Source organism: Sus scrofa, chromosome X (genome assembly GCF_000003025.6).
Source record: "Sus scrofa isolate TJ Tabasco breed Duroc chromosome X, Sscrofa11.1, whole genome shotgun sequence".
NCBI classification, from domain to species: domain Eukaryota; kingdom Metazoa; phylum Chordata; class Mammalia; order Artiodactyla; family Suidae; genus Sus; species Sus scrofa.
This window is the reverse complement of record NC_010461.5, coordinates 16,961,781-17,250,138: the sequence shown is the minus strand read 5'-3', so window position 1 is coordinate 17,250,138 and position 288,358 is coordinate 16,961,781.

Below are 288,358 nucleotides of genomic sequence, written 5' to 3'. Positions count from 1 at the left end.
GTTACATGTGGCTGTTGCCTAACATTTTAGATAGCACAAATCTGGAGAAACCAAACTAAGACCTACACAACCATATTTTACTTGACTGGTGCCCTATTAATGAATATTCAATTAGTTTCCATCCCTCTTCCATTGTTTTATGCTTTCATGAATATCCTTGGGACTGTTACACTTATGTGATCATTTCCTCAAGGTGATTTTCTAAAATTTGTCTTGCCGTATTGAACTGTCCTCTGGAAAGACAATTGTCCATTTCCCCTCACCTTTGGCAACATTGTGTCTTATTAGTCTTTTTTCACATTCGTAAATCTGATAATGTGAGTGTAGATTTTAAATGTTTCTTCACCTTTTGGCAAACCTAGAGACAGTTTTCCCTTTATTTTTCCTTCCTCTTTAACCTTGAAGACAGTGGATTATTAGGGAATTCTTACTGCTGCCCTTATCTCAGGGATGGAAGGAAGAGTCCTGCACATATAAATATTTAATATTACAGCATACAAAGTGAAATTCTATACTGCACCCTCAGCCTCTATTAAATTAGGGAATAATCTAAAAAGGGTCTTGTGGGACTTTTTACGTGATTATTTTAACCCAGCACACCTGTTGATGTTTGATTGTCAAAGAGGGGGATAAGGAAACTAAAGGCAGTTACAATTTAATAGAAATTGAGGCATAAAAATATTTTGTGTAATACCAAAGTAGCTTACAAACATTCCAGTTTCATGGACTACTTGCTATTACCTATTCTGGAAGGGAATTTATCTAAAGGTCCATATGGATATTGATTTTTAAATAAGGAAGATAGTCAAATAATTTAATATAGCTTGCAAAAAAATCTCAGGCTCTAAGTTGTTTGTGAGTCATTTTGCGTTAAAAATGAAGTCATTTAGTATGACTCAGAATTCATGGTTTCAAAGGCCCAATGATTAATAGAACCCCCCCCATTCCTGATATAAAGGATGTAGTTTTCCCAGATGCTCAAGAAAGCTGACTTTGGGGATGTCCAGATATGTAACTCTTCCGTTTCAAATAGTTATATCCAGTGGATCAGTATATCTTACTATTTGGAGAATGTTTTGTGACTATCTTATCTTTCCAGGGCCACATATAAGATAGAGTTCTTAAAAGTTGATGTTTCACAGTGTGCAGATTGAGAATCTTCTTTTTTACTATACGTTCCTGTCCTAAAAGGTTCCTTTAACACTACATGATTCTAAAATTTGGGGTTTTGAACAAGAACTTTCATGATTCTGTAGTATATATTTTTCCTACTCCTATGCACTTCTGCAGCTCATGCTTGTGATGGAGAGGCCCGGCCTTCTGTTAGAGTGGGAATAGAGATAAACCCTTTAAAAATAAGCCCTTAAGTGTTCTTTAGAGAATAACAATTTGTCCTTCCCTATGCCATCATCTGTTCCCTAAAGCATTTGGCTGCAAAGTTGAAAAAGAAAAACCAAGAAGCTGTGAATTGTTTTAACACAGCACAAGCTAAAGGCTCATTTAAAACATCTTACACAAGATAACTGTATTAATTTGTATCATCATAAACATGCCTGAACTATGTCACTTCAACTGGCAATGGATTTCCTTTTCTTTAAGTTATGAATGATATGATGGTCTCCTAGAATCATGGCTTACTAATGTCCCATTTTTCACACCAGGGAAGTCATAATTTTGTTTAACCCCAAACAGAGTTTCATTTTAAGGGTCAGATTTGTGGGATTACCCCATACCAAGAATTATGTCAGATAGAGAACTGTCAGAATATGGAAATGATGCTAGATCTTTCAAACAGGAGGAACTTATTACAAGAAGTTTGTCACCGACATGATAAAAAATTTAAGGACACAAACAGGAGATTAGGAGCTAACCCAGAGATTAGGAACAGCATAATGCCACTACCAACCCAAGATTTGGAAGGAAAACAGGGGAGGTAGTACTCCCAGAACCCAGGAATCAGGGAAACACAGTGGAAACTCACCAGGATATGTCTGACCAGGGAAAACTTGTATCAGGAGAGGCTGTGAGTACCTAGATTCGTGAAAGAGATGAGCTACTGCTGGAGACACTGACCAAAACAAAGAAAAAGGGGGGAATATTCTCTTGCTTCTCCCCTCCTTCCACTATGTAGTTTTCCACCTGTGCCTCCAATTGGTTTATCATGCCTAGAAGCCACTTGGCAAAAGAGTCTAGAATGTGTGGTTCCTTGACCCACAGCAAAAGGCAGAAAAGAACAGGAAATGGATCTCAAAGTAAACAAGCAAATAACTGGCATGCAACACCACCCAACACACATGCACACATGAGCATGCACCCATGTGCATTCACCCCTTTGGAAATGAACTTGATATTTACCTTCCTTTCGTATTTTGCAAATCCTACTGTATGTTTTCCTAATGGTATATGTGAATTTGTGAATTTGTATGTTTGAAAATATTTTGCCAAAATAACGAGGGAAGAAATGTGTATTGTGTGTGTGTATAATCACACAATATATGTTATATATATTAAATCACATTTATATTATATATAAGTATATGTGTATATATGTACATTCATATATATATATATATATATATATGAACTAACAAACATAGAAATTAGATCATAAATGCTGAGTGTGGCTGCTGAATTGCAAGACTAGTTCACCACTTTCATGTCTTACCTAAGAAAGGGAGGTACAATCTAAAAAGAGTAGGATTGGAAAGCAGAAACTTCACTTTAATTTCTAGAACTTCCCTTAATTTCATTGCTAATGGATTAGCCTTTCTTACATAGTTTCTCCATATATGGTAGCTCCATGATTATATTGTATGGTGTCCAGAAATACAAAGACCTGTTTTGCACCTTTCTTAACAGGTGAGAGCTATCCATCAGCTGATGATTTTCACCAAGATCTTTGTTGAATGTTAGGCTGGTCTCTTCCAAACAACTTCTCAGAGGGTTGTTTAGCTCAATGTTTTCTCTCTTCTTTCTGTAAACTGGGTATATTGGGGGATGTACCACTGTTGAGTAGCCTCTTTTTGGCCCCAGAGCTTCCTTTGGCTTCACTTCCTTTTCTCTACCGTATCACCATTTAATCAGAAGATACAGAACAAACAGATTTTACTTTTAAAAAACTCTAATAACATACAGAGAGGACTACCAGTAGTTTTTAAATATGTCACCTTTTAGCATCTTAAAAGATCATCTGTCCACATGGCAAAGTCTCTTTCTACTTTTTCTCAGATGCCCCTTTCTGTATCTTCACTAGACTTTGCCTTTAATAGATTGACAGTAATGACTTCCCAGTTTTTTCAACTTAACTTCTTTCTGATACAGTCACCTCCTGAGGTCAAATTTTCAATGCTCTTGTAGCCTAAATTCAGCCTCTGTGTACCAGTACCAAATTGAATCTCAGAAACAGTTTTGGGTGAAGTAGAAAAGAATAGCTTTATTGCTTTGCATCAAAACTGTGTCCCAACCTTGGGGTGGGAGAGTTGTGAGAAGTCTTATAGCCAAGGAACAGTGTTGCTGATAAGGATCAGAGTGCCTGCAGAGCCTGCATTCCTTCAATCCATAGATCATCTGGCATCAAGTAATTTCATGATGGGTTTCTGTTGTTCTCAAGGTTATGGAATTGTGTGACCTCTCTGGAATGAAAAATGCTTCAAGTAGTTAACATCTTCCACTGGTTGGGGGTTTATTTCTGAAGAGGAGCTCAAAGATACTGTTCCGTGTATTCCTTGAGGGGAAACCAGGCCCCTGCCTCAAGGCTACACTATTGTTTCTTGACTGCTCCTCCCTCTACTCTGCATCCCCCTCCTTTCCCTGATGAGCAACTGTTAGAACCTGCCCTTTGGAACTCAAGGAAGCCATTCCCTACAGGCAGGAAATGGGGGACACAGAAAGGCTTTTGTGCCCAGGAACTCTGCAGGTCCCTGCTCAGTTTCACTTTCAGCACATGAGGATAGTGATCATGCCACTATCACTTTAAAACCACTAAGCTCTTAATGGGAATAAAGAGATAAATAGGCAGATAAAGAAACTGTTTAGTAAATAAAGAAGCAACAATTATTGTAATAGACTTGAAGAGACCTTCAGTTAAATGAAGATTGTGAAAATATTGCCGTTTGATGGCTTATTGCTTTTCATGAGATTGTATATTACACCTAGATTTGTAGACAGTTGACAGAAAGTTCCATGATTGGCCATCAAATGCTGTATATGATTTCACAACAGATGAGGGGAAAGAATTTTCTGTAATGTGTTGGAAGAGTAACCTAAGGAAAGTCATGAGCTTTTATTTATTCTTTCCATAAATGGGTATTGAGCACCAACTAGGTATTACTGACATTGTGTTAGGCAATCAGGGCAACTCTGCAAGATGGACGACCCTTTGCTCCATTTACTCTTGTCGAGTAATCAAATCACTCAAAATATAGCAGCTTAAGGCAACCTTTTTTTTTTTTTCCCCCATGCCCAGGATTCTCTCGGTCAGGTATTCTGAGCAGGATCACAGCAGGAGTAGCTTGTCTTTACTTTATGATGTCTAGGACTTCAGCTGGGAAGTCTCAATGCTGTAGGCAGATTGATTGCTGCAGATTAAAATTATCATTATGTTTGGCATCTGGCTGGAATGATATGAAGACTAAAACTGCCAACTGGAACACCTATGTGTAATTGTACCATGTGGCTTGGTTTCTTCGCAGCGCAGGAGCCTCATAGCAGTTGGACTTCTTGCACGAAGTGCTTCAGTGTTTAGAGTGCAAGTGTTCCAGTGAATAAGGAGGAAGTTGCATTGCCTTTAGCATCAGAATTCGCATAGTGTCACTTCTTATGTATTCTGTTGGCCAAAGCAGTCATAGGCCTGCTGCAATACAAAGAGAAAGGAATTAAACTCCACCTCTCTCTGAGACAGTCACAAGGTCACATTACAGCAAACCATGTTTGATAAGAGATATTATTGCAACCATCTTTCCAAAATACAATCTGCTCTTTCTCACAGTTAGAACTACTGGAGAATTCATTTATTAATAAAGTAGTCACATAGGGAGTTCCCATCATGGCGCAGAGGAAATGAATCTGACTAGGAACCATGAGGTTACAGGTTTGATTGCTGGCCTCACTCAATGGGTTAAGGATCCAGCATTGCCGTGAGCTGTAGTGTAGGTTGTAGATGCGGCTTGGATCAGGCCTTGCTATGGCTCTGGCGTAGGCCAGCAGCAACAACTCCGATTAGACCCCTAGCCTGGGAACCTCCACATGGTGTGGGTGCAGCCCTCAAAAGACAAAAAAGACAAAAAAAATAAAGTAGTTATCTAAGTGATGAATAGGAATTAACTAGGCAAGGTGTTTGGAGCTAGAAAGGAGCAGAAAGAGCGTTTCAGATGAAGATAACATATATAAAGTTGCTGTAGCAAAAGAGGCTGTGGCTTGTACAAGGACCTGAAAGGAAGTCTCAGGAAGCTGAGGCCTAAAGGAGAAAATCTGAGATGAGATGGGGCTACAGAAAGAAGTAGGGAAAAGGCCAGATGTATACGGCTTTGCAGGCCATGTAAAGGAGTTTAGTCTTTAACCTCAAGTCAGTGGTAACCTACCGAAAGATTTTAATAAAGGGAGTAACAAGGTCAGATTTAGTGATTAGAAAAAGCAATCTGCTTTAAATATGGAGAATAGATCGAAAGAGGGTGAGGGTCCAGAAAAGAAGCAGAGGGACCAGGTAGAAAACTGCTTCCATGGTCCAGGCAAAAGATGATAGCAGTTTGGGCTAGATTGGTTGTGGGGTAAATGGAGAGAGGTGAAACCATTCAAGGAATATTAAAAAGTCAAATTCATAAAATACAAGAGTGAGGATGAATAGAAGTAAGGAAATTGAGGATGTCTATGGTAGTACACACTTTTGAGGGCTGCACAACTTGGAGGACCCTGATGCCACTCACTGGAATAAGGAACATAACCAGAAGACATTTCATTATGGGAGATCAAGAATTTGGTCTTGGACATGTTGAGTTTTAAGAGGCTTTGGAACAACATCCACTTGGAGACATTGAGTAGGCAGTTGGATGCTCAAAGGAGGTATCTCGTGTGGAGATAAAAATTGAGAAGCTTTCTGTTTAGAGAGGTTACTGAAGTCATGGGCATGAAGAACATCAAACCCATGATCTGATGGAGACGTATTGGAAACCTGAAATTTTTGACTACTTGAAACACTGAAAGAGAATCTTTCTTCCTTCCTCCTTTCCTATTCTAAATGACTCATTAGGATACATGGAACCTGTGGGCTAGCAGAGCCCAGTTGGAAAGTCTGATCTAGCTCAATCTTTCCATTTCTCAGATGGACAAAGGAGATTTAGAGACAGAAGAAACTGAGATGAAATTTGAGCCTAGGACTCCTGACTGTAACCTCATCCAGTCACTGCTCAGTATACACAGAGAGTTACTGAAAACTTCTATCTTTTGTTACCTGTAGTAGAAAAAAAGCTTAGTTACCTTGTCTATCTGAAACTCCATAGAAAGAAATATACATTCTCTGCTATCTTAGTAAAGTAATTATAGAAACTGTATTTACAAGATCAATCTAGAAAGATAAATCTTTTATGATACATTGACACAGAGCAGTGGTTGAGCAATGAATTTTTACAGATGTGAGACACTAAAATAAGTCATTTGTTCCTTTGGTAATATCGAAGACTTCCCTTCCCAGTTATTGTATCTGAGAGAGCCATGAAGAGACTTCTAAGTGTTTTTTTATTAGAATGTTTTAATTTCAATTACAGCCCAACCAACACTATCAATCTAAGACATCAGTGGCTCCCAAGATTATTTAGACAGTCCTAATACTGACTAGTTACAATGGGCTTCCATATTCCAGCTTCATCAATATTGATTTGAAATGTCGAGAAATGATGTTTTACCAGATGGCTTTGCAATTTTACGAAATAGGCCATAGTTGAATTCATGACTGTTATCCTCAGCCTTAGAATGCATCAAAGAATGGATTGTTTTGTAAGTACCCAGATTTGGTATGAGGATCACTGGTGATCCATAACTATCCTTATAGTTCTACAGTATTAATGTTGCAAAAATTAGCAATGACCTTGTTTTTATTTCCTCAGAAAATCATTGGTCTCTTAAATGGGCAATCATATGCCAGTTACATCCCACCACCCCTCGCACACACATAACATCATGGTTAATTTAACAATCACTGAGCACCTGAACTTAGGGGAAGCAGTACAAATTGATTATTGTCATATGCCCAGGTGACCACAGACTCCAATATGCCCAGAACAGTACCTTTTCTCTTGGCTTAATTATTATCAATGCCTCTTTCACTCTCATTTAAGTGTCCTGGATTGAATGATGCCTAACTGTGCATCACTAATCTATTATAATTAGCTCTGCTCAAAGATTAAGTATAGATTCTCATTCTCCATTATTTAGATTAAAAAATGAAGTTAGATTCCTATGATTAACAGTGAAACCCGAAACTGAAAATTCATGAAGTAGGGAGAAGTGGGAGGGTCATGATAGGCCATGAGTGAGTCAACATTATGAATAATTCAAATTTATGAATAAGTAGGAGCTCCAAAGTTGAGAAAAGATCTGCAGAAGAAAGGGCGAGAAATTAGTTTGGAGGGGAAAAGAGAAGAAACTCACAAAGAAAACCAGCATGTTTTATGTAATGGTAGAACCTTACAGTGAATAATCATGAGTTCCCAATGCCAAACCCATTTGTCATGAGACTGGATATCATTCCAATTCCACTTCTTGGATTCCTATGAGATCATTTCTTCCTTACTGATTGTTTAGTTTGTTTCCCTAGAAGCAAACCTTAGGACAAGAATTTCAGTGCAGGTAATTTATTTAGGAAAGTGGTCCCAGGAAGCACTGGTAGTGGGTTGGGGAATTGAGATGGAAAAGAGAAGGAAGCCAATAGGTATTTTCATGAGTATATTACTACTGTAGGCAACTGAGGCTTATTCATGGTGGGACTCCCAGAAGATAGCATCAAGGACAATTTGGTTGTCCACTCAAGGGGAAATGAAACATATTTGTTCACCACACTCAATCATCATTGGTAGGTGGCTACTCCTAGGACTGGTAATTCTTTGGTGCTTCTGACATGCTCCTTGCATGGTCTGAGCACACACATTGCCAAAGGAAACTCTCAGGCAGATAAGCCCATGTACTTGAAATAAGACATCATTACTGGGAACACTAAGTACCAATGCTTCAGGTAGTCTGAATGTATTTCTCTTTGTCACTATAGAAATTGCCTAAGACATTTTCCAATTATTTAATTATTTCATTCTTACATTTATAAAATACGAACTGAGCAGGATCTGTCATGCTATCAGATTTTATGTTTAATTGGGATAATGGAAATAAGTAGTACAGATCACTTTTGCAGGGTTATTTGACCCCACAATAGTGGCCTTTTAGCTTATAGAATATGTGATAAATACTGATTTATTTGAATGAACCATAGTAATGTTCATCCTTTAAGTGTATCTCTCTATTCAGTGCTAATGAGAGTAATTTTCTTTCCTTTTTAAACATTCTATTCTAGAATGTTTAATCTTAAACACTCAGTAAAATCTGTCTACAAATAATAGAAGAGAATGGACTACCTTACATTATTCTTTGTAATTTTAAAAAATAATAGAAAAAAATTGGAGATTTATGTCCACAACAAGGATGGCAGATTATGATTAGTGTACCTGAAAACCTAACACTGCACTGTTAAATGCCACCCTTTGGGTCAGTTGGCAAAAATTTTCCATCATTGAAGCCTGCCTTTATTTAGCCTTTCATTTTTCTTTAGCATACCATAGCAGATTTCTTCATCAATATAATAGGAATACTGTACAAACATTACTGTTACACAGTCAATTGAACCACAGCATACTTTATTATATAGAAATGTCCCTTCCTAACCTGTTATCTCCAACCTGGCTTAGAAGAAATCTTGGCCATAACAGGAGCTAGTTAACTCTTTCTATGAGTTTATTGGAAAAGTGCAAGAGCCAGAGCTTTGAAAGCCAATTTTTCATGTCTTTCCCCAACCGTCTATTCAGTTACATCATGTTAGTAGCATAAAATTGACTATAGTGGGAGTATTTACACCATACAAATTGGAAAAGCACTATGAGTCAGGCCTTTTTTCTTCTTCTTCTGATAGTTAAGAATTTATCAGCCTACCACTGGCTTTCTTTTCTCTTTCCTTTTCTCCCCCCCTCTCTCTTTACTGAGATATTACTGAGTTTAGGTGTACAATATCATGATTTGATATACCTATATACTGTGAAATGATTAGCACAATAATCTTAGTTAATACTTCCGTCACCTTACATAATTACTACTGTTTATAGTGATAACATTTAAAGTATACTCTATTAGCAACATTCAAGTAGATAATATAATATAGTTAATTGTATTTACCACACTGCACATTAGATCCTTAGAATTTACTCATTTCATAGCTGGAATTTTGTATTATTTATCCAGCCCCTAGTAACCATAATTCTACTCTCTGTTTTAAGAGTTTCACTTTTTTAGATTCCACATATAAGTGAGAACATATAGTATTTACTTTTTCTGATTTATTTCACTTAGCATAATGCCCTCAAGGTCCATCCATGTTGTCACAAAAAGCAGAATTTTTCTTCTTTTTATGACTGAATGATATTCCATTGTATATACATATAACCACATTTTCTTTATCCGCTCATCCATCAGTGGAAACTTAGGTTGTTTCCATGTTTTGGCTATGGTGGATACTGTTGCAGTGAATATAGGGGTGCAGATATTTCTTTGAGATTGTGATTTCATTTCCATTGAATATATACCCCAAAGTGGAGTTTTTGGATCATATAGTAGCTCTACTATTTTCCAGTTTTATATAGATATAATTGATATACAGCATAGTATAAGTTTAAAGTGTACAGCTTAATGGTTTGACTTATATATATTGTGAAATGATTACCACAATAAATTTGGTTAATGTCCATCATTTTATAGATACAAAAAAAGCTTGTTGCTTGTGATGATAACTCTTACTATTTACTCTCTTAATAACTTTCAAATGTAGCATATAGCAGTATTAACTGTAGTCATCATATTGTACATTATATCCTTTGTGTTTATTTATTTTATAACTGGAAGTTTGTACCTTTTGACTATCTTTGTCCTAATTCCCCTCCTTCCACCTTCTGCCTCTGGTAACTCCAAATCTGATCTCTTTTCTCTATGAGTTAAAATTTTTTGTAAGTTTTTTACATTTCATGTATAAGTAAGATCATAGAATATTTGTCTTTTTCTGACTTATTTCATTTAGCATAATGCCCTCAAGATACATCTGTGTTATTGCAAATGGCAGAATTTCCTTCTTTTTATGGCCGAATAATATTTTATTTTGATGTAATCCCACTTGTTGATTTTTGCTTTTGTTGCTTGTACTTTTGGTGTCACAGAGAAAAAAAAAATCATTGCCAGTAAATATTGAGAAACTTTCTCTCTGTTTTCTTATAGTAATTTTACAGTTTTAGGTCTTATATTTAACACTTTAATCAAGTAGTGTAAGATAGGGGTCATTGTATTCTTCAACTCTAGGATTTCTGTTTCATTTGTTTTAAGATTTCTTTTTTTTTTTTTTTTTTTTTTTTGTCTTTTTGCCATTTCTTGGGCTGCACGTTCCCAGGCTAGGGGTTGAATTGGAGCTGCAGCCACTGGCTTACGCCAGAGCCATGGCAACGTGGGATCCGAGCCGCGTCTGCAACCTGCACCACAGCTCATGGCAACGCCAGATCCTTAACCCACTGAGCAAGGCCAGGGATTGAACCTGCAACCTCGTGGTTCCTAGTCAGATTAGTTAACCACTGAGCCATGCCTGGGAACTCCTGTTTTAAGATTTCTATCCTTTTGTTGAACTTCTCATTTGTTCATTCATTGTTTTCCCAGTTTCATTTAGCTATTTGTATATTTTTGTAGTTCACTGAATTTCTTTTTTAAATTATTATTATTTTTTTTTCCATTATAGCTGGTTTACAGTGATCTGTCACTTTTCTACAGTACAGCAAAGAGACCCAGTCACACATACATATATAGATTCTTTTTCTCACATTATCCTCCATCATGCTCCATCATAAGTGACTAGATATAATTCCCAGGGCTACACAGCAGGATCTCATTGCTAATCCATTCCAAAGGCAATAGTTTGCATCTATTCACCCCAGATTCCCAGTCCATCCCACTCCCTCCCCCTCCCCCTTGGCAACCACAAGTCTATTCTCCAAGACCATGAATTTGTTTTCTGTGGAAAGGTTCATTTGTGCCATATATTAGATTTCAGATATAAGTGATATCATACGGTATTTGTCTTTCTCTTTCTAACTTACTTCACTTAGTGTGAGAGTCTCTAGTTCCATCCATGTTGCTGCAAATGGCATTATTTTGTTGAATTTCATTAAGAGGGTTATTCTGAATTCTTTGTCAGATAGTTCAAATCTACAGTTTTTTAGGATTAGTCATTGGAGTTTATTGGTTTCCTTTGGTGGTGTCATGTTTCCTTGATTATTCATAATCATGGTGGCCTTGTGTTGGTGTCCACACACATTTGAAGAAGTAGTCTTTGGCAGGTAAAACCTTTCACCAGTCAGTCCATCCAGAGGTCCTATATGGGATTCTGGTAGTGTCCATGGGCAGGCTTGCTTCTGGAGTCCTTGAGTGGGCAAGTCTGCTGCCTGGGTCAGCAGGTGAGTAGATCTGGTGCTTGGGTTCATAGAGACCCTCCTAGTACTTGTGTCAGTGGTGAGGGTCCTGGATTGGGCTTGACACTCGAGTCTCTGATTGATGTGCCTTAGACCTGAGTCTGTGGAGGGAAATTTGGATCCTGGGTCCACAGGGGCCAACAAGGCACTGAGGACCACTGGGGCAGGCCAAGAGGCTTGGTCCTTGGGAGGCAGCCTGGTACTGAAATGGTCTGAGAGCCTGGTTATGGTAGCCAGCCTGGAAGCTTGGACCACAAGGGCTACCTGGAAACCTGAGTCCACAAGAGACAGTCTGGACTTTATGTCTGAAGGAGCCAACCTGCTGCAGGGGTTGGATGAAAGCCTGGATCTGTGGTAGTCAGCTTGATGCTGAGCCCAGCTGGGAGGCTTGGTGTGTGGATGTTCACCTGGAGCCTCTCTTCATAGGGGCTGATTTGAAGCTGAGGCCACAGGAGCCACTCAGGACCTTGGGAACCAGTTGGCACTGGGATATGCCCAGAGTCTAGATCATGGCAGCTCTCTGGGAGCCTGGTGCCATAAGAGATGGCTGATGCTAGGGTTGCCTGGGAACCTAGTATCATAGAATCTTCCTGGGTTTGCCAGAGCCAGCAGGTAACTGAATGGGTCAAGGACCTAAAATTCCAGAGAGTTCACAGGAGCCACCTAGCCTTATGGCAATTGGCCTCTTGCTGGAACAGGCTGATGCTGGGGTCGGTGGTGAAGTTGGGCACTCATTTGACTTCTTTCTGTTATGGAGAGGATGTCTCTCTCTGTGCTGGTGATAGAGTAATATGAATATATCTCTCAGTTCCACTTCAGTGTGTCTTTTCTTATCTCTAGCTTCATCCAGGTGCTGTAAACCCTCACCTGGAATCCTTAGCTCTTGTGAAGTTTTTTTTCCTGTGTGGATGTTTCAGATTGTTATGTCTGGGAGGGGATATGCTAGAAATTCATCACTTCCTCTCTCTCTCTCAGAGTCGTATTCAAAAATTCATTGTATCACGAAATCATGAAGTTGAGAATGCTCTTAGAAATTACCTAGTGCAGCCTCTTCCTAGTGCAAATAATTGTTTCATGTCAGTAAATGGACATCCTTTTTTGGCTTTAAATAGCTAAAAATATTTGAGTAAAATATTCTTTTCTGAGCAGAAGATAAATTGGAATTTATTTCAAGTGACATACTTTGGTTATGGATGGGATTAATGAACCTCTCAGTCAAGCTATTAAAATACATTAATATTTTCATCCAATTTCTATCATTTTTGGCCCCAACACAGTTTATTATTTTCACTTAATTCAGCAAATAACTTGAATGTAGACATAACTAAGATTTAAATAAGTTAAATAGCCACTCATTTTCTGAATCGGATGGTTGAAATTTATTATTAAAATAATGTAACTTTAAGAATAATTAACCATTTTTAAATCAAAGCTCTCTTTATAATTATTTTTGCAACATGATGAACTAATAGCTACAATCATGTTAAATACACAAAGCCATTCTGCAAATATAACATATTAAAATATGCTTGCAGTAGGTGTTTATAAACTAACCCAGTTCCAGTGAATGATTAAGGCTTTTTGCGTTAAAAAAAAAACCTCTTTTTTTTCTAAACCCCAGATGTTGGGTTTTCTTCACAGGTGTTCATTGAAAATGTGCTTCTTCTTTAAAAAAAAAAAAGTTATGGTAAAATATGTATGTGTAAGATAAAATTTACCATTTTAACCATTTTATGTGTACATTAAGTACATTCACATTGTTTTGCCGTCATCACCAACCACCATCCGTCTGAAGAACTCGTTCCATCTTGCCAAACAGAAATTCTATGACCCTTAAATAGTAACTCCCCATACCCCTCTCCCCCCAGCCCCAACCATTATTCTTCTTTCTGTCTCTATGAGCTTGACAATTCTATATACCCCATATAAGTGAAATCATACAATATTTGTGCTTTTGTGCAGGCTTATTTGAAAATGTGCTTTTTGACTTTTCCTTCCAAATTTAGCAAAATTGGTGCAGAATGCCAGGTGCTGCTACTTTCCACTGAACTGAAGCTCTGGTGAAAATGGATGTGTATCTAATGCACAGAAAGCTCACTGATTGTTAGAAAATAATACCACATATCTCACTTCCTGGCACACACACAAAAAAAGTCTTTTCATTGTCCTTGCAAGAAGATTCACAGAAGGCCCATCCAGGTGCTTTACATAAAAATAACAATTCCCTCCAGCTACCTAGCCTAGATTTTAAATTATGTAAAATTAGTTACTTGGAAGAAAAATGCTGAATAAACACATTCTTGGATATGGCAGTGCACTTACCCTGGTTTTTTTCAGGGTATGTCCATCCTGCAAAAGATTGACAAGCAAATTTTGCTTTCTGCAAATTGAGGCCATTCCATTCCTCTGCCAGTGAATAGTTTGGAGGGAGGTGTGAGCCCAAGTTCTCACCAGTTACTGAAGGGAGGTCAGCCAGAGGGCTTCTAGGATAGGGTGTCTTGCTCTTAAAGATTTGCCTGAGAAATTTCAATCCTTTTTCTTTTGTAGAACATGTTCACACCTGCGTGTGATCCATGTTTTAACTGTGAGGAATGCAAGGCTGAGGTACAAAGCTGCCATGCTGAAGATGGCAGAGCAGAAGGAAAGAAACTTTGGGACTTGATGGTTTTAGGAACCACTGGATCAACTTCCCCTGGAACATCCCCACTTCAGGACTTTAGGTAATGTAAGATAGCAACATTTCTTTATTATTTAAGCCATTTGAGATGGAGTTGTCTATTACTTGCAAACACCTAGATTATATGATGCCACATAGTGGTTTCCCTTGGAAGCATACTCTGTAATGGAATTTACTTTTTTTTCTTTTTTGGCCACACCTGTGACATGTGAAAGTTCCTGGGCCAGGGATGGAATCTGAGCCACAGCTTCAGCCTACACCACAGCTGCAGCAGTGCCCAATCCTTAACCCACTTGAGCTAAGCCAGGAATCAAACCCACGCCACTTCAGAAACAAAACCAGATTCTTAACCCATCAAGTCACAGCAAGAACTCCTGAGATGGAGTTTGCTTTGCTCCTGCAGCAGTGTCTTGTGGAAGGAAGTGAAAAAACACAGAACTGGGCAGACAAAATGATGCTTCACAGTAGCAATGGCAGCCATGAGTGACCTCATTGAGCAGTGCTAGTTGCGTTAGATAGCCAGACCTTATGCCCCCATCTCCATCAGAATGCATTCCTCCTCAGAAGGCCATGACCTGGGACCTAGCAGCTCTCAGCAACTGAGGCCATCCCTGAGGGGGCAGGTGTAGGCAGATAGTATTCAGCATCTGGGGCAAAAAATTATTCATTGAAGAGGATCTGGATGGTGCATGAGAGTGCCCACCATACAGGGTTAAATTGGGACCATTCCAAAAGATACCTGTCCCAGGACCAGAAAAAAAATATGTCCCTGAGGCTCACTTGAACTGCCCAACTTCTGGTAAACTCTGGCTTATGCTAGTAAGAGCAGTCATGTATTATTGCTATATTTGCCTTCACTGAACTTCCTTTCACTTGATTGTCAAAGGCTAATAATTGAATTTTCCAAAAATATCCATACATTACAACTAAACTCTTGTCCATTTGGGTTTCATGTGATCAAATTGGTTTGGTGTTTACTGAATGACCAACTAACCTTGCTTGACTTCCTTGCCAGCCAATCACTGTCTTGAAATCCTCCCTTGGTCTGCTGTACACCTCTGACTTCTCTGTCTCAGGCCCTATGTCATTTTTTTTAATTGAAATATAGTTGATTTATAATGTTGCAGGTGTACATCAAAGTGATTCATGTATGTATGTATGTATATTCTTTCTTTTCAGATTATTTTCCATCATATATTCCTATAAAATACTGAGTATAGTTCCCTCTGTTGTCTATAGTAGTGTGTATATGTTAATCCCAAACTCCTAATTTATCCCTTTCCCCACCTTTCCCATTTGCTAACTTATAAGTTTGTTTTCTATGTCTATGAGTCTATTTCTGTTTTGTAAATAAGCTCGTTTGTATCATATTTTAGAGTCCACATATTAGTGACATCATATGGTATTTGTCTTTCTCTAACTTACTTCACTTAGTATGATAATCTCTAGGTCCATCCATTTTTTGCAAATGGCATTATTTCATTCTTTTTTTATGGCTCAGTAATAGTCCATTTTATGTATATACCACATCTTCTATATCTATTCATCTGTTGATAGACACTTAGGTTGCTTCCATGTCTTGGCTATTATAAATAGTGCTGCTATGTACCTTGAGGTTCATGTATCTTTTAGAATTATATTTTTTTTTTGTTTTCTAGATATGTACCCAGGAGTGGGATTACTGGATCACATGGGATTTCTACTTTTATTTTTTTAAGAGACTTCAATACTCTTCTCCATAGTGGCTGCAAAAATTTATGTTCCCATCCACAATGTAGGAGGGTTCCATTTTCTCCATTTGTAGACTTTCTGGTGATGGCCATTCTGATGGGTATGAGGTGGTACCTCATTATAGTTTTGATTTGCATTTCTCTAATAATTAGTAATGTTGAACATCTTTTCATATGCCTGTTGATCATCTGTATGTCTTTGGAGTAATGGCTGTTTAGGCCTTCTGCCCATTTTCTGATTCATTTGTTTGTTTTCTTGATACTGAACTGTATAAGCTCTTTTTGTATATTTTGGAAATTTGTCCCTCGTCGATTATATATCATTTGCAAATATTTTCTCCTAGTCCATAGGTTGTCTTTTTGTTAATGGTTTCCTTTGCTGTGCAAAAGCTTTCAAATTTAATTAGAGTATTTTTTTAATTTCCCCAATACATTATTTTTTTTCTACTGTACAGCATGGTGACCCAGTTACACATACATGTATACATTCTTTTTTCTCACATTGTCATGCTCCATCATAAGTGACTAGACATAGTTCCCAGGGCTACACAGCAGGATCTCATTGCTAATCCATTCCAAAGGCAATAGTCTGCATCTATTAACCTCAAACTCCCAATCCATCACACTCCCTTCCCCTCCCCCTTGGCAACCACAAGTCTATTCTCCAAGTCCATGATTTTCTTTTCTGTGGAAAGGCTCCTTTGTGCCATATATTAGGTTCCAGATATAAGTGATATCATACGGTATTTGTCTTTTGCTTTCTGACGTACTTCACTCAGGATGACAGTCTCTACTTCCATCCATGTTGCTGCAAATGGCATTATTTTGTTCTTTTTTTATGGCTGAGTAGTATTCCATTGTGCATATATACCATGTCTTCCTAATCCAGTCATCTTCAATGGACATTTAGGTTGTTTCCATGTCTTGGCTATTGTGAATAGAGCTGCAATGAACATGCGGGTGCATGTGTTTTTTTTTAAGGAAAGTTTTGTCCAGATATATGCCCAGGAGTGGGGTTCCTGGGTCATATGGTAGCTCTATGTATAGTTTTCTAAGGCACCTCTATACTGTTCTCTGTAGTGGTTGTACCAGCTTACATTCCCACCAACAGTGCAAGAGGGTTCCCTTTTCTGCATACCCCCTCCAGCATTTGTTATTTGTGGACCTATTAATGATGGCCATTCACTGGTGTGAGGTCGTATTTCATGGTGGTTTTGATTTGCATTTCTCTAATAATCAGGGATGTTGAGCATTGTTTCATGTGCTTGTTGGCCATCTGTATCTCCTTCCTTCCTTCTATTCAGGTCTTTTGCCCATTTTTCCATTGGGTTGTTGGTTTTTTTGCTGTTGAGTTGTATAAGTTGCTTGTATATTTTAGAGGTTAAGCCCTTGTCATTTGCAACATTTGAAACTATTTTCCCCCATTCCATAAGTTGTCTTTTTGTTTTCTTTTTGGTTTCCTTCACTGTACCAAAAGCTTGTCAGTTTGATTAGGTCCCATTGTTTTATTTTTGCTTTCATTTCTGTTGCTTTGGGAGACTGACCTGAGAAAACATTTGTAAGGTTAATGTCAGAGAGTGTTTTGCTTATGTTCTCTTCTAGGAGTTTGATGGTGTCTTGTCTTATATTTAAGTCTTTCAACCATTCTAAGTTTATTTTTGTGCATGGTGTGGGGTAATTAAGTTTGAAAGCAAGACAGTGTGGTACTGGTACCAAAACAGACATACAGCCCAATGGAACAGAATAGAGAACCCAGAAATAAACCCAGATACCTATGGTCAATTAATCTTTGACAAAGGAGTCAAGAACATAAAATGGGAAAAAGACAGTCTTTTCATCAAGTGGTGCTGGGAAACCTGGACAGTTGTATGCAAATCAGTGAAACTAGAACACACCCTCACACCATGCTTTCAAATTTAATTAGGTCCAATTTGTTTATTTTTGCTTTTGTTTCCATTATTCTAAGAGATGAATCCAAGAAATTTTGCTGTGATTTACATCAAAGCATGTTCTGTCTATGTTTTCCTCTAGAAGTTTTATAGTATCCAGTCTTTCATTTAGGTCTGATTTCAGTCTTTTACATGTAGCTGTCTAGTTTTCCCAGCACCACTTATTGAAGAATCTCTTTTCTTAATTGTATATTCTTGCCTTCTTTGTGGTACATTAATTGACTATAAGTGTATAGGTTTATCTATGGGATTTCTATCTTGTTCCATTAATCTATAGTTCTGTTTTTGTGCCAGTGTAATGCTGTGTTGATGACTGTGTCTTTGTAGTATAGTCTGAGGTTAGGAAGCCTGATTCTTCCAGCTACATTCTTTCTCTAGATTATTTTGGCTATTCATGGTGTTTTGTGTTTCCATACAAGTTTTCAAATTTTTCTTTCTAGTTCTGTGAAAAATGCCATTGGTAATGTGATAGGGATTGCATTGAATCTGTAGATGGCCTTGGGTAGTATGGTCATTTTAATAATATTGGTTATTCCAATCTAAGAACATGGTATATCTTTCCATCTGTTTAGGTCATCTTCAGTTTCTTTCATCAGTGTCTTACAGTGTCTTATTTTTGGAATATAGGTCTTTAGCCTCCTTAGGTATGTGTATTTCTACTCTGTCATCTTTTTCTCCCCTTCGGAGCTACAGTTGATGGCTCACGCCACAGCCACAGCAACACTGTATCCTTAACCCACTGAATGAGGCCAGGGATCAAACCTGCATCCTCATGGATACCAGTCAGGTTCATTACCTCTGAGCCATGATGGGAACTCCAGACAATAAATATTACTTCTTTGCTGCATTATAATTGCTATATTTATTTTTAACTTTCTTTCTCCAACAGACTGAAAGTTCCTCAAATGCAGGAACTGTATCATTCTTCTTTGGATTCCCAGTATTTAGAACATGCTTAACATTGTCAACAAAGAAAAATGTACAACATGAGAGTTGTCAGTTTAGGTTTTATTCAGGTACCTCACTAAGGACTTTGAGAGATAGTCTCTTAGTAGCTCTGAAGGAACTTCTCTGAAGAAGTAGGGGAGAAACCTGCTTATAAATATTATTTGGCTGAGGAATACATGCAGTCAGGCATATATCTCAGTAAAAGATTACTGATAGTCACAAAGAAGAAATATCTCAAGCTAATGATTTTAGTGCTTTTCTATGTATGGGAAGATGCAAGAAACTGAGTTCATTAAAATTCTTCTTGAGATATACAACTAATTCTCTAAGGGGCCTGTTTTTCCAAAGCACAGAGTGCTTCATCCTGTTTTTCCATCCTAAATTCCTCTCAGGTTGTACTATTTGTCAGCATCTGTGGTGGCTAATTACTTAATCTTTCGAGAACTGGGTAAGCGATTCTCTTTGTTTTTCTTGGTTTATACTATATACTAGGTACTAAATGAGTGTCTTTGGAACAAATGAGTAACTTATCCTAATATAAGACCTCATAATTTCTGTATTGCCTTAGTAGACTCTTTGTAGCCTCTGTAGATGTTTTGGGTGTCACACATCACATCCTTTCCATCCTCCTCTTATTTCATTAGCAGCTGTTCTTGACAGTTAGTGTAGGATCAGACTGTTCCCAACACATCCCACCACACATGCCCTAAACTTCTCCAAGCCTTAGTGCCTCCAACTTTCTTGGAAGCTTTTGGAAACTGCTTATCCCAAGGGAGTACACGTCCCACATGTATAGGGGAGTTAATGCCTCTATAGAGGTAGAAAAAACTTTTTCTTCAACCTTCTTAAGTGAGTGTCTGGGGCCTACAAACTAAATTGACAAAAGATAAATTGACAGGAAAAAAGACATATTAACTTTATTTGATGCTAAAATTTTTACATAGTATGTAGATCTTACAGAAAAGGAAATGAAAACCTCAGAGACAGTCAGACTCAGAGGCCTATATACCATTTTAACAAAGGACAATATATTTGTGAAAAAGTAACAAGGCTAAAAAGGGGAGGGGGCTTTGAACTTCTAGGGGTAATAAATTGTGGGAAGGTAAATATATGGGGAAACTAATGGAAGGAATGGGTTATTTAGTAAGGTTTATTAAACAAATTCCTCTTGGTGTTATCTCCAAGATTTTAAAAGTCTAAGATCATCTCCAGTGATTAAGAGTAGTTCTGCCCCTCTTGTTTTCCTTTCCTGCAAAGGGAACTTTATGTTCTGCTTTTGGGAAAATTCTGATTTTAGAGTAGACAGATTTTTTTCTATGTCTGCTGTTTTTTTTCAGTTGTCTTCATTCAAAAATAATCCTTATGACAAAGTAGAATATTTTGGTGTAATATATTCTGATCCCCTTCACCCTCCAGTGCAAACCTTAATCAATAGGGGTCTGGGACCTGCCTGAAGAATGAATGCCCTAGCCTCCCTCCTAGGAGACATTGTGTAACCTTTTCATTGAAACCAGTGGAATCCAGACCCCACTGCCTACAACAATGACTTACATAATGTACCCTTAGAGTTGCTCTTAATTTCCTCTATTCCTCACCAAATATCCTGACCTCACCTCCCATATAAATTACTACCCTTAAATCTTTTTTTAGGCTATCTTTTTACGGAAACCCAAACCAGAGTGGTCTCCTTGCTTCTACTCCTTCCTTATCTCCATATACCCACAGTAGTCTTGAACCATTACTTTCATACATCACTTGCTACCCTTCATAGAAATCCCTCATTGTTAGGGTTCCCAGATTTAGTAAAAATAAATAAATAAAGGATACCTAATAAAATTGAAATTTCAAATAAACAACAGATAATTTGTTAGTTTAAGTATGTCTTATGTAATATTTGGGACATATTTACACTAAGAAATTATCTGTTGTTTATCTGAAATTCAAATTTGACCGGACATCCTGTATTTTATTTGGCAATCCTACCAGTTGCACTGTTTTTAAAAAGCCATCTAAACTCACATCTTGTCATTTATGAGTCTCCTTAATTTGGCCCTTGTTCTACCCAGAGAATTCACTTTTTCCAAATGTAAGTAAGCTCTCTCTTCCAACTCGAATTTGAGATCAAGAGGACTTAATCACCATCCCCATTATTGTAATTCCTTTGCTCCTCTGAAGTGCTTCACTGTTGTCAAAGTACTTGCCTATATATATGTTATAATTTTAGTTTCTCTCAACATCTCTGTGATATATCTTAGAAATTTTAATTTTAATTTTAGAATTTGTGAAAACTGTACAAAAAATACGGACTTACCTAAGGTCAGTGGGTGAGTGTTGGAGACGGGAGCTCAACCTAGGCTCCAAGTGAAGCGTGTCTTCTGCTATATCTTGTTGCTTCCTATTCCTTTATTTTACAGAGTAGTAAGCTGAGCACCTAGCAGTAAAATGAATGAAGCATGAGATAGTCCTGGGTCTCCACTGTTTGATGATTGGCAAATCATTTACTATGGGTGAAACTTCATGTCCTCATCTATAATATGATGCTCTCAGCATAGAAAATGTCTTGTTTTCTGTAGTTTCTAACTCTCGATAGTTTTCCTAGCCTCATGTAGTAAACGATTCAGAAATGAGAGTAGAGCACAGCCCACTGAGAGCTCATCAAAGACAGAGTCTCTTAGCTTAGCCTTTCTCTACATATTTTTCCTACCACATCTCATACTTGTCCAGCCTTCTTAAGGAACTAAAGTATTTAATATGATTTGCTTTTATGAAAAAAATGTTCTGTTCTCTGCACTTGAGTTTAAATGTGGGCAATTTGAGTGTTTTTGTACTCTAATGCAAACCACACTAATTTAATTTCTGTTGATTCTTGATTAACTTGGCTTTTTTCACCTTTCCTCTGGGGAAAAAATTGATTCTCTATCCAGGGTTAGGCAGAGAAAAAATATATGAAAATCAGATATTCATTATAAATCATGCTTATCGATTTCATTTTAAAATAACTTTTAAATAAATTAATTACCAAAGAACAAGACCTATTTTCCTTTCCCCTGCCTAAATGAGAGAATACTTTCTTAGAACATTAGAAAAAAAATCTTTGTAACAGGAAAGGGAAGGAAATCCTGTAACATAGTTGTGTTTCTACCATGAATTTGATTATCACCATAAACTTTCCTACATCTTTACAACTTCTTATCTGAGGGGTAATGAGAAAAGGTTTGAAGAGTATTAGGTTTGGATCCAGACATATATGGGTTCAATAATAGCATCACCATGTAACTTTGTGACCTTGAAGAAGTTACTGAACCCCTGGGAACCTTAATTTCCTCTTCCTCATGAATTTGTATTAAGGGTCAAATGAGATGATATAACAGTCTATGGTGAAAGGAGAAAACTTGTATGCTGCACCCCATAGATGCCTCATTAGTGTGAACTCATTCATGGGTATTGGTAACTAATATTTCAATTATGGAGTAAGCTTTCTGTTGAAGAGATAAATGACAGGGCTTTCCCTGGTTATTTTGGGGGACTATCCTTCTCTTGGTGTTGAGTGTCTCCTTCCTCTGCACGTGGAAAAGTGTAGCCTTCAGCTTCACACTTGGAACCAGATTTGACACATTGTAGAAAATATATCATATACAAAAGTGTAATTCACAGAATACAATATCTTTTCCTGTCTTCATAGCCTCTCAGTTCTCTGGTATCACCCTCTTCTGGGTATTGTGTTGTCAGCTTCCTTGGGCCTGGATGGGCTCTCTCCTCACCGACATAAGGTACTGTTTGCTGCCTCTTCCAGGCATTGGAGGTACTCTTCCTCAGCAAATCTTCCTTTCATCCCCAGGGCATCAGCATTTTCCTTTCCTCTTTCCCATGAAGATCAATGAAAATAACCAAGAAAAAAATAAACCCACTTTACTGTGAACAAACATGCCACTTCCCCAAGGAACATAAAGTTATATCCTTGTCTCCCAAAGAGTGTATTTTCTCAGTTTCATTTTATGACCAAGCATCTCACAGTACTCCTCACCTCCTTTGGAAACTTTCTACTCTAGATAAAAATCTGTTCCTCTGTACAAGAATCAGAGTCATTCCTGGCAAACAGAAACATCCAGTCATCACTCTGAGTGAAATCCCTCATTTTCTCTCTGGATTCAGATCTATAAGTCACAATAATTTTTTTGCCAAGCAATTATTCAACCCTTATTTGAACATCTCTAATTCCCTTCTCTGGTTACTCATAAGAGAAATTTGGTTAATATTGTTGGTTGCAGTTTGGTGAGTGGACTGAACCAATAGGTTGTGCAAGGGCAGCTTCCTCTTACACCAAGTGACTTGCACTGTTCTTTGTTCCAAGGTATTACACTCTAAGATACCTGGAAAATACCATCTCTGTGACCCCCTTCTGCACTGGAGCCTCTTGGCCTATGTGTGAGTATGAATGCATGTACAAACTACAAGCAGAGGTTAACCTCCAAGAACACCATGAGAAAAACAAGTAATCTTTGGGGGAACATCTTTACAATGTATGTATGTATGTGTATATATATATATATATATATATATATATAGGCACTGTGGGAAGTAAAAAACAAATCGAAACTTATCTCTGTTCAGGCTTCCAAATAGTTATACCTAATAGAAAAAAATATGAGGCTATAAATCCTCTTGATGGTTACAAAATGAGAAAAAAGAGTGAACAAGCCCTTCTTTGAAAGTCATTCCTATTACCTCTGATTGAGAAAAGGATCCTTTTGGAAGAATGTGAAAGCGAATATATTTTGTTTGGCCAAAGGCCATCACACATCAAATGATCATCTTGTTGAAATTTAATTCATTTTTTTGAGAGAAAGCAAGCAGCATTGGCCCAGACACCTTCTTTCACTTTCTAATGAATCGGCTTAACATGCCTATGAATAATCCATTTTTTGCTAGAGTGTTTCTGAATCTGTAATTAAGACAATGTAGTTAAAGATGTACAATGACTTTTTTATTAGTCGTTCTTCAATTGTGGGATAAAGTGCATGTAAAATGTCAATTAGTTATAAATGGACAAAGGCTATTGCTGGGATGGTGTAAGAAGGACACTGGAAAAAGCAGACCCTAGCAGAATGTTTTTTGAACTTTTTAAATAAAGCCAAGAAATAGTCTGTGGAAGCCCAGAAAAAACAGGTTTTTTTTTTTTTTTTTTTTTTTTTTTTTTTTTTTTTTTTACAGTTAAAAGAGTGTCTCCTGGGGTTAAAAGAGTGTCTTCTGGGGTTATATTGGGGTGGGGTATGGGGTGCTGTGAGTGGGACAGACTAGACATCGACAGGGATAGAGGTGACCTTGTGGCCTCTCTTTCTCTTCCCCCACCAACCCAAGCCCCTCAACAGTCTTGAACATCTTGATAGGATATTTAGGATTTCTTGGAACATAATTTGAAAATTAGTGGATTAATGACAGAGGGTAAAACAGATGGACTGAGCAGTTGATGAAGTCTCATTCTAATCCTGGCTCCAAAATAATATCTTCATGAATCAGTGCAATTTACCAGGATTCTCTGAACTTTTTTTTGCATTGGTGGAATGGAGATGATGCTAGAATTGGGTAAATGAGATAACACTTATAAAGAATTAAGTAAGCATGCCTGGCATATAATAGTTGCTCAGTAAATGGCGACTGTTATTATGTAGGGGAAACACTTAAGTTTTCAATGTTGCTCTGGAAGACCTCTGTGCTGGGGTTTTCTTAAGAATTGAATTGTTGAGGAGTTCCTGTAATGGCACAGGGGAAACAAATCTGACTAGGAACCCGTTGAGGTTGTGGGTTCAAGCCTGGCCTCACTCAGTGGGTTAAGGATCTGGCGTGGCCATGAGCTGTGGGTTAGGTTGAAGATGTGGCTCAGATCCTGCATTGCTATGGCTGTGGTATAGGCTGGCAGCTGTAGCTCCGATTAGAGGCCTACCATGGGAACCTCCATATGCCATGAGTGCGGCCCTAAAAAGCAAAACAAACAAACAAACAAACAAAAAAAAACAAAAAAAGAATTGCAATGTTCAATACTGTGGTTTTCTTTGGGTATGGTGAGGACCAAGAGGACGATCTCTCTATCTTTTATGACTTCTGTCAGGTGCCTTCAGTATCCTAGTTTAACAACCCAAACCCCAAGAGTATTTTGGTGCTTTGGGGGTCTTTTTTCTTTGCTGACTTGGAAATATACCTTAACACGGAAGAAGAGAGAATAAAGAAGAGTGCACTTTGAGGAAAAATGTGGATAGAGTTTTAAGAAAGACACTTTAATTGCTGGGAAGTATTTCTTGGCCCAGGAGCAAGTGTTCGTTGGGGCTAAGGCTGAGACTCCCCCAGAAACTGCAACTCTGACAATTCCCCTGTTAGGAAGGGATTTAGAAGTCAATTAGTTCTTTACAACTATAAATGTAATAATGTAATAAAATTCATTGAGTTTAAAAAAATAAAGTTTTCAATATTATAAGTCTAAAAAAAAGTCAATTAGTTCTAACTCTCCATTTTATTGGACAATAAATGGAGTGGCAGGAAGGGAGGAGGAAGGGGGTGGAGGTGGCTTCTGAAATGTAAGTTCTTCTGAGTAAACAGACCTATTAGGTCTTTAACCCCTTATTGTGAACCACTCTGATGTTTCCTGTGTAGGGTGAGGGATGACCTACAGTCAGGTGAGGACCAAGGCACTGTGAAGGTGGGAAGGGAGAGTTCTTGACTGCGAGGCCCAGTGTCAGGCCTTCAGGCTGGGGTGGGGCGGGGGGCAGGGGGAACAGTGTGGGGGTGAGGCAACAAAGGAAAGAGCCCCTGGGAAAAGGAGTGATATATAGTGATTTTTGCCATCTTTGTATCCTCAGTGGAACTAACTGGGCTGAGCCTGCTGAGGGCCTCGGCAAAGTCAGTGAGGGAGTCCACTGAAGCTCCTGCCTTCCCTTATCTCTTTCCCCTGAATATAAGCACCTCCTCTAGCCTGGAAGGGGGAGAAAGTAGCTGGATATCATCAAAGCCTCTGTCATCTCCTGGGGATGGAGCAATTGGGTATTGGTGGCAAAAAAGAGAGAGAAGTTAAAAGTTAAAAAAGGTTCAGAAAGTATGGGATATGCCTCCAAAATGCTAAACTCCACATTCCCCCCTTTCTTGCTCTTCCGTGCACCCTCATTCCCCAAACAGGGCAAGGCTGAGATGGGCCAGGACATGGAATCTTATTCTTTTGTCAGGGAGTGGTGGTACACTTTAGCTGAGTGGATTGCCACTCCAGAAAGCCTTTGTCTGTTCACTGAGAGCTTTACCTGGAGGTGGAATTGACACCTACTTCAGGAAGGAAGGGCCTTCCCAGTGGGGAAGCTCCCAACAAAATTCAAAGCTCGGTGGGTCCAAACCAACCTTCCAGTGCTGTCCAACAGGACTTTCTGGTATGGCAGGGAAGTTCTATTCTGTCCAATACTGTAGTTGCATATTTCAATTAAACACTTGAACTTGAATGAGGAAATAAAAATTTAACTTTATGAATTTAAAATTTAAAATACCAGAGTTCTCTCGTGGTGCAGCGAATTAAGGATCTGGTGTTGTTACTGCTGCAGCTCGAGTCACTACTATGGCATGCGGGTTTGATCCTGGCCCTGAAACTTCCACATGCCATGGGCACAGCCAAAAAAAATTTTAAATATCCATATCTGGCTAGTATGTACTGAATTGGACTGCATAACTTAGGCACTGTCCTTGTCCTATGTTTTCAGTGGTCACCACTCAGGCATTTGTTACCTATCAAAATAATGTGATTGATTTTGATGATACCAAATTATGTCCTTGAAAAATTCTTTCCAGGAAGTTAAAATTGCTAAAGAAGAGTTCATTCATCTTATAATTTATCAAATTTTTTCATCTTATAATTTATTTTAAAATGTAATTTCAAAACTAGTAAGATGCTAATGTGCTGGGTTTGGGGGCAAAGCATTTAACCTCCCAGGACCTTTGATTTTTCAACTATAAAATAAGGTGTTTATAGTAAATGAACCTGAAGCCCTTTACTAGCTCTAAAAGGATGTGGTTTGAAATAGCTGCTCTGATGGTGAAAAAATTATTTATGTTCAAAGAAGTAAAGTTATGATGATGCCTGACATTTCTGATAAAATTTCTGATATTTCTAATTCTTGTATAAATTTAATAATAAACATGAATTCATTATAATTACAAGGAGCAATACTAAGACATAATAATAAATTAGAAGATAAATCTGAAGGATCTTGCTTTGAGGCGAAAGTCTGAGAAGGAGAATTTCCTTAAACTACTTGCTATTCTCACTGTCCATTATACAAATAAAAAAAAATTTCCATTGATCAATTCTAATGAAGCAAATAAGTTTAGCCTACAGTCTGCTTTAAATACTAAAAGATATCCTACTTCGAATTTGTCCTCATAACCCCTTAATAACTTTCAGAATCCCACTGAAAAGCAAGAGTTGACCATCAGAGAAATCATTTCCCAGCTGTCATAAGAAAGTTTGATCTTATCCCTGGTGAAAAGACACATTGGTTACACTCTCAGAAGCACAGTTTTCACATCAGTGCTGTCACCCAACATCAAACAGACAGCTTATGAGCCCAAATCATAAGACAACTAGAGCTTAGCCTCTTTTGTGGGGTGGGGGGGGAAATAGCTTTTACAAAAGGCCCTCAAAAGTGATTAAATGAAACGTTTCTAGCACCAAACCTCCAAGTGCACCAAAGACCAACTGCAAACATTGACTACAACAGCCCTAGGAAAGAGCAAATTCTGACAGCCACTGGCTAATATATTGCTTATGAAGAAAATCCTACAATCTGGGTGACAACATTCTTTTTATTTTTTTCTTTTAGGGCCACACCTGTGGCATATAGGTTCCCAGGCTAGGGGTTGAATCGGAGTTGTAGCCACTTTCTACACCACAGCCATGCCAGATCCGAGCCGCCTCTGTAACCTGCACCACAGCTCACATCAACGCCAGATTCTTAAACCACTGAGCAAGGCCAGGGATCAAACCTGTGTCTGTGTCCTCATGGATACTAGTCAAATTCGTTTCTGCTGAGCCATGACAGGAAACCTGGGTGACAACATTCTGAGAAAACCCTGCCCACGGCCTTGGACTCACCAGAAACCCAGCAATCTAAATAGTAATAATAACAGCTAATGACTATATAGCACTTATTATGGGCCAGACCGATCTTAGTGTGTGGTGTCAGAATAAGCCTGGGTCTTCATGAAAGGCATGAGCGTTTAAGCTGTTCAAACTTGGCACAGAATACTTAGCCAGTGGTACCAGAAAAGCACTGCCTAATCAATATGCTTAAAGCTCCCGAATAGATGGAATACTCTAAGGAATGCAATTTGTTTAAATTATTTTATAAATTATAGCAAAATCACTTAAGGATCAAAAAGTTAACATCATGAATGTAGAGTTTTCCTTCTCTTATCTGGAGAAAATAGGCTCAAATAGTTGGGGAAAAGTGTGGCAGTTGTCTGTCATAGTCTATAGGGACCCTACTGCAGGCAAATAAAGGAGACAGCATTCCTTGAAGCTTTTCAGACTGGTGAGCCCCTCTCTAGGGGATTTCACACCTCAGTACCCTTTGATGAGGTCTTAGAACAGATTGGCTTGTTCACTGTTCTGACTTCTCTTTTTTCATTTACTAGTTCTTTTCAGGCTAACCTTAGAGAATGCCATGAAAAAGAAACCTGTCACCAGTGACCTGCATCTTTTCTCTTAACAGGTTCTCTTCTAGAAGACATTCCTTTAAATTCTCATCTTGCTTTCTCCTTTCACTTTTGACTTGCTTAGTGCCTCTTCATTTACAATCAAAAACATTTTTTGGATTATATGAAAGTTATGTTCTTAAAGTCCATTGCATAAGCTTCCTTAAAATTAAGAAATTAAGGTTCACTGTGGTAAATAAGGATTTGAACTTACTAGTGGATAGCTTTTTATATTACTGTTTCATCTTCTCAGTAGTACTGGGTAGTAAAATCAATGTCACATACATTGGTGTCCTTGGTTCACAGAGTCTATTTAAGAATTTCGTGAATTGGTTACTAAACACAATCATCATTAAAAATTAAATTATATGAATATATGCTTAAAAATTAAAACAAAAATAATAAATATGTACTGCTAATTATCTTAGTACATTTTATCATTATTTGTGCTTTTGAAGTTATGCCTACTGTATCCGTATGGTGGAAGTACTATAGAAATAGTGTACTACTGCCCATTTCTTCCCACACCCACGCACCCATGTTCAGTGCAGTCAGGTTGGTAGCTGGAAATCAACCAGGGTAGAAATATTTATACCACAGAAATCAGCAAACAGTACAAATCAAGGCTTTTTGCCCCCTGGGATAGTTGCTTGTTAAGCATTTGCCTGCCTACCACTGCTCATGTATGTGATATAAGAATTAATATGAAATAATATGCAAAAGATGCTTATGTGTGGCTCATAATGTGTACTTAATAAATGATAGTTGTTCTCATTAGTATTGTTAATTATCATCCAGTCAGTCTGTGAATCATTTAGTGCCTGATTCAAGGCACTGAAAGATTTCTTAATGCATATAAAATACAGTACTGTGATCTGTTTCCATAAGGATATAGAGCTCAACTTGCTTAACATAACAGCCTTATCTATATCTTGTCCTAATTTTGATTAGAGATATGCCTTTTATAGAAATTAAAAACATTTTTGAGTTCTAGTATAATTCATTCATTTGGTAGAACAGGAAACAGAGGGTCCCCAAAGTCTGGTATTTTGCCCAAGGTCCCACAGGCATCTGGTAGTAAAATGCTAGTAATATATGTTATCTATGGGTCTTATAAAGTATTTTGATATCTTTTATAAATTGTTTATTAACTGTATGAATCAGTGATGGTTTGCATTTTTGGTAGTTACGATGTCCTTGTGAAAACTGGAGACAACATGTGTAATAGAAATTGAAGCATAGGAAATTACCATTGTAAATAAAGAATGGTCACATGTTAACAGTATTATATAGCTTGACCTGATACATTTAACCTAACAAAGCGAATATTTAAATTGATACAATCTTTTCTTTCCAGCTACTGTCTTACAAACGTAATGAAGATAAATTCAGTCACATACACATGAGCTACAGATGTTTAAATGAGAATTAGTGGAAGTATTTGGCTGTAAGAATTTTATGGTTTCTTTGCTAAAGAATGATACTGTGCTACCATTGTACTTTAAAGCATTATGAAACAATTATCCCTAAGCTTTAAGATGAAGAAGGAAGACTAATAGTTGATGTATATTTGTGTGGAGTTTGTGTCATTTTCTGGTTTGGGTTTAAGACCAAAGAATAGCTAAATTATATGTATTAGCTTAGGCTTTAAAAAACACTCTCCACGTAAGCATTAGCTTAGAAAACCCTAAATTGCTTTCAAAAAATGGTCAAGCCAAAATAGAAGAAAATCCGTGGTTTTGTGCCCAATATACAATTACACAATTACAGAATTTATATGCTTGCAGTTGGATTTACAAAACCTCCTTAATGTACTAAAGTGTGGTCTAATTGCTTACTAATAAATGGGGGAAAACACTCTCTAATTAGATAAATACCTTTTATAGCAATCTTAGTAAACATGGTCTGTTTGCCAGGGGGTAGCAAAGAATTGGGAATGTGTGCTCAATGCCTCTTTTCACCCTGTTGTTCTTGGTCAGGCAGGGTCAGCCTGGAATGCAGGATCCTTGCCCAGAGCTGCTCAGCATTCCTGACTAACAGCTCTAATCAGCAACTCCTTTAGTCAACAGCATTCAAGAGATGAAAGAAGGCAGTGGTTTCAAATTTTTTTCCCAGATAATTGGAGTCAAAATAGTAATTGACTCTTGTTTGTTTTTCCAATATGCCCTCTGGGAATCACCTCAGGGTCAAAGCAGTTCTCAGAGTCCCTAATCTTTCCCCCAAACTGTTTTCATCAGTTTCTACAGATTCTATTTTGTTTTTGCTGCTTTTTAAATTTGCTTTGTTTTTTTGTCTTGCTTTGGGTTTGGGGTTCTTACTATGAAAAGCTTGAGAAAGTAGCTGTCCTCCATTTAGCAAACTGAGTTGTAGAACACTGGAAAGCATGGTCATGGAAGCCATAAAACCTGAGTTCTAGTCCTGGGTCTGTTGCTAATTCATTATGAAACTTTCACCACATCACTTAAATTCAGAGTACATCAGCATTCCTATCTGTAAAATAAGATGTTGGGCTGGAGAGTGTTCTCCTAAATTCTCAATAACTCTGTGTTAGCTGTAAAGCTGCGATTCTAAGGAAGAAAATCTTACCCCAGAGGCATCCTGCATCCATTTGTACAGAGAAGCCTTTCTCATACCTTCAGAAAGCATCAATCTATTCCTTTTTTTTTCCTATCTTGGGCATGCCTTTATTTCCCTATTTATCATGCATGCATGGCTCTCTTACCAGGAATATATGGCCCTTAAAATCAGGAACTGTAATTTACTCAACTTTGTTGGGAATATAGAGGTAGCATAAAACCACAGACATGTTTATGGAAGAAGGAATGAGGCAGGTGTACTGTGAATTACATGAATAAAAGAGGAATAAGGAAGGGAATGCAAATAAGTACTCTACTCTTTCGGGTATGCTGGGCTGTGTTAGGGAGATAAATTATGGAAACACAGTAGCAAGAGGGAGGTGACACAGCAGAGGTCAGAGAATTCAGAGATCAGAGTCTTGTTTCTTAAGAGACTAGTATAGTTCCTTAAAACAACAATAGCAACAAAACCTACAACAAAAAGCAAAACCAAACAAAACCTTAAATTTTTCTTATCGTAAATATAATCCATATTACTGTAGAAAATTTGGGAGGTAAAATGAGAATATCAACCATAATTAACAACCAGTTCTTTTCAGTGTTTCTTTTTGCTAAACGTCTTTTTGTATAACTAAGATTATATTGAGTAAACAATTTTATATCCTGACTTTTCACTTAAAATGACATAATTTAAATTCTATTTTATGAATGTACTATAATTTACTTAAAAATTCCCCTACTTTTTCCTACTTATAATTTTTCTCTATCATGAGTATTTCCATGATGAATGTTCTTGTTCATTTTACTGAAGTATAGTTGATTTACAATATTTAAAGAAATGTTATTAAAGTATACTTGATTTAAAATGTTCCTTCAGTTTCTGTTGTATAGCAAGGTGCCCTAGCCAACACATACACGCATTCATTTCTTTTTTTTCATTTTCCATCAGGATCTAACCCAAGAGACCAGACACAGTTCCTTGTGCTGTACAGCAGGACTACATCATCCATCCATTCTACATGTAACAGTCTGCATCTACCTACCCCAAACTCCCTGTCCATCCCCCTCTCTCCCTACACCCTCTGGCAACATAAGTCTTCCCTTCATGTTCATGATCTGTTTCTGCTTTGTAGATAGATCATTTGTGTCATATTTTAGACTCTTCATATAAGTGATATCATATGGTGTTCTTTCTTTCTGACTTACTTCACTTAGTATGAAAATCTCTAGATCCATCCATGTTGCTGCAAATGACATTAATTGTCCTTTTTATGGCTGAATAGTGTTCCATCACATATGTGTACCACATATTCTTATCCATTCATCTGTTGGTGGATATTTAGCTTTTTTCCATATCTTGGCTATTGTGAATAGTGCTGCAAGGAACATAGGTGTACATGCATCTTTTTGAATGAAAGTTTTGTCAGGTAGATGCCCAGGAGTGGGATTGGTAGATCATATTATAGTTCTATATTTAGTTTTCTGAGGCACCTCCATACTGTTTTCCATAGTGGTTGTACCAGTTTACATTCCCACCAACAGAAAAGGTGAGTTCCTTCTAATCCACATCCTCACTGGCATTTGTTGTTTGTCAACTTGTTAATGATGGCCACTCTAACTGTTGTGAGATGGCACCTCATAATAGTTTTGATTTGCATTTCTCTATTAATTAGTGATGTTGAGCATTTTTTCATGTGCCTGTTGGCCATCTGTATGTCTTCTTTGGAGATATGTCTATTTAGGGCTTCTGCCCAATTTTCAGTTGGGTTGTTTGTTTATTGTTGTAGAGTTGTATTAGTCGTTTATGTATTTTGGAGATTAAACCTTTGTCAGTTGCATCATTTGCAAAGATTTTCTCCCATTCTGTTGGTTGGCTTTTCATTTTTTTTTAATGGTTTCCTTTGTAGTGCAAAAGCTTTTGAGTCACTTAGGTCCCATTGGTTTATTTTTGTCTTTATTGTCATTATTCTAGGAGGTGGATCAAACAAGGTGTTGCTGTGATTTATGTCAAAGAGAGTTCTGCCTCTGTTTTCCTCTAGTAGTTTTATAGTATCTGGCCTTAAATTTAGGTCTTTAATCCATTTTGAGTTTATTTTTGTGTATGGTATTTTAGAATGTTCTAATTTCATTCTTTTAAATAGAACTGTCCAGTCTTCCCAGCTCCACTTACTGAAGAGACTGTCTTTCCACCACTGTATGTTCTTGCCTCCTTGGTCATAGAATAGTTGACCATAGGTAATTGGGTTTATTTCCAGGCTTACTATCCTGTTCCATTGATGTAGATTCTGGTTTTGTTGCTCATACCATACTGTTTTGATGACTGTGGCTTTGTAGTATAGTATTAGGCCAGGGAGCCTGATTCCTCCATTTAAGTTTTTCTTTTCAATGTTGCTTTGGCTAGCCAAAACTGTTGTTAACATTTCTCAAAATTAGTGTTTGTGGAACATAATGTGAAAGTGTCATCATAAATATTCAGATAGATGGGATTAAGATGGCAGAATAGAAGGAGTGGAGCTCAACTTCTCTACTAAAAACAACAAAATTCACAACTAAAGGCTGAGAAATCTTCAACCAAATGGACCATAAACCTGCAAAAAGATATCCTACTCCAGAAGACAAAGAGGAGGCCACATCAAGAGGTAGGAGGGACAATTACACAATATAAACAACCCCATAGCTCCCAAGTGAGAAGCTGAACAGACTGGAAACTAACTGGTTCACAGAGAAACACCTACAGGAGTGAGAGCTCTGAGCCCCACATCAAACTCCCATGTGTGGGGATCTGACACTACGAGAAAGAGCCCCTGAAGCATCTGGCATTGAAAACCAGTAGGGCTTGTGCTCAGGAGTTCCATGGGACTGGGAGAAATGGAGACCCCATTCTTTAAAGGCACACACAGACTTTCACATGCACTGGGTCCCAGGGCAAAGCAATGTCTCCATAGGAATTGGGGTCAAATCTGACTGCAGTTCATGGAGAATATCCTGGGAAAACAGGGGTAAACATGGCTTGTTGTGAGGGAAGGACATTGAAGGCAAAGCTCTCGGGAATATTCAGCAGCAGTGCCTTTCTCTGGAGGTGGCCATTTTGGGAAAATCTGGGCCAACCCATCAGCACTGAGAAGCCCCAGAGCAAACAACAATCCAGGTGGGATCACAGCCCTGCCCCTCAGTAAACAGGCTATCTAAAGACCCCTCAGGCACACAGACACCTCTAATCCCATTCAGAGACAAAGCCCCACCCACCAGAGGGATTAGAATCAGCTCCACCTACAAGTGGCCAGGCATCAGTCCCTCCCATCAGGAAGCCTACAGCAAGCCCCACTACCAACTTCAGCCACAAGGAAGGCAGACACCAGAGGTAAGAGAGGCCACAACTAAATTATCTGGAAAAAGGTCACCACACCAAAACCTATAAAAATGAAAAGACAGAGAACTATAACTCAGATAAGGGAGAAATAAAAAAACCCAGAAAATGAGCTAAGCCATGAGGAGATTCTCAGCCTCCAGGAAAAAGACTTTAGACTGTTGATGCTGAAGATGATGCAAGACATTGGAAATAAACTGGAGGCAAAGATGGATAACTTACAGGAAACACTGAGCAAAGAGATACAAGATGTAAAACTGAAACAAGAAGAGATGCAAAATACAATAACTGAAATAAAAAATTCACTAGAAGCAGCTAACAGCAGAATACAGGAGGCAGAAGAACGTATAAGTGAGGTGGAGGACAGATGAGTGGAAATTACGAATGTGGAACAGAAAAGAGAAAAAAGACTGAAAAGGAATGAAGAGAGTCTCAGAGAACTCTGGGACAATGTTAAACGCACCAACATCCATATTATAGGGGTGCCAGAAGGAGAAGAGAGAGAGAAGGGGACAGAAAAAATACTCCAAGAGATAATAGCCAAAAACTTCCCTAACATGGGGAAGGAACCACTTACTACTCAAAACTAGGAATCACAATGAGTACCATATAAAAGAAACTGAAGGAGGAATACACCAAGACACATATTAATCATACTGACCAAAATTAAAGACAAAGAGAAAATCTGGAAACAGCTAAGGAAAAGAAACAAATAACATACAAGGGAACCCCATTAAGGCTATTGGCAGATTTTTCAGCAGAAACTCTGCAGGCCAGAAGGGAGTGGCAGGATATACTTAACGTGATGAAAGGTAAAAACCTCCAACCATGATTCCTTTACCCAGAAGGCTCTCATTCAGATTTGAAGGAGAAATAAAAACCTTCTCAGGTAAGCAAAAGCTGAGAGAATTCAGCAACACTAAACCAGCCTTACAACAAATACTAAAGGAACTTCTCTAGGCAGGAAAGAAAAGATCAGCAACATGAAACAACAATTCCACAAATGACAAGGCTCACCAGTAAAGGTATATGCACAGTAAAGATATGAAATCATCCATGCACAATTATACCACCAAAATCAGAAATCATGAGAAGAGGTGGGTAAACTGCAGGACACTGGAGTTGAACTTGCAATTAAAAGAACAACAACTTAAAACAATCTCATATACGTATGGACTCTTATATCAAAACTTCAGAATAAATGCAAACCAAAATTCTACAATTGATACACAAGCAAAGAAATATCCACCCAAATACAACACTAAATATAGTCATCAAACCAGAAGAGAAGGGAACAAGAAAAGAAGGGAAGAAAAAAGAGCAACAAACACAAATCCAACTCAATTAATAAAATGGCAATAAGAACGTACATATCAATAATTACCTTAAGTGTTAATGGACTAAAAGCCCCAACCAAAAGACATAGACTGGTGAATGGATACAAAAACAAGATCCATATATATGCTGTCTCAAGAGACCCACTTCACTTCTAGGGACACATACAAATTGAAAGTGAGAGGATAGAAGAAAATATTACATGCAAACGGAGATCAAAAGAAAGCTGGAGTATGGAGTTCCTGTTGCGGCTCAGTGGTTAACGAATCAGAATAGGAACCATGAGGTTGTGGGTTCGATCCCTGGCCTCGCTCAGTGGGTTAAGGATCTGGCATTGCCGTGAGCTGTGGTGTAGGTTGTACATGTGGCTCAGATCCCATGTTGCTGTGGCTGTGGTGAGGGCTGGCGGCTACAGCTCTGATTTGACCCTTAGCCTGGGAACCTCCATATGCCGCGGGAGAGGCCCACGAAAATAGCAAAAATACAAAAAAAAAAAAAAAAAAAAAAAAGGAAAGAAAGCTGCAGTAGCAATACTCATATCAGGCAAAATAGACTTTAAAATGAAGAATATTTTAAAGGACAAAGAAGGTCACTATATAGTGATCAAAGCATCAATCCAAGAAGAAGATATAACAATTTTAAATATCTACGCACCCAACACAGGTTCACCATAATATATAAGGCAACTGCTAACAACCTTAAAAGGAGAAATTGACAATAACACAATCATAGTGGGGGACTTTAACACCCCACTTACTGCAATGGACAGATCATCCAGACAGAAAATCAATAAGGAAACACAGGCCCTGAATGAAGCATTAAACCAGATGGACTTAAGAGATATTTATACGACATTCCATCCAAAAGCAACAGAATACACATTCTTCTCAAGTGCACACGGAACATTCTCTAAGATTGATCACATCCTGGGCTACAAATCCAACCTCAATAACTTTAAGAAAATTGAACTCATATCAAGCATCTTTTCCGACCACAACACTATACGACTGGACATCAACTGCAAAAAACACAAACACGTGGAGACTCAACAACATGCTACTAAACGACCAATGAATCACTGAAGAAATCAAAGAGGAAATTAAAAAATACCTAGCAGCTAATGACAACAAAGATACGACACTCCAAAACCTATGGGATGCAGCAAAAGCCGTTCTAAGAGGAAAGTTTATAGCAATATAAGCCCACTTCAGGAAACAAGGAAAAAGCTCAAATAAACAAGCTAACTTTACATCTAGAGCAGCTCGAGAGAGAAGAACAGACAAGACCTAAAGTTAGTAGAAGGAAAGAAATCGTAAAGATCAGAGCAGAAATCAATGAAATAGAAACAAAGAAAACCATAGAAAAGATGAATGAAACGAAAAGCTGGTTCTTTGAAAAGATCAACAAAATTGATAAACCCTTAGCCAGACTTATCAAGCAAAAAAGAGAGAGGACTCAAATCGATAAAATTAGAAATGAAAAAGGAGAAGTAACAATGGACATCACAGAAATACAAAGGATCATAAGAGACTACTATATGCAACTATATGCCAATAAAACGGAAAACCTAGAAGAAATGGACAAATTCTTAGAAAAGTACCATCTTCCAAGACTAAACCAAGATGAAATAGAAAAGATGAATGGACCCATCACAAGAACTGAAATTGAAACTGTGATTAAAAAACTTTCAAGAAACAAAAGTCAAGGACCAGATGGCTTCACAGGTGAATTCTATCAAACATTTAGAGAAGAGCTAACACCTCTCCTTCTGAAACGATTTCAAAAATTGCAGAGGAAGGTATATTCCCACACTCATTCAATGAGGCCACCATCACCCTGATACCAAAACCAGACAAAGATACCACAACAAAAGAAAACTACAGGCCAATTTCACTGATGAACATCAATGCAAAAATCCTCAACAAAATCCTAGCAAATCACATCCAACAATACATTAAAAGGATTGCACATCATGATCAAGTGGGATTTATCCCAGGGATGCAAGTGTTCTTCAATACCCGCAAATCCATCAGTGTGATACATACACCACATTAACAAACTGAAGAATAAAAACCATATGATCCTCTCAATAGATGCAGAAAAAGCCTTTGACAAAATCCAACACCCATTTCTGATAAAACCCCTTCATAAAGTGGGCATAACGGGAATCTACCTCAACATGATAAAGGCCATATATGACAAACCCACAGCGAACATCATTCTCAGTGGGAAAAGCTGAAAGAATTCCTACTGAGATCAAGAACAAGACAATGATGTCCGCTCTCGCCACTACTCTTCAATATAGTTTTGGAAGTCCTAGCCACAGCAATCAGAGAAGTAAAAGAAATAAAAGGAATCCAAATTGGAAAGGAAGAAGTAAAACTGTCACTATTTGTAGATGACATGATACTATACCTAGGGAATCCTAAAGACTCTACCAGAAAACTGTTAGAGCTCATCCACGAATTTGGCAAAGTTGTAGGATACAAAATTAATACGCAGAAATTGATGGCATTTCTATACACTAACAATGAAAGAGCAGAAAGAGAAATTAAACAAGCAATCCCATTTACCATTGCATCCAAAAGAATCAAATACCTAGGAGTAAACCTACCTAAAGAGATAAAAGACCTGTACTCTGAAAAGTAAAACTAGAAGACACTGATGAAAGGAATCAAAGATGACACAAATAGATGGAAAGACCTACCACACTCTTGGATTGGAAGAGTCAATATTATCAAAATGACTATACTACCCCAGACAATCTACAGATTCAATGCAATCCCTATCAAAAGGATTACCAAGGACATTTTTTCACAAAACCCAAACAAGATATTTTAAAATTTGTTTGGAAGCACAAAAGACCCAGAATAGCCAAAGACATCCTGAAAAAGAAAAATGGAGGTGGAGGAATCAGGCTCGCAGACTTCAGACTCTACTACAAAGCAACAATCATCAAAACTGCATGGTACTTGCACAAAGACAGACATATAGATCAGTGGAACAGGATAGAAAGCCCAGAATTAAACCCATGCACTTACAGCCAACTAATCTATGGCAAAGGAGGCAAGGATACAATGGAGAAAGGACAGCTGTTCAATAAGTGGTGCTGGGAAAACTGGACAGCCACATGGAAAAGAATGAAATTAGAACACTCCCTAACACCATACACACATTTAAACCCAAAATGGATTAAAGACCTAGATATAAGACCAGATGCTATAAAACTCTGAGAGGAAAACATAGGCCAAATACTCTCCGACATAAACTACAGCAACATCTTCTCAGATCCACCTCTTAGAGTAATGACAGTAAAAACAAAAATAAACAAATGGGACCTCATCAAAATGAAAAGTTTCTGCACAGCAAAGGAAACCATAAAGAACACGAAAAGACACCCCACAGAATGGGAGAAAATCTTTGCAAGTGAATCGACTGACAAGGGATTCATCTCCAGAATTTATAAACACCTTCTGCAAGCTCCATACCAAAAAAAACAAACAACCCCATCAAAAATGGGCAGAAGACATAAACAGACAGTTCTCCAAAGAAGACATACAGATGGCCAAGAAACACATGAAAAGCTGTTCAGCCTCACTCATGAGTAGAGAAATGCAAATCAAAACCACTCTGAGGTCCCACCTTACACCAGCCAGAATGGCCATCATCCAAAAGTCTACAAACAGTAAGTGCTGGAAGAGGGTGTGGAGAAAAAGGAACCCTAGTACACTGTTGGTGGGATTGTCAATTGGTGCAACCACTGTGGAAAGCAGTATGGAGATTCCTCAGAAAACTACACATAGAACTACCATCTGATTCAGCAATCCCACTCCTGGGCATCTACCCAGAGAAAACCATGACTCGCAAAACACGTGTACTCCGATGTTCACTGCAGCACTATTTTCAGTAGCCAAGACATGGAAACAACCTAAATGTCCATCGACCGAGGAGTGGATCGAGAAGATGTGGTACATATACACAATGGAATATTACTCAGCCATTAAAACGAACAAAATACCGGCATCTTTAGCAACATGGATGGACCTAGAAACTATCATGCTAAGTGAAGTCAGCCATACAATGAGACATCCACATCAAATGCTTTCACTGACATGTGGAATCTGAAAAAAGGACAGACTGAACTTCTTTGCAGAACAGATGCTGACTCACAGACGTTAAAAAACTTATGGTCTCTGGAGGAGACAGTTTGGGGGGTGGGGGTATGTGCCTGGGCTGTGGGATGGAAATCCTGTAAAATTAGATTGTTATGATCATTATACAACTACAGATGTGAAATTCATTGAATAGAATTAATAAATATATAAATATTCAGATAAAAGGAGTTAAATATTGCTTTGGCTATTCGAGGTCTTGTGTGTTTCCATACAATGTTTAAAATATTTTGTTCTAGTTACGTAAAGAATGTCATTGGTAATTTGATAGGGATTGCATTAAATCTGTAGATTGTTTTAGGTAGTATTGTCATTTTGACTATATTGATTTGTCCAATCCAAGAGCATGATATCTTTCCATCTCTTTTTGTCATCTTTAATTTCTTTCTTTCTTTCTTAATCAGCATCTTACAATTTTCAGAGTATAGGTCTTTTGTCTCTTTAGGTAGCTCTATTCCTAGGTATTTTATTATTTTTGATGTGGACAGTAAATGGGATTCTTTTCCTAATTTCTCTTTCTGATCTTTCATTGTTAGTGTATAGAAATTCCCTCAATTTCTGTGTATTAATTTTGTATCCTACAACTTTGCCAAATTTGTGGATGAGCTCTAACAGTTTTCTGGCAGTGTCTTTAGGATTTTCTAGATATAGTATCATGTCATCTGCAAACAATGATAGTTTTACTTCTTCCTTTCCAATTTGGATTGCTTTTATTTCTTTTTGTTCTCTGATTGCCTTGGCTAGGACTACCAAAACTATTTTGAATAACATTTGTGAAAGTGCACATCCTTTTCTTGCTCCTGATTTTAGTGGAAATGCTTTCAGTTTTTCACCATTGAAAATGATGTCATCTGGGGTTTGTCATATTGCGGTAGTTCCCCTCTGTGCCCACACTATGGAGAGTTTTTATCAGAAATGTGTATTGAATTTTGTGAAAAGCTTTTCCTGAATCTATTGAGATGATCATATAATTTTTCTTTTTCAGTTTTTTTTTATGTGATGTGTTACACTGATAGATTTGTGGATATTGACTTGTGTCTCTGGAATAAATCCTACTTATTTGTATGCTGCTTTCTAATATTCCATTGAGGACTTTCTCATCTTTGTTCATCAGTGATATTGGCCTGTAAGTTTCTTTTTGGGGTATCCTTGTCTTATTTTGTTATCGGGGTGATGGTGGCTTCATAGAATGAGCTTGGTAATGTTCCATCTGCAAATTTTTGGAAGAGTTTCAGAAGAATAGGTGTTAACTCTTCTGTGAATGTTTGATAGAATTCACCCCTGTAGCTATCAGGCCCTGGACTTTTGTTTTTTGGGTTTTTAAATCACATCTTCAGTTTCAGTGCTTGTGATTGGTCTATTCATATTTTCAATTTTTACTAGTTCAGTCTTGGTAGGTTGTACCTTTGTAAGAGTCTGTCCATTTCTTCTAGGTTGTCCATTTTATTGGCATACAGTTGTTCATAGTAGTCTCTTATGATCCTTTGCATTTTTTGTGGTGTCTGTTGTAATTTCTCCTTTTTCATTTCTAATTTTATTGATTTGAGCCCTCTCCCTTTTTTTCTTGATGAGTCTGGTTAAAGGTTTATCAATTTTGTTCATCTTTTCAAAGAACCAACTTTTGGTTTCATTGATTTTTTTTTCTATTGTTTTTCTTTGTTATTAACTTCTGCTCTCATCTTTATGATTTCTTTCCTTCTACTAATATTGGGCTTTGTGTGTTATTCCTTCTCTAGATGTTTAAGGTGTAAGGTTAGGTTGTTTATTTGCTACTCCTGCTTTTCTATGATTTCCATTTGTATGTAATATTTTCTCCCATCAACTTATTTTAAGTCTCTATGTGTCCTTAGATGTGAAGTGGGTCCCCTTGTAAACAGCATATATGTGGGTCTTGTTTATGTATCCATCCAGCCAGTCTGTGCCTTGTAGATGGAGCATTTAATCCACTTATATTTAGTGTAATTATGGATAAATATGTATACATTGTCATTTTCTTTATTTTTTTGGATTGCTTCTTTGGGTCTTTTTTCTTCCCTTCCTCTTTTGTTGTCTTCTCTTGTGATATGCTGACCATCCTTAGTGTTATGTTTGGCTTGCTTTTTCTTTTTTATGTGCATATCCATTATAGTTATTTGATTTGTGTTTCCCATTATATTTGAACATAACCATCTGTATGTGTGCATAATTGTTTCTGGTTGCTGGTCTCCTAATTTCAAATGCATTTTAAATGTTCTGCATATGTCCTCTCCTCTTCTCATGCTTGCTAGTTTTGATATTTTTGTCAATGGGTAATTTCCTACTTTCACATTATCTTTTCCTTTACCAGTGAGCTTTTTCTTTTGTAATACTCTTATTTCTAATAGTGTCTTTTCCTTTTCTGCTTAGAGAATTTCCTTTAATAGTTGATGTAGAGCTGGTTTGGAGCTGCTGAATTCTCTTAGCTCTTGCTTATCTGTAAAGCTTTTGATTGCTCAATCAAATCTGAATAAGAACTCTGCTGGGTAGAGTATTCTTGGTTCTAGTTTCCTTCTCTTCATCACCTCATATGTATCTTGCCACTCTCTTTTGGCTTGTAGAGTTTCTGCTGAAAAAATCAGCTGTTAGTTATCCTTATGGGGGTTCCCTTTTATGTTATTTGTTGCTTTTCCCTTGTGGTTTTTAATATATTTTCTTTGTATTTAATTTCTGTCAGTTTGATTAGTGAGTGTCTCACTGTGTTTCCCCTTGGATTTATCTTGTATGGGGTTCTCTGTGCTTCCTCAACTTGAGTGAGTGTTTCCTTTCCCATATTATGGGAATTTGGGGCTCTAATCTCTTCAAATATTTTCTCTGGCCCTTTCTCTTCTGTTCTCCTTTTGGAACCTCTATGATGTGAATGTTGGTATGTTTGATTTTGTCCCAGAGTACTCTTAGACTCGCCTCATTTTTTTCATTCTTTATTTTTTTCTATGGCAGTGATTTCCAACACTCTGTCTTCCACCTTACTTATTCATTCTTCTGCCTCCGTTATCCTGCTATTGATTCCTTCTAGTGTATTTTTTCATTTCAGATATTGTGCTATTCTTCTTGCTCTTTAAATCCTCTAGCTCTTTGTTAAACATTTCTTTTAAGTTCTCCATCTGTGTCTTCATTCTTTTTCCAGGATCTTGGATCATATTTACTATGATCACTCTGAATTCTTTTTCAGGTAGTTTGTGTATCTCATCGCTTAGTGTTTTTTCCTTTGTCTGAAAGCTGCTCCTTTGTTGTCTCATAATGTCTACTTTTCTTTTTATCATCCCCTTGACAGCAAGTATGTAGATGCAGCAGCAGTTACCCAGTCCTGGAGTTCTTAGGGATGGTAGCAGTTCATGTGTACCCAGAGCACATGATGGGAACAGCTATATCACACTGCCTGTCTTGGTGCTGGGTGGCTGCTAGGGATGGTGTCTGTGAGGAAGGTGGCAGTGATTCACAATTCACAGGATTGCTTTTGTAGCATGCAGGGGCAGCAGTGGCACCTGCGATCCCTCCTGCTTCCAGGTAACTTTCAGGGATATTTCCTGTAGTTTGAAATGTCAGTAGTTGCTCCTGCTTCCCCTCCCTTTGCCGGAGTGCACTAGGGACTGCTATCTGTAGCTATAGTGGCAGGTGCCATTCTGCAGTCATCCCCCTTGTTTGACCACTCTAGGGATTTCTCTCTATAGTCCCAAGCGCAGGGACTGCTCCCTAACTGTTGCTAAAAGTCTCTTTCTGTAGCTGCAGGATGTGTACTTCTGGTGGTCCCCCCCAACCTGGCTGCTGGGAGGAGTGCTCTCTGTAGCCACTGAGGGTTGGAATGTGGGTCAGTGGGCTTCCCACAGCTTCCTTGGTGTAGACCAAGTGCCACTTGGTGTGAGCCCTGTAGCTCCTGCTTTTCTCCAGCTGGGCAGCCCACTGCTGTTGGCTCTTTTGGCACATATTGAGCACCACTAGTGCGAGCCCCTGCAAAACCACTAGGCAGAGCCACAGAGCTTGTGCTTTTCCTGGTCAAGCAGTTTGTGGTTCCTGTGTGGAACAGGTACTGGCAGCCCTCGGCTCTTTTGGCATGGAACTGGCGCCACTAGCATGGACCCATGCACAGCCACTGGGCAGAGCTGTGGAGCTTGTGCTTTTCCTGGTTGGACAGTTTGTGGCTCCTATGGGGAATGGATACCAATGGCTCTTCTGGCATAGGATGGGTGCTGCTAGTGCTGGGGCTACTGGCAGGAGCCAGAATCTTGTGTTATTCCCCCAGGCATTTACTCACCCTGCTCCAAGCTATCTGTAGCGCTAAGGGTGGGGCTGCTTCCCAACTGCTGATAGGCAGCTGTTGCTGCTGAATGGCTCCCAGAGCTAAAACAGATAGTGTCCTGTAGCCTGAGAAATCCTGTGCATGCAAGAAACAAGACTGTAGTTGTGGATCCCACCCATTCCCTCCAGCACCTCCAAACAATGGCGCTTAGCCTCTATGTCTGACTGGGTTGCCTCTGCTTATAACCTCAAATGCAGTCACCCTATACTCTAGTCCCTCCAGGCTGTTTCTGCATGATCAACACAGTTTTTTCCCATGTAGCCAGCCCCAGCTCTCTTTGAGTCTGATCTCTAAGGCCAGAGTTTTGGTTCCTGACACCTGCTGGTTATCTCCATATGGTTGCCTGTAGCACTGACCATTTGTGGAGGATTGTTTCCATTTTAACTGCTTCATGCCAGTTGTCTAGAGTTCCTACTCCTATGTTTTGGCTGATCTCCTCACTGATAGGGGAACTTCCTAGGGTGCAGAAGCTTTGCCTCTTTCCAGCTCCTTCCTTGGGGTGCAGGTTCCATCTCGCTTCTTATTGCTTCTCTCTTTTTCTTCTTCTTTCTTTTGCCTTATCTGGTTTTGTGAAGTTTTTCTTGCTCTGTCATAATCCTGAGGTCTTTTGCCAGTTTTTAGCAAATTTTCTCTCTGAATAGTTCCACACATAGATACATTCTCACTATATCTGTGGGAGTAGGTGAGCCTCATATCCTATTACATCACCATCTTCCTCCAAGCCTCTGATTTACAATATTGTATTAGTTTTACCACATAGTCGCTCAATGTTTTTATAGATTATACTCCATTTAAAGTTATAAAATATTGACTATATTCCCTGTGCTATACATTATATTCTTGTATCTTACTATACCTAGTAGTTTGTACCTCTTAATCCCCTCCCCCTATCTTGTCTTTTCTCCATCACTCTTCCCACTGGTAACCACTAGCTTGTCCTCTGTGTCTCTGTTTTTCTTTTGCTATATTCATTTGTTTATTTTTTTTATTACACATGTAAGTGAAAAATAGTATTTGCCTTTCTCTGTTTGAGTTACTTCACTTAGCATAATACCCACTAGGTCCATCCATGTTGATGCAAATGGCAGAATTTCATTCTTTTTAATGGCCAAGTAATATTCTTTTTTTTTTTTTTTTTTTTTTTTTTTTTTTTTGCTTTATAGGGCCGCACCCATGACATATGGAAAGTCCCAGGCTAGGAAGTCAAATTGGAGCTTCAGCTGCTAGCCTATGCCACAGCCACAGCAAAGCCAGACCCGAGCTGTGTCTGAAACCTACACAACAGCTTGTGACAATGTTGGATCTCTAACCCACTGAGCAAGGCCAGGGATCAAACCTGTAACCTCATGGTTCCCAGTCAGATTTGTTTCTGCTGTGCCACGATGGAAACTCCCCAAGTAATATTCTACTATTCTATTGTGTGTGTGTGTGTGTATACCATATCTTCTTTATACACACACACACACACACACACACACACACACACACACATATATATACATATCTTCTTTATCCAAACATACATGGTGAACATTATCATGTAGTAAATTTTCTCCATATTTTTGGGTCATTTTCTTAGAATAGATTTCTGGAAGAGATATTTCTAGAAATAAAGATACAAACATTCAAGGAATAAAAATATGGACAAACACATAAATATAAACATATATAAACATTCATACATGATACTAAATTGCTTCCTAAGAAAATGTTATCAATTTCCATTTTCACCATAAGGTACAATATGTATAGAATAAGAGAATGTCTGAGGTTGAAATGCTGTATTACATTTAACTGAGTTATCTCAGTCTCTATTGTAGAGAAGTCTCCTGTGATGGGAGTTGGAACTGAATGACCCAAAAAATACTGCCAACTATAAGAGTTGCTGATTAGAAGTAACTGAACTGTTATCAAGAGAGCTGGCTATCCAGTAATCAGCTCCACAAGAATTTGGAATCTCAGCTCACTTTAGGCACACTGCTAGCTGCTGAGGTATGGTTCCTCTCCTTAAAGAGCTTATAGTCTAATGGAATGACAGATATTAAATAGTTAATTTCAATATAACAGTAAGTGGTAATATATGAGACATTTCCAGTGTTTTATGGGATCTCAGAAGAGAGGCCCTTAAACAAGAAAGGTGGGAAAAACATTGTAGACAAAGGAAACAACATCATCAAAAGTATGAAGTGAAAAACATGGACTCTGTTTTCTCTGTGTGTGTGTGTGTGTGTGTATACAAGCCATTAAGTTATATCACAGAATAAAGTATTATGTAGGAGATGGTATAAGATTGTAGGATGGTCAGAGGTTAGTTCATGGATGGCTTTATATGCTATACTAAAAAGCTTAAACTTTATACTATAAGCCATGGATAAATATTTGAGGTTTAGGAGAAAGAGAGTGATGCAATCAGATGTCATGATAGATAACATTTCTTATTGTGGTGGAAAAATGGATAATTTTTTTTTTTTTTTAGGATTTCTGGTGTCTTTTTTATTTTATTTTTTTATTATTATTTTTTTTATTTTCTCACTGTACAGCAAGGGGGTCAGGTTATCCTTACATGTATACATTGCAATTACAGTTTTCCCCCCACCCTTTCTTCTGTTGCAACATGAGTATCTAGACATACTTCTCAATGCTATTCAGCAGGATCTCCTTGTAAATCTATTCTAGGTTATGTCTGATAAGCCCAAGCTCCCGATCCCTCCCACTCCCTCCCCCTCCCATCAGGCAACCACAAGTCTCTTCTCCAAGTCCATGATTTTCTTTTCTGAGGAGATGTTCATTTGTGCTGGATATTAGATTCCGGTTATAAGTGATATCATATGGTATTTGCCTTTGTCTTTCTGGCTCATTTCACTCAGTATGAGATTCTCTAGTTCCATCCATGTTGCTGCAAATGGCATGATGTCATCCTTTTTTATGGCGGAGTAGTATTCCATTGTGTATATATACCACCTCTTCTGAATCCAATCATCTGTTGATGGACATTTGGATTGTTTCCATGTCCTGGCTATTGTGACTAGTGCTACAATGAACATGTGGGTACATGTGTCTCTTTTAAGTTGAACTTTGTCCGGATATATGCCCAAGAGTGGGATTGCGGGGTCATATGGAAGTTCTATGTATAGATTTCTAAGGTATCTCCAAACTGTTCTCCATAGTGGCTGTACCAGTTTACATTCCCACCAGCAGTGCAGGAGGGTTCCCTTTTCTCCACAGCCCCTCCAGCACTTGTTCTTTGTGGATTTATGAATGATGGCCATTCTGACTGGTGTGAGGTGGTATCTCATGGTAGTTTTGATTTGCATTTCTCTTATAACCAGCGATGTTGAGCATTTTTTCATGTGTTTGTTGGCCATCTGTATATCTTCTTTGGAGAAATGTCTATTCAGGTCTTTTGCCCATTTTTAAAATGGATAATTTTTTAATGAGGAAAGATCATAAGCAAGCAGATCTGTAAGGAGGCTTTTGTAATATCCAACTGAGGAATGGTAACAGCTTAAATCAGGGAAGTGGCAGTAAGGAGAAATGGAGGGGAAAGGAATGGCTCAAAATTATGCTAGATGACAATGTGGGAGGAGTTGATAATTGACTGGATGTGTGGGCCAATGGAGAGAAAATACTGCACAAAAGCCAAGATAATAATAATTGCAAAGACTTAGGCCTCAACAAGTTAACTGTAGAAGAGTGGTCCAGGGGAAAACTGTAGAGGAATGTCTCTTGATTTTGGCAACATTTATGTCACTAATGGCTTTTGCATAAACATTTCAGAGAAATAGTGAAGAAACAGTAGGTTAAGGAGTTAGTTGAGGTTGAAGAAATGTACATGTTGAATGTAGAGTCATCTTTCAAGAAGCTTGGTTCAAAATGACAGAAAGAAGTGATATTGTTGTTAGAGAGGGAATCTAGGGTCAATGGAACATTTTAGCTTAGGAGGAGCCCAAGCTTCTATGTAGGTAGGAGACAAAGAACTATGTAGGGAGGGAGAAATTGAAAATATAGGACACTGTTTTGATGATTGTGGCTTTGTAATATTTCTTGAAGTCTGGGAGAGTTATGCCCCCTGCTTGGGTTTTGTTTCTCAGGATTGCTTTGGCAATTCTGGGTCTTTTGTGGTTCCATATAAATTTTTGGATTGTTTATTCTAGTTCTGTGAGAAATGTCATGGGTAATTTGATAGGGATTGCATTGAATCTGTAGGTTGCTTTAGGTAGTATGGCCATTTTTACAATATTGATTTTCCCAATCCAGGAACATGTAATATCTTTCCATTTCTTTACATCTTCTTTGATTTCTTTGATTAAAGTTTTATAGTTCTCGGCATTTAGGTCCTTTACCTCTTTGGTCAGGTGTATTCCAAAGTATTTGATTTTGTGAGGTGCAGTTTTAAAAGGTGTCGCATTTTTGTATTCCTTTTCTAATATTTCATTGCTTGTATACAGAAATGCGACTGACTTCTGAACGTTAATCTTATAGCCTGCTACTTTGCTGAATTTATTAATCAGTTCAAGGAGTTTTGGGGTTGAGTCCTTAGGGTTTTCTAGGTATAGTATCATGTCATCTGCATACAGTGACAGTTTGATCTCTTCTCTTCCTATATGGATGCCTTTGATTTCTTTTGTTTGTCTAATTGCTGTGGCTAAGACTTCTAAAACTCTGTTGAAGAGCAGTGGTGAGAGTGGGCATCCCTGTCTTGTTCCAGATTGAGTGAGAAGGCTTTCAGTTTTTCCCCATTGAGGATTATCTTTGCTGTGGGTTTATCATAAATGGCTTTGATTATGTTCAGGAATGTTCCCTCTGTACCCACTTTGGCGAGAGTCTTGATCATGAATGGGTGTTGGACTTTGTCAAATGCTTTTTCTGCATCTATTGAGATGATCATATGATTTTTGACTTTTCTTTTGTTAATGTGGTGTATGACCTTGATTGATTTGCCTATGTTGAACCATCCTTGTGAACCTGGGATGAACCCTACCTGGTCATGGTGTATAATTTTTTTTGATATGTTGTTGGATTTGGTTGGCTAAGATTTTGTTGAGAATTTTTGCGTCTACATTCATCAATGATATTGGGCGATAGTTTTCTTTTTTGGTGGTATCTCTGTCTGGTTTTGGAATGAGGGTGATGGTGGCATCATAGAATGTCTTTGGGAGTATTCCTTCTTCTTCAACCTTTTGAAAGAGTTTAAGGAGAATGGGCATCAGTTCCTCTTTATATGTTTGATAGAATTCACCTGTGAAGCCATCTGGTCCTGGACTTTTATTTGTAGGGAGTGTTTTTATGACCTCTTCAATTTCATTTCTAGTGATTGGTCTGTTCAGTTGGTCTGTTTCTTCTTGATTCAGTTTTGGCAGGCTGTAAGATTCTAGAAAATTGTCCATTTCTTCCAGATTGTCAAACTTGTTGCCATATAGTTGTTCATAGTATTCTCTTACGGTGTTTTGTATTTCTGCTGTATCTGTTGTCATTTCTCCTTTTTCATTTATAATTTTGTTTATTTGGGTTCTTTCTCTCCTCTTCTTAGTGAGTCTAGCCAGGGGTTTGTCAATTTTGTTTACCTTTTGAAAGAACCAGCTCTTGGTTTTATTAATTTTCTCTATTGTTTTTTGAATCTCTATTTTATTGATTTCTTCTTTGATCTTTATAATTTCCTTCCTTCTGCTGACTTTAGGTCTTTTTGTTCTTCTTTTTCTAATTCATTTAGGTGGAGGGTTAAGTTTTCAATTTGAGATCTTTCTTCTTTTTTGGGAAAGGCCTGTATTGCTATAAATTTCCCTCTGAGCACTGCTGCACTGTTGGTGGGAATGTAAACTGGTACAGCCACTATGGAGAACAGTTTGGAGATACCTTAGAAATCTATACATAGAACTTCCATATGACCCCGCAATCCCACTCTTGGGCATATATCCGGACAAAACTCTACTTAAAAGAGACACATGCACCCGCATGTTCATTGTAGCACTAGTCACAATAGTCGGGACAAGGAAACAAACCAAATGTCCATCGACAGATGATTGGATTCAGAAGAGGTGGTATATATACACAATGGAATACTACTCCGCCATAAAAAAGGATGACATCATGCCATTTGCAGCAACATGGATGGAACTAGAGACTCTCATACTGAGTGAAATGAGCCAGAAAGACAAAGACAAATACCATATGATATCACTTATAACCGGAATCTAATATCCAGCACAAATGAACATCTCCATAGAAAAGAAAATCATGGACTTGGAAAACAGATTTGTGGCTGCCTGATGGGAGGGGGAGGGAGTGGGAGGGATCAGGAGCTTGGGCTTTTCAGATACAACTTAGAATAGATTTACAAGGAGATCCTGTTGAGTAGCATTGAGAACTTTGCAACAGAACAAAGGGTGGGGAAAAAATGTAATGTATACATGTAAGGATAACTTGATCCCCTTGCTGTACAGTGGGAAAATAAAATAAAAAAGGAAAGAAAATATAGGACAAAAGAAATAATTGATTAAACAAGATGTGGTAAATAGAAAAAGGTAAAATCATGAGTAGATATGAAGACACTGACTTTGAATGGAAAGGCAGGCTCTTATCACCTAAAACTGGATGGGAAGAAAGAAAATGAATCAGAAATAAGACTCCCACTGGAGTTGGGAAGATAAAGATGTTCATTCCTAAAGAATGCAGAGTGCTCCAGAGAGAGAACAATTTATACAAAGGCTTAGGATGAGAGGTGGAGAGGGTGTGAGAGTTTGAATAACTTCAGCAGAGCTGAAACATAAATTGAGGGGAGATATAAGAGGAAGGGTTAAAACGAGGCCATTAATGGATTTAGGCTTTGTTTCAAGGATAGAAGTAAGTTGTAGGGGCTTATGGAATGACATGATCAGAATTGTATTTGGAAACATGACTCTGGCTGCATTGTGAAGAATGGGTAGTAAGGGTAAAACCTAAGACAAGGAGAACAATATGGAGGCTGGAGCCATCCTAGTGATGATGGATAATAGCAATTGGACTAATGTATTACCTGTGAGGTTAAGAGATGTGGATGGATTTGTAACATTTTTAGGAAGTAAGAATTAACAGGGCTTGTTTATGGGTGGGATATGGAGGTGAAGGAGAGAGAAAAGTCAAGGATAACTCCCAAGGCCTTTAGCTTATGCAACTGAGAAGATAGTGGTGCTATTTATCTAAGACAGGGACCTCCAGGAGAGGAGTATGTTTAGGCTCTCTTGATGAGTTTAATTATGAACAAATTGAGCTTGGGAGACATAGTATCCCAATTCACTCAACAGATATTTACTGAGTACCTACTATGTGCCAGGCACTATGCTATGTTCTAGGAATAGAACAATGAATAGTCTAGCTTAAATTGAAGTAGACACATTGATGTTTATGTGAAGCTAAGGAGAGAGTTTAAAGCTAAGTGATAGGATTGGGAATCAGCAGTGCATGAAATTATCCAAGGAGTCTCTAGTAAATGTCAATATAGGGAGCAGGTTGAGGAAGAGATACCAAACAGAAAGCTGAGAGATAGTGGCCAGAGATAGGAACTAAATCAGGATGTGTTATCACAGAAGCCAAGAGATAAAAGTAATTCAAGAATGAAGTGGTGAACGTATCTGAAATTTCAGAGCAGAAGGTCACTATCCATTGGATTTTGTGACAAGGTAGGCATTGGTGAGCTATGTGGAAATATCATTGGAATGATATAGCCAGAAACCAATTCCTGTGGGCTTAGGAATGAATAGGAAAGCAGATAGAGGTGGGCTTTATAGATAATATTTTCTTTTTTTATTTAATTTTATGGTCATATAGACTTGCAATATTGTATTAGTTTCAGGTGTACAGCAAAGAGAATTAGTAATATATATATGTATGTATGTATGTATGTGTATTACATACATTCTTTTTTCCCATGTAGGTTATTAGAAACTATTAAGTAGTTTTTCCTCTGCTATATAGTACATTCTCATTAAGCATCTGTTTTATTTTTTTTAATTTTTGATTCTTTTTTTATTGTTATTTCCACAACATATTTTTTTTCCAGTGTACAGGATGGGGACCCGGTTATACATACATGTATACATACTTTTCTCTCCCATTATCATGCTCTGTCATAAGTATCTAGACATAGTTCTCGGTGCTACACAGCAGGATCTCATTGTTACTCCATTCCAAAAGCAATAGTTTGCATGTGTTAACCCCAAGCTCCCAATCCATTGCACTCCCTCCCTCTCCCCTCAGGCAACCACAAGTCTTTTCTCCAAGTCCATGATTTTCTTTTCTGTGGAAAGGTTCATTTGTGCTGTATATTAGATACCAGATATAAGTGATATCATATGGTATAGATAATATTTTCAAAAAATTTAGCTATAAAAGGGAAAAACATCAGTAATATCTGGAAGAGGTATGTGGGTACCCAGTCTTAGGCAAACTGCAATATTGAGGACACAGCCCTTTAGACTGCCAAGTCTGTGTAAGACTTTTGATCCCAACTACAAGGAGTTGGGGTTCAATTACAAAGTTAGAGGAAAGAGCCCACACAAGATAACCCTCACTTCTGACATCAACTATAACTTTGGGGGTTTCCCCAAACAATCTTTGGCTTCAATACTTGACTGAAAAGACTCGCAGAACTCATTGAAACCTATTATAGTCACAGTTACAGTTTAGTACAGGGAATGGATACAAATTAAAACCAGCTAACGTCAGAGATATGTAGGAAAGAGTTTGGGAGGTTCAAGAGGTAAAGCTTCCATTGTCTTTGGGATGCATCACCTTCCCAGTATTAATATGTGAAAATATGCACAGAATATTGCCAACCTGTGAAGCTCAGCCAGCTGTGGTATCCAGAATTTTAATTGGGGCTTCATTATGTAGATATGATTGAGTGTTTGCTGTCCATGTAGTTGAACTGTGTCTTCAGTTCCCTGCTTCCTAGAGATGGGGCTGCTCTCACATGGTCCTAGGAACACACTTTGAATGGCAAAGACACTCTTACCACTCAGGGAATTCCAAGAGTTCAGAGTTTACTTCCCATGAGCCAGGGATGAATGCCATACTTCATTTTGAGAAGGCCGAATTCTTTACTGTACAGTTGAATTGAGTGAGAATTTGAGCTTTTTTATGTATTTAGTCTTGTTTGGATGAATTGTGCATGGATATGTTTAAATGCTGATTAGTAATCGAGAGCTTCAAGGTTAGAGATAGATGGTAGAGTTAAGACAGAAATTCTTGAGAAGGTAGGAAGGCATGGATCCAGACAACCGTGGAGCAAAGGCATTAGCCTCCTCCCATATAAAAGCAGGGAAAAATGAAAGGGTGAGGACTAACTTGAAGACAGAATATATAAGGAAGTCTTGATCATGGCCTTTGATCTCTCTGTAAAGTAGGAAACAAAATCCTACTGAAATTTAGTTTGAGAATGATGGCCTGGGGAAAAGTCAGAGGTATGAGCAGAATGGGCAGTATTAGAAATAGTCTCCATGAACCAGGAAAACCCAGAGAGCTAGGAGGCCTGAGCTAAGAGTGTATATGAAATTTTAATACTGATGACCAGGAATTTATAGTGGTGCCAATCTGCATGGTGTCAAGGTAAGTTCAATGGTGGAGTTTAGGCTTGAAGGATTCTGAGGAAGAGATTCAGAAATGGAATTTTGCGATGTTCCCAATTATAGTTCAAGAAGAGTGAAATCTCTGGTAAAGCAAGGAGGTGGAAAAAATATCTGGTGACAACTTAGAGGCCACAAGGCATCTCCACAGGGTATAGCAAAATGATTGGGAAGGAAGGTTTGTAGCTAGAGTAGAGAAGAAGAGCAGGACCATAATCCTAAGGGATTACAATAAGAATGGAGGGCCAGAGAGATTAGCATTTGGGTTCTAAGGTAGATAGTATAAGAGGCACGGTGGACTTCATAGCCTTGGCGTTAGAAATGGAACTCTTGGGCCAAGTTAACGCCATTCCTCGGTATTCTCCCTTGGCAGTGGTCAGTGGGAGGTTATAGGTGTCAGTCTTCAGATGGAAGTTCACGTGTCTCTGGCTTATGGCTCTGGGACTGGGGAAGCAGTGAAGAGGGGAAAGGGGTCTATAATGGTAGCTTCTACGCCCAAGTTCAGTAAGTTCATGTTAATCACTGTTTTCTTTGAAGCTGTGATGCAGGAATGTCTCTGATCAGAAAGTAAAATTAAGAATCTAGAGGAAGGGAAATTGTGTTTGGTGCCACCAATTTGTATTCAGAACTGGGCCCAAAGTCCTTGTTGAGGAATTTTACAGCATATGCTATCTACACACTGCCCATGCTCCTCAGACTTTATATATCAGTGTGCTCTGGACAACTTCAAACTGTCAGTATTTCCATCTCTGCCTGAGGGCTTTCTCCAAAGGACCACTCTATCCTCTCACAGCAAGCTCTATGTGCGGAGGAGTTCTCAAGCCCAGGAGCAGCCCTCAACCAATGACCGAGGAAGTGAATGTATAAATGCCCCAGCCTCCGTGATTCCTGAGAGGGGTTATCTGAAGTATGTGTTTTAAACCAGTTCTTGGCATTTCTCCAGTGGGATTTAGTTGGTCACTCTGGTAGGTGTCAATAATCATACCAATAAGGCTTCCTTTTCCTCTCTCGCTTTCCCACTTCCTTGGCTGTATTTCCTATACCTTTCCAATAATCCATGTACACTAGAATCCTTGTCTTTGGCTCTGCTTTTCACAGACCTCAAGCTAAGTCAACCTTCTATGAGCCTTTTGCTTTGCCTATATTATTTAGCATAATCCTAACAAAACTGAACAATAGGTACTATCTTAGTTTGACCTTCTATAACAAAATACCACAGATTTGATGGCTTATTAATGAAAGAAAAATGTTTTCCTCACAGTTCCAGAGAACAGAAGTCTGATACCTGAACCAGTATGGTCTGGTTCTGGTGAAAGCCCTCTTCTGGGTTGCAGACTTCCAGCTTTTCACTCTGTCCTCACATGGTGGAAGGGACCACAGAGCTCTTCAGGATCTTTTTTGTAAGAGTGTGAATTCCATTTATGAGTGCTCTGCCTTAAGACCTGAGTACCTCCCAAAGGCCCTGCCTCTGAGATCATCACCTTAGGGTTCAGGATTTCAACATATGAATTCTAGGGGACACAAACATTCAGGTGTGATTATTTTCATTTTAGAGGTCAACAAATTAAGGCTCAATATGCTTTGGTAACTTAGCCCAAGTAAAAGATTAAAACTTCACAGAGCTCCCTTGTGGCACAGTGGGTTAAGGATCTGGCATTATCACTACAGCAGCTCAGGTCACTGCTGTGGTATGGGTTTGATCCCTGGCCCAGGAAATTCCACATGCCTCAGGCATGGCCAAAAAAAAAAAAAAAAAAGGATTTACATGGTAGATCTGGGATTTGAACCCAAGTCTTAACAGGATTAATTCATAGCACCATAGGGAGAGGTCACTCCTTAACATAGGCTTCAGTTCAGAAAAACCATTTATTGCTTTATTTCCTGTATTTGGTTGGAAAGGAATTTTTAGACTATTTTAATTTGGAGGACAATTGTTTCCATTTTGTTTCCCTAGTTTTTAGTAAACTTCCCTTTGAAAATATTAGTCTGCCTCTTCTGTGCTGGTGGAAGAAGAAAGGATGTTTTCATTTTATTCCAATGAGAGAGAGAAGTGAGTACTCAGCCACTGGTGTGGCTGTCCTACTCAGCTCAGCCATCATTATTCTGAAGCTCATTATTGCTCAGACCTTGTAAGGTTTGGTTTTACTGAGGAATCCCATTCATTATTGAGGGCATGTAGCAGAAATAGATCCTGATGAGTTCAATATAGAAAGTCCAGGCCATCCTGTAGATGTCAGAGTCATAAAGAAAATGACAATGATTCATAGAGTGTTAGAACAGGAAGAAATCTCAAAACCACCTTGTTCACTACATTTTATAGATGAAAGACCTGAGACCCACTGAGGTTAAGTAATGTTCTAGAGGTCGTACTCAAGTAATATGAAAAAGAGACAGAGTCAGATCACCTGAGTAAACTTCTTTTTCTGTCCATAACATTACACTGGTCCAAATTTTGCTTTGTCAGATTCCTACTCTAACTCCTCAAGTCCAGAGTTCTTTTAATGTTTCTGATTGCCAAGTGAGCCACACAAATATTGGTCTCTTCTTTTGGTCTGTTGCTAAATTAGAAACTAAGGAACTTCTAAGAAAGCTAAGAGATGGGTAATATTTTGGTGTTTTCCCTTTGACTCTTTCCTTTTAATTTCTTACCCTCAAATATATGTTTTCCATTGCTGGTAGAAAGGTTTATGCCTAAAGGTGTCTCTATCAGTTATGTATTAAGACATTTTTAGAACACGGTCCCCAAATTCTTTAATATTCTTCAAGAAGCAAAGTCTATATCCCCTGCCTTTGCATATGGACTCTGAGTGCTTGACTGCTAGAATATGGCAGAGTTGAGTTTGTGCCAATTTCTGGGCCCAGGCCTTAAGAAATGGGCAGCTTTTACTTTCTGTCTCTTGAGATGGTGGTTCTTGAAACACAGCTACTGTGTGTGAGGAAGCCGGCAACCCAAGGAGAAGCCCCAGTGAGCTGCAGCTGGCAGCCAGCGCCAACTTGCCAGTCATGTGACAGGGCCTTTTGGAAGTGGATCTTCTAGGCCCATTCAGGTTGCCCCATGTGGAGGTGAGATAAGCCTTCCTTGTAGAACTCTGCCCAAATTGCTGATCTGGGGGCAAATAATTGGTTGCTGCTGCTGCAAGCCACTAAATTTTGTTTTATTTTTGGTTTTGGTAGTTGTGGTAGGATGAAATAGCAAAAGGTAACTGGAACAAGTATTTCCACAAAAATGCCATGTAACAAACCAACCCAAAATGCATTGGCATTAAATAGCAGTCAGTTCTCACAGATTTTTCAGGTCACTTTGAGCAGCTCCATTCCATGTTCACTCATTTTGGGGACCAGTCTGCACTCTTTGGGACAAGCTCTTCTCATGGGTTGGCAGAGGTCCAAGAGGGCAAACAAAAGACCCAAGGCCCAGGGTCAGAACTGGCTACTGCTGACATACCATTGGCTAAAGTAAGTCACATGGCCAAGCCCAAAGTCAAACAGTGTCCCTGTCATCAGAGGAGCTGCAAAGTCACACAACAAAGATGGGAAACCAGAAAGAGTGAAAAATTGGGACTAATTGTGCAGTCTACCACAGTGAATAGAACTGAACAACTTTGAATGGCTGAAAAATCTCTTATTTATTTATTTATTTTATTTATTTATTTTTGGCTGTGCCCATGGCATGCAAAAGTTCCTTGGGGAAGGGATCAAACCTGCACTAGAGCAGTGGCCCAAGCCATAGCAGTGACAATGCCATATACTTAACTCACTCTGCCACTAAGGAAATACAAAATCTCCGCTTTTTAAAGCATTAATTGATTCTCTGAGATCTCCTATCAGAATGTTTTACTGATTTTAGAACATTTAAGAATAAAATAAATTCAAGAAGGAGAAAAAAAAGACTTCATATGCACAACATTCTTTTTTAACCTTGAATGGGCTGAGAAAAATAACTAAGAAGAAACAGCTACTAGAAAAATACTATTGACTTTTTTTTTCTTGCCTAAACTGCACTGTAAGAAATAGTCTGGAGAGGAATACTTTTTGCCTTTGTCGAGTCTTTCAAGGAAGTGTTTATTGTTTTCCCAGTAAAATCATGAGTTTCCCATGAGGACAAAAATACTATCTTTGGGGAGCAGCAGAAAGATACATTATTTTTCTTTGCCTCTCAATAGCTATTGAAGATTAAATTGGGAAGCTAACTTATAGTCTGTGAGTGTTTCTTTTCTGAGAATCTGATTTCAGTAATAGCAGAAGAAAGGAGACACTATTGATGGGACTGTAGTGGATTTGTACTGTCAACTTAGCTAACCTGGAGCTACAGTTCCCAGAATTCCCTTCTCCATTTTGGGTAATAGGGATCACAAGAGACATTTGGGTAAGATTCGAATGGTGGAATTGAAGCAACATACATACTCTTTTTTTTATACTTGGTGGTAGTACAAGGTCACAGGTACTCTTGCAATTCCCACGTGTTGCCACTGATCTGATAGCTCACCCTGTTGGTATGAGGCAGTGGCTGGGTTCACACCTCCTCCTGTTCCTGCCAGACTCTCTACACCTTCTTCAGTCCTGGGCCAGTGTATGCAGCTCTTGGGACAACAGTAACGTCTATGATTTCTCTAGCTCTAACTACATCTTCATCTTCTCTGATTCCTGCGTCAAGTCCACTTTAAGCTTTGTGATGAAGGGTGTCAAGTTCTTTTCATATCAATGCATCATTGACTGGAGGCTTGGGGGCAATTAGAGACTCAAACAAGTACTAGTTTGTCCTTGTGTCCATCTTTACTTCCTGGCTGCCTGTATGTCACCTGTCCCAGCACCTGGTGCAGAATCCACAGCCATACAAAAACTATTTAATCAGCTTCCTTGATTATGTAAGGTCAAATTCCTATAGTGAATCCCTTATTTTACATAATTGCTATGGTTTTGCTTCTCTGATCAAACTCTGACAGATATGAGGCCCTTTGTAAAAGTCAACATGATTTATCTTTTCTATTTTTTTCCAAATACCCAAATCCTGCCAATAGTAAATACTAGATGCAGGGCACTGTGTCATACACTGAAGGGATCAAGATGAATAAGACAGTCGATTCCTGCCCTGGGAAGCACAGTCTGGTCCACATATATATTTCTGAGCTATGTAAAAGAACCAGTAGCACTGTTAAATACAAAGAATGTTATTATCCAACTCCTAGAACACATATGGGTATGCTAGTGATATCTCTATAACCTGTAATGTGTGTCCAGGTACAGTAGAGCCACCTGACAATCCGTGTACAGACTAGGGAATAGGATTACATGGTAATTAGTTGCTGTGACATCCCAGTGACATACCACAGTCTTAATTGGGTTTGAAATGGTGAAACACATCTTTCCCATGGCCAGAGCATAATCATGGAAACTATATAAAAGTAGTATTGCTAATAAAATAGTAGGGGTTGAGAGGGTAGAAATCCAGCTTTCTCACTTGAACAAAGAAAATGATTCCCAGTTATCAGAGGTCTAGTGACAGAGGTGAAGGACTGTGCATAGTTCAGGCTATGGGGAAGTTCTTCACCAAATTTAGTGCCTCTGGGAGGAGGCACAGATAACTACATAGCTTACCCTAACAGAGAGGAGGAAACTGCAATGATGCTGCTCCCTGTACCAATGTCTTCTGTACACATATTTCTAAAAGGTAAAAATGGTCTCATAGTTGGTTAAATACATGATGGCACATCCATGCCACGTAGTACTGTGTAGCCATGCAAAAAGAATGAAGTATATGTATATGGACTGATGATGGAAAAAGCTCCAAGACATATATAAGTCAGTCAAGCAATGGGCCGGCTGTGGATAGTGTGATACTACTTGGGTTTATAAAGGAATCAAATAGCATGTATACATAGTTGCTTGTATAAGTGTGGAATATCTTTGGAAGGATTCAGAAAAGCCAGTAACATTGGTTGCCTCTGGAGGGGAGGACAGGTAGGCTAGTGGACAAGAGCAAGAGCAAGAGTTTTCAGCAAATACTCTTGTATCTTTTCCATTTTGTGCCAGGCAAATTTAGTACTCATTCAGAAAGTAAAGAAAATACAATGTAAAAGTTAAAGAGAAAATGGCCAGGCGAATGTAAAAGGCATTTGAAAGGTAACTCACCCCTCTTGGAAGCCCCACAGAGAGAACTGGTGCTAGTGAGGGTGAGAATGTATCCACTGGCACTGCTACTTACTGTGGCATTTGTCCATATGCCAGGTTTGGAAGTACCTTGCAAACACTATGGCACAGATCGAGTCTTGGGTGACCAGGTCAAAGGTAATTATTTGCAGTGAAAACTGTTACAAAGGACTCTAGTCGTTTATCTGGTAGAGCTAATGGCTCCTCTTTTGACTAGTTCCTCAACATATTGAGGAAACTGGAAGCTTGGGAAGTCTTTTTCAAAGAGCACCCCATCCATTTGCCACATGAACTATCAAAAACAAAAAACATAACCATGAGTCCAAACATCCTGGAGAGAGGCTAAGGTTGAGTGAGTACTGGAATAGCTGAAAACTCCTGCCAAGCAAGAGCTAAGAACAGAACTACTTGTTAACCACCTCAGGAGCACACTCAGTCAACAGAATGTAGCCTTGTATGACAGAGCCTCAGGGCTTAAAAAAGTTATTGAAAGAGTCCCATTAGAACCTTCTGGGGACTAGCTCACACACTCCCACGTCACACTGCATACCTCAGAGAGTGCAATTCCCATCTCTTTTAGGAGAAATCACCCTCTCATTTGCTTTCTTAATCACAGGTATTTCCACCTTTATGTCTGTCAAACCACCAACATAGAAATTGCAAAGGCAGCCACGTTTTTCATCTGGAAGAGAGAAAGGAAGCCAAAGTCCTCAGTCTCCCATCACAAGCCCCCCCCCGCTTCCCCAGGCCCCAGAGTCTAGAAAGCTTGTATTTTCAGCAGAAAATGCTCAGCCCGGCCCTGTCAGGACTGCAGTATTGGCGATTGTTATTATGCATATTTGAAAGGTTCAGAGGGAAAGGGGAGATGAAAGAATTTAGGACCCTCAGGCACATTGGAAGTCATCCCACCTCAATTAGCTTTTCTTCTACCCCATCACCGGGTTTAAGGGGGACATGAAAGGAAACTGCAGCTGCACGATACCCCCTTGCCCATCCCCCACCCAGTTCAACCTACTTTCATCTCTTGTCCTAAAAAAATAAATAGGACAGTGTGAGGCTAGAGGAGGAAAAGAGAGACTGGGTCACAAACCTCATTACTTTTTTTTTTTTTTTTTTGAGTATACTCGATTGGGAGTTCTCATTGTGGTGCAGCAGAAATGAATCTGACTAGTAACCATGAGGATGCAGGTTCCATTCCCAGCCTAACTCAGTGGGTTAAGGATCTGGCATTGCCATGAGCTGTGGTGTACTTCACAGACACGGCTCAGATTCTGTGTTGCTGTGGCGTAGGCCAACAGCTGTAGCTCAGATCCAACCTCTAGCCTGGAAACTTCCACATGCCATGTGTGAGGCCCTAAAAAGCAGAAAAAGAAAGAAAAAAGAAAGTGTAGTTGATTTACAGTGTTTGCTCAATTTCTGTTGTACAGCAAAGTGACCCAATGACACACAGTTCCCTGTGCTGTACAGTAGGGCCCCAGTGTCCATACATTCCAAACAGCAGTTTGCATCCCATAACCCCAAACTGCCTGTCCATCCCACTCCCTCCCTACTCCCCCCTAGGAACCACAAGTCTGCTCTCCTTGGCTGTGATCTGTTTCTGTGTTGTAGATAGGATCATCTGTGCCATATTTTAGATTCCACAAATAAGTGATATAATATGCTGTTTGTCTTTTTCTTTGTGGCTTACGTCACTTAGTATGAGACTCTAGTTTCATCCATGTTGCTGCAGATGGTGTTAGTATGTCTTTTTATGGCTGAGTAGTATTCCATTGTACATATGTACCACATCTTAATCAATTCATCTGTTGATGAACATTTACCTCAACTCTTGCTCTTTTAAGATCATCTTTACCTGGACCTTACTCTGCTGCATCCATGATCTCTTTTTAAAGAGATCCTGAGTTTATTTTTCCCAAGTCAGAAGAAAATACTCTAGGCAGAAATTGCTCTGTAATGCAAAACACATCAACCTTCTTTTCAGAGCATGGCTTTACACAAGTATAGCATGTTTGAGCTGCAGGAGAATTTAGACGTAATTTTTCAAATCTCTCGTTTGTGGGCAACTGAAACCCAAAAATTTTGTCCATCTGTCCAAGCTAATTGCTGAGCCAGTACAAGGAGGGAGGTTGACTGACTCCTGTCCAGGGTGTTTATCAATTGATTTCAAAGTAAGAATTAAAATTTTTATTCTTTTTTATGCTGCATGACTTACACTGAATTTCAAAGGTACTATAATAATAATCCATATTGAAAAGTCATTTATCCAATGATATTAACAATTCATAGCGCACAGTTAAGAATCAAAAGGCAAAGTTCCCATCGTGGCACAACGGAAACAAATCTGACTAGGAACCATGAGGTTGTGGGTTTGATCCCTGGCCTCGCTCAGTGGGTTAAGGATCCGGCATTGCCACAAGCTGTGGTTTAGGTCACAGACGCAGCTCAGATCTGGCATTGCTGTGGCTCTGGCATAGGCTGGCGACTACAGCTCTGATTCGACCCCTAGCCTGGGAACCTCCATGTGCTGTGGGTGCAGCCCTAAAAAGACAAAATGACAAAAACAAACAAACAAACAAACAAACAAACAAACATCAGAGGGCAATTGAAAAGGATCAGATAAAATGATCCAAACCAAATAAATGTCTTTGAGTTTATGTACTAAGTTTCTGCACCCCTATTACAGGAAAGGTCTTCAAGCCTTCACTCAAAGAGTGTTTATTCTAACTTCACACACAGTTCTAACAAGTTTAAGTATTTGATTTTCTTCATTCACTTGTTCAAAAAGTATCCGCCAAACCCCAGCTCCAGACCAGGCACTGTTCTTGGAGATTAAGGGTTCAAAGATAAATAAGGCACAGCCTTGGAGCTCACTTTCTAGAACTGTAAACCTATAATTCCAAGGCAATACGCCTGTATGGAGGTTGGTGCAGGTGCTATGAGGCCATGCAGTCCAGCCTGGGAGAGTCAGATGAGACCTCACAAGGCAGGTGAAGGCTGTCCTGGGGCTGGGAGGGCAAGTAGGTGTGTATTTGTCAAGATAAGGAAAGAAGGACATTCTAGGTAAAGGGAATAGCATGGTAAAGGTAAGGGGCATGAAAAAGTGTCATGCCTCCCAGGAAGCACAAGTTCTCTATAACTAGAGGATAGGGTAAGTTCAAGAATTTTATACCTCTCCCAAGAATTTTGACTTTGTTGTGAAGGCAATAGAGTGATAATTAAATTGCTATTTGAAAGAAAACTTTAGGGACCCGTAGTCAGGGGATTGAATACATAGGGGACAGTGGAACTGAACTCAGAGAACTTCTTCAGAAAGTTTTTGTAATAGTCTCTGTAAGAGATGGGGCCTAAGTAAGCTTGAGAACAATTCAGGGGATAGAGTTATGAGAAATGTTGATCTTGGAGGCAGAAGGTGAAGAGAATGCAGGAGATGAGAATGACTCCCATATTTCTATCTAGTTGTTTCCCTACATTACATTATACCCTTCTTTCCTGGTGATAGGAGTCCTGAATTTTAATGGGAATGGAAGATACCCATATTTTCCAGTCTCCTTTGCAGCCAAGTAACTAAATTCTGGCCGGTGACTACAAGTGAAAGTGGTATGTGAAACTCCCAAGATGAGTCCTTAGTGGACTCATCTTAAAGGGAAGGAGCATGTCCTTCTTGTCCCTTTTCCTTCTTTTTGGTGACTGAAATGCAGCCATAATGGCTGGAGGTAGAGCAACCATCTTGGAACATAAAGTGGTAACTGCATATAGAGGAGTGCCGAGCAGCAAGAATGAATGCACTTGGATTCCTAATAATTGCAGAGCTGCCAAACCAGCCCTGAAATTCTCTCATTTACATGCAAGAAAAATAAATTTCTGTTTTGTCTAAGCCACTGTTCTTTTGGGTTTCTGTCATTTGTGGCCACAACAAATCTTAACACAAATAACCAGACAGTTGGTGAAACCATGGATTGAGAAGGTAAACAAATGGAGAAACAAGTTTGAGAAAGGGGAAGAATGTAAATTTAGATAGGTTGATGTTGAATTATGTATAGCACTTTCAGATAGAGACATCAAGCCAGCAATCAATTCTATAGGTCTGGAACTAGGAGAGAGCTTTTGGATGGAAACCCAGACTTTACAATGGCCATTGTGGAGGTGGCAGTGACAACATATTCCTTCTCCTTCTCCTTTGGCATATGTACTAGAAAATATTTAAACAAACACTGAGGAGTGTTAAGGTAAGCCACTACCCCCTAGCACACATAAGGGGACATTTGTTTGTCCAATGGATGGTTTACCTTACAGTGTTGACCCTTTGGCTTCAAAACTTTTTCATTTTTTAGCAAAGTAATTTACCTCACTTGATTGAAATGGTTTAAAATTTTATTTCATTTTTTTTAAATCAGCAGGAATGGGAAGAAGGCTAATATTTCCATGTAATGACTGTTAGACATAGTTTGAATCATCTTATGCAGAATGGGGCTGAGACTTAGGGTCTGTGAATGTCTATGCAAACCTAGAAGCTCCTAGGGGATACTCTGGCCAGTACAATGAGGATTATGGTGACCAAGGAGAACTGACTTTCCAGGGGCTGCCATAGTAGGCTCTGTTTAACTATAGAGTTACTATAATGTAACTATAGAGTACATTCAAAGCTAAAAGCCCAATCCTAATGATTCAAGATCCAGAATGGAATATAGGAAAACTAGAACTCCAGTAATACCAACAACAAATACAAAAACATGAGTTCCAAATTCAATAGCTATTAATCTTAAGTTTGGGAGCAGGAATTACCTGATCTTACAGAGACACAAACTGTTGAAAATGACAGTAGCTGCTTTTATTGAGCTGTAGTGCCAGGTACTATACTTTGCTCTTTACGTTCATTATCTGTAATCCACAGCAGACATAGAAAAGTATCATTATATCCATTATATGATTTTGAAAATACAGTAAGAAGTATGCTAAGTAAACTGCTTAAGGTTGGAATGCTATTAATTGAACAGAAGTGAGATAGAAACCCAAGTCTGTCTAAAGCTAAATCTTAAGCTTTTTTCAAACTATACTATGTTTGCTGAATTTATGTATGGTCATATAGTTTACAAAGAACTTTCATGTATATTATTTTATCTGATTGTTATATGCTGGGTTATTATTATATCCATTTTGAAAATAAGGAAAACATGTGGGTAAGTTACTGAATATGGATAAGCATCAGTTTCCGCTGCTGTAAAATGGGTAATAATGTGCACTTTGAGTTGTTATTGGGCGTTCGGCATGTTTATCATGTCTAGTTACCAGTTCATAGTCACTGTATAGTAAATGCTAGCTCTTATATTGTTATTATCATTGGCAAAATCATGACTTGCCCAAAGTCACAAAGCTTAAAGGTGACACATCCAGGGCTAACAGCCAAGTTTTCCAATCCTACCTACCCCATAATTCACCTCCTGTGGTTGGGTCCAGCGAAGCCTCAGTAAAATACCTCTAGAAGTCTGCATTCAGGCCAGACAAGCAGCACGAGGTATAGGCAAAAGTCAGACATGCAAAATTCATTACTCTCCATTTGTTTCTTTTTTTTTTTTTCTTTTTTCTTTTTCTAGGGCCATACCCCCAGCATATAGTGGTTCCCAGGCTAAGGGTCAAATTGGAGCTGTAGCCACTGGACTACAGCACCGCTGAATCTGAGCTGCATCTGCAACTTACACCACAGCTCACGGCAACACCGGATCCTTAACCCACTGAGTGAGGCCAGGGATCGAACCTGCGTCCTCATGGATGCTAGTCAGATTTGTTTCCACTGAGCCACAGTGGGAACTCCTGCATGTGTTTCTTAACCTTGGCTACACATTAAAGTTACCTGGGGGTTTTAAGAAAACCTGGTGCCCAGGCCAAACCCCAGACCAGTGACAGCAGAGTCACTGGTTGTGGGGCTCAGGAGTTAGTATTTTTTAATTTCCCAATATGTGGATAGGGTTAAGAACCATTGATTTAGAGAAAAATAAGGCCAAAGGATTTGTCCATCTCGAGTTGTTTCTGACTCCCAGTGGCAGCTTCCCATTTTAACATCTCAGCTTAATATGATGCTCTGTAGCTGGCAAAATACTTTCTCCTTTCTCATCAGGCCATCAAAACACAGAGAAGCAGGCCAAGCAAAGAACATCTCCAATTTCCTGATGAGGAAACTTACTCTCACAGACATAATTTGGATTATCCAGTGTTGTGACTAGTTGGTGGTACAGCTGAGTCTGAAAACCTTTCAACTCCGTACTCAATTTTATGCCCAGACTCTTTTTAGCATGTTTTTCTTTCTTTGGGTTATCAAGAAAGAAGAGGACCCTGTGGTACACAAATTAATTCCTTGAGTTCCTTTAATGAATTTCCACTTCATCAGCTAAAAATTTTAATTGTTGTTTTAACAAACATACTGGCAAAAGAAAATTAAAAAACAGTTACTGCTGATCTTAATGGTAACTCACATTTATATGGACAGATGTTAAGAATGCTATTCCAGAGTAACGTGATTATTAGTTTTATTCTTGATTCTAGTAAACCCTTGAAATTGAGAGGGAAAATTTCTGAATTCTATAAAATTAAGACAGTGATGGTTCCTGGGAAGGAATTTGATCAACCCTCCTTGTTACTTCACTAAAACCTAATCCCTATACATACTACTTTGTGTAGAGTATAATAAAACTGCTCATGGAGTTCCTGTTCTGTAGCTCAGCAGAAACGAATTTGACTGGCATCCATGAAGACACAGGTTTGATTCCTGGCCTTGATCATTGGTGTAAGGATCCAGTGTTGCTGTAAGCTGTGGTATAGGTCACAGACATGGCTCAGATCCTGCGTTGCTGTGGCTGTGGTGTAGGCCAGCAGCTACAGCTCTGATTCAACCCCTAGCCTGGGAACCTCCATATGCCACAGGTGCAGCCCTAGAAAGATTTAAAAAAAAAAAAAAATCCTGCTCGCTTCTCTGTGGTTAAGAAAGATTATCTATTTGATGTTTTGAATTTCAACTGAGTGATGTATATCCTCATGTATGTATATTTATAGCTGATATGGTTACAACTGTGATAATTACTAATCACTAATATGTAGACAAGGTCAAGGTTTACCTTTTTAGGTCAAATTTCACAAACTAGCCAAGGCTCCTTTATTTGAGATCTAAAGAAAATGAAGTCAGAAGCTTGTTTTCCAGTGAAGAGTTAAAAACAAATGGTCCCGGAGGGACTATTAGGGGGAAGTCAGTATGGATTTAGCATCAGCTTGGAAAGGCTAGTGGCCTGGTTGCTACTTCTAACCATCCTTGACTTTCTATTAGCCCAGTATTTAGACTGTGTATTTTCTAAAGTTAAGAACCGTCTATTTCTCACTAAGCATTGCATTTACAAAGCAAAACAAATTAAACAAACAAAAAACCACTGCCCCCACCCCAAACTGGGTCAAAAGAGGCTAAAATATTAGTACATGACACGTCACAAAGTCAGAACAGGCATCCTCAACCACTGTGTAAAGTATTCCCAGTTCGCAATTATAAGAGAGCTTAAGAGAAGGCCTGTGCTCTTATTGTCTGATTCTCTCCAGTCTATAGTAATTTCAATTTTATCTTTGTCCATCTAGTTCTTTGAATGGGTGTTGGAACCTTTTTCTCTTGAATTGGAAGCCCTTGGATCTAAAGTACAGGCTTTTGTCAATTGCCATCAAACCATTTTACAGTTACTCAGGAGTCATGCTGGTCATTTAATTATCAAATATCCTGAAATATCAGTTGTGCAATTTGCACTGGAAATATAACAATAGACCATCTTTTATAATGGGATTTCAGCAGGAATGAAACTAGAGGAATAAATCTGACTTTCTAAGTCATTAAGAATATAGGGCACTCTGATTCCAAAGATGTTCCTAACAAGGAGGATTATATAGCATAGAAAAAAGAAATGCAGTTATTCAGTTATCGTAACTACTTACTGCAGAGAAACATACAAGTTATATGTTTTGATGAAGAATGTGTTTTCCAGTCTTGATAAATAAATCATGATCTGGTTCTTGTGTTTAAGAAGAGATTTTTCCTTCTTGAAGAAACCAAAATGTATTTGTAGTTTATTGGGAAAAGTCATCTAGGCCAGTTGTTGAAAATAAGCATATAAAATTTACCAGGATCCAAACATTGCAAAACTCTGCTTTTCTTTTTCAGAGTTACTGGTGAAGGGGATGGTTTTATGTGTATGGAGGGGGATAACATCTTTACTGAAGAGAGGTGGAATCGTAAGGCAGAACAAGAAACAAACTGAAACTTTACTGCACACATAAATCATGTTTGGCCCAAGGCAGCTAACAGTTTGTAAGGCTAACCTATAATTCTTTTCATTCTTGGAATCTCTTCAAGCTCTCAACTAGTTTTATATAACCATCCAAAGGCAGTTTTTTTTTCTTTTTGTTGTGCTTTTCTATCTCCATTCATTAACAGTGATCACAAACAAAACAAGAAAGAAATTAAATGGGTAATGCTAGGTGCATTCCTTTTTACAGTGTAAAGAGATCCTAAATCAATGCCTGAAGGAAGCAAATTCATTCATCTTAAGGAGAATATGAGTAACCCCACAACCCTACATCTGTTTGCTCTTCAACAAGACACTCTCAGGCCCGTTTAGAGCTGTGGTTACATCCATTAAATAAGGCCAGTTATAGCTATCAAGCAGCCCTCTCCCTCTTCACTTGCTCCATTCCCCATTACTTAAGAGCGTATTTCACAGGAGGACAGCTTGGAGTTAAAATGTGTGTGAGACTAGACCATAATCCATGAGCACATAAAGGGCTAGCCTTGTGATTTAGAGACCTATTTGATGTCATTGAACTGCAAAATTCCAACTTTTAGCTATATTTCTTTAGTCTTTTGCAGTAGCTCATTGAGTGAAAAATGCTTCTTAGAGTTCCACTTGGAATTCCAGCTATCAAGATTCTCACCCCAGAAAACTTTGCAGTATTTCCTACCCATCCACTGGGAACATGAACCCTACGGAGTGAGGGTTCTCTTCTGAAGAGACATCAAGTGTATAGGAATAAGGAGAAGTTCTTCACTGAGAAAGCATGGTCGTCTGTATTGACAAGCATTGTAGATTTGTTCAGTGTTGACTTAGTTAAACTGGAACTACATGTCACCAGAATTTCCTTTCCTGCGTAGTTTTGGTTTTGGGTGAGCCACAAGAGACATGGTGTATCAGATTATGAAGATATGAAAAAGCAGAGACATCTTCTTATTCTTGAAAAATCAGTGCAGGGCACAAGGTGCTGTTGCAGCTCACACTGTTTCTTTCATATCTGCTGCTTCGCTATCGATTTTCCAACTCCTGGGACAATTGGGTATTTGGCTCTGAGAATAAAAGGTGCCAACTTATGTAGGAAATCCTCCAACTTACGTAGGACACCCTCATCACCAAAGTTAGAGGCTTAAGCTTATGGTGAGGAACCAACATGGTTCCACGTCATCTTTGTGGGTTCCAGCTCAGCCTTGCAGATTCTAGTTTATCTGTTTTCTCTAATTCATGTTTATCTTTCCTTTTTAAATGCCAGCCCTGAGAGTTTGGGCTCCAGTACCAGACTCAGAAGAAACTGCTTCACATGAGCTGTTTGATCAGCTTCCACAGTTGCATATGGTAAAATTCCTATAGTAAATCCCTTAATATAGCTATCTATAGTTATAAATATTAATGTATAGATGTAGTAAGAGGTAGATAGTAATAGGGAAAGAGAGAGTGATACAAATAGAGATAGGAATAGATACCTCCTAATAATTCTATTTTTCTGGTCAAAGTCTAACTGATCCTAGAAGCCTGGACTCTAAGAAATTAGAGGACCACATCAAGGGGAAGAAGCTGGACTGATAGTGACTAGGGGAACCAGGTTAGACCTGAATGTCAGTTCTATTGCTTCTGTCTCAAGGTCTGGCTCCATCAATGACTTCTGGCCTTTGTTCAAGCCACAGACTGTCTTATTTTTTGATCCTGCCCCTAATGACATCTCAGTCTGCTCTCTGACTGTTGTTGCCTTGACTCCTGTTTGTGGCCATTTTTTCCTTGACCTTTCATTTGTGTATGTGTGACTGCACCTTTCACTGAAGTTCTCCTGCATTCCTCTTACCTGTGAAAATGAATTTGTGGCCATTATCTCCTACCTCTGCTATCCCCTTACCATATTCTGCCACTGTCTCTCAAAAGTCAACACCTCAACCCTCTAATATGCTGACCTCTGTGCTAAGAAAAATATCATCACACAGAAAGGTCAAGGTGGGAGGTAGGTAGTTGATAGTGACAGATTTAGGGTTCTGGTCAGCACAGGCAAGCCTAGATAGGAGACCACACTGGTGGCCTCTGGTTAACCAAGGAATATCAGGAAAGCTGGAATGCCTTAAGAGAACACTGGGTAGCTGTGATTGAGGCTCTAAAGAAAGAGGAGTTGAGGAACCCAGCACCAACCTCATCTGCTTCCTGAGTGTAAGAGAAGCTGCATTGCAAACAGAGTAATTGTTAGTGACACTCTTAGCAACTGGGACAGTGTGCCAAGTCTTTTAGATGTAACAGGACATTGCCCTACCTGAGCAGCCTTCTGCAATGAGTAAGCTAAAATTGAAATTTTTTTTAGGTTTGAAACAATTTTTGACCTCTAAAATTTTATCCTGGAGTTCAAAGAAATAGCCTTTTGTGAAACTTTCAATTAAAAACAAAAGCCTCTAAAGAAAACAATTAGATTTATACTAGCATCAAAAAGAATAAAATAATTAGTAATAAAATTAACATAAGAAGTACAAAACATGTACTCTGAAAACTACAAAACATTGTTGAGAGAAATTAAGGAAGACCTAAATAAATAGAAAGACATTTCATGCACACGGATTGGAAAACTTAATACTGGTAAGATGGTAATACTCCCTATGTTGATCTGCAGATCCAGTGTAATCCCTATCATAGTCCAACTTGACTTATTTGAAGAACTTGACAAGCTCATCCTAAAATTCATGTGGAAATGAAAGGGACCCAAAATAGCCAAAACAGTCTTGAAAAAGAAATGTTGGATGACTCATATATCCTAATATCAAAATTTACTACAAAGGCAAGAATAACCAACAAAATCCAGTACTAGCATAAGGATAGACTGACAGATCCATGGAATATAATTGAAAATCCATAAATAGGGAGTTCCCATCATGGTGCAGTGGTTAACAAATCTGACTAGGAACCATGAGGTTGTGGGTTCGATCCCTGCCCTTGCTCAGTGGGTTAAGGATCCGGTGTTGCCGTGAGCTGTGGTGTAGGTCGCAGACGTGGCTCCAATCCTGCATTGCTGTGGCTTTGGTGTAGGCTGGCAGCTACAGCTCCAATTAGACCCCTAGCCTGGGAACCTCCCATATGCTGTGGGAGCGGCTCAAGAAATGGCAAAAGACAAAAAAAAAAAAAAAAAAAAAAAAAAAAAAAAAAAAAGAAAAGGAAATCCATAAATAAATCCTCACATATACAGTTAACTGATTTTCAGTAAGAGTGCCAAGATAATTCAAAAGGGGAAAGAAGAGTCTTTTTCAACAAATGGTGCTGAGACAACTGGATATCTATATGCAGAATAATGATGCTGAACTCCTACTTCACACCACGTATAAAGATTAACTCAAAATGAATCAAACACTTAACAATAAAACCTAAAACTATAACGTTCTTGGAAAAAAATCAGGAATTACCATTTGTGATTTTGGATTAAGATATGACATCAAAAGCAAGTAACAGGAGTTCCCGTTGTGGCACAGTGGTTAACGAATCCGACTAGGAACCATGAGGTTGCAGGTTCGGTCCCTGCCCTTGCTCAGTAGGTTAACGATCGATCCGGCATTGCCGTGAGTTGTGGTGTAGGTTGCAGACACGGCTCGGATCCCGCCTTGCTGTGGCTCTGGCGTAGGCCAGTGACTACAGCTCCGATTCGACCCCTAGCCTGGGAACCTCCATATGCCACGGGAGCGGCCCAAAGAAATAACAAACAGACCAAAAAAAAAAAAAAAAAAAAAAAAAGAAAAGCAACTAACAAAAGAAAAATGTAAATCAACTAGACATCATCAAAATTCAAATAATTTGTGCTTTAAAGGACACTATTAAGAAAGTGAAAAAACACCCTGCAGGATGGGAGAAAATTTTGCAAATCATATATATGATTAAAAAAACTTAATCTCAAATATATAAAGAACTCTTACAACTTAATAAGAAAAGACAATCATATCAAAATGGGCAAAGAATCTGAATAGACATATTTCTAAAGAAGATATACAAATGACTGGTAAGCACATGAAAAGATGCTCAACATCAATAGTTATCAGAGAAATGCAAATCAAAACCACATTGAGGTATTACTTTAGATCCAGCACATTGGCTATAATACAAAAGACAGATAATAGCAAGTGTTGACAAGGATGTGGAGAAATTGGAACTTTCATACACTGCTAGTTGGAATGTAAAATATTTCAACCACTTTGGAAACAGTTTGGCACTTTCTCAATTGACTAAACTTAGAGTTTCCCTATGACCTAGAAATTATAGTCCTAGGTATATACACAAGAGAAATGAAAACATGTCCATGCAAAAACTTGTACCTGGATGTTCATAGCAGCATTATTCATAAAAGCTAAGAAGTGGAAACATCCCAGATGTCCATCAAATGATGAATGGATAAATGTAGTATATTCACATTGAAATTTTATTAAGCAATAAAAGGAAATTAAGTACTCGATGAACCTTGAAAAAGAAGCCAGTCACAAAGACATATATTGGGTGAGTCCATGTATATGAAATGTCACAGATAGGCAAAGCTATAAAGATGTAGAACAGATTAGTGGTTACCTAGAACTAGAAGAGATAGGGCAATTGGGAATGACAGCTTAAGGGTAGGGTACAAGATTTCTTTTTGGAGGGATAAAAATGTTCTAAAATTGATTGTAGTAATGGATACACAACTCTGTGAATATACAAATGAACATCTCCACAGAAAAGAAAATAATGGACTTGGAGAGTAGACTTGTGGCTGCCCGATGGGAGAGGGAGGAAGTGGGAGGAATTGGGAGCTTGGGGTTATCAGATACAACTTAGAATAGATTTACAAGGAGATCCTGCTGAGTAGCATTGAGAACTATGTCTAGATACTCATATTGCAACAGAACAAAGGGTGGGGAAAAAAATGTATACATGTAAGAGTAACTTGATCCCCATGCTGTACAGAGGGAAAAATAAATAAATAATATATATACTAAAAGCAATTTTAAAAATTATATTTGATTTACAATGTGTTAGTTTCTGGTGTATGGCAAAGTGATTCATATATATGTGTGATTCATACCTAAATCATATACATATTACATTAAAAAAAATGCTTGTGCCCCAGTGTTCATAGCAGCATTATTGACAATAGCCAAGACATGAGAGCAACCTAAATGTCCACAGACAAATAGATACATACATACACATACACACACACACACATACACACTCTTTTTCATATTCTTTTCCATTATGGTTTATTACAGGATATTGAATATAGTTCCCTGTGCTTTACAAGAGGACCTTATTGCTTATCTGTTTTATATACAGTAGTTTGTATCTGCTAATCTCAAACTCCTAATATATATCTCACCCACCCCTTTTGGTAACCGTAAGTTACCAGAGTCTTTTTCTGTTTTGTATACAAGTTCATTTGTATCTAAATCTAAATCATATTTTAGATTCCACATATAAGTGATATCATATGGTATTTGTCTTTCTCTGACTTACTTCACTTATTATGGTAATCTCTAGGTACATCCATGTTGCTGCAAATGGCATTATTTCATTCCTTTTTATGACTGAATAGTATTCCATTATATATATATATATATATATAATATATATATATAATATATATATATATATATAATATATATATATAATATAATATATATATATATAATATATATATATATATTATATATATATATATATATATAATATATATAAAACATCTTTACCCATTCATCTGTGGACATACAGGTTGCTCTCGTGTTTTGGCTATTGTGAATAATGCTGCTATGAATATTGGGGTACATGTGTTTTTTCGAAGTAGAGCTTTTGTCTTTTCTAGATATATGCCCAGGAGTGGAGTTGCTGGATCATATAGCAACTCTACTTTTAGTTTTTTAAGGAAACTCCATACTATTCTCCATAGTGACTGTACCAATTTACATTCCCACCAACAGTGTAAGAGAATTCCCTTTTCTCCACACCCTCCCAGCATTTATTTATTTTTAGACTTTTTGATGATGGGCATTCTAAGTGGTGTGAGATGGTACCTCATTGTAGTTTTGATTTTCATTTCTCTAATAATTAGCGATGTTGAGCATCTTTTTATGTGTTTTATAGCCATCTGTATGTCTTCTTTGGAGAAATGTCTATTTAGGTCTTCTGCCCATTTTTTGATGCAGTTTGTTGTTTTTGACATTAAATCATTTGTATATTTTGGAAATTCCTTATTGGTTAAATTATTTGCACATATTTTTTCCTGGTCCATAGATTGTCTTTCCATTTTGTTTATTATTTCTTTTGCTGTGCAAAAGCCTATAATCTTGATTAGGTCCCATTTGTTTATTTTTGCTTTTATTTCTATTGCTTTGGGAGACTAACCTAAGAAAACATTAGTTCAATTTATGTCAGAAAAAGTTTTGCCAATTTTCTCTTCTAGGAGTTTTATGGTGTCATGTCTTGTATTTAAGTCTTTAAACCATTTTGAGTTTATTTTTGTGTATAGTGTGAAGGAGTTTTCTAACTTCACTGATTTATGTGTGACAGTCTGACTTTCCCAACACCACTTGCTGAAGAGTCTGTCTTTTCTCCATTATATATTCTTGCCCCTTTTGTCAAAGATTAATTGACTGAAGGTGTGTGGGTTACTAAAAGCCGTTTATTGTATACTTGAACTCAATGAAATATCTGGTATGTGAATTATATCTCAATAAACTGTTTTAAAAAGAGACTAGTAAAAAAGGCCTTGCTTAGAGAATAAAATTCCTCCATCATCAGATACATGTGGATCATTGGAAAGGGAGGAGAGGCCGAAAGCCAGTTGAAAAAGTGTTGGGGATGCCGGTGGGTGAATTGCTTGTTCACAGGAGTAGGTAATGAGAATGTTTGGCAGATTTGCTCTCCAGGGGGTAAATTAATAGCTGGAATCAACCCAAGTTCAAAAAGGGCATTCTTAGCTAATTAAGATTGTAAAAATCTGTCAGGTTTAGTAGCATGGTGAATATATGTTTCAGAGTAAGCTTAACTATAACATTATTTCAAAAGCAAACTTTTCAAATGAAAAGCAGGAAGAGTTTTAAGTGTGGAATTCCCTGGTGGCCTAGCAGTTAAGGATCCGACATTGTCTTTGCTGTGCCTTGGGTCACTGCTGTGGTGTGGGCTTGATCTTTGGCTCAGGAACTTCTGCATGCTGGGGGTGTGGTAAAAAAACCCCAAGTTTTAAATGGTCTCTTTGAATTAATGAATATTAGCAAAACAAACAAAAAATAAAAAACCAACCCCTAAACATATCTAACTGGTTTCTAAACTCTCTCCTAAATGTATAGAGTTATAGCCAATTCCATTAATTCTGTTTTTTGTGTATTATTGCAGGAGGATTACAAATGCCTCATATATGAAGCCATTCTTTGTACTCTGACAGTTCAAGAAGTGTTGTCTCTTGTACTCATACTTGAGACAGGGAGGGGAGGGCCTTATATAAAAGCCAATTAATGGCTTTTGTATGATGCTTGCAAATAATTCTGACCTAACTTTAAGAACCCATTAATGCCAGTCTTGTTAAAAAGCTGATCGTGCCCCCTGAACAGTGCCATCCCCATAGAGGTGAGGTTGCTTTACTAATTATTGTTCAAATCTCAACTCTTCCAGCCAGTTACTTCTGAATAAGAGGTCTGTCTGCCACTGTTCATTCCTCGGCTCTGTAATACTGAGACCTCATGGGCTGGTAGCATGGTGTAATTTGGAGCTGGAGTATTTTTTAATATACACTGTCTCTCCAGATTAAACTGAAAATTATCAATACTTCCATTGATTTATCCATTTTTATATTATTTGCTGCATTATATATTTTTTTCTCCACACAACATTAGCAATAGTTATATTAGTTACATCCCATTTTACCAGCAAGTAAACTGATGTTTAGTGAAGTTAATCAGGTTGCCCAAAGAACCAGTGATAGTTAAATTATTTAGGCTACTTTGAAAACTGCTTCCATATCATATCTACTGATTACAAAGCTCATACTCTTAACCATTATGTTTCTAAAGTATGGGCCATGGGAAAATTGTCTTTATGTCTTTCTTTGTCCAAAATCGTTCTCATTTCTATTTGCTGACCTGTTAAAATTAGGAAAATGTCCTCTTTCTCTCTTGTGCCTGAAAGAACATAGCTTTAGGATCTTCATCTGCAGAGAATGTAAATGACCAATGGTGTCTTCCATCATGTGGTTCTAGCAGCAGACAAAGGAGGAGAATGTAGAAAACCATGGGAGGATTTGAGTCAGGCCAGAAGTAGAGTATATCACTTCTCCTTACATTTCACTGGTTATAATTTAATTGGAAGGGATCTTGGGAAATGTAGTTTATTCATGTGATAAGGAGGAAGAGAACATGGATATTAGTGAAGAAATAGCCAGTGTCTTCTACAATCTGTAGTACTTATGTTATTATGTCTGGCACTTTGTTCATAAACAATCACTGGAAAAAAAAACACGTTTATTGTATGGTCACACACAGAGTCAAGGAGGTATAAAATGTTAATTCACTTTGAATTATCTTTCAGTATATTTAGAATCTACCTGAGAGGCATTTTAGAGACCTCATCTTCTCTTTCTCTGTTCCCCCAGTCTTTTTTCTCTCTTTCTTGTTGTCACTTTGGTACTTTATATACCTCTGTTCTTCACTAGCATTTTAATTCTACTTTAAAGAAGCACATCTACGTGATATTCTTAGAATCCTCTCCTGGTCCCAGAGAAAGGAAGTGGGGGGAATTTTTGGAATGAAATGAGGCAGTCCTAAATCCTTTGGATTCCTCAAAAAAAAAAAAAAAAATGGAAAGCCTAGAGTTCAAACTAAACTTTTTCTTACTATTACCATGACTCATGGCATAACTTGAATGTGCTTTATTTATATCATAATAAGTTTCCTTCAACAACTACATACTATTTGATCCAGCAATTCTATTTTGAGGAATTAATCTTAAGGAATTAATCAGACAAGTTAGAGAAGACACATACTGGAGTTTCTATCATGGCTCAGTGGTAACAAACCTGACTAGTATCCATGAGGATGCAGGCTCAATCCCTGGCCTTACTCAATGGGTTAAGGATCTGGTGTTGCCGTGAGCTGTGTTGTAGGTCGAGGGCATGGCTTGGATCTTGCGTCTCTGTGGCTGTGGTGTAGGCCAGCAACTGCAGTGCTGATTCAATATATTTATGACTACATTGTCTACAAATAATGAAAAACCAGAAACAATCTAAATTTCTGAATGTCTTACAATAGAAAATTGTTGCAATACATTTGAGCACATACATACAAAGCATGAACACCATGCATCCATCAAAAATGATGACTAATATCTATATCTACTTAATAAAAATATAATATAGATGTGAAAATTATATTACAAAAATTAATTATAGTTTGATTCTAATATTTATTTATTTTTGTCTTTTGTCTTTTTAGGGCCACACCCACAGCATATGAAGGTTCCCAGACTGAGGGTCGAAGTGGAGCTGTAGCTGTTGGCCTACACCACAGCCACAGCAATGTGGGATCCAAGCCACATCTGTGACCTACACCACAGCTCACAGCAATGCCAGATCCTTAACCCACTGAACAGGGCCAGGGATCGAACCCATGTCCTCATGGATACTAGTTGGGTTCTTTAACCACTGAACCATGAGGGAACTCCTGATTCTAATTTTTATATGAAAGTGTTTCATTGGGAAATATTAGAAAGATCACACCGAAGTGTTAACACTGTTTATCTTGAGGTCATGGAATTTCATATTTTTTAATATTGCTTGATTTGATTATCTATATTTCTAAAAATATTCTCTGCACTTATTACTTGCATAATAAGAGAGTGAAGAAATAAAATAGAAAGTCAGAGAGCAGGAGATGAAGATAAGTCTAAGAAGATGGTTTGGTTTAGAAGAAGAGTGCTGGCGTTTTCATTGGTGTTTATCAAAGCACTTGGTTTCCAATGTTCCCCACCCATTCTCTTACCTATCTTCTCCACTTTAGGAACCGTTAGAGGCAAATTCTCATTTGATAATTTCACTTAAATTGAAATCAACAACATAGTATAAAGATACATTAATTAACTTCCCCAAAGGTGCACAAATTAAATTTCAGAGATAGTGTTCTTTTGTCCTTTGTAAAATCAGTTCCTTTGATTTTAATGTGTTATGAATCAAAACAATCTTATATTTTTCCCTTTCACCAAAAAACAAAACAAAGCACAAACCCAACAGACAAACCCGTGATGCTTGGAAGAACAGGTCTGGTGAGTCACTTTTGTAACTCAAGAACCAAGCTTAACAAAGGCTTTCACTCATTTCAAAGACATTAGGCTATTAAAATTGTGTGGTGACAAACGCTTTTTCTGCATCTGTTGGAGGTGATTGTATGATTTTTTTTTCAGTTTGTTGATATGGTATATCACATTGATTGATTTGCTGATATTGAAAAAAAATCTTTGCATCCCTGGGATGAATACTGCTTGTTCACGGTGTGTGATCCTTTTAATATATATTTGTATTTGGTTTGCTAATATTTTGTTTAGGATTTTTGCATATCTGTGTTCATCAGAGATATTGGCCTGTAATTTTCTTATTTTTTTTTTTTTTGTGGTCTCCTTGTCTGGTTTTGGTATCAGGGCAATGTGGCCTAATAGAATGAATTCGGAAATGTCCCTTCCTTTGCTATGGTTTAGAAGAGTTTCAGAAGAAGATGTGTTATCTCTTCTCTGAATGTTTGATAGAATTCGCCTTTGTAGCCATCAGGTATGGACTTTTGCTTTTTGGAAGTTTTTTTAAACACAGTTTCAATTTCAGTACTTGTGATTGCTCGAGTCGTAATTTCTATTTCTTCTTGGTTGTCTTGTTAGGTTGTGCCTCTGTAAGAATCTGTCTATTTCTTCTGGGTTGTCGATTTTATTGGCGTATAACTGCTTATAGTAGTCAGATAATTCTTTGTATTTCTCTGGAGTCAGTTGTAAATTCTCCTTTTTCATTTCTGATGTTTTAGCATGGGTACTAAAGAAAGCATGTTCCTGGAAGGTGCAAGACTCCTTTGATGTATGACTTAAGCTGAAGGACTCCCCTACAGTATTTTCACACTCTTTAAGAGCTGTATTGTAGACTGAGATGCTTCCACCAAAGCTTCCTTCCTTCCCTCTGTCCTTCACTTGGATTCAGACCTGCATTGTAGTCTAATGGCTCTTCCACCCTCTTCCAGCTTCCTTTCCATTTTCTCTCAAAGGCATGTCCCCTAATACATTTCTTAAACATTTAATGATATCTTGGTATCTGTTTATCAAAAGGTTGAAACTAATGAAAATACTTCATAATGTGCCCAAGAGATTAAAGGTTAAGCGATGTGTATAACCACACTTACCACAATTCAGGTGCAGAACTGGAACCAGAAGAAAGCTGGTATCCTCTAGGGGTTCCATTGAAACCTAAACTAAAATTCTGTTATAATTTATTTCATTTTGAATGGAGTACATAAAGAAGTCTTTTAATAATGCAACAATCAGAAATACTAATTACCCTGGCAAAGTCAGAACTTGAAGCCCACAATTACAACCATCACCCACTAACATCACTAATCTTTGAAATTAATCTGACTGTCTTGGAATTTTTACTACTGATTCATTATTGCATTTGGACACACCCCTTAAATTCTCTGAGGCCCTGTTTCTTAATTTTGAATCATCTACTCTAAGGATGACTTTTTGAGTTTAAGAAAAGTGGCTCTTAAACATTGTAGCATTTGAATCCTGGCTCCAGTTCTTGTTAACTGTGTGTCCTTGGATATGATATTTAGTATAACTTTGCTTCAGCTCCTTTATCTACAAAATGAGTTTAATGATAATATCGTAGGGTTATTATATATATAGTAATACGTAATAATGTATTATGTAATATTATTTGGTACACAGTACATTTACATAAATGTTGGCTATTGTGATTAGTGTTAATTTATTGATCACTTCCTATGCGCCAGTCATGACCTAGATGCCCTAGAGAAAACTATGAATATAAAACAATGTAGTTGACACTAAGGAAAACAGTATGGAGATTGCTCAGAAAACTAAATATAGAACTATCATGTGATCCAGGAATCCTACTCCTGGGCATATATCTGGACAAAAGTTTCATTCAGAAAAATAAATGCACCTGTATGTTCTTAGCAGCACTAGTCACAATATCGAAGACATGGAAACAACCTAAATGTCCATCAACAGATGAATGGATTAAGAAGATGTGGTACATATACACCATGGAATATTACTAAGCCATAACAAATAACAAAATAATGCCATTTGCAGCAACATGGATGGAACTAGAGATTCTCATACTAAGTGCAGTAAGTCATAAAGAGAAAGATAAATACCATACGATAGCACTTATATGTGGAATCTAAAATGTGGCACAAATGAACTTATTTATAGAAGAGAAACAGACTCATAGAAATGGAGAACAAACATGTGGTTGCCAAGGGGGCGGGGGAGGGAGTGGGATGGACTAGGAGTTTGGGTTTAGTAGATGCAAACTATTACATTTAGAATGGATAAGCAATGAGGTCCTACTTACAGCACAGGGAACTATATCTAATCACTTGTGACAGAACATGATGGACAGTCATATGAGAAAAAGAATATGAGTATATATATATATATATATATATATATATATAGATATATAGTATGACTGGTTCACTTTTCTGTACAGCAGAAATTGACACAACATTGTAAATGAACTATAGTTTAAAAAATAAAAATTAAAACAGTATGGGTGAGGAAATCACAGAACAATATCAACTAAAAAGCTAGATATAAATAATTGTGCAGCTGTGGGATATGGGCTATATGAAAATAGACGATACATAGGTTCTGTACAGATATACAAAATATGGTAAAATAGGTTCCAGGAAGGCTTCTTAAGTGATATTAGTTACACTTGAACTGAGTCCTGAAGGCTATAGAACTTGATTAGACAAAGCAAGGCTTGCATGCAAAGAGACAGCTTATGTGGAGGCATGTGGATGTAGAACAGCATGGGGCATTCCAGGCAGGTGTAGGAAATTCGATCGAATCCAACTGAAGAGTATGAGAGGATAAGCATTCAGAGGCATTATTTTCAGAGGTTGGCATTGACTTCCATGCAGTAGAATCTTGATTTCATACCTAGGTAGTGGAGATTCATCAATAAAAGGGTTAGAACAGGCTAGGGCCATCACAGAGGATGTGTTTTAGAATGCTTTTTCTGGTACCTTTATGGAGAATAAGCCAGGTGTGGGAAAGACTCAAGAGAGACAAAAAGACCAGTAGGGAATCTCTTGGTAGCAGATCTTCTTTTATATAAACTTGGTTAATTTATCCTCCTGCTTCCGAGATTAAATAGAAAGCGAAATGCCCTTTTTCTAGAAACCACCTTTTTGTGTTTTTTTGTTTTGTTTTGTTTTGTTTTGTTGCTTTATAGGGCTGTACCCGTGGCATATCAAGGTTCCCAGGCTGGGGGTCAAATAGGAGCTGCAGCTGCTGGCCTACTTCACAGCCACAGCAACACAGGATCTGAGCCACGTCTGTGACCTACACCACAGCTCATGGCAACACCAGATCCCTAACCCAATGAGCAAGGCCAGGGATCGAACCTGCAACCTCATGGTTCCTAGTCGGGTTTGTTTCCACTGCACCACAATGGGAACTCCTGGGAATCTCTTATTATAGGCCTGTATTCTTATTATATAGAATACAGGGAAACAAACTTTCAGGAAGAGATAACAATTTCTTACTTTATGTATACTCTGTTTAATTCTGCAAAGAACTTGAAGTGGCTTGCAGAAAATACATGGTATATATAGTAAAATAAATAAAAAAGATAGCACTAGGACCAGAAGAGACACAAATTAGATTAGGAAATATGAGCTTGAATAGAAATGAGGCATAAATAGGCCAGCCTTTTTGGGCTTGAGCAGGTGCTAGTCTCGTAGCCAAAATGAAAAAAAAAAATGATCTGGTATCATGTTCATCAACTATGCTATAGATCAGCTTTCGCATCATAACCTTCAAAAGCATCAGTTAATGAGACCATTTGGAATATTGTACTTAGGTTTCTCTGAGACATCTAACTAGTAACGTCAGTAATCTTTCCATGTGTGTCTGGTGCTCCAAGATAGGCCTGAGCTGGAAATACATAAGTGAGGCCTCATTGTCCATGTATTATTCATTAAATTATTGATTGGGAAAGTATTTATTGAGCACCCATTGTATTTCAGGTGCTCTTCTGTAGACCGGGAATATGACAGAGAATGAAACAGACAAAAATCCCCACTCATGAATCTTACATTCTAGTGGTTGACTAGGGGATTTTAGCTAACCACCTATCTGCTGCCTTGGAAAGACCCAGAAATCTGGATCTGAAGAAATAGTTTAGATCCTCTCTGTGGCAGAGTTAGTCCTCATTAGGTTTTTGTTTGGTTGTTTTTTTTTAAAAAAATTTTATTTTATTTTGCTTTTTATGACTGCACCCATGGCATATGGAGGTTCCCAGGCTAGGGGTCAAATTGGAGCTATAGCTGCTGGCCTACACCACAGTCACAGCAACATGGCATCTGAGCCATGTCTGTGACCTACACCACAGCTCACAGCAATGCCACATCCCTGACCCACTGAGCAAGGCCAGGGATTGAACCTGCATCCTCATGGATACTAGTCAGATTTGTTTCTGCTGTACCACAATGGGAACTCCCTCATCAGGATTTTAAGAGTAACCCCTAATATATGGAGAATCTAAGAAGATGGGATTCTCTGGCCTCACCTAGCTAGACCTTCTGGGCAGCTTCAGGTTCAGTTGGATCCAGCTTACTTCAGTTTGATTCTCTCAAATCAAGGGAGTGAGATAGGTCCAGTTGAGAGGGGCAGGTGAGGAGAGCTTGTGGATGAGGATATCATTGCCTGTGTTCTAATTTGGAAATGAACCAGATGACTAGATTATATGAGATATTTAATGAGCTTAATTCTTGAGCTTTGTAACCAGGCCACCTTACTCAACATTTCTTACTCTATCAAAAAAAGTATCCTTTATTGTGTATCTTGTTCACCTGGCTGTAGTAGTACACATGGGCATGCCTTTGTGTTCTCTTTTCTTACCTCCAGGTACACTGACTTTTATTTTTACTTTTATTTCCTCAGATTCCAGTTTTTCACTTCTGGTAGGTTGGAAGAGATACTCCATTTCTATGCTTTTTGTGATTACCCTGGAATTTTTCATATACTTACTTATCAAATCTAAAGTAAATCAGTGTTTCTTCTTTTCAAAAAATGCACAGAACTTTAAATGCTAATCACCCCTTGCTCACAACTCCTTTGCTTTTATTGACCATACAACCATGTAATTCTATTTGAATGTTAATCTTGCAGATTATATGCTATTGATTTTAATGTCCTTAATTTGACTTACATATGGACCATTTTATATGCTCAGGATTCTTTCTTTTATATATTCCCTTTTTTATTATAGTTGATTTACAATGTTCTGTCAATTTCTATTGTATAGCAAAGTGACCCAGTCTTTTTCTTGCATTATCCTCCATCATGTTCCATCACAGGTGATTATAGTTCCCTGTGCTATACTGCAGAATCCCATTGCTTATCCACTCCAAGTGCAATAATTTGCATCTACTACCCCAAACTCCCAGCCCATCCCACTCCCTCCCCCCTCCCCCTTGGCAACCACAAGTCTGTTCTCCATGTCTGTGAGTCTGTTTCCTTTCTGTAGATAAGTGCATTTGTGCCATATATTAAGTTCCAGATATAAGTAATATCATATGGTATTTGTCTTTCTCTGTCTGACTTCACTTATGAGAATTTTTAGTTCCATCCGTGTTGCTACAAATGGCATTCTTTGATTCTTTTTTATGGTTGAGTAGTATTCCATTGTGTACATATACCACATTTTCTTCATTCATCTGTAGTGGACATTGAGTTTGTTTACATATCTTGGCTATTGTGAATAGTCCTGTGATGAACATAGGAGTGCATGTATCTTTTTGAATGAATGATTTGTCTGGATAGATGCCCAGGAGTGGGTTGCTAGATCATATGGTAGTTCTATATTTAGTTTTCTGAGGTACCTCCATACTGTTTTCCATAGTGGTTGTACAAATTTACATTCCCACCAACAGTGTAGGAGGGTTCCCTTTTCCCCCCACCCTCTCCAGCATTTTTTATTTGTAGACTTATTCTGACTGGTGTGTGTGAAGTGGTACCTCATTGTAGTTTTGACTTTCATTTCTCTAATAATTTGTGATGGTGAGCATTTTTTCATGTGCCTGTTGGCCATATGTATGTCTTCTTTGGAGACATGTCTGTTTAGGTCTTCTGCCCATTTTTCAGTTGGGTTGTTTGTTTTTTGTTGTTGTTGAGTTGTATGAGTTGTTTATATATTTTAGAGATTAAACCCTTGTCAGTTGCATCTTTTGAAACTATTTTCTCTGATACCATAGGTTTTCCTTTTTTTATGGTTTCCTTTGCTGTGCAAAAGCTTGTAAGTTTGATTAGGTCCCATTGGTTTATTTTTGTTTTTATTTCTATTGCCTTGGGAGACTGACCTAAAAAAATTTGTGTGTGGTTGATGTCAGAGAATGTTTTGTCTATGTTCTCTTCTAGGAGTTTGATGGTGTCTTGTCTTACTTTTAAGTCTTTAAGCCATTTTGAGTTTATTTTTGTGCCTGGTGTGAGGGTGTGTTCTGGTTTCATTGATTTACATGCATCTGTCCAGTTTTGCCAACACCACTTGCTGAAGATAGTATCTTTTTCCCATTTTAAATTCTTGCCTCCTTTTTTGAAGACCTGTTGACCATAAGTGTCTGGGTTTATTTCTGCATTCTCTATTCTGTTCCATTGGTCTGTATGTCTGTTTTGGTACCAGTACCACACTGTTTTGATGTTTGTAGCTTTGAGATGTTGTCTGAAGTCTGGGAGAGTTATGCCTCCTGTTTGGTTTTTGTTCCTCGGGATTGCTTTGGCAATTTTGGGCCTTTTGTGGTTCAATATACATTTTTGGATTGTTTGTTCTAGTTATGTGAAAAATGTCATGGCTAATTTGATAGGGATTGCATTGAATCTGTAGATTGCTTTGGGTTGTAAGGCCATTTTTACAATATTAATTCTTCCAATCCAGCATCATGGACTATCTTTCCATTTCTTTGAATCCTCTTTAATTTCCTTGATGAATGCTTTATAATTCTAAGCATATCATTCTTTCACCTCCTTGGTCAAGTTTATTCCTATGTATTTAATATTTTTGGCTATGATTTTAAAAGGTACTGTGTTTTTATATTCCTTTTCTAATATTTCACTTTTAGTATACAGAAATGTAAACAGTTTCTAAATATTAATCTTGTATCCTGCTACTTTGCTGAATTTAAGTGATCAGTTCAAGTAGTTTTTGTGTGCCATCCTTAAGGTTTTTTGTATACCATATGATGTCATCTGCATGGAGTGACAATTTTACCTCTTCTCTTCCAATTTGGATGCCTTTTATTTCTTTTATTTGTCTGATTGCTGTTGCTAGGATTTCCATTACTATGTTGAATAGTAGTGAGGAGAGTGGACATCCTTGTCTTGTTCAAGATTTTATTTTACATTGTGCTTCATGGATTGAGTGAGTGGTTCATTTCCCATGTTAGGGAAGTTTATGGCTATTATCTGTTTGAATATTTTTTCTTTCCCTTTCTCTCTCTCTTCTCTTTCTGGAACCCCTATAATATGGATGTTGGCGTGTTTATCGTTGTCCTAGAGTTATCTTAGGCTGTCTTCATTTCTTTTCAATCTTATTTCTCTTTTCTGTTCCACTTCAGTGATTTCCACTAGTCTGTCCTCCACCTTGCTTATATGTTCTTCTGCCTCCTGTATTCTGCTGTTAGCTGCTTCTAGTGAATTTTTTATTTCAGTTATTGTATTTTGCATCTCTTCTTGTTTCAGTTTTACATCTTGTATCTCTTTGGTCAGTGTTTCCTGTAAGTTATCCATCTTTGCCTCCAGTTTATTTCCAATGTCTTGCATCATCTTCACCATCATCAGTCTAAAGTCTTTTTCCTGGAGTCTGATAATCTCCAGATCACTTAGCTTTTTTTCTGTTTTTTTTTTCTTGCTTCCTTATCTGAGTTATAGTTCTCTCCCTTTTCATTCTCATATGTTTTTGGCATGGTCTCCTTTTTGCAAACAATAGAGTTGTAGCTTCTCTTACTTCTGATGTTTGCCCCCTTGTGGCTGAAGTTGGTAAGGGGGCTTGCTGTAGGCTTCCTGATGGAAGGGCTGGTGCCTTCCCACTGGTAAGTGGGGCTGATGCTAATCCCTCTGGTGGGTGGGGCTTAGTCTCTGGGTGAGTTTAGAGACAGCTGTGAGCCTGGTGGGGGGGCTCTTTAGGCAGCCTGTTTACTGATGGGTAGGGCTGTGATGCCACCTAGATTATTGTTTGGCCTGGGGCTTCTCAGCACTGATGGGAGGGGCCAGATTTTCCCAAAATGGCCACCTCTAGAGTGACACACACTGATGAATATCCCCAAGAACTTTTCCTCCAACGTCCTTCCCCCACAATGAGCTACAGTCACCCCCTGTTTTCCCAGGAGATCTTCCAAGAACTATAGTCAGGCCCAACCAGATTTCCTTCGAGTCTCTGCTTTGCCCTGGGACCCAGTACACATGAAAGCCCATGTGCACCTTTAAAAAATGGGGTCTCTGTTTCCCCCAGTCCCATGGACCTCCTGCACACAAGCCCCACTGGCCTTCACTGCCAGATGCTCCAGGGGCTCTTTCTCCAATGCCAGATCCCCAGGTGTGTGGTCCTGATGTGGGACTCAGAACTCTCACTCTTGTAGGTGAGTCTCTGTGATATAGTTAGTTTCCAGTCTGTGGGCTGCCTACCCAGGAGGTATGGTGTTGTTTGTGTCACATAATCACCCCTCCTACAGTCTTGATGTGGCCCCCTCTTTGTCTTCTGGAGTATGATATCTTTTTGAAAGTTTCCAGTCCTTTTGGTTGAAGGTTGTTCAGCATTTGGTTGTAATTTTGTTTTTTTTTTTTGTTTTTTTTTTTTGAGAGAGAAGGTGAGGTCCAGTCTTTCTCTTCTGCCATCTTAGTCCTATCCCCTTGTTCAGTATTTCAGCAGGAAGGCGTTCAGCTTTTCTCTGTTGAGTATTATATTGGCTGTGGGTTTGTAATAAATGGCTTTGATTATGTTAAGGTATGTTCCCTCTCTTTACCCACTGTGGTAAGTTTTTATTATGAATGGATATTGGATTTTGTCAAATGCTTTTTCTGCATCTGTGGAGGTGATCATATATTTTTAAATTTTCTTTGTTAGTTATGTATAAATTCCTTTTGTATTAATTTTTCTTTTCCTGGAAATACATCCACTGTAAGTTCCTTTAATGATGGCAATGGTGATTAGACCATTAAACGTAGTAGTAGTAATAATAATAATGATGATGATAATAAAAGTAACAACTACAAATTATTGCATGTTTACCATGTGTCAGGGACTGTGCTATGTACTTTAAATGGATTATCTCTTAATCCTCACCAAAAACCTGTCAGATAACATTATTATCTCTATTTTACAGGGAGGAAAACTCCACCTTAGATTAACTAATATCCTCAAGGACGAATGACTAGACCATAAAACCATGTCTTTCTAACTTCAATGCCCATGTTCCTAACTACTTTTCTCGCATCCATACAGCTGTGAAAATATTTCAGAATTTTATAACCTCTTCTGTCTTGTCACTGAAGTTACAGATTCAATTTGTGAATAGAATTTTTAGCACCAGTTGGAGCCTATTCACAAAATGAATCTATAAGTCTGCTGACAAGTAAGACAGAAGAGGCCTGAGAGGTTTTTTGGATGTGAAGCTATCATTACAATCATGTCTTTAACTTGTGGCTACCATCGATAAGTATATAAATTTCAGGCAAACTATGTCACATTGCCACATCATTAGTCACACTGCAGCATATCTTACTTCAAGCTGTCTTAGCCTAAGCAGAAGGAAACCAGTCTCAAGTTTGTGACCTATCACCCAAAACATTGCTTTCCTTTATTCAAAGCCTGCATACATATTGAAACTTTCCTTTTCTAAGACCTTTAAAGTCACTTTTTTTGGATGCCGTCTCTGACTTAAATCATGTTTGTTCAAAATAACAGGGAGTAAGTTGGGCTTTGCAGTCATGCTCACCTTCTGAGCAACACCAAGATACTTGGTCACTGTCTCTTCCCAAGAGCCTACAACTAGGAGCAACTGGTACAGCACCTCCTGCGTGGGCTAAGTGGGACGAGGTGCTTCTTGGGTGGTCTGCAGGTGGAGGGGGCAAACCACCACCAATATCTCTGAATCCAGAGGTGGGCGTGGCCCGTCACCACTGGGGATCCCTGAACAAGAACCACTCGCAGCCCCAACCACCTCAGAGGGCACCACAAAGGAGGACATTGCGACAGAACACCACATGTTGTTGCTCTCACTCCCCTGGGAGCACACCCGCCCTGCTGCTGAGACTGTTAAATGCTCTGGGCAGTGCCCAGATGCTTGATCACTGTCCCTTCCGAGGAACACACAACTAGGAGCAGCTGGTGCAGTACCTCCTGTAGGGGCAGAGCGGGACAAGGTGCTTCTTGATGGTGGGGGCAAAACACCACCAATATCTCTGAATCCAGAGGTGGGTGTGGCCTGCCACCACTAGGGGTCCATGAACAAGCACCACCTGTGGCCCCCAATCACCTCAAGGGTACCACAGAGGAGGGCAATGTAACCGAACACCACCTGTTGTTGCTCTCTCACCCCTGGGAGCACACTAGCCCTGTTGGTGCCACTGCTGAACGGGCCAGGCAGTGCCCACACACTTGATCACTGTCACTTCCCAGGACCCTGCCACTAGGAGCAACCTGTACAGCACCTCCTATGTGGGCTAAGTGAGAGGGGTGCTTCTTGCATGGTCTGCGGTCTCGGAGGCAAACCACCACAGTTATCGCTGACTCTAGACGTGGGCATGGCCCACTACCACTAGGGGTCCCTGAACAGGCACCACTTGCAGTTCCAATCACCTCAGAGGAGGGCATTGCAATCAAACACTACCTGTTGTTGCTCTCACTCCCTCGGAACTCACGAACCCTGCTGCTGATACTGCCAAATGCTCTGAGCAACTTGTCAATCCGCCTAGGCTCATTATGACTTCCCAGAGCTCTGCAACTAGGAGTAGCCTATGCCACCTTCCTACAGATCCTTGCTGCTTTTGAGAGCCAAATGACCCGGCACTGACTGCTGGCTCTACCCATTGTCTCCTTTTCCCTGAAAGCACACTGAGCATCCTGGGGTTAACAGCCTGCTCACACTGAAGAAAGAAAAAGCAAATATTCAAAATCTCACACCAAAGACAAATGGTAAGCCCCCAAAAAATTACAAAGGGGTGCTCTTGCATAGAAGCAGCCTTACAAGACTACAGTTTGGCTTCCCTAAACTCACAGAAAAAGAAAAAACATAAGCAAGATAAAGAAGCTCAGAAAGCAATCCCAGTTAAAGGAACAGGAGAATTCACCTGAAGCAGTAAACAATGAAACAGACCTCTGCAGTCTGACAGACACAGAGCTCAAAAGGGAGGTAGTGAAAATACTGAAGGAATTAAGGCTGAATATCAAGGAATTAAGAGTGGATGTGAACAGTAATGCAGATTCCTTTAGAAAGGAACTAGAAAATATAAGGAGGAACATAGAAATATTAGAAAATTCACTTGCAGAGATACAAACTGAGCTAAAGGCACTAAAGAGCATAATGGAATAATTTTTGACACGGAAGACAGAATAATGGAAATCACCCAATCAGGACAGCAGACAGGAAACCAAATGAAAAAAAAAAATGAAAGCAATATAAGAGACCTATGGGATAACATAAAGCAGGCCAATCTATGCATAATAGGAATTCAAGAAGGAGAAGAAAAAGAAAAGGGGATTGAAAATATATTTAACGAAATTATGTCTGAAAACTTTCCAAATCTAAAGGAAACTTACATCAAGATACAGGAAGCATCCTGCTGTGTAGCATTGAGAACTATGTCTAGTCACTTATGATGGAGCATGATAATGGGAGAAAAAAGAATGTATACATGTATGTGTAACTGGGTCAACATGCTGTACAGTGGAACAAAAATTGTGTTGGGGAAATAACAATTAAAAAAAATTTTAAAAAAGACACAGGAAGCACAGAGGGCCCCAAACAAGTTGAACCCAAATAGGACCACACCAAGACATGCTGTAATAAAAATGGCAAAAATTAAAGATAAAGAGAGCATTCTACAGGCAGCAAGAGAAAGGCGAAGCGTTAATTATAAGGGAATCACCATAAGGCTATCAACTGATTTCCCTACAGAAATGATGCAGGCCAGAAGGGAGTGGCAAGATATATTTAAAGTGCTGAAAGGAAAAAAATTGCAACCTAGAATACTCTATCCAGCAAGAATATCATTTAAAATAGAAGGGGAAATAAAGAATTTCTCCAACAAACAAAAGCTGAAAGAGTACAGCAATAGCAAACCCATTCTAAAAGAAATACTGAAAAGGTTTCTCTAAATAAAAAAGAAGTAAGAAGAAATAGGATGGAGGAAACCACAGTTGGAAAGCAATCACTTAAATAAGTCAGCATACAGATCTAAAAGGGGGGGGGGGAACTACTGTAAAAGCAATGAAAAACACAAGAAACAGCAAAAGGAAAAACATGAAGATGTTAAAAAAGAAGACTTCAAAAATCATAGAATGTGGGGAAGGAAAGTAAGAAAAAATAGATTCTTTTTTTTATTGTAATAATGTGTTTGAGCCTATATGACTATCAAGCTAAAGCAAGCAGATACAGGAAGGGGTTAACATACTTAAAAAACAGGGCAACCACAAATCAAAACCAAACATTACACTCACAAAAACTAAAAAGAAAAGTGCTTAAGCATAAAATAAATGGAAATCATCCATCCAAAAAAAGAAAGGAAGAAAGGAGAAGCATACAATCAACTGGAAAACAAGGCTTAAAATGGCAATAAATTCATATCTATCAATAATCACCTTAAATGTCAATGGACTGAATGCTCCAATCAAAAGACACAGAGTGGCAGATTGGATAAAAGAGCAAAAACCTTCAATCTGCTGTCTACAAGAGACTCACCTTAGGGAGAAGGACACATATAGATTGAAAGTGAGGGGATGGGAAAAGATATTTCATGCCAATGGACAAGAGAGGAACGCAGGAGTTGTAATACTCATATCAGACCAAATAGACCTTAAGATGAAGGCCATAAAGAAAGACAAAGAAGGACACTATTTAATGGTAAAAGGATCCATTCAAGAAGAGGATCTTATAATCATCAATATATGTGCCCCTAATACAGGAGCACACAGGTACCTCCAACAGATACTAACAAGCATAAAAGGAGAAACTGATGGGAATACAATCATAGTAGCAGACTTTAACACCCCACTCACATCAATGGACAGTTCCTCTAGACAGAAAATCAATAAGGCAACAGAGGTCTTAAAGGACACACTTGAAAAGTTAGATGTAATCAACATTTTCAGGACATTATATCCAAAAAATCAGAATACACATTCTCCTCAAGTGCACATGAAACATTCTGAAGGATTGATCACATACTATGTGCTAACCTCAACAAATTTAAGAGTATAGAAACTATTTCAAGTATCTTCTCTGACCACCATGGCATGAAACTAGAAATCAACCACAGGGAAAGAAATGAGAAAAAACTTACTGCATGGAGACTAAACAACCTGCTACTAAAAAACCAGTGGGTCAATGAGGAAATCAAGAAGGAAATTAAAAAATACCTCAAGACAAATGATAATGAAGACACACCACTCAAAATCTATGGGATACTGCAAAAGCAGTGCTCAGAGGGACATTCATAGCAAGAGAGGCCTTCCTCAAAAAAGAACAAATATCTCAAATTGACAACTTAACCCTCCACCTAAGTGAATTAGAAAAAGAAGAACTAACAAAACCTAAAGTCAGCAGAAGGAAGGAAATCATAAAGATCAGAGAGGAAATCAATAAAATAGAGATTCAAAAAACAATAGAAAAAAATCAATACAACCAAGAACTGGTTTGGTTTTAAAATTAATTTAAAAAATTATTATTGTAAAAATGGCCACACTACCCAAAGCAATCTACAGATTCAAAGCAATCCCTATCAAATTTCCTATGACATTTTTTTACAGAACTAGAACAAACTATCCAGCAGTTTATATGGAACCACAAAAGACCCAGAATTGCCAAAGCAGTCCTGAGGAAGAAAAGCCAAGCAGGAGACATAACTCTGCCAGACTTCAGGCAATATTACAAAGCCACAGTCATCAAAACAGATGTACAGACCAATGGAACAGAATAGAGAATACAGAAATAAACCCTGACACATATGGTCAATTAATCTTTGACAAAGGAGGCAAGAATATAAAATGGGAAAAAGACAGTCTTTTCATGGTTCTGGGAAAACTGGACAGCTGCATGTAAATCAATGAAACTGGAACACACCCTCACACCAAGTACAACATTAAACTCAAAATGACTTAAAGACTTAAACGTAAGACAAGACACCGTCAAACACCTGAAAGAGAACACAGGCAAAACATTCTCTGACATCAACCTTACGAATGTTTTCTTAGGTCTGTCTGTCAATGCAGCAGAAATAAAAGCAAAAATAAATCAATGGAACCTAATCAAACTGACAAGCTTTTGCACAGCAAAGGAAAACAAAAATAAATGTTACAAAATGGGAGAAAATAGTTTCAAATGATGCAGTGGACAAGGGCTTAATCGCTAGAATACACAAACAACTTATACAACTCAACAGAAAAAAAGCCAACAACCCAGTGGAAAAATGGGCAAAAGACCTGAAGAGACATTTCTCCAAGGAAGATATACAGATGGCCAACAAGCACATGAAACAATGCTCAGCATCCCTGATTATCAGAGAAATGCAAGTCAAAACTACCATGAGATACCACCTCACACCAGTCAGAATGGCCATCATTAGTAAGTCCACAAATAACAAGTGCTAGAGGGGGTGTGGAGAAAAGGGAACCCTCTTGCACTGTTGGTGGGAATGTAAGCTGGTCCAACCACTACGGAGAACAGTATGGAGGTACCTTGGAAGACTATACATAGAACTACCATATGACTCAGCAATCCCACTCTTGGGCATATATTCGGACAAAACTTTCCTTGAAAAAGACATATGCGCCCGTGGATTCACTGCAGAGTCACAGTAGCCAAGACATGGAAACAACCCAAATGTCCATCAGCAGACAATTGGATTAGGAAGATGTGGTATATATACACAATGGAATACTACTCAGCCATAAAAAAGAACAAAATAATGCCATTTGGAGCAACGTGGATGGACTAGAGACTCTCATATGAAGTTAAGTACGTCAGAAAGTGAAAGACAAATACCATATGATATCACTTATATCTGCAACCTAATATATGGCACAAATGTACCTTTCCACAGAAAAGAAAATCATGGACTTGGAGAATAGACTTGTCGTTTCCTGGGGGGAGGGGAGGGAATGGGAGAGATTGGGAGCTTGGGGTCAATGGATACAAACTATTGCTCATGGAATGGATTTACAATGAGATCCTGCTGTGTAGCGCTGAGAACTATGTTTAGATACTTACAATGAAGTATGACAATGGGAGAAAAAATTATGTATACATGTATGTGTAACTGGGTCCCCATGCTGTACAGTGGAGGAAAAAGTGCGTTGGGGGAAGTAACAATAAAAGTAAATTAAAAGAAAAGAAAATGTGGTATATATACACAATGGAATATTACTCAGCCATAAAAAAGAACAAAATAATGGTATTTGCAGCAACATGGATGGATTAGAGCATCTCATATGAAGTGAGATAAGTCAGAAAGAGAAAGACAAATACCATATGATATCACTTATATCTGGAATCTCATATACAGTACAAATGAACCACAGGAAAGAAAATCATGGACTAGGAGAATAGATTTGTGGTTGCCATGGGGAAGGGGTGGGAGCAGGATATATTGGGAACTTGGGGTTAATAGATTAAGACCATTGCCTTTGGAATGGATAAGCAAGGAGATCCTGCTGTGTAACACTGGGAACTGTATGTTTTTACTTATGATGGAGCATGATAACGTGAGAAAAATGAATGTATACCTGTATGTGTAACTAGGTCACCATGCTATACAGTAGAAAATTGACAGACACTCTAAAGCAGCTGAAAAAAAATAAAAATCATTATGTATAAAAAAAGAAATGTACATAGCAATGTCCCTTATGCATATAGACACAAAAATCCTCAACAAAATACTATAATACCAAATTTTGTGACATGTAAAAAGAATTTTACAGTATAATTAAGTGGGATATATCCCAGCAATGCAGGCTTAGTTTAACACCCCAAACTTATGGTACCATATCAATAGAATAAAATAGAAAAATCAGGAGGAGTTTCCATCATAGCTCAACAGAAACAAATCTGACTAGCATCCATGAGGATGCAGGTTCGATCCCTGGCCTCATTCAGTGCGTTATGGATCTTGCGTTTCCATGAGCTGTGGTGTAAGTTGCAGATGTGGCTTGGATCTTGCATTAATCTCGCTGTGGTGTAGGCTGGCAGCTACAGCTCTGATTCACCCCCTAGTCTAGGAACCTCCATACGCCATGGGTGCAGCCCTAAAAGACAATCAAAACAAACCAATAAAAAAAACAAACAAAAAATCATCTCAATAAATGATGAAAAAAATTTGATAAGAAAGGGTATTGGCACCCTTTCATGATAAAAAAAACTCAGGAAAGTAGGAAAAGAAAGAAATTTTTATAGTCTGATAAAGCACATCCACAAAAATCCAAAGATAACAAAATAAATAATGGTGAAGATTTGATATTTTCCTCCTAAGATTAAGACTAAGAAAAGGATATCTTCTCTTGCTGACATTGTATTGGAGGTTCTAGGTAGGTAGGGAAGTTAGAAAAGAAAATGAAATAAAGGCATCCAGATTGGAAAATAAGAATTAAACTATTTCTACTCACAAATGATGTGACTTTATATATGGGAATTTCTAAAGAATCACTAAAAAACTATTAGAACCAATAAATGAGTTCAGCAAGATGGCAAGATACAAGACCGATATGCAAAAGTCATTTGTATTTTTATACACTTCCAATACACAAGCCAAAAGTTAAATTAAAGCTATTTCATTTATAGCAACAACAAATGACATAAATTTAACAAAATATGAAACATATACTCTGAAAACTACAAAACATTATTTAAAAAATTAAAGAATATTAAAACAAATAGAAGGACATCTTATGTTCATGGATCATAAAAGTTAATATTGTTAAGATGGTAATTCTCTCCAAATTCATCCTAAGATACACTACAGTCTCTTTCAGAATCTCAGCAGGCTGCTTTGTAGAAATCGATGGGCTGAACCAGAAGTCCATATGGAAATGCAAGGGACCGAAAAGAGCCAAAACAATCTTGAGAAAGAACAAAGTTGGGTGATTGACACTTCCAGGTTTTAAAACTTACTACAAAGCAGCAATAATCAAGCAAGTGTATACTAGCATGAGGATACACATAAATCAGTGGAAGAGAATAGAGAGTCCAGAAATTAACCCTTATATTTATGGTCAATTGATTTTCAAAAAGGATGCCAAGATCATTTAATGGAAGAAGAAATAGGCTTTTCAGAAGATGATGCTATAGCAACAGGATATCCACATGCAAAAGAATGAATTTAGTCCCTTACCTCATACCATACATAAAAACCACATCAAAATGGATCAAAGGCCTAAATATAATAGCTAAAACTATAAAATTCTCAGAAAAAAAAAGCCCGGGGGGTAACTCCTGATAATTTTAGATTAGGCAGTGGATTGTTAGGTATGAAAAACATTAGAAAAAAAAATAGATAAAATAGACTTTATCAAAATAAACACTTTCATGCTTCAAAGGAAGCTATCAAGAAACTGCAAAGACAACCTATAGAATGAAAGAAAATATTTTCAGATATATGTCTAATTAGAATCTGGTATCAAGAATATATAAAGAACATTTTCAACTCAAAAATAAAAGACAACCCAATTAAAAACTTGGCAAAATATCAAGACAAACCATTGTCTAGGGCATAAAATAAGTTTCAGTACATTTCATATGATTGAAATCATACAGAGTTCTATTTGTTCTCTGATCACAATTAACTTAGACATAAATAATAATATGTCAGACTATTCCAAATATCTGAGGGTTTATTTTCTAAATAACGTATAGATCAAAGAAGTATTCACAAGAGAAATTAGGAAATATTTTGAACTGAATGATAATGAAAACATTGAATGATGTTCACTGTGTAAGATATAACCAAAGCAATGCTTAGAGAGAAATATATGCCTTCTCTACAATATAAAGACGTGTACATTTCAAAAACTCTTTGAGTTGTACACTTAAGATTTGAACATTTTACTGAATGTAAATTTAGCTTCAATTAAAAAAAATAAGTACCAGGCTGTCAGACAAATAAAAATAAATCATGCAATAAAAAAGAACGAATTAAATAAATGAGGATTGGAAAAACAATGGTTACACTGTGTTTTCTAAATGGTAGCAAGACTTTTAAAATATATATATATATATAATTAACATAGAGTAAAATGTTCAAATTTTGATCACTAATTTAAAGATAAAGAATATTCTGTCACCACAGAAAGTTTCCTCCTGCTCTTCTCTATTCATTACCCCACCCTCAACTTCTAGAGTTATCCTAGCAGTTTTTACAATAGTAATTTTGAAAGTAAAACTGCTCAATAGTGTCAACTTTGGTAAAGGTCATATACAATAAAGATTTAGGGGGACATTGCAGATGACAAAAGTGATGGGGGAAGATTCCAAATTGAAGTTAATCATGAAATGAATAGGAGGTGAAAAAGAAACAGAAACTTTTTGATACTTCTAGTTGTACTTGATGAAAAGGGAAAAAAACAACTATCTTTCTAATACTTAAGACATTTTTAATATATTTGGGGAGATAAAACACTTTGAAAATGTTTATTTTTGTCAATAATTTAGAAACAAATATTATAACATGTACATTAATTTATTTAGTCACTTTTCTAATGTTGTTAGGGAACCAAACTCAGATCCACTTGCCCATGCACAGTAAAGCCAATCTACTAACACCAGATTGGGGTGAAGGAAAGTACAGCTTTATTGTAAGGCACCAATACAAGGAGATTGGGTGGTTCATGCTCAAAAACCCTAAACTCCTTGAAGGGTTTCAGCAAAGCATTTTATTTTCGGGGCCACACCTGCAACATATGGAAATTCCCAGGCCAGGGGTCGAATTGGAGGTGCAGCTGCTGGCCTACACCACAGCCACAGTGTTGCCAGTGCCAATTTGAAGTGCAGAGACAGTTTTGGGTAAAGGAGGAAAAAAAATAGCTTTCTTGCTTTGCCAGGCAGAGGAGGGTCACAGCAGGCTAATGCCCTAAAGATAGCACCCCTCCATGAGGAAGAATTTTGAGGAGTTTTATAGAAAAAAGTAGAAAAACAGGTTTTCACATAGGAATTAGGATTGGGATAAACATGCATTCTTCTTTCTTTGGGGGAATCTTTTTTTTTTTTTTGTCTTTTTTTTTTCTTTTAGGGCTGCACCCTTGGCATATGGAGGTTCCCAGGCTAGGGGTCTAATCGGAGCTGTAGCTGCCGGCATACGCCAGAGCCACAGCAACGTAGATCTGAGCCATGTCTGCGAGCGACACCACAGCTCACAGCAACACCGGATCCTTAACCACTGAGCAAGGCCAGGGATTGAACCCACAACCTCATGGTTCCTAGTCAGATTCGTTTCTGCTGTGCCACAATGGGAACTCCTCTTTGGGGGAATCTTATTCATCAAAGCTGGAGTTGGGAGATCTCGGTATGATCATGATAGTGGTCTTCTGGGCTATTGCCTAGAATAACAGTACTTGAGTAAAGGGCATATCAATCAGAGATTAGAACAAACTAGGAAAGCTCCTGAAAAACATCATGTGCTAATAATCTTTAACCCACAAGCAATTGTTCTCAGGGTGCCTAATCTTTAGCTTATGGGTGATTGTATTTACAGTGTAGTTAAGCCAGGGAGAAAGACAAGGAAGGACTCTAAGCTGTCCTTGACTGTTCCTCCCTTGTCTCTACACCCCCTCCCTTCCCTCATCAGTAACTGTCTGAACCTGTCCCTAGGAACTCTGGGAAGGTCATGGTGGCTGAGTGAGGTCCATTTCCTAAGAACAAGAAATGCAGGGATACAGAAAGGCTTTTGTGTCCAGGAGCCTCACAGGGCCTTGTTTGGTTTCACCAGCAATGTGGGATCTGAGCCACGTCTGCAACCTATACCACAGCTCACAGCAGTGCTGGATCCCCAACCCACTGAGTGAGGCCAGGAATTGAACTCGTATCCTTATGGATACTAGTCAGGTTTGTTTCCTATGCGCCACAATGAGAATTTCCAGCAAAGCATTTTTAAAGGCAGGGTGAGGGAGGGGCATCCCAGGGTATATGATCAGATCATGCCCAGTTTTCTGATTGATGGTGATCAGTCCTTAGGCACCAGTATTCTTGATCTTCAAGTAGTTAATTTCTTCCGTTTGGTGGTGGTTTTAGCATCTGAAAAACTCTGGAACTATGCATCAGATACTATTATCTAGGTACTTCAGAGAGGAGCTAAAGCAGAGGATATGGGGGAGGAGTCTGTCCATCCCCATAGGGTCCCGCTGGGATAAACAGTGTTTATCATGTATATTATATGCAAATCTTTGTTATTTTATTTATTTATTTTTCAATGAGATTTGGAATGTTTATTTCAGGTTCTCTCTTGGGTTTTGATTGTTTGTGGGTTTTTTTTTTTTTTTGCCACACAGGCAGAATGTGGGAATTCCTGGGCCAGGGGTTGAACCTACGTGACACAGCAGCAACCAGAGCCACAGTGGTAAGAACACAGGAGCCTCAACCTGCTAGGCCATCAGAGAACTCGCTGTTATTTTACATAATAATAGACTTGGCCCTTGAACAACACCATTTGAATTGCATGGGCCCACTTATATGCAGATTTTTTTTTTTTTTTGTCTTTTTGCCATTTCTTGGGCTGCCTCTGCATATGGAAGCAACGCGGGGATCGAGCCGCGTCTGCAAACTACACCACAGCTCACGGCAACACCGGATCCTTAACCCACTGAGCAAGGCCAGGGATTGAACCCGAAACCTCATGGTTTCTAGTTGGATTCGTTAACCACTGAGCTATGACAGGAACTCCGAGATTTTTTTCAATAAACACACACTATAATACTATACCATTTGCGGTTGGTTAAATTCAAGGATGTAAAACTATCAAGTTTATACTCAGATTTTCTCTGCCTTGTTCAAGGGTCAACTGTATAATCAGTAACCTTACACATAAATTTTTGTTTCTTGGAGTTCTGGTCATGGCTCAGTGGAAACAAATCTGACTAGTATCCATGAGGACACAGATTCAATCCCTGGCCTCACTCAGTGGGTTAAGGATCTGGTGTTGCCGTGAACTGAGGTGTAGGTTGCAGATGCAGCTCTGGAGTTACTGTGGTGTAGGCCGGTGGCTACGGCTCAGATTCAACCCCTAGACTGGGAACCTCCATATGCCGCAGGTGTGGCCCTAAAAAAAAAGCCAAAAAATAAAATAAAATAAATTTTTGTTTCTTGTTCTGATGAATTCACTTGATCAACAAATAATTTTGAGTACCTACTGGATTTCAGACATTTGGCTAGACACCTTGTGGCGAGTCAGGGAACAAAACAGAAACCTATGGGAGGAAGAAATTTCTTACTCTACCTTCTTAGGTTCAGGCTGGGCCCTACAAATTAAACTAACAAAAGTCAGATGAAAAGGAGAAAAAAAAAGATTTAATTACATATGTATGTATGGGAGTTCACAAAGAAATGTAGCTCAAGTAAGCAGTTACAATTTGAGGCTTACCAGTCTCTATTTTTTAATTTTTCTGCTTGACCAATGGTTAACTGTTGGAACACATATGTACATGTACCCACATACACTCACCCATAGTCTTCAGAAGACAAACACTATTTGGCAGAGACAGTACAAATAAGCCTCATAGGAAGGAAAAAGCAATAATTCCCTAAGGTTCCACAATTTACAAGGTCACCTCTCTCACGATGGAGCTGTACAGTACATAATTATGCAAAGCAGTGTTAGTTCCTTTCTATTATCCCCTTCTCTCAAATTGTATCTCCTTGAGCTTGCCAAGAATAAGAAATGGCCCATTACTAAGCCATATACCTCTTAATGACCACTCAGCTGCACAAAGACCTGGTTAAAGCTTGAAATTACCTCTTGAAAATTTCCAATTAGCTATTAGACAAAGGCTATCCATCTTTCTAGCCTCTGTCTTGGGAGGAGGGCTTCAGTACAGTAAGGGAAGTGAGTATAATCAGATTTATGTTTGTATCAGAATATCCTGAGAGGTTAAATAGAAAGTGGTTGGGGAGGAGGAGTGGAAGAAGACATATTGGGGGGCCAGGAGGAGAAAAAGGACAGGTACGTTGTGATCTTAATTTTGCAGTCAGACAACTCACATAAAGGGAATTCAAGAAAAGGAACTTTGTCAAGCAAAGTTCTAGTTTACATGATGGATATTACTCTGAAAACCTAAAGGGTTTCATGAAGGTGGATTATCACTATTTTATAAATAGGAGGGGAAAAATATAAGATGAAATAGTACCCTCCCAAATAACCAAACAATAATAGAATCTATGATTTGTACAAACTAATCTTTTCCTCATCACTTTCCTAAGAGACATCCTCATCAGCAACAACAAGAAAATTCCAGAAACTTTATGTGTGATGGTAACCACTTTATAAGCATTTGGATCAATTTGATACAACTAGAATAATGTTGTGGCTTCTGTTCTAAAATTAAATTTAACAGATGATAGTTCAAAAAGTATTACCCCCACACCTCAGATATTCTTCCTCAGAAATGATATTTCAACTCTCCTGACACTAAATTTGGACAGAGGTGTCAAATCGTTAATAATAACTGCAAGCTGGCCCCAGTTAAAATAGCATTTCAGCAGCCTGCCACTGGCATATAATCAACTGCACACCCACTGCTGGACTTGATACCCAATTGTGGCACCAAAAAATGATTAGAATGCACATCTTGGTGCCAAGTATTGCAGTACAATAAATTAACCTTTGACCAGATTAATTATTTTCCCACTTTTTGGATGTCTAAGTCAGTTAAGCATTTTCAGATCAATGCAACCATATGTCTACCTGTAACACTTGAGAAATTATTTCTTATTTGCAGAATAACCCTCTGTATCACAGAGGACACACTGTGTCTTCCAATTCAGAAATGTGGGCAACTGGCTATTTCAAAGATTTTGACACACTAAACAGTCCAGAAGTGTTTACCTACTTGCATTGTAGTAGTGTATTATATTTTAAACATTTACACACAGGGAGTTTCTTGGTGGCTCAACAGGTTAAGGATCCAGCATTGTCACTAATGTGGCTGGGGTCACAACTGTGGCTCAGGTTCGATCCCTAGCCCCGGAACTTCCACACGCCATGCGTGTGGACAAAAACAAACAACAAAAACAGCAAAACATATTCCCACACAAAGTTGACCAAAATAAATAGTCCATTACAAAATACTTTCAGTGCTTTAATTTTCTTAGAATTGTCGAGATCAATACCTTCCTCTGCACCATATATCTTTGTGGCAGTAATTAGCTTTGTAGAATTGTTAGAGAAAAGTAGGTTTCCCTGGGGAAGAAGAATCTTTGAGTTGTTATGTATATAAAGGCAATTTCAGGAAGCAAATGCTATAGAGTGGACAGCTACACTAAATAGTCTGGATTTATTCCCTTACCTATGTCTCAATGTTTCTTATTTTTCTATCTCTCGTTTTTTAGCTGAAGTACAACACTATCATTATTAAATTGTTCATTATCATCATCTTTTGTAGAGACTTAATTTATATCTAAGGTTGCAATGTTTGGGATTTTAAGTATTCCTTTTTATTTGCATCTTACTTCTTCCATAAAGTCTCAGTGGAAACCTGACTTCAGGGCAACTCCTCAAAAACTGCGTATCATTTTCGACCAAATAAATGTAATACAAATGCGCTTGCCTTAAAGGAGACCCCATGGGACAAAAACAAGCCACAAACAAAAATTGAAATCATAATAAAAATCTTCAGTCACAATACTTTATTGCATATAAATATGCTTTTTAATGTAAACTCTAACTAAAGGTGTACCTGTTGAAGTTTTATTCAGGAGTGTTAAACACCACAACAGAAAAATCTTTTTAGAAAGAATAGTTAATGCTAGAGTGCTTTAAATGGCCATTTAACTTTAAGTAGATGCATAGTTAGGAGTTGATCTGTAAGGTCTAGAGAACACATTAGCTACATGTCCCCCTTCTGCTGGATAGGTCTGAAAATAAGAATGTTTTGGCATCATGTATAACTTTTTTTCTAAACAAGTCAGAGGATATAATGAAAGGGGCACATGGTTTAGAATTAGAAGTATAAAGCTTTAGGAATTCACGTTGTGGCTCAGTGGAAATGAATCTGACTAGGAACCATGAGGTTGCAGATTCAATCCCTGGCCTCGATCAGTGGGTTAAGGATCTGGCATTGCCGTGAGCTGTGGTGTAGGCCGGCAGCTGTAGCTCCAAATCTACCCCTAGCCTGGGAACCTCCATATGCCACGGGCGCGGCCCTAAAAAGAAAAAAGTTATAGAACTTTAGATACTGCTTCTACAACTGTATTGCAGTGTGGTACTGTTTTCTCAAATGTAGAAGGATAAAACCAAACAGAAAATAATTAAGTGAAATGTTTGTAAAAGCACCTGGCTTAGAGTTAAGAGCTCAATCTTCTCTGGTCCTTTTACCTTTAGTGATATGATTTTCATCGGATTAAATGTGGTTTACAGGAAGTCCAAAGCTGTTTTCCCAAGGAACATATCAATTTATTAGAAAATGCTGAGGAAAACATGAATGCATTAATTTCTATTTTAATATTTCAGGAAGATATTTAAGCCATTAAATAGATGCCATCAACAACATAAAAAAATTACTCCATAAATACTAACATCCTCATACCTACTAAATCCATTGATTATAAAGATCAGCAAATGTGTATCAGTTTTATTCTTTTTTTTTTTTGGCTTTAGGATAACTATAGAATGATATTGGCCATAAGGTGATTTATACCCAATAAAGATGATTAAATATGGAAGACACAGTCTGAAGAATGTCAGCCTCATTATATTTTTTCTACTAAAGGAAGGAAAGATAGATGGCTAATTCTAGAGTTTGGTTATCATAAAAGTGTTCATTTTAGCATTTGTATATACAACATCTACCCTGTTGTAAAAAGCCGGCCTCGATTTAAGAAGCTCTATCAGTTTAGTACCCTGCAAGATTATTTTTTCTTAATATCAGTGGAATTACTATTCTAAAATTCTTCTGTTGAAGTATGTACTCCAAGAAGAGTTTCCTGGTCATTCCCAAAGGCTCTGAAGAACTCAGGCAGAGAGGAGCATTTTCCCAGGAGGCAGCATGTCACTTCCTCCTCACCACATAAGCCTTTTTGTTTTCTTTCCTTTCCTCTCACTCAGATCTTAACATTTCTTTTTGTCTTACCATTATTCCTACATCATTTTAACCATTCCTATTTCTTTCTCTTCTAACTATCTGATCTTTTCTCTTATTTGGCGTACTAGTTTTTGGAGTAAGGGCTTGATGACAGTGCCTACCAGCACTCTCAAGCTTCACCAAGGTCCACAGAGACAGCTAAATAGCCATATCTACATCTGATAGAATTGACATGGAGAGTTGAGAAATCTGAATTGTCCCTAGAGCATTGGTGTCTAGAGGAAAGAAGGCTTTCTTTCAGGGGGTTTTGAGCCCAGACTGTGATGTGGAAAGGAACTGCCCATGGTTCTGAGTGGTTCCACTGACAACACAGAGAATAGAAAAGGCCTATGAGTGGTGCTTTGAGGAGGAGATAGAGATGAGCCAAGCAAACCTCTGACCACAATTTCAGGCTTACCACATTGCTTTTCTTTTAGTGGTGCTCTACTTTTGTTTCCTTTGCCCTTCCATGTAGAAACATATAAAACCAGGACACAGGATGACACCTCCTGGAAGCCAATATTCCATAGTAACAACCAGATCAAGGAAGAACTTGATACAGAAACTCAGCCCATATTTCAATAATAATAATAATTTCTAGGATGGGTGTAGCTATCCATTGCCTTGATGCTTTGAAAGGATTAAAAATATCAGGGCAAAATGTACAAAGAAGTAATATTGTTTGCTAGACCTTTGACCTTTCACAGAATTTGTGACCATTTAAGAAATAGAACCCCTAAACATTTTTTTTACTCTAATCTTATCTTCTCTTTTGCTGCTTTGAGGCACATGTGTTTGGGGGTATTTTAAAATTCATGTCTTGGGTTTATGTCTCTGATTACACATAATTTATCAAGATCTTGCTCTTCACAAGCTATTTAATACTCAGGAAATCATTTATGTCATTTAAAAATCTTCTTAAAATCCAACAGGAAGTTGTATTTACAAAGGACACACAAAAACCTGAAACATTTACATATTTCATTTGAATTCAAATGCAGACACCATAAGTGGTTTTGAATGCAAGAGAAATATAGCCCATTTCTTCTCTGTCAATAAGAAAAGTCATCCAGGAATTTCCCCTGTGGCACAATGGGTCATTAATCCCACTATATGGAATTCCCATTGTGGCTCAGTGAGTTATGAGCCTGACTAGTATGCATGAAGACGGGGTTCGATCCCTGGCCTTGCTGAGTGTGTTAAGGATCCAGCACTGCTGTGCATTTTGTGCAGGTTGCAGATGCAGTAGCTTAGATCCTGTGTAGCTGTGGCTGTGATGTAGGCCAGCAGCTGTAGCTCCAATTTGACCCCTAGCCTTGGATCTTCCATATGCTGCAAGTGTGGCCCTAAGAAGCAAAAAAAAAAAAAAAAATCCCACTTCAGTGGCTCAGGTCCCTGCAGAAGCACAAGTTTAATCCCCAGGTCTGAGCACTGGGTTCAAGGATACAGTGTTGCCACAGCTGTGGCACAGGTCATAGCTATGGGTAAATCGGATACAGTCCCTTGCCTGGGAAGTTCCCTATGGGTGTGGCCATAAAACTTTAAAAAAGAGAGATAATTTTCATCCAAAATGCTCCTTGATAATCCTACCTGGATACTATGGAATTTTTATGTTGCACACACCGTTCGTTGTCCATGGTCTCATAATCATTTATGTATATATGTCTTCTGTCTTTAATGGAGATGTCTGATGTAAGAGAAAGAAAACCCAATGTAAGCTCAAATGCCCAAGGTTCAAGTCCAGATTTTCATAGCTGTATAACCTTGGGCAAATCAGTGAACGTTACTGAGCCCCATCTCTTCTCTAAACTTCATGAGTTTTGAACACATCAAAAGTGATAATGAACCTAAACATATTCTGTCAACCCCTAAATGTTAATTGCTATCTACTACTAAATCTGTATAATTTTTACTTGTTTAAACTTACTGTTTCAACAAAAGCTTTTCAAGATTCACAACACGCTCTTAGTGGGGAAAGAAGAGAGAAACATTGGAAAAGTGGAAAAGTTTTATTTTCAACAGACATTTCTTTTTATGCCAAAGTGGAATGCCTTTATCATAACAATCATGTGCTGTTACCTAGCCTGTTATGGCCATTTCTAAATAGAGGAAGGGAAAACTTACCAAGTTGTGGAAAGCTAATTTTTATAAATGATCCAGGTTAGATGTTTTAGCATATTTTATAGTTTGTTGGTTCAAACTACTGTATTTTTTCAAAGGCTATACTGCTTATGTTTTACTTAAAGAATATGTTACTGTACTATGTAATACAGTATAAATTATAAGATACATTTTAAAACAATCTTGATTTTTCTATTTTGCTTAAAATTTTAGGTGCCAACATATTTTAAAAATAAGGAAGTCACTTATTTTTCTGCTTCTCACAGAAGAGGAAGTAAATATGTTTACCACCACATGTGATCCCCCTGGAGGGTGCATTTTATTCTGGATGTCAGATTTTAAGTGGAGGAATAACAGGGTGCAGACATACTGAGAACACTCTCTCAGTAGCTGATGTTTTTCCCTCCAGTGGGTGATGAAAATCAAATCCCCAAACTGCTCCTTCTGGGCTTTTTACTAATTAACTTGACATCTGTGGTAGAGCGGAACATAGACTAACCTTGTTCATTCCCAGTCCCACAATTAAACTGCTGGTAGTTCATGTCAAAAGCTTATTTCTAGAAATTTGAGAGTAAAGGAGTTTCAAATTGACAGAAAGTATAAAACAACTTCTTTAATATTTTTACCAAAATATTCAGGGAAAGGAAGGGCTTTCAGGTAGAGTAAAAATTGTACTCATCAATCCACCATGATTCCGTACTCTGTCTACTGTAATTTTTCTCCATCTGTTGATGACAGAATCAAAGAATCCTTGAAAACAAGATCATTCATGTAAAATAGTTCCTACTGTAAAGCACAGATGAGTGGACTAATGTTGGGATTGGGATGTGGTGCAAGCAGAGATAGAGGTGGGAAAACGAAGTGGGCAGAGTTTCCTGAAAGATCTAGAGAGCAAAAAAAAAAAAATGATTCTCTAGAAAAAAATTTAAAAAATATATAGTAAAAAATTCTTTCTGGAAAGAGAAAGTGTTAAATTTCCCTCACTTACGTGACTATCAGAAAGTGTCTGATGATCTATGTGTGTCAGTAGCACAGAGACCTTGCAGACAAAACTATTGGGTCACCTGTGGCTTACCAGAAGGAAGGAAGAGATCATGATGGGAAAAACTGGAGGCAGGCAACACTTATGTACAAGTGAGAATACAAATGAAATAGAAGATTATGTGGGAAGAAGGACATGATGGCTGGGATTTTCTTTAAAATAATACACCAAAAAATTTTTAAGTGTGGGATTGAAATGAGTTACCTATACAAACAACATGGATAAATTTCAAAAACATCATGTTGAAGGAAAGAAGCCTTATACAAAAGAGCATTTATTGTATGATCCTATTTATATGAAATTCTAAAAAGGGCAAAACTAAGGTGAAAAATGTCAGAAAAGTGGTTGTCTCTTGGAATCAGCGTATAGGCATGCATTGACTGGGAAGGGGCATGAGGGAGTTTTCTAGGGTGATGGATATGTTCTATGTCTTAATAGGAGTTTGGGCTCCATAGGTGTATGCATATGTCAGAACCCATCACATGGTACACTTAAGACTTGTACATTTCACTGTATATAAAATTTACTTCAAAATGAGAAACTATAAGCAAATGTTGAAATCTTATACTAATATACTAGCTGAAGTATTTTGGGGAAATATACTTATATCTACAGCTTGCCTAGAAATACATGAAAGTATAAGAGATTGGTAGATGGATATAAGAAGAGTTGGGTAGATATAAAAAAAGGGTAGGAAAAGATAAATTGTAGAATCTAAAAGGTGGATACACGAGGGTTCATTTAATAATTTTTCTACTTTTCTTTATACTTGAAAATTTTTATAAGAAAATGTTGGAAAAAGTAGCAAGTGGAAGAGATAAAACTGGCAAAAATGTGAATATCTAGTGCAACAAGGGGACAGTTAATGTATTCATTATACCCTTCTCTCTACTTTCTGTGTTCAAAATTTTCCATAATAAAAGTTTAGAAAGGAATTCATTTCGTTGGGGAGGAAAATTTTTTCTTCTTCCCTTCTAAGTTCTTCTGACTGGTCTAAGAATTACATTACATATCCATAAGAATATGAAGCCCCCGGGACCTCAAGCAGTTGCTGCTGATATGTCATCCAGAGCTAAAGAGAAGGGAATATTGTCTGGAACTTCAAAGGGGAAGAAGGCCATTCACAGGGAGATCAGAAGAGCAAATATTTGGTAAACAAATGTTTGCTATGCCAAGCAGAGAAATCTTTCCGACATAAAAAGAAGTTGTCTTTGGTTGTAGGTCCCTTCCAGCTACAATCTCCCTATCTAAATTATTTTAGGTAATTAAAGGGGAAGTACAGGCTCCTTATCTAAATTATTTTAGGTAGTTAGGGAGAAGTAAAGAGAAAAACTATCTGGGTCTTTGGTTACTTGAAGATAACCGACCCAAAACATTCCTCATGCCAAAGAGACACCTTTGGGGATGGCAAATTATACTTCCCTTCAAAATGAGGAGGTTATCCAAACTGAATACAGAACTGCATTTGCCATGTCTAACTATGAGAATATATTTTCTCTATATTTAATAACAGTATCTAATTTTGCCATAAAATGAGGAAATGGAGAGAAGTAGATTCAGATAGGAATCTAGGGAAATTAGAAGAGAGGGTCCTGAATTAAAATTCCATCTTTATCAAAGGAAAGTCTTTTTTTTTTTTTTTTTTTGACTGTACCAATGGTATGTGGAAGTTCTCAGCCAGGGGTTGAACCCATGCCACAGCAGCAACCTGAGCCTCTGCAGTGACAATGCTCGATCCTTAACCCACTGTGCCACAAGAGAACTCCAAAAAAAGATCATTTTTATAAATTACTTCTTTTCACCTAAGTTCAATTTGATTCTGTATCCATGTCCCTGCTTAGAAAAAGGGCACCTATATCTACAGTGTGAATAGAAAATGTAGTCATTAAAAGTGCAGACTTGGAAAGAACATAAAGGAACATGGTGAACACTGGAGCCAAAATGTAAGCCTCCTACACTTTTCTCTCATTGTCCCTACTCCCCTACTTGACTTTCTCTCTCCATAATGTCCAGGTAGCATGTGAATGTGCTAGTGAATTGATTGATTTCATAAATCCTGATTCTACTAACTAGCTCTGATACTTGCAGCTGCTTCTATGCTAGAGATTCTCATTCTAAATTCTCTCTTTGCTTAATATCACCTTCTCAACTGATTCCTCAAGAAAAGCCTTCGCAGGAGTTCCCTTGTGGTACAGTGGGTTAAGGATTTGGCATTGTCACTGCAGTGGTACAGGTTTGATCCCTGGCCTGGAAACTTCGATACACCTTTGACACAGCCAAAAAGAAAAGAAAAGAAATGCTTTCACAAAACTACTATTAAGATTATATCCTCATTTAAAAAATATAGAACCAATATACAAATTGGCATATGAAGAAGGTCTCTATAGTTGTTATGGAATTGCTGTTGAAGATACTGTCCATTGTATTATTCAGTTCCCAGCTCATATGTTCACTTTCTCCCAGAGTTCTGAGCTATAGTTGGTCTCTCCTGGTGATTTTCGGTATCTACCTTTGTTAGATAGTTGTGTAATCCTCATATTTCTCTTTTTACTGTGGCTTCCAGAAAGTTTACAGCTACTTGATTTATTAAACTATAACCTCTCTTGGCTCCATTTTCTGTTCTAATTATTTCCTCCTTGTCTTTCTCATATCCATCCCAATCTTTGTTCCCATTACTTGGTACTTCTCCTCTAATAATTATAGATTTGTTGGATTCATAGTATCTATGTTTTTGTAAACTGATCTAGGTTTGGAAGTATATAGAAAATACAAAATAATTTCTATAAGACTTTCCAATTCTGTTAATAAGTTATGTTACTCTAGCTCAAATTTTATTTTAGTGATATCTTAGCAAATTTCAATGAAGAATAGATTTAGCTGGTATTTTGAGAAAATGATTTTTTTTTGTAATAGGAAGCCATCAGAAAACAATTAAGAAGAGGAAATTTTGCAGTTTAGAGCGATTTTATTAAAACAAAAAAAAAGTTGAAGCCTATTTTCAACATGTTGTCCATCCATTCTCTTGGATGTACATGTGTTCCCAATTTCTCATCACAATGGTCAGACTGATCACTGATGTGGAAACAGATCTCATGCCTCTCTACTGGCTTTTGTCAAACAGAGAATGAATCTAGGTCATCTCTCTTGGAGATAGTACTGCATCTCTGTGGATTACAGAGAAAAAGCCCAACAGTATGACAGAAAAAAATTCAACCGTCAAAGTTAAACTAAATAACTTTTAACTTCATCACAATTTCATGAGTGTATATTCCCTAAAAGATGAGAAAGATTCCTCTATCACAGTTCACCTGAGGTAATTCATTCTTTATAAACACATAATCCCTAGAAGCTATGATTGACCTACTGATTAAATATTCAGAAGCTGAAAAAAAAGTTAAAACACATAAAAGCACAGAAGAAAATGGCTGAATAATTATCTGATCTCAGGATAAAGAAAAATATTCTAAACTGGAAAGTAACCAAAAAAAAATGAAGTAGAAATTGCAATAGATATGTCTCCATAACAATGTAAGACTTCTATTTATCAAAATTAGAAATCAAACAATAAGGTGAAATTATTATATGCAGGAAATAGGAGACAAAGATTAAAATCCTTAATTTACAGAAAGCTCACAGGATGCTGTCAATAAATGAAGGAAATGATATGATCAGAAAATTCTTCCAATATGAAAAATAAAAATTAGCAATAAATATCTGAAAAACTACTCAGAACTACTGGCAATAAAAATAAAAAAATAGGAATTCCCTTCATGGCGCAGTGGAGACGAATCCGAGTAGTATCCATGAGGATGTAGGTTTGATCCTTGGCCTTTCTCAGTGGGTTGGGGATCCAGTGTTGCTGTGGCTGTGGTGTAGGCCAGCAGCTACAGCTCCGATTCTACCCCTAGCCTGGGAACCTCCATATGTTGTGGGTATGGCCCTAAAAAAAAATGAAAAAAAAAAACAAAATAAAACAATAAGTTCTGAAATAGATCAGGTTAAATACACACACACACACACACGTATATGTATACATACACCTTATACTAGTGAAAGTATACATAGAAAGAATCGCTCTCATTCACTGCAGCCATGAATAGAAACTAATGTCACCTTAAAAATACTAGTTCTCTTTTTCCTGATAATTCTAATTCTAGGCATATATCCTAAAAAAATAACCAGAAACATGAACATATGTACAGAGATTTATGCACAATAATGTTCATCACTGAGTTTATATTAGTTTGCAGTGGAGGAAAACCTAAATTATACATCATTTCAATGGATTATAAACTAAAGTATAGATGAATTATGCACAGAATGGAATATTACATAGCTATTTAAATTATATTGCAGAAAAAAATTGATGGGAAATTGCTTAATATGCATTTTTATGGAGAAGAAATTATTAAGCATTATAAATATTATAAAATATTTTAAAACTATGTATGGAGTTCCCGTCATGGCGCAGTGGTTAACGAATCCGACTAGGAACCATGAGGTTGCAGGTTCGGTCCCTGCCCTTGCTCAGTGGGTTAACGATCGGGCGTTGCCGTGAGCTGTGGTGTGGGTTGCAGACGTGGCTCGGATCCTGCGTTGCTGTGGCTCTGGCGTAGGCCGGTGGCTACAGCTCCGATTTGACCCCTAGCCTGGGAACCTCCATATGCCGCAGGAGCGGCCCTAGAAATGGCAAAAAGACAAAACAAAAAACAAAAAACAAACAAACAAAAAAAAAACTATGTAAAACTATATCTAAGACATGGAAATGTGTTAAAATGTTAACTGGCTCTAGAAAACAGGATTAGAAGTGACCATTATATCATTCATTATATTGACCATTATTCCTTATATTGAATGTAATAATTTCGTCGTCCAAAAAATACCACTAAAAACCTTAGAAACCCCTCTGTTTTCTATCTTGACTTCTTCACATCATAAGAAAAGTCCGTTTCTCTTTGAGCTAGGACTTGCTACTTAAACAGAAATAATCAAACATTTCTCATATTTATACTGCCCTCATTATACTGTGATTTACACTAAGAAAAAGTCCTCTTAATCCCTGTCTCTTGAATATGAATTTTCAATTTAGGAAGCCAAATTGGATTCTGAGCAGGTAGAAGAAGCACTATAATAAAACTAATTAAAATTGTTCCAGAAACTCACAGAAGACTAGAATGCTACTGGAAGTAAAATACTGATAATAAAACATTCCAAGAGGAAAAATGACATTTTTTGCTTTATAAATTTGAGTTCTGAAGCTAAACTGGCTCTTTCTTTTCACTTAGGTGCATGGTGTAATTATAATATGGTGGTATTTTAGCAAATCACTTAGCTTCACTGTGTAACGAAACACAGTGACTTAGAAAAACCATCACTTATATAGCTCACAGTTGTCAAATTGGGCTGAGCTCAGCTGATCAATGCTTCCAGTGTCACCTAGGCTTACTCATCTGTCTGTGGTCAGCTATGGCATGGCAGAGAAAGGCTGCTCAAGGATGGCCTGAGCTGGGATGGTTTCTGTTCCATGTAGTCTCATCCTTCAGCAGCGTAGCCCAGGTTTGTTATTATGTTATAGGCTCAGATCCAAGAGGAAGAGCAGAAACAAGACAGTTTGTGGCCCAGGCTCATAACCGACACAGTGGCATTTCTATATCATCCCAGTGGCAGGTAATCCTAAAACTAGCTCAGCTTTAGAAGGAGGGTAAACAGACTCCGTATTTTGATACAAAGACCTGCAAAAATCTCACTTTGAGGCTATCAGAAGAGTGAAGAATTGTGTCCTTTTGCAATCCACCACATTAGGTTATGGCATCTATGCCCAAACACCCCAATTTACTCATAAGTATGATTAAGTTTAAAAAATCTGAGAGGAAACAGATTTTACGTACAACCCACAGCAAAAATTAGAAGCATGCACCTTCCTAAATTTCAGCTAGGTCATCACATACAACTGAAATATCAGGTATTTCCTCCTAAACTACATCCTTTTTTGTACATCTGATTTCCTTTTTTTCCTAAAACAGTTATTGGAAAACCTTTCCTTAATTTTATTTTACAATATTTTGTCAAAGTAGTTGTACATGGTTTAAAAAGTCAAATAGTATTTAGAGGCTTTTAGCAAAAAAAGACTGCTACCTTATTTCAAACCTCTTGTCCTGATCAGCAAGCATACAAATCCCATTTCTTAGAGACAACCTCTTTACACTTTTTCTTGCTGTTTTTTTCTCCTTTGGAAATAGCATGTATATTATTTTAAAAATACACTCATGGGAGTACCCATCATGGCTCAGTGGTAACAAACCTGACTAACCTGATTAGTACCCCCGAGGATGCAGGTTCAATCCCTGGCCTTGTTCATTGGGTTAAGGATCCAGCAATTGCTGTGATCTGTGGTATAGGTCACAGATGTGGCTTGGATCCTGCTTTGCTGTGGCCAGCAGCTACAGCTCTGATTCAACCCCTAGCCTGGGAACTTCCATATGCCACAAAAGCAAAAAAAAAAAAAAAAATCACTCGTACTAGACATCGGTATAGTTGCAGGCAAAATAATAGACTCACAAAGATGTCCATGTCCTAATTCCTCGTACCCATAAATTTATTACCTTACCTGGTAAAAGAAATTTAAAGATGTGATTAAGGTTAAGAATTTTGAGATGGGGAGATTATCCTGAATTATCTGGGTGGCTCAGACTGATTACATGAGTCCTTAAAGGTGTAAGAGGAAGGCAGAAGAGAGTATCAGAGCTATGGACCACTCTTCCCTACTCTCTATGCCTCCTCTCCCCCTCTAACACCCATTGCTGGCTTTGAAGAAGGTAGAAAAAGGGAGCTATGAGCCAAGGAATGTGGTTATCTCTAGAAAGTGAGGACAGCCTTAAACTCACAACCAGTAAGAAAACAGGGACTTTGGTTCTACAAATGCAGGAAACTGAATTCTGCCAATAAACCAAATGAGCAGGAAATGTGTTCTTCCCTAGAGTTTCCTGAAACAAATAGTCTACTAATACCTGGGTTTTGGTTCAGTGAGACCCATCCTTGGCTTTTGACCTCAGAACTATAAGATTAAGCTGCTAAGTTTGTGGTCAATTTGTTATAGCAACAGTAGAAAACTCATACAGGTATTGACATCCTTATTTTAAAATCGATGAGGATTTTAGCTCTTTCACATGATGCATTGTCTTCTCTACTGCTTCTATGATAGTTATATCACAATTTTTAGTTAAGTTTATGTTCCAAGTTTTTAAATTTATTATGATCTTGTAAAGAGTGTTTACACCTGAATCAAGTAATGTACAATTATATTTCTTTTCCTGCACAGGTCTTTTCATATCACATCCTCACACCACCCCCCAGCCTTTTCTGGCATTAATAATTGCTTAATTTTCTCATTTTTTAAAAAGCTTATAAATAACAGAAATTTCTTACTCATAGTTCAGGAGGCTGTGAAGTCCAGGATCAAGATATTAGCATGGTCCAGTTCTGGTGAGGGCCCTCTTTGTGGTTCATAGCTAGGGCCCTCTCACTATGTCCTCATATGGTAGAAAGGCTAATTTTCTCAGTCTTAGTTGAATATATGGCTCAGTATTTTAACACTTGACAATAATACTGTAAAATGAGAAAGCCCTCCTTTAAAACAAAAATATTGGAAGTTTTGAATTACAAGACACAGCATGGTCAGGAGAGCTAGCAAATCAGGGATCATTTAAGAAACTATCTTTTTGTCACCTTGTGTTATTGTACCCTCCATCATAATCATAGCCATGGATTTAGAGTTTTAGACAAAAAAATACTTGCAAATATAGTATTCAAATATTAAATATTGATGCTTTTAATAATAAAGAATGACAGTGTCCTATTCCATACCTATATAAGCTGTTTTAATGATTTTAATACATAAATTAATACTACCGTATATAGCTATTCAAAAATTTTCTCTGAAACCAAATTGAAATGATAATGAAGGTTGTATAGGTAAAGGCAAAAATTTTAAAGTGAGGAAAAATTGCTAAATCTAGGGAATATTCATGATTTACAAGAAATGAAATTCTGGGTCTCTTTTAAACTGGAAAATATCCAATAATTGTTATACACTCCATGTATGAATGCTCTTGCTTACTGGACAGACTGGTTAAACATGATCTTTTCAGATTTAAATAAAAACACTTAACCTAGATAGATTTTTTTAGAATATATGTATATATTTATTTGTTATATTAAAATGATTTTTATTTTTTCCATTATACCTGGTTTACAGTGTTCTGTCAATTTTCTACTGTACAGCAAGATGACCTAGTTACACATATATGTATACATTCTTTTTGCTCCCATTATCATGCTTCATAAGTGACTAGAAATAGTTCCCAGTGCTACACAGCAGGATCTCATTGTAAATCCATTCCATGAGCAATAGTTTGTATCCATTGACCCCAAGCTCCCAATCTCTCCCATTCCCTCCCCTCCCCCCAGGAAACGACAAGTCTATTCTCCAAGTCCATGATTTTCTTTTCTGTGGAAAGGTACATTTGTGCCATATATTAGGTTGCAGATATAAGTGATATCATATGGTATTTGTCTTTCACTTTCTGACGTACTTAACTTCATATGAGAGTCTCTAGTCCATCCACGTTGCTCCAAATGGCATTATTTTGTTCTTTTTTATGGCTGAGTAGTATTCCATTGTGTATATATACCACATCTTCCTAATCCAATTGTCTGCTGATGGACATTTGGGTTGTTTCCATGTCTTGGCTACTGTGACTCTGCAGTGAATCCACGGGCGCATATGTCTTTTTCAAGGAAAGTTTTGTCCGAATATATGCCCAAGAGTGGGATTGCTGAGTCATATGGTAGTTCTATGTATAGTCTTCCAAGGTACCTCCATACTGTTCTCCGTAGTGGTTGGACCAGCTTACATTCCCACCAACAGTGCAAGAGGGTTCCCTTTTCTCCACACCCCCTCTAGCACTTGTTATTTGTGGACTTACTAATGATGGCCATTCTGACTGGTGTGAGGTGGTATCTCATGGTAGTTTTGACTTGCATTTCTCTGATAATCAGGGATGCTGAGCATTGTTTCATGTGCTTGTTGGCCATCTGTATATCTTCCTTGGAGAAATGTCTCTTCAGGTCTTTTGCCCATTTTTCCACTGGGTTGTTGGCTTTTTTTCTGTTGAGTTGTATAAGTTGTTTGTGTATTCTAGCGATTAAGCCCTTGTCCACTGCATCATTTGAAACTATTTTCTCCCATTTTGTAACATTTATTTTTGTTTTCCTTTGCTGTGCAAAAGCTTGTCAGTTTGATTAGGTTCCATTGATTTATTTTTGCTTTTATTTCTGCTGCATTGACAGACAGACCTAAGAAAACATTCGTAAGGTTGATGTCAGAGAATGTTTTGCCTGTGTTCTCTTTCAGGTGTTTGACGGTGTCTTGTCTTACGTTTAAGTCTTTAAGTCATTTTGAGTTTAATGTTGTACTTGGTGTGAGGGTGTGTTCCAGTTTCATTGATTTACATGCAGCTGTCCAGTTTTCCCAGAACCATGAAAAGACTGTCTTTTTCCCATTTTATATTCTTGCCTCCTTTGTCAAAGATTAATTGACCATATGTGTCAGGGTTTATTTCTGTATTCTCTATTCTGTTCCATTGGTCTGTACATCTGTTTTGATGACTGTGGCTTTGTAATATTGCCTGAAGTCTGGCAGAGTTATGTCTCCTGCTTGGCTTTTCTTCCTCAGGACTGCTTTGGCAATTCTGGGTCTTTTGTGGTTCCATATAAACTGCTGGATAGTTTGTTCTAGTTCTGTAAAAAAATGTCATAGGAAATTTGATAGGGATTGCTTTGAATCTGTAGATTGCTTTGGGTAGTGTGGCCATTTTTACAATAATAATTTTTTAAATTAATTTTAAAACCAAACCAGTTCTTGGTTGTATTGATTTTTTTCTATTGTTTTTTGAATCTCTATTTTATTGATTTCCTCTCTGATCTTTATGATTTCCTTCCTTCTGCTGACTTTAGGTTTTGTTAGTTCTTCTTTTTCTAATTCACTTAGGTGGAGGGTTAAGTTGTCAATTTGAGATATTTGTTCTTTTTTGAGGAAGGCCTCTCTTGCTATGAATGTCCCTCTGAGCACTGCTTTTGCAGTATCCCATAGATTTTGAGTGGTGTGTCTTCATTATCATTTGTCTTGAGGTATTTTTTAATTTCCTTCTTGATTTCCTCATTGACCCACTGGTTTTTTAGTAGCAGGTTGTTTAGTCTCCATGCAGTAAGTTTTTTCTCATTTCTTTCCCTGTGGTTGATTTCTAGTTTCATGCCATGGTGGTCAGAGAAGATACTTGAAATAGTTTCTATACTCTTAAATTTGTTGAGGTTAGCACATAGTATGTGATCAATCCTTCAGAATGTTTCATGTGCACTTGAGGAGAATGTGTATTCTGATTTTTTGGATATAATGTCCTGAAAATGTTGATTACATCTAACTTTTCAAGTGTGTCCTTTAAGACCTCTGTTGCCTTATTGATTTTCTGTCTAGAGGAACTGTCCATTGATGTGAGTGGGGTGTTAAAGTCTGCTACTATGATTGTATTCCCATCAGTTTCTCCTTTTATGCTTGTTAGTATCTGTTGGAGGTACCTGTGTGCTCCTGTATTAGGGGCACATATATTGATGATTATAAGATCCTCTTCTTGAATGGATCCTTTTACCATTAAATAGTGTCCTTCTTTGTCTTTCTTTATGGCCTTCATCTTAAGGTCTATTTGGTCTGATATGAGTATTACAACTCCTGCGTTCCTCTCTTGTCCATTGGCATGAAATATCTTTTCCCATCCCCTCACTTTCAATCTATATGTGTCCTTCTCCCTAAGGTGAGTCTCTTGTAGACAGCAGATTGAAGGTTTTTGCTCTTTTATCCAATCTGCCACTCTGTGTCTTTTGATTGGAGCATTCAGTCCATTGACATTTAAGGTGATTATTGATAGATATGAATTTATTGCCATTTTAAGCCTTGTTTTCCAGTTGATTGTATGCTTCTCCTTTCTTCCTTTCTTTTTTTGGATGGATGATTTCCATTTATTTTATGCTTAAGCACTTTTCTTTTTAGTTTTTGTGAGTGTAATGTTTGGTTTTGATTTGTGGTTGCCCTGTTTTTTAAGTATGTTAACCCCTTCCTGTATCTGCTTGCTTTAGCTTGATAGTCATATAGGCTCAAACACATTATTACAATAAAAAAAAGAATCTATTTTTTCTTACTTTCCTTCCCCACATTCTATGATTTTTGAAGTCTTCTTTTTTAACATCTTCATGTTTTTCCTTTTGCTGTTTCTTGTGTTTTTCATTGCTTTTACAGTAGTTCCCCCCCCCCCTTTTAGATCTGTATGCTGACTTATTTAAGTGATTGCTTTCCAACTGTGGTTTCCTCCATCCTATTTCTTCTTACTTCTTTTTTATTTAGAGAAACCTTTTCAGTATTTCTTTTAGAATGGGTTTGCTATTGCTGTACTCTTTCAGCTTTTGTTTGTTGGAGAAATTCTTTATTTCCCCTTCTATTTTAAATGATATTCTTGCTGGATAGAGTATTCTAGGTTGCAATTTTTTTCCTTTCAGCACTTTAAATATATCTTGCCACTCCCTTCTGGCCTGCATCATTTCTGTAGGGAAATCAGTTGATAGCCTTATGGTGATTCCCTTATAATTAACGCTTCGCCTTTCTCTTGCTGCCTGTAGAATGCTCTCTTTATCTTTAATTTTTGCCATTTTTATTACAGCATGTCTTGGTGTGGTCCTATTTGGGTTCAACTTGTTTGGGGCCCTCTGTGCTTCCTGTGTCTTTTTTAAAATTTTTTTTAATTGTTATTTCCCCAACACAATTTTTGTTCCACTGTACAGCATGTTGACCCAGTTACACATACATGTATACATTCTTTTTTCTCCCATTATCATGCTCCATCATAAGTGACTAGACATAGTTCTCAATGCTACACAGCAGGATGCTTCCTGTATCTTGATGTAAGTTTCCTTTAGATTTGGAAAGTTTTCAGACATAATTTCGTTAAATATATTTTCAATCCCCTTTTCTTTTTCTTCTCCTTCTTGAATTCCTATTATGCATAGATTGGCCTGCTTTATGTTATCCCATAGGTCTCTTATATTGCTTTCATTTTTTTTTTCATTTGGTTTCCTGTCTGCTGTCCTGATTGGTGATTTCCATTATTCTGTCTTCCGTGTCAAAAATTATTCCATTATGCTCTTTAGTGCCTTTAGCTCAGTTTGTATCTCTGCAAGTGAATTTTCTAATATTTCTATGTTCCTCCTTATATTTTCTAGTTCCTTTCTAAAGGAATCTGCATTACTGTTCACATCCACTCTTAATTCCTTGATATTCAGCCTTAATTCCTTCAGTATTTTCACTACCTCCCTTTTGAGCTCTGTGTCTGTCAGACTGCAGAGGTCTGTTTCATTGTTTACTGCTTCAGGTGAATTCTCCTGTTCCTTTAACTGGGATTGCTTTCTGAGCTTCTTTATCTTGCTTATGTTTTTTCTTTTTCTGTGAGTTTAGGGAAGCCAAACTGTAGTCTTGTAAGGCTGCTTCTATGCAAGAGCACCCCTTTGTAATTTTTTGGGGGCTTACCATTTGTCTTTGGTGTGAGATTTTGAATATTTGCTTTTTCTTTCTTCAGTGTGAGCAGGCTGTTAACCCCAGGATGCTCAGTGTGCTTTCAGGGAAAAGGAGACAATGGGTAGAGCCAGCAGTCAGTGCCGGGTCATTTGGCTCTCAAAAGCAGCAAGGATCTGTAGGAAGGTGGCATAGGCTACTCCTAGTTGCAGAGCTCTGGGAAGTCATAATGAGCCTAGGCGGATTGACAAGTTGCTCAGAGCATTTGGCAGTATCAGCAGCAGGGTTCGTGAGTTCCGAGGGAGTGAGAGCAACAACAGGTAGTGTTTGATTGCAATGCCCTCCTCTGAGGTGATTGGAACTGCAAGTGGTGCCTGTTCAGGGACCCCTAGTGGTAGTGGGCCATGCCCACGTCTAGAGTCAGCGATAACTGTGGTGGTTTGCCTCCGAGACCGCAGACCATGCAAGAAGCACCCCTCTCACTTAGCCCACATAGGAGGTGCTGTACAGGTTGCTCCTAGTGGCAGGGTCCTGGGAAGTGACAGTGATCAAGTGTGTGGGCACTGCCTGGCCCGTTCAGCAGTGGCACCAACAGGGCTAGTGTGCTCCCAGGGGTGAGAGAGCAACAACAGGTGGTGTTCGGTTACATTGCCCTCCTCTGTGGTACCCTTGAGGTGATTGGGGGCCACAGGTGGTGCTTGTTCATGGACCCCTAGTGGTGGCAGGCCACACCCACCTCTGGATTCAGAGATATTGGTGGTGTTTTGCCCCCACCATCAAGAAGCACCTTGTCCCGCTCTGCCCCTACAGGAGGTACTGCACCAGCTGCTCCTAGTTGTGTGTTCCTCGGAAGGGACAGTGATCAAGCATCTGGGCACTGCCCAGAGCATTTAACAGTCTCAGCAGCAGGGCGGGTGTGCTCCCAGGGGAGTGAGAGCAACAACATGTGGTGTTCTGTCGCAATGTCCTCCTTTGTGGTGCCCTCTGAGGTGGTTGGGGCTGCGAGTGGTTCTTGTTCAGGGATCCCCAGTGGTGACGGGCCACGCCCACCTCTGGATTCAGAGATATTGGTGGTGGTTTGCCCCCTCCACCTGCAGACCACCCAAGAAGCACCTCGTCCCACTTAGCCCACGCAGGAGGTGCTGTACCAGTTGCTCCTAGTTGTAGGCTCTTGGGAAGGGACAGTGATAAAGCATTTGGGCATTGCCTAGAGCTTTGGCAGTGGCATCTGCAGGATGGGTATTTTCCCCGGGGTTGAGAGCAATAACCTGTGGTGCTTGGTTGCAGTGCCCTCTTTTTTTTTTTTTTTTTTCCTTTTTTTTTTTTTTTTTTTTTTTTTTGCTGACCCCTGAAGTGACTGGGGCTTCAGGTGGATCCCACTCACAGGCCCCCTTTTGTGGCAGGCCACACCTCCCTCTGGCCTCCAAAACTACCCCCACCATCTGTCCCTGCTTCCCATAGATCAAACAAAATGCACCACGTTGCACTTAGACCCCCGCTGCCCTTAGCCTATACATGAGTTTCCCAGTCACCCGTAGCCTGCACAAGAAGCACCTGGTCTCCTGTAGCCTGAGCAAGTGGCTTCTCACCACCTGTAGCCTGCACCACAGGCCCCTGGCTCTCTGAGAGCCCTCAGGCACGTGTTTGCAGGCAGAATCCTATGGCAGTCTGCCCCTCATCCTCTCACCATCCCCTGCTTCTTCTGCAGGCCCAGACCTCCTCTGAGTTCCTGCACTCAGGGTGTTCCACTCCCCAGCCTGTAGCACACTGTTCCCCCATCCATGGCACACTGCTCCTTAGCCCCTTAGGCTGTCCCCACACAGCCAGCCCTAGTCCTCTCACAGGACTGACCTCCAGAGCCTAAATCTCAGCACCCAGCCCCTGCCAGAGCATCTCAGGCTGTGGTGTCCAGGCCAGTCATGGAGATGATCTGTGTGGCTCTCACTCTGCTTTGCTGTTCTCAGTCCAGCTGCTGCACTTTTCTTGGGGACTTTGAGGTCCCTCCGACTCAGCTGTTCTTTTCGTTAGGTAGGTGCTTCCCAGGATGTGGGTTCCTTTTCTCCTTCACAGCTCCCTCTCCGGAATGCTAGTCCCATCCTGATTCCTTTTCTCTCTCTCTCTCTTTCTTGTGTTCTTCTCATTTATGTCAAGGGTTTCTTGCCCTTTTTGGAGGTTTAAGTTCTTCTGTCACCATTCAGTAGGTGTTCCCTGCAAGTTTTTTTTACATGTAGATGTGTTTTTTTGATGTGTTTGTGGGAGAAGGTGAGCGAGACATCTTACTCCTTCACCATCTTGATCTGCCTCCCAGAACATGTCAAGAGACATAAAAGATCATCTATTCTGGATTTTATGGCAATAACTGAATAATGTAATTATTAAAACTTCAGATATTACCTTGTTTTCCAAATTGCTTAAAAGCTTATTCATTTTTTCTCTGGGACAGGAAAAATTAGGCAGTTTTTCTTCTTTCTGACCCTTTTTATTTTATTTTATTTATTTTTGTTTTTTAATTTTTTTGGCTTTGTCCTTTTTTTTAGGGCCATACCTGCGGCATATGGAGGTTCCCAGGCTAGGGGTCCAATTGGAGCTACAGCTGCTGGCCTACGCCGGAGCCACAGCAATGCCAGATCCAAGCCGTGTCTGTGACCTACACCACAGCTCATGGCAATGCTGGATCCCTAACCCACTGAGCAAGGCCAGGGATTGAACCTGCAACCTCATGTTCCTAATCGGATTCATTTCTGCTGCGCCACAACGGGAACTCCCCCTATTTTTTATTTTTTATTTTTTGTATTTTTTTTTATTGCACACATGGCACACAGAAGTTCCTGGACGAGGGATAGAGCCCGAGCCACAGGAGTGACAGTGCCAGGTCCTTAACCTGCTGAGCCACCAGGGAGCTCCCTTCCTGACCCTTTTTAAATGTGAAACTTCTGTTGCACCATTTTCATTTATTATCAAATTCATCACTACTGAACACATCAGAATTAGAGAAAGCATTTTGTAGGTCAAAAAGCAGGTTCTGCATCCCAGGATCTTCTAATCTTTTCAGTGAATACTGTTCCATGGATCAAAATATCTAAGTAGTAAACACAAATCCATTAAAGATTATCTTAAAAACATTTACCTCTGATTCAGAGAAATAAGTGCATCGACACAGAGGCATGAAGATGTAAAAGATGATGGCATGTTGAGGGACAGAGGAATGCTTGGAGGATGGCTGGGGATCCAGGATGCAGCAGAAGGTGAGGCTGGGAAGTTAAGAAGGGACAGAACACAAATGTTTTTAAGCCATTCCAAAATTGTGTTTTATCTGGTAGTCTTCAGGGGATCTATTGGGTTAGGTTAAGCTGGGTAGTAACACAGTCAGATTTGTCTTTTAGAAAGATTATTCCAGTCTGGTAGCATTGGGTTGGCTGGGATTAGCAGGAAGAATGAATGGAGTCATGAAAGCCAACTGAAAGGTGGTAGCAGTAGGCCACATGAGAGCTGATGTGGGCCTGGGCTAAGGCAGAAGATAGATTTGAAGAGAAGAGTGATTTGGACAAACACTGTAAAATGATGGGAGATGGTGAGGTCATTAGTTTGTATTAGACATCATATGTGATTCATTACATCCAATCAGTGTGTTCATTCTGTGTCATTATCAGTTCTGATTCTTTCCCTTCATTCCTCACTCCAGCCACATGCACCTGTTCTATTTTCCATCTATGGTTAAAACTCCTCTAATCCTATCTCAGCCTTTGGTACACATGAGCTGCACATTGAGTCATCTGAGGAGCTTTGAAAAACAATACTGTTACTTGAACTTCTGATATAAGTGATTGGGGATGTAACCTGAGCATCAAGATTTAAAAAAAAAACTTAAAACTTACTAATTTAAAGTGCATTCAGGGCTGCCAAACACTGGTATAAGTTATTTATTGTAATAGAAGCTAAGAACTTGCAAGACTTCTGCCATTGATTGTTAGGGTTCTTCCAGCACACTCATCACTTTCTAGAGGTTATAAAATCTCATCTTTCTTTTATTTATAGTAATCTCACTTTACCTGATCACTGACTGAATTGTCCTTACATTTCTAGTCTAGCCCTTTGATAAGTCAGTCTTAGCTGCATGAATGAAAACAAATTCTGGTTAATTGAGCCATGAAAGGAATTTATTTAAAGGATATTGTAATTTTCTGTTAAGAGCCACAAAACCAAGTTTGGAGTCCAGGCCAATGCCCAAAATAAAATATCAGATCTGGCCCTGTGAAGATATAGTTATTACTATCACTAGACTGAGGCACAATGGATTGCATTGTCCAAACCACCAATGCTGAACACTGCACTACTACTTGGAGCTATGGCCACAGCTACCCCTGGAAAGTAGATATAGCATTGTCTACACATGAATGAATTCTGTATTGGTCTTGCTTCTATGTCCATTAATTTCAGAATCTGGAGACAGTACAAAGTTTAAAAAGCATGTGGCCACACCCCAGCAGCAAAGGAGGCCAAGAAAATAGTGTCTGGTATTTTGAGCTTCTAGAGCAGTAGGAAACCCAGTGATACACCTCATATGTAGGGAGTTCCCATATATAGCAAGGAATTTCAAATTCTTTCTAAAAAGGTAAAAAGATGATAGTTATTACCTTTATCTCTCCCCTATTCCTGCTTATCTGATTTCTACACACCTTATTTTCTCAAAACCCAGCAGTATGAATAGTCATTCTTTCCGTTCATCATTCATTCAACACTAATTTGGTGCGTATTACATGTGCCTACCACTTCCTCTTTTGTGTTACTACAAATAGGTTATAATTATAGTCACTTATAACTCTTCATTAAATTTGTTTATATGGGAAGAGGAGGCCTTTCTTTTAGGCTACATATTCTTAGCTCTAGTACAATACTTGTTGAATGATCAATTAATCAGTGTGTTTAGAAACACTGATTCTTTGATGAATGAGTCAGACTTTTTCTCAAGGATATTTGTTTCATCTTTAATGGCTGTAGTTGATTGCCATAATTACCTTGATACTTCACCCTTCCTTGTATCCAGTTTCTTTGTTATGTGATATTACTATACTTCATACTAAAGGAACAGGTTATATTTCTCTTTCCCATTTAACTTTGGCCTCAAACATGTGACTTGCTTTGGCCAATATAGTGTGGCAGACATGATGGAGTGCCAGTTCTGAGCTTAGGCCTTAAGAGATCATACATGTTTCTACTTTACTTAATGCAACTGTACTATTGCTGTAATAAGTGCATACCCCCAACTAGCCCACTGGTCCAGAGAAAATGAGAGACAGTTAGAGCCGAGCCACCTACAGTAAATGTGGACTCTGAGTTTGTGAATGGTTTGTTATGCAGCACTGTTGTGGCTGTAGTTGACTGATATTTTTGATAATGATAAACTAATAGGGAATTTTGAGATAGGGATACCAGTATTTTTATACTCTTGCAGAAGTACAAAGTAATGTCCAGTGCTAACGTATTAAGATAATAGTCTATAGGAGGTCTTTAGGTGGATGTTTCAGGCCCTGAATATTGCTGCTGTATCATTTTGAATATACTTAAGAAAAATGAATCAGGAAATAGTGGGGAAGTTCCCTTCATGGCACCGAGGAAATGAGTCTGACTAGAATCCATGAGGATGTGGGTTCAATCTCTGGCCTCACTCAGTGGGTCGGGGATCTGCTGTTGCCATTAGCTATGGTATAGGTCACAGATGTAGCTTGGATCCTGAGTTGCTATGGCTATGGCTGTGGCCAGCAGCTGTAGCTCCAATTTGACCCCTAGCCTGGGAACTTCCATATGCTGTGTGTGCTGCACTAAAAAGCAAAAAAAGAAAAAAGAAAAAAAGAGAAAAAAGAAAGAAAGAAATAGTGGGAACTGAGAGTAGAAAATACAGAAAAAGCCCTGAAATTACAGCAAATCACCATCAGAATCACCAGCATGATCATCAAGATCATTGGTATCCTCTTCTATTTGAGCATATTCTGTGTTCAAAGAATAATAGCATTATCTCCATTTTCCACATGAGAAAACTGAGGCTAAGAGGTGTTAAATAATTTTACCAACTTATTGGGAAAAATTGAGATTTTAATTGAGGCCTGTCAAATCTCATAATCAATGCTCTAAATAGGTACTTGATTCTAGGAAGGAATGCTAATGATAATACAAATAATAGTACATTTTAATAAGTTGCTATATGAAGTATTTGCACAGATATTATCTCATTTGCTCTACATGATTATCTTTGCAAAATGAATACTCTTAGGTATATGGTCATAAAAAAAGGCAAATACCAAAGTTTCGAGAAAGTATAGGATTCTAGCCCAAGATCAAATCACTGGTAAGTCCTGGCACTAGTTACAGACTCCCAGAAGGTGGGAAATATATTTCCCAGGGCCATACTGGATCATTTGAGAAAAACTTTGGAGCAAATTACTGAGGACGTAGTTCACATGAGTGAAAATCTCTGGGTAGTTTCTTAAAATAAAGAAAAGGTAACCTAGTAGACACATCTAAGCCAAACAACTTAGTCCTTCATTGCTCCTGAAGATTTTAATTCACTTTCCCTATTCCACTGATGTGCAAAAAGAACAACCCTAAACACATTTTGTTGATACTCTCAGAATACATCCTAAATTATTTATTTCTTCTCACATTTGGTTTCTAATTATTTATCTCTTGCTCACTTTCAATTTTAGTTAATAAAGAGGGGTTTTTTTACTCTTATTTACTCTTTTTTTACTCTGTAAATTATTGTGGGCCACCACTGTGTGTTTCATTCTGACTTTGTTTCTCCCTTCACAAATATTGTTGTACAATACCATTTATAAAGACAAGCTGTTAACATTAGATTATATCAATATCAAGTACATTTCTCTTTCTAAACATTACATGCAAGTATTCTGTTTTTTAAAATAAAGTTTCATTCTTTGATGACTATTTCATTTTGTATTTGCTCTTTTAACTTTTCTAAAATGGAAATAAAATTGTCAATCAAAACAACAGTATTGGAGTTGAATTCTGTGCAAAGTATTTGCAAAGGTAGAAGCATTCACAAAAGGAAAGACTTTCATATTTTTTTAGATGAATAAGTCATTAGTGACATTATCTATTCTTTGAAGTCTACACATGATTCAGTTGGTTGTTTCATAAACCTCTCCTTATATAAAGTCATCTGGAATAAAAGTCTATCCTTTTTTTGCCACGAATATAATTTAGTGAGGAGAGAACTGGCCCAAGAACCAAAAGAGGAGACCAAGATTTAAGGTTGGGCATATAACCCTAACCATTAATGGGAACTTGGACAAGCCTTTCCATTTGTCACAACAAATGTTTCTTAAACTTTTGGTATGGAAACACATTTTGGATCACATAAATCACTTTTTTAAAACTTTCAAATACCAAGATATTTCCCATTTTAGTTTGAGTTCCCTCAGAAACTTAGCCTAAAACAGAATTTTAAGTTCCAGTGGTATATTTGGGGCATGATCACAGGAAACATTGGTGGAGGAACCACAAGTGAGACAGGAAGGGAAGAAAGCTAACAAGGGGTGTGCTATCACAACAGTAGCCACTGTGAGAAACTAACTTGGTCTCTCTGAGAAACTCTACAGGCTAGTATAAGAATATGCCTCAGAGTTATCCCAGTTGAGATGCAAGGAAGTTGGGTATTAATCTACTTAACTCCTTGTCGATGCACAGAAGAAGGACTATTGCTGGGGCCATAAACTCTGTGGCATTTCTGGCTTGCTGTTGAGCAGACCAAGTGCTTCTATGAGTAACCAACAGTTCTTAGGTACAGTCAAGAATTTTGCAGTAAAGCAGCCTTTGACAACACATGAAGGTGAAAGCTGAGGGAATAAGAATGAGGCACCATAATGTGTGCTGTATCTTCCAACCAAGATTTTTTATCCTAATTTTAGAGTGAACATTGGTCTTTTTTTTTTTCTCTCTCTAGGTTCCAGACCACTCTCCTATGTTTGAAGAGTTCCCTACCCCATGAGTTTTGGGAAAGAACAGAACCTACCTTCTAGTATTGAAGCTGAAAATGGAAGACCGTTATTTTCTAAGCCTCACTTTAAGGTAGGACTCCACCAATAAGATGCTGTTGCTTGAGATATTGAATCTGGAGTAAGTGACACAGTGAAGCCGAAGTACTGGAACACTAAATCTTGCTACACTGGCTAGCAGTGGCAGCAGCAGCCAGTCTTCAAAGCATCTGTGGCAGGGGAGAGGTATCAGTGGTGGTTCCTTTTGTGCAGAATTCCCAGCAGCAGTGGTGCAGGCTCATGAGTACACTGTCAGTGGCCACAGTCGTGTCTTCATTAGATACCACCTTAGCCTCCCTTGGCAATGCTCATTTTCCATGCCTTATTTTTCTGTCTTTCTGGTGATTCTGTGAGTTACTTCGTTGACTTACCAATGCACTTGATATTGCTTAAATAAATCTTCCAGGGTCAATTTCTGTTGCTAGCAACTCAAAATCTTAACTAATAAAACAAGTCTAGTGTTTAGCCCAGGAACTTCTATTTTTAAACAATCTTTCAAAGTGATTCTAATGCACACTTTGAGAACCACTGATCTGGATTCTGTTTCCTCAAAAGGTAAATAAGTATAACCACATATGCTCAGCAGAGCACTTGTGATGTTCACATAAACTAATTACCAGAGAGGAGCTTCAAAAGAATGAATAAGATTATTTTACAATTGAAGGCATCAATTAAATGATGATTTTGAAGTAATTTTCCACTCAAAATGAATGGATTTAATTAAAGCATTTCAGCTATGTTGTGAAGCAATCTATTTAAATACTCATGTCTTATAGAGAACTACCTGGCCATCCCTGTCTCCAAATCCCTACAGCCCTCACATGTGGTAGGTTGATTACAAAAATGGCCACAATTCTTCACCCTTCCTGTATCCACTTCCTTACAATAAGACTTTGTAGCTTCTACCATCAGGAAAAAGAATCTAGTTCTTTTCTTTGGGCTGGCTTTGCAACTGACTTTGGCTAGTAGAATGTGGTGAAGATGACAGCATGCCAGTTTTGAGCTCAAGCCTCAAGAGATTTTACGCTCTTTTTCTTGGAACCCTACCAGCTAACAAGCTAGGCTGCTGGAGGATGAGAGACCACAGAGAGGAGAGCTGAGGTGCCCCAGCCAGCCCTTATAAGCAGAGCCACTTAGCCAACCCAGGCTAAATTGCTGACCCACAGAATCTTGAGTTAAGGACATCAGATGATTATTGCTTTAAGCCATTACATTTTGGGTGACTTGTTATGCAGCAATAGGTAACTGATACAGTCCCCCCAATACTTTCTGTATTGTCTCTGAGCTCTGAGACCACCTGGGTCTGTGGGAGGGTTGATTAAGGAACTTCTCATCAGTTACTCAACACTATGTAGTACATATATGTAGTAGTTTTGCTGGTATCTCCCTCTGTGTTAGTTTTCAGTGATTGGATCCTTATCACTGTGTTTTAGAGACTAAGTTCTCTGCCCAATAACCCACCATATCTTTATGATTTAGGCTTTTTCTAGATACCCTAAATACACATCTTGCAACATGTCAGATGGCCTAATTGTAAAATCAACATTTATCTAAAGCTGAATATCACATCATATAATTATTTTCTGGGATAGATATTAATTATTATACTTATAAAATTACAATTTTTGTCATTAAAGATGTAATAACAAGGAGCTATTTCCTATATTTTCTTCTTGGAGTTTTATGTTTTCAAATCTTTAACCTACTTTAGGTTAATTTTTATATATGGTATAAAATAGTGGCCAAATTTCTTTCTTTTATATGTGGATGTCCAGTTTTCCCAACAGCATTTATTGAAAAGTCTATCCTTTCCCCATTGTTTACTCTTAATTCCTTTGCTATAAATTAACTGAACATATATTCATGGGTTTATTTCTTGGCTGTCTACTCTTTTCCATTCATCTATGTGTCTGTTTTTTTTTTTTTTGCCAGTATTGTATCTATTACTATAGCTTTGTGATATAGTTTGAAATTAGGGAGCATGATGCCTTTAGCTTTGTTCTTCTTTCCCAAGATGGCTTTGGCTATTCAGGGATTTTGTGGTTCCACACAAATTTTAGGATTATTTGATCTATTTCTTTGAAAAATGCCTTTGGAATTTTGATAGGGATTACACTGAATCTTAGATTGCTTTGGGCAGTATGAACATTTTAACAATATTGATTTTTCCAACCCTTGAACATAGAATATCTTTCCACTTATTTGTATCTCCAATTTCTTTCATTAATATCTTGTAGATTTCAACATACACATTTGTTTACCTTCTTGGTTAAATTTATTCATATGTATTATATTCTATTTGATGTAACTGTAAATGAGATTGCTGTCTATATTTCTCCTTCTGATAGTTCATTATTAGTGAATAGAAACAACAAATTTTTATATATTTATCTTGAATCCTGCAGCTTTACAGGTGGTAAGCTCCTTGACATAGGTCTTAGAAACAATTTTTTGAATCTGACATCAACAGCAAAAATAAATATGTTGTCCCACATTATACTAGAAAGTTTCTGAATACCAGAAGAAACATCAATAAAATGAAAATACAACCTGTTGGATGGGATAAAATATTTTCAAATCATATATATGATAAGGGGATAATATCTAAAACTATTTAAAGAACTCATACAATTCAGTAGCAAAAAAAAAAAAACCCAGTCTGATTAAAAAATGTCCAGATGATCTGGATAGACATTTTTCCAAAGAAGACATACTGATTGCCATAGGTCATGAAAAGATGCTGAACATGATTAATCATCAGAAAAATGCAAATCAAAATCACAATAAGATAGCACTTCACAACTGTTACAATGACTGTTATCAAAAAGATAAGAAATAGTAATTGTTGGCCCTTGTGCACTGTTGGTGGAAATGTAAATTGATGTAGCCACTATAGAGGTTCCTCTAAAAATTAAAAATAGAACAACAATATGATCCAGAAATTCTACCTAAGGGTATTTATCTGAAGAAATTGAAAACACTAATTTGTAGGAGTTCTCATTGTGGCTCAGTGGTAATGAACCTGACTAGCATCCATAAGGATGTGGGTTTGATCCCTGGCCTTGCTCAGTGGGTGAAGGATCTGGCATTTCTGTGAGCTGTAGGTCACAGATGTGGCTTGGATGTGATGTTGCTATGGCTGTGGCATAATCCAGCAGCTGTAGCTCCAATTCGACCCCTAGCCTGGGAACCCCCATTTTTGTAAATATATATGTACCCATGTTCATTTCAGTGTTATTTACAGAAGGTAAAATGTGGAAACAGTATTACTGTTCATCAATGGATGAAGAAATTGTGGTATATACATACAATGGAATATTACTAAGCCATAAAAAAGAATGAAATCTTGCCATTTGCAACAACATGAATGGACTTCAAGGGTGTAGCACTAAGTGAAATAAGTCAGACAGAGAAAGACAAATATTGTATGGTCTCTCTTATATGTGGAATTTAAAAAAGTCCAAGTTTATAGATCCAGAGAATAGATTGGTAGTTGTCAGAGATGAGGGGGGTTGGGAATGAGAGGTAGGAGAAATGGGTGACAGGGATCAAAAGGTAAAAAGAAAATCAAAATTAAAATACAGACAAATATTATAGCTATTTGTTAAATGTTAGTGCAGTTGCATTGTCTCTATATGTTTTATAATAAGTGCTAAAGGGGAAAGATTACCTCATATACTTTGTATTACATTGAGTGTAGCAAGATAAATGTGTCTACAGATAATTCATAACTTCAATTTTTTATGGTGCCTTGAAAAAGGGAAAAAATTAAAACATCTTTTTTTTTAAAGTCCTCACTCATGGCATAAGGAAGGACCCACTGTAAGGGTCAAATCAGAGCTGCAGCTGCCAGCCTATTCCATGGCCATGGCAACATGGAATCTGAGCTGTGTCTGTGACCTACACCACAGGATACTAGTCGGGTTTGTTACTGCTGAGCCACAATGGGAACTCCTAAAACATCTCTAGCTCTGACATGAATCACATAGTTCCATATTTGATTATTAAATAATGACATATACCCACTTTTCACATACACAAAAATTAAATACTAATAAACATCTTTAAATACTTTATAAGAAAAATCTAACTTTGGACAAAGGGGAGCATTTTGTAACAATGACAGTTTTACTCCTCGAGAAGATATGTACCAAATATCATAGCAGCCAGATACACAAAACAAAATCTCTCAGAAATACAGTTTCTTCATAAGAAACACAATAATAATGGAATGCTTTAATATTCTTTCAAAATTTTGACAAATAAAGCTGTGAAAAAGTAAAGACACAGCATCTGCATGATATAAGGAACTTACATAAAGTCACCATTCACTTCTTATGTGATAGAACATTTACAAAAATTAGTTATTTATTGGCCACTGAGAAATCCTTAATAAATTACCCAAAGTTGATTTTGCAGGTCACAGTTTTTATCATAATCAAATAATATTCAATAAAATCATAAAATGACAGAAAAGCCTATTTAGAAATCAAGAGGCCTCTTTCTAAATGACCTCCTGATCAAAGAGGAAATTACAAATTTTCTAGAAAGTAATAAAAATTATATGGGACCTGTGTTCAAGTAATTTATAGTCTTAAATACTTTTATTTTTTAAAAAATTAAAAATAAGTGAACTATATGATTCAATTTAAGTAAATCATCAATATAAACCAAGAGAAAGTCAGAAGAGGGATTTAATACAGAAGAATATAAAATATAAAAAATAGTGGAAATGATAAATTTTATTTGAGAAATCAGTCAGGCCAACATCTGGCAAGTCCAGTTCAGAAAAAGAGAAAACAAAAGTGCCATTATTGGCAACAGAATGGATATTATAGCCACGAAAATGGTAAGACTGAAATAACTATAAGGGATGTGGTTTGATGCAAGTCCATGGCAAAAAAAGTTGAAAATCTAAAGGAAATGGATGACTTCCTAGTAAATTTTAGACTTCCGTGATTTGTAATAGTTTCACATTTTCCAAATTTGAAAGTTTGACTCTTTATAATTGTTGAATTCTTAAAGACAATTATATAATACTTCTATTTACCAATTGTCCAGCCTATAAATAGTCTTTTAATCAAATAGGCTATGTTCGTTGTGTGAAACCTAGAAATCCCCTGGAAAGCAATAAAGCAGAAGCACAATTGATATCATCATTAATTCACCAAGTTGTTAAAAGAAACTTCTGCTGATTTCTGAATTACCAATTGCCTAATGTACAAGATACAGAGATTTAAAATTTAGTAATCAATAAATTTGTTGATAGCAGAATATAATTCAGGAAAATTTTCTTTAAGTAATATGTTTTCTAGATGAAATTTTGCACCTGGGATTTTAAAAATCTCCATATTCAGATAACTCAAAAATCCTTTCTCTTCAACTCATAAAAATGATTGGTACTCTATAGGGAAATTTTAAAATAGTTTTTGTTTAAAAGTTTTAGGCTCTGAACACTTAAAACTATAAGGGATTGTTTTCTTGAGTGTTTTCCTTTAAAATATGTTATTTTAAAGTTTGATGATGGGAACAAAATAGGTTTGGGCTACCTCATTTCTCTCTAATATCTTCTTTCTCTGTATTATTTATTATATCAGATTCTAAAGTTATTTATTAAGTTGACTTATAGAGGTTTTGGTGGTTGTTTTTTCCACTTCTGAAAATCTGTAGTGAAAAATTGACATTCAGTTTTTGTTTTTATTTATTTAATTAATTTATTTATTTTTTTGACATTCAACTTTTAAATCATCCTCCCAAGACGTGATGAATTCTCAGTAACACTTTTTTTTTCTTGAAATATTCTTCTTAAATGGCAGTAACTAACTACATTTTAGATAAAGTTCTTAAAACTTTATTATTTGATGTTATAATTGTTCATAGACCAAACAATTCTATAGCAGTTAGAATTAATATGTAATCTAATTGCTATTATTCAGTCATTTATTATTATTCAAATTATATAAATAATTACTGGAAAAAATAGGAAAAGTGTCCTTTCTAAAGTAGTTTCTTCATGTACTTTCATAATATTTATAATTACTGTCAATCTTTTTCCTTATTCATTGAACTCTTTGAAAGTTTTTAATAACTATTTTGTAGGTAAAAATTAACAGCTTTCACAATCACCACTAATTATTACAGCATTTTACTTCTGCAGTAAGAAATGCACATTGATACTGCAATTGACTATTAGAATTTCAATAAATATAGCACATAAGGAAACTTTAACTCTATCTTATACCTAGAATGAGTATCTATATTTGAAAGTAAATATCAAGTAATTAACAATAAATATCTAGCTTACTGTCATTATAGTATTATTCTTTATATTACTGTCATTACTACACTAAGGATATATAATGGCAAACAGTAATTTTCCAAATAATGTTAACATAGGCAAGAGGTTATTTAGCTTTCCAAAGCCTGCAGCCAAAGTCCAAGTTGAAAACAAGATATTGGCAGAATGCCAAGGTCAAACTCAAACTTTAATGCCTCCCTGCTTTGTGTATTTAAAACCCCCACCTTGGAGTTCCCATGGTACAGTGGAAATGAATCTGACTAGTATTCATGAGGATGCAGGTTCAATCCCTCACCTTGCTCAGTAGGTTAAGGATCTGGTGTTGCCGTGAGCTGTGGTGCAGGTCGCAGATGTGGCTTGGATCTGGCGTTGCTGTGGCTGTGGTCAGCAGCTGCAGCTCCAGTTCAACCCCTAGCCTAGGAATATCATAGAATAATTTCAGGCATATTATAAGATTTCTACAAAGGCATTTATGTAACGTGTAGCATATCCCTTTCTATCTGGAAGCAATATATTAGGTTATGTGTTCACAGGTTTGGAAAAGATTGACCTTGAAAGTTAAAAATCCCAAGTTCTTCCTTGTTAGCTACATACTAAGGAATGTGTTTAGAGGGCCTCCAAATATGGTTGCCAGTGAGGTGTCCCCAACTTATGTATGTGCTGCACCTAAGCCATCCATAAGAAGTAGAATCTATTTTTCCTTCCCTTGAATGTAGGCTGACTGGTGACTTGGACACTTCCAGGCCTAGCTCTTCAGAGGCAGCGTTCACCTTTCCTTTCTTGGAACATAGCAGTGGCATTATAGGGAACCCCCGGCTGTCCCACTGGAGAGAAAAGACAGGTGGAGAGGTGAGAGAGGTCACAATGAGCAGATTAGAATTGCTGTGGACCAGTGATTGTATTATACCTTCCATTCCTTTCTTTTTGGGTGGATGTGTCATTTGTTATTATCCTATTCTTGTCTCACTTTTGTATGATGAGCGTATGGGAGATAGATAACTTGTATTTTTAATTTGTGGTTTTCTTGTTTGAGGGGAACTATGCTTAAGCAGCCATACCAAAAAAATAAATAAATAAACAAACAAATGAAAAACCCCAAAATTGCACCTGAGAATCCACATCCTTTAGATTACAAGCTCGTGGACTTGGACCTAATGCTGCAGTGGTATGACATTGTTGAGAATGATGTTGAGTGTATTTTGCATATTTAAGAAATGCAGGTTGTTGTAATTAAAGAATAAGTTATGATATATGGTCTTTAAAGATGTCCCTGAAAATTATTCTCTCCCTGTGTTTGCATGTTATTTGTCTCATAAAAGGTACGATCTGACTTCTGTTCTCTTGAATCTGGGCTGCTCTGTGAATTTCTTTAACCAAATAGAATATAGTAGAAGTGCCACTGTATCAAGGGGCAGCTTAAACTTTTGTTTCATTGGAACCTATTTGCCATGGTGGACATGGAAGAAATATGGCAAGGTCCTAGAAGATGAGCTGCTACATGGAGAGAGTCCACATGGAGTAAAACTGAAACACCCCTGGTGACAGTTAGCATCAAAGCCAAGATATGAGAGAGAAGCCTTCAGGGGCCTTGGAGATCAAACCAGGTGCCTGCTGAATGCAGTCACATGACTGAGCCCTACTAACACTACACAGAGCCAAAGAACCCCCCATCAAAAACAGTCATCATAAATTGAAGATTGTGGAGTTCCTGTCGTGGCGCAGTGGTTAACGAATCCGACTAGGAACCATGAGGTTGCGGGTTCGATCCCTGCCCTTGCTCAGTGGGTTAACGATCCGGCGTTGCCGTGAGCTGTGGTGTAGGTTGCAGACGCGGCTCGGATCCCGCGTTGCTGTGGCTCTGGCGTAGGCCGGTGGCTACAGCTCCGATTCAACCCCTAGCCTGGGAACCTCCATATGCCGCAGGAGCAGCCCAAGAAATAGCAACAATAACAACAACAACAACAACAACAAAAAGACAAAAGACAAAAATAAATAAATAAATAAATAAATTGAAGATTGTTGTTTTATGTTACTAGGTTTTGGGGTGGTTTGTTACATAGCCAAAGATAACTCAGGAAAATTAAAATGCAAATTTCTTTATGTTGTAGAAAAAAATGTTGTCTATAAAAAGAAGCCTTATAAATTGCCCTGCTTTTTATGAAATTAATTTGTTAAAATATGCTCCTTTAAGAAGAGATATATATTCCTTTTGGTGAAATGAATTTGTGCCACTTTAAAAAACCTTTGGAGGATGTAAAACAGTTGTTGAAGAAATCTGAGTCAAGAATGTAATGTATCCTTAATTTTAAAAAACAACCTGAATTCCAGCAAAAGCTCTTTGTAATATGTGAAATATCATTGCTCATTATTTTAGCCACAATCTTAAAGATCTATATCTATTGTATTCCTTGGACAAATAATCATTTGATATTTTGTCAAAGTAGCACAATGACCTAACTTACCAAGAACATCTAACTTCTCAAGGCAAACTATATTAAATGGTCTTAATGTTTAATGTCCTCTTAATGTTAGTTTTGTCTATCAGTAGTATGTGTTATTTATGATCATGGGGCTGTTTCTTCAGTCTATTTATTTATTTATTTATTTTTTCATTTTTGACTGCCCCGCAGCATGTGGAGTTCCTGGGTCAAGGATCTGATCCGAGCTGCAGCTGCAACCTAAGCTGCAGCTGTGACAATGTCATATCCTTAACTCACTGTGCCAGGCCAGGGATTGAGTCTGCATCCCAGTGCTCCCAAGACGCATGATAGGTAATTGATAGAATTATTTGTCATTCAACAGTCACTGAGAACCTGCTATGCATCACACAGTGTGAGATACAAAGACCAGGCATAGTCTCTGCTCTCAAAGTCTTATAACTTGGGGAGAATATGAAAGCAAAAATCTGCTCCCCCAGGGAGAGGGGAGAAAACTCTCTTGGGCTCAAGATCCTATAGTAATAAGAGGTTGGCTACTACAGAGGAAGTACCAGAAAACTCCCATCCAAGATAACCAATAACAATAAGAATTCCTTCAATGAACTCATCAATAGACTGGATATATTTGAGGGCAGTCTCCATGAACTTGAAGATTAATATAAAGGTAGCTTACCAAAGAAGTTTATTAGAGACTCATTACTCAGCGTTTTTTATTGGAGACTGGTCATATAGGCACCCTGTGCCTAGTGCATACCCAAATTCCAGACCTTCAGAAGGAAAACGTGTTCTACATAAGCCATACTGTTTGCACAAACATTTAGGCACAGTAAAATAATCTTATTAGTTAGGATGGTGGGAACACTTCAAAAATCCAAGTTCCCTGATGAAGGCTTCTCATGCTAGCCAATGGCCAACCCTGAGAGTAGACCATTTAGGGTATAGCAGTCACATCCTAGAAGTTGTACTGACACAGTCTTGCTGCCACCAGAAGTTTGTCAGCATCAAACTTCTGTGTGGAGTATGTTCACCTTCCATAGGTATTTAATCAAGCCAACAAGCAAACAAACCAACCCAAATAAATCTATGATGTTCAAAAATAAAATAAAATATATAAAGTATAGCAATCACAGGCCTGTCACATTAACTCTTTTCTGCAAAGTTATTAATTGCAATTTATTGGCTCCAACTTCCTCAAGGTCTGAGGGGGAGGAGATACTATCACTTGTTGCTTCTGAAACTATTGTTCTGCTGCTTTTTCTTTACAAATTATGTTCATTGTTCATATTGCAAGGATGAATTACCACAGTGTACTTCAAATTAAGAACAGACATGGATTATGTTCAGAGCAGGATTAATGTGAGGCATTTCTGGTAGTAAGAAATTAAACATGCTAGTAAGAAATTAAAGTTTTATTTTTGAACCTATATTAACTACATTAATTTTCAGTTGCAGTGTTAATAAATATTAGATAAAAATGAGGTATCCAATACCTACATAATAAAATGAGTGGAATTCAGAGCCTTTTTTAACCAAAAAAAGTAGCATGCTGAGGTGAAATCATTGAATAGAGGAGCTCCTCATGGCATTCTGCAAGATATCAACCTAGGATCAGAATCTCCTTCAGATGGAGGCATTCAAACAAGGAAGTGGGTATTTTTGAATGATAAAATTATGGAACCCCAAAGGAGCATCATCTGCCTCTGGAGATAATCCTTACTTAAAAGAAAGTCTGCTCTTGGAAGCACCATTATTTTCAGAACTAACCATTGACATCATAATGTTTTCTCAATGGCCTACTTCTAAATATCCTCAAATGAAGAAGTAAGGACCTCCAACATTAGGGGACAACTGAATAATGCATAGGTCTTAGCAGGTCACTAACTAGATTCAAATATTTATGCCACCAAATAACCAATTGTGATTCTAGCCAAGCTTCTTAATGTCTTTGAGTGTCAGTTTCCCCTTCTATAAAATGCTCATAATAACAAGTTGGGAGGGTTCTTACAAAAATTACTCTAGATGTCAAGTTCCTAGGAAAATGCATATTATTGTAGGAGTGCAGTGAAAAGTAGATAGCTTTACCTTTTATAGCTTTATGGTTAAGATGTTGTGTTATAGTCAATCATGTTAGCCTCTGCCTGAGTCTTTCTTTAGAGGTGAATAAAGTAGAAAGAAGCCTGTATGATATAACTACAAAGAAAACCTCTGTTTAATCCTGGGTATCTGCACTTATAAAACTACTTTAGGAGTGGAAAGGGATTATTTTAAGAAAGAGAGAGCAGTACAAATTTTTCTTAAACATTAAATCCAGGAAACCTCAGGTTCTATTTTTCTTGTTTAATATGGAACTGCGAAGCAAGATATCTTTCAAGAAAATTCTAATAAACAAGCAAAGGTAGAGAACACCAATTCCACTGCTCATTTACATTCCTCAATTTCTGATTGAATCCCTCGCCAGGAGTCCCATATATCTCCTGCAATGGGGGCTTCCTGTAGAGCACACTGTATGACAAAATTAGAGAGGATGATTGCATAGAAATATTAAAACAACATGAAGTATAGGTCTTCAATTCAACCAGGAAAAGGGGATATTTGAGAAGGTGATATTTTTTTTTTGACACACTGAGCCTGTTTGTGGATGTTAAAATGATTTCACTGCAGCTGTTAAAAACCTAGTTCTGATTTGGTGGGATTATGAATTACAAAATTAAAGGAATTCGAAAATGAATAAGCATACTCTTTATTGCCCCCAGCCCCATCGCCCAGGATGAGGAGAAGAAGAGAAACATCATATGAATCATTTCTGTACCTAATATAAATAACAATAATGAGAATGAGATGCTATAAAAATAGGACAGCTTCCATATCAAACACTGCAAAAGGACAGGTACTCACATCTCACATTGCACATCCATTTGTCAGAATTCTGTTTTGCAACAGTACTAGAAGATCCTCAGTAGCACAGGATGCTCTGCAGTTTTTCTCTGTGCCCTACACCTGTGAGATGCAGGAAAAGGGACAAAAGGTGCAGTGAAGGCTGTTATAATTTCAATTTACTCACATGACAGTCATTTCTCCCAGCAAGACTTAGATAAAAGAAGCCATTTTTCTTGTATGTGGAAATGTCATAGTACAAATATGCTCTCCTGCAACCATCTCATAGGTGTTTCGTCCAAGAGTAATGGATGGACATCTCACTGTTATTCTTCGGGCTGACAATAACATTCTTTTATCCCTCACATAAGTAAGATGATAGCCTTTCTGTGCCCCATGATGGGCTTCTCTAATTTTTTACTTTTGTTTTTAGAAAGAAATAAAGTATTTTTGACTGCTTTTGACATTTGTATATATAAATATTTTTGTTTTGATTTTGGCCTTGAAATTGGTCTTGGCTGTGTTGTAAAAATCTCAATTAGCAGTACACTGTTGATAAGAAGGTTAGTAAAACCCCTTCAAATGAAGAATACAGTGAAAGGCTCAAGGTCTATTGATTCCTATTTATAATTTCTATAGAAATATTCTCTGTGGTGACCAATGTGGTTTAGAGTAAGAATTATGAATAAAATTGAAAGTTATTTACCAGACCTATTTCCTATCCTCTTTCAGCACATAACTAGAATTAACTTTTCCCAGCTCCCATGAGACTATGTGACTGAGTTGTAGTCAATGAAATATTAGCATAATTGATATACACAACCTCCTGCATTAGCTAAAAAAAAACCCAAGTGCTATCCCTCACAGTCTTTCCTCATTTGCTGGCTTGATGTAAATGAACGGGAAATTTAGAAGCTGTGTAGAACTGTTTGTTGGTCAGGAACTCCATATTGGACTGTTGTGTGAGCAAGAATTAACTTCCATGATACTAAAGTTTGAGAGTCTTTTTGTTACAGCAACTAGATTTATTCCAATGAATGCAGATAGCAAAAGAAAAACCTTTATTCCTTCAGCTCTTGCCCATTATATTACTTATTCATTCTGTCATAGGTTCTCAGCCAGAGTCAGTTTTTCCCACAGGGAACATTTGGCAATATCTAGAAATATTTTTGGTTGTCACAACTGGGATGTGCTACTGGCATCTAGTGAGTAGAAGCCAGGAATGTTGCTAAAATCTAAACAGTGCACCGGAAAGCACTACCTACCCAGAAGAGAATTACGCAGCCTGAAATGTCAATAGCCTCAGTTGAGAAACCCTCCTCTAAGATTAGATGAGACCATAATACTTTCTCAGCAAGCCATCTATGTTTCAGCAAATGGTTTATTCTTACTCTTCTCTAAGCCATCCTCCTTTTAGAAATAATGAACAGACAAGCAAAAACAAAGAGCCCATCAATATGAGGCCTACACTGAAAGAAATGTTAAAGAGTCCTGTCTTAGTGGAAAAGAAACACTATAAAAAATGTAAAAATCTATAGGAATGGGGAAAAAATCCCACTAGTAAAGGCAAATGTGTGTAGGTTGTGGATCATTCACTTAAATAAGCTAGTACAAAGATTAAAAGAGAAAAATATGTAAAATCAACTATCACTACAATAATCAGTAAAGGGTTAACATGAAGATGTAAATTATGACCAAAAAACCCAACAAAATGTGGGGGAGGGGAGTAAAAAATATAAATCTTTTAGAATGTGTTTGAACTTATAGGACTACCTATTTAAAACAAATAGATATATTATAGGTCAATGTATAGGAACCCCATGGTGACCACAAACCAAAACCCAACAATAGTTACAAAAAAACTGGAGAGAAAGGAACACAAGCATACAGCTAAAGAAAGTCATCAGAGAGGGAAGAAGCTAAAAGGAGAACAGGGACAAACTATAAAACACAATTGGAAAACCAGTAATAAAATGGCAATAAGTACATACCTATCAATAATTACCTTAAATGTCAGTGGACTAAATACTCCATTCCAGAGACATAGAGTGGCTGATTAGATTAAAAAAAAAAGAGAGATCTATCTTTATTCTCCTTACAAGAGTTCCACTTCAGACCTAAAGACACAGACTGAAAGTGAGGAAATGGCAAAAGATAATTCATGCAAGTGGAAACAAGAAAGCAGGTGTAGAAATGTGCATAGCAGACCAAATACTTTAAAACAAATCTATCACAAAAGACACAGAAATGCTTTATATAGTGAATGTTAAAGGGATCAATACAAAAAGAAGATATTACACTTATTAACAAGTATGCACCCAGTATAGGAGCACCTAAATATGTAAAGCAAATGTTAACAGACGTAAAGGGAGAAATTGACTATAATATGATGTTAGTAGGGGACTTTAACACTCCCCTTACATCATTGGGCAGATCAGCCAGACAATAGTGGTTTAAATGACACAATATACAAGTTGGACTTAATAGACATCTACAGGATATTGCATCCAAAAACAACAGAATACATTCTTTTCAAGTGCACATGGAATGCTTTTTTTTTTCCAGGATAGATCACATGCTAGGCTACAAAAGAAGTCTCAGCAAATTTAAAAGGGTTGAAATTGTATCAAGCATTTTTTTCCTGCCCCAGCAGTATGAAACTAAAAATCAATTATGTGAAGAAAAATGGGAATAATACAAAGATTTGGTGACTAAACAACATGGTACTAAAAATCCAGTGGGTCAATGAAGAAATCAAAGAGCAAATCAGAAAATAACTTTGAGGCAAATGAAAATGGAAACACAAATTTCCAAAATCTTGGGACACAGCAAAAAGTTTATAGTGATACAAGTGAACCTTAAGAAACAAGACAAATCTCAAAGAACATCACCTACCATCTAGGGATATTAGAAAAAAAATGAACAAAGTTAGCAAAAGGAAATAATAAAGATCAGAGTAGAAATTAAAAAACAATCAAATAGACCAATGAAACCAAGAGCTGTTTGTTTGTTTGTTTTGTAAAGATAAGCAAAATTGATAAACCTTTAGTCAGGCTTATCAAAAAGAAAAGAGAGAGGGCCCAAATAGACAAAATAAGATATGAAAGACTAGAAATAACAGCTGATATCATAGAGATAACAAAAATCCATGGGAGAATACTGTGAACAGTTATTTGCCAACAAATTGCACAACTTAGAAGAAATGGACAAATTTCTAGAAACACAACCTTTTAAGATAGAATCATAAATAAGTAATCTAAATAGAATAATCACTAGTGTTGAAATTGGATTTGTAAAAAAAAAAAAAAAAAAAAACAACCACCCCCGCCAAAACCACCAAAACAAAAAACTCCCAGGAAACAAAAGTATAGGACTAGACAGATTCACAGGGAAATTCTACCAAATACAAGAAGAAGAGATAATACCTATCCTTCTCATACTATTCCCCCCAAATGGAAAAGGATGGAACACTCTGAAATTCATTCTACAAAGCCACCATTACCCTGTTACCAAAACCAAACAGAGACACTACAGAAAAAAGAAAAACTGTATGCCAATATCTTTAGTGGATATAGATGCAAAAATCCTCAAAAAATTAGCAAATTGAAAACAACAATATAAGAAAAGGATCATACACTATGAGCAAATCGAATTTATTATGGAAATGCAAGGATAGTTCAGTATTTGCAAATCAATCAATGTGCTACACCACATTAACAAAAAGAAGGATAAAAGTCACATCATCATCTCAATAGGTGCAAAAAAAGCATTTGACAAAGTTCAAAATCCATTCATGATAAAAACTCTCATTAACGTTGATATAAAGGGAACATATGTCAACAAAATAAAGGCCATTTATTACAGATTCATAGCTAGCATCAGACTCAGTCATGAAAAGCTGAAAGCTTTTCATCTAAAATCAGAAATAAGACAAACATGCCCATTCTTGCCACTTCTGTTTAGCATAGTATTGGAAGTCCTAGCCATAGCAATCAGACAAGAAAAAGAAATAAAATCATCAAAACTGCAAAGGAAGTGTTGCAACTTTTTCTTTCCAGATGGCATGATACAATGTATAGAAAAGCCTAATGTCTCCACACACACAAAAAAACTATTTGAGCTCATGTTTAAATTCAGTAAAGTTGTACTATGCAAGATTAAAATACAGAAATCCATTGATTTTCTATCCACTAATAATGAACTCTCAGAAAGCAAGGAAAAAATCCCATTTAAATATCATTAAAAAAGAATAAAATACCTGGGAATGACCTAATCAAGGAGATGAAAGACCTATCCTCTAAAAACTATAAAACATTGATGAAGGAATTTCAAAAGCCTACAAAGAAGTAGAATGATATCCTGTATTCTTGGAGTGGAAGATTTAATGGTGTTGAAATATCAGTACTATCCAAAACAATCTACATATTTAATGCAATCCCTATCAAAATACCCATGACATTTTTCATAGAACTAAAACAAATAATCCTAAAATTATGTGGAACCACAAAAGACAAGTTGCCAAAGCAATCTTGAGAAAATAGAAAAAAGCTGGAGGAATCATGCTCCCTGTCTTCAGACTACAGAATAACTTTAATCAAAACAGCATGGTATTGGCACTAAAACAGACACATAGATCAATGGAACAGAATAGAAAGCCCAGAAATATACCCACATACACTTATGATCAATTAATCTACAACAAGGGAGGCAAGAATACACAATAGAGAAAAGACATTCTCTTCAGTAAGTGGTGCTGAGGAAACTGGATAGCTACATGTCGAAGAATGAGATTAGAACATTTCCTCATACCATGTACAAAAATAAACTCAAAATGAATTAAAAACCTAAATTTATGACCTGAAACCTTAAGACTTCTAGAGGATAAACACTCTATAACACTCTGATGTAAAATTATAGCCATATTTTTTTGTATCTGACTCCTAAAACAAAAGAAAAAAATTAAAAATAAACAAATGGGACCTAATTAAAGCTTTCGCTCAGCAGAGGAAACCAATGATAAAATGAAAAGACAACCTACTAAATGGGAGAGAGTATTTGTAAGTGATAAGACCAATAAAGGTTTAATATTCAAAATATATAAACAGCTCATACAACTCAATGTCTTAAAAAACTAGACAGCCTGATTAAAAAGTGGTCAGAAGACCTGAATTGACATTTTTCCAAAGAGGACATACAGATGGCTGACAGGCACATGAAAAATACTCACCATTGCTAATCACCAGAGGAATGTAAATCAAAACCACAATGAGATATTACCTTACACTTGTCAGAATGGCTGTCATCAAAAAGACCACAAATAATAAATGTTGGCAAGGATGTAGAGAAAAGGAAATCCTTATACACTGTTAGTGGTAATGTAAATTGGTGCAGCCACTGTGGAAAACAGTATGGAGGGTCCTCAGAAAATTAAAACTAGAACTACCACCACATGATCCAGTGGTTATACTCCTGGACATATATGCAAAGAAAACAAAAACAGTAGTTCAAAAAGACACATGCACCCCAATGTTCCTAGCAGCATTATTTATAATAACTCAAATATGGAAGAAAACTAAGTGTCCCTCAACAGGTGAATGGATAAAGAACATGTGATATACGTATATACAATGATTATACTCATCCATAAGAAGAATGAAATTCTGTCATTTGCAACAGCATGGATGGACCTAGAGAATGTCATGCTTAGTGACATGTCAGACAAAGTCAAATGCTCTGTTACCATTTATATATGAAATCTAAAAAATAAAATGAATGTATATAACAAAACAGAGACAAACTCACAGATATAGAGAACAAAATAGTGGTTCCCAGGGGAGAGAGGGAATTGGGAAGGGACAAGATGGGGGTATGAGCTTAGGAGATACAAAACTACTATCTATAAAATAAATAAGCAGCAAGGATGTATTATATAGCAAAAAAATAAATAAATAATAAAAATATTTTTGGCTTCCTATATCCAAATGAAAAATTTGTATTGATATATTGTCTATTTCCAATATCTTTGGGACCCCCTGTCCCCCAGCACAGTCTATAGCTGTCACACATGTGTGAACTCCATGGGGGAGTAGGAGGCTTGCTTATCTTGTTTGTTACTGTTTCCTCAGACTCCAGAAGAATGCCTGGCATATATTAGGAACTGAGTGAATTACTGCGTTTTAGAACACATGGGGAATAGTGAAAGCTGTGGGATCTGGGGAGTAGTTGCCCCATTTATAGGGCCAAAAACTAACTTAAATCTTGCAGTCAGTGCCTGGGAAAGGCGACCTAGGTTAGCTGACTTTATGTAAAATCTCCCAATTTAAAACTATTATTTTTCCAATTGAAAAATGGGCAAAAGACCTGAATAGACATTGCTTCAAAGAAGATATACAGATGGCCAACAAGCACATGAAACAATGCTCAACATCCCTGATTATTAGAGAAATGAAAATCATAAGATACCACCTCACACCAGTCAGAATGGCCATCATCAATAAGTCCACAAATAACAAATGCTAGAGGGGGTGTGGAGAAAAGGGAACCCTCCTGCACTGTTGGTGGGAATGTAAGCTGGTACAACCACTATGGAGAACAGTATGGAGGTACCTTAGAAAACTATACATAGAGCTACCATATGACCCAGCAACCCCACTATCTGGGCATATATCTGGACAAAACTCTCCTTAAAAAAAACACATGCACCCACATGTTCATTGCAGCACTATTCACAATAGCCAAGACATGGATAAAACCCAAATGTCCACTGACAGATGACTGGATTAGGAAGATGTGGTATACATACACAATGGAATACTACTCGGCCATAAAAAAGAATGAAATAATGCCATTTGCAGCAACATGGCTGGAACCAGAGACTCTCATCCTGAGTGAAGTAAGTCAGAAAGCAAAAGACAAATACCATATGATATCACTTGTATCTGGAATATAATATATGGCACAAAGGAACTTTTCCACAGAAAAGAAAATCATGGATGTTGAGAACAGACTTCTTGTTGCCAAGGGAGGAGGGGAGGGAGTGGGAGGGACTGGAGCTTGGGGTAAATAGATGCAGAATGTTGCCTTCGGGATGGATTAGCAATGGGATCCTGCTGTGTAGCCCTGGGAACTCTGTCTAGTCACTTATGATGGAACATGTATTGTGAGAAAAAAGAATGTATACAGGTAAGTGTAAATGGGTCGCCATGCTGTACAGTAGAAAAAATATATATATATAAATGAAAGATTAAAAAAATAATAATTGATTTAGGATAAAAATAAGATAAAAAGTCTGAAAATTATTGCAGTGTTTCTGAATAAACATATTGATTGAAACAAACCAAAAAATTGTTATTTTAAAAAGTTAACAAATACTGTACAACCACCAATGCCTCCACCAGACAATATGTATCTGTGCGTCTTGTTTGACCCCAGGTCTCCCGTCTTGCTTCAGTTAATATTATTATTAATAGCAGCTTATCATATTGGGCTCAATCTTTGTCAGGCACTATATCAGTTAGCCTTTGCTGCTTAAAACCACCCCAATGGCTTAAAGCAACTATTTTAAATGTATCTCAAAATTTGTGTTGGCAACAGAATCTGGGCTCAGCTGGGCACTTCTGGTCTTGGCTGGATCCCTAATATGTCTACAGTCAAATTTCAATTGGTTAAGTCGTTATACTCTGTGGGGGGGTGTGGATGGCTGTTCTCTTACATGTTCAGGGCAACTAGGCCACTTGCTTGTCATCCTATAGGAGGGTAGTCTGAGCTTGTTTACATTCCAGCAGCAGTGTCCCAAGAGAGCAAGAGGGCCTCTTGAGCCCTAGGTATGGAATACGTAGGTTGCATTCCGTTGTTCCAAAGTGAGTCATAAGATTAGCCCAGACTCAAGGCGAGAGGAGACCTCATCCCTTCATATAAGGACCTACGAAGTCACATTTACAGTGGGTTGTGGGTACAGAGGAAGGAATATTTGAGGACATTTTTTTTGCATAGAATATACCATATTTAATTGCTTTACATTGATAATATTATTTAATCTTTATCACCCTCTTGAGAGGCAAGTATTCCTAAACTCAGTTTAAAGATGAGAAAGCTGAGGCTTAAAGTGTTAAGTTGTTTCTCAAGTAGTCATAGCTATGTCTTGAACTGAGATCAAGAGACATGCTAATAATGATTCTTAAAGGGTCCGTGTCCAAGGCACTGGAGCCTTAATGGACCCTGTAGTCCTTTTCTACTCTGCTGCCTCTTTAAACCATCTCATACCCCATTCCATTCTCAAGAAGTGGAGTGAGGGTCACCAAGAGGTTGATCCAGTAGTGATTGCTGGCCTGCCTGGTTCTCAGAAGGTTTAGTGTTGGATTCCTTTTTGCTGTGCCTCAGAAGTCTGGCAGCCCCTTTCCTTCTCCACAGTTCTCATATCAGGCAGAGACTCCTCCCTACTGTCTCTTAGTCACATTCTGGTCCTGGCATTCACCTGTCAGTGTATTTGCTTCTGGAATCCTGACTACAGTCCACTGGGCAGATCTAACTCTAGCCCACTGTCCCAAACCCTCACCATACTCCTTCCCTTTGTAGTTAACCAGTAAATATACAACTCTGTCCAAAACACAGTCAAATTAAGCTCTCATAGGAAAGTTTGGGGCATATGCTCAGCAAATACCTCAAAAAGGGGCCTCTATGTACTACCTACAGATTTGGGAAGATATGAGAATCTTGTAAGTCTTTTTTTTTTGATAAGCATGTATTCCATCCTCATTCAGAGGCTGGAAATTCTGAATGTCCTCAGAGAGCTACAAGTATGGTTGATAGATGCCTAGGGAACTAGTTTCATGAATCCTGTATTGTTGAATGCTAGCCCTGCATATGTTGGAAAAGCATGACTGGTTTGCAAACTGTTTGGGACAAATGCCTTGTTTTTCTTCTGGCTTGGTTTTAAATAGAGAGTAGGAGGTTGGGCGGGGACCGAGGGGGAGTAGAGCCAGAACAGGCATTGTTGTGCAGGGTTTTGGATGCCCCTGCATGAAGTCTGAAACAAAAAACAGAGCCCCATTCTGCAAACAGCTTTTAGGATGAGTCACGGTGAGGAAGTGGGGCTGGGTGTCCACTCTTTGTACTGCTGGGAATCATGGCAAATAAATGGTTAGGAAAATAGTGTAAGTGGGACGCAAGATGCAGCTCAGAGAGAGAGAGGAGCTATATAGGCTTTACTAATTTTAAAGGAAGAAAAAAAAAGGAGATCTTTTATTCAGCATTATTAATTTTAAATGGGGAAATGACCTTTTTTAATTTTAGAATGCTCTTAGAGACCCCAGGACTTTGGAAGTTATAAGAAGCCTAAGTTGCACCCTCCAACTCAGTGGTTCTCAGACTTTGCTACATATTAGAATCATCTGGGAATAAAAGAACCCAGTGTCCAGGTTGCTTTCTAGACCAACTACATCAGAATCTGTGGTATTAGTAGATTCTTAAGTATCTGAGGTGGTTGCAATGTCACACCTAGGTGTGAGAACTACTGCTCAAAGTAAAACTTGACAAATGGTTGCTATATGATAAGACTCATAGCGGGCATAAAAAGTACAAAGAGTGATATGTAGTTAGAATGTTAATTTAAAATAAAACAAAACCACAAACATGCAACCTGCTCACTTTCTGACAGTTTGTTCAGTGTGGTTTAATATTTTAGGCAACTTTCAATTAAAAACAATGAGTCTGTTTTGTGTTCACATTACCCTGGGCATATAATAAAGATGCAGTCACTTCCTTGTTTTGTACTCCTAGACCTAGCTTTTCAGCTTCTGTTTTCAGTATTTAATGCATTAAAACAAAAGAAGAAAAGGAAACAAAAGTTCCCAAGCAGCTTCCTATCTTGCTAGTAGGTCTTATACACCAGTTTTGATGGATTTTGCTTTAAAAATACAGGGAACATTCCCTTTCAGTGCTTTTCTTCACAATTCTGAAATTTGACTTAGAACTAAAGTAAATGATTTGATGAGTTGTTCTTTAAATAAATCCACTATTCGATACAATTTTGTTGTACAGTAACATCAAATGATAAAGTAACAACAACAGAAATCTTTGATTTCTTTCAAAAGGAGGCTGTGTGTGTGGGACATGATTCATCTGATGTCTTTTTTTTTTTATCCAAGTGTAATCTAATCTCAGTAGGGTCTAAATTAGGCCTGTGGCTTAATTCAGGGGTATTTTTACTATTATTCCTACTATACAAACTTAGCTAAAAAGTCTCTGATTCTTCACTTGAAGCAAATTTAGAACAAGCATCATAACTCATTGCTATTATTATCATGATCAAAAATGATGTTAACGATCCATTCAGCCTACTCTTGTTCCAGCCGAAAAAGAAAATTTTAAACTAACTGGTCAATAAAAAATTGGATTCCGATTCAAACATTAGATATTGCAGTAGAACTCCTGACTTTGTGATAGCAGTGCTTTGATATCTATATCTATCATAACTCTGTTTCTCATCTCCACCCATCTCTCTCTCTCTCTCTCTCTCTATATATATATATATATATAAAATGTGTGTACATCTTAGAAATTTAATTTTTCTCCTCTATTGGCTTGGAAGTTATCATTTTATCTTCATTCCTTACAATTTTAACACGCATTATTAACAAAGACTAAACATGATATCTCCTATAGTGTGAACATTTAAATTCCATTCAACCCCTCACTTCTTACATGTTCTTTTCCCCAGTATTCCAGTTCTGTCTTGTTTTTAATTTGAAAATTAATTGGTTTTGTACTATTAAATTTTAATTTGTTTCATTTGTTATAAACATTATCAATGTAGATGGCTTCCAGAGTTCGAGAAACCCAAAAAGACTTCTTGGGGAATATAGCTGTGCTCTATCCCTCCACACCGCTTTCTGAACTTTGGTCACCGCAGAGAACATTTCTATAGAAATTATCAATGCTGTTAGATCATTGTTTTAGTTTCACCTCCATATTTCTAAATAAATATTGCCAGATATCACTGCTTCTTAATTCTTTAGTCTCACAGATTGTCTATTGTCTTTGTAGTACAAAAGATAGGATGTTACACCAATATTCGATGTCTCTGTTACTATGACTACACAAACGCTAATCCATCTGAGGCCAGATTGCAAGCCATGGTCACACTTCCTTTCCTGGAAAAGGTTTTGTTTTCTCTGAAGTTAATAGTTTTGTTTGTTTTGAGTTTTGTTTTGCTTAGTTTTTGACATACTTATCACAAAGGTAAGCTCAAACTTTTCCCTTGTTATATAAATCTCATCTCAACATGCTTAAACTCATAAAATAGTCTGGCTGAGCCATTCCTTGAAGAGTCCTATCGGTGGTCCTTATCTTTTGGATTTTTCTTTTAGGCTGGTCAGATTAGCTCAAGAAGAAACACCCACTACCCTTACTGGAAGGTAGCAGGTTGCTTGTCAGCATTCTGAGTGTAGGTGGGAGAAGAAAACTGAAGGTCTTAATGTTTCCTAAGTAAACTTAGTCTTAATACTCCTTTTTCATACAGTACGCTTCTTTTCAAGTCCAGAAGCTTTCACTTGTACCCTCTCCAAAGTAAAAAAAAGCCTGCATTCAGAGGGACAGTTGCCTGGCTGTATAACAGGAGGGAGGAGAGGTGAGAATTTGCTTTTTATTTTTTGTCTTTTGTTGTTGTTGCTATTTCTTGGGCCACTCCCGCGGCATATGGAGGTTCCCAGGCTAGGGGTTGAATCGGAGCTGTAGCCACCGGCCTACGCCAGAGCCACGGCAACTCGGGATCCGAGCCGCGTCTGCAACCTACACCACAGCTCACGGCAACGCCGGATCGTTAACCCACTGAGCAAGGGCAGGGACCGAACCCGCAACCTCATGGTTCCTAGTCGGATTCGTTAACCACTGCGCCACGACGGGAACTCCAGAATTTGCTTTTTAAATAGATCTTCAGTAGGTCCTCTTATTTTGAAATCTACATGTTCCTCCTCTTTTAGAGGTAACTCTCATCTTCAATTCAGGGTTCCTTGTTACAATCAGATTGATCTAGACTTCAGTTTCACCTCTCTCAGGTCTGCTAAATTAGTTAATTTAGCTTTCTATCTTCTGTAATTGCTATCTTTATTCTTTCTTTGCATTATCCTTATGAATTCATAACTTTAGAATAATTCCTTTATTTTTGTTTTAGGGGAGTTTCAGGAAGCCATAGAAGTAAATGAGAGCGTTGAATTTAGGCAAGTTAGGATGTGTTCAAGTTAAGGTTACCTTATTCAGTGATTTTTTTTTTTTAGGCCCACATGTCTTCCAGTTTCTTGCTCACCATTCTTTCTTGCATTTAATCCTTTCTTTGGGAACATTTTCCTTCTAAAAGCACACACTTGGGGAGTTTTTTTAAATGAAGGTTTGCTGGTAAAATCTCAGTTTTTGTCTGAAACAATACTTATATCACCTTTATTCTTGAATAATAATGTATCATGTATTACAGCTCTAGGTTGATAGTTATTTTCTCTCAGCATACACAATATATTAATCCATTGTTTGCATTGAGAAATATCTCAGATCTTATTCTCTTCTCCATGTCTACTAATCTCTTTTATATTTATGTCTCCATCTCTGTGCTGAAATCATGATAATTTCAACTGAATCTGTTCTATTAAACCATCTATGTATTTCATTTTGTTTACTTCTGTGGCTGTATTTTTATTACTAGAAGTTCTATTTAGACTTTTAAAAATCCATCTGAGAATATTTTATACTAGGTCATGTTATTACTTCTCTTTTCCTATTATTTAATCACTTTAAGTATACTTATTTTGTAACATATAGTCAGTAATTCTATCATCTGAATTTTTCAATGGTCAAATTTAGACCCTTGTTCTTGGCAGGTTTTCTCCTCCATATATTTTCTGACCTTCAATTATGAACATTTATTTGATTGGTTTTTAAGGGAATCCTATGAAAAATGGAGTATGACCCTTCTGAAAAGATTTGACTACTTCTTCTAGGCAAACTCAGGACAACCTTATAAATTTCTTACATTGATTTTGGGCTTCCTAAAATATGTAAGTTGTGTAAATTTGAACCCCACATTTGCAAAAAGCAAGTCTATGATCTCAAATTCTCAGGGAAGAAGGTTTTAAAATTTTTGTTTTGTATCCACAGCCCAGATCAGTTTGTCACTGCAAACAAATTTCTTTCTCATCTTCTTTTGCTGATAGAGTCTTTTTACTGTTTCATGCTTTCTTTGAGTCCATATCCCTATAAGGAATAATGGAAGAATCTCATTTCAGGCCCCACATCTTGCCCATCAGATGGCCAGAGACAATGTCCTACCCTAGCTTTCAGCCCTCAGTGTGTTTTTGTCCCTTGGGACTTTCCTTACTTTCTTGTGTACTCGATCATGAATTTAAAATATGTTTTACCAGCCTATTGATATGTTTTATATTGGAAGGCTCCCCACCCCCCAACAAGATAGCTGCTCTACTACATTGCCACAAATAGATGTCACGATGATCTTTGAGACAAGGGAAGACAAGAGAACCGGGGACACAGATGGGAAGATGTTGAAGTCAAGGGTAGGATGAGATCCAGAAGATAGGTTGTTTGGGAAAGAAGAAAATGGTAGTTGCTTAGAAAACACCACAAAAACCTAAATTGAGGTACTTTCTACAAAATAGCTAGACTGTACTCTTTTAAAGTATTCAGGTCAAGAAACACAAAGTAAGACTAAAGAACTATACTAGATTAAAGGAACTTAGAGACATGATGGCTAAATGGAAAGCATGACCCTAGATTGGGATCCTTTACTGAAAAAATAGCTATGAAGGACATTATTGGAACAACTGATGCTATTCAAATATGGACTATGGATTAGATAATAGTATCATATTCATATTGAATATTTTGCTTTTGATAACTATATTGTGGTTATGTAAGAGAAGGTACTTGTTCTTAGAAGACACATTGGAGTATGTAGGGATAAAGGGGCACAATGTCTCCAACTTACTATTACATGGTTCATAAAATAATATGTGCACAATATGGCTTTACATTTATATATATGGAGAGAGAAAGAGAATTACAAAGCAAGTGGGACAAAGGGTATAAACAGTTGTGAATCTGGACAAAGGTGTATATGGAAATTCCTTGTACTATTCTTGTAACTTTCCTCTGTTTGAAATTATATCAAAATTAAAAAAAACATTAAATGAGAAAGTGCTGAGGAAGCCCTTAGAGAATGCTTACTTTTAGGAGAAGGAAAATGAGCAGGTAAAGGAGGCAAAGACAAACAAGTTATTTATGTGGGAGGGTAAGTAAGCAACCAAAGTCTAGACACTATTTCACTTAGTCTGGGACAACATCTACTTGCTGTGTACCCACATTTGGGTTCATAGATACATGACAAAATATTTCAGTACAAAGGAATTCTTCATGTTCCTGCAAACAAATGATGCAGTCACTTTGTGAATTACCTAAACTAAGTGGTGTTATGATTCATCAATTCATTTGGCAAATATAATATCCTCACTTTTTTAATAACTTCTGCTTTTTCCATATTAAATTAATATCTTTGGAGTAGCTATAGTCTGATCATCAAGATCTGACATTTTTCCTTTGGAAAGCGTTGACTAGAACTATACTTTTCACCCAGAATAGTTTGTGATTATTGTGGAAATTTCATAATTACATTCTCTTAATGAGAATTATCCTTTAGCTTATATGATTTGGGGTTTTCAAATTTAAGGCATAGTTTCCATATCAAACTTTAGGTTGAGTTATGCTAAAATTGTGAAATATATAATTTAATTTGATGATATCATACACTAGCTATTTTATATCACATTGTAGCTATTACTTTAGTATCCTTGTTGAAAAGGCAATGATTTTGCTGAACAATTAGGGGAGAAATGATTGTGCTTTCTTTCTTTAGTACTATAATTAAGATGTTTAAATAACCAGTATTCCCTGCTGCTTTAGAGATGGTAGGAAAAGTTGGGGGAGGGAAGACTTGATTGAATTCTGCCTTTGAAAGAAAAATTCCCACTTAGATTTTAAATAAATCCACACAAATAACTTTAATTAAGAATTAAAAGATATAATTGACCATGGTTATTATAACTATGGTTCTATAAGTCCTATATATCAATTATATATCTGTAGAATGATCATATATATTTAAAGTTAATTAACTCTTTAGCTCAGGTGTTGACACACTTTTTGTGTAGAGTCAAATAGTAAATTTTTTGACTTTGCAGGCCATAAAGTCTTAGTTGCAACTAGTCAGTTCTGCTTTTGTAGTATGAAGGTAGCCATAGATACTATGTTAATGAACAGGAGTGGCCATATTTCAGTCAATTTTATTTACAAATACAGGCAGTGTTTGTCCCTCGAGGTGTAATTTACCTTTCCCTGCATTAACTTATAGCTATTTCATTTTGGAGTGTGTTATCATTATCTTACGGAAAATTCAATACATGGAAGGGAATAATTAGCAAAATTTTCATTTTGGAGAAAATTTCACTGGTTACTCATGTTCTCCCACTACTTTTTGTCAAGGGCAGAAATCAGGCGAACTAATGTTAAAACTCAAAACAATAAAAAAAACAACCTATCTGTGATGATTAAGAAAACCAAGGCAAAGTCTAAAACAAAGTAAAACCAAAAATCTAGTTTCTTTTAAAAAAACAAAAGAAGATGATCTCATTTTGCTATATTTTCTAACTGCCTCCCATTTTCCATGTCCTTCCTTTCGCTGTCATTAGGAGTGAAGGGTTTAAGGAAGTTGGTCCTTGGGCTCCAAATTATTTTTGGATTGAGGATGTTTATTATTGAATGAATGAATCAATCAATCAATTTATATCTTTGGTAGTACATCTTCCAACTCAAAAATTCTTTTCACAAGTATTTGACATTCAGCATTATTAGCTCTCCTTGAATACAAATGCTTTCAACCAAATTATACATAAACTCCTTCATTTGGAAAGTATCTTTAACTAGCATGGCATTCAGATCCAATTTGTTTTGTAAAAGAGGACCACTGTGTTAACATCATTCTACACATTATACTCTTATTGAGTAGCAGTCTTTGATGAGTATTAGATATGTTTCAATTATCCTAGCAATAGTTTGCAGTTCAAGCTAATGAAATCATAAATGCATTCTTTTAGATATTAATCTAAAACATTTGCCTAAAAGTATTTTTTATCTGTAAGGATTTTTTTGACTTACCATTAAGACCATTTTATAGTCAAAGTCATTTATTTACTTTGTCATTTATCAAGTACTTTTCCTGTACATTATCTCAGTTGATCCCAAGAACAACTTTGTTAGATATGCCACCTTAACATATTTTTATTTTTTTTGAAATAAATGTTAGAAAAAAATACATACTTATAGTCCTATATACATCATGTTTAGAAACTTATAAGCTCTCTTTAGAGAGGGACAATGTCTTATTCACTGGTGTATTCCCAGCAGCTAGTGCAACTACTGTCATGTAATGGGCACTCTATAAATATTTGTTGCATTAACAAATTAGAGAATGAGAAAGGAAGATGCTTATTAAAGTTCCTTCTATAGATAGAAAACAAAAATTCAGAGATGTTCAATGATATGCTTAAGGGTAAATGGCTGATAAGTGGAAATAGAACTGGAGTACAGAAAATGAAATAATGTATTTAAATTGCTTAGCACAAGGCCTAAGGTATAATAGTGATCAATAAGTATACCTTTTTGGTAGCTTATGCACATCTTCACTTACTTACTTTAGTATTCCTTCTGCCATACTGCACCCTTGTAATGGTAGATATGATAGTCATAGAAAATAATCCAGTACTTCAAATAAGTTGTCTTGCCTATTAAATAGCATCTACTGAAGGGTAACTATATACCCAAAGGCTAAATAATTTTCTGTTCTTCATTTTCACATATTATCAGTGAGTTGATTTGAAACTCAAAGACAATTAAATTGAATTTTATACAAGAGCATAAAAATCCAGCCATCATCTGTTCATCATACATCAATTTGCCTGTGTCAAAGAAGAAAACTTCCATTTGGCCCCCTGAAATTTATAGAGGCTGTTGTTCCCTTTTGCAAATTCTGAGCCATTTATTTTGTAAATTACCATGAATTGCAAACAAAAGCCCAGAAATAGGTCTGTGCAGATTCACAGTAGTCAGGTAGCTCTGTAAATAGTCAGCTTTGCCTGAGTCCTATTTTAAATTCCATCATTATTAACAATGTCACATCATCTTTAGAGCTGAATACCATGCACTGAACCCCCAAAAATAAGATTTTGAACATTTCAGAACAGGCACTACAACCTTTACAGAAATTATTTAGCCACATAGCTCCTAAACTAAGCCGTCTATTGCTACAAATGCACATTTTACTTTCATATGGCTGCTATTTGGAGGATGTCACATTTTGGTAAGGACAGAGAACTGTCAGTTTTTCAAAAAAGGTTCATAGTTTTTTTTTTTTAACAGATGAATTTTTCTTATTCTAACTTCATTAAAACGTTGTAGGGAAATCTTTAGAAGGAGTGTTTATTTTTTATTATGGGATGATTGTTTTACGAAAAGACTTTTACAGAGTGATGTCTAGGTCCACAGAATGAGCTTTTCTGATATCCTTCTTATTCCAAAGTCTTTTCTCCAGAATTTTACTTTTACCACAAATATTGAAATCATAATTTGAAAATGCAACTCTAATTTGCCTGCCTTTAAGCAGCAGATTGGTGTTTTAGAGAGTAGCTTGAGAAAGACACTTATGATGCCAAAGGACCTTTGAGCCAAATTTGAATTCATTTTCCTTTGCCTCCAGTGCCTGTCTATTCACTATAGCAGACTGGGGAAGATTAAAAAAAATTTGCCCCTCCAAAAATCCAAGAAGAAAGTTTAGGAGCTAGTGGAGACCATTTAAAAAAATCCAAATGGGTGTACATCTATATCCTCAAGTCCAATAAGCCTTCTTGAATAAAGTGTGTATTATAATCAACAATATGGAGAATATGTGCAACTAAAAGGTAGGAAGTATCAACAGCTATAGAAACTTACTTTTTTTTCTATCTGAATTACAAAAATATGCCCTGAGTAATTATATACCCAGATAATTAAAGATGAGCTGCAGTCATTATCACTTGAAGAGAATTTTGAAAAGTAAACAGTGTTTTAAGTGTTCTAGCCTTCTCAAATTATCCCTTTCTTGACTATCTGAGTAAGAATTCTGCCTAGAATCTTTTTCTCTTGCAGTTGGTTCTGAGAATTAACCCCCAAACAACAGTACTGATTGTTGCTTGTCAACTGTCCCTTCTGAATGCAATTAAAACTTGGTCTCCAATCATGACTGGACATTTTGATAACATTTTCCCAAACTTTTCCAGGTTCCCTACCCAAAACCTGGGCATAATTTTCTCCAGCCCCCTAAGCAGCACAAATGCAGGGTGACTCCAAACTAATGAGGATTTCAAAGTATTCTAACTGAATTGCAAAACAGAAAAACAAACAAACAAACAAAAAGAAAACTTAGAATTGATTGTCAAACTCCATTGATCCTTAAGTCTCATTACACACCTTTCCTAGTCCCAGGCTGCAAGGCTCACTCTCTGGGTTGCTCCCACATCCTTTGTAGAGTCTCGGTGACAAATCAGTTGCTAACCTCCAGAACATTAAAGAAAAAAATTCCTTAATATCCAAATAATTTCTCTGCAGTACTGAGACTGCCTCTTAGATTACTAAACTTACAGAGAATATAACATTCCAGCCTGAAGTAATGGCATTTGCATTACTTTACTAAAACTCTTTGCCTTTTACCGGTATTACTAAAGCACAGCTCTGTTTTAAAGACCTTTAAAGCAAGACCATTCCCAAATACAGAAAATCCTCAATTAGGTGACTTGGAAGTCTGTATTTGAAACTGTTAGAACTTTCAGTGTAGTGGTTTTCTCATAAAGAAATTCAAAGTTCTACATAGCTGTCCATTCTGCTACAAATATGTCAAGGATGAATTAATTAACTTATATATCACCAACTATAATTCACTATAGTTTTAGAAAAGGTAGAAGACTTCATATTTAAAATTTTATATTCTATATAATTCCTCATGAGTAATGGAGAGGTGGGTCTGTCTATCTTGAAAAGAGAAGAAAAATTAGTCTGAGATTATTTAACATCTCATAAATCACAGTATTTCTAAATGTAATACCTTTATATATTGTTTTAATTAATTTCTGTCAAATTGTTTAGATGGACAAATAGTTGAAATATCTGGTAAAAGGAAGAACACATTCTTCAGTTTCAACTTTGAAATAACAGTTTGGACACTGAATCATCAAGTCACTGTTTCTCCAAAAGGAATACCAGGTTAAAGATTAAAAATTTGTCACTATGCACACTCTTCCTGGATAATGCTATTCACCCCATGAATTTCCGTACTATCTACATGCATATGAATCCAATCTATGTGTATTTATCCATCTCATATTTCTCTTTGGATTTTTAGAACAATTGATTACAAAAAACTCTGTTTGGATATATCTCAGGTATTTCAAATTTAGTGATTTTATGTAAACTTAAAACTATATTAACCAGAGAGTTATGTATTTCAACATCCCTTTCATTTCTTAGTTATTGAAGTAAGAAGCCTATTTGCTTATCACTCTTTAACCATATCTCACTCCCACCCACCTCTGCACACATCCATTCAATGATCAAAGTTCCTCCATTTTACTTCCTTATTATTTTGTATGTTTATCTGCTTTTTTACTATTACTACATGATTCTCAGCATTAGCTGCACATCGGAAATGCCTAGAGAACTCTAAAAATTAGTACTGCATGACTTCTGCCATTGACCAAGATGGACTAATAGGGATTGGATTTACCATCCTGTCTGAAAGATAAACAACAGATCCAAGAAACTGAAGAAACCCCATGCACAAGAAGCATAAAAACCAAGAAACACTGAGGCATAGAATAATTAAATCATTTTAAATCATTGATAAAAAACCACCCTAAAAGCAGCCAAGAAAAAATAATATGTAACAAAGAAAGTAACAAAGATAAGAATGACAAATGGAGAGTTTCCATCGTGGCTCAGTGGTTAATGAATCTGACTAGGAACCATGAGGTTGTGGGTTCGATCCCTGGCCTTGCTCAGTGGGTTAAGGATCCGACATTGCTGTGAGCTGTGGTGTAGGTTGCAGACGTGGCTCGGATCCCACATTGCTGTGGCTCTGGCATAGGCCAGCGGCTATGGCTCCTATTTGACCCCTAGCCTGAGAACCTCCATATGCAGCAGGAGGGGCCCTAGAAAAGGCAAAAAGACAAAAAAAAAAAAAAGAATGACAAATAGACTTCTTGTTAAAAATAATGCAAGCCAGAAGACAGTGGTGGAGCAACATTAAATTTAAAGTAGTTAAAGGAAAAAAAAAGAAACTGTCAACCTAGAATCCTACTTTCAAAAGTTAAGGTGAAATAAACACTTTTTTCAGACATATAGAACCTGAAATCATTCATCAACAGTAGAAGTGGACTCTGAAAGATGTTAAAGAAAATACTTCAGGCAAGAGGAAAATGATATCAGATGGAAATCTGGATCTACACAAGTGATGAAGAGCCCTGAAAATAACTATGTAAGAACATATAAAATGTTTTTCTCATTAACTCTCTGGAAAGATAATTGATTATTTAAAACAAAAATTATAACACTGCATTTTGGAATTTAAAATAAAATAATGGAGAAGAAGTGGGAAAGAAATGATAAACTTAAAAGTAGAACAAGAAAAATTACCCAATCTGAACTAAATAGAGAAAATAGACCAAAAAAAAAAAAATGAACAGAGCTTTAGGGATTCATGGGGATATAACAAAAGATCTAACATTCTTGTCACAAGACCTCAGAAGGACAGAAGAAAAAGAGTAAAGTTAATAAAGTATTCAATAAATTTTGACTGAAGTTTTCCCAAACTTGGCAAAAGGAAAAAAACCCTGCAGATTCAAGAAGCTAAATGAACCTTGAACAAGGTAATTTTAAAGAAATCCACAAGACGCATCATGATCAATATTGGAAAAGTAAAGACAAAGATTAAATCCTGAAAGCAGCCAGAGAAAAACAGAGCATTGCTCATAGGGAACAGACAATTCGAGTTACAGCAGATTTCTCATCAGAAACCATGGAAACCAAAAGGAAAGAGCGTATTTTCCAAGTGCTGAAAGAAAAGAATTATCAGTCTAGAATCTTACATCTAATGAAAATATTGTAAGAAATGGAGGAGAATGTGAGGTCTAGATGAAGGAAATGAAAAGAATTTGTGTCAGTAGACTGAGCCTAAAATAATGGCCAAGGGTACTTCCCTAAACAGAAGAGAAATGATAAAAGAAGGAATCTTGAATATCAGAAGGAAAAAGAACAGTGTAAAAAGTAAAAATGTAAGTTGAATCAATAGATTCTCCTTCTCTTGAGGTTTCTAAATTTTGTTTGATGGTTTCCACAAAAATCATAACATGGTTCAATGTGATTATCAAGTAAGTAGAGAAAATATTTAAGATAATTATAAGTGATGAAGGTAAAGGAATGTAAAGTCAGGAAAGATCGCTACACTTCACTCGAACTAGTAAAATGTTGACACCAGTTTTTTTAGTCTGTTTGGGCTGCTGTAACACAATATCAGACTCAGTGGCCTATAACAGAAATTTATTTTTTCACAGTTGGAGACTAGAAGTTTATGATCAAGGTGTCAGCATGATTAGTTTCTGGTGAGGCCTCTCTTCCTGGCTTGCTGATGGCCACTTTAACACTGTGCTCACCTGACCCCTTCTTTTGGAAGTGAGCAAGACAGTGCAAGAATGAGAACATGCGTGCGTGCGAGAGAGCACTTTTTACAGGGACACTAATCCTATCAGATCAGGGTCCTATCCATGAAGTCATTTAACCTTATTTCCTTAAAGGCTCTATCTGCAAATACAGTCACATTTTGGGTCACATCTCCAAATACATCATATAAATTTGGGGGGGAATACAGCATTAAGTCTGTAACAACATTAGACCGTGATTTTGGATGGATGGATGGCTGGATGACTGGATGGATGGATGGATGGATGGATGGAAACAGAGAGGGAAGTACCTAGAGCAATTAGTTAAAAAAGCTATACAAAGAGATTTACTAAAAACATAGATATATATAAATGGACTTCTTAAAAATATTCAAGAAAACAACAGGAGGGTAGCAAAAACAGAACAAACAAAAAATAAGTAAAACAGCAGATTTGGGCCCTAGCATGTCAAAAATTACATTAATTATAAGTTATTTAAAGATACTGATTAAGAGAGGAAGGCAAGATGGTGGAAGAGTAGGGGGACACACTCGCCCTCTCCCACAAACACAACAGAAAATAACACATCTACAGGTTAAATGACTCTCACAGAACAGCAATTAATTGCTGGCAGAAGAACCTAAACTCTAATAACAGCAAGAATCTCATGACATAACTGGGTAAAACAAGAGAAAAGAGGAGAGTGAGAGAAGGGGAATCGGGGATGGATGGGTGCTTCCGAAAGGGAACTGTTGAGAAAGGATCTCTTACCCTGGAAAGTCACCTACTTGATGGAAAGATCAACCGAATCAGAGGGGTCTCCAGATGCAGAGAAGAGCGCAGCAGTATGTCTGAGATCTGAAGAGCAAAGTGAGAACCAAACAGATCATCTGAACTACTTGGCACAGTCACCAAGAACCGAGACACTTGGGTGGGGGCTGGGCACTGAGACCTCGGCTCTGGAGATTAGTCCCTGGGAACAGGCTGGGGTGGGCAGTGCAGAGACTGCTTGTGGGACTAGGAACCGGTTGGTTGGGTTGGCAGGGAAGAGACTTCCTGGGAGACTAGAAAGCGTAGCATCATGGATGGAGGGAGAAATATGCTAAGGGCTGGGGAGTGGAAAGCCACATCAGATGGAACCTGGCAGAAGAGCTGGATCTGCAGCAGAGACAAGGCGCCAGTGTTGGGGAGGGGAGAGGAGGATGGAGAATACTCCCCACACCACAGTGAGCTCACTTGCCCACCAGCTATCAGAAAGCTGTGCTTCCAGTGCATACCCCCTCCCCCTACCCTGCCTGTGTGCATGAGCGCCAGACCTGAGGCTGCCTGCCAGCCCAGAGGGCTGGCCTCGCCATATGTGGGAAGATGACCACCACAGGGGCTTTCCCTGCCCTGGTCTGCCTGCCCTCTGGAGGGGCTACACCCCTGCAGAGCAGCACTCACCTGCAGCCCAGAAAAGCTAGAAAAAGCTCGGCTCAGACGTGCAAAATCTGCCTCCATTGTGGGAAACTCCTGCCAGTTCTGGCTGCCCTGGGGAAGAGTCCCTTGGGTTCTCAGTAGCCCAGCTAGCTGCTCCCGCCCTCGGAGGAGGCTGCACTCAGGTGGAACAGCTGCCAGAACCACCAGCCCCCTGGAAGAGCCACACAGCCCAGAAACTCTGCCCAGCCGCATGAAATCTGCTTCGATCGCAGTGCGGACCTCCCAGTACTGTCTGCCCTCAGGAAGTCCTCCTTTGCTTCAGAGAGACCCTGTCAGCCCCCTGCCACGACCCACCAGAAAAGCCACACTGCCTCAAAGAAGACAAACCAACAATGCCAGCCTTCGGGAAACAATCTGCAGCAGTGCCAAGGCAAACCCTGCCCAGCTATGGGGAGTACAGCTCCACCAAGAAAAAGAAAACAAGCAAGATGAAGAAGCTGAGAAACCACCCCCGGTTAAACCAACAGGAGAACTCACCTAAAGCAGTCAACAATGAAACAGACGCCTGCAGTCTGACAGACGGAGTTCAAAAGGGAAATACTGAAAATACTGAAGGAATTAAGAGAAATTATGAACAGTAATGCAGACACCCTCAGAAAGGAACTAGAAAATATAAGGAGGAGCCAATAAAAACTAGAAAATTCATTGGCAGAGATACAGACTGAGCTAAGGGCAGTAAAAACCAGAATGAATAATGCAGAAGAATGAATTAGTGATATGGAGGATAGAATAATGGAAATCACCCAAACAGGACAGCAGACAGAAAACCAATGAAAAAACATGAAAGCAATATGAGACCTATGGGATAATATAAAGCAGGCCAATCTACGCATAATAGGAATTCCAGAAGGAGTAGAAAATGATAAGGGGATGGAAAATATATTCGAAGAAATTATCACTGGAAACTTCCCAAATCTAAAGGATACTGAGTTCAAGATACAGGAAGCACAGAGGGCCCCAAACAAGTTGAACCCAAATAGACCCACACCAAGACACATTATAATAAAAATGGCAAAAGTTAATGATAAAGAGAGGATCCTAAAGGCAGCAAGAGAAAAGCAGAATGTTACCTATAAGGGAAGCCCCATAAGGTTATCAGTTGATTTCTCTACAGAAACTCTACAGGCCAGGAGGGAATCACAAGAGATATTTAAGGGCAAGAAGGGTCCTGCCGTCCAGGCTGCTGGCTGTCCTGCCATCCAGCTGCTGGTCCTTCTGGATTATAACCATACTACCTCGAATACAGAGCTGTCACCTTCTGTAACAGCCAGAGTCTGTCATCCACACACCTTCCTTAGAAATGCAAGGTGAGGGGATGGGATTAATGGCGGAATAGAAGGACTGGAGCTCAACTTCTCTCCTAAAAACAACAAAATTCACAACTAAAGACTGAGCACTCTTCACCAAAATGGACCAGAAACCTTAAAAAAGATACACTACTCCAGAAGAAAAAGAGGAGGCCACATCAAGAGGTAGGAGGGGCGATTTCACGAAATAAACAACCCCATACCTCCTGGGTGAGAAGCTCCATAGACTGGAAACTAACTGGTTCACAGAGATTCACCTACAGGAGTGAGAGTATTGAGCCCCACATCAAACTCTCACATGTGGGGTTCTGGCACAGGGAGAAAGAGCCCCGGAGCATCTGGCATTGAAGGTCAGTGGGGCTTGTGTGCGGGAGCTCCATGGGACTGGGGGAAACGGAGACCCCATTCTTAAAAGGCGCCCACGGACTTTCATGTGCACTGGGTCCCAGGGCAGAGCAAGGTCTCCATAGGAATCTGGGTCGAACCTGACTGCAGTTCTTGGAGGACATCCTGGGAAGACAGGGGTGAGCGTGGCTTGTTCTGAAGGAAGGACATTGAAAGCAAAGCTCTGGGGAATGTTCAGCAGCAGTGCCTTTCTCTGGAGGTGGCCATTTTGGGAAAATCTGGCCCTCCCATCAGCCAGCTGCTGAGAAGCCCCAGGGCAAACAACAATCCAGGTGGGATCACAGCTCCACCCCTCAGTAAACAGGCTACCTAAAGACCCCTCAGGCACACAGACACCTCTAATCCCATTCAGAAACAAAGCCCCACCCACCAGAGGGATTAGAATCAGCTCCACCTACCAGGGGGCAGACATCAGTCCCTCCCATCAGGAAGCCTACAGCAAGCCCCCACACTGACTTCAGCCACAGGGGGGGCAGACATCAGAAGTAAGAGAGGCTACAACTCTATTATCTGTAAGAAGGTCACCACACCAAAAACCTATACAAATGAAAAGACAGAGGACTATAACTCAGATGAGGGAGAAATAAAAAAACCCAGAAAATGAGCTAAGCCATGAGGAGATTCTCAGCCTCCAGGAAAAAGACTTTAGACTGTTGATGCTGAAGATGATGCAAGACATTGGAAATAAACTGGAGGCAAAGATGGATAACTTACAGGAAACACTGAGCAAAGAGATACAAGATGTAAAACTGAAACAAGAAGAGATGCAAAATACAATAACTGAAATAAAAAATTCACTAGAAGCAGCTAACAGCAGAATACAGGAGTCAGAAGAACGAATAAGCAAGGTGGAGTACAGATGAGTGGAAATTATGGATACAGAACAGAAAAGAGAAAAAAGACTGAAAAGAAATGAAGAGAGTCTTAGAGAACTCTGGGACAATGTTAAACGCACCAACATCCATATTATAGGGGTGCCAGAAGAAGAAGAGAGAGAGAAGGGGACAGAAAAAAATATTCCAAGAGATAATAGCTGAAAAGTTCCCTAACATGGGGAAGGAATCACTCACTCAAATCCAGGAAGCACAACGAGTTCCATATAAAATAAACCCAAGGAGGAACACCCCGAGACACATATTAATCAAACTGACCAAAATTAAAGACCAAGAGAAAATCTTGAAAGCAGCTAGGGAAAAGAAATAAATAACATACAAGGGAACCCCATTAAGGCCATTGGCAGATTTTTCAGCAGAAACTCTGCAGACCAGAAGGGAGTGGCGTGATATACTTAATGTGATGAAAGGAAAAACCTCCAACCAAGATTACTCAGCAAGGCTCCCATTCAGATTTGAAGGAGAAATAAAAAACTTCTCAGATAAGCAAAAGCTGAGAGAATTCAGCAACACTAAACCAGCCTGAAAACAAATAATAAAGGAACTTCCATAGGCAGAAAAGAACAAGAGAAGTAAAGAAAAAAGAACAACAAAAACAAATCCAAAGTAATTAATAAAATGGCAATAAGAACATACATATCAATAATTACCTTAAATGTGAATGGACTAAATGCCCCAGCCACAAGACATAGGCTGGCTGAATGGATACGAAAACAAGACCCATATATACGCTGTCGTCAAGAGACCCACTTCACTTCTAGGGACACATACAAATTGAAAGTGAGAGGATGGAAGAAAATATTTCACACAAACGGTGATCAAAAGAAAGCTGGAGTAGCAATACTCATATCAGACAAAATAGACTTTAAAATGAATATTTTAAGGAACAAAGAAGAAAATTACATAATGATCAAAAGATCAATCCAAGAAGAAGATATAACAATTTTAAATACCTACGCACCCAACACAGGTTCACCATAACATATAAGGCAACTACTAACAACTTTAAAAGGAAAAATTGACAATAACACAATCATATTGGGGGACTTTAACATCCCACTTACAGCAATGGACAGATCAACCAGACAGAAAATCAATAAGGAAACACAGGCCCTGAATGAAGCATTAAACCAGATGGACTTAAGAGATATTTATACGACATTCCATCCAAAAGCAACAGAATACACATTCTTCTCAAGTGCATACGGAACATTCTCTAAGATTGATCACATCCTGGGCTACAAATCCAACCTCAATAACTTTAAGAAAATTGAACTCATATCAAGCATCTTTTCTGACCACAACACTATACGACTGGACATCAACAACAAGAAAAAAACTGCAGAAAACACAAACACGTGGAGACTCAACAACATGCTACTAAACGACCAATGAATCACTGAAGAAATCAAAGAGGAAATTTAAAAATACCTAGCAGCTAATGACAACAAAGATATGACACTCCAAAACCTATGGGATGCAGCAAAAGCCATTCTAAGAGGAAAGTTCATAGCAATATAAGCCCACATCAGGAAACAAGAAAATGCTCAAATAAACAAGCTAACTTTACATCTAAAGCAGCTCGAGAGAGAAGAACAGACAAGACCTAAAGTTAGTAGAAGGAAAGAAATCGTAAAGATCAGAGCATAAATCAATGAAACAGAAACAAAGAAAACCATAGAAAAGATGAATGAAACGAAAAGCTGGTTCTTTGAAAAGATCAACAAAATTGATTAAACCCTTAGCCAGACTTATCAAGCAAAAAAGAGAGAGGACTCAAATCGATAAAATTAGAAATGAAAAAGGAGAAGTAACAATGGACATCACAGAAATACAAAGGATCATAAGAGACTACTATATGCAACTATATGCCAATGAAATGGAAAACCTAGAAGAAATGGACAAATTCTTAGAAAAGTACAATCTTCCAAGACTAAACCAAGATGAAATAGAAAAGATGAATGGACCCATCACAAGAACTGAAATTGAAACTGTAATTTAAAAACTTTCAAGAAACAGAAGTCCAGGACCAGATGGCTTCACAGGCGAATTCTATCAAACATTTAGAGATGAGCTAACACCTCTCTATCTGAAACTATTTCAAAAATTGCAGAGGAAGGGATATTCCGAAACTCATTCGATGAGGCCACCATCACCCTGATACCAAAACCAGACAAAGATACCACAACAAAAGAAAACTACAGGCCCATTTCACTGGTGAACATCAATGCAAAAATCCTCAACAAAATCCTAGCAAACCGCATCCAACAATACATTAAAAGGATTGCACATCATGATCAAGTGGGATTTATCCCAGGGATGCAAGTGTTCTTCAATACCCGCAAATCCATCAGTGTGATACATACACCACATTAACAAACTGAAGAATAAAAACCATATGATCCTCTCAATAGATGCAGAAAAAGCCTTTGACAAAATCCAACACCCATTTCTGATAAAACCCCTTCAGAAAGTGGGCATAACGGGAATCTACCTCAACATGATAAAGGCCATATATGACAAACCCACAGCGAACATCATTCTCAGTGGGGAAAAGCTGAAAGAATTCCCACTGAGATCAGGAACAAGACAAGGATGTCTGCTCTTGCCACTACTCTTCAACATAGTTCTGGAAGTCCTAGCCACAGCAATCAGAGAAGTAAAAGAAATAAAAGGAATCCAAATTGGAAAGGAAGAAGTAAAACTATCGCTATTTGCAGATGACATGATACTATACCTACAGAATCCTAAAGACTCTACCAGAAAACTGTTAGAGCTCATCCACGAATTTGGCAAAGTTGTAGGATACAAAATTAATACGCAGAAATTGACAGCGTTTCTATATACTAACAATGAAAGAGCAGAAAGAGAAATTAAACAAGCAATCCCATTTACCATTGCATCCAAAAGAATCAAATACCTAGGAGTAAACCTACCTAAAGAGATAAAAGACCTGTACTCTGAAAAGTAAAACTAGAAGACACTGATGAAAGGAATCAAAGATGACACAAATAGATGGAAAGACCTACCACACTCTTGGATTGGAAGAGTCAATATTATCAAAATGACTATACTACCCCAGACAATCTACAGATTCAATGCAATCCCTATCAAGTTACCAAGGACATTTTTCACAAAACCCAAACAAAATATTTTAAAGTTTGTTTGGAAGCACAAAAGACCCAGAATAGCCAAAGACATCCTGAAAAAGAAAAATGGAGCTGGAGGAATCAAGCTCCTGGACTTCAGACTATACTATAAAGCAACAGTCATCAAAACTGCATGGTACTGGCACAAAGACAGACATATAGATCAGTGGAACAGGATAGAAAGCCCAGAATTAAACCCATGCACTTACAGCCAACTAATCTATGGCAAAGGAGGCAAGAAGATACAATGAAGAAAAGGCAGCCTGTTCAATAAGTGGTGCTGGGAAAACTGGACAACCACATGGAAAAGAATGAAATTAGAACACTCCCTAACACCATACACAAAAATAAACTCCAAATGGATTAAAGACCTAGATATAAGACCAGATGCTATAAAACTCTGAGAGGAAAACATAGGCGAAACACTCTCTGACATAAACCACAGCAACATCTTCTCAGGTCCACCTATCAGAGTATTGACAATAAAAAGAAAAATAAACAAATGGGACCTACTCAAACTTCAAAGTTTCTGCACAGCAAAGGAAACCCTAAACAACACAAAAAGACAATCCACAGGATGGGAGAAAATCTTTGCAAATGAATCGACTGACAAGGGATTTATCTCCAAAATTTATAAACACCTTCTGCAAGCTCCATACCAAAAAAACAAACAACCCCATCCAAAAATGGGTGGAAGACTAAACAGACAGTTCTCCAAAAAAGACATACAGATGGCCGAGAAACACATGAAAAGATGTTCAGCATCACTCATGAGTAGAGAAATGCAAATCAAAACCACTCTGAGGTACCACCTTACACCAGCCAGAATGGCCATCAGCAAAAAGTCTACAAACAGTAAGTGCTGGAAGAGGGTGTGGAGAAAAAGGAACCCTAGTACACTGTTGGTGGGATTGTCAATTGGTGCAACCACTGTGGAAAGCAGTATGGAGATTCCTCAGAAAACTACACATAGAACTACCATCTGATCCAGCAATCCCACTCCTGGGCATCTACCCAGAGAAAACCATGACTCGCAAAACACGTGTAGTCTGATGTTCACTGCAGCACTATTTTCAGTAGCCAAGACATGGAAACAACCTAAATGTCCATCGACAGAGGAGTGGATCGAGAAGATGTGGTACATATACACAGTGGAGTATTACTCAGCCATTAAAATGAACAAAATACTGGCATTTTTAGCAACATGGATGGACCTAGAAACTATCATGCTAAGTGAAGTCAGCCATACAATGAGACACCCACATCAAATGCTTTCACTGACATGTGGAATCTGAAAAAAGGACAGATTGAACTTCTTTGCAGAACAGATGCTGACTCACAGACATTGAAAAACTTATGATCTCCGGAGGAGACAGTTTGGGGTTTGGGGGGATGTGCCTGGGCTGTGGGATGGAAATCCTGTGAAATCAGATTGTTATGATCATTATACAACTACAGATGTGATAAATTCATTTGAGTAATTAAAAAAATGGAGGAAAGAAAACTTTGTTCTATGAACGATCTTTTAAGATAATGACAAGATAAACTAAAGACTAGAAAAAATATTTGGAATCCATATATCCTTTATCTGTAAAGGACTCATATGTAGAATATATAAAGATCTCTCAAAACTCAACAGTAAAATCCAGCAATCCAATTAGAAAATGGGCAAAAGACATGAAGAGTTATTTCACCACAGAGTATAAGGGATATCAAATAAACACACAAAAATATATTAAACATCACTCGCTGTTGAGGAAATGCAAATTCAGATCATGATCAGCTATCACTATCTGCCTATTAAATGGCAAAAATAAAAGATAATGACACCAGTGTTTGTAAGGATACAGAGAAACTGGATCTCTCATACATTGCTTATTAGTGTGTAAAATAGTTCATCAACTCTGGAAAATATTTTTACAGTTTCCTTAAATATCTAAATATGTACTTAACACATAACTCAGCAATTGAACTCCTGGGCATTTGTCTCAGAAAAATGAAAAGGTATGTCTGTGCAGCTTTTTTTTTTCAATAGTCAAAAATTGGTAACAACCAAAATGTCCCTCAATGAGTGAATGGTTAAATAAACTGTAGTAAACATATACGATGGTTTATTACTCGCTAATAAAAAGGAACAAACTATTGATATACACAGGAACTTGGATGGATCTCAAGGAAATTCTCCTGAATGGGAAAAAAAAAGCCAGTGTCAAAAGGTAATACACTGTATTATTCCATTTACATAACATTCTGTGATGTCAAAATTATAGAGATAGAAAACAAATTAGTGGTTGCTGGACATTAAGAGATGAGGGAGTGGTGGTAGAGAGGTAGATGTGACTATAAAGGAGTAGCATGAGAGAGATCTTTGTGGTGATGGAATAATTCTTTATCTTGTTTTAGGTGGTTGTTACATAAACATACTCATACATTGTACCTTTAAAAAAGAAAAATAAATTTGGAGCACTTACATTATCTGATTTGAAGACTTATAAAGGACAGTAATTAAGACAGTGTGTTATTGATATAAAGTAGACAAATACATCAATGAAATCACATAGGAGTTCTGAAATGAAGCTGTGCTTATGTGATCAATTGATTTTCAGCAGAAGTATAAAGGTAATTCAAGGGGAGAGATAGTTATTTAAATAAGTGTTACTGATTTGTTGAATGTATTTATATAAAAAATGAAAGTTGGCCATCTCACACCTCATACAAATGTTCACTCAAAATGGATCATACTTCTAAACCTAAAAATAAAACTATAAAAGTTCTAGAAGAAAGTATAAGACAATTTTTGTGATCTTGTTAAGTTTCTTAGAAGTTATACCAAAAGCATGATCTGTATAAGAAAAAAGTTGATAAGTTGGAGATCTTCTTTTCAAAATCCTGTTAAAGAGGTGGAAGAACAAGCAACTGACTGCAAGAAAATATTTACAGTTCACATATCTGATGAACGTGTGTCTGTCCACAATATATAAAGAGCTCTCAATAATCAATAATAAATTATAAATCCAACTAAAAATGAAAAAAAATTTGAAGCCATCTTACTAAAAAAGTATATAAATGGCTAATAAACACATAAAAAGATGTTCAAAATCATAACTAGAGAAATTCAAATGAAATCACAATAAGATACCCCTATATACCTGTTAGAATGGCAAAAATGAAGTCTAGCCATATCAAATGTTGTCAAGGATATGTAGGAGATAAAACTCTCATTTACTGAGGATGGGAACGCAAAATTGTACAACCACTTCAGAAAAAAGTTGAGTTCCTTCAAAAATTAAACCTATGACTACTAGATTATCCAACAGTTGCATCCCTACATATCTACCCAAGAGAAATGAAAGCAAATGTCCATACAGACACTTGTGTCAAATGTCCATAGCAGCTTTATTTGAAATAGCCCCAAACTGGAAACAACTCAACCATCTGTCAGCATGTGAATGTTTAAACAAGTGGTGGTATGTCTAGACAGTGGAATACTACTCAGCAATAAAAAGGGATGCACTATTAATACATGCAACAACATGAATGAATCTCAAAATAATTGTTGTGATTGAAATGAGACACACAAAAATAGAGTACACACTGAATAATTCCATTCATATAAAATTCTGGAAAGTGAAAACGAGTATAGTGATGGAAAACAAAAACTTATATATAGTGATGGAGATTTGGAGAGGTTGGGAAGGGCAGGACAGAGGGATTACAAAGATGTGGGGGTATGAGGAAACTTTTAGTGGTGAGATATGTATATAATTGATGGTTTCATGGGTATATACATATGTTAAAACTGATCAAGCTGTGTACTTTACATATATGCAGTTTATTGTACATCAACTATAACTCAGTAAATCTTTTAAAGAGTGAAAAAATAATGATGCCTAAGGTCCTACTTCCAAAACTTCTAATTTAATTAGTCTCAGATATGCCCTAGGCATCAGGATTTTCTAAAATTTCCAGGTGATTCTAATGTGCAGCAATGTTTGAAAATCCCTTGTATTTCTACTTCCATCACACTAATTAAAGTCCCTATCATCTTCATCTAAACTTATCCTGCTTCTTAAAGGACATCCTTCTTACAGTCTTACATCCTTCCAAATCATTCTGAACACCATAGCTGGATAAGTATAAAACACAAATCAGATCCTGTAATCCTCTCCTAATACCCTCTAAGGCTTCCCTACTACCTTTAAGATAATATTCCAACTCTTTTGTGAAGATTGGCCACTATTTTATTTCTTGGCATTTCCCCTTCACCTTCTGTTTTCCAGCTTTTCTGAACTTTTATCTCCTTTGAATCCTCAAGTGCTCTTACCTGTGAGCTTTCAACATCCTGCTCCCCTGTCTGGAAAACATTTCATTTCATCTGTTCAACCATTATTTATCCTTCATGTCTCAGCCTAAATGTCTGTTTTTATGGGGAACTTCCCTGATCTCTACACTAGTTCTACTAGGACAATGTTTCACACACTTGACAAAAAGTCACAGTATCATCTACTTCTCCTTTGGTAAAAAGTCATATTATTTTTTTCTTTCTTTCCTACTGGACTGTATAATCTGTAAAAACTGAGATCGTATAAGTATAGTCCATTATTGTATATCTAGTGGCACATGGTACATGCTATTTATTCATTAGAGAAATTTTAATTGAGCACCCACCGTGTGATAGGCACTGTTTTGGAAATGAGTATACCAGTCCAAGAAGGGTAGTGTTCTTGTGAGGCTTATATCCCAGAGATGAAGGAAGGTAGGAAGGAAAGAAAGAATAAATAAATATTTGCTTAATACTTGTAAGAAAGAAAGGGAGGAGGGGAAGGGGAGAGGAGAGGAGAGAGATCGAGAAGGAGAAAGAGGGAGAGATACTATTGGCTTATTACTCCATGTTGAATAAAGTTTTCTATGCCCTTTCTTTAAGGACCTTATCTAATAGCTGTTTTCCATTTCTTAATGTCCAAAAAAACTTTTACAGGTTCAGCCTCACAAGTAGATGATCACTTACATAGTTTAAGTTTAGAATTGTCAGAAAATTTTTCCTAATAAAAATTTTGAAATAACTTGCATGTTACTTGATACTAAAATATCTTTCAAATGTGAAAAATATCTTTTATTCCACACTTAGAAATGGTGCTTCAAACACAATATTGTGGTGCCATAATTATGAATTAATAAATAATAAATAAAAAAGCTCTTGAACCAGGTGATTCTTTTCAGGATTGCCACTTGTCCTGTGTTAGGTTAGGACAACTTTCACATGTTAAAAAATATTGGGTTAAGGAGTAGGTATCAATGGGGAAATATTGGGTTAAGGAGTAGGTATCAATGGGGAGATATTGGGTTAAGGAATAGGTATCAATGAGGAAAAAGAATACTCACAAGGCTAAGGTAGCTGTCAGAGAAGATAATGGCCCCTAAGCTGCCCATCATCCACCAAGGAGCATTTTCTGCATTTGGTTTGAATTTGACTGCAATGGAGAGAACCCTTTACTCTTGGGTTTCTCTTCTTGTAGAGCAAGAGTGAGATCACCATCTCACCTTGTCATTGAGTAGAATAAAGATGCTATTTATGGAGCCAGGAATCTAGATTTAGGATGCTAACTACCCTAGTACCAGGACCTTTGGAGCCCTTAAGATATTATAGTTGTCTATGAGAGGAGGAAGGTGGGTGTGGACAGGAAGCTACCAGTGCCATTGGAAGCTGAGTTTGAGCACTGTCCTCCATTCAGGGAAATGATGGACTCTCCCAGATTCCAGCCAGCTCACTGTCTAAACAGCCTAGTGTGAGCATTTGTGTCATGTTTAGATAGCCTGCTCTTTGCAATATGAATACTTTTTTGGGGGGGGCATTGTTAGGGGGGAATGACTGGAATGAGAAGGAAGAAATCAGATAAGAAAGCCCAACAACATACATTCATAGGATGAAGAAAAAAAAATCATTAAAAAATAAGGGTGTTGGGATACGGACTACAAATTTCATCATTTCCCATCTTCTTTAGGAAATCCCTTCCAAATACTAATGGGGGAAAGATAAATCCACAAGAGAAAATATAATGATATTATCTTCCAGTTGTAAAACCTGGAGGCCTGATGTCACACTGCATACTTTCGACAAATGCTGCCTGTCCCTGCTTTTTCTTCTTCTTTTTGTCTTTTTTGTCTTTTCTAGGGCCACACCTGTGGCATATGGAGGTTCCCAGGCTAGGGGTCCAATTGGAGCTGTAGCTGCCAGCCTACACCATAGCCACAGCAACGTGGTATCTGAGCCGCGTCTGAGACCTACACCACAGCTCATGGCAATGCCGGATCTTTAACCCATTGGGCAAGGCCAGGGATCAAACCCGTAACCTCATGGTTCCTAGTCGGATTCCTTAACCACTGAGCCACGATGGGAACTCCTGTCCCTGCTTTTAATAGTGATCCACAAATACTTAGTCTGTTCATCTTCTTTGTTTTTAACCATGAAGAATAATGATTATATTCTTTATTATTATAATTTTACATACATTTTTAGGTTAAAATAACCTATTTCTCCTTTGTTAAAATTGTTGGCATGCCTGTTGAATTTTATTGAGTATTTTTCTGCAACTATTGATATAATATATAATATGATTTTTTAAATTTTTTATTATAGATGATTTACAGTGTTCTGTCAATTACTGGAATCTGTGCATCTTCTTGAAATGCATTCCTTCCATTGCTTTAATCTATATAGACATATTTTTTGTTCAATATATTACATGATCATCACTAACTTACAGTTGAGAATCCCAGTGTATTAGAAACAACCACTTTGGAAATTTACTGTAAAGTATATGCTTTAGATTCACATAGACTAATTTCCAAATCCCTCACTTAAACATAAATCAATATAGGCATTACGCATTTCTATTGGTTACTAAAGACAGGCAAAATTTTTTAATTAAAACTATCAAAGAAATACAAAACTAATTAACTATAAGATGCTATAGCAAATTTTTATGTTTCCAGAAACAACATCCAAAGTATATCTGTCTGTCTGTTTGTATGTATATGTATATGTAAATGTATATATATGAAACACTATATATTTGGGAAAGGAAAAATTATTCTGAAGTAATTGAGCACCACTTATTTCATGTGCTCAGCATTCTATATTTTATCTTTTAAAGTTCTCATTTTACAGGTAAGAAAATTTTACATGTATATGATTGTTCTGTAGATCAGCCTTGGCATTTGCATTTAACAGTAGTGTTTCTTGGCTTAACCAATGCTAGCTTTATTTTCAGAGCTGGCTTCTTAGGCCATCTTAAGAGATGCTTTGACTAGCATATGGTATTTCTTGCAAGGATTTTAAACATTAATCTACAAGGTAATTGAAGAAAGTGTCTTGATAAACAACTGCTTTTCACATGAATACATGTCCATGTGCATCTCCTTACCAGAAAGCCTGACTGTTCTTCATCCATTGGGTGCTTGGGCTCATGTTTCCTGTTTATAACTATATTCGCTCAAGGAAGAGCTACTGGAAATGAGACTTAGTCTATCTCTTGATTATAATATAAAAGACTAATTTTCATTTTCTCAATCCTAAAATGTTCTACTTGTTTGTGCTAAAAGAGTGAACACTATCTCAGTTAGCTTTGCATGGTTTATACTTGGCAGTGTTAAAGGACAACATTAGTTGATTTGAAGACAAAAGGCTCATAGTTCTTATTAACGAATATTGCCCAAATCTGGGAATACAGATTTAGCAATGCAGTTCTAAAAAGTAGCTTCACTTAGACAGAAAATAACACTTAATAATCAATATGGAACGAAGCCACTGAAACTCAGATATAGTCCAAACCAAAAACATTATTCACTTATTAGGCCCTCTGAGGAGATGGATTACAGATCTGCCTTTGAAGATGCAATCTAATACCCTTATTTTCCCTCAAAGAAGTGTAGTCAAAATGTTTTCCCTTTCCAGGTGCTGTGCCAGGCACATGCTGTGCAGGTGCTTTTGAAAGTGTATGTTACTGTAGCTAAACTCATTTCCTGCCTAAGTCAGTCCTAAGTTCCCAGTACCTTTCTTCTTAATGTTTACCTTTCCTGCCAATGTCTTGTACTAACCTCACCTTTCATCTTTCAGAGAAAACACTCCTTCCCATTTTTCAATTATTAATTATTAACCAATTCTTCTGGCCATTGTTTGCCTTCCTGTGACCATTTGCTACTCTGGTGACATAGTAATACCTCATTTGCCTCGGACTGCATTTCAGGGGCCTTCAGAAGGTGATTAAGTCATTATTCCAAGGCAACAGACCACATACAGCAGCCTGAAGAAGTGAAGGCAGAAGGGTTCAAGATGAAGTTCAATTTCATAAAGCCATCTCCACATAGAAAAATTGGTGACTGAGCTCTCCCTCTTTCCCCTTTGACTGAATGTTGTCTCAGATTTTAAAGTCTTTTCCAGCCTAAGTGAGTAATAGCTACTGCCGATATACCAGAACTTTGGGGGGAAATGCTGATAGGAGCCCTAAGATTTAGAGAAATAAGCTACTGAAATATATAAAAACATACAAGTACAGTGGATCATCAACAGTGGAATATCAAGAAGTGTTAATATCCTTGGGAAAAATACCTTGAATTTCTATAGATAATCAATTTATATTTATTCAGAGTTGTTTATGCTGTCAGTTGGCAAGGATTTATTGAGTGTCTCTGGCTCAGTATGTTGGCAGTTTCAAGGAGAGGGAAAACAAAAGGAGCTGTAGTATTATAGCAAGTCAGCAAGCTACATGGAAATCCAAAGTTTCTTTTGAGGGACATTTCAAGTAGAATTCTAAGGCAAAGAATATTTTTTTTAAGTTGTAGTTGATATAGGTAATAATAATAACACTATTGACAACAGTTAAAGAATTTGGAGATTTACTAAGATGCTCACACAAAATGAGCACAACAAAGGAAAAAAAAACAGTTTAAGTGTTTTAAAACACTGGAGAATTTGCTTTCTTTAGAATCTGGATAAAAAGTTCCCAGGAAATTGTATTTCTTGCCTTGGTTTTTCATATGTGACAGGTAAGAACTAAATGAGAAAATGTATCAGTAGCACTTAATAGCATAAATAGCACACAGTAAGCCTAGGTAAGTAGGTGGTCTCTACAGCAGATGAACAGTTTGCTCCGGGCACAGAACAACTCCTGTAGTCTTAGTAGCAGAGGATGAACACATAGCAGGTTAAATTGAGCAAATCAAAGCTTCCACCTTTAGAAATGTAAAAACTGAGCTGAGGAATAGCCTGATTGATATAGCTAAGCCAGTGGTTCTCAGGGGCAATGTTGCCCCCCAGGGAAACTTGGAGACATTTTTGGTTGTCACAACTTGGGGGAGATGATACTGGCATCTAAAGGGTGTAGGCCCCGATTGCTACTGAGCATTCTATAAGGTGAAGGTCAGCCCTCACAGCAAAGTATTCTTTGGCCTAAAATGCATATAGTACTGAGGCTGAGAAACACTAATATAAGCTGATGGGCATAAATTAGGACACTAATTTTGTTTATGTTGTAATAGAAGCATTGAGGGTGTCAGATGTAGAAGTGGATTTCCCTTAACATAGATTTGTTTGATGGAGAAAATAAATGGAGCTGGGTAACACAACATATTTCTTTGATACAGTTGCTCTTTAGAAATTTAAAGAAACATAAAAAGCTAGGAGTGATTTTAGAGCATAGTCTTTGAGGGATAAAAATGGAAGGATTTTTATCAGAGAATGAAGACTCCATAATGTAATAGTCAATGATTTTCTAAGCCTGAATGCAAGACTATGGAGTCATACTGAGATTGGCACTTTTAACAGGGCTAAATTTAAAAAGTATTTCTACATATGTATCTCTTGGTCATTTAAGAGAAAAGAAAAAATTGACTTAAAACTCAGTGGATTTGATTAGCGTGAGATTTTAATTAAAGGACAAAAAAGGGCTTCAGTCAGGAAATGGTGGCTCTTTTGCATTGTGAAGCTTTTACTTATTTATAGAGGTGCACACATAGAAAGAGACTAAATACAGAAGGAGAGAAGTGTTGTGACCCAAAAGGTAAATGTGGAAACTTCAGTGTTTTAATTAAAGATGGCATTTAGGTACGTCAGACTGCTGGTGAAAACTAGAGTATCTAATATTCATGTATGGATAAATATTTTGTTAATTTTACCATTCTGAACAACAAAAAATATATGAAAAATAACAAGAATTGTAACATGCGTCTATGTAATGTTTTACAATGTACAAAGTGCTCTGATATTATCTCATTTATTTATAGAGTAATGTGGGAAAAAAGACTTATTTTTTTCATAATGACTGTTTACTCCCAGGTGTCCAAAAACACTTGGCTTGTGGTAAAAAAGCTCCACTAAACTACTGTGTGAAAGTGTGGATTCCAAGAGCTCGAGTGGCAGTAATTATAATCTAAAAACATCTAACTCACTAATGGTGGTAAGAAGTGGATGGAAGACATAACCTACATCTGAAGACAGCCTATCCTACCACTAACCTAATGTGCTGGAAAATAGTAAGTGGATAACTCTAGCTGCTGAAATTCACAGGGAGCCATGTAAACCCAATAAATCACTGATAGAGGCTGTAAACTTGCCAGCAAATCAATTATAATATCTTTACAATTCCTTTCTGCTTGTAACTAAAATAACAACACTAGGAATGTGAAAAATAGCCATTATTGTTTGCTTAAAATCAGTTCTTGAGGTGGTGAAAGACACCCTGGTCACCATTCATTAGCAAGGCCTTCATTATATCATTTACAGCATGCATTTGTCAAATGGGAAAAATGATTCTTTACATAGAAATATGATAATGCTAACCCATTATCAATAGGGCATGAATTTTGAGCTATTTTTCTAGTAGTTAAGATAAGTTTGTATTAAGTTATATACTCTTGTCTAGCTTCAAGATACAGCAGGACTGAGGACATTATTTATGATACAGTTTATCTTTTCATCATATGTAATTAATAAAGAGGGGGATAAAACTGGCAAAGATTTCCTTTTGGCAACCATGATATGCTTAGGACCAATGGAGAAGGATTCTAGTGGTTAGATGTGTCATACTTGTCAGGATGATAGAATCTTAGAGCTAGGCAAAGCCTTAAAAATATCTAGGATCAGCCTATATTTGCAAATGAGAAAGCTAAAATTCGAGAAGGTTAAGAGAGTCAACTAAGTATACATAGCTACTATAGTAGCTTATCAGGGTCTAGAAGTTCCAAGCTGCCAATTCAGTGATCTTTCCATCGTATCATACTATCTTAGGATCATGCTTGGTTCTACCACTACCTTTGTAACACAGAATATCTCATGGCAACTCAGCAAGTGCATTAGTACAGAGGTGTTCTGTGAACTTCTTAGTCAGCCTGCAAGAGATAAGACTTTGAGTTCATCTCAACTATTTACACCATCTCAAAATTACCCGTTCTTTCATCACCATCCAGTCAAAGAATGTATGGGAATCCAGGTGTCTATTTATACCCCATCATTCAAATTTTTGTATCCTCTTGAGTGTCCTGGGCTTGATCACATTCTCAAACCTGATTCAAAGGTGTAGACTTGGGCAGAAGGCTGTCTGCTGATCAAATAGCACATAAAAAGGATTTTTTAAAATTCAGACCTAGAATATCCTTGAATAATCATTTGTCTCCAGTGATTATATTTCTACAAGGTGCTTTCTAGTCCAAAACCAAATTTATGTGTTTAAGAATATGCTTCTACTATATTTTGGCATTTCACTATATAGGACAAAGATGTGCATCTGACTGTGAGGTGAACAAATTGAATTTGAGCAGTCTCAGTGCAAATTAAGAGAAAAGTTACTCAGAGAAAGACAGGGTTTTTTGGGGGGCAGCATATGGAAGTTCTGAGGCTAGGGCTTGAATCAGAGCTGCAGCTGCTGGCCTGTGCCACAGCCACAGCAACTGGGATCCACCTGCGACCTGTACCACAGTTCATGGCAATGCTGGATCCTCAACCCACTTAGTGAGGCCAGGGATCGAATCCTCAACCCACTTAGCGAGGCCAGGGATCGAATCCGCCTCCTCGTGGATACTAGTCAGGTTCTTAACCTGCTGAACCACAGCAGGAACTCCATAAAGACACTTTTAATAATATTCAAAAAGCATGGCAAATTGAAGTATGGTTTCGGCAAATATTTGGATGCAATCTAAGGGAAAGACTATAGCAGAAATGGTGAGGTGGGGGAGATGAGAAGTGCAAAAGACTAACAGTCACCTCAGTTCTCCACTTCTACCTGTAATCCATACCTTTTGTCTTAAAACTCTGCAGTCCTTTCCAACATAGTTTGGACATAATTTCTTGCCCCTGGGATTAGTCATGATGACATGCTTTGGCCATGTGATAGAATCTTGAAAAGTGCTTGCCAGATTGGGATCACTCATTCTTGTCCTTTGCCTTCCCCATGAGAAGGACATACCAAACTTAGTCTCCTGCTCCCAGGGGCAGGACGTGAATCAGAGCTGCTGAAGCTAAGCTATTCTGGATTGTCCAGCCTAGAGTAAAGCCCATCCAATACAAGGACATATGCGCCAGCATGAGTAAAGATTGATGTCTACACTGAGTTTTGGGGTTGTTTGTCATACAACAACAGTTACTTCATGTACAAAGAGTGGTTTCTCATGGTCTCTCCATTCATAGAAGAGTAACAGGAAGTGTCAGAGGATCTTAAAGAGCAAAAGCAGCCCTTCAAATGAGGAAACTCACAGGCCCTAAGCAAGGTACCATGATGATTTGATAGCAAAAGAACTGGATTTGGGGGTAAGGAGTGGAGAAGGGTATTCCAGGAAGTGGCACTAACCTGATTGGAGAGGTGTGTGAGGACCAGGGTTGGAATAGAAAGTCTCTCCTGAGGTCATAGGAATTGCCATAGGCAGTGGAGTTATCAGCACTGGGAAGGCTTGGTGTGCAGAAGGTGTTTAATGTTTTTGTGTGACTAAATGAATGAATGAATCAGTGCAGGAAACCGAAGTCTAAAGCATGATCAGACTAATGGTTAGTCTGAACAAAGAACTGAAGCAGGAAGCTGTGAAAGTCAAGATATGAGCTTGTGTGTGGTGGGGATAGGAGGTGTGAAATTCAGGCAGCCCTTATGAAGAGTAGCACAAATAGGATGAAAGAGTCTAACTAGTATGGTGTAGATCTACAAGAAAACACTGTTGGTGAGGCTTGTGTGACAGAGTGACATAAGGGACTGTTTGAGATCCTTCCCTTCTCTAGAGAGTATAGAGTAGAAATTGTGAACTAGACATTATAGTTGAGATCAAGCCTTATTAGAACAAAGATCAATTTCCCAATACTGAATTTGAAGGCTTTGTTTTTGGCTCAAAGATTCCATGCCACTTGGCATTTTCCATAAAGAGAAAAACTAGGAGGTACTGAGAGGGTCGAGAGCAGTCCTTCTGGAGGTATACTCAGGGTCCATCTACAAGTAGAAATATGATTACAAACCTTGAGTACTGTTCCTGTGTCAGTGTTCCTATATTCTTGTGTTCCTCTTATATTCTTAAAGTGAGATTATCCCTTTACCTCACCTTCCTGAGAAAGAACAGGAGGGAGTCACTCACTCAATATTGAGAAAACTAGTCAATATTTGGGTGGGTCTACAAGGGGGAGTGGGTATTTCAATCAGTGGCCATATTGCCCTGCCTCCAAATGTACTGGAGAGATAGATGTGTAAGAGACAGTATGTCTTAAAAAAATGCCCGACCACTCAGTTTTCTAGTTTTTACTTTCTGAAGTGTATAGCAAGATGCATCCCTCCTGTGCCAACATGTTCCAGAGACAGGCTACAGGATGGCTAGGGTACTGCTCACTTGGAGCATAGGTTCTCAGAGGAAAGTGGTTAGTGTGGATATGGTGGGAGATCCCACCTGAAAGTTAGCCAGAAGCTGTGCTGAGTCTCTCAGGAGAGCTGCTTGGAGGTGATTCCTTTATCAGCAGAGTTGTTGAGATCATCACCTGCCTATACCGACTCTTTTGACAATAGGATGAATGCTCCGTAAAAAACTACACAATGAGCTCGATTAACTTGCCAGTGGTGGTCATATAAAGAAATGGCTTTTCTCTTTCACCATTCCTTGGCTCCACATTGGAGGACATGTAACCTGCTAGGAACAGGAAAGTATGATCAAGCAGACTAGTCCATGCCCCTCCTTCAAACTTGAAGAGCAGTGGATCTCAGCTGTTGCATTCAATGCCCTTACACCTAGCCAGGTTTGTGTGTGTGTGTGTGTGTGTGTGTTAAAACATACATAACATAAAATGTACCATCTCAACCATTTTTAAGGGCACACAGTTCAGTAACGTTAGGTTTGTTCACATTGTTGTGAAGCTCCATAACCATTAAACAGTAATTCCCCATTCCTCCTCTCCAAGCTCCTGGCAACCACCATTTTACTTTCTCTCTCTATGAATCTGACTACTCTGGTACCTTTATAATTGGAATCATACAGTATTCGTCTCTTTGTGACTGGCTTATTTCACTTACTTAATATCTTCAAGTTTCATCCAAATAGAAGCATATGTTAGAATTTCCTTCCTTTAAGGCTGAGTAATATTTCACCCCATACATAGATAATCTGCTTCACATATTGTTTATTCATTCATCTGTCAATGGACACTTGGGTTGCTTATACCTTTTGGCTATTGTGAAATAATGCTGCTATGAATATGAGTGTACACTTACCTTTTTGAGACTTGACTTTCAGTTCTTTTGGATTTATACCCAGAAATGAAATTGGAATTGCTGGATCTTAGGGTAGTTCATTTTTAAAATGTTTTGAAGGATTCTCACCTCATTTTTAAAGAAATGTTTTATAATGTGATGATTTAATCTATGTGTATACATTGTGAATGATTGTTGCAATCAAGTTAACACATCCATCACCTCACATAATTAGCCATTTTTGGTGTGTGGTGAGAACACTTATGATCCATTCTCTTTGCAAATTTCAACTATACAGCATAGTATTATTTATTATAATCACCATGCCATACATTAGATCCACAGAATTTATTCATCTTATAATTGAAAGTTTGTATCCTTTGACCAGCTTCTCATTTTGTCTACCCCTAGCCCTTGTCAATTACCATTCTAATATAGTTCTATGAGTTCAGCTTTTTTAGATTCCACATCACACTGTGTACCCCAAAGAAAATCATATTGTACAACTAAATATACACAATTTTTATTTGTCATTCATATCTCAATAAAGCTGGAAAAAAATTAAATACAATAGAATTTAAATTAAGAAAAGAAGGATAAATATTTTATATAATCCTCTGTGATCTACTGAGGTGAAATTCAAGGATAATATAATGTCACAATAATATAAAAAAATCTGCATAGTATCCTGTGATGTGAAGGAGAAATAAAAATGAAGTAATTTATAATATAAAATATATTTCAAGTAAATGTTTGGGCACAATCACATGACAAAGAGTCAGATAATTACTTTTACTTATAATAAATTAATCTGGATTTAAAAGAAATAAGAAATTTTAAATGCACATTACTAAGTGAAAGAAGCCTATGAGGGAAAAAAAAAAAGCCACCTATCTGAAAAGGCTACATTCAGTATGAGTTAGAGTTCTGATTTCAACTATATGACACTCTGGAAAACACAAAACCATGGAGATAGTAAAAAGGTCAGTGACTGCCAGAGGTTAGAGATGGGGGAGGGATGAACAGGTAGAAAGAAGATTTTTTTTTAAGTTTTACTGAATCATAGTTGTTATAATTTCTGCTGTACAGCAAAGTGATTCGGTTATACATATACACATAGAATTTTTTTTCAGATTCTTTTCCCATATAGGTTATTATAGAATATTGGGTATTGAGTTCCCTGTGCCATACACCAGGTCCCCATTGACCATCCATTCCATATACAGTAGTGTGCTTATGCCAACTCCAAATTCCCAATCTATCCCCCCTATTAGTCTCCTTTGGTAACCATAAATTTGTTTTTGAAGTTTGTGAGTCCGTTTCTGTTTTGTAAATAAGTTCATTTGCATCTTTTTAAAAAGATTCCACATATAATTGATATCATATGATTGTCTTTCTCCAACTTACCTAGTATGATAAACTCTAGGTCCATTTATGTTGCTGCAAATGGCATTATTTCATTCTTTTTTATGGCTGAGTAATATTCTATTGTATATAGGTACCACATCTTTATCCATTATTCTGTCAGTGGACATTTAGCTTGCTTCCATATCTTGGCTATTGTAAATAGTGCTGAAATGAACATTGAGGTTCATGTATCTTTTCAAATTATGGTTTCCTCCAGATACATGCCCAGGAGTGGGATTGCTGGATCATGTGGTAGTTCTATTTTTTGAGGAACCTCCAAGCTGTTTTCCATAATGGTTGTACCAATGTAAATTCCCACCAACAGTGTAGTAGGGTTTCCTTTTCTCTGCACCCTCTCCAGCATTTATTGTTTGTAGCATTTATTGGAGAAAAAAGTCTCTTCGATATGTTGTGCTGGGAAAACTGGACAACTACGTGTAAAAGAATGAAATTAGAACATTCTCTAACATCATACAAAAAATAAATGCAAAATGGGTTAAAGGACTAAATGTAAGGCTGGATAATGTAAAACTCTTAGAGGAAAACATAAGCAGAACACTCTTCAACATAAACTGCAGCAATATCTTTCTTGGATCCACCTCACAGAATAATAAAAATAAAAACAAAAATGAACAAATGGGATCTAATTTAACTTAAAAGCTTTTGCACAGCAAAGGAAACCATTAACAAAATGAAAAGACAGCCCACACAATGGGAGATAATCTTTGCAAACAAAGAAATTGACAAAGGACTCATCTCCAAAATATACAAACATCTTATGTAGCTTTATATCACAATAAACGAACAACTCAATACAAAAATGGGCAGAAGGTCTAAATGGGCATTTCTCCAAAGAAGACAGACAGATGGCCAAAAGGCCCATGAAAATATGCTCAACCTCACTAATTATTAGAGAAATGCAAATCAAAACTATGATGAGCTGCCATTCCACACAGGTCAGAATGCCCATCATCAAAAAGTCTACAAACAATAAATGGTGGAGAGGCTATGCAGAAAAGGGAACTCTCCTGCACTGTTGGTGAGAATGTAAATTCATGCAGTCACTATGAAGAACTATATGGAGATTCCTTGAAAAACTAAATGTGGAACTACTATATAATCCAGCAACCTCACTCCTGGGCATGTATCTGGATAAAACCATAATTCAAAAAGATAGATGCACCCCAGTGTTCATTGTAGCACTAGTAATGATAGCCAAGACATGGAAACAACCTAAATGTCCATTGACAGAAAAATAGCTAAAGGAGATGTGGTACATATATACATTGGAATACTATCTGGTCATAAAAATGAATGAAATAATGCCATTCGCATCAACATGGATGGACGTAGAGATGTTCCAATTCTTTGAAAAATGCCATTGGTGATTTGAGAGGGATTACATTGAATCTGTAGACTACCTTGTATAATATAGTCATTTTTAATAATATTTGATTCCTCTGATACAGGAGCATGGTATATCTTTCCATTTGTTTGTATCATCTTCAGTTTCTTTTAACAGCATCTTATAGTTTTCAGAGTACATGTCTTAGGTGGGTTTATTCCTAGGTATTTTTTTATGTGATGGTAAATGGGATCGTTCCTTTAAGAAAAGGGATCTTTAAGTATCTAAAACCATTCTATATGATACTGTAATGGTGGATACATGTCATTATATATTTGTCAAAAATCTATAAAACAATATATGTCACCGTAAATCCTAATATAAACTAAGGATTTGAGGGTGATAATGATGTATCAATGTAGGTTCATTGATTATAGCAAATGTACCATTTTGATATGAGATATTGATAGTGGGGGAGGCTGTGTGGAGGAGGAGGTATATGAGAAATCTCTATATTTTCTGCTCAATTTTACAGTAAACCTGAAGCTGCTCTAAATAATAAAGTCGATAGTAGTAATAATAATAATAATAATAATAATAATAATAATAATAATGATATATCCGAAAGCCCAAACCAGGTAATTTTCAGGTATAAAAAAAGAAATATGACAAAATGCAATTGAATATTAACGAAACTTTTCAAATCTTTGACTTTTTGAAATCAAGGCTAAGTAGTTATATTAATGTATTATTACTAGAATCACCATAGTGGGGACAGTTTCATAATGCAGACTGATTTAGTTGTGTTTTGTTCTCCTCTCAAATATGAGTGGCATTCCCATTGATGGATGGCATGACTTTCCAGACTGGTAAACTGTTTCTAATAGAATTCCAAAAAAACAAAAATAAATTCATTCTTTCCTCAGTGCATATGGTAGTAACATTTACATTCCTAGAAAATACAGTGATTATTAAAATTGTGCAAAATACTTTTTAAATTAAAAATGGAATTATGCTCTATACTTAATAATTATTAACTGGTTTTTGCCAAGATGAATGTCCACTGGGACACTGAAAGTACTGCAGGAAGTAAGATAATTTTTCATGAGTTTGGTTTGTCCCATACACTGTCTATCAATTCTGACCTCCTCCTCCTACATGTCAATAATTCTCTTCCCAAGACACTGGGACCATTCTCCCACAAATTTCCTTAAGAATAGCAGTTGTCTCAAATGATGTCATTTACAAATAATCAAAATAAAATTTATTTTAAAACAAGATACTTAGATAAAACATTTCTATTTTTAATGTTCTTCAAAATGGGACACAACAAATTAAGCTAAAGAAGCAAACAGAAAATTCCTACACAATGTTAGTAAAGAATATTTGCAATATCCACTAAGTTAATATGTAAACTTAATCTTTGTGTGGACCACACTTGCAAGCTATAAATCTAAAATTGGTACCAGTAAATCATGCTTCAAATCCAACATATTTTAGGTAAATTTTACACAATTTAAAACGTGGAAAAAATGTAAATTTTTCACAGTTTTTTGACACTGCTAAAAACTTTTTTGTGTCAGTGCTAATAATTTCAGTGCATACAAGATGAAAATGAAGTAAGAAAAGACTTTTGAGACAATTGATGCTTAATGCCAGGTATAGAGGATAACTTTTTAGTCTTTAAAAAACTTTTTATTTGGAAATAATTTCAACTTCACATAAGAGGTCCATAAATATCATGAAAAATTCCCATCTGCCCTTTACCTAGATTCATTAGTTGTTAATATTCTTCCTCATTTATTTCATCATTCTCTCTCCCTCTGGATGTATGGATAGATAGATATCAATATATTTTTTCTGAATTATTTCAGAGTACGTTTCAGAAATAATGCCCCTTTAGTCCTAGATATATACATGTATATTTCCCAAGAACAAGAGTATTATCTTGCATAATCATATTATAAAAATCAGGAAACTGAACGTTGATACAATACTATTGTTTAATCTATAATCTATATTTCAATTTTGCAAATTAAATAATGCTTTTTATAGCAATTATTTTAAAGTCTAGGATCTTGTCCAAGATCACACATTACATTTAGTTGTCTTAATGCTTTAGTTTCCTTTAATTTGAAACAATTCTGTAGCCTTTTTTCACCTTTTATAACACTGACATTTTAAAAGAATTATTGAGTGACCATTCATTAGAATTTGTCTGATGTTTTCTGATTATTATATTCAAAGTATATATTTTTGACAATAATACCACAAAGGTAATGTTGTGTCTTTCTCAGTACATCACATCAGGATGTATATATTGTTATTTTGTCCAATTTTTAGTGAGAATATCTTTCCTAGAATAAAGATCTAGAGGAGTTCCCATTGTGCCTCAGCAGTAATGAACCCGACTAGTATCCATGAGGACCCAGGTTTGATCCCTGGCCTTGCTCAAAGTGGGTTAAGTGTCTGGCATTGCCATGAGCTGTGGTATGGGTCACAGATACAGCTTGGATCCCATGTTGCTGTGGCTGTGTTGTAGGTCGGCAGCTATAGCTCTGATTTGACCCCTAGCCTGGGAACTTCCATACGCCGCAGCTGTGGCCCTAGAAGATCAAAAAAAAAAAAGTGTACAGAAAAAAGATCTGGGAAAAGCAAGCTTATTTACCAATAAAATGTGGTGCTCAACTTTGGCACTTTTTCATATGTAAGCAAAAATATATATATATTGATTTGTCCTAAGTGCAGTATTTTCTTTGAGAAGAAAAAGTCACTCCCTAGTCAATATAACTTACTGAACATCACCTTTATTTACATCAGCCAAGACTCTTGAATTTCGGATTTGAATTATGTTGACAAGTAATATGCACAATGGTATGTACTATCAAAAGCCGAGATGGAACTTGGCTGATGGTCAGAGGATATTACTTTAGAGTGAGTGTTCTTGGGAATTAACGTGCATCAGAAGGAAAGGAGACCATCTCATGAGACTGTGTCTTGGGTCTTTGTAAAGGGTTAGCTGCACAGTGCTTTCCTGCAGCTCAGTGAAATTAAATGGATGAGATTCATTTTTCTCTCATTTTGCTTCCATCTGATTCTGTTCTGCTAGCAGAGTACTTGAAGGAAAGCATCCATTAATCTTGGAACAACCACTGAATTTAATTACCATGTCTAATGTTAGCTTGTACAAAGTGTTATAGGGATATGTTTTCTTCCATAAGAAGTACAGTACAATATGTTCTTCTATTTCAAATCCATTTCACTTAATTCCAGTGCTCTGACAGAAAAAAGCAATACTGCTGCCGACCTTCATATTCAGGCTGCTCTCTCTCGCTGAACTACACACCTGAGAAAAATCACATCCCACTTGCCTTCTTCTCAACATGCTGCTATATAGGACTATTTTTGTTTGTTCTCTTCCCTATCCCCCCCCCAAAAAAAACAGAATGAGGAGAGCATGAATAATTGTTGCATTCTAAGAGACTATGATGAATTTTATTGGTGTACAAAGCATATTGCATGAATTTACCAGAGTCTTTATTCTGAGCTCACATATGTTCTACAAAGCTGTTATTTTAAACTGCTCATAGAGTGGTGCTGAGTGGCTCATTCCACTTCCTTGTATGGCTATTCACTTTTGTGGGTGAGGTGGTGGGTGGGTATTAAACTCCACATACTGTGATAGGAATCTATACAAAGTTTATTCTTTTCTGCACATTTTTAGGAGAAGTAAGTAGAAATGCAAGCAGAACATCATATTGATTCTTTCTGGGAGTCTCTTAAATTAAGAGGCTATTTAAAACTGGAAGGTTATTTGATGGTGTGCTTGGAATTTAGGTACAGGGTCAGCATATACGTGGAAAACAAGACTATTGATGGTTGTGAAATGATGATCTTCCATCTTGCCAAGGGAGTGAAGGAAAGAAATTTAATTAAAATCACAATGCTGTGCATTATATATCCAGAACTCTATCGTCTAACTTCACATTTGTACCCTTTGACTGAACTGTCAGTACCCCTGGCCTGAGCCCACTCCAGCTCTGGCTAGCCCACCAAAAGCACCTAGCACATGCAGTCTACACAGGGGACCCTCCTACACAGGGCCACATCTTCAAGACTGAAAGGTAACTATTTCATCTATTTCATAAAAAAACAAACATAGAAAGTAAAAATGAGGCAACAGAGAATTATGTTCCAAATTAAAGAACAAGATAAAACCCCAAGGAAAAAACCCAAATAAGTAATTTACCTGATAAAACTTCAAAGTAATGGTCATAAAGATATTTACTGAACTCAGCAGAACAGAGGAACACAGTAAGAACATCAACAAAGAGAAAATATAAGGAAGAACCAATCAAAGCTGGAGAATACAATAATTGAAATGAAAAATAAACTAGAGGGAATCACCAGCAGGTTAGATGATACAGAAGAATAGATTAGTGATCTGGAGGACAGAATAATGGAAACCACCCAAACCAAGCAGCAAAAAGAAAAAAGAGTCTTAAAACTGATGATAATTTAAGGGGTCTCTGTGACAATATCAAATATACTAACATTGACATTATAGGGTTCCAGGAGAAGAGAAAAAGGGGCAGAAAACTTATTTTATGAATTAATGGCTGGAATTTTTCCTAACCAGGAAAGGAAACAGATATTCAGATCCAAGAAGAACAGAGAGCCCCTCACAAGATCAACCCAAAGAAATACATACCAAGACATTTCATAAAAAAGTGGCTGTAAAGAGAAATTTTTGAAGATAGCAAGAGAAAAACAACTGGTCACATAAAAGGGAACTCCCATAGGACTATCAGCTGCTTTTTTAGGAGAAACTTTTCAGGCCATAAGGAAATGGCATGATATATTTAAATTGCTGAGAGGAACCAAGAAAATTCTACCTGGCAAGAATATCATTCCAAACAAAGGAGAGATAAAGAGATTCCAAGACAAGCAATAACAAGTAGTTCATCATCACTAAACCAGCCTTAAAAGAAATTTTAAAGGGTCTTCTTTAAGCAGGAAAGAAAAGGTCATAACTAGAAATAAGATATACGAAAGAAGAACATCCCACTGGTAAAGGCAAATATATAGTAAAGGCGTGGATCAATTGCTTAAAAAGCTAGTATGAAGGTTAAAAGAGAAAAGTAGTAAAATCAACTATAACTACAATAAATTCTTAAGAAATGCACAGAGTCAAATACGATGTCAAAAACAAAACATGGGGGTGGGAGAAAAAAATGTAAATTAAATTTTTTGAGAATTCATTGAAACATAAGCAACTATTAGCTTAAAATAAACTTACATATATATAGTCAATATGTATATAATATGTATATATATGTATATATATAATAAATATGATATATGTATATATATATACTTGTGTGTGTATATATATGTGTGTGTGTATATAGTCAATATGTATATATACTTCATGGTAGCTATAAACCCAAAACCAAAAGATACACAGAATATAAAGAGAGAGGAACTGAAACATAACGTTAAATAAGGAAATCATCAAACTGCAAGGGAAGAGACCTAGAAGAAAGGGGCAGAGAAGAACTACAAAAACACCCAGAAATTAATGAACAAAGTGGCAATAGATACATGCCTATCAATAATCACTTTAAATGTAAATGGACTAAGTGCTCCAATCAAAGTACATAGAGTGGCTGAATGGATAAAAAAACAGGACCCATCTATATGCTGCCTATAAGAGACTTCAGATCTAAAGACACACACAAAATGAAAGGGCAGAAAAAATATTCCATGCAAGTGGAAACAAAAAGAAACTTGGGGTAGCAATTGTAATATCAGACAAAATAGACTTTTAAACAGACTGTAAAAGACAAAGAAGAGCATTCCATAACAATAAAGATATCAATCCAAGAAGAGGATATAACATTTGTAAATATTTATGCACCCAACATTGGAGTACCTAAATACCTAAAGCAAGTGTTAACATACATAAAGGGAGAAATTAACAGTAATACAATTATGGTATGACGCTCTAATACTCTACATACATCACTGGACAGATCATCCTGACAGAAAATCAATGAGGAAAAATTGGCCCTGAACAACATTATACCAAATGGACTATATATATATAATCCATTGGTATATATACATAGTCCATTCGGTATAATTTCATTTGGTATGTTATGATAAACATGTATATATAATATTCTATCCAAAAAGTGCAGAATATATTCTTTTCAAATGCACATGGAACATTCTCCAGAATAGATCACATGTTAGACCACAATACAAATCTCAATAAATTTAAAAATATTAAATTTATATCAGTCCTCTTGTTTGACCACAATGATATGAAACTGGAAATCAATTACAAGAAGAAAACTGAAAAAATCCATAAACATGTGAAGACTGAACAACATGCTACTAAACAGAAGATGGACCAATGAAGAAATCAAGAAATAAAAAATACCATGAGGTAAATGAAAATAGAAACAAAACTTTCCAAAATCTATGAGACTTAGCAAAAGCAGCTCTCAGAGAGAAGTTTGTAGCAATATAGTTTTCCTTAAGAACCAGGAAAAACTCAAATAAACTATCAAAATATACACCTAAAGGAACTAGAAAAAGAAAAACTAACAAAGCCCAGTTAGCAGAAGGAAGGAAACAATAAGGAGCAGAACAGAAATAAATGAAATAGAGACTAAAAAAACCAATAGATAAGATCAATGAAACTAATTTTTGAAAAGTTAAACCCCTTGATAAACCTTTAGTCAGACTCATCAAGAAAGAGAGAAGGGTCAGGAGTTCTCGTTGTGGTGCAGTGGTTAACGAATCTCAGAACAATGAGGTTTCAGGTTTGATCCCCGGCCTTGCTCAGTGGGGTAAGGATCTGGCATTGCTGTGAGCCATGGTGTAGGTCGCAGACACGGCTTGGATCCCACATTGCTGTGGCTGTGGCATAGGTCAGCAGCTGCAGCTCCGATTAGACCCCTAGCCTGGGAACCTCCGTATGCCACGGGAGCGGCCCTAGAAAAGGCAAAAAGCCAAAAAAAAAAAAAAAAAAAGAAAAAGAAAGAGAGAAGGGTCAAATAAACCAGAAATGAAAGAGACGTTACAACTGATACCACAAAAGCACAAAAGAAAAACCACAAGAGATTATTATGAGCAATAACATGCCAAAAATTGCACAGTCTAGAAGTAGATAAATTCCCCAAAATATACAATCTTCAAAAGCTGAATCATAAAGAAATAGAAATTCTGAATATACCAAATAATAGGAGATTGAATCAGTAATCAAAAACCTCCCAACAAACAAAGGTGAAGGGCCAAATGGCTTCACACATGAATTCAACCAGACATCTACAGAAGAAGTGATGTCTGTCCTTCTCAAACTATTCCACAAATTTAAACAGGAAAGAATACTTCCAGACTCATTCTGTGAGGCCAGTGTTACCCTGATGCCAAAACCAGACAATGACACTATAAAACAACAACATTAACAACAACGGAATATTACAGGCCAATATCTCAGATGAACATATATGCAAAAATCCTTAAATTAGTAGCACATCTACTTCAACAATACATTGGAAGGGGCATACATCATGATCAAGTGGAACTTATTCTAAGGATGGTTCAATATCTACACATCAATCAACATGATGCACCACATTAATGAAACAAAGGATAAAAATCATGTGATCATCTCAATAGATAACAAAAAAGCATTTGAAAAATTTATTATCTATTTATGCTAAAAACTTGCAATAAGCAGGTATAGAGGGAACATACCTCAACATAATAAAGATCATATAAGACAAACCCACAGCTAATATTGTACTCAATGGTGAAAAGCTAGAAGCTTTTCCTTTAAGATCAAGAAGAAAACAAGGATGCCCACTCCTAATATAAAATTCAACTACAAAATTCAATATAGTATGGAAGTCCTAGCCATAGTAGTCTAGAAAATGAAATAAAGGTCATCCAAATTGCAAGGAAGAAGCAAAACTATAACTGCAGATGACTTGATACTATATATAGAAAACACTAAAGATGGCACCAAAAAACTGTTAGAACTAACAAATGAAATAAATTAAGTTGCAGGATGAAAAATCAATATACAGAAAGCTGTTGTTTCTATACCCTCAGAACAAACTACTAGAAATCAAAATTAAAAAAAAAACTCACTTAACATTATACCAAAAAGAATAAAATACCTAGGAATAAATTTAACCAAGCAGGCAAAAGGTCTTTACTCTGGAAACTATAAAGCATTGATGAAAGAAATTGAAGATGACAAAAATAAATGGAAAGATATACCATGTTCTTGGATTGAAAGAGTTAGTATTTTTTTAAATGATCATACTACTTACCCAAAATAATTGACAAGTTCAGTACAATTACTATTTTTGATGGCATTTGTGAAAGAAATAGAATAAATAATTCTAATTTTTTTTGGAAATACAAAAGACCTTGAATAGACAAAGCAATTTTGAGAAAGAAGAACAAAGCTGAAGTTATTACACTCCCTGATATCAAACTATACTACAAAGTTATAGTAATCAAAACAGTGTGGAATTGGCACAAAAACACAAAGTTCAGTGAAACAGAATAGAGCACCCAGAAACAAGCCCATGCTTATATGGTCAATTAATCTATGACAAGGAGGCAAAATACACTGGAGAAAAGACAGCCTCTTCAATAAGTGTTCTTAGGAAAACTCGACAGCTACCTGAAAAAGAATGAAACTAGACCACTTTCTTACATCATATACAAAAATAAACTCAAAATGGATTAAAGACTTAAATGTAAGACCTGAAACAATACAACTCCTAGAAGAAAACATAGGCAGTGTTAAGATCTTTAACATGAGTCTTAGCAATAATTTTTTCGATCTGTCTCCTCAGGCAAGGGCAACAGAAGCAGAAATAGATAGGAATATATTAAACTTTTATACAGCAAAGGAAACCATCAACAAAATGAAAAGGCAACCTACTGAATGAAATAAGATATTCACAAATTATATGTCTGATAAAAAGTTAATATCCACAATATATAAAGAACTCATACAACTCAATGTTTAAAAACAATCTGATTAAAAAATGTGCAGAGGACCTGAATAGGAATTTTTTTGAAGACATACAAATGGCCAACAGGCACAATGAAAGATGCTCAACATCACTAATTATTACGGAAATGCAAATCAAAACCCCAATGAAATATCATCTCACATCTGTCAGAATGGCTATCATCAAAAAGACAACAAATAACAATTGTTGGCAAGGATGTGGAATAAAGGGATCCCTCATGAACTGTTAGTGGAGATGTAAATTGGTGCAGCTACTATTGAAAACAGCATGGAGGTTCCTCAAAAAATTAAAAGTAGAACTACCATATGATCCAGCAATTTTACCTCTAGGTATTTATCAAAAGAAAACAAAAACAGTAATTCAAAAAGTTATATGCATTCCAGTGTTTATTGAAGCATTATTTACAATGCCAAGATATGAAAGGAGCCTAAGTGTTTATGAATAAAGAAGATGTGGGATATATATATTACTGAGTGGAATATTGCTCAGCCATAAAAAGAATGAAATCTTGCCATTTGTGACAACATGGGTGAACCTAGGGGGTGTTATGCTAAATGAAATGTCAGGCCAATAAAGAAAATACTGTTTGATTTTACTTACAGAATCTAAAAAGCAAAACAAATGAACAAGTATGAGAAAATGGTCAGAGTTCTCTTCGTGACTCAGTGGTTAACAAACCTGACTAGGAACCATGAGGATGTGGGTTTGATCCCTGGCCTTGCTCAGTGGGTCAAGGATCCGGCATTGCTGTGGCTGTGGCTGTGGCTGGCAGCTGTAGCTCTGATTTGAAGCCTAGCCTGGGAACTTCCACATGCCATGGGTGCAGCCCTAAAAAGAAAAAAAAAAAGGAAAATAGTCACATACTCATAGAAATATAGAACAAGCTGATGGTTGCCAGAGGGGAGGGAAGGGATAGGCAAAATATGTGAAGTGCTTTAAGAAGTACCAACTTTCAGTTATAAAATAGAGTTGTCTTTTAGGGGATTGGTTCAGGGAACCCCAGTAGATGCCAAAATCGGAGGAAGCTCAAGTCCTTTATATAAAATAGTGTAGTGCAGTTGTCTCCATATCCACAGGTTTCACATCCAAGGATTCAACCAGCTAGGGATTTCAATGTGTGGTTGTTTGGGTCATTGGTTGTAAGATCTACTGAGGGCTGACTGTAAATAAGTCACAGGGATATAATCTACAGCATAGGGAATGTAGTCAATAATATTATAACTTTTTATGGCAACAGATGGTAACTAGACATCATGATCATTTCATAGTGTATAAAACATAGAATTACTGTTATAAATCTGAAACTAATATAGTTTTTAGGTCAATTAAATATCAATAAAAATAGTACCTACATCGATGCAACTAGAGATTCATATACTAAATGAAATAAGTCAGAAAGAGAAAGACAAATACCATATGATAGTACTTTTATGTGGAATCTAAAATATAACACACATGATCCAATCTACAAAACAGAAACAGATCGCAGACATGGGGATCAGACTTTTGGTTGCCAGGGCAGAAAGGAGATGGAGTAGGATGGACAGGGAGTTTGGAGTAGGTAGATGCAAACTCTTGTTCTTAGAGTGGATAAGCAATGGGGTGCTACTGTACAGCAGAGGGAACTATATCCAGTCTCTTGAGATAGAACATGATGGAAGATAGTGTGAGAAAAACTATGTGTGTGTGTGTGTGTGTGTGTGTTTGTGTACATATATATATATGTATGTATATGACTGGGTCACTATGCTGTATAGCAGAAGTTGACACAACACTGTAAGTCAACTATACTCTAATAAAACTCTGTACCTACCTTGTAGAGTTTCTGGATAAAGTAATATAATCCACATAAAGGGATACTACTCCTACCCAAAGTGATATACAGATTTAATGCAGTCTTTATCAAAATCCAAATAATGTGGGGTTTTTTTTGCAAAAAATAGGAAAGCCAATCCTAAAATTCATATGAAATGTCAAGGAAAAACAAAAAGCCAGAGCAATTTTGGAAAATATCAATAAAGTTGAAAGTTTTATACTTCTTGATTTCCAAACTTACTACAAAAGTTGGAATAATCAAAACAGTATGGTACTAGAATAAGGAGTAAAGTATAGACTAATGGAATAAAATAGCTCAGAAATAAACTCCCACATATAAAGTGAAGTGATTTTCAACAAGGCTGCCCCAAAGATCATTCAGTGGAGAAAGGATCCTCTTTCTTTTTTTCTTGTCATTTCTTGGGCCACACCCACGGCATATGGAGGTTCCCAGGCTAGGGATCTGAATTGGAGCTATTGCTGCTGGCCTATGCTAGAGCCACAGCAATGCAGGATCCGAGCCACATCTGCAACCTACACCATAGCTCATGGCAACGCCAGATCCTTAAACCATTGAGCAAGGCCAGAGATCGAACCCACAACCTCATGGTTCCTAGTCAGATTGGTTAACCATTGAGCCATGACGGGAACTCCTGAAAAGTACTTTCTTATCTCCTTATATGATCAAGAAGAAAAATTGTTTATAAGCTGCATATTATTAAAACACCCTATGTTTTTTGAGAGAAAAAATGACTTATAAATTGTTTATTTCTGAAATTTTCCATTTAATGTTTTTGGCTGCACTGACTCTGGGTAACTCAGAGCATGGAATGTGAAACCATGGATAAAAGGGGAATACAGTAATATAACAGCATATTATAGCTCTTTATGCTACTAGAGTAGTAAATTGTAAATATCATGTGGGCTGTCATAGTCCCCTACTCTTCTATCTCCTGAATCATTCATTACAATGCCTTTTACTTAGTGTGTACTCAGCCAGTAAGTAAGTGCATGAATGGGTGAACAAACAAAGAAAAGCTGGAGAGATTGAAGAACAATACATTAGTGACACTTAGAGTCAACCTGGAAAATGGAACTTGGAGGAATCAGGCCATTCCATTATTTTTATTTCAAGAAGATTTTAGTATTTGGTCAGTATGACTAACATTGTTTTTTGTTATTTATTTTTCTTTTTATGGCTGCGCCTGCAACATATGAAAGTTCCCGGGCTAGGGGTTGATTCAGAGCTGCAGCTAAGGTCTATGCCACAACCAGGGCAACACCAGATCCTTAATCCATTGAGTGAGGCCAGGAATCGAACCTGCATTCTCACAGACACTAAGTCGGGTTCTTAACCCACTGAGCCACAATGGGAACTCCCTAATATTTTCATAATTAATTAAGATCAGATTTGTCTATGATCTTAAAATAAAAACTGATGACTGTTTTTGGTAAAGTCCTCCCCACATACAAGGGAAAAGACTATAACTACCTAGGAAATGATAAGAATTAGAAACAATCAAAACCTCTAACACTAAGGACTTCCAAGCACTTCTCTCTGATCCCATATCTGAAATGTGCAGCAATAGAACCAAAATAAATTAGATAATTGCCATTTTCCCCAACAGAGGTTGGATATGTAAGTTTTCTTTTTTACACAATAAATGAATTCGCTGCAAAGGGTACTGGAAAGTGGGGAGAGGAGGGATGAAGAAAATTTTCCTGTAGAAAAAGTACTTCCTCCCTAACAAATTTGTCTGTGTTCATAGTCACAATTCTTCCTAACCCTCCAGGGTTTCCCCGTCATTTGAACACATGTGAGCAGTCTTGTTCCTACTTCACTCTAAAAATCATGGTCTCCCAATATATTTATTAATTACAAAGGGAATGATGGCACCTTTGTAGTGGAGAAACCCAACAAACACCACTTTAACCAAATGATCAAGGTTAACATGACCAGTAATGGGACATATTGACATCATGAAACCTTTGATGTGACACACTGAGAAGGACACAACATCATTCTGTGACATTCTTGCCAAAAATGCTAATCTCAGTCTCATCAGGAGAAAGTACCAGTCAAACACAAGTTGAGGGACATTCTGGAAAATAACTCATCACTACTCTTCAAAAGTGTCAAGGTCACGAGAGAACGAAAGACTGAGGACTGTCACAGATTGGAGGAGACTAAGGAGACATAACAATTTAACGATATGTGGGATCTTGGATTGAACCCTAGATCATAAAAAGGACTTTAATGGGAAAATTGGAGAAATTTGAATGAGGTCTGCAATTTAGTTAATAGCATTGTACCAATGTTAATTTCCTGGTTTTTATCATTGTACCATGGTTACCATGTAAGATGCTAACATTAAGAAAAGCTGGGTAAGCATTATGTTACATGTAAACACTCCATACTAATTTTGCAGCTTTTCAGTAAATCTAAAATTCATTCAAAATAAGTTATATCAGAAGCCACCTCAATATTAATGGACATCTTTCAGAGATAGAGACACATTGTAAAATGGCCAAAATAGGATTAGTCAGTACTCTGTGACTTAACTTGGAATCATCCATAATTTCCCCTTCTCTGGTCTTAACTAATAGTGCCCATCAATTAGTATTACTCCACATATCTATCCCATCAGTCTGCTAGGTGCTATAGCGCTCACTGTTATTATACCATATGACTTTAGTGATTTTAATGGGTTACATTACACGAGTTTGAAAAAAGCAAAGAAAAAGCTCAAAAAGTTTTGAAAGCACTGCCATCTGCTTCTAAAAGTGCTATATTTCCCTTTTTTTTTTCCTGATTTTTACCGTCTACCAGACCAAAAATATGTTTGCCATCATCATGTCATTCTAACTTTGGTGGTAAGGAAGATTACCACTTATTTTAAAAATTTTCCAATATTTTTGGTATGTTAGTGTGAGATATCAGTTGATCTGACTCTATATACAAACAAACACAAAACACACCTCCTAAGCACCTTTTCCCCAATTTGTTTTATTTCCATTCTCTGGGAATAGATTTTTTGGAAACAGTCTTCACCACAATATGGAAAATATTTCTGGTTTCCAGTTGTCACTTGCCAGGGAGTTGAGGGCTTATTCTCTAAGAACTGCCTCAGTTTTTACAAAAGCAATTAAAGGCTTCTCCAACTTGAGAATAACCTTCTTCAGACTGATTCACATGCCAAAGCTGAAGTGAAATTCAAATTAAACAAGTGATTTTTATCTGGACTGCTGCTAAATAGTGTTAAATAATAAAATATGAAAATATATGAAAATCTGTAACTTTAAAAATTATAATGTAGTTTGCAGTTGTGTATATATTTATATACTATATATGCAGCCAACTATAGTGTTGCAGTATATAAGGAGCCAAACATCAACTTGTATTGGACAAAGGTGGTCTCCAATTTTTAGTAAGGAATTATACAGCCCTTTCAAATTTTAGTTATGAATCTGTTCACTTTGGTTGCCTTTGTTATGTCAGAATTTCTTGAGCCATAACCTAACATACAACAGATACAAAGTGGGGAGTTCCCATTGTGGCTCAGAGAGGTAAAAACCTGACAAATACCTATGAGGATGCAGGTTCGAGCCCTGGCCTCACTCAGTGGGTCAAGGATCTGGTATTGCCATGAGCTGTGGTGTAGGTCGCAGACGTGGCTTGGATCTGGTGTTGCTGTGGCTGTGATGTAGGCCAGCAGCTACAGCTCTGAGTTGACCCCTAGCCTGGGAACTTCCATATGCTGTGTGTGTGGCCCTAAAAAACAACCAAAAAAAATTTCAGAGTGGATTATAGAGAGGAAATAGGATTACAAGATATGGAATAGTCTTCAAGACACTTCACGAGGATAAAAGGAATGGTATGGCAGAAGGAGAGCCTCTTTTGGAATGAGGAACTTGCTGATGAATATGGAGGAGGCTTGAAGGGAGGTAACAAGGATACACATGGAGAGCGAGCCTTCTCTCCCTCAGCAAAGTGGCAAAAACTTTGTCTCCAAGGTGGAAGGGAGGGAAGATGTTGAAGGACAATGAGAATGCAGAGAAAGTGTTAGAGGGGATGGAGGAAAGCTGAAGAAGCTAACAACATATGATTTCTCTTCTTTACCAATGAATCAAGATAAGAGTAGATGTGTTGGGGAGACTAGGGCAGCAAAGAAGGAAGAGTTCAGAGCTTGAGGAAAATGGACTCATCACCATGGACATTAGCATTGATTCCAGTGAAAGGCCTGCTGGAGAACAAAGAATGGCAGCCCACATTAATTTGCAATAGAATCATCATCTAAGCTTTGAAATTCTAACTACTCCGGGAATTTTATTTATGATTTTCCTACAATTCTCTTATGTTTCCTTTCTAATGAATTTTAAGCAAGTTTACATTTACTCTAAGAAATAACCACTGTCATTTTCTTAGCAAAGTCTAAATGAGTTCGTTCCAGTCCAGTTTGCAACCTTCCCTATCTTTGTGCTTACTCTAGTTTCACAGCTGTTGGCTATACCGCTCAATTACTTCCCTGCCAAGAATTGTATTAATGCACTATTTGGACCTTGTTCTATTCATGCATGAACACAGGGTAGTTTTCTTCTCCCCTATAAACAGTATATAGGCTTTCCTATAATTTTAAAGACTGTGTTTAAGAGTGAATTTTTGCTCATGGAAGACTCATAATCTGGCAATGAGCATTGAAGGTGGGTTTCCTGGGGCAGGAACATAAACGAATACTCAGATATGAAGGAATTCAATTCGATTGGGTCTTTCATTTCAATAAATTGTTTTTAAATAAGTTTAATTATATTTCTTCTCTGGCTCTTTGCTTTGCACTCTCTTCAGTGAGGTCACCATCCTTGATGATGACTCTCCTATTACCCTGGTCTCTGTTATACTGCTTCCCTAAACCCAAGTGACCTCCATATTCATTGCATTTTAGTCATCCATTACAATTCTGAAATTGCCATTTCTCAAAAGGTCTCTAAGAACCCATACTCTCAAATTACTCCTTTACCTCTACATTTCCCTCTCCTACATCCTCATACATAATGAGCCAATGAACCTGGGCTTTAATCTCATGACTATTTCCTAGTCTTCTAACTTTTCCAATTCTTCTATCTTGTCATTCTCATTTTTAGTTAACAACTTTAATTGAGCATGTCCTATGTGCCAAAACCCCAAATGTGTAATGCCTTATTCATTTAATCTCTATGTTTTCTGCTTTTCCTACTCCACTGACTGTGTTGCTAAAAGGCTCGACATTTTCCCAGTTGGGTCCACCATAATTCATGACATATGGTCTCAGATAAACTTTAGCTACTGTCTAGAAGCTCTTTTACTTTCTGTTCACATGAGAAGTTCGAAAGTGCCTCTACAAAGCTTCCATCCTACCCTGTTTCCACTCACACTAGGAATCATACCTTGAGACTGTAAAGGCCAGTGCCTTTGAGCACAGCATCCCAACTTCCCCTATCCCCAGTTCAAACTCTCTCAGTACCTCGCCTTCTCTTTTCTCCTGTTTCTGAAGAAGAAACATCTCTGCTTGCTACCAGTCTCACTGTGCTCCAGTCCATAATGGAAAAAAGATAATCTGCTTAAAGGACAACACTAATCCACTGACTTTGGAGTAGAGTCCAGACGCATTAGCCTGCCATTCAAAGCCCTCTACAAGATGATCCAAATTTACCATTCCATAATAGTCTCCTGTTATCTCCCTACATAACGTTCCCTGAACTGCCATCAGATTGAACTAATTGTTCTTCCCCAAAGGTACCTTGCATTCCACGCCTCCATGCCTGGTAAAGTTAAGGTATGATCTCCCATTTATATAACCTGAGTTTAAATCCTAACTTAGCCTCTTGCCAGCTGGGTGACCTTAGTCAGGGATATAGAATCAGTGATCCTCAGTTTCTTCCCTAGCTATTTATGACAATCAAATAAAACAAGGATTATTGCAGTCCTTTTAAAAGAGCATAATGCTATTAAAATGTATTCTTTCATTCACTAAATATTCACTTAGCACCCACTACTTGCCAGGCATAAGTACTGCTGCTATTCATTTCCCAAACAAAAGTTATATATATACTTAAGGACACAGAACCAATCTGTCTCCACCAATCGACATAAATAAAAACAACCAGCAGAATTAAGACATAAAGAAAACTCATATAAGCTTGAATTTTGGCAAATATTTTTTTGAGAAACATTATTTGTGGATGGGTTGATGGACAGTTTCAGCACAGAATAATTTTCTTTTAGACTTTACATCTTTTTCGCTGCTTTTTTTAAAATATCAAAATCAATTCAGATCAATGACCTAAAGAAAGGAATTGTAAAAGCAAAAGCTTAATAGAAATATTAGTAGAACCTCTTCCTTTCCTTCTTCAGAATGTGAATCTCTGATTTTTTTTAAAAAAAACTCCTATATATTGCTTTAAGTAAGCCCTTGTCTTGAATCTCTTCATTCTATGCCAGATGGAATGATCAGGAGCAGATTGTACAAGCAAGCTTGCAAGGGAACATGGTCTTGTAAATATAGCTTCTCTTGCTGATGGCTGTGACTCTCCTTGGTACAAGAGGAGACCTTACTGAAAAGGGATTTTTTCACTAAAGTCACCAATACAAAAACCACACACTAAAAAGCACACACCGAAAAGTACATTTTCTCCGGTACTGACAGACTTGTTATAAATAGTGCCAAGAAAATGATTGTCAATTTCCAGTGAGTTGCGGGGAGGGTAGAAGCGGATGGACAGAAAGCTACCCAGTGAACAAGCTGTTTCTCTTTCTCTCTCCTTGCCCCTCCTTTTTAAAAAATCTGAAATAGACATTTCAAAGCTTGAAAAACTTCAAGGCAATTTAATTTAAGTTGCTTCCCATGACTTTAAACACTGAATGTTCACACCTACGTCAGTACTACATTGAGAACCTCCCACTCAGAGACTGTATTTAGGGAAGAAAGGATGCTGTGGTCTGAGATAGGCCTAGATTTGAGGGATCCTGACTTACACGAGTTCTTTAGTAAGACTCCAGAGTTCAGCAAATTTCATTCTTGCTCCTCAGTGAAGAGTCAGGTCAGTTTTTAGGAAGTTTTCCTTTAGTGATAATTAGTAGAGGTAAAAATATTTATTATAAGATAAATACAGTAAAATCCCTGTATGACCTGCTTCATCATTCACATATACCCTGTTTTACACAATAGGGTTTTTTTTTCCCCTAAGAATCTGGATACACATTGAGTTTTAGCCTTCAGGACTCTCTTGATATAATCCTGAAGGACAGACTTGCTGTTTCTCTCCACACTTAGGTTCTAACAACAATCTATGTTCCTTTTTCTTTGTGTTTGCACCTTTATTAGTTTTCAAGATATAGTGTGGATTTACTGATCATCCCTGTTTTGAGAAAGTAAATTTGGGCTTTAGTGTTTAAGCCAAATTGCATATCTGGCACATTATTTTACACCCCACCATTTTCATGTTTTTTTAGCTAAAGCCAAGCCAGGTGAGTAGGCGTCATCCAAGATAAAATCTCGCTGACTTTTTTTTCCCCAAAGAAAAGCTAGCGAACAGGAGGTGATAAACGCTATGCTTCCTACTCAGACTCTGTCACATAAGATGTCATTTTTTATTTTAATTATATTCTTTGCCAACTCAAAGAGGCAAGTAATTTTGCTGCATATTATCCTACCTTTGCAAGAGTTCCTCGCAAGCATCAGTGGAAGGCCTTTCATTTATTGTGCCAGAGCTGGTCTTAATATCAAATTCCAAGCCAATCTCTTAACGTCTTGGAGAAAGAAACAGATTATTTATTGTCAAAAAAAAAAAACAGAGCAGACAATTACTAAAACATAAGCCAAGTATTAAAAATGAAACACTTTTCTGAAACAATATAGCATTTGGAAAGAGTTTTTATTTTCTAAGAACAAAACCCATGCACCTTATTCCTATCCATAGTAGCATTGACCACAGGACTAACATAATACAGACATTATCAGGAAGATGCTAGAAACAAAGGAGAAACCAAAAGTTTATATTATAGTTGGATTTCCAAGAATCAGAGCCTGCCACAAGGATTCTATTGCCAGTTGTGTATTTGAGAGTCACAAGTACCACTTATAGAGAGAAAGAAATATAGGAAAGGAAAGGCAACATTTTCAAGGAGAGGGTCTATTATTAAGCCAACTACCACAGTGGACAACTGGAGCTTAATCCAGAGAGAAAACTCGGGGGAACTCTATTAACTCTATATGCCTTACTATTATCCCTCCCATGGACCAAGTGAGCTCATACATTTATACCCCAGCTTCTGGTGGTCATTGGTTGAAAGCTACTGAGGTAGACAAGGGGCAGTAACTATTTCATCAGCATTTCTCATTCTGGTTTCAAAAAAGCCCTCAGGCCTGGTGATGCAGACCTTGGTAGCTGGAAGTGGACTGCAGCATGCCAGCCAATCAGGTCCAGATAAGACGGCAGCTGACTGACCAGCATCTGGTATAGCTCCCCTTTATATCAAATCATATCCTCAGATAGAGAATGTTGTACTGGTCCCTGTCATGGGACCTCCAACTAAGGTCACCAGATTTAACAAATAAAAATACTGGATGACTAGTTTAATTTGAATTGCAGATAAATAACAAACCATTTGTTAGGGTAGGTTTTGTATTCTATTTGAGATAGTCAAGTATGGCTACAAGAGGGGACATAAAAGGCTAAGGAAAAAACAAAGTTTATTTATTATATTCACAGTTCCTCACAGAGAGGAGGTATGGCACACTGTTCAAGGTTATATAGGAAAGATACCAGAGTGGTCAGGAGGCAGAAGTCAGCAGCAAGAGAAAGGTTTAGGTCACAGCGTTTATTGGGATATCCATAGGAAAGGCAAGGCAGGGCAGAGTGAACAGTTTAAGACTGGCTTGGCTGAATAATTTTGTTGGGCTTTGGGCTATAGAGGTAATACTTAGTTGCCTGGCATCTGACTCTGGGATGATTAAGGCAGAGGAATATGATCTTGTGGAGTATAAAGGCTAGACAAAGGAAGTATGGCTCTGGAATGGTTAGTTTGCACATCAAAGATACACTCTGGGAGTTCCCATTGTGGCTCAGTGGGTTAAGATCCTGACTAGTATCCATGAGGATTCAGGTTCGATCCCTGGCCTCGCTCAGTGGGTTAAGGATCCAGCATTGCCACAAGCTGCAGTGTAGGTCACATATGTGGCTTGGATCCCATGTTGCTGTGGCTGTGGCATAGACTGGCAACTACAGCTCCAATTTGACCCCTAGCCAAGGAACTTCCATGTGCTGTAGGTACAGACTTGAAAAAAACCCAACACTCTGCTTAGGCCCTTTGCAATGTCTAATAATTGGCTAGCTCAGGAAGGGGCAGCCTCTCCCCAGCCAGAAAAGGTTTTTTTTTTTTTTTTTTAGGATATCAAAGCATCATAACTTGTAGCAAAATGGATGGACCTAGAGATTATCATACTAAATGAAATAAGTCAGACATAGAAGGATAAATATCATATGATATCATTTATGTGTGAAATCTAATAAAAATGATACAAAATAACTCATTTATAAAATAGAAATGAACTCGCAGATTTCAAAATCAAACTTATACTTACCAAAGGGGAAATTGTGGGGGGGCGGGATAAATTGGAAGGATGGGATTAATATATGCATACTACTATATAGAGAATAGATGGCTAGCAAAGACCTACTGTGTAGTACAGGGAGCTCTACTCAGTGTTCTGTAATCATCTATATGGGGAAAAAAGAATAGATATATGTATATGTATAAATGACTCACTTTACTGTACACCTGAAACTAATACCACATTGTAAACCAACCATACTCTAATAAATTTTTTTAAAAACATAATACATACACGATTAAAATATTTACAATACAGTGTAAGTATGTCCATGACAACAAATTTTTTTTTATCTAAAATTCAATCTGAACTGTCCTGTATTTAATCTGGAAGCTCTCCCTACAGAACATGACAGAGAGATATGGAAAAGTCAGCATGTCTAGGAGGGCACAGTGGTACACTTGCACGTTCCCCTCTTCCCTCCTTTCCTGTTTCTCCCACTTGCCATTTATGCAGGTGAGATACATTTGTCTTCTCTGTGAAGGATGGAGGTGGCAGGACCCTGCTGAATCTATTTGTGGATGGATGAGGGACAGGTATTTGGTCCAAGAAGCAAACAGATTTAAGTCTTTTCATGATGATAAAGACATCTACATGTAAAGGCTATAGGCACTGGTAAATAATAAAAGATGCTTACATTTATTGAAACATTTTTTTTTCTTTTTAAAAGAAAAATTTTATTACAGTTGATTTACAATGTTCTTCCAATTGTTACTGTACAGCAAAGTGAAAAATTCGCATATATATATATAATATATATATATATATATATAAATATATATATATATATTTTTATTTTCCCACTGTGCAGCAAAGGGATCAAGTTATCCTTACATGTATACATTACAATTACATTTTCCCCCCACCCTTTCTTTTACAACATGAGTGTCTAGACAAAGTTCTCAATGCTACTCAGCAGGATCTCCTTGTAAATCTATTCTAAGTTGTGTCTGATAAGCCCAAGCTCCCACTCCCTCCCCCTCCCATCAGGCAGCCACAAGTCTTTCCTCCAAGTCCATGATTGTCTTTTCTGAGGAAATGTTCATTTGTGCTGGATATTAGATTACAGTTATAAGTGATATCATATGGTATTTGTCTTTGTCTTTCTGACTCATTTCACTCAGTATGAGATTCTCTAGTTCCATCCATGTTGCTGCAAATGGCATGATGTCATCCTTTTTTATGGCTGAATAGTATTCCGTTGTGTATATATACCACATCTTCTGAATCCAATCATCTGTCGGTGGACATTTGGTTTGTTTCCATATCCTGACTATTGTGAATAGTGCTGCAATGAACATGTGGGTGCATGTGTCTCTTTTAAGTAGAGATTTGTCCGGATAGATGCCCAAGAGTGGGATTGCAGAGTCATATGGAAGTTCTATGAATAGATTTCTAAGGTATCTCCAAACTGTTCTCCATAGTGGCTGTACCAGCTTACATTCCCACCAGCAGTGCAGGAGGGTTCCCTTTTCTCCACAGCCCCTCCAGCACTTGTTATTTGTGGATTTATGAATGATGGCCATTTTGACTGGTGTGAGGTGAAATCTCATGGTAGTTTTGATTTGCATTTCTCTTATAATCAACAGTGTTGAGCATTTTTTCATGTGTTTGTTGGCCATCTGTATATCTTCCTTGGAGAACAGTCTATTCAGGTCTTTTGCCCATTTTTCCATTGGGTGATTGGCTTTTTTGCTGTTGGGTTGTCTAAGTTGTTTATATATTCTAGAGATTAAGCCCTTGTCAGTTGCATCATTTGAAACTATTTTCTCCCATTCTGAAAGTTGTCTTTTTGTTTTCTTTTGGGTTTCCTTTGCTGTGCAAAAGCTTTTCAGTTTGATGAGGTCCCATGGGTTTATTTTTGCTCTAATTTCTATTGCTTTGGGAGACTGACTTGAGAAAATATTCATGATGTTGATGTCAGAGAGTGTTTTGCCTATGTTTTCTTCTAGGAGTTTGATGGTGTCCTGTTGTATATTTAAGTCTTTCAGCCATTTTGAGTTTATTTTTGTGCATAGTGTGAGGGTGTGTTCTAGTTTCATTGCTTTGCATGCAGCTGTCCAGGTTTCCCAGCAATGCTTGCTGAGTAGACTTTCTTTTTCCCATTTTATGTTCTTGCCTCCCTTGTCAAAGATTAATTGACCATAGGTGTCAGGGTTAATTTCCGGATTCTCTATTCTGTTCCATTGGTCTGTCTGTCTGTTTTGATACCAGTACCACACTGTTTTGATGACTGTGGGTTTGTAGTATTTCTTGAAGTCTGGGAGAGTGATGCCTCCTGCTTGGTTTTTGTTTCTCAGGATTGCTTTGGCGATTCTGGGTCTTTTGTTGTTCCTTTTGAAACATTTTTTAATGCAAGGCACCATTTTATATTATTTTTACCTGTTCAGTGAATCTCACAACAACATTATGAGGTAGATACAATTATTATCACTGATTTTCAGATAAGGATCATAAGACAGAGAAATAAAGTAGCCTGCCTAAAGGTGTATAGCTAGAAACTATCTCCAGAAACCATACTCTTAACAACCATGCTAAAGAGGGGAAAAAAGGGAGCTAGTTGATGGGAAATAAGATAAGAGTTTCACAAAGGAAATTAATGTGAGAAATACTGTAGAGAAGTCAGAAAAGGATATCTGAACAGTAGATTCGACCTGAGGATTCCAGATGCTTTGAATAAACTAAAGAAGAAGAAAAAAAACCTAGGCACTAAAAAAACCCTCATAAATATCTAACTCCTTGTCCTACCATCATAGAAAAAGACAAGTTAGGAAGAAAAGCCACCAGGCCAATGGGATCTAAACATGCACAACAAATGAGCTAATGCAGGCCTAATTACCATTATTGCTACTGTAAAAATGATAGATTGTCTTTCAATAAACACAACATGATAAATATGAGAGGTAGTTAGCACTGTTTTTTTAATTAAACTCACCTCTTTTTTTGGTAATGAATTTGAAAATGCAAACAAGATGTCTACAAAAAAAGCAAGATAAGGTGAAATTGAAAAACATGTAGTTTTAAAGGGAACCCTTGAGGATAATAAAGTTGTATCTTGCCTGTAAACAGAAAAAAAATTCTGGCTAGAAGCTAATGAAAGTTCCACACTTTCCAAATAGCCAAACTATTTCCTGGAAATACGATGTTCTTTTAGCCACAGGATACAGCTTAGTGAGATGGCACAGGGTGTTATTTGGTATCTAGCCCTTGCCTGGATGTGAAATGGGGGCACATAATGGCAGCAGAAAAAGCCAGCCTGGAAAAGTCATTGAAGTCCTCTTTGGAATCAAAGGTGTCAGAGAATCTGGAAGAGACAGGGGTAGAGTTACAGATAGCAACATCTTCCAATGGCCAACAGAGAGCTCACAAAGGGCACAGAATGGAAGGCACAGGTGCAAATCCAGTTCTTCTTTTGGCTCTCCATCTGAATAATGAAAATGTAAATTTCTAAATGAACTCATTATTTTTTGAAAAAAAATATCTTTTTCTGGCTCTGTCCAGTGAAGGATTCTGGAGACAGAGATACTGAGTGGTAATGAGCATACCAGATCCTCAGATTTGGTGTCTAAATGCTATTTATCTCTGAGAGGAAATAGGGTTCTTTAGAGAAATGGCTGGTTATAGGTCTGGAACAGGGACAATATGGGAGTAATCCTGAAATATTTTCCTGTGCTAGAAAGCAAGAAAGCACTCAAAGAATATTGGAAGGACAAAAGAGCCAACTTAAAGGAGCTCCTACTGGGAGACAATTTGAGCATCGAAAAGAATAATGGCCATAAATTATTATAATGCTGAATGAATAAAAATCCATGGGTCTAAGTGATACTCAAGGAAAATAAGTGGAGAAGAAATGTTCTTTTCTGAAGGATATAAGCTAATAAATATTGAAAGACTGACAAGAAGAGAAAAATCAACCTTGTGCAACCAAAATGTAATGATTGGTTGATACAAGAATGTTAAAGCCATTGGATCAAGGGTTATTGACAGGATCAAGGGATGATGTAAAAATATCACCCTTGGATTACTCAGTAATTACGGAGGAAGGTTTTCCTTTTCATTGGAGAGATCTAGTGGACCTAATGAAGCACTCATCTATAAATGGATATAATAATAGCTCTTTCAGAGAATGGGTTGTAAAGATTAAATAAACCAATCCATGAAAAACACCTACTATTGGACCATAGAGTTAGGGCACAATAAGTTAACACTACTATCATAATAATAATTTTTTTTTGTCTTTTTCTAGGGCCACACTTGCAGCATATGGAGGTTCCCAGGCTGGGGGTCTAATCAGAGCCGTAGCCACCGGCCTATGCCAGAGCCACAATGCGGGATCCAAGCCACGTCTGCGACCTACACCAGAGCTCACGGCAATGCTGGATCCTTAACCCACTGAGTGAGGCCAGGGATCAAACCCACAACCTCATGGTTCCTAGTTGGATTCATTCCTAATCTATCCGCTAAGCCATGACGGGAACTCCCAATAATTCTTATTCATATTATTTTATCTAAGCTAAAGGCCAACCAGAGGCCTCAAGTCAAAGCATGTCAAATGGTTTACTTTATTTTCTACGAATGTGCTAGCAAAATCACAAACCTTGGTAATTGGATGGCTAATATCAAAAAGTGGCAAACTCAAGAACATAGATCCAGACACAGCGTACCCCAGTGTATAGAGAGAGCTCGTGTAGACAGTTTACTCCTTTCCAGGCCTTTCCAGAGTGGGGTTGCTATTCCACTTTTTTCTAGTAAGGGATGCAGGCTTTTCACCACCCTCCCTTCCCCACATCAAAGAGGAAAGAGTAAAGAGTTTTGAAGAAAGAAAAAGATGGCTGAGTCTTTTCCCAAGTGGCAGCATTTTTAGTCTCCATGAGCACTACTGCTTTAAAGAAAATGTTTTTGAAGAGCTGAGATGGGTATCCAAAAAGAAAATGATGGTCGAGATTTCCCCTAAGGGAAATGCAGCCCCAATTCACTTGTGCTGAGATACCTGGAAAAAGATTATTTAAAAACTTGATGGACATATTACTCCAATGCAAGCTAATTTATTTACATCCTGTTAAGGCTTCAACCCGTAGAAAATGTGTCTGGATGAGAAATTGTGCCCCTTGAAGTTCATCAGGTTTCAGTACACTTCTTAGGGGGAAGGTAAGGTCACAGTGATGGAGCCAGTAGGAGTTTGCTGTGAGTACCTCTTGGCTAAAGCCTAGATTAGCAAGTGTTGTTGGACCTTACAGTTTTAGTGCAGACCTTCCTGAATGAATTCCATTACCAGCATCTGCATCTCTTTGCAGGAGGCTTTCTCTAGCAACTTGGGCTAGCTCTGCCTACTGCACAGCAGGTTAGAAGTGCTTGATAATGAATACACCTTGGAACAGTTGTCAATCCATGACAGAGAGGACTTGGAGTATTTATTCTCCAGATCTCTAACTCTTGTGTGTAATAACTCTAAGGTGTGTGTTCCACACTGGTTTCCAGAGCTCTCCAATGGGATGAGGCACTAGTTTTACACAATGGTGTGTTGCTTAATAAAACACACTTTATTGGCTGCCTTTTCTTCCTTGTTTCACCTCCCTACTCCTTTATTGGTATTTTTTGGGGATGACCTCCCTAATCTACTTGTGCCAGAATCTCTGTCCTTCTGGAGGAACACAAATTATGATGCCAAATTAAACCAAACCAAAATTATCACTTCTGGAGTCACAAATGAACTGTGTGAACAAATCAATAATGGAGCTGCAGTGAATAAAAAAAACTGCATTGAAGATGTTCATCTATAATGTCAGAGAGGATTTGAAACCTTGGGAGAAGTCTCCTGGTGCCTCCTATTGCTATAAATACCTATCTGAGTGGCTAAGGGTGGTTTATAATATATCTTGAGCAACATTTTATGGGACGTTACTCAAAACATGTACCAACTGCAGTAATATAAACCCTGAAGTAGGGTCCTGAAAGATGTCAAGAATGGTGGGACCAGAGCAGTTGTAGAGGAGCAACTGCCCAGAATTGGTCTCTGAGCCATGGTCATTTACTAACCAGTAGGGTAATATTTCACTATTTTAACCATCATTACAGCCCTACTAGTGTATGCTGACTGAATATCAATCCTATCTTAAGGTACTGAGACAGTTTTGATGATATTGGATAAATGAGAGATTCCCAGAATTAAAAAATGAATAGCATCCTTATTACCAGCACCTCAAGAATAATTGCAAATGATAGTGCAATACAATCTCTGGCTAGAGTGTGGTTTGAGAGTTAAGAGCTTTGGCATAATAGTCACTTCATGGGCTATCAATTTTAAAAGAATGATCCTACAACAAAATACACCGAGTACTAAAACCAAAATAACATGTTTTGATTTTTTTTCTTCAAAATGACCTCAGGGTTGGTTATTACAAATATAAATTTTCACTCTTTCATACGTACTTTGGAAAAACAATTGCAGAACAGATGACAACATACTATAGACACCAGTTTTTACAAAATAACTGTAATAAAACATCTGTATAACAGTCATTTTTTAATACATTTCCCTTCCTTAGGATCATTGCAACCATGAGAGAATTTGTTTCAAATCTGAAAGAGATGTTTTAAACACATCTCTTACAGGGTTATCCAGTAAATGTATAAATTCAATAAATTCAGCTCTCTTAGAGCTTACAGAATACTGATAGGGAAATGTCAGAATGCAGAATATGGGATAAACCTGATCCAGACTGTATGAGGGATTATTTTATGAAATCTTGGTCTATATGGAAGCCTCAAAAAGCATACCTACAGTTTCAGGTAATACTTGGGTCCTAATGAACCCTTTTAGAATAAATCAGTTTATATTTTTTTGAATAGTAAGATTAAATAATAAAGGATATATTCCATTCCTTTCTGTTAAAATTATGATGAGTATTCAAGGAAAAAAATATCAATAAACATAAAATAGCTATGATCTAATAATTATATAACTATACAAATGTTCTAGAGATAGTATTGGATTAAAAAATATTTTTAAAAAGAATAAAGTTTGTGGGGTGATATGGAAGTTCTATGTATAGCTTTCTAAGGTATCTCCAAATTGTTTTCCATAGTGGCTGTACCAGCTTACATTCCCACCAACAGTGCAGGAGGGTTCCCTTTTCTCCACACTCCCTCCAGCATTTGTTATTTGTGGATTAATTAATGATGGCCATTCTGACTGGTGTGAGGTGGTATCTCATGGTAATTTTGATTTGCATTTCTCTTATGATCAGCGATGTTGAGCATTTTCTCATGTGTTTGCTGGCCATCTTTATATAAAGAGAACAGTTTCATTCTTAAAAAAAAAAAAAAAAAAAGAATAGAGTTGCCCCCCCCACCCCGGCAACCACAAATCTGCCCTCCCTGTCTATGATGTGTTTCTCTTTTGTAGATAGGATCCTTTGTGCCATATTTGAAATTCTACATATAAGTGATATAATATAGTATTTGTCTTTCTCTTTCTTACTTCACTCAATATGAGAATCTCTAGTTGCACCCATGTTGCTGCAAATGCCATTATTTTGTCCTTTTATGGCTAAGTAATATTCCATTGTATGTGGATAAACAGTGGGGGCCTACTGTACAGCACAGAGAACTATGTCCAGTCTCTTGGGACAGAACATGATGGAAGATAGATATATATATACATCCCTTTTCTCATATATCTGGGGGCGGGTGCTGGGTCACTATGTTGCACAACAGAAATTGACACAACACTGTAAATCAATTATACTTTAATAAAAAAGAATAAAGTTATATCACAGATTTTCATCAAAATCAGACACTGCTTCCAGGAGAGACAGTGACATGAACCTTACTGTCTAATCCTTATTTTTGTTTCGTATGTGTTCCATATCTCTTATGATTTTTCTCTCCTTCTTGCCTTCTTTTACATTGAGTATTTTTGTTTTCTTTCTTTCATTACTCTTTGGCAGTGCATTATTATCATACTCTTTCAGTATTTACCCTAGAAATTACAGCATATATCCTTGATTTATTAGTCTAATGAAAAGTGATACCACTTCTCAGAAAATAAGACGACCATGGAACTCTTTTACTCCATCTACCTCTTGCCCACCTTTTGTATTATTATATATTTTAATTCTCATATTTTAAATCACATCAAACATTATGCTTTCATGGACTTTGGTTTTTAGCAGTTTTACTGTTATATGCCACAATATGATTTCTTTCTTTTTTTTTTTTTTTTTTATTTTCCCACTGTACAGCAAGGGGGTCAGGTTATCCTTACATGTATACATTACAATTACATTTTTTCCCCCACCCTTTGTTCTGTTGCAACATGAGTATCTAGACATAGTTCTCAATGCTATTCAGCAGGATCTCCTTGTAAATCTATTCTAGGTTGTGTCTGATAAGCCCAAGCTCCCGATCCCTCCCCCTCCCTCCCCCTCCCATCAGGTAGCCACAATATGATTTCTTTATACTTGTCCTACTCTGGACTTCTAGAGTTTATTGAATGTACAGCCTGAAAACTTTTATTCATTTTCAAAAAATTATCTTTTCAAACATCACTTCTACTCTGTCTTCTCTCTTCTCTCCTTCTGGGACTTCAGTAACACTTATTGATTCAGTAATACTTTACTAGAATCAGTAAAATCGACTGAAAAGTCAAACTATTTCATCGTGTCCTACACGTCTCTTCTGCTTGTCTTTATTTTTCATCCTTCTGTTCTCCATGCTTTAGTCTAGATATTTTCTTCTCTATCTCCCAGTTTATTATTCTGTTTTCAACTGTGTCTAATATGCTATTAATTTCAGATTTTTTATTTTCAATTTCTTGAATTTCCATTTGATAATATTTTGTATTTTCTAGTTTGCTGTTAAAATTCATGTTGTGGCATTCCCATTGTGGCTTAGTGGGTTAAAAACCCAGCCAGTATCCATGAGGGTGCAAGTTCAATCTCTGACCTCGCTCAATGGATTGGAGATCTGGTGTTGCCTTGAGCTGTGGTGTAGGTTGCAGACATGGCTTGGATCCCCATGTTGCTGTGGCTGTGGTGTAGGCTGGCAGCTGCAGATCTGTTTCAACCCCTAGCCCGAGAACTTACATATGCTGCAAGGGCAGCCCTAAAAGGACCAAAAAAAAATTCATGTTGTCATTTAAATTCTTTAAAATCTTAATAGCAGCTACTTTAATGTCCATGCCTGGTAACTACTTTTCCCAATTTTCCTGTGTGTTTATTTTTCTATTCTTTGGTTAATTTATGTTGTGTTCATGACCACGTATTTTTCTTTTTTTATCATTTATTTATATATTTTTTCTTTCTTTCTTTTTTTTTTTTTTTTTTGTCTTTTTGCCTTTTCTTGAGCCACTCCCATGGCATATGGAGATTCCCAGGCTAGGAGTCTAATCAGAGCTGTAGCCGCCAGCCTACACCAGAGCCACAGCAACCTGGGATCCAAGCCTCGTCTGCAACCTACACCACAGGTCACGACAACGCCAGATCCTTAACCCACTGAGCAAGGCCAGGGACCAAACCCGCAACCTTATGGTTCCTAGTCAGATTTGTTAACCACTGAGCCACGATGGCAACTCCTATATATATTTTTTTTCTACTGTACAGCATGGTGACCCAGTTACACATACATGTATACATTCTTTTTTCTCACATTAAGTCTTCCATCATAAGTGACTAGACAGAGTTCCCAGTGCTACACAGCAGGATCCCATTGCTAATCCATCCCTAAGGCTACAATCTGCATCTATTTACCCCAAGCTCCCAGTCCTTCCTACTCCCTCCCCTTCCCTTATTTTTCAATGAATGCTAGACATTATGTATAAAAATTTTAGAGATAATTAAAGGCTCTAGATGATGTTACATTTCCTCAGAGAGAATTTAGTCTTGCTTCTGGTAGTCTAAAAAAAAAAAACACTCTAATCCAATCAAAGATTCAGCTGATTCAAAGTTGAATTTCCTTTGTGAGAGCTGCTCTATTTCTGTCTTACCCTAGGTACCCCTTTGGGGTCAGAACTTAAGATCAAAGGTCACCTTGCTTGCAGTATAAAATTGACAGAACACTGTAAATCAGCTATAATGGAAAAAATAAAAATCATTATAAAAAAGATCAAGTATGTTTGCCAGGGCTATACCTCCATTGCATGTCCTAAACTCTATTTTTTGTCCCATAAACTGCCATAACCTCTATTTCCCAATCTTGGGATTTTATCCCCTCTTCTATTCTATGTCCTTTCTGTCTTGGTGACTCTGATGACTTCAGAAAATGTTTCTCATGTTTCATCCAGTTTCTCTTGCTCTTCTCTTTAGGTTGGTTTTTCTGAAACAAGCTAGTAAATTTTTTTTAGAAATGGAACTCCTCCCCATTGGCTTTTTAGTTTCCCATCTTGAAAATGAGTGGACAACAAAAACTTATCCAATTCTGAAATGAATTTAAACATGGAAATGAAAACATTAAGTTATGCATCTTAAATATATACAATTTTAATTTGTCAATTATACTTCAATAAAGCTAAAAAGATGTGCTAGGGCAGTTTAATATCCACATGGAAAAATAATAAAATTGGATCTCCTGTCCACAGTCAGTTCCAGATAGCTTAAGAATTTAAAACTGAAAGGCCAAACTTTTTCAGGAAAAAAATATTAAAAAAAAACCCAGAATTTGAATACAGAAGAGAGAGACTAAAATCAACAAAGAGAAAAAATTAAACACCAAAAAAGCATACATATGCAAACAGAAGTTCAATAAACTGTCATAATATCCTAGAGAAATAAGAGAAGATTGTATACCCAGGAAATGAAATAAAAAAGAATAATACAGGAGTTCCCATCATGGCACAGTGGAAACGAATCTGAGGTTGCGGGTTCAATCCCTGGCCTCGCTCAGCAGGTTAAGGATCTGGCATTGCCGTGAGCTGTGGTTTAGGTCACAGACTTGGCTTGGATCTGGCACTGCTGTAGCTCTGGCGTAGGCCAGGAGCAACAGCTCTGATTAGACCCCTAGCCTGGGTAACTCCAAATGCTGCAGATGCAGCCCTAAAAAGACAAAAAGACAAAAAAAAAAAAAAAAAAAAAAAAAAAAGGAAAGAAAGAATAATACAGAAATTATTTATAAAAGACTCAAATTATAAAAGATCAACTTGCAGGATGAGAAGATTTTAAAAGGAAGGTAAACCCATTTGCAGTAACTTTTCAAATCGAACCTTTTGGAAATCCTAAAAAAGTCAAAGGCAAATACATGTCTGTGATCTGGAAGCCATCTAACTCAAAGGAAACCTTGCATTGGTTTGTACAGACTTGGAGGGAGAATCAGGATAAAAACTAAGCAATGGATATTAGTTACTATCAATTAGTGATTAAAATATCAAAACTTGATTAGATATGAATTTATATAAATGAATAATTTAATTATTAAATATTAACCTCTTACTATTTGGATTTTATAAACCATATTTTTATAAAAAGCACAAATATACAAAATGTGTGATCTAATATGGCAATCTAGTTATCCAGGTAATTGAAAATCTGACCCTTTGAATTTTATTTCTTATGACAACTTAATCTAAATTTTCATCATTCTGGTGTCTAAGAAAATATAACAGCAGAATAAGTATTAACCTTTAGAGCCCAAATCTATGAAGACAAATTCCAGAAACTGTACTAATGATTTATATTTAACCAGATAGTTTTCGATCTAACACTGTTTTGATAACAGGAAAATGAAATGTATGCTCCTATTCTCAAAATCTCATAAGAGACTTTAAGACTCATATTTTACTTTTCCATCTCAGCTTTGACTATTAATCATAGAACCTGTAGTGTTCAGAAACAATGCAGGGAATCTACAATCTGAAACGTAGCCTTAACATATTACATTGTGAAACCATATAACATGATAATTAATAAGTATATATTCTGAGCTCTTTAGAAAATCCATGCTCAAGAATTAAATTATTTCAAATTCATGTGCCATATCATATCATAATATGTCCCTTTCTCACAAATGGAAAAGGGAAGAGGAATTTTATCGTCTTCATCTACTGCCACCTTTGACAGCCTGTAATAATCTTCAAGACTCTCCCCTCCTTTACTACAGAACACTGACTCAACTAGAGCTATATAATACCTACTCCCTCATTTTCTCCTTAACCTCAAAAGTGTTTATTGCTTAAAGAAAAACAAAAACAAAAAACAAACCAAAAAAACTAGTTTTAAGGAAGTATTCAAGACGGGTCAAAAAGAAGGGGATAATTTGCAGACAACAGCCAAGATGTGCATACTGTTATGATTATCCTTCCATTCATTCACACCCAGAGCATACAAGTGTTGAAAATGTCCATTGCTAGGAACTGCCCGTTCTAGGAAACATATGACTTTTAAATATACAAAAAGATGCTCCATCTTATAATTTAAAAAGTGCAAATTAAAACTTCAAGGAGAGGAGTTCCCATTGTGGCTCAGCACGTTGAGAACCCAATATAGTATCCATGAGGATGCAGGTTTGACCCCTGGCCTCATTCTATGGGTTAAGGATCCAGCATTGCCACAAGCTGTGGCATAGTTACAGATGCAGCTCAGATCCAGTTTCACTGTGGCTGTGGTGTAGGCCTGCAGCTGCAGCTCCAATCCTATCCCTAGCCTGGGAACTTCCATATGCCCCAGATGCAGCTGTAAAGAAAGAAAAATAGAGCTTCAAGGAGACACAATTAATGCACTGTGTTTGAGAGGGCAACAAGAAATGTTTCTGGTGGGAGTGTAAACTGGTACAACTGCTATGGAGCTCAGTGTGGCAGCATCTACCAAAAATTACTTTGACCCAGCAATTCTACCTCTTTGTATTGTGCAACGTATTTAGAGGTGTATTGTGCAACGTATTTAGGGCCGCTTCCTGCGGCATATGGAGGTTCCCAGGCTAGGGGTCTAATCAGAGCTGTAGCCACCGGCCTATGCCAGAGCCACAGCAATGCGGGATGTGAGCCACGTCTGCAGCCTACACCACAGCTCACGGCAACGCCGGATCCTTAACCCACTGAGCAAGGCCAGGGATTGAACCCGCAACTTCATGGTTCCTACTCGGATTCGTTAACCACTGCACCACGAAGGGAACTCCCTGTGCAACCTATTCTTGACATATGTGTTTGAGCAAATATATTGCAGCATTGGTTGTGAATACTGAAACAACATTAGTGTAATGAAGATGAGTTAAATAAATTTTGACACATCCATGTCATAGAATTAATAGAATACAATGCACTTGTTCAAAGGAGCAAGTAAGCTCTATATGTACCAATGTGGAAAGATCTCTAAGATCTGCCATTACAGGAAAACACCAAGGAGCAGAATAGCATTTTTTGTATGCTCCAACTTATGATTTTAAAAAAGACTATTTTTATAATTTTTGCATAAAATATATGTAAAGGGAAACACAAAATCTGGTGTTAACTATTGCTTCTTGAGAAAGGGACTAAGTTGGAAAACATGAGTTGGAAAGACTTCCTTTTCATTTCGAACGTTTAAAATTTAGTATGTACATATTACCTATTCAAAATTACAAAAACAAATAAACGGAAAGTGTTTCATTGTATTGAGCGAAAAAGAGGTCATAAGTAACCTTAGTAGTGGCTGCTTAGAGACTTGGAAGGCATGGTCAGCATTTTGCAGTGAATTAAGAGTAACACTGAAGTAAATGGAGACATTCTAGTGAAAATAGCTTTTAAAGCTCGACAGTCCTGGTTGGGAGAAGAGTAATAGGACAGTAGCCAGAAGTTGACTTAAGGTCATGAAATTGGGGGGCCAAGCATCCACATGGATATTGAAGTCACTCATCAAAGTAGAATGCAGTGGGTAACTTATGTAAATAGTCTCTAACTTTTATGCCTCTCCATCTAAATAAAAGCTAATGGCATACCCAGTGCTTTGCAGGATCCAAGAATCATTGTTAATTGCTTCTTTACTGGAATCAGACAACCTGGCTTCTGACTCTGCTCTACTATGTAAGTTTAGGGAATTGTTTCATATCCCTTACCTCACTTTCCTCACATACCCATTTCATACAGATGCTATGAAGATTAAATGAATTAGCAGAGATAAATCACTTAGAACTATACCTGGCACATAGTAAATACTGTGTATTAGTTTAGTAGGGCTGCCATACCAAATACCAAACACCCAGTGGCTTGAATGACAAATATATTTTCTCACAGTTCTGCAAGCTGGACGTCTGAGATCAAGGTGTAAGTCAGGTTGGCTTCTTCTGTGGTGTTGCTCTTTGGCTTGTACATGGCCATCTTCTCCCTGTGTCTTCACCTGATTTTCTCTCTGTGTGTGTCTGTGTCCTAATCTCCTCTTATAAGGATTCCAGTCATATTAGAGTAGGGCTCACCATAATAACCTCATCTAACTTTAGTTACCTCTTTAAAGACCTTGTTTTCAAATACAGTCACATTTGTATGTACTAGGGGTGAGGACTTTAATAGGAATTTTTGGTGAACACAATTCAGCCTGTAATAAATAAATAAAAACTGTGTGTTTGTGGCTGTTGTAGTATTCTCAGGGTAACAGCAAATACTTAGGTACACTGGAAATCAGTCATAATTGTATTCGTGTCTTAAAAGGATTAAAGGGAGGACCAGAGGTTTGGTAGATGATAACAATGAGGGAAGGGAAAGAGGGGTTTAGCCTTTGGAAATTAAAAAGTATAATTATTACATTACCTCGATTCAGCCTGTATAAAATTACTCATGGGTTCAAAGATCTTTTTGGAGAACTTTAAGTAAAAAAGCTATGGACATAGTTTGTGCAGACAATGCACTAGGTTAGTCATTAGCTTTTATTTAGATAGGAATAAAGGTTGGGGAAAAGTTACAAAACAACTAGCATACAATTTGAGTTAAATCTGTATTTATGCACTATATTTTCATTGTGAAGTTAAATTTCTGTCTAGTTCTAATTACTAAAAATGGCAGGGAATTTTCCTATAACATTGAGAGGTTTTTTTTTTTTTTAAAGTTCTAAGAGCTGTTGACTTGTAACCTTGAGATAATCAGTGTTCATTATCAGAAACTACATTTGCTGGAGTTCCCATCAGGGCTCGGTGGTTAACAAATCTGACTAGCATCCACGAGGATGCAGGTTCAATTCCTGGCCTTGCTCAGTGGATTAAGGATCTGGTGTTGCCGTGAGCTGTGGTGTAGGTCACAGAAACGGCTCAGATCCTGTGTTCTGTGGTGTAAGCTGGCAGCTACAGCTCCAATTTGACTCCTATCCTGGAAACCTCCATATGCCACAGGTGTGGGCCTAAAAAAAAAAAAAAAAAGAGAAACTACATTTGTTAAGATGTTTGCATAGAAAGCAGGATTTGTTCACTTAAAGTCATAAACTCTAGACATTGAATTTAAGTGGACTGTGGAGGCTGCATTTAACATTGAATAACAGCTAGAGAGTGAATTTACTCTTCATCCTTGTAATAATTAACCTGTTTACTATGACTACACTGATCTAGCTTTAGTTACTTAGCCAGTATAAAAGTCTTTGCAGATTCTCTTCGAACTAGGAACATGTCTAAAGACCCCTTGTGTAAAAGTAAAATAAATAAATGAGCATACAGAATAACTGAAAACAAGGCTGAATTTCATTCAATCTTCCATAAAGAGTCAACAGCATGAACAGCAATGGTGTGTTTTTCTCCGAGAAGTTGGAAGAATAATGTCCTGAAAGCATCAGGGGAAGTTGAAGAGCTGCAGAAAAAAAGAGTAACCCCTACTTGAGAGGATTTTTGGTGAAGCTGAGTTTTGAGGGAGAGTCCTGGCTCTCAGTTTCAACAAGGAGATGGAGGGGATTTACAAGAAGAGGATGTGAATGTGGAAAGGTTTTAACCATAGCAAAGGGAGTTCTTGAAGGCTAAGGGGAAGTTTTTGGATGCCGAGTATCAGTGGGAGTTAGGAATTGGAATGGGAAGGCACAGAAACTTCTGGAAATGTGAATGTGGCAGAGGAAGATCTGAAGACTTAAGGTTTCATATGTTGGGGAGTGAGCAAGGATAACAGAAATAAAGAGGTATGTGGATGTAGATGTCTATAATTCTGCCATGTTCATCATTTCACTGACAGATGAGATGGGCACACAGGCTTCTCAGGCATCAAACAAGATCCAAATGGATTGTATTTTCAAGACAACTCAAATTAATGGGGAAGATTCCAGCTTCTGGAGAGGGTTAAGCTGAGGTCTGCATTGATTACGAAGAGGATAGGAGAGGATTACAGCCTATTGGAAATAGGCTCCTTGGGTGTGAGTATAAACCAAGAAGATAAATCAAAGGACCTAGGAGCTGTGGGGTGCTTATGATATAACTCAAGTCCAATATCTTCTCATTAACCTTGAGTACTCCTGGCATGCCATATACAGATGCAGGGCCTTATTTACCAGTGTAGGAGAAAGAGTATGGTTAGGTGAACTATAAAAATCATGAGAGAAAATAAATTTTGGAAAGAATGAGTTGTTGTTTTATGAGTATGTTGAATTTGGGAGGTAATGTGGACAACTTGGGTGTAACTGAAAGCAGACTGTTGTAAGTGTAGCCTAGAGAGAAAAAGGAGGGTAGGGAAATTGAAAATCTTGCTAAGAAAAAGAGCTTCCAAATGTCCTAATCCATAAGGTGCCTGGAATGTTGGGGGTAGTTTGTATGTTGGCTCTCATATCCTTTCTCATGCTTCCTCCGTCACTCATTTCTGTTAATCCTTTATCCTTTCTTTAGTTTCTGCCACCTTTTCCTCTTGACCTTTCCCCTTATCCATGAAACATGTTTGTTTTCATTTCCTAAATAAATCTTCCCAAGTTCTGTTTCTTCTGCAAGCTACTCTCCCACCCACCCATTCTTATTTCAGAATAAGAGGTATATTTGATGCCTACCCTCTACCTATCCTTCCACTTTCCAGCTCCCTGAAGTCTGGCTTTTATAACTCTGTGGGAAATGGCCCTTAATTCTCTCTAATGACATCCTAATTTCCAAATCTAATAGCCAATTCCAAGTATTCATCTTGCTGACCTCTTGGCAGCATTCAGTATTGTTGAGCATGCTGCTTATTGATGTTCTTTCCTAGCCCTTGGCCTCTTTTCTTTCCTCGGCCTTCATTTTTCTCCTCTCTCTTTAAGCTTCACTGTATCCTCTTCCCTGATTTTATCTTAAAGTTAGCTCTTCTGTATGTTCTGTCTCTTGGATGCTGCTTCGACCCAAAGCTGTGGGGAGGGAGGGCTACCTGAAAGCCTTGAGGAGCTCAGGGACACATTGAACTATTGCCACCATGATTGCCACTTCGAAGATCTGCAGCCACCACCTGCTGCCACGACTGTCAGTTGAAAGACAAGCAGGAAGATTTTTATGTGGGTTTTTACCTGATAGTCAAACGACTACTAACATATCACTAGAATAACAAGAGTTGCAGAATGCTACCTGCCACTTAGCAATCTGCAACTTTCAGCTCCAAGCTCCCAAAGTTGTTTAAATGTGCCACTTTTACTGCCCTGTACTGTGATCTCTACTCCATTTCTTTAAGCCAAAGGTGGCTTCTAACAGGATGTTGAAAATTGGCACCAATTAGTTTTCCTTTCCCCTCTTACACTGTGTTATCAGTGATAAGCAGTGGGCAAGTCTGTAGGATTAAGACATGAAGGCATTTAGGGTTGTGTGAAAGTGAGCAGGTCATATTTTTAGTGTTTAGAAGCTCTACCCATTTTCTCTGAGCTCTCAAGCTTGGTGCAAGCTATCAGGCCCAAGATCCCAGGTGTTGTGCTGCCTTTTTAGCACTTCTTTCCCCTACTCTATTTATCTTCTCAGGCCACCTAATCGTTATCTCTAGCTCTGATTCCAGTCCTGGTCACTCTCCTGTGTTCCGTATCCATACCTCCAAGTGCATGGATATCCTGCAGGCTACTTGACCTCATCTATAACTGAACCTATTTCCTGCCCCCCTTAGGCCTTCATTCCCTTTCCCCAGTAAAAACACACTTAATGGTCTTTACCCTGGCAAATGACAGCCATCCTCAGCGCCTCCTTATCTCTCTCCACCCTCACCACACATTTCCATTGACATTGACTCTTGGATGATTCTCCCGTCTGTTAACTTCCTCACACCCGCTTCCACTGCCAAAGTTTCATTCCTCATCACTTACTGCCTGGACTTGGAATAGCCTCCAGATACTCCCCTCTCCAATCTGTCTTTTATACATTCATCAGAAATGTATTCCTTACAAAGCAAATATATTCAATCCCTGGTTAAAAATCTCTATTGAAGACCTCTTGCATGTAAAATAAAGTCTAAAATCATTAACCTGGCTTGCAGGATTGATCATTTTCTGGTCCCCAAATAATTTTCCCTTCTAGATTTTTTTAAACTGGGGTAAAATTTACATACAGTGAAATGCACAGATATTAAGGGTACAGTTTGATTAGTTTTGACAAATGTACACATCCATGTAAACAATACCTCAATCAAAATATGGAACATTTCCATCACTTTAGAAAATTCCCTTATGCCCCCTTTCAATTTCCACATTCCTATAGACAAACTCTGTTGCAATTTTTATCATTATTGATTAATTGTTATCAAAATAATGTGTTCTTTTTTCACTCACCATAATGGTTTTGAGATACATTCATGCTGTTTTATGTATTAGTTCACTATTTTTTATTGCTGAGGGATATTCTACTGTATGATGATACCACTAGTTGGAAGTGTTTCCATTTTGAGGCCATGATGAATAAAGCAGCTATAAATATTCTTGTACAAATGTTTTTGTGAAGTTATGTTTTCATTTCTTTCAGTTAAGAGTGGGAGTGGGATTGCTAGGTCACATACTAGATGTATAGTATGAAAATTTGTTAGTCTTCCAAACCGATTGTGTCATTTTCCGCTTTGCCAGCAATATATGAGTTGCTCCATATCCTTGACAAAATTTGGTGTGTGAATCAGTTTTAAGTTTAGCCACTATAGTGGTTGAAATGTCATTTTAATTGCTCGTTGTGGTCTTAGTTTCTTCTTCCCTGATAATTAATAAATTTGAGCACTTTCCTATGTGGTTGTTCAGCATTTGCATATCTTCCTTTCTTAAGTGTCTGTTCAGTTTTCACCATTTTTAATTGAGTTGATTGCCTTTGTATTGTTGCATTAAAAGCATTTTTTGTGTACCTTCAATGCAAACCCTTTGTTAGATATGTGTATTGTGAATACTTTCTGCCAGTCCCTGGTTTGCCTTTACATTTTCTCAGCTGTCTAATTAGCAGAAGTTTTAAATTTTGATGAAGTCTATCAATTTTTTCTTTGATGTTTATTGATTTCTGTGCCCTATTTAACAAATCGCTGCCTACCCTTAGGTAGCAAAGATATTCTCTAGTAGCATTCTGCTAGACATTTTATAGTTTTAGCTTTTGCGTTCACATCTGTGACACACTTGAGTTGCTGTTTGCATACAGCTTAATTATTGACAAGATTTTGTTTGAGTCTACCATCTTGTTATTTGTTTTCTAATCATCCTATCTGCTTTTTGTTCCTCTATTCCTCCCTTCCTCACTTCTTTTAGATTAACAAATACTTTTAATAATTCTATTTTAACTATTGTATAAGACCTCTTTGAGTTTTTCTAGTGCTAGTTTTAGAGCAGGGTTTATCAACCTTAGCAGTATTGACATTTTGGTCAAATAATTATCTGTTATGGAGGCTGTCCTGCGCGTTGTAGAATGGTTAGCATTATCCCTGGCCTATATTTCCTTTATGTCAAAAGCATCTTCCTCCAATTTAGACAACCAACATGTCTCCATACTCTGTCCAATATCCCCTGGGAGGCACAATTATCACCGAATAAGAATCATTGATTTAGTATTATAATACACACACTTAACTTATCACAATATAATCAGAAAAATATTGTAATTCTCAATGTAAAATATAAGCACCTTTCAATGGAAAAATTCCATCTTTCCTATTCTCATATTATGTATTTTACATTTATATGTGTATGATAAAAACCATGATACATGTTATTATTTTTGCTTTCAATAGTTGTTTTTCTAGAAGTTCCCTTTGTGGCTCAGCAGAAATGAATCTGACTAGCATCCATGAAGTCGCAGTTTCGATCCCTGGCCTTGCTCAGTGGATTAAGGATCTGGTGTAACTGTGAGCTGTGGTGTAGGTCGAAGATGCTGCTCAGATCGTGTGTTACTGTGACCATGGCATAGGCCAGCAGCTACAGCTCTGATTCAACCCCTAGCCTGGGAAACTCCGTATGCCATGGGTGTGGCCCTAAGGAAAGACAAAAGACTAAAAAAAATTATCTTTCCAAGAATTTCAGATTAGAAAAAATATGGAATTTTATGCTTACCCACTTATTTACCATTTCTGCTAAATCTTTCTTGTAAACCTGAGTTTCTGTCTGATGTCATTTCACTCCAGCTTAAAGAAGTTCCTTTAGTATTTTTTGTTTAAGTTCAGGTCTGCTGCCAACAAATTTTCCCAAGCTTCCCTTGTCTGAAAATGTTCAACTTTACCCTCTTTTTTGAAGAACATTTTCTCTAGATGTTGGATTCTGTTTTCTCTTGTCTTTCTTTCATTACTTTATTTTTTATTTTTTTAATTAATAGAAAAAGTTTATTATAACTTAGATGTTGGGGATTTTATTTTTTTATAGTTACTAGTAATTTCAAACTAATTCCCAGAATTTTTATTAACAACTTGCTTTCTATTTATTTTTTTATTCTTATTTACCCAATACATTTTTTCCCTACTGTACAGCATGGTGACCCAGTTACACATACATGTATACATTCTTTTTTCTCACATTATCATGCTCCATCATAAGTGACTAGACAGAGTTCCCAGTGCTACACAGCAGGATCTCATTGCTAATCCATTCCAAAAGCAATAGTTTGCATCTATTAACCTCAAGCTCCCAATCCACCCAACTTCCTCCCCCTCCCCCTTGGCAACAACGAGTCTATTCTTCAAGTCCATGATTTACTTTTCTGTGGAAAGGTTCATTTGTGCTGTATGTTAGATTCCAGATATAAGTGATATCATATGGTATTTGTCTTTCTCTTTCTGACTTACTTCACTCAGGATGAGAGTCTCTGGTTCCATCCATGTTGCTGCAAATGGCATTATTTCATTCTTTTTTTATGACTGAGTAGTATTCCATTGTGTATATATACCACATCTTCCTGATGCAACCATCTGTCGATGGACATTTGGGTTGTTTCCATGTCTTGGCTATTGTGAACAGAGCTGCAATGAACATGTAGGTGCATGTGTTATTTTTAAGGAAAGTTTTGTCTGGATATATGCCCAAGAGTGGGATTGCAGGGTCATATGGTAGTTCTATGTATAGTACCTCCATACTGTTATCCATAGTGGTTGTACCAGCTTACATCCCCACCAAAAGTGCAGGAGGGTTCCCTTTTTTCATACCCCCTCTAGCACTTGTTATTTGTGGATTTATTAATGATGGCCATTCTGACTGGTGGGAGGTGGTACCTCATGGTAGTTTTGATTTGCATTTCTCTGATAATCAGGAATGATGAGCATTGTTTCATGTGCTTGTTCGCCATCTGTATATCTTCCTTGGAGCAATGTCTGTTCAGGTTTTTGCCCATTTTTCCATTGGGTTCTTGGCTTTTTTGCTGTTGAGGTGTATAAGTTGTTTGTATATTTTAGAGATTAGGCCCTTGTCTGTTGCATCATTTGAAACTATTTTCTCCCATTCTGTAAGTTGTTTTTTTGTTTGTTTGTTTTCTTTTTGGTTTCCTTTGCTGTGCAAAAGGCTTTCAGTTTGATTTGGTCCCATTGGTTTATTTTTGCTTTTATTTCTGTTGCTTTGGGAGACTGTCCTGAGAAAATATCTGTAAAGCTGATGTCGGAGAATGTTTTGCCTATGTTCTCTTCTAGGAGTTTGATGGTGTCTTGTCTTCTATTTAGGTCTTTCAGCCATTTTGAGTTTATTTTTGTGCACGGTGTGAGGGTGTGTTCTAGTTTCATTGCTTTGCATGCAGCTGTCCAGGTTTCCCAGCAATTCTTCTTGAAAAGACTGTCTTTTTCCCCATTTTATGCTCTTGCCTCCTTTGTCAAAGATTAATTGACCATAGGTGTCAGGGTTTATTTCTGGGTTCTCTATTCTGTTCCATTGGCCTGTATGTCTGTCTTGGTACCAGTACCACACTGGTGACTTTGTATATTGTAATATTGCCTGAAGTCTGAGAGAGTTATGTCTCCTGCTTGGTTTTTGTTCCTCAGAATTGCTTTGGCAATTCTGGGTCTTTTGTGGTTCCATATAAATTTTTGGATTGTTTCTTCTAGTTCTGTGACAAATTTCCCAGGTAATTTGATAGGGATTGCATTGCATCCGTAGATTGCTTTGGGTAGGATTGCCATTTTTACAATATTAATTTTTCCAACCCAGGAGCATGGAATATCTTTCCATTTCTTTACATCTTCTTTCATTTCCTTGATGAATGTTTTCTAGTTCTCAGCGTATAAGTCTTTCACCTCCTTGGTCAGGTGTATTCCCAAGTATTTGATTTTTTGGGGTACAATTTTAAAAGGTATTGTATTTCTGTATTCCTTTTCTAATATTTCATTGTTAGTATACAGAAATATAACTGATTTCTGAATGTTAATCTTATAGTCTGCTACTTTGTTGAATTTTTTGATCAGTTCAAGTAGTTTTTGGGTTGAGTCCTTAGGGTTTTCTATATATAGTATTATGTCATCTGCATACAGTGACAGTTTTACCTCTTCTCTTCCTATTTGGAAGCCTTTTATTTCTTTTGTTTGTCTGATTGCTGTGACTAGGACTTCCAATATTATATTGAATAACGGTGGTGAGAGTGGGCATCCTTGTCTTGTTCCAGATTTTAGTGGGAAGGCTTTTATCTTTTCTCCATTGAGTATTATATTTGCTGTGGGTTTGTCATAAATGGCTTTGATTATGTTAAGGAATGTTCCCTCTGTACCCACTTTGGTGAGAGTTTTTATCATGAAGGGATGTTGGACTTTGTCAAATGCTTTTTCTGCATCTATTGAGATGATCATGTGGCTTTTGACTTTTCGTTTGTTAATGTGGTGTATGACCTTGATTGATTTGCCTATATTGAACCATCCTTGTGAACCTGGGATGGATCCCACCTGGTCATGTTGTACGATCTTTTTGATATGTTGTTGGATTCAGTTGGCTAAAATTTTGCTGAGAATTTTTGCGTCTATATTCATCAAAGATATTGGCCAATAGTTTTCTTCTTTGGTGGTATCTTTGGTTTTGGAATTAGGGTGATTCTATGATTAGGCATCATAGAATGCCTTTGAGAGTATCCCTTCTTGAATCTTTTGAAAAAGTTTAAGGAGGATGGGTATAAGTTCCTCTTTGAATGTTTGCTAGAATTTGCCTATGAAGCCATTTGGTCCTGGACTTGTATTTGTAGGAAGTGTTTTTATGACATATTCAATTTCATTTCCAGTGATCAGTCTGTTCAGGTGATCTATTTCTTCTTGATTCAGTTTTGGAAGGCTGTAAGTCTCTAGAAAGTTGTCCATTTCTTATAGATTGTCAAATTTGTTGGCATACAATTGTCCATAGTATTCTCTAATGTTTTTTTTTTTTTGTATTTCTGTAGTATGTGTTGTGATTTCTCCTTTTTCATTTCTTATTTTGTTTATTTGCGATTCTTCTCTCCTCTTCTTGGTGAGTCTAGCCAGAGGTTTGTCAATTTTGTTTAACTTTTCAAAGAACTAGCTCTTGGTTTTATTGATTTTTTTTCTATTGTTTTTGTAATCTCTATTTTAATGATTTCCTCTTTGAGCTTTATGATTTCCTTCCTTCTCCTGACTTTATGGGTTTTTTTTTTCCCTTCTTTTTCTAATTCATTTAGGTGTTGGGTTAAGTTGTCAGTTTGAGACTTTTATTCTTTTTTGAGGAAAGCCTGCATTGCTATGAATGTCCCTCGGAGCACTGCTTTTGCAGCATCCCATAGTTTTAGACATGGTTGTGTCTTCATTATCATTTGTCTCGAGGTATTTTTTAATTTCCTTCTTGATTTCCTGTTGACCCATTGGTTTTTTAGTAGCATGTTGTTTAGTCTCCATGCAGTAAGTTTTTTCTCATTTCTTTCCCTGTGGTTGATTTCTAGTTTCATGCCATTGTGGTCAGAGAAGATACTTGGAATAATTTCTATACTCTTAAATTTGTTGAGGTTAGCTTTGTGCCCCAGTATGTGATTAATTCTTAAGAATGTTCCATGTGCACTTGAGAAGAATGTGTATTCTGATTTTTTTAAATGTAATGTCCTGAAAATGTCAATTACATCTAACTTTTCAAGTGTGTCCTTTAGGATCTCTGTTGCCTTATTGATTTTCTGTCTAGGGGATCTGTCCGTTGATATGAGTGGGATTTAAAGTCTCCTACTGTGATTGTATTCCCATCAGTTTCTCCTTTTATGCTTGTTAGTATCTGTTGGAGGTATCTGGGTTCTCCTATATTAGTGGCATATATATTGACGATTATAATATCCTCTTCTTGAATGGATCCTTTTATCATTAAATAGTGTCCTTATTTGTCTTTCTTTATGGCCTTCATCTTAATGTCTATTTGGTCTTATATGAGTAATGTGACTCCTGCTTTCCTCTCTTGTCCATTGGCATGAAATATCTTTTCCCACTCCCTCACTTTCGATCTATATGTGTCCTTCTCCCTAAGGTGAGTTTCTTGTAGACAGCAGATTGAAGGTTTTTGCTTTTTTATCCAATCTGCCACTCTGTGTCTTTTGATTGGAGCATTCAGTCCATTGACATTTAGGGTGATTATTAATAGATGTTTATTTATTACCATTTTAAACCTTGTTTTCCAGTTGATTGTATGTTTCTCCTTTCTTCCTTTCTTTTTTTGGTTGGATGGTTTCCATTTATTTTATGCTTGAGTACTTTTCTTTTCAGTTTTTGTGAATGTAATGTTTGGTTTTGATTTGTGGTTGCCCTGTTTTTTAAGTATGTTAACCCCTTCCTGTATCTGCTTGCTTTAGTCTCATAGTCATATAGCCTCAAACACATCATTAAAATAAATCTGTACTTTCTTACTTTCCTTCCACACATTGTATGATTTTGATGTCTTCTTTTTTTTAACATATTCATGTTTAGATCTATATGCTGGCTTATTTAAGTGACTGCTTTCCAATTGTGGTTTCCTCCATCCTATTTCTTATTTTTTTTTTCTTTTTCCTCTTTTTTTTAACTTAGAGAATCCCCTTCCGTATTTCTTTTAGAACGGGTCTAGTATTGCTGTACTCTTTTAGCTCTTGTTTGTTGGAGAAACTCTTTATTTCCCCTTCTATTTTAAATGATATTCTTCCTGGTTAGAGTATTCTAGGTTGCAAATTTTTCCATTCTACACTTTTAATATATTTTGCCACTCCCTTCTAGCCTGTAGTGTTTTTGTAGAGAAATCAGCTGATAGCCTTATGGGGTTCCCTTATAAATAATGCTTTGCTTTTCTCTTGCTGCCTTTAGAATCCTCTTTTTGTCTTTATCTTTTGCCATTTTTATTATAATATGTCTTGGTGTGGGCCTGTTTGGTTTCAACTTGTTTGGAGCCTTCTGTGCTTCCTGTATCTTGATATCAGTATCCTTTAGATTTGGAAAGTTTTCAGCCATAATTTCTTCAAATATATTTTCAGTCCCCTTTTCTTTTTCTTTTCCTTCTGAAATTCCTATTGTGCATAGATTGGCCTGCTGTATATTATCCCATAGGTCTCTTATATTGCTTTCATATTTTTTCATTTGATTTTCTGTCTGCTGTCCTATTTGGGTGATTTCCATTATTCTATCTTCCACATCAGTAATTCATTCCTCTGCATTATTCATTCTTCTCTTTATTGCCTTTAGCTCAGTTTGTATCTCTGCAAATGAATTTTCTAGTTTTTATTGGCTCCTCCTTATATTTTCTAGTTCCTTTCTTAAGGAATTTGCATTACTGTTCATATCCCCTCTTAATTCCTTCAGTATTTTCACTGTCTCCCTTTTGAACTTAATGTCTGTCAGACTGCAGAGATCTGTTTCATTGTTGACTGCTTTAGGTGAATTCTCCTGTTGTTTTAACTGGGAATGGTTAAAGCAATGGTTAAGAATGAGCTTCTTCGTCTTCCTTGTGTTTTCCTTTTACTGTTGGGTGTGGTTTCTGAGGTTCCTCATCTTCTTTGTGTTTTTCTTTTTCTGTGAGTTTGGGGAAGCCAAACTGTTATCTTGTAAGGCTACTTCTATGTAAGAATACCCCTTTGTATCTTGGGGGGGTTACTATTTATTTTTGGTGTAGGAGTTTGAATATTTACTGTCTCTTTCTTCGGTGTGAGCAGGCTGTTATTCTCAGGATGCTGAGTGTGTTTTCAGGGAGAAGGAGACAGAGGGTAGGGCCAGCAGTCAGTGTCTGGTCGTTGGGCTCTCAATAGCAGTGAGGACCTGCACGAAGGTGGCACAGGCTACTCCTAGTTGCAGGGCCCTGGGATGTGGTAATAAGTTCTAGGCAGATCTTCAAGGTGACCAGAGCATTTGGCAGTATTAGAACCTGGGTTCATGAGTTCCCAGGGGAGCAAGAGCAACAACAGCTTGTATTCGATTTCACTGGCCTCCTCTGAGGTGATTGGAACTGCAGGTGATGCCTGTTCATGGACTCCTAGTAGTAGTAGTGGGCCATGACCACCTCTGGAGTCAGTGATAATTGCGGTGGTTTGCCCCCACCACCTGTAGACCATGCATGAAGCACCCAGTCTCACTTAGCCCACATAGGAGGTGTTGTACAGGCTGCTCCTAGATGCAGGACCCTGGGAAGTGACAGAAATCAGGCGTGTGGGTATTGCCCAGAATGTTTGGCAGTGGCAGCAGCAGGGCAGATGTGTTCCCAGAGGTGCGAGAGCACCAACAGTTGGTGTTCAGTCACAATGCCCTCTTCTGTGGTGCCCTTGAGGTGAATAGGGCTGCAAATGCTGCCTGTTCACAGACCCCTAGTGGTGGCAAGCCACTCCCACCTCTGGAGTCAGAGATAACTGCAGTGATTTGCCCCCATCTCCTGTAGACCATGCCAGAAGCACCTCATCCTGCTTAGCACCCATAGGAGTTGCTGTCCAAGCTGCTCCTAGGTACAGGTTCCTAGGATGGGACAGTGATCAAGCATCTGGGCACTGCCCAGAGTGTTTGGCAGTGGCAGCAACAGGGCGGGTGTACTCCCAGGGGAGCGAGAGCAACAACAGGTGATGTTCCATCACAGTATCCTTCTCTATGGTGCCCTCTGAGGTGGTTGGGCCTGCAGGTGTTTTTTGTTCAGGTATCCCCAGTGGCAGTGGGCCACTCCCACCTCTTGAATCAGGGATAACTGTAGAACTTTGCCCCTGCCACCTGCAGACCATGCAAGAAGCACCCTGTCTCACTTAGCCCACACAGGAGGTGCTGCACCAGCTGTTCCTAGTTGTAGGGTCTTGGGAAGGGACGGTGACCAAGTGTCTGGGCCCTGCCCAGAGTGTTTGGCAGTGGCAGCTGCAGGGCAGGTGTGTTCCCAGGGGAGTGAGAGCAACAGCATATGTTGCTTGGTTGCAGTGCCCTCTTTTTTCTTTTTTGTCCACCCCTGAGGTGATTGGGGTAGCAGGTAGAGCCCACTCACAGGCCTCCAGTGGTGGCAAGCCAAGCCTCCCTCTAGCCTCTGAGATGACTGCCACAATCTGTCCCTGCCACCTGTAGATCGTTCAAGAGGCACCACGTTGTATTTAGCCCCCCGATGCCCTTAGCCCACACAAGAGGTGCCTGGCCACTGGTAGCCTGCACAAGAAGTGCCCAGTCTCCCTTAAATGAACCAGAGGCTTCTTAGCCTGCACCAGAGCTGCCCTGTCCTCTGAGAGCCCACAGGTGCACATGCGCACACTCCGGTGCAGGGAATTTCCTATGGTGGTCCACCCCTTCTCCTCTCCCCTCCCCAACAATGAAACCTTGCCTCTCCTGTGGGTCCGGACCTTCTCCCAGGTTCCTTCTGCCATGGCATTCCCCTCCTCAGCCTGTGGCATACCATTCCCCCACCTGTGGTGCACTGATCCTTAGCCCCTCAGGCTGTTCCCACACAGCCAGCCCCAGTCCTCTCCCCAGGACTGACCTCCAGAGCCTAGTCTCAGGCTATGGTGTCCAGACTGGTGGTTCAGATGATCTGTGTGGCTCTCACTCTGCTTTGCCCTTCTCAGTCCAGCTGCTGCACTTTTCTCGGTGACTTTGGGATCTCGACGACTTGGCTGATCTTTCCGTCAGTTAGGTGGCTTCCCAGGTTGTGGGTTCCTTTTTTCCTTCACAGCTATTTCTCGGGAATGCTAGTCCCGTCCTGATTCCTTTTCTCTCTCTCTCTCTTTTTTCTTTTGTTCTACCCAGTTATGTAAAGAGTTTCTTGCCCTTTTTGGAAGTTTAAGTTCTTCTGCCAGCATTCAGTTGATGTTCTGTGCAAGTCATTTTACATGTAGATGTGGTTTTTTGATGTGTTTGTGGGAGAAGGTGAGCACGACCTCTTATTCCTCCGCCATCTAGCTCTGTCTCCTGCTTTCTGTCTTTCATCACTTTAAAGATTCCATTGCATTGAATTATGGCCTCCATTGTTTCTGATGAGAAGCCAGCAGTTTGACTATGATGTGCACAGGTATAGTTGTCTTTGCATTTACCCTATTTTGAGTTCACTGAGATTGTTAGATGAGAAAAGAATTCTTAGATGAGAAATTTGTTGTTCAACAAATTTCAGGAAATTTCAGTCATTTTTTTTCTTGAACTATTTTTTTTATGTCTCATTTGTTTTACTCCTCTCTGTCTCCAATTTGAACCATGTTAGACCATTTGATATTGTTCCACATGTCAGTGAAGCTCAGTTGAGTTATATTAATCCTTTTTACCCTTTCTTTCAGATGGGGAATGTCTATTGATTTGGTTTCAACAATCCTTTCTTCTGTAGTCTCCATTTTTCTGTTAATCTGTGATTTTTTTGTGTGTCAGATATTATACTTTCCAGTTATAAAATATTCACTTAATTTTTATAACTTCTGTTTTCTCTGCTGACATTCCTTATGACCATCTTTTAATTTTAAAAAATGTATCAATAACAGCTGCTTTAAATTTCTTATCTGCTAATTCCAACAGCTATACCCTGTCGTGGTGTATTTCTATTGAGTGCTATTTTTCTTGACTATTGGACACATTTTTTTCTGCGTTTTTGGATGCCAAGGACGTTTTGTGGGTTTGTTTTTTTTTTATGCTTAAGATTGTAAATGATCGATTATATAGAGTCTAGATCACATCATCTCATTTTAAATGACATTGAATGTTGTTATGAAAATCTCTTTAATTACTTGTAGAATCTCTAGGTCCCATTGGACTTACTTTTATTCTTTTAGAGTGAGTCTTAACTTCTTGTCCCTTATTCTAGGACATGGTCCTTTCTCCTGAGGTATGGGCTTCTCAACTGAATGTCTGAGGCACTCAGTGGATCTCTCCTCTGTGGCTAGGCTGGAATACCAGTATCTTTTAGCAGTGCACAACCTCTGGTCTCTCCATATAACAATCAATCCCATAACATACAGTCTCTGATAAGCCTAGCAGAATCAAGCCCTGCCTATGTGAATCCCAGTCCCCAACCTATGACCATGTAAATTTCTAATGCCACTCTTACTCAAAGCCCCATTTTCTCTGGTATTCAGTCTCAGAAATTTCAGTCTTTTCAGCAGCCCCAAACCCCAATTTATGGCTCTTTAAGGAAGATGTTATGCCTGGGCTCCACTTCCCATTTTGAAGCAAAAGGTTATTCTTAGGCAAAAGCTGGGGTGACTATGGGGTTCATCTTTTGTATTTTCTTTCAAAGATTACAGTACTGCATTGCCTATTATTCATCACCTGCAAATAGTTGCCGCATAATATTTTTATCTAATGTTTATTTGTCATTGCCAGGAGAGTAAGTCAGTTATTTGTAATGGCCTAAGTGGATATTTTATAGATTATTTTTACTATATAATTAAAATTTAATACACATCATTTCTCTCTTGACATTAGTAACTGAACTGAAGTCATTATATTGAGGAAAATAGAGAGGATGATGTGATCTTTTCTTTTTTGAAATTTCTATAAGTGGGGTGTGTGTGTGTGTTAGAGAGAAAGGGAGAGAGAGAATGGTATGATTTATAAGTTATGTTGACAAGACTAATTAAATGGATAAAATTAATTCTGAACCTAAAGATACTAGTTCCAAATTTGTAGTTATTTGGAATTTAATAGACAAGCACAGAAATTATCAGAAAAATCTCCCTATTTCATGCCTCTAATGTCTTTTTACCTATCATCATGTTTTATTGTTGTAGTTTTGTCAGTAGTTTTTTTTTTTTTTTTTTTTTTTTTTGGTCTTTTTGCCATTTCTTGGGCCGCTCCCATGGCATATGAAGGTTCCCAGGCTAGGGGTCTGATCAGAGCTACAACTGCCGGCCTACGCCAGAGCCACAGCAATGCGGGATCCAAGTCACGTCTGCTACCTACACCACAGCTCATGGCCACGCCAGATCCTTAACCCACTGAGCAAGGGCAGGGATCGAACCCTCAACCTCATGGTTCCTAGTCGGATTCGTTAACCACTGAGTCACGACAGGAACTCCTACCTATCATCATTTATACCTGAAAACTGCCAATGATTCTTTGAGGCTTTTTGAATGAATGCAAACACCAGTTAGTTGCCTCCAGCCTGCCCCATAGAATTGCCTCATTAACTAACTGCTCTTTGCTGCAATCAACTCTTCTTTCTTAGTGCTCCTGGCTTCTAGTTCTCCCCTTTTTCTGAACTTCAACACAGGATATCATTATGTAAAGCAAGATAGCAAGATCTTTCTTTTTTATGTCTTCTGTGTTGAGGGCCCATCTTGTCCAAAAGGTTTTTACTTGAACAATTCTGTTCATTTCTCCACAAGTCTATTATATCTTCTTCCCTTAGACTCAGCTGCTGAAAAGTCTAAGACCCAAATAATGAAGGTTTTCTTTTTTAATTACAGGAACCCAGATTCTATTGGGTTTACCTATTTCACACTTTTTACAAGTCCCACAATGTCCTCCATAGCTGTTTCTTCTGGGATGACTATCTCAGGATATATTCTAGGCCACTACCCTTGAGCAATGTTGCCAAGGACTAGTACTATACTTAAAAATATATATATCCATGGAGTTCCCGTCATGGCGCAGTGGTTAGCGAATCCAACTAGGAACCATGAGGTTGCGGGTTCGATCCCTGCCCTTGCTCAGTGGGTTAACGATCCGGCATTGCCATGAGCTGTAATGTAGGTTGCAGACACGGCTCAGATCCTGCGTTGCTGTGGCTCTGGTGTAGGCTGGCAGCTACAGCTCCAATTAGACCTCTAGCCTGGGAACCTCCATATGTCGCAGGAGCGGCCCAAGAAACAGCAAAAAAAAAAAAAAAAAAAAAAAAAAAAAAAAAAAAATATATATATATATATATATATATATATATATATCTCCAGGTTCAAGTAACACTTTGATTTATATAGTGTCTTGTGAGGAAATTAAATAACACATAGTTTAATGTTGAGGAAGCTTCAGTGATGGCGTTACTCAGGAAGAAACCAGAGTTGTCCCTGAGCAGCAAATGTCTAGGCATTATGAGTAGTGCACATTCCTTAGATATTCTCTGCAGGAACAACCTGTCAATTATTGCTTCCTGGGGAGTTTCTTGATCTAAATATATGCTGGGTGTGTGTAGAGATGTGGCTAACAGAATGCGCTTATGACTTTAATGCTTAGGAAACCTCATGCAAATTGTGCTCCTGTGTTATAGTTTGAGAACACCAGGATTCCCCAAGATAAAGGTATAATCTGGATTTCAAAATGATCCTAGCTTATGTGCTTAAATCTGTGTTTTTTTGTGTTTTTATGTGTGTATTTTGAAAATCACTTTCTGTCTACTACATTGCAATTTCCTTGGGGACAGTGATTGAATTTATTCTTTGACTAACAGGTTTCTGTCCTCCCTCTCATCCTACTAGGCCCCTGATGTAAAGTTATATACCTGAGGCAATGTAACTTACCCAGCTCTGAACTGAATGATTTCTCTACAATTATTGTAAACCATTAGAAAAGCAACAGTGATTCAGATTGGCTTTATAGACCAAATATGGTTCTGAAAATGAAAACATAGCCTGCAGAACTATATTCTTTAGGATTATGTTCATCATTATAAAAGAGAACCTGAAGTTCTTTAAGAAATACAGATCCCATGAGAACGAATGTTTCCAGTGATTAACTAGCAGTGGAATAGAAATGGGCATTCTGGCACAGGGGTAGAATTTAACTATTCTCATGCAGGTTTGAATCCCAAGGTTATCTTTTATTAGCTCGATGCCATTGGAAATAATAAGGATGTCTGGAACCTCTCCATTTTCCTATCCTCAAAATGAGGACAGTACTGTTTAATTTTCAGGTTTGTTTTGAGGACAAAGTAAGATGTACCTCAAATATAGTACATAATCTTCAGTTAGATTATAAGCCTCTAATAGAGTGTGCCATCTATAATCAACTGGTTTAGTTACATTAGAAAATGTGAACTAGAGGTGTTATTTGGAGGATAGTATGATTTTGATATTATGTCTACAAGACTGGTTTAATAGATAAAACTAACTCTGAACCTGAATATTCTAGGAATTGGACATACCTTTGATTTCAGAATCATTCATGGGTTCTACTTTTTAAGTCAGGAAGGAGATTAATAAATAGTTGAATAGACTTAAAAGTTTGTAAAGCTAAATTCATTAAAAAAACTGATTTCAAGGTTCAGAGCTCATACTTACCTTCCTTATCAATTAGTGTTAGCAAGAACAATTTCTTTCTTCTTGCCAAAGATAATGAAAATGAATCCAGTAATCATCAAGAGTTGTCATGACAGTGGCATTGTGTGAAGTAATTCAAATTTCTGGGCTGAAACCAACTGCAAAACATCAGACAGAGAAGATAAACCTCTGAAGCCTTGATAAAGAACATAGTAATTTGTAATATGTTTATGACTATACATTTTATTATTCCACTCAAGGAGAGCTACATTAATACAATTACCTCCAATGTTCAAAAGATGAAAATTAACACTCAGAGGTTTCACTCTAAAATAGGATTCTCTCGGTTGAACTAAAACAATAAAAGTTATTTTAACCTCTGTGTATATTAACATTTCTGAGCTGGAAAGAATATATAAAATTCAACTAATTCTAAACCTATTGTGTAAATCCTGTCTATTGAGTCCTTAATTCCAGTGTTTATATTTTTTAATTTTAAAATTTCTAATTGATTCTTACACCTTCTACTTTTCTGCTGAAATTCCTCCCTTCTCATGTAATTTATTAAACATATTAATCAATTATTTTAAAGTATATGACTAATAACTCAATTTCTAGATCTCTAGTATATGTTTCTATTTCTTGAATTTTTCCCTTTTTATTTTTTTAATAAATCATTGTCTTTTGTCATGCTTAGCTGCAGTTTTACTAATTGAACACTGGACATTGTATTTTTAAAATGATAAAAGATAACTTGAGGCTTTAAATGCGTTATCTTCCACCAGAGATGATCTACTTTTGCTTCTGGCAGGAAGTTAGAGTAGGGACAAATTGTCTTAGTCTTGTCTGTGATTGAACCAATTTGAAGCTTAGTTTAAATTTTTTCCATGTCTTGACTGTTGTGAATAGTGCTGCAGTGAACATTCGGGTGCATGTGTCTTTTTCAAGGAAAGTTTTGTCCGGATATATGCCCAAGAGTGGGATTGCTGGGTCATAAGGTAGTTCTATGTATAGTTTTCTAAGGTACCTCCATACTGTTATCCATAGTGGTTGTACCAGCTTACATTCCCACCAACAAAATAATGCCATTTGCAGCAACATGGATGGAACTATAGACTCTCATACTGAGTGAAGTAAATAAGAAAGAGAAAGACAAATACCATATGATACCACTTATATCTGGAATATAATATATATGGCACAAATGAACCTTTCCACAGAAAAGAAAATCATGGGCTTGGAGAATAGACTTTTGGTTGCCAAGAGGGAGTGGGATGGATTGGGAGCTTATGGTTAATAGATGCAGACGATTGACTGTGGAATAAATTAGCAATGAGATTGTGCTGTGTAGCACTGGGAACTCTGTCTAGTCACTTATGATGGAGCATGATAATGTGAGAAAAAAATGTATACATGTATGTGTAACTCGGTTACCATGCTGTACAGTAGAAAATAAATAATGTATTGGGGAAATTTTGTGAGAGGTGACCCATTAACACTATATCGTTTTTTATTATATCAAAATACATGTAATATAAAGTTTACTATATTAACCATTTAAAAATATATGGTTCATTAGTATTAAGTGCATTCATATTGCTGTGAAATCATCACCACCATCCATCTCCAGAACTCTGCATCTAACAGGAATGAAACTCTATAATCACTAAATGATAACTCCCTATGACTCCATTTCCCCATCTCCTGGCAATCACCATTTTATTTCTATTTTCTTTATTCTTTTTAAGAAAATCTCATCTTAAAAAAATATCTTTTCCCACACGTCCCATCCTCTGGTAACCACTAGTCTACTGTCTGTTTTACTATGAGGTTTTTTTTTCTCTCTCTCTCTCTCTTTTTAGGGCTGCAGCTGCGGCATATGGAGGTTCCCTGGCTAGGAGTTGAATTGGATTTGTAGGCGCTGACCTATGCCACAGCCACAGCAATGCCAGATTCGAGCTGCATCTGCGACCTACACCACAGCATACCGCAACACCAGATCCTTAACCCACTGAGCAAGGCCAGGGATCAAAGCTGCATCCTAATGGATGTTAGTCAGACGACGGGAACTCCAAGTTTTTTTTTTTTAATTCGATGCACTATTTGTCTTTCTATGTCTGCATTATTTCACTCATCATAATGTCCTACAGGTTCATTCATATTGTTACAAATGGTGTGTGTGTGTGTGTGTGTGTGTGTGTGTGTGTGTGTGTGTGTATCACATTTTCTTTAACCATTCATTTGTTGACAGACATTTAGGTTGTTTCCTTATCTTGCCTATTTGTGAATAATGCTACAATGAACACGGGAGTGCAAATACCTCCTCCTTTGTGTGTGTGTGTGTGTGTCTTTTTGCCTTTTCTAGGGCCGCTCCCACAGCAAATGGAGGTTCCCAGGCTAGGGGGTCTAATCGGAGCTGCAGCCGCCAGCCTATGCCGCAGCCACAGCAACGCCAGATCTGAGCTGTATCTGCAGCCTACACCACAGCTCACGGCAACGCTGAACCCTTAACCTACTGAGCAAGGCCAGGGATCGAACCTGCAACCTCATGGTTTCTAGTCAGATTCGATAACCACTGAGCCACAATGGGAACTCTGCAAATACCTCTTTAAGATAGGGATTTTATTTCCTTTGGATGCATCTTCACCAGCACTTGTTATCTTTGGACTTTTTAGTAATAGCCATTCTAATGGATATGAGGTAATATCTCCCTGTGGTTTTGTTTTTCATTTCCCTGATAATTAGTGATATTTAACAACTTTTCATGTACCTATTGGCCATTTTTATGTTTTCTTTGGAAAATGTCTATTCAGGTCCTCTGCCCATTTTTAAAATTGAATTGTTTGTTTTTTTGCTATTGAATTGTATAAGTTCCTTGTATATTATGGATATTAAACCCTTGTCAAATAGATGGTTTGCAAATATTTTTTTCCTTTTCTGTAAGTTGCCTTTTCATTTTTAGAATTTTTTGTTGTTGTTGTCATATGGAAGATTTATACTTTCATGTTCTTCCACTTATTTATTTGTGCTTTTGTCACTTATGCTTTTGGTGTACTAGCCAAAAAATCCTCACTGAGACCAATATTAAGAAACTTTACCTTGGTTTTTTTTTTCTAGAAATTTTGCAGTTTCAGGTCTTACATTTAAGTCTTTAATTCACTTCAAGTTAATTTTTGTGAATGGTGCAATACAAGAGTCCACTTTCACTCTTCTTCATGTGATTGTCCAGTTTTCCCAGCACAATTTATTGAAGAAACTATCTTTTCCACATTGAGTGGTCTTGATTCCCTTGTGAAATATTAGTTGACTGTTTATGCATGTGTTCATTTCTGGGCTCCTGATTCTGTTCCGTTGGTCTGTGATGGTGGTTTTAGCCACAGGGACTTTTGTGGTTCCATATGAATTTGAGGATTGTTTTTTCCTATTTCTGTGAAAAATGCCATTGGAATTTTGGTAGGGATTACATTGAATCTATAGATCACTTTGGGTAGTATGGCCATTTTAGCAATATTATTCTTCCAATTCATGAATACAGACTATCTTTCCATTTATTCATCTTCTTTAATTTCTTTCATCAATGTTTTATAGTTTTCAGTGTACAAATCTTTCACCTCATTGGTTAAATTTATTCCTAACTACTTGATTCTTTTCAATGCTATTGAAAATGGGATTATTTTCCTTAATTTCTTTTTTGGATAGTTTATTGTTAGTGTATAGAAACACAACTGAGTTTTGTATGTTAATATTTTATCCTGTAACTTTATCAAGTTCATTTATCGGTTCTAACAGTTTTGTGGTGGAATCTTCAGCATTTCTTTTGTGTACAATCATCTCAACTGCAAAAGGAGACAATTTTAGTTCTTTCTGTGAGTTGTGACTTTTATTTCTTTTTCTTGTCTAATTGCTCTGGCTAGGGCTTTCAGTTCTATGTTGAATAAAAATAGTAAGAATGTACACCCTTGTCTTGTTCCTGATCTTAGAGGAAAAGCTTTCTGTTTTTCACCACTGAATATGATGCTAGCTGTGGGATTGTCATATATGGCTTTTTTCATATTGAGATACATTTATTCTGTGCCTAATTTGTTGAGAGTTTTTATAATGAAAGGATGGTGAATTTTGTCAAATGCTTTTTCTGTATCTGTTGAGGTGATCATATAATTTTTATCCTTCATTTTATTAATGTGGTATATCACATTGATTGATTTCTATGTGTTGAATCATCCTTGCTTTCCAGGGATTAATCCCACTTGATCATGGTGTATGATCTCTTTAATGTGCTGTTGAATTTGGTTTGCTAATATTTTGTTGAGAAATGTTGTATCAGTGTTCATCAGGGATATTGGGCTATAGGTTTCTCTTCTTGTAGTGTCCTTGTTTGGCTTTAGTACCAGGGCAATGCAAGCCCAGTAAAATGAGTTTGGAAGAGTTCCTTCTTTAGTTTTGGGGGGAGAGTTCAAGAAAGATTGACTTTTTTTTATTGCCACTCTGTGGCATATGGAGTTGTCAGGCCAGGGATCAGATCCAAGCCACAATGCAATCAATGCTGCAGCTGTACCAATGCTGGATCCTTAACCCAGTGTTCCAGGCCAGGGATTGAACCTGTGTCCTGGTGCTCCCAAGACTCCACTGATCTCAATGTGCCACAGCAGGAACTCTGAGATAAACTTATGTTAATTCTCCATCAAATATTTGGTATATTTTACCAGAGAAGCCATTTGGTCCTAAACTTTTCCTTGTTGGTAGACTTTTTTTTTCACTGATGCAGTCTCACCCATAATTAGTATGTTTAGATTTTCTATTTCTTCATGATTTAGCCTTGGTAGATTCATTGTTTCTAGAAACATCCATTTCTTCTAGGTTATCCAATTTGTTGACATATAATTGTTCAGAGTAGTCTTTAATGATCCTTTGTATTTCTGTGGTATCAGTTGTAATGTCTCCTTTTCATTTATGAATTTATTTGCTTGAATCTTTTTTTTATTTAGTCTAAAGATTTGACAATTTTATCTTTTAAAAAACAATTCTTCCTTTTCTTGATCTTTTCTATTGTTTTTCTACTCTGTATTTCATTTATATCTGCTCTGATTATTGTTATTTCCTACCTTCTAACTTTGGGCTTGTTTTGTTCTTCTTCTGGTTTCTTGAGGTGTGCATTTAGATTATTCATTTGAGATAATTCTTTTTTTGTAATATAGTCTTATCATCACAAAACTCTCTTTTAGCACTGCTTTTGGTATATATCATAAATTTTGGCATGTTGTATTTCCATTATCTGTATCAAGATATTTTTTTATTTCTCTTCTGCATTCTCCTTTGACCCATTTCAGGACTTTGTAGTTTCCACATATTCATGAATTTTCCATCTTTCTCCCTCTTGTTGATTTCTAGATTCCTACTCTTGTGGTCAGAAAAGATGCTTGATATGATTTCAGTGTTAAATTTGTTAAAACTTGGCTTTTGACCTAATGTATGATCTATCCTGGAGAATGTTTCATGTGCACTTGAAAAGAACATGTATTCTGTTGCCTTTGGATGGAATGTCTCATATATGCCTGTTTGGTCCATTGGATTTAAAGTGTAGAGCAAATGCCATATTTTATTATTGATTTTTCTGTCTGGATGATCTATTCGTTGTTGAAAAAAGGGTCCAAAATTTCCCTACTATTGTATGGCTGTTTATTTCTCCCTTTAGATGTGTTTTATTTGCTTTATATATTTAAGTGGGGCTTCCCACCTGGGAGGTATGGGGTTGCTTATTATCATGTAATCGCTCCTCCTACCTCTTGGTGTGGCCTCCTCTTTGTCTTCTGGGGTAGGATATCTTTTTGAAGGTTTCCGGTCCATTTGGTTGAAGGTGTCTCAGCCTTTAGTTGTGAATTTTATTGTTTTTAGGAGAGAAGTTGAGCTCCAGTCCTTCTAGTCCACCCTCTTAATCCCATCTCCCCACATGCTGGTTTTGACACCTAACTCTTGTGTCTCCTTGGGGCAAGTCATGAAAGCTCACCAAACTTTTGTTTTCCTACCAGTAAAATGGATATTCCAGCACGTCTCTGGGGTTCCCTTATAATTGACACTTTGCTGTTCTCTTGCTACTTTTAGAATCCTCTCTTTATTCAACTTTTGCCATTTTTTATTATAATATGTATTGGTGTTGGCATGTTTGGATTCAACTTGTTTGGGGCCCTCTGTGCTTCCTGTATCTTGATATCAGTATCCTTTAGATTTGGAAAGTTTTCAGCCATAATTTCTTCAAATATATTTTCAATCCCCTTTTCTTTTTCTTTTCCCTCTGGCGTTCCTATTGTGCATAGATTGCCGGGGCACTTCCTGTGGGCGGTGGAGCCAGTCTGCCGCAGGAGGCAGGTGGCTTCTGGCTGTGTTGGTGGTGGCGGGGATGAGCTGGGAAAGCTCTGCTCTCTGCTACTCAATGGGCGAGTGTGCACACTGGGGCTCAAGGAGTTTTCTATGGAGGCCCCCCCTTCCTCTCCCCTCTCCAACATTGGTGCCTTGTCTCTCCTGCAGGTCCGGACCTTCTCCTGGGCTCCCTCTGTGATGGCTTTCCACTCCCCAGCCCTTAGTGTATCACTCCCCCCACCCATGGGGCACAGCTCCCTAATCCCTTAGGCTGTCTCCACACTGCCAACCCCAACCTTCTCCCAGGGACTGACCTCCAGAGCCTAAGTTTTGGTGCCCAGCGCCCACTGGAGCATCTCAGGCTGTGTTGTCTGTGCCAGTGGTTCAGATGACCTGTGCATCTCTCACTCTGCCTTTTGGTTCTCAGACCTGCTGCTGTGCTTTTCTTGGCATCTTGGAGATCCCTCTGACTCAGCTGATCTTTCCATCCATGAGGCGGCTTCCCAGGTGTGAATTCCCTTTGTCCTTCACAGCTCCCTCTTGGGAATGCTAGTCCCATCCTGATTCCCCCTCTCTCTCTCTCTTCTCTTCTGTTGTTTTGCCCAGTTATGTCAAGATTTTCTTGCTGCTTTTGGAGGTTTAAGTTCTTCTGCCAGTGTTCAGTTGATGTTCTGTGTGAGTCATTTTGCAAGTAGATGTGTTTTTTTGATGTGTTTGTGGGAGAGGGTGAGCATGTCCTCTCGCTCTTCCACCATCTTGCCTTCCTGGTATGTTATTTTCTTCCAGCACTTTGAATATATCATCTCAGTCCTTTCTGGACTGCAACATTTCTGTTGAAAAATCAGCTTATAGTCTTATGGGAGTTTCTGTGTACAATACAAGTTTCTTTCCTCTTGCTCCTTTCAAAATTCTCTCTTTGTCTTTAACTCTTGACAGTTTGATTATTATGTATTTCGATGTGTGTCTCTTTGTGTTCTTTTTTTTTTTTTTTTTTTTTTGGTGTTCTCTGAGCCTCCTGGATCTGGATGTTTGTTTTTTCCCCAGTTTTGGGGATTTTTTCCATTATTATTTCTTTAAATAAGCTTTTTGTTCATTTCTCTCTTTCTTCTTCTTCTGAGACTCCCATTATGTGTATATTATTCACTTGATGGTGACCCATAATTTCCTTAAGCTTTCTTAATTTTTCAATATTTTTTTCTCCTCTGATTAGATAATTTCCAGTGACTTGTCTTTTAGTTTAATGATCCTTTTTTCATTTGATGTAGTTTGTTGTTGAACCCCTCTATTGGATTTTTTTAGTTCAGTTGTCATATTCTTAGGATCTATTGTTTGTACTTGGTACTTTAAAATATTTTCTCTTTATTAAAATTGTTCCTTTGTTCATGAATTATTTTCCTGACCTGGGTAACATCTTTATGGCCATTATTTGGAATTATCTGTTGAATAAATCACTTAACTCTCTTTCATTAAGGTCGGGTTCTATAGACTTACCTTGTCATTTTGTTTGGAACATATTCCCTTGTTTCTTTGTTTTCCTTGACTCTCTATATTTGTTTCTGTACACAAGATAAAGTAGTAATTTCTCTTGGTCTTGGCAGATTTGTCTCATCTAGGAGATGAACTTTGTCATTCAACTTCACCCAAAATTATGAGTACCTGCCAAATCCTTCTGCTCGTCCATACCACCATCTTTGTTCTCAGTGCTCTCATGAGATTAGGTTATACTAAATCTGATTAGTGCTCCCAAAGTGAGGGGAATACCCACATGCCTCTTTAGGTTCCTGGAAGATTATTAATTGCTTGCCTGGTCAGTTCCCAGATGCATGCTGATTGGGAGCCAGACCCTCCTCAGCCAGCTGCTGAGAAGATCAGGATGTTATATATGCAGTCTAGCTCCGATAAGGGGGAGAAACGGAGCAGGGTGGTCTTACCTACTCACTCTGTACTTATACAGGGGAAGTAGCTACTGGAACTACTTGTATGCACATATAAAACTAGCTCTTTGTTCTCTCTGGTCCTGGAGGACTCAAATGCTGAGCCCTGTCAGTTCCCAGAGCTAGATAATTTAGGAGAGAGCCTCAGGTAAAGTTGGGGTGCTGGGTGGAAAGATAAGCTTCTTCCAGTGAAAAGCTAAAGACTTGGTTTTATTTTTATCCTGGAGAGATAAGGTAGAAGATGTGCACAAAAGCCATTTAAGGCTCTAGGAGGAACCTAGTCAGCTCCAAGATGCAGGCTAATTAGAAGCCTAATCCTCAGGTAGCAGATATGAAAAGTATGCAGTCAAACTCTTTCCAGGGAGAAATTGGAGGCTGGGCATTTTTACCTGCTCCCTCTGCACTGAGTCCAGGGGGATAGATGTAGAAAGTGCTTGTGTACCCATTCAAAAACTACCTCTTTGTTTTTTGTGGTCATGAGGGACAAGTGAATGCCAAGTCCCTTCGGCTTTTCAAGATAGGTTATTTGGGAGCCAGTCCTTCAGGTAGTAACCATGAAAGTTGGGATGCTAGTTATACAGTCAAACCCTTCTCTCCTTGGTGAGAAGCTGGGAGTTGGAGGTTACCTCCTAACTGTAAGGCACTGTGTCAATAGTGGGGTTTACGCTGTGAATGTATCTCAGGTTTTCCTACTCATTTTGATGTCCTCTGATGCATAGGAGTCAGTTAACTAGCTTCTGGATTTCTCTCAGAGTGAATTGATCCATCTTTAGTTATATGTTGAGTGCATCCATGGGAGGAGGGAAACTTAGGAGCCTCCTATTCCACCATCTTGCTGATGTAACAGTTCACTTTTGTACCTAAGGTATAGTCTTCTAAGAGTTCTAACTGAATCCCATGAGTATCTACAAAGACTCCTCATTTTAAAGCTCTGAACTCTAGCTTTTATCTCCCCAACCCATGAGATTCCTGAAGCCTCTGTTCAGTTACTCAGCCTCTCAACTTCTGCCTTCAAATTGACAAGTGATTTAGGTGCTCTTGATAAATACCTTAACCTTTCTGAAACACAGTTCCTTACCTGTAAAATGGAACTAATACTATAGACCTTGCAGAGTTGTTGGAATACTTGAATAAAACAACTTTTTAAAAACAAATGATGCAATACTATACTTAATAGCTGCTCAATACATGTCATTTTTCTTTTATCCTTTGTGGATCTAACCCTTCCTCTCAAAGTGTTCAAGGAGAAACTACAATGACAGCCATATGGCAGTTGTTCTAGACAGGATTTGAAGCGAAGGAAAGCATTATTTCAACTGTCTTTTTACAGCATCTGAAATACAAGTACCTTATGCCTATCTTGTATGTAGAATCCAGCATCACTGTAAATTTTTTTCAAAATAAGCCATAAAAAAGCACAAGATATTTAGAGTAAAGTACCTAATTCAGAATGCAATATTTATGAGCTAATTTGAATTTCAGATGAGGAAGAATTCTAGCATTTTGCTTACTCTTGGAAAAACAAAAATGTTTAGCATATGCATAAATATTATTAGAGGTCAAAGGATATACATGGGCTTAGTGACACTTGTAATCAGTTCTTCTCCCCCATGTGCACAGATACAGGTATAAAAATGCAAACCCTCAGCACTTCTTTACAGAACCATGTATTACATCACAGAGAATGCCTCTTTTTCTTATTTACTTTGAAAGGTAAACCTCTCTCCCCCTTAAGAACCTAGAGACTTCTTTACAGCAAATATCTGAAAAGAAATACCATAATATAAAGTACATTCCTCCTTAACTCAGTAAAATTGTCAATCTCAGCTTATATGAGGGTAGCAATGGCCCAGCCACATTGTTATTACCATAACGGATTGTGATACAAGGTCAATGCTGGGCTTCTCGAGATATCTTTTAAAAAGCAGCTTTATTGAGTTATTATTTACATGAAATAAACTGAACTCATGTAAAGTATACACTTCCATGAATTTTATATATGTGTGAAGCTACCACAATAATAAATATATAGAACATTTCCACTTTCCCACCCAGAAATTCTTTGTGCCCTTTTATGGTCCATCTCTCCTTCTGTGCTCAGTCCCATGCACCCACTAATGTACTTTCTGTGTCAATAGATCAAATTTCATTTCTATATTAGTTTACATTTTCTATAATTTTATATAAATGTAATCATATACTATAACTTTTTTTTTTTTTTTTTTTTTTTTTTTTTTGCTTTTTAGGGCCACACTCATAGCATATGGTGGATCCAGGCTAGGGGTCAAACTGGAGCTACAGCTGCTGTCCTATGCCACAGTGACAGCAATGAAAAAACCAAGCCACATTTGCAAACTTTACCGCAGATCAGGGCAATGCCAGATCCTTAACCCACTGAGCAAAGCCAGGGATTGAACCTTCAACCTCATAGTTCCTAGTCAGATTTGTTTCCATTATACCATGACTGGAACTCCTATAACTTTTTTTGTCTAGCTTCTCTCACTCACCATAATGTATTTGAGGTTCATCATATTATTGCATGTATCAGTAGTTCATTTCTTTCCACTGTTGTGTAGTATTCCATTATGTAGGTATACTATAATTTGTTTATCTTTTTATCTGTTGATGGACATTTGCATTATCCCCAAGTTTTTATTATTTCAAATGAAACTACTATTAATATTTTGCATGCGAGTCACTTTGTGAATATGTGTTCACTTATCTTGAGTAAATACTAGGAGTGGAATGGCTAGGTCACATTGTAGGTGTATGTTTAACTTTATTAGAAACTGAAAAATATAATTTTCCAAAGTGGCTGTAGTTCCTGTCGTGGCTCAGTGGTTAACGAATCCAACTAGGAACCATGAGGTTGCAGGTTCGATCCCTAGCCTTGCTCAGTGGGTTACGGATCCAGCATTGCCATGAGCTGTGGTGTACGTCGCAGATGCAGCTCGGATCCTGCATTGCTGTGGCTGTGGCGTAGACCAGTGGCTACAGCTCCGATTCGACCCCTAGCCTGGGAACCGCCATGTGCCATGGGAGTGGCCCAAGAAATGGCAAAAAGACAAAAAAAAAAAAGTGGTTGTACCACTTTACATTCGACCAGCAATACGTGAGAGTTCCAGTTTGGGAGACACTTCTCTTAACATGCCTTTTATTTACTTAAAGAAATTTACTCAGAGCAACTAGTGTATAAGTGTATTATAAGGTTTGACATTAAGTTCTTCATTTATCCTTTCTGAGTCTGTTTATGCATCTGTAAAATAAGAAGAATAATGGAATATACCTCACTAGATTGTTTTTATGTTTAAAAAGATATAGGCAAAAGATCTATAGTACATGGTAAGCTCTCAATAAATGGTATTTATTATTATTATTAAGGCTATATGCCAGAGACTTACTAAGAGTTTTACATTTGTCATGTTATTTAATCCTTCCAATGACCTTGAAATGTAGGTATCCATTATATATACTTTGCAGATGATGAAACTGTAATTCAGAAAAGTTAAATGACTTGCTCAAAAAATCACACAGCACATGAGTGACAATCTGGAATTCAGACCTAAACAATGTAATTAGAAAGCTCAAGCATTTGAGCATTATGTTGTCTGGTCTTGCATTCTAACAAGATTAAGAGTAAATATGGGTTCATTGTTGTCACCGTTCCATGCAAGTTGTCACAGTACATACTTTGTCACTTGTTCTTTGGTAGACCACTCAACAGATAGAGTACTTCCTCTTTGCCCTGTGTTTTAGCTACTTGAATTCCATTCTGTTTTTTAAATTCATGCATCTAAATACAAATCATGGAGGGAAATAACTCTCTATATCCAGTATCTCATCTGTCCCCTCTATACAGATTATTCCATCCTAGTGTCTAAGCCTTCACCAAAACAGCCTTCTACCTGAAATTCTGCTTGAGGAGGTAGGGGACCTACCAAATTAGAAACCTGCCTGAGAGTGCCTCCTACTCGAGCTGAATATATGCCTGTCCCATCAGCCACCAATTCCACTCCTAGATGCTTAAAAGAAATAAATATATTTATTCACCAAAAAAAGTGTTAGAATATTCATAGCAGCACTACTTGTAATAGCCCCAAATGAAAAAAAAAAGGACTATCAGCAGTATAGACTACATCATGTGGTAGTAGAAACTCGACCTCTGTCCACTGGTACAAATAGAAACGCAGAGATAGAGTTTCGGGAGAAGGAGAGATGAATAGCTTTTATTGCTTTGCCAGGCAACAGAGGCCACAGCAGGCTAATGCTCTAAAGACTGTGTCCTCCTTTGAGAGAGAATAGCAAGTGGTTTTATAGTTTAGAGTAGAAAATAGGGGCACATAGAAGCATCAGTGTAGATGCAAACTTTCATTCTTCTACAGAGCTGGTGTTTAGTGGCCCCAGGACTGGGTTCTGGTGGTCTTGGAATGAAGAACTTTATCAAGTAGTTAACAACTTCCATTTGTTGGGGTTTTATTTCTGCAGAAGAGCTCAAAGATGTTGCTATGTGTATCCCTTGAGGAGAAACCAGGACCCTGCCCAAAGGCTGCACTATTGTCTCTTGATTGCTCTTGCCCTGTCTCTTTCCTTCCTTTCCTTCCCAGATTAGCAACTGTCTGAATCTGTCCTTTGGAACTCAGGGAAGGTCATAGAGGCTGAAGCCTATTCCCTACAGGCAAGAAATCAGGGACACAGAAATACTTTTGTGCCCAGGAGCCCCACAAGGCCCTGACAGTTTCAGTCACACACAAAAAATAATATACAACAATGAGAATGAACAAATTATAACTATATGCAAAAGTATGTAACACATGTGCAGAAAATCACATAAACATAATAGTGAGCAAAAGAAACACAGACCCAGAAGTATATATACAGCATGATTCTATGTATATAAAATTTTAAAACAGGCAAAAATAGTCTGTGGTATTTAAAGGCAGATAAATGGTTATCCTTGTTGGTGCATAGGGAATATGGTGCCATGTAGGTGACTGGGAGGATACATGAGCAAGGCATCTGGGTACACTGGTAATGTTCTATTTATATGGATGTTGGTTGAATTATTGGTGTCCAATTATGTGAAAATTCATTAAACAGCACTTTTTAAAAATTTATTTATTTTTCTGCTGTACAGCATGGGGGTAAAGATACATGTATACATTTTTTTCCACCCTTTGTTCTGTTGCAATATAAGTATCTAGACATAGTTCTCAATGCTACCCAGCAGGATCTCATTGTAAATCCATTCCAAGTTGTATCTGGTAGCCCAAAGCTCCCGATCCCTCTCACTCCCTCCGTCTCCCCCCAGGTGGCCACAAGTCTATTCTTCAAGTCCATGATTTTCTTTTCTGTGGAAAGCTTCATTTGTGCTATGTATTAGATTCCAGATATAAGTGATATCATGTGGTATTTGTCTTTCTCTTTCTGACTTATTTCACTCAGTATGAGAGTCTCTAGTTCCATCCATGTTGCTATAAATGGCATTATTTTGTTCTTTTTTATGGCTGAGTAGTATTCCATCGTGTATATATACCACATCTTCTGAATCCAATCATCTGTCGATGAACATTTGGGTTGTTTCCATGTCTTGGCTATTGTGAATAGTGCTGCAATGAACATGCAGGTGCATGTGTCCTTTTCAAGGAAACTCTTGCCCGGATATATGCCCAAGAGTGGGATTTTGGGGTCATATGGAAATTCTATGTATGGATTTTAAGGTATCTCCAAAGTGTTCTCCATAGTGGCTATACCAGTTTACATTCCCACCAACAGTGCAGGAGGGTTCCCTTTTCTGCATACCCCCTCCAGCATTTGTTATTTGTGGACTTATAAATGATGGCCTTTCTGACTGGTATGAGGTGGTATCTCATGGTAGTTTTGATTTGCATTTCTCTAATAATCAGCGATGTTGAGCATTTTTTGCATATGCTTGTTGGCCATCTGTATATCTTCCTTGGAGCAATGTCTGTTCAGGTCTTTTGCCTTTTTTCCATTGGGTGATTGGCTTTTTTTGCTGTTGAGTTGTATAAGTTGCTTGTATATCCTAGAGATTAAGCCCTTGTTGGTTGCATCATTTAAAACTATTTTCTCCCATTCTGTAAGTTGTTTCTTTGTTTTCTTTTTTATTTCCCTTGCTGTGCAAAAGCTTTTCAGTTTGATTAGGTCCCATTGGTTTATTTTTGCTTTTATTTCTGTTGTTTTGGGAGACTGACCTGAGCAAATATTCATGATGTTGATGTCAGAGAGTGTTTTGCCTATGTTCTCTTCTAGGAGTTTGATGGTGTCTTGTCTTCTATTTAAGTCTTTCAGCCATTTTGAGTTTATTTTTGTGCATAGTGTGAGGGTGTGTTCTAATTTCATTGCTTTGCATGCAGCTGTCCAGGTTTCCCAGCAATTCTTGCTTAATTGACTCTTTTCCCATTTTATGTTCTTGCCTCCCTTGTCAAAGATTAATTGACCATAGATGTCAGGATTTATTTCCGGGTTCTCTCTTCTGTTCCATTTGTCTGTCTGTCTGTTTTGATACCAGTACTACACTGTTTCGATGACTGTGGCTTTGTGATATTTCTTTAAGTCTGGGAAAGTTATGCCCCCTGCTTGGTTTTTATTTCTCAGGATGCTTTGGCATTTCTGGGTCTTTTGTGGTTCCATATAAATTTTTGGATTGTTTCTTCTAGTTCTGTGACAAATTTCCCAGGTGATTTGACAGGGGTTGCATTGAATCTGTAGATTGCTTTGGGTAGGATGGCCATTTTTACAATATTGGTTTTTCCAATCCATGAACATGGAATATCTTTCCTTTTCTTTACATCTTCTTTAAAATTTCTTTGATTAAAGTTTTATAGTTCTCAGCATATAGGTCCTTTACCTCCTTGGTCAGGTGTATTCCAAGGCTCCATGTGGCTCACAATGTAAACTGCACATTTTTTTGCACTTTCGTTATATCACACTTCAATTTCAAAATTCAAAAGAAATTAAGCTCTTACTCTACCCCTCCTCCAATCTAAAACCCTTTGCAATCTGCTGATAACATAGTTTTCTTTCCCTGACCATTTTGTCAAACATCTACTTAAAGAATACTTCATGAGAAACTGGGATAAAATCAGTTTTTCTAACAGTAAGCATTTAACAGAATTCCCTCTCCCACAAACAAATGTGTATCTCCCCTCCTTCCTATTGCCCCACTTGAGGACAGAAAAGTAAAAACTGAAAATATAAACGAAAGACTTGTACTCAACAGTCTCTTTAGGCAGAAATGAGTACCTCTGGCAAATTTATTCTAAGGGGCAATCTTAGAGAATGAGTCACTCAGCAAGGCATGCAGTCAACACAAAACAAAGAAGCAAACAATGTGGGTATTAAAAGGATTTTTGTTTTATACTTCAGCTTGCTAAGGGGAAAAAAAAATCATTGATCTTGACCTACCTCCATCAGTAAGTAATGCTCTCCATATTGAACTACAGCTTTCAAAAACCAGCAGCCACCACAGCGATCAGAACTGCTCATAAATTTAGATACACCGAACTAGAAACCAGCTGCTTAAAATAATTTGAAATGTGTTGGTCTTTGAGTACATGTTTATACTTATTCATTAAGAAAGTTAAATCACAAGAAAAGAGAATAGCCAGCTGAAGTTTTTCTCTTTGGGTGCTTTGGGGAATTATGATTTCTTTGACTTAGATGGCAAAGCTGTGCCTTGTGGAATTGTAACCACTCATAATTGTTTATCATTCAGTTTTATTATAAGCTGAATTTCATGGGTATGGCAAAAGCTGCAGAAAACTGTGAAATTCCTTATTAGAATAAATACATCTATTGTTTTTGTGTCTTTTGGACATACATGAATTCTGCCTCCAGTGTGACTTATCTGCTCTCATAACAGAGTAATTAGACATTAACAGAGGAAGTACTTAATGCCTGCCTAACCAAAGCATGATTTGGGGGTAGCAAAGTCAGCATTTCCCAGGTGATTGTTAGAAATATAGACTCTGGGGCTCTGCCCACACTTGGAATCTGCATTTTAACCAGGTCCCCAGATGATGCCTATAGATGTTTATGTTTTATAAGCACTGTTGTAGGGTCTATAGAAAATACTGACTTTGAGGAGTAGATGTAACTTTTCCCATTTTGTATTAAATATAGCATGTTCTTTCTTACAGCATGTAAAATAGGCACCAGTTTTGCAATTGCGGCCCAACTCTCATAATATGATATGAAAAGAAGACCCCATTAAAATTCCCTATGTGGCTGGAAGCCTTATACATTTAGATCTGTGTTTATGCCAAAAGAACAAAACAAATTGCTTAGGGGGAACTAGGAGCGCCAGGAATCATGGATACAGATGGTCAGTATAGCCCACCCATAAACCCAGGGCAGCAGATGCTGCCAGAAGTGCACACGATGCTGACCACATGTCTGTCCATGGAAGACCTGTGCTTTGTAGGCAGGACAACCACTACGAGGCTGAAGGGAATCCCAGTATTCCTCCTTGTGGCAAAGACTGCTTATCATCCCCCAATATCCATTGTCCCTTTCCTCCTTTTGATAATAAAATCTCACCACACACATGGAGTTTTTCCAGCCATGTAGCTGTCTAGCTAGAGACTACATTTTTCATCCTGCCTTGCAGGTAAGGGTGGCCATGATACTAGATTTTCCCAATGGAATATGAGCAAAGAGATGTATATACCTCTCATACTTTATTTTTTCTTTTTAGGGCCACACACACGGCATATGGAAGTTCCCAGGCTAGGAGACGAATTGGAGCTACAGCTGCTGGCCTACGCCATAGCCACAGCAATGTGGGATCCAAGCCACATCTGTGTGACCTACACTGCAGCTCACAGCAACACTGGATCCCCCATCCATTGAGCAAGTCCAGGGATTGAACCTGCATCCTCATGGATACTAGTCAGATTCATTTCTGCTGTGCCAAAATGGGAACTCCTATACCTCTCATCCTTAAAAGGAAACTGGCCTACACTCCTCCTTTCTCTCTTTCCCAGCAGATATGGTTCTGGGGAAATAGCTTTGACCATCTCTGTAAGGGCAACACTCTACTGCAGAAAGCTGCAGCTAAGTGTCTACAAAGAGAAATGCCAATACGACACAAGCTAATTTGCCCTATAGAAAAGGTGAGAAATCGAAAGCCCAAATACTTCAGAAGGTAGAGTAAATACAGGAAAACTGACTGAAAGTATATTAAGGAGAGTTAGATGCCCAATTTCTCTCTGTAACCATTCCCAGCCAGCCACCACCACTTTGCAACCCAGCCGAGTCAGGAGATTTTATCCCTGGAACAAGTCACCCTGAGAGGCTTCAGAGCCTGGCACAGTAGAGGGTATGGAAGAAAAGTAGGTGAAATTTTAAAATTTCGTTTTGTTTTTTGACTTCTAGAATTCATAGCCTTCTAATCCTCCAGGAAGGAAATTGGAAGAGTCTTTTCTGAAGAAACAATCCCACATGAAAAAAATCTTATAGATGCTCAAATTTGAGAGTTCCCCCCAAAATGGCTGGGCTACACCCAACCATATAGGGCTTTTATTTAGCTTTTCAATGTTTTATTCTTAAATATGAGTACAGAGAATAAGATAACCATCCTGAATAACTTCCAACCTGACTGTCAGAAGCCAATACAAATATATGAAAAAGAAATAGAATGAAAGAAAAGTTAAAAGCAATAATAATTTAGGAAAAAAAACAGGAGAGTGTAAGAGAAAACTTTGTATTCATTAATCAATAACAGGATGCAATAACAGGAATAATCAAAAAACACAAAAGAGCTTTTAAAAGTTAAAATTATCAAATAAAAAATATTCAGGAGTTCCTGTCGTGGCGCAGTGGTTAGCGAATCCAACTAGGAACCATGAGGTTGCGGGTTCGGTCCCTGCCCTTGCTCAGTGGGTTAACGATCCGGCGTTGCCGTGAGCTGTGGTGTAGGTTGCAGACGTGGCTCGGATCCAGCGTTGCTGTGGCTCTGGCATAGGCCGGGGGCTACAGCTCCGATTCGCCCCCTAGCCTGGGAACCTCCACATGGCGCAGGAGCGGCCCAAAGAAATAGCAAAAAGACAAAAAAAAAAAATTCAGTAGATAAGTTGAAAGATAAAGATGAGAAAATATCTCATGAAGGAAAACAAAAAGATACAGAAAGTAGGAGAGAGAAGTTAGACAATTAGCTTGGAACATCCAATACATGACTGATAAGAATTTCAAAATACAGGAGTTCCTGTCATGGCTCAGTGGTTAATGAATCCGACTAGAAACCATGAGGTTGCAGGTTTGATCCCTGGCCTTGCTCAGTGGGTTAAGGATCCAGCATTGCCATGAGCTGTGGTGTAGGTTGCAGACGCGGCTCGGATCCCCTGTTGCTGTGGCTGTGTCGTAGGCCAGTGGCTACAGCTCTGATTAGACCCCTAGTCTGGGAACCTCCATATGCTGAGGGAGCAGCCCTAGAAAAGGCAAAAAGACAAAAAAAAAAAAAAAGAATTTCAAAATACAAACAGGTAAAAGGAGGTAAAGAAATTATAAAAGAAATAATGACAAAACATTTCACAGAAATTAAGGAAATGAGTTCCCAGAGTGCAAGAACCTGCCCAATGCCAAATACAATATAGAAAGCAAGAACTACACATCAATAAGACACATCATTTTATAACAGAGATAAATGGAAAACCCTAAAAACTCCCAATGGAGAAATAAAGTTTGCTCACAGAGAATTAGGAATCAATTTATAATCATATTTCCCAGCAGTAACACCGGTTACTCTCCAGCTGGAGAAATGCCCGCAGCATTTTTTTTTCCTTTTTTTAGGTCCACACCCACAGCATATGGAAGTTCCCAGACTAGGGGGCGAATCAGAGCTACAGCTGCCAGGCTACACCGCAGCCACAGCAACGAGGGATCCAAGCCGCGTCTGCAACCTATACCACAGCTTATGGCAACGCTGGATCCTTAACCCACTGAGCAAGGCCAGGGATCGAACCTGCATCCTCATGGATCCTAGTCAGGTTTGTTAACCACTGAGCCACAAAGAGAACTCCCGTCCACAGCATTTTGATTAAAGATTATTTTCATCTTGGAATTCTATATCCAGCCAAACTGACATGTGAGAGGAGAATAACATTTTCAGGCATGAAAAAAACCCTAAAATGTATTTTTAGAAAGCTACTCCAGGATGTGCTTCCCTAATACAAGGACATAAACCTACAAAGTGGAAGAATTAGAATCCAGGAAACAGAAAATTCAACACAGAAGAGAGAAAGGAGAATTCCTTTATTAACAGAGGAAATCGTGACAGGACAGCCATGCAGCTGATCTAAAGAACAACCAGTACAGATTGAATCAGGATAACAGGAGATTCTAGGGCAGATGTCTTGTGGAGAAGGGGAGAGGAGATGGAACTGATAGATGACTAGATATGTCTGACAGTATTGAGAAGCATCTCTATGGAAGAACTGGGGAAGAATTAGCAATTAGTACATGTAAAACTGAGCAAACAAGGAAAATGAAGTTACTACCTAAAAAAAGTACAAGAAAGGAAATGGAATTAGTGTGTACTACATGCTCTAACTGTGAACAGCTTTACACTGTTGTAATAATGTTAACACAGGGTTTCGTTTAACCAAAAGTTATGATACAACTATATTGGAAATATAAGGAGAGGGATAGTATAGGTGTGTGTAAGGGTACTAAATTCTGATCTTCCATTATGGGAAGTCAATAGATAATGTACAAAGTAGAACAGTAAGAAGTCACACTATCAATATAAGACATTGTATATGTAGGTAAATAGAAAAAATAGCTAAAAGAATTGAAAGGAGTTTACCCTGAGGAGTGTTTCTTGGGCATAGGGAGGAGTAGCGCTGTAGCTCTATTTTCTTAAAAGCTTTTTAGTATTGTGCTTTTAAAAATTAAGTACATCTATTAATCTGGTAAAAATAAAAGTACAGACATGTCAACAACAAACTACTTCTCTGAGAAGTATTCTTTTACAATGTGAATTTTCTGTCTCTCACATTGTGGCATGAAATGATTTATTTCTTGTTAAGAAATGTAAAGCATCAGGAAGCAAGTGAGCACCAACTATGTATTTGTGGTGATCCCAGTATTCCTAAGGTCACATCACAGCATTCCACTTATACGAGGACTGGCCTTAGTGGACCATTAGCCTGGTAACATTGCAACTGTAATTTCTAAACAAGGTCAGCTTTCTTGAACACACAGATATGACAGCATGATTAAATGATGAAAATAAAACCCAAGGGCATTTTAACAGGAGTTGTAGTCCTGAAAGTAAAATGAGGATCAGAAGGCCTAGATAAAGGAGTGTCAGATATGAACTTAGGCTTCAGTGTTCTAATCATTCAGGAATCTTACTTTCTTAGCCAAGAATCATCATCAGTTTCATCTGATATGCTAGTCAGTCTTCCTCCAGGAAATGCCAGATAGATGAGGCAGAATGGCACAGATCCAGAGCAGAGCCACGCCTGGGCATAAGGGAAGCCAGGCTGAAAAGAGCCCTTCAGTTTTTATTACTCATTATCCTGACTTAGTGCCTCCTCAGCCATCTTTGTGACAACAGGGAGCAGTGACCAGTGGAGCATTCAGTCAACAAATGTTATCATCACTGCAATAATAATCATGTTATCACCCATCATAATGGTGTTTGTTCTGAGAGAAGACTCAGAAGGCTTGGGGTTTCCATTTGGGAAAAATGAAGAAGAGAAAGGCAATATAAGCAGGGCAGGTATGCCAACAGGGTTGGAATATAAGAGGGCATATGGAACTGAGAATGGAATAAAGGGATAAAAGGACAAGTGACAGTGAAAAAAGTTGCACGATGAGAGCTACAAAATTAGAGCTAGAAATAAACTGGTTTCACAATAGCGTTGAGAGCAAGAGACCAATATTTTCTGCCATAGTCACATTATATCTACCCTCCAGTGAGTTAATTAGTCAGATATTCCATTGCCACCATTTTCAGTTATATAGAAGATGCTGTCAATACTCCTTCCACATCCTTTCTGACTTCCTCACCATGTCCAGGCATAGCAGCCTGACCTCCATCGGCTGGTATGTGTATCTTTGCCAGAAGACTGATCTGGGGCTGCTAGAACCAACCTTGCCCACATGCACAATGGTGTCTGGGAACCAGTATTCCTCCAGGGGCAGCCTTGAGCCAGTGTCTGATGAGCATGGAGGGTATACATGCCTCAGATACCTGGCTCCTTGGTTGGATCATGCTTAGATGTTTGTTTTGTCCCATTTCCAAAGTTTCCAAACGGCAACAAACTTAAGTTGTCCACTGTGATAGCTGGTTTTTTGCTTTTGTTTTTGTTTTGTTTTGTTTTGTCTTTGTTTTGGTTTGTTGCCTTTTTTCCAGGGCCGCACCCACGGCATATGGACGTTCCCAGACTAGGGGTCTAATCGGATCTGTTGCTGCAAGCCTATGCCACAGCCACAGCAACACAGGATCTGAGCTCCGTCTGCAACCTACACCACAGCTCACAGCCATGCCAAATCCTTAACCCACTGAGCGAGGCCAGGGATTGGATCCACAACCTCATGGTTCTTAGTCGGATTCATTAACCACTGAGCCATGACGGGAACTCCTAGCTGATTTTTAAAGGCACATTTTATTGATTCTCCTTCTCTGTATCACCACCCCATTCCCAGCCAGTGTTCCTGTACATCTGTAAGACACTACGTCCACTCATTTCTTGTTTGACATTCTGCTTCCGAAGAAAACCCAACTAGAACAAACATGGCCAGCATGAAAAGCAGATCTGTAGTGTGTTATGCCTGCTACTGCAGTGTGGTCAAGGGCATCCCAGAGAACAGACAAAGGATGACCAGTAACTTCAGTTCATTCCCCACTGCACCTCTGCCATGGGAAGAATCTTTCTATCTAATGGGGCCAGACAGCACAAGAGTGAACAGTGGAGTAAATTCAGTCCAAAAGAGCTGATCTTTAGGTATAATATGTCCAAGGCAGACTGTGTATTTGTAAGAGTCTTAGGCTGGAAGGGGCAATGACAATTCATTTTTAAATGTAAGATTATATTCCTCTCACACAGTTCAAAGCAACATGCTGCATGCCAACCAGGGTATGGTTTGTTTTTTTTTTCCCACTGTACAGCAAGGGGATCAAGTTATCCTTACATGTATACATTACAATTACATTTTCCCCCCACCCTTTCTTTTGTTGCAACATGAGTGTCTAGACAAAGTTCTCAATGCTACTCAGCAGGATCTCGTTGTAAATCTATTCTAAGTTGTGTCTGATAAGCCCAAGCTCCCACTCCCTCCCCCTCCCATCAGGCAGCCACAAGTCTTTCCTCCAAGTCCATGATTATCTTTTCTGAGGAGATGTTCATTTGTGCTGGATATTAGATTCCAGTTATAAGTGACATCATATGGTATTTGTCTTTGTCTTTCTGGCTCATTTCACTCAGTATGAGATTCTCTAGTTCCATCCATGTTGCTGCAAATGGCATGATGTCATCCTTTTTTATGGCTGAATAGTATTCCATTGTGTACATATACCACTTCTGAATCCAATCATCTGTTGATGGACGTTTGGGTTGTTTCCATATCCTGACTATTGTGAATAGTGCTGCAATGAACATGTGGGTGCATGTGTCTCTTTTAAGTAGAGCTTTGTCCGGATAGATGCCCAAGAGTGGGATTGTGGGGTCATATGGAAGTTCTATGTATAGTTTTCTAAGGTATCTCCAAACTGTTCTCCATAGTGGCTGTACCAGCTTACATTCCCACCAACAGTGCAGGAGGGTTCCCTTTTCTCCACAGCCCCTCCAGCACTTGTTATTTGTGGATTTATGAATGATGGCCATTTTGACTGGTGTGAGGTGGAATCTCATGGTAGTTTTGATTTGCATTTCTCTTATAATCAACAGTGTTGAGCATTTTTTCATGTGTTTGCTGGCCATCTGTATATCTTCCTTGGAGAACAGTCTATTCAGGTCTTTTGCCCATTTTTCCATTGGGTGATTGGCTTTTTTGCTGTTGGGTTGTCTAAGTTGTTTATATATTCTAGAGATTAAGCCCTTGTCCGTTGCATCATTTGAAACTATTTTCTCCCATTCTGAAAGTTGTCTTTTTGTTTTCTTTTGTGTTTCCTTTGCTATGCAAAAGCTTTTCAGTTTGATGAGGTCCCATGGGTTTATTTTTGCTCTAATTTCTATTGCTTTGGGAGACTGACTTGAGAAAATATTCATGATGTTGATGTCAGAGAGTGTTTTGCCTATGTTCTCTTCTAGGAGTTTGATGGTGTCCTGTTGTATATTTAAGTCTTTCAGCCATTTTGAGTTTATTTTTGTGCATGGTGTGAGGGTGTGTTCTAGTTTCATTGCTTTGCATGCAGCTGTCCAGGTTTCCCAGCAATGCTTGCTGAGTAGACTTTCTTTTTCCCATTTTATGTTCTTGCCTCCCTTGTCAAAGATTAATTGGTATGGCTTTTTTAATCTCATTACATGTGGGAACAATCATAAGAATAACACTGGCCCTATTCTATAATAGATAAATATTGTAATTTATATTAACAATACCTGTCATATAAATTTATTTGTAATGTATAGTTAATATCATAGGTCTGTGACATATAATCAGTACCACATAGGTAGTTGCATTAATGTCTGAAGTTATAGCAGAGAGGGCCACTTGGAAATCTGTCTGAGCACCTGAAGATCTTCATGGACAATGGTTGGAAAGTAGAAATTGGTGGACAGTTCCCACCCCTACCACAAAGGTAGAAGAGACCAAGAACAATCCCTTAAGCCTCCAGACTTCAGGTTTTCCAGAAGGAAAACAATCTCCCCTTAATGAAAGAGAGTTCATGTATGTCCTTGGCCCAAGAGCAGTGGTTGTAGCCAAATGGAAGGAGAGTTGGGGTATCCAATAGCCAAATAACGCTCAGAATACTTTCTAGATTGGATCCCCCATTGGGAACCAGACCAGGATTCCATGCAAAGGACACTTTAAAGAGCCATGAATGAGACAGGAGAGTTGATTCTTTGATATGATTCTAAAACCCCCAGAGAAAGATGCTGAGCTCTTTTAAGACATGAAAATATAGTCTAGGGAGTTCCCATTGTAGATCAGAGGAAACGAACTCGACCAGTATCCATGAGGATGCGGGTTTGATCCCTGGCCTCACTCAGTGGTTTAAAGGATCTGACATTGCCTCAAGCTGTGGTGTAGGTGGCAGATGCAGCTTGGATCCTGCATTGCTGTGCCTGTGGCATAGGCCAGCAGCTGTAGCTCCGATTTGACCTCTAACCTGGGAACTTCCATGTGTCGCAAGAGCGACCCTAAAAAGCAAAATAATAATAATAATAAAATAAAGAAGATGATCATTAAAAATATATAGTCTAGGTGAGGGACGGTACTTGCTTCCACTTCAGCTCAATCAGTGAGTAGATGCAGGAGTGACTATAACCATACCAGATAGACATCAGGAGGTTTAGCTTCTCAAATAATTCCATAAATACTTATTGAACATATATGTGTGACAGATACTGCGCTAGATACCAAAGATAGTGTTTAATAATGAGAAGAATGAATTCTCATATGGTGCTTACAGTGTGCCAGGCACTACTCTACTTTGTAAGATAGGCATCCTTGTCACTCTCTTTTTAGGGATGTGGAAAGAGGTTAAATGACTTGCCCACAGCTCTGCAAATGGTTAGTGCTAGAGCTGGGATTTGAACCCTACAATGTGCTGCCCCCCAGGAAGTCCTAGCCCCTATTGCCTTTGAGTTTACATACTGGTGAGCCAAAAAAAAAACATATTAGACATTAATCATATTTGCAATCATTTAATTTCAATCTTAATGTAGACCTTGTAGGAGGTGTTATATACAGAGTGCCCTGAGCATGTTCACCAGCTTATTCACTTCATAAATATATACCGATTGCCAACTCTGTGCCAGGTTCTGTGGGAGATACTGGGAATTTAATGAGAGCAAAACAGATAAAACAGATACCTCCTCTGCTGTCTTATGGAGGGAGAGGGGTCAGACATTATTTGAATAATGACACACATTGATATGTGATTGCAAAGGTGGTAAATGCTTTGAAGAAAAGTACTGAGAATATTAAGAACATATAATATGAGGACTTGACATTTAAAATGAGATCAAATGAGATCTGAAGGATGAGTAACAGTTACACTTGGTGGATAGAAGAGGAAAATATATTTCAGGGAGGTATGTACCAAGGCTTTGAGATAAGAAAATGAAAATCAAAGGCACCAAGAGAAGACCAGTGAGGCTGTAGCCCAGTGAGTGAGAGGGAGAGTGGTATGCAAAGAGGTAGCGGTGCTGGGCAGGAGTCACATGACTTATCAGCCAATTAGGATACTTTTGAAAGTGAAAGAGGTGCTGATAATAATAAAGCCAGCACAACAGGCATAAACAGGTTTTGCATTGGGTAAATTGGGATAGATGGTGACTGTAATTTAGGCCTTGTTAAGGTTTTATTCTGTACCCTGAAAACAATAAAAAGCCATTTCATGATTTTAAATGATTTGGGACATGTATAATCATATTTTATTATGACTATTTTTAATAACACTCTAGCTATAATGTGAAGAATGGATAAGGCAGCAATAGCAAATACAAGGGAGACAAATGAGGACAATATAAGAAGAATCCAAGTGAAAAATGATGGTGCTTTAGATCAGAGTGAAAGTAATGGAGATGGAAAGAAGAAGATAGAGCCTAGTGATCATGAGTAATAAAATCAATACAACATGAAGACTGATTGGATTTGAGGAATAGAGGATGACACAGGAGCAACCTGGAAACTACTAATGAGGTTAGGAGAAGTGAGAAAGAGACGGCCAAATAAAGAATGATAAATGAAAGAAAGGATCCAACAAATGGCTGCTGTGGCCATTTACTCCCCAGGAAGAGTTTGAAGGGTCTAAGAAACCTGCCATCCCAGCACTGGGGGCTGCTTCTCATTGCCCCATTCTTCTCCATCATGGCTCATGGATACAAACCAGCTCTTGCTGTCTGAACACATGTGCACAATTAGAGAATGCAGGCGTATGTGAAAGACCTAGAACTCAGCGAGTGACAGAAGCAGAGAGACGGTGTTCAAGGATGGCAACATGATATCAAAAAGGAAATGGATCTTGAAAAAGTTTTGGAAGAAAAGGAAGGGCCCCGGCTTATAAAAGAAATAGATATTCCAAATAGTAGAAAAGGCATCTGAAGAAATCCTACTAGGTTGTGTGTTAAGAGTATGTTCCAAAATTATCATGTAATGTTTGAAGGGGTCTTTCTTTCTTTTTAAAATAGAATTAGGAAATAAGGAACAACCCCAAAGTAGCTTCCCTTCCAAATGAATTACCTTCTCTTTTCTGAACCACTGTCAGATGCCATCTGACTCTATCCCAATTGAAACAACTCAGTTGGGAGGGAAAATCCCTTCAAGGGAATTGTACAAAGCACACTGATTTTCCTTCTGGATAAGTGAAATCAGAATGTAAATTCTCTTAGCTAGCATATCTTTTTCATTATTGCTGTTGATTTACTTATGTCTGAAGCTGATCAAAGTAAACTATATTTTAAAAATCTGTCAAAGTTCCTCTTATATTATTGATTTCTGAATGGAAATCAATAATTCCATCAAAATGGAAATAATGTGTAGTTTGTTATCCTTTCCAAAATTATAATCCTCACTCTCATTTGTTGTATATACAAGAATGCAAGTATAACCTGAAATTCTAATTATTATTGATATTTCTATAATGTCTCCATTTTTATATTCAACTGCATTGTGTAAGGCTGATATTTCACTCTCTCTACCAAAAGCTCTGAAAAGAGAAAAAAAAATACAGAAGACAATGATGCTTCATAACAGTCTTTACCAGGTAATAAACAAATAATTCAAAGTTAAAGACTTTTAGTCTTGGATGAAATCTAGGGATTAGGTAGTCCTGTTCTCTTATTTTGAAAACTTAGAAAGCAAAGCTCAGAAATCACTTGCCCAGAATTGCATGGTGGAATCAGAACAAGAAGTCAGCTTGCTGATGCCCAGGCCCTACCCTTTCTACCACATTCCATAATCCTAAAGCTTTGTTGAGCTTCAGGCTTCATGGAGTTTCTCACAAACTCATAGTGTAAGAAGAAATAATGATTTAATTAGTATTTTCCAGAAGGAAAATGTTCATCTCTTTTAATATCAGTGTTCAATTCCTTAACATTCAGTCATTGTTCTCTCTCTTAACATAAAGCCAAGTATAACTTCTCTTGGCAGTTATATTGTACTGAGAAAGACTTTTCTGTGGTGAAATAGAGCTAATTTGATGAACACCTCACAAATTTAATCTTGGGTTGCTTTCTTATTTAACCTTCAGTCAGATAAATCAGAAGAATCAACTTTCCCTGAAGCAGTAGAAAATAATAAACAAGGTGTTTACCTGAATTTTTTTCAAGTATAAAGACGACTAAAGAAATGGCAAGATTAATTTGTACTTGATTTTGTTTAAAGCTTTTGAAGGGCAATTGCATTTGTTGTGTGTGTTCGAATAAATATCTTTCTGTCACCTCAGTCCTTCATTGCTGAAAAACAGACACAGAATTCTGTAAAGGTTAATAGATGAAAAATTTTAACGTAAGACTTCTTTCATATAGGAAATAAACAATAAGTACATTTGGTATAAAATATTCTGATATTGTATTTTATAAGAAACAACACATAAATTACTAGACACAAATTACCTGGTCCTGAGACTTAATCAGTTCCCCTTATTCTTTGGTTACCAGGTAATTAAGTTTTCAGTTACATAATTGGCTAATATTTACAAAACATGATTTTAACTGTCCTAAAAAATCTTTCTGCTATTCTACTACAACCTTAAGCTACCATCCTGTCTCATTTATTTTTGAACATCAAACATCTCAGAGGAGTATCCTCTCCCCTCGGCTCTCACCTCTTTACCAGTCAATTTTTAATCCCTACCTCTGTTGAAATTGTACTCTTAAAGGTCACTAATGAATGGCTGGCCTTCCCCTGCTGCTAACCAAATATTTTGGTCTTTTTTTCAGTTGTTGTTGGTGACATTTACCCACAACATTTGACATTGTTGATGTTAATATGGTCCCTTATCATCTAGAATGCTAAACTATCCTGGTTTCTTCATCTTATTGCATCAACAGCACTGCTGATCAGAGTATGGAGCCACGGGGGCCTCTCATTTTGGAGGAGAAAACATCATTGTTAGTTAGAGACCAAATGAGATACAACAGTACATTTAGGGAGAAAAGTATTTTGCTGAGTGAGTTGTTAAGGATAGGTAGACATAGCGAAGGAAGAAAAACAGATGGAGTTTAACCAAGTAAATTTAAGGTCACAGTGGAAGCTGAAACCATATATGTACTAACCACAGATTCCCTGGCATTAGAGCCACTCACCTTTTAGTGGTGCCATCCTGTTGATTTTTCTTAAAGGCAAATAACATAATAATTAGAGGTAAAGCCATCAGAGGTCTTGAAGGAGTTTGGGAAGGGTTTGTGCTTCAGACAAAGGATGAGATCACAAGGGGAAAACACCTCGGTTAAGGGCAGAACAATTTCCTTGGACGTGCATGCTTAATACCTTCTGGAGACCAGCACATACCTGCCGTTTCTCCCTCTGTGTTGATAAAGTGTCATCTGGTTGCATATTCATCTGTTCCGCCCATTGGCCTAGCTGCCTATAAGGAATCTCAGGCTGGACAAAAAGACTAAAGAGCACTTTCCAGAGTTCTCCTGTGGTGCAGCGGGTTAACGATCTAGCATTACCACCGCTGCAGCTTAAGCTTGATTCACTGCTGTGGTGCAGGTTCGATCTCTAGGCCAGAATCAGAGCAACTAAAGGATTTGCTCCTCACATTGCTTCTCCTGCACTGCACACCACCCACTGGTTGACTCAGCCAGAGTCAGAAGTAGAAGAAGGACAGGCATTCAACACCTTTCCTTCCTTCTCTCTTTCTCCCGCCTTCTTTCCATCCTTCAGTAAACATGTATTGTGAACCTAACAAATGTCAGTTACTCTGTTAGACACTGAGAGTGCAAAAATTAATAAGACTGCTCACCAAACCAAAGTAATTTATGGCCTTAAGGGAGAATGTATAGCCTATAAGCACCTTTAACTCAAGGTCTAGAAAAAAAAATCATGTATTCTAATCCTTATGTTGCTCCTAACTCCTACCCATCTTAGCCCCTCTTCCTGACTTCTCTATTTCTATTACAGGTAGTCAAAGGCCACCCAAGCTTAAAACTCTAGATTTATAGCTCGGTTTCTCAAATAAGCATCCCTTTCTTTCTTTTCTACTGCTATGCTCTTGGTTCAGACCCTCATTAATTTTCTACTGGACTAATGTTCTTGATAGCCTCTCTGCTTCTAGCTTCTCCCCCAATTCACTTCATTCTGCCCAAGGCCCCCAAGTTAATTTTCTTCAAGCATGGCACCAAGTATATCAATATCCTAGACAAACAGTCATGAACTCCACAAAGTGTGTATTCAAAGCACCTAACTAGCTGACCCCAACTTATCTTTCCAGCATGTTTGCCACACTTTCAACTGCATACTTTATTCTCCAATTCTATTAGTGTGAAGGCTGAATAATGACTCCCAAAGATGTCCACATCCTAACCCCTAGAACCTATGAATATGTTACCTTACACAGTAAAAGGGACTTTGCAGATATGATGAAGTTAAGGATCTTGAAATGTGAAGGTTATCATAAATTATCCAAGTGGGTCTAGTATAATCACAAAGGTTCTTATAAGAGGGAGACAAGAGATCAGGGACAGGAGAAGGCAATGTGATAACAGAAGCAGATATTAGAGTGATGCAGCCATGAATCAAGGAATGCCAACAGTCTCTAGAAGCTGGAAGAGACAAGGAACAGATTCTTCCCTAGAGAATCTGGGAAGAATCCAGAAAGAACTAGCCCTGCTGTTATCTTGATTTGGCCCCGTAAGACATATCTAGGACTTCTAATCTCCAATAATTAAAATAACTAATTTTAATTGTTCTAATTTTCTAAGAATGTGACATTTGTTACAGCACTAATAGGAATCTAACACAATTAATTAGCTATTGCTCCAAAAATGACAACTACAGAATCTCAGTTGCATACAAATGTAAGCATTCACTTCTGGCTTACATGTCTACAGGTCAGCTGGGCTTTGCTGATACTGGGTGGGTTCTGTTGGCTCCCCACTCTAGGTTCAGTTCACCTCTACTCTGTGTATCACTCATTCTTCTGGAAATAGAAAATTGCATAGAAAATACCTTTCTCGTGTTGAAAGAAAGGGATGCCAAAGCATAAGTCTAACTCAGCAAACACATTTCAAGTATTTGCTCATATCACACCTGCTGACATTCTGTTGGTCAAAGCAGCTTACCTGGACAAACTCAAGATCAATGGGGCAGCAAAATATCTCCTGTCTCTTCAAAAGTCTCAGGGCAAAGGACATAGATTTAGGGAAGGTTGAAGTAATAGGAATAATAATGCAATATACCCAGTGGTGGGCTGGTAGACCAGCTTTCAAAATATACTAACAAAAGAACCCTGATTTAGGAGTTCCCATTGTGGCTCAATGGGTTAAGGACCTGATGTTGTCTCTTTGAGGGTGCAAGTTCAATTCCTGGCCTTGTTCAGTGGGTTAAGGAGCTAATGTTGCCACAAGCTGCAGTGTAGGTGACAGATATGGCTTGGATCAAGTGTTGCTGTGGCTATGGTATAGGCCTGCAACTGCAGCTCCAATTCAACCCCTAGCCCAGGAACTTCCATATGCTGCAGGTGTGGCCATAAAAAGAAAAAAAAGGAAAAAGAACCCTGATTTATATAAACTGTAAATACTCCTACTGTGATTGATTTCAAGCTACCAACACATCACTGAACATGAAATTGGGAAGAGGTGCACAAAATGGACTCTTATAGTCAGTACTCGTCAGTTCCAGCATGGCTTCAAATCTACAAATCAGTCAAACCAGTATCCTGCCATCCTATCCTACTGAAATTCCTCCACTTTTCAAATGCCACCTTTCACATAAAGCTTATCAGCTTTCCTAACGAGAAGTGATTACTCCCTTCTTGGAATTTTCATAGCACTTTCTTGTAGGTAGTTTTTCATTCACTTTTCTGGAATACCCATTTTGCATGTAGACATATGTCCACTGGTTTTCAAAGTACTTCAAAGTAGGGACTGCATCTAACATATACTGAGATCTTGTAGGACTTTGCACACAGTAGGTATTAATAACTATCTAGTAGACAAATAAATTAATGAATGAGACACATAAAAGGATAAAAATGTTAATTAGATTAATTGGATGGGTGTTATTCTGGCAGAACAAAGTCATCTGAAAGAAATAGGCCAGGTAAGAATGCCAAGGAACTGCCAGTAGTCTAATCCCAGAGAACACAAAAGTCCTGAGCATGTGCAGTGGGCAAGAAGTTTTGTCTTCCTAACCTATTCAAAGCTGAGTATTTAAAAAACCCCACAAAAGTTAATTCTGACAAAACAAAACATTCTCTTCTTCACCATTAGGAAACAGAAGCTCTAACACCCGCAGAGAATTTGGAAGCCCTCAATGACTGAAGCAGTGGAAAATGAGTCTGCTTCATAATCCATAGTAGTTTTGCAGAAATCCTCCATTTTCATTGTCAGGAGGAAGCACCTGGTAGCAGTTGAGACCTGGGATTCGAATTGGTAGAACCAGACTGGTTTCCTGCGGAATTACCTGTTTCAGTCCTATCATCAAACTCATCCTTGTGAATGAGGCATACTTCCAACTTCAGTGCAAAGCACAGAGATGAAGTCTGCTTGGGATTGAAATTGTTACTGAGGAGATTTTTAGAGTTTGTGGTTCAAACACATTCATTGGTAGGGTAAGAAACTGTGTGGGCACCGTGGCTGTCCCCTGTTGTCTTCATGAAATGAAAAATAAGACTTTCTTTCATTGCTATTGCTTTTGGTCTTTTTAAAGCCCTTGCATACTAGGAGAAAGGAGTTTTTAAAAAATGAGATGCAAATAAAGTTCTTTTTCTCTCAAACAAATCTTCTTTGGTACAGATAGAAAGCCTTGGTGCATAAAATATACACGAGGGCCATCTTCCCTTCCTTCATTAAAAATCAGGGATAACTTTATACGTATAAGGGTAAAACTTACAGATCTAGGCAATATTCTTTCTGGAGTGAGGCAGATCTATTTTGTGGAAAAATATATCCGTCCTTTGGTCAACAATCTCCCTTCATGCTTAGAATGAAACATCCTCAATTATAGTGGCTTCTCTGGGTTAAGCAATAGGTTGAACATTGGTTCAATAGCTCCAATTAAAATATACTCATTAGTTCATTCAATTAACCATTTGTTGTATACCTACTCTTTTCCTGACAGTGTTTGACACTAAGGATTCCAAGATTAATTTAAAAAAATGAAACAAGAAAAAAAAAAGGAGAATCCATAATCTTAAGGAGCTAAGATGTAAGTAGGAAAAATAGACATAAATAGTTGTAGCTCAGGTGTTCTCATGTCTGCTCAGACACATAGATTGACAGTCTGTTAAGAGTGAAGCCAGTGTTCAAAGGGAGCCATATTACCAGTGGTACAGATTCCATTAGCTACTACTCCCTCATTCTCTTTGAGAACCTCAGACTTTAAGGTATGCCTTGAGGATCTCAGTAGTTCCCATGGAGTACTTCACATTTACTCATAAAGATATACATTCTGACCAAGAACTTTTGTGTCTTGGCCCAATGGACTGGAGTTCTCATGCGAGGTGCTCATTAGTACATTCCTCTGGATAACATTCTTTTGGGTGGGTTCCCCAATATCTTACAGATATTTAAGGACTCTGTTTTTTTTTATTGCCACATGAGCCCACTTCTCCCTATGGTCCTATACTAGTGCAAGGGACAAATCTGAATGTCAAACACCATGCTATAGTCAAAATCCCCATACCCTTGGAATTCCTAGGCTGTTACTTCTTGAACCATCCTAATCGGGCCTGCCTTTTTCTTCCTTCAGTGTAATCTGGCTTTCAAAAGGGTCTCTCCACTGGTTAAGTAGTCATGATTAGGCATATCTGCAGAGTTCTAATATTCAAGCTGGGACCATTGTTACTTTTATGATGTTTAAGCAGTTTGACTGGTTCAGCCTGGTGGAAAAACAAACAGAGAAAGCACCGTTTAGGAAGTCACACACAAGCTGAGGGCTAAAGGATGAATCAAGAGCTTCCCAAGTTAAGAGGAGGAATGAAAATGTCAGCAATGAGGTAGAATAAGCAAAGGACTACATTTCATTTTAGCATTGCATTGTATAAGCTATTATAATTGTCTTATAGTGTACATGGTGAGTGTATGTCCCATTTCTAGTATTACACATTAACACATCACTGATCTAGTCAGTATCAGTGTATTGAATGAGTTTGAATATACCAGTGTATCATTGTAATTCTTCTTTGGCTATTTTATGCAGACATGGTGAATTATGATGTAAATCATAATTGGTAATTAAGTTGAAATACATTTTTTAATTATAAATGCATTACTCTTTTAGTTTCAAAAAAGTGTGGAAAAAATTTTATATTTAAAATGAAGGGGAGTTCCCATTGTGGCTCAGTGGTATAGAACCTGACTAGTATCCATGAGGATGCGGGTTTGATCCCTGGCCTCAGCCAGTGGGTTAAGGATCCAGCATTGCTGTGAGCTGTGGTATAGGTCTCAGACACAGCTCGGATCCAGCATTGCTCTGGCAGTGGTGTAGGCCAGAAGCTGGAGCTCTGATTCGAACTCTAGCCTGGGAACTTCCATATGCCTCAGGTGCGGCCCTAAAAAGACAAAAAAAAAAAAAAAAAAAAATGAAGGCATCCAACTGATACAGAATTAAGAGGAGATACAGAAGCTTGTGCTATGACCAGAACAGGAAAGAAACAGATTGGAATAAGGTATGCCACAAATTTCACAATGAATGCCAATTGCAATTTGTTACATCAGAGCAAAACAAAAAACCTATTTATGTATAAAACACTTTGGAATAAAATAAAGTAGAAAATATTAAAAGTAAATAAAATGTATTTCAGCCAATTCATAGTGAATTTGATAAGAAGTTTGGTAACACTAGTCAAAAAAAGAATTAATGAAATGAGTCACCTGGAATCAGAATGAAATGTCTAACAAAACACTTTTAAATAATTTATAACTTTGGCCAGCTATATAATGACTTAGATTCTTACATGAAAACAAAACCATGTTTAGATAGATAAACAGTGAGAGATTTATTCTGTTGTTGAAATTGTGTTAGAGAATTGTAAGATAAAATTTTTAAATGATATTTTATGAAAAGTGAACAATTCTCAGTTATGACACCAAACAATTTTCTATGGAATACAAGACCTCTCTAACAATTTCAAAGATCACTTGACTCAAAATTTGAAAAATTGCATGTACTTTTCTCCAGCTTTAGATGAGTCATGCAATGCGAGTGACACTACCCAATAATACTTTGGGTACATTTTGTCTCAGAGGATGTACAAATTTATAAAGAAGTGATGTCAATTAGGGACCTAAAAATCAAATATATTGTGTAGATACTTTTTAATCTTTTACATCTATCAAATAAGAATTTCAGCTAGATATGAAAAAATTCATTTCTATAATAACATGATGCTTCATCTATATTAGTTTCAAAAATATGGATTTATCGAATTTTTAAACAAAAGGCTGTTGTTTTTCTTATTGCTGTGTTCCACTGTATAATACATATTGGAAATATTTGTGCTCAGTTTTCTGAAGCAAACCTCAGAAAAGTGTCATGGATACAGTTATTAAAATTGTTCAGTACACATGCAAATGCTATGAATCATTGCCAGTTTATGGAACTGTTGACAGAAATAGAAGACAATGATCGTCTGTTCTTTGCCAGTGCTTATTGGCTGAGTTGTAGAAGAGCTTTGCAAAGATTTATTGTATGGTACTTTTAAATAAAATTCAAGATTTTCTTAAAGCAAAAGAAATACTTGCCAAATAGTCAATAACTGAAGACAAAAATGGCAGTGGGATTTATATTTTTTTCACTCACTGATATCACATTGCACATGAAAAAACTAAACTTTTATACCAGCTTTGTTGAAATATAATTCACATACCATAGAATTCACCCATTTAAGGCTCAAAATTCAGTGATTTTTTTTTAGCATATTCACAGAGTTGTGTGGCCATCACCACAATCTAATTTTAGAACATTTTCATCACCCCAAAAGAAATCCCATATCCATTACTAGTCATTTCCCATTTTCCCCCAGTTTCATTTTTCCCCTGCCCTTGGCAGCTACCAATTTATTTTCTGTCTACGGATTTGCCTATCCTTGACATTTCATATAAATGGAATCATATAATATGTGGTCCTTTGTGACGGGCTCCTTTCAACTATCACAATGATTTCAAGGTTCATCTATGTTGTAGTGTGTATGAGTGCTTGATTTCTTTTTATTGCTGAATAATATTCCATTATATTAGTATATAACTTTTTGTTTATCCATTTATCAGTTGATGACATTTGTACTGTTTCTTGGGTATTGTAAATAATGCTGTTACAGACATTTATGTACAAGTTTTTGTGTGGACATGTGTTTTCATTTCTCTTGTATGGATTACCTAGAAGTGAAATTGCTAGGTCACATGGTAACTCTATGTTTAACTTTGTGAGGAACTACAAAACTCTTTTCCAAAGTAGCTGCACCATTTAAAATTCTCTCCAGCAGAATATAAGGGGTCCAATTTTTCCACATCCTTGCCAACACTATTATCTGTCTTTTTGATTACAGCCATCCTAGTGGGTATGAAGTGGTATCTCATTGTGGTTTTGATTTGCATTTCCCTGATGGCTAATGATGTTGAGGAATGAGCTCATTTTGAAACTCCAAGGAAAGGAACAGCTTATTTGTGAGCTAGGCAGGTATGAGAATTTATGTTGAAATTGAAACTTTTCATAACAGAAATCACTAATAATGATTTTCACATTTTTTAACATGAAACAATATGCAGAGTATTTAAATTATAATTGACAGCATTATGTAAATTTTCTACAAGAAATACAAGAAAAATTTGAAGAATCTTTTTTTTGATAAGTTGTTTCTCAGTTTATACATTGTCCCTTTGAATTTATTAATCATACTGAGTTGACACAAGATTTAGTGAATTTACTTTACTTGGACAGATGTAGTTTGAAACTGGTATGCTTCTTATTCAAAGTCAAATCAGTTCTTCTAAAAGCAATAACTGATTTTGTCAATGTAGATGAAAGTATTAAAGGAAGATGACTTTTTGGAATTTGCTTGATTTCAGCTATTGGAAAACTTTTAAGTATGCTTGGAAAAACTTAGCTATCTGAATCTAATTTTTTAACTGAAAATTGTATGAAATCTAAATTCAGTTCAGGTATTCCCAATGAAATTTTAACATGCAAATTGAGATGTACTGTAAGTATAAAACACATGCCAATTTTTAAAGACTCAATATGAAAAAAATAATATAAAATATCTCAATATATTTTTCATTTTGACTATATGTGGAAGTGGTAATATTTGCATATATTGAGTTTAGTAAATTGTCACAAATTAATTTTACCTGTTTCCTTTTCCTCACTAATGATTAATTTCAGAGTTTGATCTATATTGTTAAGAGAGATACTGTGACTAAATATTTGTATAAAGAACAACAGTGAGCTGAAATAGGAGGGTAGGCATGTAGTCAGGAAGATAAGTTGCCAAAAACTGTAATTTACCTGCCAAATCCTTAGGCCCAGTGCATCTACAAATAGAGAAATCTTCATGAAGATTAGAAGTAGGTGAATCTTGACCAGTGGGAGAGAACTTAAGACCAATTTAAGTTAGGATGCTTTGGTACTTTTGAAAATTCTCATCTATCTACATATTTCTTGATTCTCCAGGATAGCAGAACATGGCCAGGGTATGCAGACAATAATTGAAGCAAAGCTCTTAAGCAACTAAGGAATACACACGAACAATGTGTACAATTATTTTTACTTTGCAACCACCCAATGTAACCAGGGTGGCTGACCAGGAATAATACTATAGAGAACAATTTAGAAATTTTAGTACAGAAGTAAGCAAATTTTTAAATGGAGGATTATAAAAAGGCAGCAAAAAATTATTTTTATAATATACATATGCTACCATTAATTATATATACACACATATATTTCATAATTTTAATTTTTTCTATTATAGTTGGTTTACAGTGCTCTGTCAGTTTTCTACTGTACAGCAACATGACCCCGTCACACACACACACACACACACACATATATATACACATTCTTTTTCTCACATTATCCTCCATCTTGCTCCATCACAAGTGACTAGATATAGTTCCCAGTGCTATACAGCAGGATCTCATTGCTTATCCGTTCCAAATGCAATAGTTTGCCTCTGTTAACCCTAGATTCCCAGTCCATCACATTTGTATTTAAAGTTTATTTTTTAAAGTATGTGTATATATGCAAAAATATACATGTACATGCATATGGGATGATACATAACACAACATTCACAGTATTAGATTGGTTATCTCTGGGAAGCAGAATTACTGGTGATTTTTATTCTTTTCTTTTTGTTTGAGTGTGTTTTATAAATTATCTACAATAAACATGTATCCCTTTTTACTAAGAAAAAAGTCTTTTAAAAAGTAACCTGAAGACCTCCTACTTATGTAATTGAAAGCTGCAGTCTTCTGAGCTGAGCATAACCAGAAATGGAAGAAATTACAAAGAATAAACAATCATCACCTCCCTTCAGCACACAGAATAAAGATAAAAAGGCCTTCCAACATATTAAGTCTCAGTGAAATTCTCCAACAGCCACATTCAGCTCAACAGAAAAGCCCACATTTTCTCTTTGTTGCTTGCCATAAGATGTCTGGTTACAAGCTCATTGTAGCGAGGTGATACCAGCCAGCCTCTCCCAGGTTCACACAGACACGGTTATCTATGCGGTGCAGTGTAGCAGGTAAGGCTGAGCTATGTGGGACCCCACCCCCACTGACTCTGCTCCCCAGAACACATGAAAACCCTGTTGACAAATTCTTAGTTTCCTAGTGGGTGCTGATTTTGCACATCACTCTCATTCTCTTAAAACACAAACACGATGGATTTCTTTGGGGGAGTAAAATGAACAAACAGAATGCTTTAAGGTCATGAGGCAAGAGGTGGGATTCAGTACAAGTGTCTGGAAAGTTCAGATTTCCATGGTCAACTGCACACTAAAGAATTTTTCCAAGTGACTCTCTTGGTTATAAAGCTTCTCTCTCAGCTCCAAACCCACCTTGCCTTGCTCTGTTCTTTTCTCTGAGGCAGGGGCTGGGACTGCCAATTTTTCCCCTCAGCCAGCTGCTCCCTGTTGGACTCTGCCAATAGGGGGCATACAAAGGAGTCTAAGAGGACAGAGGAAGAAGGGACTTGCTTATCCCCATTTGCTCACTGTTTCTGTCAGTATCTCTCCAGTAAGGTTTCTTAACCCAGGTGGTGACATTTGCTCCCTCAGAGATACCAACACCAGCTGAACAGCACCGTCTCCTCCTAGTTACTAAATTTTAACAATCCTAACCTCTGCCTTGTGTTCTCCAGTCCTAGAGGTAGGAGCAGTTTTATGTGGCTTCAACTCTGCAATATTTCATTGTTCCCCTTTTGCCTTTCCAGATCTCCAATACCTGGTTAACAATTTGTTATGCTAAATTCTCTCTGTTAAAACAGCTAATGGAGTTTGTTTCCTGACTAGACCTGTCAGATACAGTCAGAGAATTCAGTGTCAAAAAGGTGAGGGACATAATATTAATAGAACATATTAGGCAACTTTCTTCTGTTCTAACAGTTGAACTTGTAATTGAGACAAAACAAATAGATGAAACCATGTACATTTAAAAATTACATACCTATTACTAATGGCAGCTTTACAAGCATTTTAAGAATTAGGACCAGTTGTGGCTGGAATAATCTAAGCCGTGAAGTTGGTTCAAGAAAAATTAAAGAAGGAAATGAATATTAGAGATACAGAGAGGCGCTACAGTCTCTCAGAGAGGAGAAGGAAGATCATTCTTGTATGGACAATGTCATTTGCATAGGCTTGACTGAGAAAACAAAGGTACAAGGAAACTAGATCAGTCCATCATCAACCTCTTTCCCAGCACTTAGAGCCTGAAATGATCAATAAATATTTGCTTGATTAGTGAATGCAATAATTGGGTTGGTTTGCTTTGTTGATGTGGAGAGGTTGAGTAATCCTGCTCTTGGAAGTCTTACTTGTCTGTCGCAGTTCAGAATCAAAGCAGGTTCATGATAATGGAGCCAGGATTCTGGAAGAAGATATCTGGAAAGTACAGGAGTAGGATGGGAAGTTCAAAGATAGCTGGAAATTATGGCCTGAGTGCAGAAAACACCCCCTGCATGTCAGCGCTGATGACAGAAATGCTAAGGAAATGGAAGAAGGTAAAAACGGAAGAATCTCCAATACCTGGAGATCAATGTAAGGATAAAGGAGACGAGAAAAGGCCATCACACCAGTGTTATGAATCTAAGAAAGGAGACTTGCATAGGATTTGGGGGACTAATAGGGCTATCTGAACTCAGTGTTTAATTAACATGTTAGTGGAATGTCCAAATGGACATTGCCTATGGCAGAAGGGGAAAATGATACTAAAAGAAAGGAGAACATTTCAGACCTGGAAATGAAGATATGCAACTCATATATACATATGAATTGTGAGCAAGTTGGTAGTTAACAGTGTAAAAAGAGAGGGGACTCAAAAAGCATAAGAAGCAACATGTACCTGGAAGATTTTTATATCATTTATTTTTTTATATATAATGATTTTTATTGTTTTTCATTATAGCTTATTTACAGTGTTCTGTCAATTTTCTACTATACAGCATGGTGACCCAGTTACACTTACATGTATAGATTCTTTTTTCTCACATTATCATGCTTCATCATAAGTGACTAGATATAGTTCCCAGTGCTACTCAGCAGGATCTCATTGTTTATTTATAATGACCAGTTCTGCCTATAGACTTGGAACAAACAAACAAAAAATGGGTTTAAACTGAGCTTGAGGGATTTGGATTAAATTCAATATTTCATAACAGTGAGAGAACGTTACTGTCTTCTCTAGACTTAGCAAAAAATAGAATTTATTCTTATTTGTGTGAGATGGTGTGGCTGTAGATCTGCGTAAACTTATTGGAGTAAAATTTTTTTTTTATTATTTTCCCACTGTACAGCAAGGGGGTCAGGTCATCCTTAGATGTATACATTGCAGTTACAGTTTTTTCCCCCACCCTTTCTTCTGTTGCGACATGAGTATCTAGACATAGTTCTCAATGCTATTCAGCAGGATCTCCTTATAAATCTATTCTAGGTTGTGTCTGATAAGCCCAAGCTCCCGATCCTTCCCACTCCCTCCCCCTCCCATCAGGCAACCACAAGTCTCTTCTCCAAGTCCATGATTTTCTTTTCTGAGGAGATGTTCATTTGTGCTGGATATTAGATTCCAGTTATAAGTGATATCATATGGTATTTGTCTTTGTCTTTCTGGCTCATTTCACTCAGGATGAGATTCTCTAGTTCCATCCATGTTGCTGCAAATGGCATTATGTCATCCTTTTTTATGGCTGAGTAGTATTCCATTGTGTATATATACCACATCTTCCGAATCCAATCATCTGTCGATGGACATTTGGATTTTTTCCATGTCCTGGCTATTGTGAATAGGGCTGCAATGAACATGCGGGTGCATGTGTCTCTTTTAAGTAGAGCTTTGTCCGGATAGATGCCCAAGAGTGGGATTGCAGGGTCATATGGAAGTTCTATGTATAGTTTTCTAAGGTATCTCCAAACTGTTCTCCATAGTGGCTGTACCAGTTGACATTCCCACCAGCAGTGCAGGAGGGTTCCCTTTTCTCCACAGCCCCTCCAGCACTTGTTATTTTTGGATTTATGAATGATGGCCATTCTGACTGGTGTGAGGTGGTATCTCATGGTAGTTTTGATTGGCATTTCTCTTATAATCAGCGATGTTGAGCATTTTTTCATGTGTTTGTTGGCCATCTGTATATCTTCCTTGGAGAAATGTCTATTCAGGTCTTTTGCCCATTTTTCCATTGATTGATTGGCTTTTTTGCTGTTGAGTTGTATAAGTTGCTTGTATATTCTAGAGATTAAGCCCTTGTCAGTTGCATCATTTGAAACTATTTTTTCCCATTCTGTAAGTTGTCTTTTTGTTTTCTTTTTGGTTTCCTTTGCTGTGCAAAAGCTTTTCAGTTTGATGAGGTCCCATGGGTTTATTTTTGCTCTAATTTCTATTGCTTTGGGAGACTGACCTGAGAAAATATTCATGATGTTGATGTCAGAGAGTGTTTTGCCTATGTTTTCTTCTAGGAGTTTGATGGTGTCCTGTCGTATATTTAAGTCTTTCAGCCATTTTGAGTTTATTTTTGTGCATGGTGTGAGGGTGTGTTCTAGTTTCATTGCTTTGCATACAACTGTCCAGGTTTCCCAGCAATGCTTGCTGAATAGACTTTCCTTTTCCCATTTGATGTTCCTGCCTCCCTTGTCAAAGATTAATTGACCATAGGTGTCAGGGTTTATTTCCGGATTCTCTATTCTGTTCCATTGGTCTGTCTGTCTGTTTTGATACCAGTAATTGGAGTAAAATTTATTCTTTGCTTTTTCCTTCCATTCTCATGATTTCCTAGAAGGGATTTTACTGGTTGGTTAATTCACTCAGGGTTATGTACAGTGAAAGCCAAATAGAAATCAATATGCCAAGTCTGGAGTGTTTTTTTTTTCCTTTTTTAAGGCCACACCTGCAGCATACAGAAGTTCCCAGACTAGGGGTTGAATCAGAGCTGCAACTGCAGTCTACACCATAGGCACAGCAACACCAGATCTGAGCTGCATCTGTGATCTATGGTGTAGCTTGCAGCAACAGTGGATCCTTAACCCACTGAGCAAAGCCAGGGATCAAACCTGCGTTGTCGTAGACATTATGTCAGAATCTTAACCCATTGAGCCATAGTGGAAACTCCTGAAGTGGGTTTTCATCTCAAATGGTTGTGTCATATCTATCCCCTTCAAAGAAATAATAAGAACAAAGAGTATATCCTCTTAGATGTTCAGTGATTCCCATCATGATACCCTGTAAAGAACTGTCCCTGGCAATCCCTTACTCTTCTCACTGACTCAAAGCAGCAGAAAGCATGGGCAGTTAGGACTGAGAAGAGAGATACCAATGAACTTACTGTTCTCAAAATGACTAAAACCTTGCTACTACCAGACATCTTCAGTCCAATGTGAACTCTCAACAACAAAAATAATAAGAGCATTTCTGAACTGTGACACTCCATTGACATCTCCATGATAAGGATTTTCTAGAAGTCATTTTATTTAATCTTCACAATATACAATGAGATGAATACTATCTGTAATGGATTGAATTGTGTCCTCCTCCAAAATTCACGTGTAAAAGTCCTTACGTCCATTACTTCAGAATGTGACCCTATATAGAAATAAGGTTGTTGCAGGTAAAAGAAATTTAGATGAGTCATGCTAGAGTATGGTGGAGCCCTAATCTAGTATGACTTGTGTCCTTATATAAAGAACATCATATGGAGTTCCCATCATGGTGCAGCGGAAATGAATCCCACTAGGAACCATGAGGTTGCGAGTTCGATCCCTGGCCTCGCTCAGTGGGTTAAGGATCCGGCGTTGCCGTGAGCTGTGGTGTAGGTCGCAGACATGGCTCAGATCTGGCGTTGCTGTGGCTGTGGCATAGGCCAGTCACTACAGCTCTGATTGGACCCCTAGCCCAGGAACCTCCATGTGCTGTGGATGTGGCCCTAAAAAGGACATAAGGACATTAGACAAAAAAAAAAAAGAACATCATGTGAAAATACTTTACACCATGACATCTTGATCTTGGACTTGTAGCCTCCAAATCTGAGACAATAAGTTTCTGTTGTTTAAGCCATTCGGTTTGTACTACTTTGTCATAGCAGCCCTAGCAAACTCTCTATATTATGAAAGAAAAATAAGGAAGTTATATCTAGTAACCTGGCTTCAGAGCCTGCGCTTTAAGGGCCTGTGTGGTCACTCCCTCAAATATCAGTGATATTTGACAGGAGTGATAAGTGAAGGTTTTATGGAAAAAAATAATTATAATAGTAACTGCTCAGTAATCCCCTAACCATATTTTGAATTAACAAAGAAAGTGTTTTTGTAGATACGTCACACAGCAAATAACACACAACACACACACACACACACACACACACACACACACACACACACACAAAGTCTAGGCTTTAATTGCTGTATACCTGATCACTTAATGAGAAATATAGTGTTTTGAACCCCAGATGTACACTGAGAGTGGTGAATTTTAAATCTCAGCATCAACGCTAACCAGAAGCTTTTTGTTCACCCACTCTCAGTTTCTTCATGTAATAGGTGGTGAAAACTTTCTAGGATTGGGAGAATTACATAAAAATATAGAGGAGTACACTTTGAAACAGTGCTGGGCAAACACAACTGGAATTTGACTGAGTTGTATCTAACCCATAAAGAACATAACAAAGTGAAAGTGATAGCAATTATTCTGATAGGGAAGAGTGTGAATTTTTCTCAGTGAGATGCAAAATTCCCCTACCGTGTTCTTAATTCGTGTAACATATGCATCCTTTCATTTCCAGTGAAGTATAGTTGCTACAATTACAAAGTCATGGTGGCTCCAGCATCACTATTTCCTACAAACATGCAAAACTTGGCTTTGAGTGTGTTAGCTGGTAGTTTTAATAGGAAATCACTGCTACTGTATTTAATAATAAATTAACTTAGCTTTGTAGTCAAGAAAACGAAAACAAAGGCTTTGTTTGGGGTTCTTTGGGAAGCTGGGTTTTCAGACTCCTTTTCACTGCTTTCCAATGACCAGCCATTCTAGAACTGAAATGGATCTCCCACTGCTTCATACATATCTGTTATTTTCCAATGCAGAGATGAAGGCAAGGAAAACAGGCCTTTTGTTAATAAAAGCAGAGGAAGTTTTCCATTTTCACTGAAGAGCCAATGAGCAGCAGCCAAGCAAGAGAGAGAACAATGAACTACTACTGGGCTTATCTTCAAAATGCACCTGTTTTTGACAATCCAGTGAAGGTCAAGGCTACTAGTATTTAACTGGAAATGTAATCCCCTTTGAGAAGTACTTGGAGATCTTTCAGGGGTGGAGAGAAAGGAGAAACCAGGCTGGCTTGCAATGCATAACTTGGAAAAATGAATTGATAATTATCTTGTTGGACACATAAGGAATCAAGATAGGGGTACTTACAACCTTATTCAAAACACATCTTGAACAACAACAACAAATCTCTCACACTGCCATGTTTTTAAATCCTTTAGCCCCACCCTTCACCAACCCCAGAACAATAGAATTATTAGGAAAAGTGTTAAATTACCACCCCCTAATTCACAGATGCTTGTCTCTGGAGCCTCTTCTTATCTTCTGCTCATGAGCTCTTGACCTCAGTTATGGGCTAAATGTGCCCCCCCCCCCAGTTCATAAGTTGAAATCCTAATCCCCAATGTGGTGGTACTTGGAGGTGAGAACTTTCAAAGGTAACTAAGTCATTAGACTAGAGCCCTCATAAATAGGATTAGCGTCTTTACAAGAAGAGACACAAGATGCAAACTATTATATTTAGAATGGATAAGTAATGGGGTCCTACTGTATAGCACAGGGAACTGTACCCAGTATCTTGGGATAAAACATGATGAACGATAATATAAGAAAAGGAATGTATATATGTATGACTGGATCACTTTGCTGTACAGCAGAAACTGGCACAACATTGTAAATCAACCATACTTTAATTTAAAATATGTAACAACAATAAAAGAGACACAAGAGAGATGACCTCTCCACTGTGTGAAGATACAACAGGAAGACAGGAAGAGAGTTCCTGCGAAGCAGGAAGAGGGGGTTCTCACCAGAATCGGACCATGCTGGCACCCTAATCTCAGGCTTCCCAGCCTCCAAAACAATGAGAAATAAATTTCTGTTGTTTAAGCCATTCAGCTTATGGTATTTTGTTAAAACAGGTCAAGACAACACCCTACAGCATTTAGAACCCAAAACATATCCAGCACGTAAACAGCAAAGGGTCTGTCTATAATTCAGAATTTTGATGCTAAATATTTCAAATCCATCCCTCCGAGAACCTTAGGGAGCAGCTCTGTTCCACAAGTCTCTCATCCTCCTCCTGGGTTATCAGGTGGCCTTAGTATGTCCTTCTCATAGTGATACAGGTGAGAGGTGCAAGAGAACTACCAGAAACACACAAAACCTCTTGAAGCCTTGGTTCAAAAATGGGGCACAATCACTCCTACCACATTGTATTAGCCAAAACAAGTCACAGGGCTGAACTTAAATTAAAAGGGTAGGAAATAGAGTGACTCTTTAATGGGAGGAATAAGAAATGTGCAGGGCAAAGGACATGGTTACGGAAAGGTGTGAAGAAATGAATCCCTAACAGGGGTTATCTCAAAGGAAACATTAATGGTTATATTTCTTTTTCCCCAGTTTCCTTGAGGTATAATTGACACAGAGAAATGTATAAGTTTAAGATGTACAACTTAATGATTTTACTTATATATTGAGAAATAATTACTACAATGTTTGGTTAACTTCCACTGTCTCATATAGATACAAAAAAAAAAGAAAGAAAGAAAACAATGTTTTTTCCTTGTGATGAGAACTCTTAGAATCTACTCTCTTAACAGCTTTTAAATATACCAAAGAGTTAACTGTAGCATTCATGTTGTACATTATATCCCTATTTCTCTTATAAACTGGAAGTTTATAGCTTTTGACCACATTCCACCAATTCCCTCTGCCCTACTCCTGAATCTGATTTCTTTTTCCGTGAGTTTAGTGGATTTGTATTTTGTTTTTTGTTGTTTTTGTTTGTTTACATTCCATATATAAGTGAGATTAAACAGTGTTTGTCTTTCTCTTATTTCATTTAGCATAATGCACTCAAGGTCCATCTGTTTTGTTACAAATGGCAGAAATCCTTTTCTTTATATGGATGATATATATATATATATCACAAGTTCTTTTTATTTTTTATGTTTTTTTTTTTTTTGTCTTTTTAGGGCTGTACCCTTGGCATATGGAGGTTCCTAGGCTAGGGGTCAAATCAGAGCTGCAGCTGCCAGCCTATGCCACAGCCACAGCTACAGCAATGTGGGATCCAAGCTGTGTCTACACCACAGCCCATGGCTACGCCAGATCCTTAACCCACTGAGTGAGGTCAGGAATCGAACCTGCATCCTCATGGATGCTAGTCAGATTCATTTCCCTGATCCATGACAGGAACTCTGACAACTTCTTTTTAAAAAATGTTATTGAAGGAGTTCCCGTCGTGACGCAGCAGAAACAAATCTAAGATCCATGAGGTTGTGGGTTCAATCCCTGACTTCGCTCAGTGGGTTAAGGATCTGGCATTGCCGTGACTGAGCTGTGGTGTAGGTTGCAGATGTGGGTGGGATCCTGCGTTGCTGTGGCTGTGGTGTAGCCTGGTGACTACAGCTGGGAATCTCCATATGCTGCGGGTGCAGCCCTAAAAAGCCAAAAAAAAAAAAAAAAAAAAAAAAAAAAAAGGAGTTCCTGTCGTGACGCAGTGGTTAACGAATCCGACTAGGAACCATGAGGTTGCCCTTGCTCAGTGGGTTAACGATCGGGCGTTGCCGTGAGCTGTGGTGTTGGTTGCAGACGCGGCTCGGATCCCGCGTTGCTGTGGCTCTGGCCTGGGCCGGTGGCTACAGCTCCGATTGGACCCCTAGCCTGGGAACCTCCATATGCTGCAGGAGCGGCCCAAGAAATAGCAAAAAGACAAAAAAAAATGTTATTGACGTATAGTTGATTTACAATGTTATGTTAGTTTCAGGTATACAGCAACAAAGTTAATCACTGATACATATATCCATATGTATGGATGCATATATCCTTCTTCAGATTATTTTCTCATATAGGTTATTACAGAATGTTGAGCACATTCTAACATTCTATAATAACCATGTGCTATACAGTAAATCCATGTTAGTTATCTATTTTATATGTAGTGCTATGTATATGTTATTTATGTTATATTAAAAATGCTTGCATCCCTGGGATAAATCCCACTTGGTCATGGTGTATGATCTTTTTAATGTACTCTTGGATTCAGTTTGCTAGTATTTTGTTGAGGACTGTGTTCGTCAGTGATATTGGCCTATAATTTTCTTTTTTTGTGGTATCTTGGTCTGGTTTTAATATCAGGGTAATGGCAGCCTCATAGGATAAGTTTATGAGTTTTCCATCCTCTGCATTGTTTTGGAAATTTCAGAAGGATAAATGTTTACTCTTCCCTAAATGTTTGATAGAATTCTCCATCTGGTCCTGTACTTTTGTTTGTTAGAAAGTTTTTTAATCACAGTTTCAATTTCAGTACTTGTGATTGGTCCATTCATCTTTTCTAGCTCATCCTGGTTCAGTCTTGCAAGATTGTACTTTTCCAAGAATTTGTTCATTTCTTCTAAGTTGTCCATTTTATTGGCATATATTTGCTTGTAATAGTCTTTCATGGAGTAGACTTTCCATGGTGTCACTTGTAACTTCTTCTTTTTCATTTCTAATTTTATTGATTTGGTGGGGGTTTTTTTATTGTAATCAACTGTTATTTCCCCAATACATTTTTTCTACTGTACAGCATTGTGATCCAGTTACACATACACGTATACATTCTTTTTTCTCACATTATCATGCTCCATCGTAAGTGACTTACATAGTTTCCAGTGCTACACAGCAGGATCTCATTGCTAATCCATTCCAAAGGCAATAGTTTGCATCTATTAACCCCAAGCTCCCATTCCATCCCACTCCCTTCCCCTCCCCCTTGGCAACCACAAGTCTTTTCTCCAAATCCATGATTTTCTTTTCTATGGAAAGATTCATTTGTGCCGTATATTAGATCCCATGTATGGTATTTGTCTCTTTCTGACTTAAAATTTTATTGATTTGAGCCCTCTCCCCTTTTTTCTTGATGAGTTGGCTAAAGGTCTATCAATTTTATTTATCTTTTCAAAGAACCAGGTTTAAGTTTCATTGATCTTTTCTGTTGTTTTATTCATCTCTATCTTATTTATTTCTGTCTGGTCTTCATGATTTCTTTCCTTCTACTAACCTTGGGTTTCGTTTGCTCTTATTTCTCTGGTTTGATTTAGGCATAAGGTTAGATTGTTTGCTTGAGATCTTTCTTGTTTCCTGAGTTAAGATTATATTGT